The sequence below is a fragment of the Astatotilapia calliptera genome, chromosome 3 (assembly GCF_964374335.1).
Source record: "Astatotilapia calliptera chromosome 3, fAstCal68.1, whole genome shotgun sequence".
Taxonomy (NCBI): domain Eukaryota; kingdom Metazoa; phylum Chordata; class Actinopteri; order Cichliformes; family Cichlidae; genus Astatotilapia; species Astatotilapia calliptera.
In genome coordinates this window covers 63,462,870-63,711,271 of record NC_137424.1, presented here as the reverse complement: position 1 = coordinate 63,711,271, position 248,402 = coordinate 63,462,870, and the positions used below count along the sequence as shown (strand labels likewise).

General features: G+C 39.3%; 9 protein-coding genes, 4 long non-coding RNA genes, 5 other non-coding genes and 1 pseudogene across 29 annotated transcripts; 6 read left to right on the top strand and 13 right to left on the bottom strand.

Annotated features, from left to right (window-relative positions):
• Positions 1-13,373: 13,373 nt before the first annotated feature.
• Positions 13,374-26,864, bottom strand: LOC113019423 (serine protease FAM111A-like). 4 transcript variants are annotated; one of them, XM_026163143.2, is made up of 6 exons: positions 26,796-26,815; positions 26,258-26,315; positions 16,268-16,333; positions 16,092-16,154; positions 15,855-15,899; positions 13,374-15,761 (listed from the first exon to the last, which is right to left on the bottom strand). In XM_026163143.2, exons 4-6 carry the CDS (start codon positions 16,119-16,121, stop codon positions 14,034-14,036), a joined length of 1,803 nt encoding a protein of 600 aa, XP_026018928.2. In that variant the 5' UTR covers positions 16,122-16,154; positions 16,268-16,333; positions 26,258-26,315; positions 26,796-26,815; the 3' UTR covers positions 13,374-14,033. The 4 variants fall into 4 exon arrangements, with proteins under 4 accessions (XP_026018928.2, XP_080149882.1, XP_080149890.1 ...); XM_080293756.1 differs by lacking the exon at positions 26,258-26,315 and having other exon boundaries at positions 26,796-26,864; XM_080293764.1 differs by lacking the exons at positions 16,268-16,333; positions 26,258-26,315 and having other exon boundaries at positions 26,796-26,851.
• Positions 26,390-27,386, top strand: LOC145422413 (uncharacterized). Its single transcript, XR_013903697.1, has 2 exons — positions 26,390-26,904; positions 27,188-27,386. It is a non-coding gene; the product is annotated as an uncharacterized LOC145422413 (long non-coding RNA).
• Positions 27,387-49,238: 21,852 nt separating this feature from the next.
• LOC145422392 (uncharacterized) lies at positions 49,239-52,349 on the bottom strand. Its single transcript, XR_013903674.1, has 2 exons — positions 51,544-52,349; positions 49,239-51,336 (listed from the first exon to the last, which is right to left on the bottom strand). It is a non-coding gene; the product is annotated as an uncharacterized LOC145422392 (long non-coding RNA).
• Positions 52,350-62,263: 9,914 nt separating this feature from the next.
• Positions 62,264-67,091, top strand: LOC113014441 (serine protease FAM111A-like; annotated as a pseudogene). The gene is made up of 2 exons (XR_013904481.1): positions 62,264-62,269; positions 64,185-67,091. The product of XR_013904481.1 is annotated as a serine protease FAM111A-like (transcript).
• Positions 67,092-80,117: 13,026 nt separating this feature from the next.
• On the bottom strand, positions 80,118-82,444 carry LOC145422412 (uncharacterized). Its single transcript, XR_013903696.1, has 4 exons — positions 80,664-82,444; positions 80,507-80,569; positions 80,222-80,275; positions 80,118-80,134 (listed from the first exon to the last, which is right to left on the bottom strand). It is a non-coding gene; the product is annotated as an uncharacterized LOC145422412 (long non-coding RNA).
• A 5,019-nt stretch (positions 82,445-87,463) lies between these two features.
• LOC113019426 (serine protease FAM111A-like) lies at positions 87,464-94,581 on the bottom strand. Of its 2 annotated transcripts, XM_026163148.2 has the most exons (6): positions 94,358-94,581; positions 92,156-92,211; positions 91,974-92,039; positions 91,808-91,873; positions 90,180-90,227; positions 87,464-90,086 (listed from the first exon to the last, which is right to left on the bottom strand). In XM_026163148.2, exons 4-6 carry the CDS (start codon positions 91,835-91,837, stop codon positions 88,341-88,343), a joined length of 1,824 nt encoding a protein of 607 aa, XP_026018933.2. In that variant the 5' UTR covers positions 91,838-91,873; positions 91,974-92,039; positions 92,156-92,211; positions 94,358-94,581; the 3' UTR covers positions 87,464-88,340. The 2 variants fall into 2 exon arrangements, with proteins under 2 accessions (XP_026018933.2, XP_026018931.2); XM_026163146.2 differs by lacking the exon at positions 92,156-92,211 and having other exon boundaries at positions 94,358-94,528.
• Positions 94,582-95,551: 970 nt separating this feature from the next.
• On the top strand, positions 95,552-105,977 carry LOC113011612 (uncharacterized). 2 transcript variants are annotated; one of them, XM_026151154.2, is made up of 5 exons: positions 95,552-99,769; positions 100,680-101,690; positions 103,120-103,275; positions 103,477-103,569; positions 104,521-105,977. In XM_026151154.2, exons 2-5 carry the CDS (start codon positions 100,689-100,691, stop codon positions 104,833-104,835), a joined length of 1,566 nt encoding a protein of 521 aa, XP_026006939.2. In that variant the 5' UTR covers positions 95,552-99,769; positions 100,680-100,688; the 3' UTR covers positions 104,836-105,977. The 2 variants fall into 2 exon arrangements, with proteins under 2 accessions (XP_026006939.2, XP_080149816.1); XM_080293690.1 differs by having other exon boundaries at positions 95,552-101,690.
• A 3,182-nt stretch (positions 105,978-109,159) lies between these two features.
• On the bottom strand, positions 109,160-116,250 carry LOC113019425 (serine protease FAM111A-like). Of its 2 annotated transcripts, none has more exons than XM_080293674.1 (7): positions 115,736-116,250; positions 114,011-114,243; positions 113,825-113,897; positions 113,660-113,725; positions 113,499-113,561; positions 111,872-111,919; positions 109,160-111,778 (listed from the first exon to the last, which is right to left on the bottom strand). In XM_080293674.1, the coding sequence occupies exons 4-7, from the start codon at positions 113,717-113,719 to the stop codon at positions 110,030-110,032; spliced, it is 1,920 nt and encodes a 639-aa protein (XP_080149800.1). In that variant the 5' UTR covers positions 113,720-113,725; positions 113,825-113,897; positions 114,011-114,243; positions 115,736-116,250; the 3' UTR covers positions 109,160-110,029. The 2 variants fall into 2 exon arrangements, with proteins under 2 accessions (XP_080149800.1, XP_080149793.1); XM_080293667.1 differs by having other exon boundaries at positions 113,842-113,897.
• Positions 116,251-118,261: 2,011 nt separating this feature from the next.
• rnf175 (ring finger protein 175) lies at positions 118,262-124,993 on the bottom strand. The gene is made up of 9 exons (XM_026163150.2): positions 124,858-124,993; positions 124,488-124,525; positions 124,165-124,306; positions 123,341-123,495; positions 121,774-121,881; positions 120,370-120,490; positions 119,934-120,067; positions 119,374-119,475; positions 118,262-119,050 (listed from the first exon to the last, which is right to left on the bottom strand). The coding sequence occupies exons 1-9, from the start codon at positions 124,876-124,878 to the stop codon at positions 118,930-118,932; spliced, it is 942 nt and encodes a 313-aa protein (XP_026018935.1). The 5' UTR covers positions 124,879-124,993; the 3' UTR covers positions 118,262-118,929.
• A 908-nt stretch (positions 124,994-125,901) lies between these two features.
• On the bottom strand, positions 125,902-129,802 carry LOC113019432 (uncharacterized). Of its 2 annotated transcripts, none has more exons than XR_003272012.2 (8): positions 129,719-129,802; positions 128,515-128,590; positions 128,195-128,305; positions 127,568-127,691; positions 127,251-127,312; positions 126,966-127,043; positions 126,426-126,484; positions 125,902-126,213 (listed from the first exon to the last, which is right to left on the bottom strand). It is a non-coding gene; the product is annotated as an uncharacterized LOC113019432 (long non-coding RNA). The 2 variants fall into 2 exon arrangements; XR_013903655.1 differs by lacking the exon at positions 129,719-129,802 and adding an exon at positions 129,585-129,607.
• LOC113019797 (small nucleolar RNA SNORD14) lies at positions 126,288-126,380 on the bottom strand. Its single transcript, XR_003272104.1, has one exon. It is a non-coding gene; the product is annotated as a small nucleolar RNA SNORD14 (small nucleolar RNA).
• On the bottom strand, positions 126,555-126,646 carry LOC113019799 (small nucleolar RNA SNORD14). Its single transcript, XR_003272106.1, has one exon. It is a non-coding gene; the product is annotated as a small nucleolar RNA SNORD14 (small nucleolar RNA).
• On the bottom strand, positions 127,114-127,206 carry LOC113019796 (small nucleolar RNA SNORD14). The gene has a single exon (XR_003272103.1). It is a non-coding gene; the product is annotated as a small nucleolar RNA SNORD14 (small nucleolar RNA).
• Positions 127,791-127,883, bottom strand: LOC113019798 (small nucleolar RNA SNORD14). Its single transcript, XR_003272105.1, has one exon. It is a non-coding gene; the product is annotated as a small nucleolar RNA SNORD14 (small nucleolar RNA).
• On the bottom strand, positions 128,375-128,467 carry LOC113019800 (small nucleolar RNA SNORD14). Its single transcript, XR_003272108.1, has one exon. It is a non-coding gene; the product is annotated as a small nucleolar RNA SNORD14 (small nucleolar RNA).
• A 1,152-nt stretch (positions 129,803-130,954) lies between the features above and the next one.
• LOC113019422 (tripartite motif-containing protein 2-like) lies at positions 130,955-154,305 on the top strand. Its single transcript, XM_026163142.2, has 14 exons — positions 130,955-131,131; positions 140,930-141,607; positions 143,669-143,817; positions 144,927-145,107; positions 145,251-145,510; positions 146,682-146,820; positions 146,916-147,101; positions 147,690-147,885; positions 148,710-148,813; positions 148,894-149,061; positions 149,185-149,353; positions 150,245-150,315; positions 150,453-150,593; positions 150,706-154,305. Exons 2-14 carry the CDS (start codon positions 141,509-141,511, stop codon positions 150,856-150,858), a joined length of 2,016 nt encoding a protein of 671 aa, XP_026018927.1. The 5' UTR covers positions 130,955-131,131; positions 140,930-141,508; the 3' UTR covers positions 150,859-154,305.
• A 916-nt stretch (positions 154,306-155,221) lies between these two features.
• On the top strand, positions 155,222-159,072 carry LOC145422403 (uncharacterized). Its single transcript, XM_080293754.1, has 5 exons — positions 155,222-157,055; positions 157,570-157,644; positions 157,813-158,202; positions 158,466-158,567; positions 158,732-159,072. Exons 1-5 carry the CDS (start codon positions 156,824-156,826, stop codon positions 159,070-159,072), a joined length of 1,140 nt encoding a protein of 379 aa, XP_080149880.1. The 5' UTR covers positions 155,222-156,823.
• Positions 159,073-159,117: 45 nt separating this feature from the next.
• Positions 159,118-162,391, top strand: LOC113030017 (uncharacterized). Of its 4 annotated transcripts, XM_080293748.1 has the most exons (9): positions 159,118-159,256; positions 159,380-159,473; positions 159,580-159,682; positions 160,060-160,177; positions 160,262-160,353; positions 160,477-160,591; positions 160,671-160,940; positions 161,083-161,259; positions 161,343-162,391. In XM_080293748.1, the coding sequence occupies exons 2-9, from the start codon at positions 159,424-159,426 to the stop codon at positions 161,534-161,536; spliced, it is 1,119 nt and encodes a 372-aa protein (XP_080149874.1). In that variant the 5' UTR covers positions 159,118-159,256; positions 159,380-159,423; the 3' UTR covers positions 161,537-162,391. The 4 variants fall into 4 exon arrangements, with proteins under 4 accessions (XP_080149874.1, XP_080149876.1, XP_080149871.1 ...); XM_080293750.1 differs by lacking the exon at positions 159,118-159,256 and having other exon boundaries at positions 159,442-159,473; positions 159,580-159,686; XM_080293745.1 differs by lacking the exons at positions 159,118-159,256; positions 159,380-159,473; positions 159,580-159,682 and adding an exon at positions 159,694-159,924 and having other exon boundaries at positions 160,674-160,940.
• A 2,435-nt stretch (positions 162,392-164,826) lies between these two features.
• On the bottom strand, positions 164,827-188,761 carry LOC113031234 (uncharacterized). The gene is made up of 7 exons (XM_080295909.1): positions 188,621-188,761; positions 172,045-172,134; positions 171,274-171,313; positions 167,891-168,385; positions 167,251-167,318; positions 166,388-166,431; positions 164,827-165,470 (listed from the first exon to the last, which is right to left on the bottom strand). Exons 1-7 carry the CDS (start codon positions 188,759-188,761, stop codon positions 165,365-165,367), a joined length of 984 nt encoding a protein of 327 aa, XP_080152035.1. The 3' UTR covers positions 164,827-165,364.
• Between the last annotated feature and the right edge of the window lie 59,641 nt (positions 188,762-248,402).

The following is a 248,402-nucleotide window of genomic DNA, read 5'->3' as shown; positions in this document are numbered from 1 at the left end:
CCTACTTTCAGTGCTATCTAAAATCCCAACATTTTCCATAAAGAGGAAAAGGTCTTTAAAGTATGCTGACACAACTCTGTTTAGTTCACCCCACAATCTTTCAATTCTTTGATTATGCACACTTCGTCCAACCATAAAGCTTCCTCTGTTTGGCCCTCGATGTTCAATCATAAACCGTGCAATATCAATATTCTCACTGCCAGCATCATCCCTGACACGTTGTGGGAGGCCAAAGAGATCAACGGCACTTTGGAAAAGTTGCATAGCAGTTGATGCTCTGTTATCTGTGCAGCATCTCATCTAGGTAATGCAGCGACTGTAGCCGTCAACTCCCCCATGAAACACAAACCCCCAAGGATTTAACTTATGGTTTGTGTCAATATGCCTGGAATAAGAAGAAATATATTATTATTATGACAGATGTACATTAAAATAAAGGTTATGTACTAAACTGGTTCAAAACATACGTAGAAAACAGGAAATACTTTGTATCAATAGGTAACTTCACATCTGAGCAGACAAGTATCACATGTGGAGTTCCCCAAGGTTCCATCTTGGGACCCCTTCTGTTTAACATTTACATGCTCCCACTGGCACAGATTATAAACAACAACAAAATAAACTATCACAGCTATGCAGATGACACACAAATATATATCACAATGTCACCAGGAGACCGAGGCCCTGTACAGGCTCTTGGTAAATGCATTGAGGAAATCAATGACTGGTTGTGCCACAATTTTCTCCAGCTAAACAAAAACAAAACTGAGGTAATAGTCTTTGGCGCCAAAGAAAAACGATTACAGGTCACCAGAGAACTTCAATCTATACATCTAAAAACCACAAACCAGGCGAGAAATTTGGGTGTAGTGATGGATGCAGACCTAAACTTAGAAAAACACATTAAGACAATAACAAAGTCAGCTTACTATCACCTCAAGAATATATCAAGGATAAAAGATCTGATGTCTCAACAGGACCTGGAAAAACTAGTCCATGCATTCATCTTTAGTAGGCTTGATTACTGTAACAGCATCTTTACAGGTCTACCTAAAAAATCAGTCAGACAACTACAGCTCATTCAGAACTCTGCTGCTCGAGTCCTCACTAAGACCAAAAAAGTGGACCACATCAGTCCAGCTCTGAGGTCCTTACACTGGCTGCCTGTCCGTCAGAGGATAGACTTTAAAGTTCTGATGCTGGCCTATAAAGCTCTGAATGGTTTAGGACCAAAATACATCAATGACCTCCTGACCCAGTATGAACCATCCAGATCCCTCAGGTCATCTGGATCCGGTCTTTTATCAGTTCCCAGAGTCAGAACCAGACACGGAGAAGCTGCATTCAGCTTTTATGCTCCTTATATCTGGAACAAACTCCCAGAAAGCCTCAGATCAGCTGAAACACTCAGTTTATTTAAATCCAGGTTGAAGACTCACCTGTTCTCAGCTGCATTTGAATAAAGCACCAAATCCACACTTTAAGCTTAAATTTCAAAACTTACATTTAACTACTGATTTTATCTACTGTTCTGATTTTATCTGTTTTGATTTTATATACTGTTGTTTGTTTGTTTGTTTGTTAATTAGTTAGTTAGTTTATTTGCTTGTTTTAATCAATTTTAAATCATGCTTTTTATTTGTTCTTGTTTCTAATGTCTCTGTAAAGCACTTTGAATCACCTTGTTGTTGAATTGTGCTATACAAATAAACTTGCCTTGCCTTGCCTTGCCTTATGACTTTGACATTGTACTTCTGTCATGTAACCTATTTCTGGAGATAAACAATATTTTAAACCCAGACATTATACAACATTGTTTATTAAAACACAAACAAAATATTATATTACTACAATGCAGGAAGTAATAATTAACATTAATCAAATTTAAGACGTGAAAAAAGGCATACCACACTTGATTTGGGACAGTGACATTGTAGACCCTCCACTGAATTGCTCTCCGTCCTCTCAAAGCTCTTCCCACTAGATCAACTATTCTTAAACGTTCTCGCACTCGCCACCGCTGAACTCTGATTCCTCTTCCTCTCAAACTACCATAGGATTCTCCTGAGCCAGGGGTATGTGTAAGAATCTCAGTAATGAGATGATCAAGATCCACATTTGAAATATTATTAAAATTTCCATAGTCCACTAAACCTAGTTGTATCCTGTGGTTGTACAGTGTTCGAACATTTACTGACAACATTTGAGATATGGCCATCCAACCAAACCCCAGTCTCGCATGTCAGTCAGCTGAGTAGCTGGTATGTTGTACCTAAAAGAGTTAGAAACAAAAGAAGAAATATGTTAACTTCTTTCTTATTTCTTGCATTCATTATCTTGTTTGCCATCTCTTGACTCTTTCAAGTGCCATACACATTATGAATGAATTTGTTTCCATTTTTATCACTTACCTTGGCCTTCCTCTTTGAGTTGTAGAATGATATAATGAGCCCATAACATGTGCTTCAGCTTCTGCTCGAAGTGTTAGCTCAGTTGACATCTCCATCAATGATTGATAAATTCCCTCAAGAAGTGTGCATAATCTTCTCCCAGAAACATTTTGTTGAACATTATTCATGAGCACTAGAAATGTTGCAATAATGAAAACGGTTCTTCAAGGTGACGTAGTATAAATTCCAAATTATTTCTACCATTTGCAATTTGAACAGCTGTCGCAAAACAGTTGTCAAGCTCTAAAAAGTACTGAAATAGTTCAGCTGATGCCATTTTGTAAAGGCAGAGAATTCAGAAACACATCATCTCTAAAAATGAGGTTCATACATTCTATATATTCAGGTTTCATTCTATATATTCAGACTTTGGTTGGAATATATATATAATATTTTCCTAAAGGGCATTCAATAATATATATATATATATATATATATATATATATATATATATATATATATATATATATATATATATATATATATATATATATATATATATATATATATAGGGGTGCAACCAGAGGCGGAGCCAGACATTTGAAACACCTGGGGCTTAGCCCTAAAGGGTAGTATGCATGTGGTATTTTTTTTTTTATAGGGGGGGGGGGGGGTTTAGAAATGACTGAAAGATTGATAGGCTCTGTTTTGAGTTTTGTTCAAAAAAGAACGACTTCATATAGGGAAAAATATATATCACACATGCAGGACACCTTAAACTAGTTTTTTAATTAAGCAGCAAGGCAGAACAAAGTCGGGGCTGTATCAAGACACAGGGACTAAACCCCAATTCAACCAGACCCAGAACTGATCCGGAATTAAAACAGGACTGCAACAGTTCAAAATCAGGATTACTTGGGACTTAACCAAGACAGAACCAGAATCAGAACTAGATGATAGTAGCACTAAAAATCATCATAGACCTGCACTACACTTATTTTTTAATTCTACCAAAGTACACTATTTAGATTGAGAAAAGTTTATATAATTATTTAGCCTTGTTCAAGCTTAATAAATGTAGAATTTGAAAAATAGCAAACCTAAAAAGAAACACTAGGTACTAGATACATGAGTACCTATGATACGGTGATACTTTTGGTAAACAACCATTTGACTAACATATGTGTCTCACCTGCTCTTGTTCATCTCTGTTCTGTCCTCATTCTCCATCTCCCTCTCTCTGTTCCTCTCTCTCCCTCTCTGTTCCTCTCTCTCTCTTTGTGCTGACAATCATCAAATATACAGATATTTACAAACTCTTCAGATCAAAACACAAACACTTTTTTAATTGTAACATCAAATCAGACTAAATGTTTATTTTTTAAGATAAATATAAAAAACATATTTGTTAACTTTAAGAGTAAAGAGAGAAACTGTCTGTATTTCTTAATTGCAAATGGCACCAAATTGTATTCAAAACTGAGCCACACTTATGCAGCTCCACAGTTCTTTTCCTGGTGTTTTGGTTGACATCTCTTGATTTTCCCATGTCAAAGAAACAGGCTCTGTGTTTTGCCTTATATGCATCCACAGGTGTGCCACCAATTTACTCACATGGACTCTACTAACCTATCAGAAGCTTCTTCAGCTCAGAATGGAGTCGTCTGCAGTTTTCTTATTAATTAACAATAAACTTAGTGTATATGTGCTCCTAAATTTGATGAAAGTGATAAAAAACAGAAAGCTCTGTCTCTCTTTATTCTGACATTTTACTAATTCAAAAGATATTTCAATATTTTTCTAAAACAAAAGTTTACTCTAAATTGATGTTGTACAGTAAAAATGTTTTATGTTTTCTCCCTAAAGTGTATGTAAATATCTGGTTACAAATGTGAATATCCTGCTGTGTACTGAAATCCCTCTTGGTTTGCATAGAAATATACTGAACAACATACAAAGCATAATATATAAAATAACATTTACCTGAGTTTTTTCTTTGAAAGAGCCCTCTAATGTCCATTCTTATATTTCAGTACATAACTGAAACCGATTTAGTCGGGGAGGGTAAGAACTGAAAATATGAAATAAACACACGTAAGCTAAGACTCTCTAAAAAAATAGCATTTGTTCAGCTTTTCATTTCGCCATTTGTTGATTCACTTGAAGAGCGAGTAACGTAATATTGGTCAAGTGATCAGTTTGATATCAATCTTTCGTGATGCACCGTCATATTTACATTATTTGTACGGAACCAATGATTTGTTTTGGTACCTGGTCAAACTTAAGCTCTCCTTAGTATGGCTGGCTCCGTTTCTCCAACAGCGCACACAGGCAGCAGCTGCCCCACCCCCTCGCTCAGTCGCTTAGTGCCTGAGCTCGGATCATACCAATATCAGGGGGGATTCACGCACAGTCGTAAATTCCCACAGTGTGCACTATGTGCTTCGAATATTGTGTGTACTTTTTGTTTTATACAGTTGTCAGACAGGCATCTAACTATGAAAAAATTACACTCCAAAAGACCCCGGGCTTCTGACAAAACAACCCGGGCTTAAGCCCAGTAAGCCACCCCCACGCTCCGCCCCTGGGTGCAACGATACACAAAATTCACGGTTCGGTTCGATACTTTGGTGTCACGGTTCGATATTTTTTCGATACAAAAAATGTTCATGCCTTTTTAATTTGTCATTTATTAAAATTATAAATATATATTTTAACTCAAAAGTACAGTTTTTAAATTTAATGTTGCTGAAACAAAAGTAATTAAAAAAATAAATATATCTCAAGGCTCTCAAAATTTCAAAATCCCTGGTAGCCCTTCGGGCAGGGACTCTTCAGTTTTTGGTAGCCCAAAATAAATGTAAGTAGCCCGAATAAAAAAAGAGAGCAATTTTTTGATTGATGTTTTGTTTCCTTTACAATATTATACATTAAAGTATAATATTGTAAAGGAAACAAAACATTAATCAAAAAATTGTTGAAAAACAAATTACAACATTGTATAAAAATTACAATCATCAACTCAAATACTTGGTTCTAATTGAACAGAAATTTCTATGAACTTGTAAGAACTGTGTAGGACATGAATCAGTCTGTGTCAGATCCTGAATTTGAAATTTCCACTGAAGTCACGGGTAAGAGACAAGTGGAACCAAGATCTAGGGCATTTGCTTTTTGAAGTTTGCAAAGACTGCTAAATTTTGCCAGTGGTAGTTCACTCTTTGCAACATAGTACGCTGTTCTAAACTGATTTTTCAGGTTTATTTTTAGTATGTTATTTGCAATTGGTGTTTGTTCTGGGAAAGATATTGCAGACTGAGCAATAATGCATTTCTTGCATTTCTCATGGGTTCTAATGGGGGCCTTTCTTAAAATGACTGGTCCCAGTAACAAAGGCGCTTGTCGACTCAGAAATCGAGAGAAAACCAACAACACATCCGGCAGAACATTATGTTATTTACACGGGTGCACATAAGTGGTCCGCATGTGCGCATTCGCTGTCAAAATAAAAGACGCGCACCAGATAAGAAGTTGCAACGCGCGTTTGCGTCCATATAAAATGCACTGTTTTTGTCCGCTAGAGTGGGATTTTCACGGCACATTCCGCACCACATCTCTGTGCGTTCATCATCTGTTTGAAGCCAGCTCACCTCCTGCAACCACTTTTCCGAGAATACGTGCTTCTTTTGTGGTTCGGACTCCTTCTGACATTTGTTTGGAGGTGGAGGAACACCAAAGTAATTGCTTAAAGGAGCTTGCTTCTTCGACATCTTTAAGAGTTCTAAACTTTAAGAGTCTGTCCTCCTCCAGAAAATCTTATGTATGCAAACACGCGTTGCAACTTCATATCTTGTGCGTGTCTTTTTTTTTTTTATTTTGACAGCAAATGCGCACCTGCGGACCACTTATGTGCAGCCCCGGTTATATAGCTCATCATATCGCAGCCACAGAAATTCTTTTGTTCATGAAACCATAAAGCTGCACTTTCTTTTTGCCTTATAGTCTGATTTGTCATAACTTTTCCGTTTTGTGGTAAGCTTTTCTTTGGCTGTCACTTCTTCACCCTGACCTGTCTTATTTGGCTCAGCAGAACTAAAATATATATCCTGCTGATTTTACACACACACTCACATAACGGTCAGCGATTCTCTGCGCGATCAACCTCTCATATGTTTAAGCTTGCTGCGGGAGATTTCACTTGTCATGTTTGCATAGTAAGCTAACGATTGATAAGACGATGTCAGAGGAATTGGTGCGCAAATTATCATCACTCACCAATCAGTACTGTCGCTCTCTATACACAGTTCGCGCGATTGCAAAGTGAAAGCAAAAAACAAGCGCAAATTCAAACGCGATTTCAATATGTCACATATTGACAGTGGCTCATCGATGCCAATGACATAATTACTCAGCTACATTTCCGAAAGAATGCAAAAGCATTGACATATATTTTTCCTTCCTACAATAGCCCGACGGGCAGGGCAGAGATAGATTTTGGTAGCCCGACTGGAAAAATCGCTAGCTCCGGGATGTCGGGCTAGCGATTTTGCAAGCCCTGTATCTGATTGAGGAATCACTCATCTTTGGAAAAGAGAGTTTATTACAGAGAAATGGCTCTTTCCAAAATAAAAGCAATACTATACGCTTCTCCTGGGCTATATTCTCAGCAGCATAATGTAGCGGGTCAGGGCTGTGCGGGGTTCTGTTTGTACAGTTATGTTTTGTTTATGTTGCCATAGTGACGGGTGACCCCTCTCGCTGCGACGGTGTGTCCTTCCGGGATCAGAGGGTGCCCTGTGTGTTGTTGTTGTTGTTGTTGCTGCTGTGCGGTTGCCGCGCTGAACAGTTAGCTAGCGGCAGTGTTCTTCTGTAGATGTCAATAAACGGCTCTCTGGCTAGCTCACGGGAAGCAAGACCAAACGACACCTCCGTCTCCTCCTTGTTTGAGAATCATGTGCTAACGGCTGTCTAAATGACTCGGGTAAAGTTTGTAGCATACATGCTTGTTGTTTTTGTCTGCTTCCACTTGTCTTTGCACTAGGATGATGTCGGCGTAAATGTGCAGTCATATTCGTTGTGTTCCCACTAGTGCTGTCAGCGTTAATGTCGTTGAAATGACGTTAACGCCACAACACGGCAAATCTCCGTTAATGAGCTATCCCTGATCGCCCAGTGCGTGGGGCTAGACGGCCAACACGTTAACCAGCTAACTGTGCTAACACGCTAGTTCCCACCCATGTAATTGAGCATTGCGTGGCACATCCAACATACTGTTTTACTTTAGTCCATGACACGCTTACCTTCAGGGTCATGTATCTGATTGAGGAATCACTCATCTTTGGAAAAGAGAGTTTATTACAGAGAAATGGCTCTTTCCAAAATAAAAGCAATACTATACGCTTCTCCTGGGCTATATTCTCAGCAGCATAATGTAGCGGGTCAGGGCTGTGCGGGGTTCTGTTTGTACAGTTATGTTTTGTTTATGTTGCCATAGTGACGGGTGACACCTCTCGCTATGTCACATGAAAACCAAAATAATTCCAAACGCCAGATCTGAATGAGGGTGGGGGAGGTTCAATTTGCCATGTTGCAAGGCGAGCTTAACTTCTGTCTCGCTAGCTTGCCCTGCGCTCTTCCTTTTGACAATGCTGTCTGTGTTGAACGCTCAGTGGATCTGCGCTGGACAGTGCAGCCTAGGCGGAGTAGTCAAACACAGATTCACTGAGCGCTCAACACAGACAGCATCGTCAGAAGGAAAGTTGATAAAATAAATTACAAATTTTGTATTATTCGATACATATGCGTACCGAACCGAAAGCACTGTATCGAACGGTTCAATATCGATACGAGTATCGTTGCACCCCTAATATATATATATATATATATATATATATATATATATATATATACATATATATATATATATATATATATATATATATGCTGTCTTTCAGTCCAGAACCCTGGACTGAAAGACAGCAAAGAGGCACTAATCATGGCAGCACAAGAACAGGCAGTGTAAAGATGCCCCAGAGACAATCCAGCACATAACAGCAGGGTGCAAGATGCTAGCAGGCAAGGCATACATGGAACGCCATAACCAAGTGGCCGGCATAGTGTACAGGAACATCTGTGCCGGGTATAACCTGGAAGTCCCGAGGTCAAAATGGGAGATGCCCCCAAGGGTGGTGGAGAATGACCGAGCTAAGATCCTGTGGGACTTCCAGATACAGACGGACAAAATGGTGGTGGCTAACCAACCGGACATAGTGGTGGTAGACAAACAGAAGAAGACGGCCGTAGTGATCGATGTAGCGGTTCCGAATGACAGCAATATCAGGAAGAAGGAACACGAGAAGCTGGAGAAATACCAAGGGCTCAGAGAAGAGCTCGAGAGGATGTGGAGTGTGAAGGTAACGGTGGTCCCCGTGGTAATCGGAGCACTAGGTGCGGTGACTCCCAAGCTAGGCGAGTGGCTCCAGCAGATCCTGGGAACAACATTGGAGATCTCTGTCCAGAAGAGCGCAGTCCTGGGAACAGCTAAGATACTGCGCAGGACCCTCAAGCTCCCAGGCCTCTGGTAGAAGACCCGAGCTTGAAGGATAAACCGCCCGCAGGGGCGTGCTGGGTGGTTTTTTTTATATATATATATATATCAGTAGGGCTGCTCAATTAATCGAATTTTAATCACGATTACGATCTGGGCTTTCAACGATCATTAAAAATGACTGAGCCGATTATTAGCCCCTCCCTCATTTATCCGCGACACCTTAAAGGCCGGTCCGTGAAAATATTGTCGGGCATAAACCGGTCCGTGGCGCAAAAAAGGGTGGAGACCGCTGATTAAGAGGACCCGAGGGAAGCTCGGAAAGCTAAGCAGAAGTTATTTGGAGAGTGACTGCCGTTGGTTGAAAAGAGTTAAAAAAAAAAAAACTTCAGTGGTGTTGCACACCATTTTATATTATTTTTTTAAAGTCATTGTTAACCCTTTAAAGCCGGTCAGAGCAGCACGCTCCGTTTTGCGTAACTATTTTTAAATCCCTGTAGAACCTGAACCGTGTAAGCTAGCGCAATAATTTGTTTTGCATATGAAACCGGAGGAGTTGTACTTACATCTGATGCCATCAGCTTGTCCTCGGTCACGGTTTCGTTCCACATATAGCTTTGCAAAAATTGCATAAAAAGCGCTTGCATGAACAAAAACATAATATTCCAGAAACACGCTTCGCCGTTCCTATCAGCTGTTCGTAACACTTCCCACAGTGAAATGATGCACATGCTGTTTTCTTTGCAAATTTGCATCATAGGATTGTTTTTTGTTTTTCCTGCAGTATATAAAAATTGCTGTATCTCCAAAATAAAACTATGAAGACACTCAAAATATATTTCCTGTGGTGGGAAACTATTTTTTGCAACTTTATTGTATTTAAAGTTTTGAGGGATAAACCTCTTAAACTTCTCCAAGTAGAAATATATGTAAACAAAACAAAAGCGATTTTCAATTTTTTTTGTAGTTTATTGCACTTTTTTGAATTTTATGTAATTACTATGCACTTAATGCATACATATTATTAAAATATGGGCTATAACAGTTGTATTGATGTATAGCAACTTGAAATGCTCCCACAAATGGCACTACAGCATGTAAAAAAAAAAAAATAAAAATAATATAAGCTCTGGTGGACTTGGTTCTATAGTAGGTCTTAAAGGGTTAAATAAATATCGTCAAATAATCGTGATCTCAATTTCAGTGAAAATAATCGTGATTATCATTTTTGCCATAATCGAGCAGCCCTATATATCAGTTTGCAATAAATGACATGTGACTGATTAAATGTACCTTCAAACAAAAGGAAAGCTGCACCAAACTTAAAATCAAGTGTGTAAACAAAGATGGGGAAACATGATGTGTTTGTCCGCTGGAGCTCTCTGCAGAACACAGTCACATGGTTAACTAGTGGAGTGCTTTGATCCCACTCTGTCGTCTTGTTGTGTTTTGCGGTTTGAGCATTTGAGATGAAGCACAACAGCTGTTGTTTAAACATCATATATGGAAAATAAACTTAGCTCAACACATAGACAGTAGATTGACACCAACATGTAGTAGACGTCTGATACCACTGGAGTGGAACCTGCCTCTCATCATATAACAGCTGGGATAAACTCCAGTGCCCCTGTGACCCTGATAAGGATAAGTGAAAGAGAATGAATAGAGAGATGGATGTAAGCACATCGCATCAGGCTCCCTCGTGTGGCCATTTAAACACACTGCAAGCAACATCCTCCATTAAAAGATAAAGCATGAAATGACAAGATGGGACTACACAGAATGATAACCAAACTGTTTACATTGTGTGGATACAATGTTTTAATGTCAAAGCATCCATTCAATGATAACAGAAAAAATGTACAGATTGCAATTTCAGAACTTTTCTGAGAATCTTTATTTTAGCTCAGAAGATAATTTCAACCCAACTTTTTTAGTTTGTTCACTTCTTGTAGACACTTTTCTTCTATTTTTTTTATTCTGCTTTTTATGTGACTCCAGGACATATGAAATATTTTTATAATGAGAAATTGCTGTTGCGCAATTTGAAGAAGCACTGACAAAAGGTATACAGTATATACAGTTTTTTTTATTGGTTTGGCGCAGTTTTCACAAGCAATTGGTACATTTTCAAAACTCTTAGTACTTATATCACAACAGATCATCAAAAGTGCACCTTTTTCAAACATTTCAGGATATTTTCAATTGTGTTAGTACAATACACATAATGACAAAACATCATTTTCACTACACAAAATAAGTGTTTCATCTAAATAAATGTTTCGTTCACAGTTACTGCCTTTCATAATGTTATCACTATAAAATTTTTGATTTGCATCTCTTATTATTCAGTTTAATACATTTTTCTGTCATTTAATTCAACCGATCTTAATGTTTAATCAATGAATCATTCATTATGTCCATGGATTTTCAACTTGACTGATTGTTGTCTGGTCATTTGTAAGTTCCTTTTGAGAGGAACAATGTCCAGGTGAAACAACTGCGTTCAGAATATATTCAGGTACAACACTAAACTGGCATGCAATTACTGTAACAGAGGGTGATGGAGCTGGACGCTGCTGTGAATCATCACAAGTATATTTTTGTTGATGAGGCCGGTTTCAATCTGGCAAAAACTAGACACAGAGGACGTAACATTATTGGGCTACCATCCACGACAACGTGGGGGGGGGGGAACATCTCAATGTGTGCAGCTATATCTGAAGATGGTGTGGTAGGCTGTAGACCAGTTCTAGGGTCATACAACACTGAACACCTGATAGTTTTTTTTAAATGAACTGGAGCAGGCCTGTCAGGGAGAAGACTATCGTCTATGTTGTTGTGTGGGACAATGTCAGCTTCCACCATGCACAGCTGGTTCAGGAATGGTTTCAAACACACCATATTCCCCTTTCCTCAACCCAATTGAGAAATTATTCTCTACATGGAGGTGGAAGGTATATGATCGCCATCCCCATGAGCATGTCTCCCTTCTTCAAGCCATGTGTGAAGCTTGTGGTGATATAACTGCTGAGCAATGTCAAGCCTGGATTCGTCATGCCAGGAGATTTTTCCCACGATGCCTGAACAATGAAGACATCCACTGTGATGTTGATGAAAACTTATGGCCCAATGTTAATGACCGGCTTGATTAATTGTATAAAAGTGATAAATATAAAAATATATTTTGCTTAGGTAAATGACTTGTTTTTTTTCTCCCTTTTTCGTGTGTTTGTGTGTGTATATATATATATATATATATATATATATATATATATATATATATATATATATATATATATATATATATGTATATATATATATATATATATATATTTTTTTTTATGTCTGAACATAAGTGTAATATTTGCTGTGTAAAGTTTTACAGTTCAGTTACACTCATTCATCACCAAGGACAATTTGAAACGCTTACCTTGTATTATTTGCTCCTGAATGAAATGATTGGTAAAAGTACTAAGTTGAAAAAAGATCTTACTGTTTTGTTTGGGTGATTAAAGCAAATGTTCTCAAAATATATCACAATGATCATGTGTTCTGAAACAAGGATTGAGTGGAATCAAAATATGTGCAAATACAATGAAATCATGACATCAGAATTTAAAGAATGACTAGTGGTGTTACAAATGTGATCAAATGTGAGTTTTGTACTGAGAGATTTAAAAATGCACACTTTAGTTATGAAAATAGTACCTAACCAATTAAAAAAAACTGTAAGCAATTGTGCGAAATGTCTAAAATGTTTTGTCTGTCATTATTTAAACAATATGATGTTTGAAAACTTTATAAAATAATTTTGGTATTGTTTTGCTACTTCCATGCTTCTGCCCTCTGTTTCACACTAATCCGAAGAGGCATTTGGCTTGAAAGTTTATCATAATTTAAATATGTTTTATAGTAATAATAATAATAATGGATTGGATTTATATAGCGCTTTTCTAGGCACCCAAAGCGCTTTACAATACCACTATTCATTCACTCTCACACACTGGTGGAGGCAAGCTACAGTTGTAGCCACAGCTGCCCTGGGGCAGACTGACAGAAGTGAGGCTGCCATATCGCGCCATCGGCCCCTCTGGCCAACACCAGTAGGCAAGTAGGGTAAAGTGTCTTGCCCAAGGACACAACGACCAGGACAGAAAGCCCAGGGATCGAACCGGCGACCTTCCGGTTACAGATGCGATTCCCAACCCACTGAGCCAAGATCGCCCCAATATAGACCTTTTAAAAGGGTAAAAGTGCGTTGACAAATTTCTGGTAAGTAACATTTTAAGATTGAAAGACTCACAAAGACACATAAAAGTCTTTAAATCAATGCAGACAAAATACAGATTTTGAACATATAAAGAACCTTCCTCGTGAAGTGTTGTCATTTGTCATTGACTTCATCGCAACTTTTTACCACACAGACAAGGAACTGCTGCAATGCTTCACTTCCCATTTATTATCAACCAAATATTATTTAATGGTGACATTTCAAAATGAACTCAAACAAATACAAAGAAAAATTAATTTGTAATTTCAAACATCAAAACAACAAATGAAAAAAGAATATGTATCGAAACATAATAGCGAAAAGTAATGAAAGAAATGCAAATTAAACTAAATGCATGAAGTCTGTCATTGAACACTGTGTGACCCAGGACCACGACACAGTCTTTATGAAAGAAAGGAAAATTGGCACTTTTGAACTTATGTTGAAAAACTTCATGTTTAGAATTACTGAATGAAACTCGAGTGAGTTTTAAAAACATGCAGGAAGTTTAAAATCGAAAATAAATTCCATTTTCAAACATCAAAAAAAATCAAAAACTGTAAAACTGACAATCTCTGAGTACATCACAACCACATTAGTTTCATCTTCAGACGCAGAAACATTTTCTGTTATTACTAACTACTGAAATCCTGTTTAGAATTTATTGATTTTATCAATCACAAGTTAAGAGCTAACCAATCATATTCATAAATATATCATATATTATATATTATTAAATATATCATATATATATATCATAAATATATATATAAATGCATAAAATATTCATATATAAAATATTGCCCTTATGCTGAAGGATTCTCTAGTCTGAAGGACTGACATCCATTTGCTTCACAGGATCCTCCTGCTTTATGTTGAGTACGTCTGTCAGTAACTTGTTTTCCTTTGCCTCCTCCTCAACTCTTTTCAACAGTTCCTCATTTCCACTGTTCTTTAGATTACTCACAAACCTTTCAAATATCATGATCAGAGGATGGGCATACTCAATTACACTTTCGACTTGTTTTATAAAACCATAGGTAAATCCTGCAGTGTGCAAACCAAAAACTTTGCCAAGTCCATTAAACACTGGAGAGCCAGAGGCACCGTGATACATGAAAGTGTGGTAGGTCCCTACTTTTCCACTCTGCAATATGTTTTCAATGCCTTGCTTTCTGACATGATCACTGAGCACGTTTATGATAAATGGGTGTTTGTGCTGACTAAAATGTTCATCTATAGCCTGCCCTCTCTTCTCTATCTCAATGATAAATGTAGGATCCATTTCTTTCACTTGCCCTGCTGAGTGTCCAATGATGCAGGCTTCACCATTGGCAGGCAGTCGACCAAACTCACTGAGCAGCCCTGGTGGTACATCCATGCTGTTTGATCCTTCAGGGTTGAGCTCCAGAACTGCATAATCTAGATCAGCATCAAAGTCAATGAATGTATTCTCTGCTCTAAAGTAGTAGTAATTTGTTTCTGGCTCAGGCTCCTCATAATCAAAAATAGCAAACACTTCTACATCCTGCTGTAGCTCCTTTCCTTCAACGTAACCTTTAAATAAATGTGCGCTAGTCAGGATGAAAGTATCAAACAGCACAAAGCCTGTTCCCATAGAAACATCCTTAATAACGAGTTTGCAAACTGACTTTCCCAGTTCTAGCAGCTTCCTGACTCTGTGAACTTGGCTGAAGGACTGCTGGATCTTTCCAAAGTTTTCCTTCCTGAGATTCAGTTCTTTCTGGAAAGAATCACCAGGGAATCTACTCTCCATCAATCGTTTCAGATCTGGAAACTGCTCACGCAGTCGATCATAAATCTCTTTTCTATCAACATCACTGCTGGTTTCTTTCACTGTTTTTACACGGATTCCTTCCTGTTGTACTAAATCGATAATCTCTGACTCTGATCTGCTTTCACACTTACTTTGAGAATTATTTGATGGGCTTTCTTCTTTTTTTTTTTCTTTTTTATCTTTTGGAAGGCGTATCTTGAATTGTTTCTGGTGTAGGTTTTTTACCTTTTGTGTGCATACAGTGAGGATGTTGGGATCCTGATTGTTGGACAGCTCATAGTTACCAAGGTCATCAATGAAGCGACCGTCTCTCTTCAGAGCCTCAGCCACAGTTATTACCTTTTCTCCATAAACACAGAGGTTCTTGAACTGTTTTACATCATTATTTTTAAAAAGTTTCTTTGTTTTAGTGTGTAGCCCACCAACTGTGTCTATATAGAAGACAGAATAGTGCTCTTTTGGATACACTATTTTGGAATGTTGGACTTCACCTTCAACTTTTTTTTCTCCACATAATATGATCAGATACTCACCATCATCAATACAAGAACAGGGGAAATGTGTTGCAACAATTGACTTCTTATCCTCTTTACCTAGCTGAATCATAATGTTCTCATCTGCACACTTAATCTTCTTGTTGCATTTCTCGTTTGATTTTATGGCTTCCAGCACTGTGCAAAGCTGATCACACTGAACAGTGTATCCATTACTATCTTGATCAAATTTCACTATGAATTCATGTGAGTGTTGGACCTAGAGGAAATTAAAGAGATGGTTAGAAACAGAGTGGTGCTTAAAAAGCAAGGCAGAGCAGAATACTCATGTAATGTAACAGGATATACTTACAATGAAATCACTGTCATTTTCTTTCTTCACACATCGTGTAAATCCCTGCACAAATGACAGATATTAAGGTGAAATATAAATGAAGTGAAATGTCTCAAAAAAGTCCAGACACTTTTCTTTCCAAAGCTCCTTAGACTACGATGACCTGGATGACTGATAAGCTACACGGACATCTCAAAAACTTACAAGCGTATTTCTTACTCAATTAGCTATTTTCACATCGACATAAGACCTCACCTGAGGGGATTTAGGTCCCTCTGGCTGCATGCTTGCTCTGCTGCTGCTGCCACTGGGACTGTCCTGATGAAAAACAAAAACAAAAAAAGAAAGGCACAGATAAAGTTATTTGGCTAATAGATTCAGAGTATAAATGGGGAAGCAATAACACTGCAGTATTGTTAGCGTTGACTTACCCTTTGCTTAGCAAAAAAGTCCCTAATATCACATGTGTTCTTTGGTCGTTTGGGAGGTATTTTCTCCTGAAATCATGACCATAAAAGCAGAGTATGTCAAGTGCTTGTTCTTAATGGGGGAAGTAAGTCTCTGTTTTCTACTCTATTCTTCAAGGAGTGATGAGTTCAGAAAAATAATTAATATCTAAAAATATTCAGAAATGAAAAATGTTGAAAATGCCTGTTGACCAGTGTTGGGTAAGTTACTTTAAAATAGTAACTTAGTTACATTACTAGTTACTTCTCTCAAAAGTAACTCAGTTACTTCAAGTTACTCGTTACTTTCAAAGTAACTAGTTACTAGGGAAAGTAACTTTGGTTTTACTCAGAATTCTCTTGTTAATGTGTTTCTTCCATAACTTTGCCAGTCTTCTAGCTTGCTTACTTGCCACAAGTGCACTGTGCCACCTACCAATAGAAAGGAAAAGATAATGTGCATATTTCCACGAGAGAAATCCCACGCCTGGACCGTCATTGACTGCTGCCATGATTCTAGCCTACGTCACAGCGTCATGTGCGCCTTTTACATCCAACACAAAAACTGCAGTCGTGGTGCTTTCGATTGTACTCAGAACTCGGAAATTCTGCCTTCCTAATGGGAAGATGTAGGCAACACCAGACTGCAGATGAGCTGCATACAGGGCTGGACTGGGACAGAAAATTGGCCCGGGCATTTTGACTAGAGACTGGCCCACCATTATAGCAAATATCATAAAGCCTTTGAATGAAAACAAACACTGTTGTGACAGTGATGTACACTGTTCTGATGGTATATATGCATCAATCTATCAATCGTTTGTTGTAAGATTCAGATAATTATTTTTTAAAAGCTAGACATTTTAAATGAGAATAAGAAAGAAAAGTATTTCTTTGTGCCCCCCTTTCCCTGTTAATGCCCTACCTGCCCCCCTGGCAACACTTTGCTAGATCCGCACCTGCACAGTTACCAGCTGTCAGCTACATTAAAAAGGATCCTGGTGTTATTTGTCTCTCAGAAACAGTTCATAACTTCCCTTCAACTCATTCATGTCACCTAAAAGGTAAACCTGTTTCTCCATCAAAGCTCTGATGATCCAGTAAGGACATCTCCTGGTTTCATCTTCATGTTTCCCTCTCACCAGATAACCAAACCATATCATGACCAACAGGTTTACAGCTGTGGCTCCAGCCAACATCAGCTGATACTAGAAATTAATATTAAATAAATTCTAACAACAGCTGATCAAGCTTAAACGTGCTGCTGTTGTTTAGCGCGACATCCGCTGGTTTCCTCTTTCGGCGCAAAGTGAGCGATAAACAAACAAGAGAGCCGATCAGCTGATCATTGATCAGTTTTCATGACTGAAGTAGAAACGGGAGAGGGAGGGGGGAGAATGAAAGAAGAAGAGGCAGCTGTGCAGCAAAGACACAGAATAACTCCAGCTTTGTGCCTTTTTCATTGTAGCTGGATTACGGGACAAACTGTTCCCTTTCACCTCAATAAGAAACACGTAATATTTCCTCTGAATACCAGACGGGATGGTTGGCAACTCTAATAACTTATGAACAAAATAAAGTTCAACATCATTAACTTCATAGCACCCACCCATCTGTATAGAAACTCCGTCATGCTAGCTAGCACGCAGTACGGAAAAAGTCAGAATAACGAAAATAGACTCCACCTAAACTTGGTTCATATCTGACCCAGAGAGACTGCAGGTCATAACTTCTTACCTGAAGTTCAGTTCACACTTGGACCAGCGGCCGCCTCGGGTCTCTTTTCCTTCTGCGTCCCTTTTCCTTCATACACCTGCTGGCCTCCACCACTTGCTAATGTTACTGAATCTGTGGAAACTCCGCGATAGCCACCACACGAAGTAACGAGTAACGACCCTATCTAAATCCCAGTAACGAGTAACGCGTTCCTGATTTTGGCATAATAACTAGTTACCGTGCTCGTTACCACAATAATAACGTAGTTACTGTAACGCGTTACTTAATAACGCGTTAGTCCCAACACTGCTGTTGACACATATCATGAGCAAATACTTAGAAAATGTGACAATACAATCAAACTCAGTTAACCTTGGATGTCTTGTGTGTTTCTCCAACTTTCTCCAAGCTCAAGCTTTGCTGCTTTTGGAAAATACACTACACAAGTAGCAACAAATTGCACGCCAAAAGTCAAAGGGCACACTTACTCTTGAGCCATGCCTCTAAACTAATCAATATAGAGCCCTTCCCAGCAGCTTAATATGGTTGCTTAGAAGGACTTACACGAAAATAGGTACCTTTTTGTTTCTCCCAAAAAGGCCTAACAGGAACATTTCTTGCACTAGGAAACCAAAATATGGCATCTTCATACTCATTTTTGCAAGTGTTGGATTTTATTTTTTAACAAACTAGATGTAGCCTGTCTGTATGTTGGTATTTTATACTCCAACAGGTATAATTTCAAAATTACAAGCAGAAAAAACCTGGACTAGCTGGCTCATTGGTTTTTCCTGTGATTAGCATGTTTTAGCATGTTAAGACAAGACTGGTCTAATAACTTTATGTATACAGATGTCCCTGGTGAGTGTGTTTGATGGAAGTAAAACAAACGACTGAAGGAAGCTCTTTGTTCTTTAACGTCTCAATGGTTTGGTTTAAAACAAAAAAGAATGCCCCAGTCAGTTATTATCGTGAATAGTCATGCAGATAGCTTAGGTTTACTTGCAAAGGCCAAGTAGATTTTTATAACAAAATTGTCTTCCTTTACTCCTCTTTGCATCAAACAGACAACTTTCAGCTTACACTGAAGCAGACAAAGGGTGGATCTGTAAAATCTGACAAAGCTTGGGGAATTGGTGTGTCTGCAGTTATCAACTATTAATGACTTACACATGTGTGATCTGTGATTGTTTGAATATGAAATTTCGGCGGGTAATGAACAATGACTCACTGCTCGCTTCAACGTGGAAAGGAAGTAATTAAAAGTGGGAAAAACCTGGTATAGTGTGTGTGTGTGTGTGTGTGTGTGGGGGGGGGGGGGGGGTTCTATTGTTTAACAATGTTTCAGGTGGGGCTTTATTTTAAGTTAGACTCATCTAAGGAGTTTGGAAAGAAAAGCGTCTGGACTTCTTTAAGTTGCTTGAAGACGTTTCACCTCTCATCTCAAGCTTCTTCAGTTCTGAGGGTCAAATGGTGGAGAGTCCCAGATTTAAGCCCTGTGGGAGTATCCCACCGAGAGGGACAATGGACCCCCTCATGATCCTCTACCTAAACACATGAGCCAAGGTGTGAAAATGGGTGTAGATCACAATCAGCCAAGGTTTCGGGTGAGCTCATTGTGAAACCTAGCTGTTGTGTTTACATACACTGCTAAGATGGTGAAGGGTTGCTTACAAGGGGGACTGAATATGAACATATACTCAGTTACCAGTAGGGGGCTCTGTGACTAAGAATGATGGAAGGAGAGAAGAAGTGAAGTGTATGGTGAGATGTAAAATGGCGAACTACTGCTGAATATATACGTTCCATTACAAACCAAGCTGTCTCCGTTCTTCTGTCGAAACACCACAAATTGGCGACGAGGATGAGTGCATCAGTTCCGAGTCCACCATCTTTTCTTCCTCATGTGGGTGAGCCGCCGATTCCATTTACTACATGGCGGAAAATATTCAACAATTACATGCTAGTAATCAATGCCACGGGAGACGCATGGCCGGATGCTAGGAAACGCGCTGTTTTGCTACACTGCTTGGGCCCGGAGGGACAGCGGTTATTCTACACGTTACCGGAGCAAGGTGATGCATATGCTGATGCCATGAGCGCACTGGAGAAGCACTTTGTGCCGAAAGTGAATGTCGTGGCGTGCCGTCATACATTCAGACAGCGTATTCAACGAGCGGATGAGACTGTTTCTCAGTATGTGGTGGCTCTGAGAGTGTTAGCTTCATCTTGTAACTTTGGACAAATGGAAAGTGAAATGATAAAAGATCAGTTGATCTCCAATGCTCATCTCAGCGTTGTGAAAGACAAACTGTTGCTGGAGGACGACCTCACACTGGATAAGGCTCTAACTATTGCAGGCCAGGTGGAAGCAGCAGTCAAAAACGCTACTCTACTCTCCACACCCGGCTCGTGTCTGACCACGCCTGTTCAGACAGTCGACGTGGCAAATTCCCACTCTCACCAGAGGAGAGGACCTCGCCCCGCTAAAGGCTGCACTCCAGACCAACGCAAACGGGGAGGTTCGAAGCAGCAGCAGCGAAAGTGCTTCAGGTGTGGTTCTCACAAGCACTTAGCTAATGATAAAAACTGCCCGGCTGCTTCTTCAAAATGCAATAACTGCGGGAAAAAGGGACATTTTGCCAAGGTATGTAAGTCGTCAGTCAGTGAAGTGAGAGAAGTAGTGGTTCCAGAATTGGCAGTACTGTGTGTGCAAGATGCTAAAAGGATGGCAGCTATTCAAGATAAGCTTACCTGCACTGTCGACATTGAAATTGTACAAGGTGGCCCTAAGACGGTAGAGCTGATAGATGACACTGGAGCTTCTGTGTCTATTCTGCCAGAAACTATCTACAGACAGTATTTTGCAGACTGTTCACTGGTGCGACCTAAAGTCAAACTAGTTACTTATGCTAAAGATGAGTTGGCTGTGATGGGTTGTCTGCCTGCATCAGTTGCGCTGCATGCACAGATTGAAAAAGTTCCTGCTTCCTTCTACATTGTTAAAGCTGGTTCCCCGCTATTAGGCCTCGACCTCATTAGAGCACTGAACGTCTGCATCGTCGGAGGCAAAGTGGACCTCATTCAGGATGAAACTGCAGATGAGCCGGATTCGTCTAACCAGAAGTCTGCTGTGTACAATGTTGATCCTATTCCACCAGCTCAACTTGGATGTGTTAAAGGGTTCATCCATAAAGTACAGGTAAACAACAATGTGCGGCCTGTACACCAAAAGCTGAGACGCCTGCCATTAAGTGTACGTACAGAGGTGTCAGCAGAACTCTCTCGCTTACTCAAAGCTGGCATAATTGAAAGGATCGATGCAGCTGAGTGGGTGAGTCCTTTGGTCGTGGCCAGAAAGCGCAAAAAGGAGTTGAGACTGTGTGTTGACCTTCGTGAACCCAATAAGAGCATCATTGCTGACTGCCATCCTCTTCCTCATATGGAGGATCTGTTTTCTGACTTGGCGGGTGCCACTCACTATAGCCAGATTGACCTCAGCTCAGCATACCACCAATTACCTTTGCATCCGGAGAGCCGCAAGCTGACTGCTTTCATCACTCATGAGGGACTGTTCCAGTTCACACGTGTTCCATTTGGCCTAGCATCAGCACCTTCGGCTTTCCAGAAAATGATGCAAACGGTCCTGAAAGATCTGCCTGGTGTTCGCAACTACTTGGATGACATCATCGTCTACGGAACATCAAAGGAGGTGCATGATACACGCCTGCAAGCTGTTCTCCAACGTCTCACAGATGTCGGCCTGCAGATTAATGCTGGGAAAAGTTCCTTCTGCCAGTCACACATCACATTCCTGGGCCATGTAATCTCAAAGGAAGGCCTACTTCCAAGCCAACATCACCTTACTGCTATTGCCGAGGCTCCTGCTCCAAAGGATATGGCTGCATTGCGCTCGTTCCTGGGTTTGTCATCCTGGTTCAGTAAATTTATTCCAGATTATGCTACACTGGTGGAACCACTGCGACAGTTGCTGAAAACAGACATGAAAGTTGAACTCCAGTGGAACGAGGCAGCGCATGAGAGCTTCAGTAACCTGAAAAAACTCCTTCTGGAAAGTCCCGCACTTGCCGTCTATGACCCTGACTTACCTGCTTTTATCACCACAGACGCATCAGACTATGGGCTAGGTGCTGTGTTGACACAGTTACATCCAGATCAAGTGGAGCGGGTTGTGGCGTTCGCCTCCCGAACACTGTCTCCTGCTGAAAGAAAGTACTCCACCACAGAAAAGGAGGCGTTAGCCTGTGTCTGGGCGGTGGAAAGATGGCGTACATATGTATGGGGCCGCAGATTCACGCTTCGTACTGACCACCAAGCTCTTACTACCCTTCTCAGCACCAAAGGTATGAACAGAGCGGGCATGAGAATCGCACGATGGTCTGCAAAGTTGATGTGTTTTCAGTATGATGTGCAGTACCGTCCTGGTGTTCAGAATGTTATCGCAGACTGCCTCTCACGGGTTCCCCTGACGTACTCCAGCACTGACATTGATGCTGAAAAAGACCTTCTCTTGGAGATAGCTGAAGTTTCTCCTCTCCTGACAGCGACACCGTTGACGGATTTTAAAGCTGAATGTGAGGACTGCCCTGACCTTTCTCTGCTGCGACAGGTTATCCGCTCAGGCTGGCCCAAGGTGAAAAGGTCTCTCCCACCTGAGATACAGCCGTATTTCCTGGTGCGACATGAACTTGCTGTGGAATCACCGTTGGTTTTCCGGGGGACACGTCTGGTGGTCCCAAGGTCCCTGCGGGAAAAGGTGATATGCCTCGCACACGAAGGTCACCAGGGCATAGTTCGCACAAAGCAGCGGCTCAGAGAGCTTTACTGGTGGCCATGCATGGATACTCAAGTCCATGCAATTCTGTCGTCGTGCTCAGTCTGTCCCTTTCAGCATGTGGCCGTTGACATTGTTGGACCTTTTGACCGCGGGTCGCAGGACTGCAGGTTTGCCATCACACTGGTCGATTACTTCAGCAAATGGCCAGAAGTAGCCTTTACTTCATCAGCTACTACAGACACTGTGATTAGGTTCTTGTCTTCAGTTTTTGCACAGGAGGGAAACCCTTGTGAGCTTACCACAGATAATGGACCACAATTTACTTCATCTGCCTTTGCTGATTTCCTGAAGGAAAGGGGCATCAAGCACATCAGAACAAGTGTGTATCACCCTCAAGCGAACGGGTGTGTTGAAAGATTCAACAGAGTACTGAAGGACTGTGTTCAGGCTGCACAGGTGTCCCAGAAGCTGTGGAAGCCCGCCGTGACAGAGATGCTACAGAATTACCGTGCTACAGCTCATGCAACAACTGGAGCAGCTCCGTTCCAGCTTCTGAGAGGGAGACCCATGAGAACAAAGCTAAATGTCCTGCCGTTTCCCAAAGACACAGGACAGTATGACCAATGCAGGGCCAGAGTCTCTCACCAGCAACGTAAGAGTAAACGCTACACTGATGCTAAGAGGGGGGCAAAACCTCCCCAGCTTGTGGTCGGTGACAGGGTGCGGATACGAAAACCTTTCCGAGTGGGGAAGGGAGAGAGACAGTTCACTGATCCACTGTCAGTGCAGCAACAGACTGGACTGAGCACCTTCATCTTGAGTGATGGAAAGAGATGGAATGCAGCCCGTCTCTCACTCTGCCGCGCAGAGAATGCTGAGCCGTTGCAGGCTCGTGACGAGGTTGAAAATAACACAAGAGATACTCCTAAAAGACCTTTTGTTCCTAACAGACCGAGACAGTTACCAGCTTGGACCAAGGACTACGTTATGAAATGAGTTTAAAAAAAAAAAAAAAAAAAGGGAAAATAACACGCTTGAGCTGTTGGGTGCTAATGTTAAGTTCCATACTGCTAGTTCTGAGGTCCAAGTATAATAGAGGATTGATTTACTGTGATTTATTTGTGAGTTTTGTGACTAAGGTTGTTAAGTTACTACAGTAACCTTAACTGTACAAGTATTCATTATAAAGGACGATTTAGGCACCATAACAAGATGGGTATGTTAAGATCACAGGTATAGTTCAAACACCCAGTAATGTTATAAGTGAAATAGGTATTGAAAATGTCGTCTGGTTGCAAAGTTTACTACTGATAATGTTCTGTGCAAATAGTAATGTTGTCATGCTAAGTAAGTAATACTGAGGTAGTAGAATTCTGTGAGAATGAGGAGAGATGTTGTGTTTACATACACTGCTAAGATGGTGAAGGGTTGCTTACAAGGGGGACTGAATATGAACATATACTCAGTTACCAGTAGGGGGCTCTGTGACTAAGAATGATGGAAGGAGAGAAGAAGTGAAGTGTATGGTGAGATGTAAAATGGCGAACTACTGCTGAATATATACGTTCCATTACAAACCAAGCCGTCTCCGTTCTTCTGTCGAAACACCACACTAGCCCCACCCTATTGTGTGATTTCCTGAGGTCAGATGGCCCAGGATGTGAGTGGGTGTTAAGGCGTCTGGGAAGGGATCTCAAAACTGGATTATAGATGGCAGACAGCCTCTTTTCAAAGATGGTTGCTCACAGTGGACATAAATGGCTTCTTTTACACCAACACCAACTGCCTGCCTTGTTTGTAATCTCATCACTAAATCCAGCATCAGTGCATTCATATGCATAAGATGGAAAACAATTAATTCTTACAAATGCAGGCCAAGAGTTGTCTGCTGATAGTAAAACAGTTTTATTAACCGTTTATTACCGACTGGGTCCCTGGTGACGTATCTAGCCAACTCAGGTGCCAGTGATTCTAAAAATAAAGCATGTAAATTCTGCTAACTCATTTTGCCTTCCAGACACTATTTTTTAAAGACATGCAAATTCTTCAACTTTCTATTAATCATTAACAAAAACAAAAAGAAAAAAAAATATTTAAGTAACTTTTCTTTAAGTTTTCTTAAAAAAAATATAACTTAGAGTTATTGTGGTGAATGGTTTTAACAGAGTTGTTCCTCCCACATTTCCAAATCTCGCTTCCCCAGCAGTGTAACAATGAGATACATTTTGATATTAGGACCAACTTGTTATGCCGAATATTGTAGTGATCTATAACGGTCAGCATGTTCAGCAAGTCATAACTTACACTGAATAAATGCTAAAACTTGAATAATAAATTAGTCACTCAGGATGGAAGAACTACGTATTCTAGAAATAAAGAGACAAAATAAAAGACAATAATAAACACAATAATTATGATGGGTTTTTTGTCTGTGTGTGTGTGATTTCTGGCTTTAACATTACGTGGTTTTTTTGTCTTTTCTTATTTTTTTAATATGCAGAGATTGTTTAACATATCTCCTAGAATAGGGTCCTGTTTATTTGACAAGTGTCAAAAAAACTACAGCAAAAACCTAATAAATGCGATGAATATCAAACAAAACAAAAAAAAATCACACATATCCAAATATGCTTTAAGAAATTATAAAACTTTCAGTTTTTATGAAAGAGGGGAAAAAATCCCATTGTCTTTTCACTACAGTATGTATTAAAACGTTGTTTAAGACACTGAGGCAGTGTGTATGAAAATCTGATCATTTTAAACTCAAAACTGCCAGAAGATTAAAATTCTACAAGCACCACAGCGAAATTGTTATTTGTAAACAATTCTAAATAAAATTTAATTTTCAAACCCAAAGACAAGTTCAAAATTCATGTACGATCTTTCTCCTATATGTTGCTTGTTGTGTGATGAAATGGACACTCGGGGGAGCTGGTGGTGTATAATTTACTCAAACAGCCTGTGGAGGCGTTCCTTTCAGCAACAACTTGTGAAGAAAAGAACCAACTTCTCAAAGTATTTTTTATTTCATCTGCTTAATTGGAAGCGGCTCCCTCAGTGTCGACTATATACATTTAATTTTGTTAAATATACTGGAATATTTATAATTAGATTTATTTGTATTTATTAGAGCTCTTTTGTTATATTTTGTAACTGTATCAATTAACTAATGATTAATTATTATTAATAATAATGAATCCTAAAAATAATAATTACACATGGAATTATTAGGTACAGTTTTTTTGTGCGGCTCCTGGAAAATGTGAAACTTCCCAGAGTTTTGGATGCCAGGGGTTTAACAGCCATCTGTATGTGCTTATAATGACAAAACTTGAATAGATATTTGCTTAAAAGAGATTTGCTAAGCGCTAAGGTATTACTGAGGTCATAGTAGGCGGTGTTGTTATACCAGACCTCAGATATCAAAAACATTAAAAAACTAAAGATTCATAAGGGTTCACCTAAGAGTTAGTTATCTCCTCGTGGCTGCGTGCACACTCTGCTGCTTCCATGAATGTACTATAAAAAGATACACATAAAAATGAACTCAACCAGAATGTTAAGATCATAAATTAAGAAGTATAAACCAGCAGAATTATTAACCAAAATGTTACATTTTTCTTTATGTATGTAATGCATGTGTTAAGTTGGAGTTTCATTTCACAGACATTTTATTGACTTCCTGGTTGACACTCCAAAGGCACACAGTGAGCAAACAGACTGCTATAGTCCCTCCTCTCAAACCTAAAGGACTGCTTGAAGAGGAGACTTCATCTGAAACTTGTAAACTTGACAGTTTTTTCTTAAAGGTAATAATCCTTAAAAAATAACAACAACAAAAAACTATAATAACTGGTTATATCAGATGTAGTTTATCTGACTTTATAACAGAGGAAATTAGATGACCAAAATAGTAACACTAACTCTCTGAGTGAGTTTGTGTCTGGTAGAAAGGCACAACAGCAGCTACACATCCACAGACGATCGTTTTTTACTCACCAAACTACTGCTGCGTCGGAGAGATCCGCTGACTTCTGGAAGGAAGCAGAAAGCAACTGAATGATACTGAGCGGGAGGAACCTGTGACCAAGAGAGACTTGACCTCATGGTATAACCTATTAACCAATCACATGTGAAGAGGTCTTTTGGGGGCGTTTTTACTTTGCATGTTAAACGCTGGGTGAGTGTAGGAATAAACCCACAGTTGAGTTAAATAAATCAAAAAAGTAATTTAAGCTTTGCACATGTCTGTGGCTCTTAGAACCACTGGTCTAGAGTTGTATGTGCAGACAGGGGTGAAGAAAGAGAGGGAGATATTATATGATTTTATAATGTATAACCCTCTTTAAGAGGAATAAATGAATCAGTATGGTGTTTTCCTTCATTTACAGGCTGTTTGATTGGCTGCAGTGTCCTGAGAGAGAACCTGGCACTCTGTGGATTACATCTTTCTCTTGGATGTGCTTTAACCCTTTAAAGCCTAGTGCAGGGGTCCGCAACCTGCGGCTCCGGAGCCGCATAGTCCTTATTTAGTCCTTATAGTGCGGCTCAGCGTGGTTTGGGAAAATAAATTATAAGTATGTAGCTGAAGTGTATTTTATTTATTTTAGTTCTTTTTTTTTTTTTTTTGGATATACAATTTTTATTCGTTATCAAGAATAGCATAAAACATAACAACCAAACAGAAAAGAAAAGAAAGAAAGAGAAGAAAAAAAAATTTACACATCCACACACACACACACAGAAAACACATTTTCACTCAATTAGCCACAGATATAGAAAGAGAAAAAGATAAACTCCAAGAATGAGGTGTCCTTTACACTTACTTCCTATTTAACTGAGAACATCTTAATCGCAACCAACCCCCCTCAACAGTTGGGACAAATCATTTGGCAAATAAGAAAGTAAAGGGGACCAAACATTGAGAAAGAAACCCTAATTTCCTCCTAAAATAGCAGCAGTTCTTTCGTGAGGAATAACTTTAAATAATTCTCTGTACCACAACGTCACAGAGGGAGGTTTATCCTTAACCCAATTAATCAGAATACATTTCCTAGCTACCAGCAATAGTTTGTCACATAATTTGCGTTGCAAGTGATTCAATGTTACTTCTTTTGAGGGTAGGCCAAGAAGAAAATACCCGGGGTCCCTTTGAATCAGGTTGTTAAAAATATTACTTAGTTCTTGAGAAATGAAGCTCCAAAATCTTTAGATTAATTTACATTCCCAAAAGTAATGAAAAAAAGTGCCAGTTTCTTTTTGACATTTACTACAAAGATGGGAAATATGAGGTGCAATCTCATGCAAGACATTAGGAGCTATATAAAGGCGATGTATGATTTTGTATTGGGTTTCTCGCAAGTGGTTACAAGTAAAAGTAGAACTACTCATGTTAATGACTCCTTTCCACTCCTCTTCGGTGTATTGATTATTAAGATCTCTCTCCCATTTATAAATAGCGCTCAGCTCACTAAGAGTATATAGGAGAGAGTAAAAAGCTGAGATAAAATGAGTTCTGTCTTTTCGCTTAATAAGAAATGTCTCAATATCATCATATATAACTACTTCTGAAGACTGTGGAATTCTAGAATGAACGAAGGTACGAACCTGAAGAAAGCCAAAAAAATGGTCTCTAGGAATATTAAAATTTGACTGCAATTGCTCAAAGTTGGTGGAATGTTTAGCCCAAGGTATGTAAAGCCACTGGGGGACCATTGAAAGGGATTAGAGAAATCTGTCAAAGAGTTAATCTGATCACCCAGTAGCATAACTTCTGATTTCCCAAAATTAATTCTGTAACCAGAGAATGAGCTGAACTCATGTATGGTAGACATAATAGCTGGTATTGATTGTTCTGGTTTTGATAAGAACAGCAGAATATCGTCAGCGTACAATGCTATCTTATGATTTGTTCCACCCACTGTTATACCATGCACATCTTGGTGCTGGCGAATAGCCTCAGCTAGAGGTTCAAGTGCTAATCCAAAGAGGAGAGGGGACAGGGGACAGCCTTGCCTCGTACCTCTTTGCAATGGAAACACTGATGATTGTATACCATTAGTTATGACACAAGCTTCTGGAAGTTTGTAGATAGTTTTAATCCATGCAATAAAACCCTCGCCTAAGCCAAATCTCTCTAATACACTAAATAGATATGTCCACTTGATTCTGTCAAATGCCTTTTCGGCATCTAAAGATATAACATAGGCTTTATGATTTGTCTGATTCGAGTATTGTATAATATTTAATAGTCGTCTAATATTTGTAGATGAGAAACGATTTTGGATAAAGCCTGTTTGATCAGGGTTTATGAGCAGTGGGAGAATGCCCTCAAGCCTCCTTACTAATAGCTTGGAGAGTAATTTAGCATCGACATTAATGAGACTGATCGGTCTGTATGATTCACACCTATCTGGAGATTTATTTTTCTTTAGAATTAACAAAATATTAGCCTGTCTGAGTGTTGGGGGCAACTGTTCATTCTTAAAAGAGTCTAAAAACATATCAGTCAATGGTCCTGCAAGAAGGTGACTTAGTTTTTTATAAAACTCTGGGCAGAAACCATCAGGCCCTGGTGCTTTTCCTCCTTTAAGGGAGTTAATAGCAAGTCGCACTTCCTCCTCTGTCACAGGGTTATTTAACTCTTTCCTGTGACTTTCTGATAACGATACAGCAGGCACCTTCTCTAGAAATTCCCGCATCTTCCCATCTGTATTACTACACTCTGATGAGTATAAGTGTATATAAAACTGCTTCATAATTCGATTAATATCCATTGTTTTATAATGCTTAACATGTTTATTATCAAACAGTGATTGTATAACGTTTGTATCTGTCCTGCCTTTTGCTATTTTTGCTAAGAGACGGCCAGGTTTATTCTCAGATTCATATAATTTATGCTTAGCAAAGAAAATTGCTGCCTTTGCTCTTTTAGTCAGTAATTGATTTAAAGCTGAGCCGGCTGCTTCTAACTTCTTAAGTATAGTTTTTGACCTGGAGATTTTAAACTGCACTTCTAGTTTTTGTATTATGTGCTCTAAATCGAGTTGTTCTTTCATTGACGCCTTTTTCTGCGCTATAGTGTATGAGATAATGCTACCCCTGAGATAGGCTTTAGCAGTTTCCCACAATAAAGATGGGCTTACATCTTCCGTTTTATTAGTGGTCATAAAAACATTCCACTCTTTAGTGATATACTCAATAAATAAAGAGTTACTCAATAAATGAGGATTCATCCTCCATCGGCGGGAATTTGGCTCAAAATAAGGTGGGTGAATATTTATACTTACTACTGAATGATCAGATAATGGACAAGACCTCAGATAATGGACAAGACAAGACAGAAGTGAGGTGAGACGCCTGGCCACGTGGTGTGCTGACAACAATCTCTCTCTGAATGTGGAGAAGACGAAGGAGATTGTTGTGGACTTCAGGAGAATGCACACCCAACATGCTCCTCTGACCATTGACGGAGCGTCTGTGGAGAGAGTGAGCAGCACCAAGTTCTTGGGTGTGCACATCACAGAGGACCTCTCCTGGACGTACAACACCACAGCACTGGCCAAGAAATCACAGCAGCGTCTCTTCTTTCTCCGCAAACTAAGAAGAGCAGGAGCTCCAGCCCCCATCATGTACACTTTCTACAGAGGCACCATCGAGAGCATCCTGTCGAGCTGCATCACTGTGTGGTTTGGAGCCTGCAATGCGTCCTGCCATAGAACCCTCCAACGCATAGTGAGAGCTGCAGAGAGGATCATTGGTGTCTCTCTCCCCTCCCTCCAGGACATTTACAGCACCCGTCTCACTAAAAAAGCCCTTTGCATAGCGGCTGATCCCACGCACCCAATGCAAAGCTTCTTCAAGCTGCTGCCGTCAGGGAGGAGACTGCGGAGTCTCCAGGCCAGGACCAGCAGACTGAAGGACAGCTTCATCCATCAGGCTGTCAGGAAGCTAAACTCCCTCCCGATTCTGCCCCCCTCTCCCCTCTTCTCCACCACGGTCTCACTGAACTCTGTCACACACACACACACACTCACTCTCTGACGCACTCACTGGCCTGCTCCAGTCACTTTGTGGAGCATTGGACTGCCATTACCTCATAAGACTTTGCTGTTACACTATCTCTTACCGTACACTACTAAATCCCCATTTGCACTATTTGCCTATTTTGCACCACTATGCCTTCTTACTTGAATATTGTATATTGTATATTGCATAGCTTTTTTTTGTTATACGTAAAATTGTATTGTATTTATTTAAATTTTTACTTTTTAATTATTTTATTTGCATTTTTCTAATCACTAGGGTTTGAGAGTAACGCAATTTCTATTCTGTGTATGTCCTGTACATGTGGCAGAATTGACAAATAAAGTTGACTTGACTTGACTTGACTTATTGAGCACTCTTCCATTCTATCCAACACCGTCCTGGATGACAGGAACAAATCTATTCTTGAAAAACTCTGGTGGGGGCAAGAAAAAAAAGTGAAGTCCCTATCTGTGGAGTGAGCTACTCACCAGGAATCAAAAATTTCTAGATCAGAACAGACCTCTTTCAATCTAATGCTTCTTGGCGACAATTCACTCCCTGGTGGAGATTTATCAACCCTAGGATCAAGAACACAATTAAAATCACCTCCCAACACCAAATATGGGGAAGCTATGGCTGAAACATGGGTTAAGAGATTGGGAAAAAAAGAGACATCTTCTGAATTTGGACCATAAACACATCCTATAGAAACAGATTCTCTAAATAAGGAACCAGATATAAGAATGTAGCGTCCTTCCTTATCTTTTATGACTTTTTCTATGGTTAGAGGCAACTTGCTATGGATAAGGATGGCTACTCCTCTGCTTTTTGTGTTATATGATGAGTAAAAAACTTGGCCAACCCAATTTCTTTTTAGTTTTGAGTGTTCCAAATCATTTAAATGAGTTTCTGAAAGTAAGGCAATTTGTGTTTTTTCCTTTTTCAAAAATGAAAGAAGTTTTTGTCTTTTAACAACATTATTCAGCCCTTTAACATTTAAAGCAATTATTTTAAGGTCAGTCGTATCAGCTCAATCTCTTTTGTTATAGTTTCTTTTCCCCCCTCTATTATAACATGATGTGTGGGAAACCATTTGGAGTGCGCTACTGCAATTAAGCAAACAGATGTTTCCATAGAAGGGGATGCGGGTAATTTTAAATACATTATATAGACACAAACATGAAAAAATAAATAAACAAACAACAGAAACAATAACCACGCATATTAATGATAAAAAAAAAAAAGGGAAAAAAACAACCCCTAAAATCCCCCTTCACCCCCCCCCCAAAAAAATGATCCTACGATCCATCAAAAAAGAAAACTTGGTCTCGTGAAACCGAGCAAAAGTCACTGACAGAGAGGCAAGGAAAGAAAGAAAAAAAGAAAAGAAACGAAACTCCCTCTCCAAACTCCCACATGCCACTGAGAGAACCTCATTTATATTTCTGAGTTAAACATGTTTTACTTTATAAAGTTTGTAAGAAAAAACAAATAAGAAGGGACGGGACAGTTAAATCATTCCTTAATAAGTGTGCAACTTCCAGTTCCAATATACCTTAACATGGACTGGGTATCCTTAAATTAAGAGTATGTGTAATATTTAAGTGCCGTAATAGAGTTAATCATATTCAATCAATTACTGTCGTTGTTCAAATTAACTCAAACTGTTCAAAAAAGCAAGAGCATCTTCAGATTTACGGAAGGAGTAATTGTTTCCTCCGTGAGAGAAGTTAAGTGTAGCAGGATAGCGCATATAAAAGCACATGTTTTTCTGGATAAGTTTTTGGCACACTCCGTTAAATGCACGTCGCATCTCTTTTACTCCTGTTGCCAAATCTTGTCGAATATGAATGATCTGTCCATCATAAGTCAGGGGGTCATTATCTTTAGCTGCAGTGAGGATCCTAATCTTGTCTACCGGATTATGCACCTTAATAATCATTGCACGAGGGTGATTAGGTCTTGATAATCCAATGGACCGATGGGCTCTGTCGATTTTGATTTTCCCCTGTTTAGTTTGAATACTCAACAAAGTCGGTAACCAGCCTTCGAGGAATTTCACCGGTTCACGACCTTCAGTGCCTTCCTTTAAGTTCAGAATTACAATTTTGTCTCTTCGGCTCCAGCCCTCCAAGTCTAGACATTTTTCCATAAGAGTATTCACTTTAGTCTCCATATCAGCCAGTCTAGTTTCCATACCTGACAGCGAGTCTTCTGCAGTTGAAATGCGATTCTCCGTGTCAGAGATCCGTTGAGAATTTAATTCCAGTTGTGCCGATATACTTTTTAGTGATAATGAGAGCTCGTCAAATTTATTCTCCATCATAGTAGATATTTTGTCCACGACTGTCTTTGATATTTCCGCAGCGAGCGCGTCGGTGTCCACAGGTGTACTTGGAGTGGTAGCTATGCTCGTCGACATACCCTCTTTCGCTTCTGATTCTTCAGGAGATTTGTTAGATGCAGATTTTGCAGCTCTTGTAGGAGGCATTTTAACACTCTTGTTTAAAGTTTTTATCCCTCAAGGTTGTACAGAACGTATCGATAATAAAGCAGGATATGCTCAGTGGCGGCTGGAGCTCAGAAAGACCTCCGCTCAGTCTGACACCATCACGTGACCAATCAATTTTAGTTCTTTTTTAACTTGTGGTTCTAAATTGGAAGATTATTGTGATATTGAAATATAAAAATAAAATTATATATATATATTTTTTTTCATCACTCAAAATAAGCGTCACACTCGTGGAAGCCGGTGTACCCGCCGAAACGCCTTGCATTTATCGAGACTTTCAACCATTATTATTATGGATCTTCGGATCCACATTATGTCAGCAGCTGTTCTCCACCGTGAACTATGTTAAAAACAAACACCGCTCACACCTCACAGATGACAGCTTACAGTCCTGCATAAAGATGAAATTGACTTCGTACAGCAGCGGTCTGCAGACGCTGTGCGCAGAGGTTCAGGAGCAGAAGTCCCATTGTAAACATATCACGGCAGACATGACGACGTTTCCATGAACATGCTTTTCAGCATCTCTTTATTGACCACTTTTCACACACGGTTGCTGTACGCATACAGCCGGCTGTAGCTTTCCAGCTCACAGCCCGACACATACCAACACAACAGCATAGATAGCACAGACATTAAGGCAGCGTGATTGCGGGTGCCGCTCAGGTGCGTCCTTCTCACCTGCAGCGGTGCTACAGATCACGCCCCACTACACACATATTAACCAGGTAAAATATTTAGGCAGAATTTTGCAAATATCTATTTTTTAGCAGCATTGTGCTTTTTTCCCAATTATTTTTTAAAAGTCAGGTCAAGGCTCCAAAATCCCAAAGGCGATATAAGGGTGGCAGCGCACAACAGTTTTTGTTTGCTGGATCATTTTAGTTCAGCTGGGTGTCTTTCCTTTTGTTATATTTCTTTAAGAGTTCAAAATGTGTTAATTACATAAATAAAATGTAATTTTCTCTGTAGCACTTCATGGATTTCATAAGCAACACACCTTAGTTGTTCACACAAAGCATAAAAGTAAAAACCAATATACTGTCACGGCCAGGGGATCAGCAGGCCGCTGCCTAGTAGCGTTCTCTCTCTCTCTTGCTCTCTCTCTCGCCAGGGCGGAACTTGTGGTGGGTTCACACCCTCGGCCCACGCCCCTCTGAAGAGGAAACACCTGGGCATCATCAGTGCAGCCAGCATTTAAGCCAGGGAGTGGCTTCTACCCATCGCTGGATCGTTGTGTGTGACTCGTGTTAGTGTAGCCCAGCTCTGAGCAAGTTCTCTTTCGTTTCCCTGCGCAAAACCTCTAACGTGTGTTTCCTTCTGTACTGTCCTGTCCTGGACCCGACCCTGCATTCCCCGAGTGGATTCCTGTTTTTTATGTGAGTGTTTGGAGAGAGACTGTTATATCTTCACTCCGGGTTACTAGTATAACAATGATACTCGGACCACGACGTAACTTGCGGTATTTATTATAACGGAGCAACTTAACATGGAGCTAGCCCGAGCAACAGCCGAAAAGCATCATTTCCCATAATGCATCGGGGCAAGCCCACTACGGATCCTGTTATAACCCAAAATACACAACATCTCCTCCCCTCTTACAAAGGATGTACTATGAAATAAACAGGTGATCTACTCACAAACTTCAGTCTTCACTGGCACATGACAGTAATAGCCTCACAAACATTTCACCTCTTATTAACTGTAAGGTTACAACACCAACTCTTTTAATTGCTATCTTGGGGAGTGAGGGTGGACTACCTCAACCTCCCCCATGACCCATGGGGATTATTCTGCCCCATTCATTTGGGTCAGGTGCCATCTAATAACTCAGACGAACAGGAGGCCGCCGCTCTCTATTGGGGTATCGGCGGTCTGTGGTAACGTCAGTCTGTGTGCTCTCTTGTGGAGCCTTTGTTCCTGACACCGAAGATGTCTCAGTCTCTCTTACAGTCTCCTTTACAGGTGGAACCACTGTTCCTGATGTGATGGAGTTCTCTACTTGTGTGTGTGAAGGGGCTGACGAGTCGATGAGTGCATTTTCAAGATCTCCGCAAGACCCTTCTGCAGACACTGGTGCGGACCGGAGTAGCTGATCCACGTGTCTTCTCCAGACTCCATCGGCCACCTGAACTGTATATGAAACTGGACCAGTTTGAGCAATGACAGTTGCAGGAACCCACTTGTGTACTCCTCGGTAGTTCCTGGCCTGCACTGACTCGCCGGTGCTGAAGACTCTGCCCTTGACCTTTTGACCCCTGTACATGATTTGTTTCTCTTGTTGTTTTTGTACAGTGTCCTTCACAGTTGAGGGTTTCAAAAGATCAAAGGTAGTGCGCAGATCTCTTTTGAACATTGCGTTGGCAGGAGATGTCCTTGTGGTCGCATGTGGACTATTCCGGTAGTTAAGCAGAAACTTGTGCAGTCTCTGATGCAGTGTTCCTTGGCCTTGTGATGTTTTCAGTGCATGTTTCATTGTCTGAACAAACCTTTCTGCAAGACCATTCGTTGCAGGATGGTATGGAGCTGACGTAATGTGCTGCACTCCATTAGCCTGTAGGAAAGCCTCCATTTCCTGTGAAACCAGTTGAGGTCCATTGTCAGAGACTATCTGAGTAGGAGATCCAAACCTACTGCACATTTCTCCTAGAGCTTCTATGGTCTTTTCAGTGGTGGCTGATTTCATGATGGTCACTTCAGGCCATTTACTGTGTGCATCAACAGCTACAAGAAACATTTTGTCCTCGTATGGACCTGCAAAGTCAATGTGTACCCGATGCCATGGCTCCTGTGGGAACTCCCAGGGATGAAGAGGAGCAAGTGGTGGGTTGTTCCGGACCATCTGACACGAAGAGCAGTTCTTAGCAATCTCCTCGATCTGTTTGTCCATATTTGGCCACCAAAAATAGCTTCTCGCTATTTCCTTCATTCTCACTATTCCACTATGTCCTGCATGCAGTTGCTTCAACAGTTTTGGTCGCAGTGACATGGGAATGATGACTCTCCTCCCCCACAGCAAACATCCCGCCTGAACAGAAAGCTCCGCCCGCTTTCCCAGGAAAGCCTTCAGGTCTACACCCTTACTTGCAGGCAGACCCTTAATGATCCAGTCCAGCACTGCTGCCAACACAGGGTCATTTCTGGACGCCTTTTTCACCTGCACAGCCGAAACAGGTGCTGTCTCTACCTCCCTGAAGTAGAGGATCTCAACTGTGTCAGAGACGGGTTTTTTAACAGGAAGGGGTAACCTGGACAACCCATCTGCATTGCAATGAGACTCCGATTTGCGATACTTGATGTCATAAGAATGTCCTGACAATATCAACGCCCACCTCTGGAGACGTGAAGCAGCAAGAGATGGAATCCCTGTATAGGGTCCCAGGATGGTTGTGAGAGGCCTATGGTCAGTAAACAGTGTAAACTTCCTACCGTACAGGTACTGGTGGAATTTCCGAACACCGAATACAATGCTCAGCGCCTCTCGTTCCAGCTGAGCATAGTTGGACTCTGCTGTGTTTAATGTCCTTGATGCGAATGCAATTGGCCTTTCTTCGCCATTTGGGAGAATGTGGGAAATCACTGCCCCCACCCTATAGGGAGAAGCATCACAAGCAAGCTGAATTGGGAACTTGGGATTGAAGTGGGTTAGCACCTCAGATGCAGTCAGTGAATCCTTTGCCTTTTGAAAGGCGTCTTGGCAGCTTGCTGTCCACTCCCATGCTTCTTCCTTGCGTAGCAGGTTGTGCAGTGGTTTCAGGAGTGATGCCAAGTTGGGTATGAACCGTCCGTAGTAGTTCAACAGCCCTAAGAAAGACTTTAACTGACTGACATTTCGTGGTGGGGGTGCATCCACGATTGCTGTGATCTTCGAAGGTGCAGTGTGAAGTCCATTTGCATCAATCACGTGCCCTAGATATTCCACAGATGACTGGAAAAAGTCACATTTCTCCTTATGGACTCTCAATCCGTATTCCTTCAGCCTCTGAAGGGTCGCATCCAAGTTGCGCAGATGCTCTTCATCATCTGCTCCTGTACACAGGATATCATCCAGATAGCATTGCACACCAGGTAATCCGCTCAGGATTTGATCAATCGCTCGTTGAAACAATGCTGGAGCTGATGTGATGCCAAAAGGCAACCTGCAAAATCTGAAAAGTCCCTTATGTGTGTTAATAGTCAACATGTCACGTGACTGCTCTTCAACGTGCATTTGCAGGTAAGCTTGGTTGAGATCTATTTTGCTGAACTTTTGTCCTCCACTCAGACCAGCAAATAAGTCATCAATCAGTGGAAGGGGATACTGCTCTGCTGTTAATACAGGATTCACGGATACCTTGAAGTCTCCGCAGATCCGGATTCCGCCGTCCTTTTTGGGAACTGGAACGATGGGCGTGGCCCACTCGCTGGTCGTAACCGGCTCCAGAACACCATTCTTGACCAATGCGTCTAAATTAGACTCCACCTTGGGCCGAATGGCGTACGGCACAGGTCTAGCCTTCATAAAGACTGGCTTGGAGTCAGGCTTGAGATGCAGCTTCACTGTAATTTTTTTCATGCTGCCCAGCTCCTCACGAAAAACCTCCTGGTGTTTTCCCAGTATGGCCTGTAGCTGAGAGGAACCATGCGACAGCTTTCTCACCTCTTGCCAGTTGAGTCTGATTGTTTTGAGCCACACACGTCCCATTATAGCAGGGCAGTTCTTCTGCGTAACATACACAGGCAGCTTAGCAGTTTGGCCATTGTATTGAACAGTCACCTCTGCCATTCCTTTCATAGGCACTCGATGTCCAGTATATCCTTTAAATACTGTGTCGGAGGGTTTGAGTGGAAGGTGCTTCAGACATGTCCTATAGACATTATATGACACTAGTGATGCTTTTGACCCAGTGTCAATCTGCATTTTTACAACATGTCCCTCCAGTTTGGGTGTGACCCAAAAGCCGTCTGAGGTTTCGTCCACCTTCAGTATTCACACAGTATTTATTGCAGACAACACTTCTTCATCTGAGGAGTCATTTGCTCTATCCTCATGAAGCTTAACTGTGTGAACATGTCTTTCTTTTTTGAATCTTGCAGTGCCTCTTTTATTCCCAGGCTTTGAGCCCTTATCCTTGCACCTTTTGTTCCTGCATGCCCGTGCTACATGACCTTTTTTTCCACAGTTGTTGCAATCCATTTCTTTGCACCAGCAATCACTAGCAAGGTGTCCTAACTTGCCACAGCGGAAGCATGGTCCCTGTGCATTTGCTTTACCATTGTCTAGTTTGTGTACTCTGTCTGTAGCATGTAGCGCATGGGCTTCTTTTGATGCCATTTCCATGGTCACACTGATATTAATTGCCTTCTCAAGAGTCAAATCACTTTCCGTGAGCAATTTCTTCTGTGCAGCTTCATTTCTTAAACCACACACGAGTCTGTCTCTTAATGTGTCATTTAAAACATCTTTAAACTCACAGTTTTCAGCTAATTTGCGTAACGATGCAACGAACATTGTGACAGACTCACCCTCTTCTTGGTTTCGCTTGTGAAACTTGAACCGTTCAGCGATCACGAGGGGCTTGGGCGAGAAGTGTTTGGTCAGTGTGTCCACGATCTCTGTGAAACTTTTACTGCCTGGCTTTGCTGGCTGTAGCAGGCTCCTTAGCAGGGTAAAAGTCTTTGGGCCTATCACACTCAAAAAAATGGGCACCAGTTTAGCATCCTGTATGTCGTTAGCCGCAACGAAATATCCAAAACGCTCCGTATATGAGCTCCATTGCTCCGTGCTTTCGTCGAAGGGACCGATAGGGCCAGTAACTCCAGCCATTACTCGGCTCCTGGTTGAATGGCACTCTTCCCCTCACAACTGTTCCTTTTCGTAACGTCTCTTTTATCCGTTTATGTTTTGGTTAACGTCACTTACGGAGTCTGCCTTCGTCGTCCTGTCCGCTGTACATTCCTCCCCGTTTCGCTGAGAAAAAAAAAAAAAACGGCATCCACCTTCGCACACCGGTAGCGTCGTCCTACCTCCGGCGCCGTCTAACACCAGGTTAGCGCGAGGCATCAGCAGGAAAAAAAATGTAAAACTCCAAAGCGGACTGCAGCGTCGGTCCAGACGTCCTCGTCACCACTTTTGTTATATCTTCACTCCGGGTTACTAGTATAACAATGATACTCGGACCACGACGTAACTTGCGGTATTTATTATAACGGAGCAACTTGACATGGAGCTAGCCCGAGCAACAGCCGAAAAGCATCATTTCCCATAATGCATCGGGGCAAGCCCACTACGGATCCTGTTATAACCCAAAATACACAACAGAGACTGGTCACGATAGGAGAGAGTCAGAAGAGGAGCAAGTGTCTTTTCCCTACCTGGATTTCCCCGGAGCCTTTTCCCTGTCACCGCTTTGTATATAGCACTACCCCCTGCACTATTTGTATATACACCTGGTGCAACTGTAATAAATACCAACTATGCCTCTGAGTCCTGCGTGTGAGTCCTCAAGCGAACCGTGACATATATACAGTATTATCTTCATTTTAGATGTCAAAACGTATTTGTGGCTCCCAGTGTTTTCATTTTGCGTGGAAACCGGGTCCAAATTGATCTTTGGGTGTTAAAGGTTGCTGACCCCTGGCCTAGTGTATTAAATTTGATACATGTTTTTCGTGATGTTACATCCTGGTTTGTGTGGCCTGCCTGGATATTGTTTGCTAGCAGCGGTGCTGTCTCCTTTTGTTGTTGCCATTTATATGATTATTGAGGTGTTTGCCTACAATAAAGATCTATTTTATGTTAAATACCTCTGCCTGACGTTCTTTTCATTCCACCTGGATCTAACTGTTACTGTCCCCCACCCTCATCGCCTAGCTTTTAAGTGGGGACGTAACAGTGACTTTAAATTACAATACATTTTGAAGCAAATGTTATTGTAAATGCTAGATTTAGCAAATATGATACAAATTAAAAGTACATTAACTAAAATGAACAAAATTATAGTAATTAAAATTTAGAGAGTGCCAAGATGAGTAAGCCTGATGAAACTTTACACTAAAAAAAGAAAAAAAATGTATTAATAGCAGAAGGAAGCACATTGGTGGGTTTCATCACAGTCTCTAGTCACATGTATTCAACAAAAATACAAAAGACTTATTCATCAAGATACTGATCAAACGGCAAGTTTATTGCAAAGGTTTGCTTTTTATAGCAACAATAAAAGACCACTTTATCTCGAAAAAGGACATTTATGAGGCACTGAAATATGGACTTCACACGACCAGGGGTTCGCTATCTGGCATGGGCAATGACTCAGAGGAGTTATCAAAAGTGAGAAGCATTTACTATGAGCTTTAAAATGTGTACTTTTAGAATGTGAATAAAGGGTTGTTTTTTAAGATATTAAATGCATCACCACAGGTGAGTAATCAGGAGGGTTTTCCATTTTCATTTAAACGCAATCATGAAAATTCTCATAAGTGAGCAAAGGTAAACAGGTAAGAAAGCAAATTATTAGCTGCTCTTTTTAACTTTCTCTATTTCCAAGCTAACGTTAGCTAGTCTTGCTCACTGATGACAATGGCCCTCACGAGTGCAAGTTCATAAACACTTATCCAAGTCCTTAACATGGAAATAATCTCAAAAGCTCTTAGGTGAAACTGTGAGAGTGAGCTACGGTCTGATTTTTCTAAGCACATTACCAATAAACAGCATTTACTACAATGAAAAAGCTGCCCAACACACATTTATTTAGTAAATGAACTATATAAATTTAATTATATCAACAGGAATGACCCTTCAGACATAATTAATATTTCAAACACGCAACAGAATTTTCTTTATGAAACCACATGTCCAATAAAAAAATTAATTTCCATCATTTTAAGCACCTTTTGTTGTTTTTATTACTTAATTAATACAAAGTCATCAGCAGTAGTCGTGATAAGAGAGCAGTTTGACTTTGCAAAGAAAAGCTTTGTTTCTGACGCATGTACAAACTGTTAAATGTTTACAGGTCATCACTGTTACTGAAACAAATTCCATTTTAAACATAAGAGTGGGACTCAGTCCCTACGGGTTCCTTACACATTCTCATAGACTGGCTTTATCTGATAAGTATGATGACCCTGAGAGGTCAAACACAATGCAACTTAAGAAAGCACCCGCAAACAGAAAAATACTCCGGAAGCACACAAAACACAATAGAAGTATAAAAAACCAATAACCAAAAATAAAACAAAACAAACCAAAATCAACACGCAACACAAAATAGGAGTGTTTTTTGGGGAGACATTAAGGTGACAAAACAGCTGTGGGAGTGCCAGAAACCAAAGTATGCAAAGAACTGCACAAAGAGATGCAAGAAGCAAAGGGTTCATCAGTGTTGTGAGGGAGGAAATTATGCTTGTAATGTGCTTTTTAATGATATTCATATAATACTGTAGATAAATATTCACCATTAGCTATTTACTGCTGGCCTGTCCCTTCCACAGCTGTTCCATCACGTTATAATCTCCTCAAAAACACTTCAGTTAAATAAAACACACTGCAATTTAACTGAAATTGCAGTGTGTTTGACCTCTCAGAGCCACTGTATACTAGCATCTGTGGGCAGGCAGACTATGAGAACTGACTCGTTTGTAGAGCCTTAAATGGCCATTAAAGGAACTACAGTCTTTGGCACTTGGTCACTTGATTCATTTTAGTTCTGGAGTTTAATGCACCTTACATCTCATCAGGCTTTATATTCACTGGCACTGGCACCTGTATTTATATACATTTGTGCTGAATAAAAGCAGAATCTATGCCTTTATGCAAATATAAACCAATGGTAATATCTTTGTTTCTACGTTGTGATTACATGTGGAATCGACTGGTTATTCTTAAATAACTCAAATTTGTAACTGTGTTCCTGTTTAGTAAGCATTAATGTTCTGAATTAACCTCCAAACGAATGGAGTGACTGTGGTTATGTGTCAGACTGGAACTGGGCATTTAAATGACCCTGTTCTGCTCGTTCATGGAGGTTTTGCTTCATAAGTCTATTCATTCATAAACACACACGTAACAAGTTGACACCTACTGCTACATTTAAATTAACCATTTACCAACTTCAGCTTCATATAAATTACAACAACAGACACTCAAATTATTTTCAAAAACAAAAGAGTACATTAAATGTAAACAGTGTAATGTGTACACAACAACAATTTAGACTGGACTGGGTAACACTTTATAATAAATAGTAGGGAAATTTACTTTAATGTTTATGATAATGTTTACTTATTAAAAACTGATTTGAAACCCAATCTGTGAACATTATCCAACTGAGGGCTGTCGAGGTGTCATGTGCTGAATCTAGTAATAGTTTTTATTCACATGTACTCCTAAACTCAGTTTACAGGCCAAACCAAAGACTATTAAATGCAAGTGAAACACTCAAACCTCCAAGCCCTACCACCAGCATTTACTTACTCCTTTCCATGACAACATAAAAAAAAGTTTTTCTTTCAGTAACCAAAATCTTTCTTTAATATAAAAATCCTGAATCCAAGAAAACAACTTTTCATTTGGTTTTACAGATGAACTGGTGGTTGATGGAAACAGTATCACCCAAGGGCATAGATTTGGTTGTGGCACTGGTGGGGACGGATGATTCAACCACTGAACCCTGCCCTGTTTCTTGTTTTTGTCCTTTTTGTCTTTGCTTCTTGATAAAAAATGAGAAATATACTTGTCTACATATGCTATTCTACATGCTTTTAAACCATTTACAATTACAATTCATAGTTTATATGTGAATTATATAATGTTAAATTACTATTAAACAAATGACTGACTAAGTATTTTAGGCTTAAGTTTACTTCAGCCATATTCCATATAAATCAGGTATCATAGTTTCAAATAGAGTCATGACAATAAAAGAATATGACTTTAAGGACTTAACAACATTACTTCAGTTATAGTACACCAACATCTGTTATACTTTGGCACTAAGGGAACACTGAATGACCTGCTGGTTTTTGTCCATAAAACTACTCATCTAAGATGACCACAAAGTAAAAGATCTCTCAGCAAAATTATGCAACAGTTTAGGCACTATTGCCCCGATCAGATCAGTGAGCTGGGATTTTTTATCCTAAACATGAACTACTGTTACAGCAACAGACATGGACTACATGTCCCACACAGCAACTCAATGTCCTCTATGTGAAGCAGCCAAACACATGCCTGCTCCTCCTGAGATAAACTGCTGGCATATTGGTTTTACATCTATACTGTCCAGTGTCTCCTGGTGGACATACAGCAGCATTGTTTAATTTCATTTGAGTCATTGTTGACCTTAGCCATCTTTTTAGTCTTCTGAGAGCACTGAAGCTTCTTTTGGTATCAGTACATGCGTTTTATCCTCAGATTACAATTATTATTGTGTGCTTGATGTGCCTCACCTTTGGCCCTGGCTCTTCCCCTCTGACTGCACTAGGACATATTGCCACCTGATAAAATAACACATGGATTTGTGCCATATAAAAAGTGAGACATGTCAATTCAGATTCTTTGTCAAACATACACTAATGAAACAATTTACATCAGCAGCCTAACAACTGTCATGATAATAAATACTAGTTAATCTATAGCACCAAATCATCAGTCAGTCACCTGTGACCTCGCCTCTTCACCTCTGTCTGAGCTACAACATGGCAGAGCTGCCTCTGATGAATAACAGTGAGACATTCCACATACATGCAGTCACACATGTGCTTCAAATACAGTCATGAACCAACAAGTCATCATCCAGTTTCACCTGTGATCTTGTGTCACCATTACTCTCTGAGCTTTGTGTTGGTTCTTCAGTCACCTGACAAATAGGACATACATGACAATATGAATAAAATGTGGAGCCGCTTCAGTGTTTCTGTCACTTTGTGCAGATCTTGACTCGTCAATAATGTTTGTAGGGTGAGTGCATTTTTAAAATAATTTGTGCAAACTGCACTACAAGGTGGATATCTGCAAAATCATGACTACCTCATGATATTTTGTCTCAAAAATTAACCCTATGAATATGTCAGTGCCATTAGGATGAAATTATTGTGTCACCAACATTTTAATGTTAGACATATAATTCTAACAGCCTCTATAAACTAATATCCTGGCTTGCTCGAGGCTGCTGTTTTCTCTGACAGTTTCAATCAAAATTAGAAATGCTGCTCTGAGACTAATAGTGCTGCCTGCTGTGCAGTTAGTTTTGTTAAAATCTCCCAATTCTTTTAATCTTTGTGCTGAAGGAAGGACAATACTCGGTGTATAAATGCTCAATCAACAATTCTTTATTTCCATACATAAAAGATATATAAAAGATAATCTAATTAGCCTTCTCTGGAGCTATATGGCATCGTTCTTGGCTGATGGCACAAGAGAAAACTCTTTCAGAAGGCGTTGATGAGGCTACGACTCACAAGTATTTTTCTTATAGGGCAGATAAATTGGGGAGTTTATCCCTCTTACTCCACCACCAGGCCACAGGGTCTTGTCCAGAGGTAATTCCTGGCAGTCTTTTGTATATTTCAAGCTCCTTCTGTACCTGCTCTGTGATTGAGGAGACTCTACCCGCTTGAGAAGCAGCCATTTGAAGCTCTCTGTCGTCATCCTCAAACAGCTTTTCTAAGGGTGACTTCTGGACCTTTCTTAGCTGAAAATCAAAAAAAGAAGTGTGAGGTTTGCAAAATAAATAAAGATCAATTTTAGAATGTAGTGGTTGTGTTAGAAAAAATCTGAAATTGCATATTTTTCTGGCTTGTCCATATCAGCATCAAAGCTGTGTGCTTTGGGGTCCTCGGTGGGAGGCTATGGACACAGATAGTAAAAGAGCATTCCTTCAACATAGAAACTACATCATGATGCAAAAGGACAAGATTGTACACACACAGTGAAAATACCTGTGTCACTTGACACACACATGGTTGACGTGTACAGGACTAACCCTTTAGAGCCGATCGGAGCGGGAACGCTCTGTTATGCGTAACTATTTTTAAATCCCAGTAGCACTGCAACCACGTAAGCTAGCGCAAAAATTTTTTTTGCATATGAAACCGGAGGAGTTGTACTTACATCTGATGCCATCAGCTTGTCCTCGGTCACGGTTTCCTTCCACACAAAGCTTTGCAAAAACTGCATAAAAAGCGCTTGCAGGAACAAAAACATAATATTCCAGAAACACGCTTTACCGATCCGATCAGCTGTTCAAAACACTTCCTACGTTGGAATAGACATCAGCGCAAACTTTTGCATTTCCGCCATTACCTGCCCGAAACCGGAAGTGACGTCATTTTCGCGGAAATGTAGTCTTTTTTGCGATCAGGGCCTCAGGGCCTATACTGCTCTTTTTAAAAGTTATCTTTGACTTTATGACTTTCTGTGTCGTTTCTGGGATGCTTAGGACTCATATTGCACTGCTGGAAATAGTTTATTTTGATGCATATGCTGCTTTTTTGCAAATTTGCAGTATAATATTTATTTTCGTTTTTCCTGCAGTATATAAAAATTGGTGTATTTCAAAAATAAAACTATGAAGACACTCAAAATAAATTTCCTGTGGTGGGAAACTATTTTGTGCAACTTTTTTGTATTTACAGTTTTGAGGGATAAGCCTCTTAAATTTCTCTAACTAGAAATATATGTTAAAAAAACAAAAACGATTTTCAATTTTTTTTGTAGTTTATTGCACTTTTTTGCAATTTATGTAATTACTATGCACTTAATGAATACATATTATTAAAATCTGGGCTATAATGGTTGTATTGATGTATAGCAACTTGAAATGCTCCCAAAAATGGCTCCACAGCATGTAAAAATATAATATAAGCTCTGGCGGACTTGGTTCTATGGTAGGTCTTAAAGGGTTAAATCGGTGTGCGTGAATCTTTCTAGCCTGTTGAAAAATATTCACAATGTTAAAGGTAACTGATGTTATTTAGCTCTTACAAGTGATGCTCATGTCATTCACTCACTTGTCCTTCTCCACAGGCTTCCTCAGCCATCGATCCAGAGCAGCTGCCTGGATTGCATCAAACTGCTCCGTAAATCTCTCCACCATCAGGAAGAGAGAATTCCAGCGCGTCTTAAGGTCAAGAAGGACATTATGCTCTTTCAAGTCTAGCACAGATAGACACAAACATATTTTAAATTGCTATAAAAAAGGTCATATGAATAACAATACTTCTTGATATGTGCTACTTACTCAGGATTCGCTGCTTTTCTCTGAGCACAGTTTTGCTCAAGGATGAATGTTTGAGCCACACCACAACTGAACGGATTTTGGCACACCAGCTGGAAACTGCAGGAATGTCATACTCCTTTTGTGCGGCCAGGTTGAGGGTATGAGCAAAGCATCCCACTTTTAAAAAGTCCAAATTTTTCAAAGCAACATCCATGTTGCTGGCATTGTCTTATTTATTTTCCCTCCCAAGTGAAATTGCCCCACAACGCTTGATATTTCTTCAGCCACAGCTGGACCTGTTTGTGACTCATAAACTGCTTCAGTGCTAAGCACATTCTGCTTCATTTTGCCTTTATAAATGTAGTGAACAGTGACTGTGAGGAAATGGTCCTGAGCAATACTGGTCCATCCATCACAGGTGATAGCGACCTTGTTAACCTGTGCCAAATTCTGGATGAGGTTGCTTTTCTCCACGCAATGCCAAGCAGGTATAAGTGTGTTGGATAGATCATCCCTGGATGGGGGCTGATACCTCGGATTAAGGGCAGAGGACATCTCCCTGAATTAAAAAAATAAAAACTAAATTTATAAAAAGAAAGTGTTAATACTAATTAATACAACCTGTGTATTAGTGTTTTGCAGCAATGTGTGGAGCTCTCTCCTTCCTCAGATTGTGGATCTGTGTGTAATCTATCATACTATGATGCACAAAATTCTTGGAAATGGATCCTACACTACCCAAGTTCAGCAGCCAAAATTAGTGCACTTGGGTCCTGATGCTGCTATCTTGATAACATATTATAATGTTATCATATTGCAGAGCTACACTAGATTACTTTAATTTCATGAATATAACTTTTATCCCCTAGACTGTAAAGATGGCCAATATATTGTGCTGCCTAGTGTGGGAGACAACGACAATCTCTCTGATTCTTTGTCTTGGTAAAGATCATGCAGAGATGTTTCCAAGGTTTACACAATCGTTTTTTTACCAATTTTCCTTACAGATGAATCTGGAGATCAGCATACTGCATCCTATGCTAAAGGTTGATCTGAGGAGCATTCTTCACACACACACCTTTATAGAGTACGAGCCTGGGCTTGCCCTCCCCCAAGCTTCCTGTCCTGGGGGTGGGTGTTGGCTGTTCTCCTGCCCTGCACCCCAGTTCTTTGTTCCAATTCCAGGAATCTCCTTTATTTGTATTATTACACCCATTAATCGCCATATTGTAATATTATCAGCAATCCCAAACTATAGTCTCTTCAACTCTAATGTATATCCATTAATCTATTATTCTCAACACTAGCAACCACCTTTTTGACATTTGTTTACTTTATTTATTGTTGGTACGGTGAAAGACTTGGACAAGCTGGGTGTAACCAAACATTCTTGGGTAAATACAGGGAAACCTACAAAACGAGTTGGTGTGCCAGGGCTGATGCTAGAGCAGGAGGAGGACTCAAACAAATTCATACCGAGACGTCAAGCTGTGATGTAAACAGTGACTTTATTTACAGTGCAGTGCAAATACAACGTTATATAACGACAATGGCACACTATGAATGAAAGCTAAACCTGTGACAACACTATGAAACATGAACTAAGTAATGCTATGAAGCAACCATAATATACTATGAAACATGAACTATGAGGGAAGAAAGAGATACTATAAACACGATTTTCACAAGGTTTTAACTAGAAAGTCAAAGGACATAAACTATGGCAGAAGGGAGTGGCAAGAGGGCTTTGATGTGGGAGTCGGGGCAGAGTGGTACTGTAACACAGGGGAAACAGAGTCGGTCTGGTCCAGGAGGAAACAATTGCATAAATCCCAGCTGATAGTTTGAATGGTTTACTTGGTTGTAGTGATGCATACATAAATAAAGATGTTTGTTATACTACTCATTACTTTAATTTTACTTTTTAAAATCATCTGAAAAACACTTTCACATTATTACCGTTCACAATATAAACCTGAGGCTACAGCCCTAAACACCAACACAAATTTCTATCCTGATGACACATGTAAGCTTTCTCTTAGAATTTAGGTATGAACACAAAGCAAACAGCACAAATCAAAGATGAAAGCAGCACAAAGAGTCTTAAAGTGGTCGCCTCAATGATTCTATTTTAGAAACATCAACAGGTAGAAACACAGGTTTTTTCACCTGTTGAAGTTCAGCAGCAGCTGGCTTCACCGCAAATGACACCTCACTTTAGCATGGTCCTGAGCGTGGGTCAGCATTTACTCAGCTTTAACGTCACTCTGGGTTCTTGCTATCTTATAGGTAGCATGCTGTCTGTGCAGGTGCTTGGGATGAGCCAAAGTTGTGTTAACAGTATAATGCTGTTGTTTCTCTCCTGGAGAAGTCTCCAAGTTACCATCGTGCTCTCATCATTGAATGCTATAAAAATAAAAGTAATGCCCATTTCCACACTCTAAACTCCTCTGACATACAAACAGTAATCAGCTGATCGTAGAGAGAGTGCAAGATAAGCAGGATCGATAGGCAGGCAGACTAATGATTCAAAGGAATTGGTTTACAAGGAACCGGTTCTTGATTCCTATCCCTAATTGTCACAATATTTAAATGGTAATCATTTCATCCTGCTGAAGTAGTGCTAGCAGTATTCTGTTTTAAGGTCAAAATAACAGCAAAAGGCCACAAATAGATGGTCAAGAGATGTCTCAGTGACTCAAATAACATGAGTGGAATACTTTAATAATTTTGAACATTTATTACATTTCTTTTGTTTTTACAATTGTAAGACAACAAAAGTACTCTGTTAAATTTAGGTCAAGTATTGTATTGTTTTGTTTTCTCCTATATGAGATTACAACAATGAAGATAAACACACTGGATCTTTAATCTAAATGTTTACTGTGACGAGAAAATTGTTAGAAGGCAAAGAAACTCAGACTCAAGATATCTTTTTCATGTACATATACATGGACGATCCCCCCTCACCGTCCGATCCATCCCGCACCAACGTGTGCAGGACAGATGTGACACAGAGGAAAGACCGCCCAGGGCTCTCAGCACATTCTTTATTTATACTTCAAGTAAGTTTCTACAGGAGTAGGAGTGGCATGTATGGAACTGATAATATCTCCTTAAAAGAAGAGACCTTTAGCTTATCTGTTGAAACAGGAGGTAACTGTTTAGCTGACACAGCACATATTTTCTGCACACAGTGCCTCACTCCCTTCCTTCAATTGTCCAACTCACAAGCTCTTCTTCCTTTAAATGAAGCTACAAATAAACATAACACAAAATTAAAAAATCTTTCATCATTCCCTCCCTCATTGTGAGTGCTTTAGGTCTGATCGTCATAAAATGTGTATCATTCAAACATAATCATTCATCACATTAGTTTCATACTCATCGTCTTCTCCTTCCTCCTCGTCTGGCACAGTGACATATGCAACAAGAGATTAGGACATAGGTGTCAAACTCTGGCCCGCGGGCCAAATTTGGCCCACAGCCTACTTACATTTGGCCCGCGAAGCCATACCAAATTACTATCAGAGCTGGCCTACTGGTGTTATACAGCTAATATATATATTGTTTAGTATTAAGCTTTGCTTGTTCCATATTCAGTTTTTCAGCAAAACGTGTTTGAGTCCATAAGAAAAGATTCATTCTTATATCTGGAGCAATAAATATATTTCAATAAATATTAATGTTAGCCCGCGACTTTGTTCCAGTTTTGAATTTTGGCCCACTGTGTATTTGAGTTTGACACCCCTGGATTAGGATATCATTCTTGATACCATTCCTCTTACACAGGGGATAATGCATGTAGTAAAGATACAGAACATGATAAGTATTATGCCAATAAACATCAAAACCTTAAACATCAGCATTTTCCATGAGCCGCTCATAAACCAATTCCACCAATTACTTTGTGAATTTGGCCAATCGGTTACCTGTGCCTGTTGAACATTTCTAAGTAATTGTAGAGCATTTGTCATATTATCAGAATGCACATTGTCTGAAATATATGTACAACAAATTATATTAAACAAAATACACAGTCCACCCTTTTCTGCCAAGATCATGTCCAGAGCAACTCGGTGTTGCATAACAGTTATTCTTATGGCATCAATTTCCTGATTTTGCTATTTGTTGATGCTGGTCGATGCATTTAAAAACAGCCCAAAACGATAGTCCAATAGTCAGGGGGTCGCTGTGGTTTAGGACAATTCCTGAATATTGATAACCTGGACTGGCAAAGCTTGCTGCGCATGTCACTTGAGTCATGTTCATAGGTCTGCCATATAATATAGCATGCTGTGTTGTAGTAGGCATGTGTGAGCATATATAACAATCTTTGCCTTCTGTGCGATTATATATGTATCTATACCAGGCGTTGTTCATCCAGGGATGGATGTGGTCCTGTGTCACTTCGACCAGGTATGTGTTGTCATATGTCCATGCCCTCCTATGCAAGTTGGCTTCTTGATCCTTAAAGTGCATCAGGGTCCATGCTGTAAGCAGCAGGGCCAAGGTGGTAAACAGAATAATCTTCATGATGACCAGACACACCAATTTACTCTGGTGAGTAGACTACAGGCGAGAAGTAGAAGGCGGGATATACCCAATCAGCCCTCCCTTCACCTGTAGATCACCAAAGAGTTGGGGGTGGTGGTGTCTTTAGGTTGTGCTGTCACTCACTTCCACTTTTTTGCAATGGCTCTGGTGGATCCAAGAGGGCCTCTCAGCGATTTTGCAAGCTGTTGGTGTCGTTAGGAGTACTTGGTATGGACCTTATCGCCTGGGTTTAATCTGCAAGAGACTTGAGAAGCGTCGCACGGCAGTTCAAAACAATATCCCTATTTTCTACTAAAGTTGTCTTTCTAACAGATTTATCTATTGGTTCACTTGTATCAATTCATGCATCTTTTCACTGAGGTCTGATTCAAACTATCTTACTTCTGATTCTTTCCAAAAATAATTTCACATGTAACAATTTATATATGTGTGTTTTCTATTTTTTATTTACCTCTTTGTTGTGCTCTGGTGGACATCTCTAAACACCATTATGAGTTCAGGCTTCAATTTCAACCCAATTATACTCCTCCGGGCTTCACCTTCCCACTGGCCCCTGTACGCTTCTCAAAGTGTCCTTTGTTGTCTTAAATCTCCAGCAAACACAATCTGCTTCTTCTCCGTTTCTTTTCAGTATTTTCCTTATAGATTAAGTCCCAGCCAGGCAAAATATCACATTCAGTGCCTTTAAACAGTTATGTCGCACTGTTCTTACCAGCCTGCTGTTAATTCTTCATGTTCACGATGTTCTGTTGGTCTTCATCAGGAGATTGACTGTCCTTTGAGCTTCTTCTCAGGATCGGGACAAGTGGGAGGCCAAGCTGTAAAATTTTAAGCCAAACTTTGGCCTGTTTTCTCCCAATTATGTTAATCTATGGTTTGAGAAAAGTCTACCTTTATCTATTTGTGGCCTATATATTAACACACTAAACCATACCATTAATATCATTTTCATTTCTTTTCTTAAAGCCTCCATTGCTTCATCTGGCTAGAGTCTGTCTCTTCTGTTTTTTCTCTCTGGGTGCTCACTCCTTCTATGGACATGCAAAGGTCCTATCACACACACACTTCCTGTTACTCTCTTTTGTGTTTCTACAGGCTAATCAAACTCATTTTGTATTTACAATATACAAACCCTTTGTAATTCTACTAACTTTTGATCTAACATGTAGCGTCATTCACACAATAATTTCATAATCCTCTCACACACGCTGCCTTTTAAATAAACTAAACTCTTTGCATTTTTATCTATTTCAGGCATTTTCTGAGTCTCTGTTTTATGGTGCTGTTAGTTCTCTCTACTAACCCTGCACTCCATGGGTGATAAGCACAAGGATGTGCTTATCCTAGTGCTTCAGAGACCTTACTGATCACATCATTGACAAAATGTGTCCCATTTTCTGATCTCATCAGAGAAGGGATACCATATGTTGGAATAAAATGATTACATAAACATTTTGCAATGGAGATTGCCTCTGCTTTTTACTGGATATATCTCTGGTCAGTTTGAAAACACATCTATGATCAATAAGGCATATTTTGATCCTTGACATTCATTCAATTCAATAAAATCCATGTGGATGGTGTGGAGAACTGGCCTCTCTTAGGTCCTAAGTTTCCTTGTGAGTTGTGTTTTTGACAGAATAGGCATGTTCTTACAAATTTTTCGCTGAAGTTTCAAAATTTATAGTGTAAAAATTTATAGTGTAAAAGTGTGTATTGTTTATCTATACTATATTTCCCTCCTGTTGACACATGTGTTACTTCATGTGTCACTACAGCCGCTGTCCTGTGTAACGACTCTGGTAATATTGGTTTTCCATCACAGACCATTAAGTCATCTTTCAGTTGTGCTCCACTTTTCAGCCACTTGTTCTGTTCAGTGATTGTTGCAGCTTTTTGTTCGGTTTTTAGTACGTCAAGTGGTATTTGTGGGCAGCAGTCGGATACTAGTAGCTCTGCCGATTGTTGTGCAGCCTGTTTTGCTACTTGATCTGCAAAATTATTTCCTTTTGTGACAATAAAATTGTCTTTTTGATATGCTGCACATTTGCAAAGTGCCAATTGTTTTGACAAGGTGATCACTTCTAATAAGATTTTTAATAAGCTGCCGTGTTTCACTGGGTTACCCGTAGAGGTAACCATACCTCTGTTATGCCAATTTTTTGCAAAGTGGTGCACTGCTGAAAGAACAAACTGGCTGTCAGTGTATATATTTATATTTTGGCCTGCGTGCAATTCATATGCACATATGACTGCATACGTGCAGCTGACTCTTTTACTGCCTCTGCTGCGGCTACACAGGCTTGCACATGCAGGCAGGCCTGACGCAACAGAGTCTAATTTACACGAGTCTAAGTTTCACCAGGAATGTTAATGAGCATTGTTTTCCTCCAAACGCCTGTGTTATCACAGCTTTAATATAACCTGCTCCTCTATCTACACGTAAGTAGAAAGGCCTATCATAGTCAGGCAATGCTAAAACTGTATCTGTCTGTAATATATATATATATATAATAATATTGGTTACATAATAATAATAATAATTATATATATATATATATATATATATATATATATATATATATACACATACATATATACATATATATATATTTAAATATATATTAACTTTGCATTGCTCACAGCTCTAAAACTAGGCATTTATAAATCATATGCCTAATCACTATGTGTCACTGTGATCCACAAGTATGGTCACAAATTCGCTTCCAAACAAACAAAATAAAATAATCAAACAAAACAAAAAACATACATGAGTCAGGACACAAAAAGAAAAATGCTGCTACTGAAACAGAGCAGAAGTGTGAGGGAAAACTGTGCTCACAGACAGCTGCATGTGTTGGCTTTTATGCAGCTTCTGCTCTAAAAACAAATAAATAAAAATAAAAGAAAATGTGAAACATGCTCATCAACTTAGCAGTGTCCACGTATTTAATTCAGCTTCTCAATCCTGTAGGTTTAGCTATTATCTACAGGGTTTGGCTTATTAGTTGTTATTATAGATGTGCTCTATATCTCAGTAATGTTTTATCCAGGATAAATGACAGGTTTTCAAGCAGGTTAAGTGCCTCTATGCACTTAATTAGTTTAGATATTTCCTTTATTTTCTTCATCTCATGTGTCATTATACTGAGTTCGAGCAAACCTTAAGCTTGATGCAGACTACTTCATAACAATCGTCCATCTCACATCATAACTGACTAGGTTGCTTCTTATTATTAATATTATGTCATTATTATTATCATCATCTTTTTCTTTCTATATAATAACAATAGTATATTACAATATTTTATTAGTGTATATCACTATACTACTACTGAGCCAATTTAATAGTTAGGATCATCTTACTCAGCAAACAGATAAGTTAGAATTCATCCAATCTGTACAAACTTGCTTTTTCTCTGAACAGGTTCGTGCCTACTTTTTAGACTGGTCTTCTGTTTGCCTCATCTCAGATCCAACCTTCAGTCACCTTCATTCTCTCTGTTGCATGTCGAACCAAGTAGTTTATTATTATATATTTTATATTTTATTTTGTATCCATCAAGGGCTTCGGGTGATCTGCAGCTTCACCTTTTCCCAAACTGGAGACATTTACCTTTTCACACAGTTTCCTTGGCTGAACAATGACACAGCCTTAATGTACCTTATGCATCTCTCTATTTTATTTAAAAGGTTTTCGTGTGAATTATTTCCTTTTATTTATTTTATACATTCTGGGCATGGTCGTCATGCCAACTATGTTTCATTGTTAATATCAGTTTACAGGTTGTTATCCTTCCTATTATTAGTTTCAATAGGTTAAAAATAAATTCTAATGTAATTTTGTCTTTGTTTATTTTATTTTTGTACTTCTTATATTTATATCTATTCGGTGGGGTCTGTTTCCAACCTTTTTAAACTACTTTAAACTACTTTGATCTCTGGTTTTTACTTAATAAGGGTTTTATCAGTCACTGCACTGTAGTGTGACCTGATGCTGATTTTCCTATTAAAGTATCTTCTGAGAATTGTACTTCCTGTGGTTTTCTGTTCAAAACGGTTTTACATACTCCTGTATCACATAACATCTGCACTGGTTTGCCTTTTACTTCAGAAACTAATTGATAGACATTAAATACTTCTGCGTCACTTTTGTCATTTTCATTTGGCTTTTTCTCATTTAGTCATTCATTTGAATATTGCCGTCTGTCTGTTTTATGTCTGCAATCTCTGGCAAAATGCCCTTCCTTGCCACAGTTCCAGCACGTATTATCTCTTTCTTCACTTCTTTCGCGTATGTCTGTCTGTCCTACGTATCTCTGGCCCTTTCCTCTAAATCCTCCTCTTCCTCTGCCTCTATTTCCTCTCCTCTGTCCCTGTCTGTTACCTCTCGCTTCCACACTTGGAAATATTTAATTCTTGCGTGCGTTTTCCTTTTTTCTTTAAATCTTTTGTTTCTCCTACTTGTTTCAGTAATGCTCCTTTAAGTTGTAATAATGCAGATGGGCTACATTTTCCTTACCAGGTGGGACATTTGGTCTTTTTAGGATTTCTCCATCTTTGCACACTAATTTGTCCGGCGCCTGGACATTTTTTTTTTTCTAACCACTGTTCGTCAACAGTAAACTTAGTGGGCTGATTACCCATTAAAACAGAACTGCAGAGCCTTCTCTGGTATTAGACTTAAAGAGTGGTTACTGACTACGCCCTTCTACTCCACTCTATTTAGTGGAGTGGTGTCAGTTTTATGAGGCGGAACTCAACCGTTCTCTTTTGTCACCAGTACTTTGGCTACTGACAGGAAATAAAATAACAATAACAGTGAGAGTGATTCAGCAGCGTATTATGCTGTTTAAATCAATTCACTCTCAACACACAGAAAACACAAACAGTTACACAGACATTTACACAGTCGCGCAGACCTTTTCGGCAGGTCAGTTCTAAAAATTCCTAATTTAAAATCCTTTCGGCGGATTAGTCCTCTTTTTACAGATCCGTGCAGTGGATTAGACTCATTAAATCCTTTCGGCGGATTAGACCTAAAGCTTTTATTTTGAAATCCTTAGGTCGCTGGTTCAAATCCGGCTCGGAGGACCAAGAAAATGTGACGAGAAAATTGTTAGAAGGCAAAGAAACTCAGACTCAAGATATCTTTTTCATGTACATATACATGGACGATCCCCCCTCACCGTCCGATCCATCCCGCACCAACGTGTGCAGGACAGATGTGACACAGAGGAAAGACCGCCCAGGGCTCTCAGCACATTCTTTATTTATACTTCAAGTAAGTTTCTACAGGAGTAGGAGTGGCATGTATGGAACTGATAATATCTCCTTAAAAGAAGAGACCTTTAGCTTATCTGTGTCAGCTAAACAGGAGGTAACTGTTTAGCTGACACAGCACATATTTTCTGCACACAGTGCCTCACTCCCTTCCTTCAATTGTCCAACTCACAAGCTCTTCTTCCTTTAAATGAAACTACAAATAAACAACACAAAACTCAAAAATCTTTCATCATTTACCATGTGTTCTATTTAAGTCAATAATCACCATGGACCTTTTTCTTGTAATGTGATGAAATAGACACTTGCCGCTCTTTTATTATACCCGATTGCAGCAACAACTTTGAAGAAAGCAAAGAAAAATGGCACCCGTTGTCTTTATAGTTTTGATTTTTTTTTTAAATCATATTTTCTTCATTTCTGAACCAAGTTTACTGTAATTAAATTCAGGGATGTACTGACAAAAACAAATATGTCAACAAATATATTTGTTGAATAAACAATTTAGGTAAAATGTTTCAACTAATCTGTCTTTATTTAAACAGTACATTTTTGAAGGCTTTATATTTTTTTTTACCAAACCAATACTTTCTTCTTCTAACTTTTTCATATGTCTTTAAGTGTTGTTTTCAATCGTTTTTATTCTGAAAATAAGTTCAAAGAACACACATTTGCTGAAGAAATGTGAAGAATGGAATTTAGTCAGGCAATTGCTTGTCGCAAAAAAAAAAGTGTTCTTAACAGAAACAGCAACATCCGGGCACCGAACAGCCTCAATAGCCTGGAAAGGTGCTAACCGCTAATAGCAACAAGATGCCTTCCCTCTCCACAGATGACTAGCACAGCCTCCTGCAGAAGATTGCAGTACTGGAGACAAAAATTCATTGCTTAGAAGGTAAATGGACAGTGTGGACTGTGTGGAAATGAAACAACCTTGCCTTTTATTCAAAACAGTCTTCTTTTCAGAATTCTGACTTTTTTTTGCGGCCTTGGAGGAGTCTGCATCCTTCAAGGCCGCATTTGAAGGCCGATTATGTCACAGCGACGCGAGGAAGGCTGTCCTAATTCGAATGCTGCTCCAAATGCGGCCGAAAAACCGTCCTTCATTTCCCGGAATTTGAAGGATAGGTCACATGTATCCTTCGTGGCCCAACCTATACCACAATTCATAGCGCGGCAATGGGTGTAGATAATTTTGCCAGAAAAAAATGGTGGATGCCTGAAGAGTAAACTTAAAAGTATGTACTGAATATTATGTCACTTAATAACGAAGAATATTACAACATAACTGTCGGCCACAGGTCGGCAAAGTTATGTGAGAGTAGTGATGTTTGTACTTTCAGCGTTAACTTCATTTTAAAGCCTTTAAGATATACGCCATTCAATAGTCGACCTTAATCTTACAGAGAATGTGATGATTTTATAGATAATTAAAGTCAGTCATATATCCACAAACACAACAAGCTGAAAGTCAGTGATGCTGCTCGGTTTGCAGTCCTGAATATCACGGCACAAGCAGGATTCACTGAACTGTTAATGTTAGCTATGTTATATTGCTGCCTCTGTTTGGTGGTGCCGAGCCATATATATATATATATATATATATATATATATATATATATATATATATATATATATATATATATATATATATATTGTAATTTAACTGGTGGTACAAGGCCAGACACCAGCAGGGATTTGACTAAGATCCTGGTAGGGGATGTATACTGGGTCCCTCCTCACTTTGTGGGTTTTAGAGAGTAGGTTCTTTGTGTGCTGTGTTACTATTTGCATGTATTTGTTTTGCATTGCATATATTCCTTTGGGGTGTGGTGTGTAGTTTATACTGTATGACTGGTATGGACAGACTTGTCATCTTCCAGGCATTACAGGTTGCCCTGAATCTCTATTCAAAATCCATATTTTAAAATGTTTGTTGTAAAATAAAATTAAGCTGATCTGTGTTTTCTGCAACACTGTGTTATTTTCTGTTGTCTAACATGTGTCACCATCATCATTACATTTTGTTCGATATGACATTGCTAATTGCATTATGTGTTCATGTTATAGATAGTAGCTGTAGCTATAAGAGTATCTGAGCATTGCTCACTTGCTTACCTATAGCTTACCCATAGCTGTCACAGACATGAGTCACCTTTTCTACAGATTGCCTTTGGATTCTTATTTTTTCAGGCAAGTGTTGTGTCAGAGGTTTTCCGTCCTTGGATTGCTGATTTGTCATTTAGTCTTTTGAGACTTTTGAGATTTGTACATCATCAGTGTGACACAACCCCCCCCCACCCCCCCCCCACCCCAAAACAAAAAAAACAAAAAACAAAAACAAAGAAAAGATAAATAAATAGATAAATAAATCGCACAATAAATTTATAAGCACTAAAATAATAGAATTAATATATATCAAAGTTATTATTTGAGTTCTCTTTTGTTAAATTAATCAGAAGGTTAAATAAAAACTCCATTTTCAAAACCTTTGAGTTGGCACTAGTTAGTCAGAGATTTGCTACTTCATTTTGCTCTGCTCTGCCAACTGAAGAACCTGACACCAACTCATTTGCATATTAACTGCCGAGTGCTGTGTGAGCCTGTGCACAAACAGAGCACAGACGGAAAGAGTGAACGAGAGGTGAAACCATCTCATTTGTACCTTTTCAGCTACTGTAGAATACGTACAGTAAACTGTCCATATTCAGTTTGTGGGTAATCTATTATTATCTTTCTCTACTTCTTCAAGTTTGACTTAAGGGGGCAGGATATTTATTTAAGGAGATGCTGCCCCCTCTTGCATCAGCATAGAGCTGGCCCCGTTTTGTGTAAAAGTATTTATTTATTTATTTTTTAGAAAGAGGGGCAATACATATTAATGAACATTTTAACAAATGTAAATATGCCAGATTATAGCCTTGGGCTAATTTCCATCTGCAGACCCTCTGGCAGGTTGGTGTTAAACACAAGTTAGTAAAAACATACAGAGACACTATTTACAGGTCATGTGACAAGGACAAAAACAGTGATCACATTATACTAGAACAAACAATGACAAGGAGAGTGGACACAGAGGACAGTATAGATAACAATAACGGAAACACATCAATTATATTGCACAAACCCCAGTATTGTACATGCCCTGACCATCGTGATATTGCGTTCACCCATTGCACTAACAGTTGTTTCCCTTTTTGTAATACACTAACTCTTTTTCCTGTCCAATATAAAACATGATTATTAAACATGATTACATGTTTGTGTGTCCCTCAGCTGCCCTTTTAAGTGACTCTTAAAGATGGGTAGACTTGTACTTTCCCTCACTGACAGTGGAAGACTATTCCAGAAGCTCACTCCCTGATATGACAGAGCATTCTGTGAAAAGGTGGTCCGCCTGAGTGCCAGTTCACAATCACCTCTAACATTGGCTCGAGTCAGTCGAGACCCGGCAACACTGCTAGACTTTTGTTTGATAAAATCACTCATTGGTGGAGGCGCCAGACCATATATAACTTTGTATATTAGACAGGCAGATTTAAATTATTTGAAATTAGTAAAATTAAAAAACTTGTATTTTTCTAAAATTTGACAATGGTGATATGAAAAAGGTTTTTTATCTAATATTTTCAATGCTCTTTTGTAGCATACTTCAATTGGCCCAATAGCAGCAGAGCTCGTATAGGACCAACTTGTAATACAATATTCAATATGAGCCAGTATCATAGAATGCAGGAATGTAATCGCTGCTGTGTCTGTTAATGATGTGCGGATATGTCTAAAGTTCTGTATATTAACATTTACAGTTTTCACTACTATTTTAATGTGTTTTTTAAAGGATAATTTAGAGTCTAGTAGCACTCCCAAATACTTAAATTCCTCAACATTAATTAATTCTTGTGCACCCAAGCAGACTTTTACTGCAGCCAGGGTTGTTTTAGGTTTACTAAAAAACATTGATACAGTCTTTTTAAAATTAAGGCACAAGCATGAGTCATTCAGCCATTTTTGTAAGTCATGTAATGCCAGTGAAAGCTGATGGGCTGCATCATCAGCAGTTTTGGCTTGCGTAAAAATTACCGTATCATCCGCATACATAATCGTGTCCACATTTTTGCACACATTAGGCAAGTCATTTACATAAAGTGAAAATAACAGGGGGCCTAGAATTGAACCCTGGGGGACACCTTGCGTACAGTAAAGATAGGGTGACTTGCTATTCTTTATTTGCACGCATTGTTTTCTATCTGATAGATAAGACTGTATCCATTTAACAGTGTGATTACTAAAGTTAAATGTCGGCAGTCTAGACAAGAGCTTAAGATGATTCACAGTGTCAAACGCACGCTTGAAATCAAGAAAAACAGCCGGAACATAACTGCTCTTGTCTAAGTAAGATTTCACTCTCTCAACAAAAACACAGACAGCCGTTTCAGTTGAATGAAGAGTGCGAAATCCGAATTGCATAGGGTGCAAACCCGGATTGGAGTCATTAAGATGTTTGATGATAGAGTTAGCAACCCACTTTTCTGCTATCTTTGAAAAGATAGGGAGCATGCTAATAGGTCGATAATTAACAGGGTCTGTTTTATCACCCGATTTATAAATTGGTGTAACTTTTGCCACCTTCCAACTCAGAGGAACGACTGCCTGCGTGATTGATAAAGTAATAAGATGGGTCACAGGCACCAAAAAACAAGATTTATAATGCTTCAAGAAATTGGTATCGAATCCAAACTCATCCCTTGCTTTAGAACTTCTTAATTTAGAGATTATATTTTCTACTTCATTTTCTGTAATTTTCTGAATATTGAACTTTGAATCTGGAGAAGAAACATCCTCTTTGGTGTCGGCATTCCCAATATTTTGTTGAGGGTCACAAGAATTAGAAAACAATTGTGCAATTTCATTAATAGTACTTTGGAAAAAAATCATTTAAATTAGTAGCTAGGCTGAGAGGCTCTGATACCAGTTCAGTGGAAAATTTAAGTTCAAGGTCTGAATCAGCATTATGCTTACTGTTACCAAGGAGTTTGTTAATATTTTCCCAAATTAGGTTACAGTTTCCTTTGGCACTATTAATTACAGTCATGAAAAAATTTGCTTTTGCCATTCTCAAAGTTTGTGTGACTTTATTCCTTGCAGATATAAAATGTAATCGATCAGTATTTAATCCAGATTGTAACGATTTTTTAAGTAACTGGTCTCTGAGTCTCATAAGCTGTTTACATTCAGTATTAATCCAAGGCAAGGAATAAACTCGTTTCTTTAAATGGCTCTCTTTCTGAAACTGTGACAAGACCCCTTTAATAGCAGAGTATAATAGATCACAACATTTATTAGTGTCATCATAGGATAGTATGCTAGTCCAATCAAAATTATTAGCTCAAAAGGTTAGGCTTCAAACTTTCCTTTTTGCTAAAGCATAAAGTTAGGGCTGGACCAGGTTTACTAAAAAACCTGGTCCAGTTTTTTTAGTACTTAATACTTAATACTCCACATTATTTGCTATTAACAAGTTACAAACCTTTGTGTACCATGCTCCCAACAGTTTTTGACCTGCATTCATCAAGTTAGATTTTCTTCCATCTTGTGCAATTAAGTACTTTAGTGGTGTGTTTAGCAATCAGGTCCACTAAAATCAAAATGACTAATAGAATGAGTTGGATGGGTTCCACAGTCTCAGAAACATTGTGTCTGTTACTAAAAGGGCTGAAATCTGGTTAAAAACGAGGTGATTCAATAAGTACGAAGAGGATTTTTTTAACCGTGACTCATAACACCTCATGTTTTATACTTGTCGTATTAGTTCTTGAGACTATCCACAGCTGTCCTTCTAACATGATCATTCTCTTTCAGAATAAACCTGAGAAGAGGGAATCATCAAGATGGAGGTAAGTGGCTGTATATGCCAATTCATGTATTAGTAACTAATTTATATCTATTTAACACTTTTCAAGACAAAGATCACAAAGGGAAACTGTGTCCAGGCCAGAAAAAATTTGCTGCTAACACCAGAAAAAGCAAAGTAACCAAATGAAGCTGATGTAAATGTTTATAATAATTCATAACAATTTATACCTGTTAAGCATTTATTTTGCTTTTTATGTTTTTTGCTAAATTACCCCCTTACAGACATGCTATCATATATAGTTTGTTACAAAATTAAATCAAATCCAACACAAAAATGAGTATGATGGGTCATGTTTTGGTTTCCTAGCAGGAAATGTTCCTATTAGATGTTCCCTTTTAGGGAAAGAAATTTATTTTACTTCTTCTGGTGTAAGTCCTTCTAAGCAACCTTAGCTGCTGGGCAGGGCTCTATGCAAATGACAATTTTAGTAGCACAAACGTAGCATAGTTGATTGACACAAGTTTTGTTTGATTTAATCAATGTGGGGGGGCTGGTTGACCTCTGATGACCTTACACATTTTTATTAATATCTTTAGAATGATAGCAGCACAAACAAAAAATTTTTGCAGTTTGATACCACTTTTGTTGGATTTGAAGAAGGTGGTGGGGGGGCAACTTCACTCACATGTAGACTGCTACTTCTTCTTCAGTGTTCAACAGCAGCTGGCATCCTTGCACATGCATTTCTGCCATCTTTTTTTTAGTCCATTATTACACTCTTAAATCCTTCTAGTTATTCCTCATCTTTCAGGATTTTACAAAGCTTCAAACGACACGCCAACTATCAAATTAGTCGTTGATGATTTTGATAGTCGATGTAATCATGACTATTCGACTAATTGTGGCAGCCCTACTCTGGATAACTGTTCTTGTCATGTAATTAGACTTGACCAACTTGGGTGTCTCACCTGAAGGCTAAGTTTCTTCTGGTCTAGCTTCTATGGTCACTAAGGCACGCAAACCCCCTGACCACGTTATGGTGGCAATCCCTCCGGGGGAAAACAGAAAAGCAACCAAACAAAAAATGTAATGAAATACTGCTCATCAGATTCTAACAATTAAAAACAGACCATTTACCTTAATTGGATAGCCTATATCGAATATATTCAAAACTAACAAAAACACTTTTCACTCTTGCCAATATTAACAAAACTAAAAAAGGGTAGGCCCAGTAATATTAAATAAAAGAGAATTTACAAAGTCTTGAAAAATAAAACTGAAAAATAGAAATAAAGAATAAAATAAAATATTCATCTAGATCTTTACAACCAACAACATAAAATCTATCTTAATTGGAGGGCCTAATTCAAATAAATTTGCAAAAGGAAGTAAGAATAAAATAAAATAAGACCTTTTAATATAGCCAATACTTACAAAACTAAAAAGTGTTGGTATAGTAATAAAAAAAACAACATAAACATAAATACCTAATTTTTTGCGTTTTCATGGAAAATCTAATTAACAGAGAGATATTAAATGCACCTCATTGCCTGCCGTAGCTAAACGGGAGAAAGTACGTTCTTTGCAGCTGCACTTCTTCATAGAAGTAGGTTAATACATTGTATTTAACTTAACCACAATACTTTCACATGGGTTCTTTATAAACTTCCAACTTGAAAGCGATGGCAAGATGTGTTGCATGGATGTTTAGCTAGGGGGAGGGGAGTTCTCTGCCAAGTGCTGTGTGAGCCTGCGGACAAACTCATTTGTGCCTTTTCCAGCAGATTTTTTAGCTACTGTAGTAAATCTTGTCCATATTCAGTTTGTGGGTAATCTATTATTTTCTTACTCAACTTCTAAATGTTTTACTTTAGGGAGCAGGACGTTTGTTTAAGAGGGCATTGTCCCCTCTTGCCCCATCATATAGCCAGCCCCGATCACATCTGCAAAATTAGCCCATTCTCAGGAAAAAAAAAAACAACTGTTTTTGTTTTTTTATTTTCTTGCAGGACCCACATGAACATGAATTTACAGTGGAATTCGGTTCAGTGAAATACAACATTGACTGTGAGCGACCTTGCACAGTGCTGGAGGCCATAAAACCTAAAACGGTATATAAGAGGACGGTTAAGTGTGCAGATGAATATGTTATCATTCGGAGGGGTAAAGGAGATGACGAATCAATTGTTCCAACACATTTTCCTTGTCCTTGTATCAGAGATGGTGAACTCCTAAGCATATCAAGTATAAATAATAAACAGGTAGGGGAGACTAAAGATGTTAGAGATATACGTCCAAAAGATTCCTATTCTGTCTTTTACATTGATACAACAGGAGGGAAAAAACCTAAAACCAAACAAGCATCTCAAATTCACAATACTAAATCAGTTCAAGTATCTTTGTGTTTACGGAGAGAAGGAGATAACTGTGGAAGAGGCTCTGAAAAGAGATGGTCGCTTCACTGATGACCTCGGCTCCTTTGAATTGATCAACATCACTGACAAATGTAAGACTGAGTGCACAGACAAAATTGATAGACTGGACGAGAAGAAATTCCAGATATGTCGTCTACAGAAAGCCAATGCAGAAACACAAGATGTAAATCAAGTAGCCATCCCTGGGCAACAGAAACTGCAAAATCCTCCACATGCATCAAATAATGCAGAGCGCACAACAGAAACAAGCTCAGTCTTAACTCTAGCACAGCAGAAGAGAATCAGTATAACAACAGCAGCAAAAGAAACAGGCTGCAGCATTGACCATAAGGAGGTTTATAAGCTACTGCGTAAGCAGTTTCCACATCTGAAACAATGGATGGAAATTAGATTCCCTTCAAAAAATTCTTTCCAGCAAACGCTGAAACTGAGGAAGGAAAACTTTGGAAAGATCGAACAGTCTTTTAGTGAAATTCACCAAGTCAGGTTGCTGCTTGAACTGAGCGAGTCAGTTTGTCTCTTAGAGGTACCCATAAATGATTCCTCCATAAAGTAGGGCACAGGCTTTGTGCTATTTGACAACTTTGTCTTGACAAATGCCCACTTATTCAAATACTGGGTTGATTCAAAATTACCTAATTGGCATGAACGTGTAAACATTACTGCTGTCTTTAACTTTGAAAAACAAGAATCTGACAAGAACAAGATTAATGCCAAGGTGTTTGTTGGCAACGATAAGTTAGATTATGTCATACTTAAGCTAGAAACAGAGAGTCAGGTTCCACCAGGGCTCCTCAAGAGATTTGGACCTGTAGCTTTAGATGGTGCAGCCTGTGTTGTTGGACACCCAGGAGAAGGAGTGAAAAAAATGGATCCTACGTGTATCATTGTGAAAGAGAGACGAGAGGAGGCTGTTAATAAAAATTTAGAGGACATCAAGGAATACTTCATCACTCTTTATGCAATCAATCAGGCGATCAAAAATCACCCTTGTGAAAATATCTATGTGACCTACAACTCTTTCATGTATCACGGCTCTTCTGGCTCCCCAGTATTTGATGCATATGGACAAGTGTTTGGTTTGCACAGTGGGGGATTTTTCTATGGATTTCCAAAGACTGGACAGAGTGTGATTGAGTATTCCTTTCCACTGCTCACTCTATTTGAAAACTTTGTGGCTAATCTGAGGAAAGAGGGGAATGAGAATCTGTTGGAAAGAGTTGAGGAGGAGGCAAAGGAAAATCCACACCTAGAAAACATTATTGCGTCTGTTGTGGGGTCAAAGCAAGACAGACCTGAGGAGCTGTTGCAGTGTGTTCAGGGTAATACAGCAGATTCTGAGGAGGGAATGGAGTTGATTTGAACTCTTATTTTTAATTCTGTTTAGCTTTCAGTATCAGTTGTTGTTATTATTATTATTATTATTATTATTATTATTATTATTATTATTACTATTACATAGGTGGTGAGTACTCTGTTAGACATCTAAAGTCTTGATAACCTTTTGTTTTCATCCCTATTTTTATTTTTTTTTATTAATTTTACTTTCTTATAATAATCTTAAGACAGAATCAATAAATGTACCTTTGTCATCATAACAAATTTAAATGGTAAACTTTTTGCTTTTATGACCCTTTAAGATTATTTGAGTGGTTGTGAGCATGTTTTTTTTTTTTTTGTTTTTTTTTCATTGCTCAGCTACTGTAATGAAAAATGTTTTTTTCTGCTTTTTTGGCCTTACTGTAGATGTTTAAGATGCTGTAATTCTTAATGCTTGTAACCTGACTGGTATGTATTCAAGTTAGACTTTAATATTCTGTTTTGATGTTGGACAATATTCATTATTTGTTACGTTTGCTTTCATTTGGAAATTGAATTGAAATTGAATGTTTTTGTAAAGATTTTGGTTGTTAATAAATGAGAAGTGAAGCAACACAGGGTGTAAAACAGTTCCACTCTCTATCTTAAAATGTATCTTAATGCTTCCTGGGTAACGATAGTGGGAGTTGCTCTCTGCCACAGCCTGTGGGAAAGAAACCTGTTGTAACTAAAAGATACAGAGAGTTGTGTGTGGGGAGGAGGTATAAAATAGGAGCTGAGACCCCAAGAGCAGAGCTGGCATGAATTTGAACTGTGATGTTTGATGTGTGTGCAGGCTCTCCTGCACAGTAATAAATGGCTCCATCACAGCTCTTTCCGTGTTGCAGACTTTATTTACAAAATTCCACGACCAGCTTGGCTTCACGAACGGGATGCTCCGAGAGTGGGCACTGAGGAACGACCCCAAAGACGGCTGATCACCCAGAGGAAAAAACTCAATGCTCGGTCTCACAAAAAATTCAAAAAGGGGGAGTTGTGGGGCAAGTCCTCAGTGACACACCAAGATCATCCTATAAAACTAGGGGAGAATCTACTGTGTCCAACCTATTTGTGTATGTCTATAGGTCACTAGATTTCTTTGTTTGGCCAAGGGGTAGGTGAGTTGTGAGAAGATAAGAAATGTGACGCCAACCCATCACATACATGATTTTATATAAAAATATTGTAATGGTTAAACACAGAATCATAATTCATGTTATTTTTCTGACAGTTAATTATGCTTAACACAAATCATTACATAATCATTTAAATTGAACATATACAATAAATACGAAAATATAATAATATAACATGATTCATAAAATATATATAAATATAATATCATATAAATATAAGTCATATAATAATATTATATTATTCTAATAACAGGCCTCACTGAGAGATGACCTTGGTATGTATGAATGTATGTGTTTTGTAATATTGGAGGGGTAGTGAGTGAGCGACACAGAGGAGCCATTAGTCAGAAGGATTGTTTGACTTCATTTAATTTTTTTTCTAAAAAGAATTTGGATAAATTGTGATTGACAAACACTCATGTCAAGAGTTGGTGACTTGCCTGATCCAAGTGAATGTTAGATATGATAATATTTTCTCTTGACCTTTTCTTTGCTGTTCTTTACATGGTGGACCACTTTCCCCTCATACCTCCCTCCTCATAGATTTTGTTAGAATCAGTCATGTTTTTGATTTGAATTTGTGAGCTGAAATGAAAATACTTTAAGTCTTGCATTGGTATTATCATTATCAATTAAGATTTAGTTAATTGTTATTCTAGTTTAGGTTTTCATCTATGTCCCCTTGTGTGAGTCTGTTCTTGTCCTCTGTCTCAGTATGACTTGTATTTCTTGTTGTCAAGCCGGTGTTGTCATGTCTATGTCTCTCCATATTTCCTGGTCTATTTTGAAAGTCTGTTTGCATGTTCATTGTGCTTAGTGTTACTTTTCCCTGTGGTGTCATGATGTTCATTTGTGTCAGCTCTTTACCCATGTGTTTCCACTTTCCATAATCACTTCTTGTGTGTATTTAGTCTGTGTTCCATTGAGTCTTTCTCAGGTCGTCTGTTTGCGTTCATGTTCAGTTTATTTCATAGTTCCATAGTCACACGTTCCTATGCAGTTTCATGTTCTTGTCCATCGTTTCATAGTTATTTTAGTATTTCCCAGTCTAGGTGTTAGTTTAGTTTTTGATACTTCGATACTTCACAGGAACCTTTTCTTATTCTGTTTTTGTATTATATAATTGTCGCTATGTTGTGCTGCGTCTATTTAATCCTGCACTATCCACGCTGCTGCTCTAATAATGTGAATTTCCAAACTGAGAGCCAAATAAAGGCCATCTTATCTTATAACTAAATTACTTGATTTCATTAAGGGGTTGGTTTTCATGTATTTTGTACGTCTCAAACTGGCAGTTACTGGAAGTGCACTGGTGTTACTATAAGATGGGTGTAGTTCATGTTTTGCAGTGAGAGTAGCTGTGAAACCTGTTTCAGGAGCTGCGTTTACTTTAGGTCAGGTTTATGTACTGTCATTTATCATTACTTGGAATGTGTCCACACACACCTAGGCTGTTTTTGCCTGAGGTGCTAATTGAAAGAGACATACAGGAATCTTGCACTTCAACTACAAACATCCATGTGGCGTGTGAGTGGAATATTCTATCAGTGGTTTTCTGCCAATAGTAAACTTCAAAACTTGAACAAGGTGGAGGAGACAAAAAGCAGTGTTAATATATAAGTGTAAATAACTGCAAAGATAGTAAAGAAACATCAATACATAAATCTGTTGTAGTTATGTGTATTCAAAAAATCTAATTAATTGGAGGATGAACACATCTTTACCTTAGGTGTTAATTGAAAGCGACATCTTGTCACGTTTAGTTAACTTACTGAGGCGCAGACCAGGAATCCTTGAAGAGAAGATGGTTAGTGTATTGATACAAACAACACTGGGTGATACTATATACAAAGTGCTGGAGGGGGGGAAATGGGGTCTAGGGCTCCGGGGAATGCAAGGGAAAGGAAAGGGATCAGACGCGCTCCAAAGAATCACTCTCCTCTCTCCACAACTCAGTTACACAAATCCACACACTCATCCACGGGATGACAGGCAGGCAGGGGAAGGTCCAGGAATGATCTGTACACAGAAACTTTAGTTAGCGGCGAACAGACGGAAACAACTCACAGAATCTGATTCTCTAAACTATTGAGTAACTGATGCTGACAGCTCAATGATCCAACGACCAGTAGCACAGTGCTGCGATCTTAAGTAGGACTTGTGATTACGCAGATAGGCAGCAGGTGTGTAGATGGCAGATGCGTGGGTCAGGGATAGACAGTCAGGGATAGTCAGACATTTGTTCACTATAGCTATTGTTGGTATGCTGAAAGACTTTCAATAAGGTGGGTGTAACCAAGCATTCTTGGGTAAGTACAGGAAAACCTGCCTGCAAAACAAGTTGGGGTTAACGTCACTGTCACGCCATAGCTCCACTGGTGGACCACAAGAAAAGTCAGTACAAACATTTAGAAAGGCGGGACGAAAAACAGTTAAATAGTCTGTTACGATGTTACTTCCGGGAGCAGACATGACACCGTCTTTGGTTTTAGCCATCACTTTTTTATTATGTCTCTACACCACCCTCCGGTGGCTTTCTTTTTTCAACAACAGGGGCAAACAAAAATGTAACTCACAACACGACCCAAGGCCCATGACCAGTGGGGGGAAAAAGAAAGGGAGAAAAAGAAAAAAATGCTTCTTGGCATACTCACATTTCTCTCTAGTGAACATAATTTTTCTTCCCATGTTTTTTTTTTTTTTTTTTAAGTCTTAGCATATACTCAAAACATAATGTTCATTTTATTCCTCAATAAGCCTTCTGGGCTTGGAAACAATACGTCCACACTCGCAGTTTTGGGTGGGGAACTTGGAAACTCTGTGGGAGTGTCATTTTTACTTTGCATGTCCATCTCACTTTGTCCCTGTGTTTTATCACACTCATTTTGCTGTGTCACGTTTTGATTGTCCCTTGTCTGCCTTAGAAACTTTCTGCTCCTTCTATATGTCTTTCCATCAGGCATCTGAACAACATAAGATCTTGGATGTTCAGATAAACCTGTCACCTGAGCTGGATTCCATACACCCTGTTGCCACATTCTGACAGTGTCACCAACCTGCAGTTGCTGAAGTGCTTTGGTTCCTTGGTTAAAGTATTCTCTCTGTTTCTGTTGTCTTGTTTCCAACAACTGCTGCACTGTCTTAGTGACCATGTGGAGTTTCAATCTTTGTGATGTTGTTGGAAGTCTTGTTCTTATGCGTTGACCCATTAGCAGCTGGGCTGGTGACGCTCCAATGTCCTCCAACGGTGTACTCCTCAGATTCATTAATGATAGGTACGGGTCATTCCCCTCGGCTTTTGCCTTTTTTAACAAGAGTTTCACTGTTTGTACTCCTCTCTCTGCCATTCCGTTTGACTGTGCATGGTGGGGGCTCGTAGTGTTGCGACAAAACTCCCACTCTTTTGCAAAGTCTTGGAATTCACGGGAGCTGAACTGTGGTCCGTTGTCTGAAATCACCGTTTCAGGAATTCCGTGTCTGGCAAATTGTGACTTCAGATGAGTGATAACTGTTGCACTTCTTGTGTCTGACTTCAGCCACTCAACCTCAATGAACTTGGAATAGTAATCCACTAAGAGGAGATATTCCTGCTGGTCAAAGGTGAATAGGTCCACACCTATCTTCTGCCAGGGTCTTTCTGGAACACTATGTGGATGTAGTGGTTCTTTGTTCTGTCGTTTCTAGTGAGTACTGCACACATCACAGCAGTTCACCATCTCTGTGATACTCTGTGACATTCCAGGCCAAAAGAGTACTTCTCTCGCTCTGCGTCGGCAGCTTTCAATACCCAAGTGACCCTCGTGAATGCGCTTTAGCATTTCTGCTCTCAGTGCTGCAGGAACAATAAGCTGCTCTCCTTTGAACAGAACTCCATCCACTACTGAAATTTGTTCCCTGTAATTCCAATACGCTTGGATTTCTGTTGCAGACTGTTTTCTTGCTTCTGGCCATCCATCCAGAACTGTCTCTGTAAATTTAGTCAGTGTCATATCATTCCTTGTTTCCTTTCTGAATTCCTCTAGTTTTGCACTTGACACAGGTAAGTTGGAAATTACCATGTGCACGTGGTCTTCTATCTCATTATCAGATGAGCTGGTCACTGGGAAATATGCTCTGGATAATGTGTCTGCGATGTACATTTCACTTCCTGGCTTGTACTGTACTCGTACCTGATATTTTTGCAGTCTCATTAGGAGTCTCTGTATTCTTGCTGGAGCACTGCTCAATGGCTTTTTCATTATCACTTCTAGTGGTTTGTGATCTGACTCCACGTTCATTTCTCTTCCATACACATACTGATGGAAACACTCTGCACCAAACACAATTGCCAACATCTCCTTTTCTATTTGTGCATAACGCTGTTCAGTCTCTGTTAATGAGTGTGATGCATAAGCAACTGGCTTGCCCTCTTGTAGCACCGAGTCCACTTTTAGAAGCATCAACAGATTGATTGGTTTCCTGTCATTAGTGGGAACCATAAGTATACATCTGTTTGTGTGTGTGTGTGTGTGTGTGTGTGTGTGTGTGTGTCACAGTGAAAGCATATCAGTATCAGCATATCAGCATATCAGCAAAGCATCCATAAAGTATTGTACACACCGCTCTGCAAGGTGAACTGACTGATTGCCGCACCCTGCTTACTGATGCAATACGTGTCAAGCTTTGCATTTTAGAAGGGCTCATACAAGTGCAAAACAATTCTTAAGAATTACAAAATCCATTAAGAAGAGCTCTGATCAGCCCCAAATACATTCTGCAGCATGAAAACGAGGCCAAAGATGCAGCCAGAGTCAGAAATATTACATTCAGCCACAAGACGAGCAAGGAGTGCTGCAACAGATGGTCTGACCCCCACAGAGCATTGATCTCAACATCATAAAGTCAGTGTGGTATCACATGAAGAAACAGAGGAAACTAACACAGCCGAAAACCACAGAAGAATAACTTCACGGAGATGCTTCCAACACCCACCTGTCTTCTATGAAGAACGCTTCCTATTTAATTAGTGTGGACTGATTGGGAATTTTGAGTTTTTAACCCACTCACACTTATTTCTTCCATTTGTTGCTACAAGATGGCGAATCCTACTGATATTGTGTGTTCTTTACTGTGTGTAAGCACTACAGTATGCACACGTGTGAACAATGGTATCCTCTCAGGATGTTAAAGGGTACCAGTTATTAATCCCTATTAATAATTAATAATATTTTTTCAAGTTTCTTAAAAATAATGAATGACATGTGGCATAAGATACTTTTATTTAGATTTGTTTTGAATAATCAGGACTTTCCATATCTTAAAGACCTTATAGCTCCTAATAGAGCACTTCAGGCGTGCTTGTGTTTGCTCCAGATTTCAGTCAGAGCCTTCAGCTTCAGGTTCAGGGGAACCTTTGAATTCGGTAGACAGACACTCTCTCTACTTTTAAGAGTAGACTTAGAACTTTCCTTTTTGATAAAGCATAAAGTTATAATTTATCAAAAAGGTGACCCTGAATCCTCCCTTAGTTACTCTGCATAAGGTCTAGGCGCTGAATGTTTCTTCTTCAGTCATGTCTTCAATTTGTGTGCTTATACACAATTATTCATCTCTGGCTCTGCTCTCTCCTCTTTCCTCTCACCCCAGGAAGGCCCCTCCCTGAGCCTGGTTCTGCCAGAGGTTTCTTCCTGTTCAAAGGGAGTTTTTCCTTTCCACTGTTGCCAAAGCACTTGCTCACAGGGGGTCATATGATTGTTGGGGCTTTCTCTGTTTCCTTTGTGTTGTTGTAGCATCTCAACCTTAGAATATAAAGCGCCTTGAGGCGACTGTTGATTTGGAACTTTATAAATCAAATTGAATTGAATTGAAAAGCATTCAGTGAGGCTGATGATCACTTCCTCATGCTGGTGATCAGTTTGGACAGTTCAGGCAAGTTCAATAAGGTCTGATCTTTCAGATCCACATGACAGGTGGAGTATTAAGAACATTTTCTTTACCTGGATAACAAACACTGTTTGTAAGGTTCACACCAAAGCTTGTTCTTCTGTTAAATTCCAATATTTTTAAAACTCAAAAAATTATTTATGATTAACATGTCTTCTATGCATGGCATATCTTGCTCAGGAATAAAAAAAAGAAAAAAGGCTGAGTAGGAGGGTATCTTCAGATCTGATAACAATCTGAGCTGCACAGATAGCCCTCAGGAAAAACTGTGCAGAATGCAACATAGCATAGCATGTGGTAGATCACGTGACGGCATAGCGTCACACGTAGGAGATTTTAGTTCTAACGTGCTAGACACAGAGGCTTGTTTGTGCCGTTTCTGTTTAACGTGACACTTGTGTTTTCGCACACCGTTGGCTTTGCGCTCTCAGTGTGTTGCATCTTTCCTCTCTTATCAGCGGATTCCTATCGGGTCAGCCAAACATGTCAGAGTACAGTGATCTGATAAGGTTTCCGAAAGAGACTCAGGCGCAGGCCAGGGTTTTCCTTTAAGCGAAGGACAGTGCGTTTATTTACAGTGAACACATACACCAAGTGGCTATATACAACGTGCAGGGGAAACGGGTCCGGGTCGCCAGGGTCCGTGGGAAACAGGGTTGGGAGAAGGGTGTTCCACACTTTCTGTACAAAAACCCTCAATCACTCCTCTCCGCATCGGGTTCCAAAAACGATACTGATAGCTCAACGATCCAGCGAAGACTAGTGCAGACTCGCCATCTAAGTAGTGCAGTAATCAGCTGGGATCAGCGGCCGGTGTGGTGATGAGCAGGTGTGTGGGCCAGCAGCGGGAGCCCGCAGTGAGCATCGCCGTGGCGAGAGAGAGAGAGAGAGAGTGAGAGAGAGGGCGAGAGCGAGAGAGCAAACAAACCACAAACATATTGCCCAATAGAGGATTGACCAGCGGGGCACAGGGACCATGACATGATCTAAGACATTTTTCTGCTGCTCTGCTCAGCAGGGCAGGAAGAATGCAGCCCTGCCATTTTACTGTCTTCTGTGATTACAATATGCCTCTGTGTATGTGTGGGTGTGTGCTTGGTTTAGAAAGCAATAGATTCTGTTGTCAGTGTAAACATGGAAGGCATAAATATAATAAATTGATGCTAGTTTGTACGATTTAGCAGGCTATTATTGTTTTTTAAACATGGAAAATGTGACTACAGGCCCGCTCAGGTTTAACATCCCAGTGGAAGATGGAGAAAAATATTCCCAGTATGCTTCTTGGAGTCTTTCTCAGGTCGTCTGTTTGCGTTCATGTTCAGTTTATTTCATAGTTCCATAGTCACACGTTCCTATGCAGTTTCATGTTCTTGTCCATCGTTTCATAGTTATTTTAGTATTTCCCAGTCTAGGTGTTAGTTTAGTTTTTGATACTTCGATACTTCACAGGAACCTTTTCTTATTCTGTTTTTGTATTATATAATTGTCGCTATGTTGTGCTGTGTCTATTTAATCCTGCACTATCCACGCTGCTGCTCTAATAATGTGAATTTCCAAACTGAGAGCCAAATAAAGGCCATCTTATCTTATAACTAAATTACTTGATTTCATTAAGGGGTTGGTTTTCATGCATTTTGTACGTCTCAAACTGGCAGTTACTGGAAGTGCACTGGTGTTACTATAAGATGGGTGTAGTTCATGTTTTGCAGTGAGAGTAGCTGTGAAACCTGTTTCAGGAGCTGCGTTTACTTTAGGTCAGGTTTATGTACTGTCATTTATCATTACTTGGAATGTGTCCACACACACCTAGGCTGTTTTTGCCTGAGGTGCTAATTGAAAGAGACATACAGGAATCTTGCACTTCAACTACAAACATCCATGTGGCGTGTGAGTGGAATATTCTATCAGTGGTTTTCTGCCAATAGTAAACTTCAAAACTTGAACAAGGTGGAGGAGACAAAAAGCAGTGTTAATATATAAGTGTAAATAACTGCAAAGATGGTAAAGAAACATCAATACATAAATCTGTTGTAGTTATGTGTATTCAAAAAATCTAATTAATTGGAGGATGAACACATCTTTACCTTAGGTGTTAATTGAAAGCGACATCTTGTCACGTTTAGTTAACTTACTGAGGCGCAGACCAGGAATCCTTGAAGAGAAGATGGTTAGTGTATTGATACAAACAACACTGGGTGATACTATATACAAAGTGCTGGAGGGGGGGAAATGGGGTCTAGGGCTCCGGGGAATGCGAGGGAAAGGAAAGGGATCAGACGCGCTCCAAAGAATCACTCTCCTCTCTCCACAACTCAGTTACACAAATCCACACACTCATCCACGGGATGACAGGCAGGCAGGGGAAGGTCCAGGAATGATCTGTACACAGAAACTTTAGTTAGCGGCGAACAGACGGAAACAACTCACAGAATCTGATTCTCTAAACTATTGAGTAACTGATGCTGACAGCTCAATGATCCAACGACCAGTAGCACAGTGCTGCGATCTTAAGTAGGACTTGTGATTACGCAGATAGGCAGCAGGTGTGTAGATGGCAGATGCGTGGGTCAGGGATAGACAGTCAGGGATAGTCAGACATTTGTTCACTATAGCTATTGTTGGTATGCTGAAAGACTTTCAATAAGGTGGGTGTAACCAAGCATTCTTGGGTAAGTACAAGAAAACCTGCCTGCAAAACAAGTTGGGGTTAACGTCACTGTCACTGTCAAGGCTCGGCTGTGTGGCAGGCAGGAGGAGGACCCAAAATGCAAAACTCACACACACGGGGATGAACTCAAAAAGCAGCTTTATTGCTGACCAAAGATAATAGGAGATACAAAACTAAACTGGGAAAAACTAACATAAAGCTCACCAGGAAACACGGGGGAATCACACACAGCATGAGGGACGACGTCACGCCGAACAGAGGGAGACGCAGACAGAAATACACAGAGGGTTAACGAGGAAAGTGGGAACACACGGGGAACACAGGTGACACTGATAATCATAACGAGACAGGGCGGGGTGAACTGAACATGACATGTACGGGCGTGAGAGTCACAAAGTAAACAGGAAGTGCACAGAGGTTCAGACAGGAGGAGAGAGAGCACGGGGAGAACACAGACATAACGGGCTGGGGAAACATGAAACAACCACAAAGGGAGACGAGGGCTCATAAATACACAGAGGGGCACACAGGGGGTAAAAGCCATGAAGGGAAAACACTTAGGGAACAACACAACAGGGCAACTCAGAAAACATGGCCTAAGCAAGGAACAAAATACAAACATACAAGGAAACTAAGAACACTGGGCCAACATGGCCCAGGACCATGACAGTACCCCCCCCTCAAGGGCTGGCTCCAGACAGCCCAAACACAGAAAAACAAAACCAAACAGAAAACAACCCAGGGCGGGCGGCGGAGGCCCAGGACGGAGGGCTCGGAACAGAAAACAAAAGAAGAGCACAGCAAACACCGGAGCCCAAGAAAACAACCCAAACACAGAGCAGTTCAGGGGGCCGACCATGCGCAAGGCAATGGCGGCGACGTGGAAACAGTTCAGGAGGCCGGCCGTGCGCACGGCAATGGCGGCGGCGAAGGAGACGACGGAGCAGTTCAGGAGGCCGACCGCGCGGAAGGCGGCGGCGGCGAAGGAGACGACGGAGCAGTTCAGGGGGCCGACCGCGCGGAAGGCGGCGGCGGCCCTCCAGTCCCAGGCGTGCTGGCCATGGCCTGATGGGCACAGGACCAGACGAGGCAGGACCAGACGATGACGAAGACCCGGATGCAGCTGGACCAGGCGACGACGAGGCGGTCGCAGATGGCGGCTGGACAGGCTCCTCGGGCCCTCCAGCTGATGCGGCGTGAGGCTGAACGGGCCCCTCGGACCCTCCAGCGGAGACAGGAGGCTGAACGGGCCCCTCGGACCCTCCAGCGGAGACAGGAGGCTGAACGGGCCCCTCGGACCCTCCAGCGGAGACAGGAGGCTGAACGGGCCCCTCGGACCCTCCAGCGGAGACAAGGAGGTGCTGGCCGGGCTCACTGGAACCCCCAGCGGACGAGGTAGATGGCGGCGTGGGAGCCGCGGAGTCCTGGATGAGCTCATCCGAGCTTCCAGCAGGAGCTGATGTAGAGCCAGAGAGGTTTGGGACCCCTGGCTGAATGTTAAGACAGAAGACCGTATTGCTATCGGGGACTGGGCCAATGGTTCAGGTGCGAGGTGAGCTACTGGAGATGCGGATGAGAGTGGGAGCTGAGCTACTGATGGTGGTGAAGTAGATAACTGCACGGGAGACTGAACTGAGGGCGTCTGCACTGGCACAGGGGACTGAACTGATGTCTGTTGTAACGGAGGTGGTGAGAGTGGAGTAGGCAGTGGAGTTGATGACTTCACAGGAGAATGAACCAGAGGTGAGTGCACAGGAGACTGAGCTAGAGGTGGTAGTGATAGTTGAGGGGAAAGTGGAGCTGGTGATTGAGTGGATGACTGTGCTAAGGGATGCTGCACTGGGGACACTGGAGACTGCACTGGGGACACTGGAGACTGCACTGGGGACACTGGAGACTGCACTGGGGAAAGCAGAGCTGCAGGAGACTGCGCTAGAGACTGCAGTGATGGTTGTAGTGGAGGTGCAACGGGTGGAGGAGTGGCTGAAGTGGCTGTGGGTCGGGCGGCTAGTGGCTCAGCTACAGAGTATAGTAACGGCAGGGCTATGGGTTGAATGTCTGACTGAGTAGCAGCCTGAATGGCTGGGTGTAGTGATGGTTGGGGTGGAAGGGAAACAGGTGGTAGTGTGGATGACGGAACTAAGGGCGACTGAGTGGCAGACCGAACTGATGACTGAAGCGATGGTAGAGGTGAAAATGGAGCGTGTGGTGGAGTTAATGGCTGAACTGAGGGGGAGACTGAACTGAGCTGTGAAGGGCTGCGAGGGAGCTAACTGAGCTGTGAAGGGCTGCGAGGGAGCTAACTGAGCTGTGAAGGGCTGCGAGGGAGCTAACTGAGCTGTGAAGGGCTGCGAGGGAGCTAACTGAGCTGTGAAGGGCTGCGAGGGAGCTAACTGAGCTGTGAAGGGCTGCGAGGGAGCTAACTGAGCTGTGAAGGGCTGCGAGGGAGCTAACTGAGCTGTGAAGGGCTGCGAGGGAGCTAACTGAGCTGTGAAGGGCTGCGAGGGAGCTGACTGAGCTGTGAAGGGCTGCGAGGGAGCTGACTGAGCTGTGAAGGGCTGCGAGGGAGCTGACTGAGCTGTGAAGGGCTGCGAGGGAGCTGACTGAGCTGTGAAGGGCTGCGAGGGAGCTGACTGAGCTGTGAAGGGCTGCGAGGGAGCTGACTGAGCTGTGAAGGGCTGCGAGGGAGCTGACTGAGCTGTGAAGGGCTGCGAGGGAGCCGACCGAGCTGGAAGTAGCTGCGAGGGAGCCGACTGAGCTTCTGGTAGCTGCACAGGCGATAAGCAGCTCGCATTGACATCCGCCACACAAAACACAGCCCCTGAATGAACAGTCATAATGTCTGGAAAAGACACAGAGTCCTCACTCACCACAGCAGGTGAATTAGAAGGCCGAATGTCCGGCTGTGGGGTGGCGCGTCGGCGGCGTGAATGCCGTTTTCTTCGGGAAGCCGGAGGTGCGGTGATGGAGGAAACCGGCAACGACGGAGAGATCACGGCCGGCTCCTCATCCTCCGACCACATTGCTGCGAGAAAAGCAGCGGGTGAGTGACAGTCAGAGTGGAGGGTGGATGGAGAGGAGTCCAGTGGCAGCAGCGTGGAAACGTTTCCTGATTGTGGCGGTCGCTGTTGCGGTATGACGAGCTCGCGAACTTGTACTGTCTCCTTGGCTTTCTGTAGATTGGACAGTAGGCCCGAAAATCCTGAGAGCTCGTGAAGATGGGGATTCCCCTTGAGAATTGCCTCGATGGCGTTTATCCCAATGGACATTGCTTTAATGTCCGAGGCGTGGGAAACTCGCTCCCACAGGCTGAAGATGCGGGCCAAATCGCTTTCCCGGGAGGAGCCTGCTGGGTCCATGTCTGGTGACGTCGTACTGTCAAGGCTCGGCTGTGTGGCAGGCAGGAGGAGGACCCAAAATGCAAAACTCACACACACGGGGATGAACTCAAAAAGCAGCTTTATTGCTGACCAAAGATAATAGGAGATACAAAACTAAACTGGGAAAAACTAACATAAAGCTCACCAGGAAACACGGGGGAATCACACACAGCATGAGGGACGACGTCACGCTGAACAGAGGGAGACGCAGACAGAAATACACAGAGGGTTAACGAGGAAAGTGGGAACACACGGGGAACACAGGTGACACTGATAATCATAACGAGACAGGGCGGGGTGAACTGAACATGACATGTATGGGCGTGAGAGTCACAAAGTAAACAGGAAGTGCACAGAGGTTCAGACAGGAGGAGAGAGAGAGCACGGGGAAAACACAGACATAACGGGCTGGGAAAACATGAAACAACCACAAAGGGAGACGAGGGCTCATAAATACATAGAGGGCACACAGGGGGAAGAGAGAGCACGGGGAGAACTTAGACATAATGGGCAGGGGAAACATGGAATAAAACATAAGGAGAGACGAGGGCTCACAGATACACAGAGGGGCACACAGGGGGTAAAAGCCATGAAGGGAAAACACTTAGGGAACAACACAACAGGGCAACTCAGAAAACATGGCCTAAGCAAGGAACAAAATACAAACATACAAGAAAACTAAGAACACTGGGCCAACATGGCCCAGGACCATGACAGTACTATTTTGGAATCTTGGACCTGAGCCGATTCTACTTTTTCTGATTTACATGAAATGGTCAGAACCTCATGATCCCCAACACAAGAACATGGGAAATGTGTTGGAACAATTGATACGTCGTCTCCTGTACCCATCTGAATGATAACATTTACATCTGCACCCTTAACCATCTTCTTATACTTATTTGAAGATGTTATGGCCTCCAGCACTGTGCAGGGTTGAACACAGTCAATGGTGTATGTGTCATCAGAACTGAACTTCACTCTGAACTGATGTCCATGTGGTTCCTGCAGGAAATCAGAGTGGGGAAATGGAAGTTTCAAACTTTTGTGGTAGTGAAATGAAGTGTATTTTGTACAAAAGGGAATATGCACCTTATAGGCATCACCATTCTCTTCCTTCATTGTCACTGGATGAGGTGTAGCAGTCTGCAAAATAAGAAAACAAAGTATATTTTCAGTTTAATGTGGTAACTATTAGAATTACTGAATAACCCTATTGAAGAGTTGTTTGACAATGTCAGTAAGGGAAAGATTTATATTTATTTCTAAGGTCAAACTTTGCGTTACACTGGACTAAATATTACATATCAAAAACACAAAAAACTTAAAGATGTATGTATCTTTCAGTCAGCTCAGGTCACATTGATGTGGCCTCACCTGAGAGGCTGGAGCTCCCTGTAGCTGCATGCTCACTCTGCGGCTGTCAGGACCAGGACTGCCCTGATAAAAACATGTGCACGTACAAATGAAACCAGACAAAAGACAAATGATGAAGCATGAATACTGTAGTATTATTAGACAAGCTGTTGCTTACAGTTTTCTTCCCCAAAAAGGGCCTGACGTCCTCAGTTATCTTTTGCCATTTCCTGGGAAAAGTTTTCTTCTGATATCATAAACATAAAGTCAGAGTATGTAAGATGTTTCTACACCTGCTTCAATCATTATTAATTTATATTTTTTAATACAGATCTTGTTTACTCACTGTACCACGTGGCAAATACACAAACTCTGATGATTCTGCCATTGAAGTCCTGAAGAAGTGATTTTCTGTGTCAGGCCTTTAATGTATCTTCAAACAAAAATCCAAGTTCAGAATATAGCAAACGTAGTTCAATCTGTGTTAAAATCAGAATAAATACAGATATAACTTAAAAATAAGAAAGTGTCAAACTCATTAAATGCAATAACAGTTTAAAAATCTATATTTGCCTTGCCAGCGTGCTGGAGTTTTCAAAACTGGATCTGGGCATATAGGGTGCTGTGCAAAAGTTTCAGGAAGGTGTGAAAAAAATGCTGTAAACAGGAAAATAAAGAATGCTTTTTTCTTTTTTTTGACTGTTTATTGGCCTCAAATGGCGTATTGCACATGGTTCGCTGGCTTACATGCCAGTCAGACCTCGCGACTGTCCACAAGTGTCTCTATTCGGGCCCACTCTTGCTGGTGACGAAACTTGAGTCGCTCCACACTTGGGCCCTCAGTGAACTGAGCAACCAGCCCCTCCCCTGTCGTGGGATGGTGCAGGTTAGATGCTCAGCTACTGGGAGAGGCCTTGGGCCTTGTCCTACCTCAGCCATCCACTGAGTGGCCGAGCTGCTGTGGCAGGCTCTCTCTCCCTGGCAATGTGTCACTGCTTAGTGCCAGGCGGGGATCTGTTATGACGCCGCTTCTCCGGCCGGCAGCCCCAACTTCCCGTCTGCAGCATCGTCCGCATTTCGCAGGTTTCTTTCACAGTGATAGCCAGCTGCCATGCTTGAGTGGCCTGGTAGGCTGTGCTCCCCTAGCGTATTGCCTGCAGTTCGCCGGCTTACACACCAGTCGGACCTCGTTGTGTCTGATATGTCGGCCAGCGAGTGAGTGTTATCCAGCCTGCAGCGCTGGCTCCCTGTTTGGCGTTGCCCGCTTCTTGCAGGGTTGCACAGCCAGTGGGGTCCCCACTCAGCAGCTCGTGAGCTACGCTTCCTCTCCTTACTCTGCCCCTGGGATTCTGGGTTCTGGCCCTGGGCACCCCAGGCCCCAGCTGGGGATCCTTGGGGAGCATGCACGCAGGCTCGTCCTTGCCAACCGCCTGTGCTTTCTGGCGTGCTAACCACGTGCCGTGCGTTTACACGCTTGTCAGATCTCGCTGTGTCTGATACTTCAGCCAGTGAGTAAGAGCTCTCCAGCCTACAACGCTGGCTCCCTGTCTGGTGCATTGCCTGTGTGTCACAGGCTTACACGGCCAACACAGGCCCACTCAGTGAGCTGGGACTTATGACTGACCTTAAGTGTCTCGTTTGAGTTCACTCTTGAGGCTCATCTGTCTGCGGACAGCACGTAGTGACAGTGCTGGGGGTGGACTTTCAGATCGTCGCCTTGCTCAGCCCTCCACTTCAGCAGGCTAGGCTGCCAGCAGAGGTGGGTCGAGTATCCAAAAATTGTACTCAAGTAACTTTAAAATATTATTACTCAAGTAAAAGTGAAAAGTAGTCTTCAAAAAAGTTACTCGAGTAAGAGTAAAAACTCTCAAGTAGTGAGTAACTGTTTGAGATGTCTGATTTATTTTATAAATAAATGCTATCATAAAAATAAAAATAAATAAATATACACATTTTTGTATTTTAAAAAGGAATATATGTAAAAACATCAACAAAATAAGGCACAACAATTCTAATTTCCAGATTTCCACAACATTTTTTCAAGCAATGATGGTTAAGCTTCAGCAGCAGTTTGCTCTCAAGGTTCTTTCTGTGAAGCTCTAACTGTTTAGCAGTGAGCAGGAGTCCTGCATGACTGAGAAGTCCTTCACAAGCTCCAGATGCAGGAAGAGCTGTATTGATTTTGATCGACAGCTTCTTGATGTGAGGAACGCCATGCAATAGAGCCACACCTCCAGTGAATGGACATGAAAGGTACCTCTCCAGCCCTGCTTCTGGCTTTCCTGACCCCATGGATCCATCATCTTAGTCGGTTAGGCTGCTGTTTGTGCTGGCCTCATCCAGCTCTGAGTCTAGGTGATGTCCGATGAAGATGAGACCTGTGGAAAGATGTATGGTTTTCAAAAGAATTAGGTCTGGTCATTATAATGCTGTATACACTGCAGCTGTGGATGTTTGGCAAGAAGATTTGATCACACTGGAGATGTTTTTTACTAACTCTTGTAGAAAAACAAAATCTTGTCATTCATATCCCGCACAAACAGTTTGCAATGAATTCCAGATTAAGTTTAAAATGAGAATGTGTGCAAGGCTAAGCAGTACTAGCCAATAGATCCTCCTGTTTGGCTGTTACTCTGTGAAAAGACGAGAAAGACGGTGATGGAAGCGTGACTGGAGCTGCTATGTAGCCTATATAATATTTATATTGTAACATGATAATTCTGTATATTGTAATAACGTGATATTATATTGTTCAAACGTGAAAAGTATATTGTTAGAACAATATACTTTTCCACTTTTCTATTTTTCTTTTGCCTGGGTGGCAGCTCTACGCTTCTGTATCCGAGGCTTTTCAATGTGGCCTCACAAAATTATCACGACTACAAACATGAAAAGAGTTGGATGGACATTGCTGCTCAATCACAGCTGCCTGATCAATGTTTTTCATTAGTAATTTAGCAAAGTTGACGGTGGTGTGTGTGTGTCTGTGTGAGTGAAAGGAGCTGAATAACGTGACTGAAAAAAATTGCACAGTGTTTGCCCAGCTTAATGCAGACTGTTTAAACTAAACAAGCTGCTGTTTCACATAATAAAGCCTGTCAGCCGCAGTATTGCCTTCTGTTTTAACAGTTAAAGCAGTAGAGACGAGCTGTTGGCATTAGAGATGGCACGATACCACTTTTTTATGTCCGATACCGATACCGATATCATAAATTTGGATATCTGCCGATACCGATATGAATCCGATATAGTGTTTTTTAATCAACAAAACTGTTTTTTAAATATCTTGCTGCATTTTGTATAAGTTCATACTCAAGTTTAAAACAACAACTACACTAAAGCTATTCTGTTATACCTGTATGCAAAAAAAAATATTTCATAGTTCAGCAATACTGATCAATCTAATAAACTTAAACCTACACCATCCTCCCTATTCTGGTATTTTAAAGAGTACTTAGCGTAAATATTAAGCAACCTAACTAATAGGGTTCCAACTCCCAGCAACAACAAAAATAAATAAAAAATAGGGAACCACCCCTCACACTCCACCTCATGATGCTTAATCAACGTAATCAACCTTAATTTGATGCAGTGTGGAAAAAAAATGCACAGAAATCAATTATTTTTCAAGAAATATTAAATAGATTCAACATCTTTCTTCAACAAAATTGCAGACTGCACAGATGGTACCTTCTCAAAGGAAAAAGTACTAAAGCTTACTAGGGTATATATATTAGACTTAATAGTCACTATATACAGTAATTGACTTCTATTCATTTTACATCAAATTAAAACTTTGGGTGTAAGATTCGGATAATTATTTATTAAAAGCTCGACATTTTAAATGAGAATAAGAAAGAAAAGTATGTCTCTGTGCCCCCTTTTCCCTGTTAATGCCCTATCGGCCCCCCTGGCTAAACTTTGCTAGATCCGCCCCTGCACAGTTACCAGCCGTCAGCTACGTAGAAAAAGATCCTCGAGTAGAAAGTAATAATAAATAAATTCTAACAACAGCTGATCAAGCTTAAACGTGCTGCTGTTGTTCAGCCGCTGGTTTCCTCTTTCTGGTGCAAAGTGGGCCAAAAACAAACCAGAGACACAGACTCGCGACAGAAAAGCCGATCAGCTGATCATTAAGCAGTTTCATGATTGAAGTAGCAGCCGGAGAGCGAGAGGCAGTCGCTTGTTAAGCTTAACGCAGGAATGCTTTACAAACATTCAGAGATGGACTTACACACTTGCTTTACTTCTCTCGGGGATAACTTTGTCGGAGATGAAATGCCGGGTTGCTAGCGAAGCTCCACATGCTATCCAGACCACCGACAGGTCCTGCATGCCACAGCCGCTCTATCACGTGATGCATACTGCTCCGACGTGCTAACGTTCTGAGGTGAGTTACGGCATGTTGCAAGTTTTGTGAGGTGCTTTCGTGATATTTAATGAATCGGATTACATTTTTTATTTTTCTCCGATATCCGATCCAGTAATTTAGGTCAGTATCGGACCGATACCGATACGTAATATCGGATCGGTCCATCTCTAGTTGGCATGTGCGTGGAACTCTAGCGTCATTAACCATGCGAGCAGTTAAAAGGACAGCCGAAGCTGCACTCGCAGCTCGAGCTCGACACCGCTGCTGTAACATAAGACTGAACCACAGCTACAAAGATATTTAGAGAAAACTTACCCTTTCCTCAGGTTACACGAGTTGAGTTTTTTCACGCTGAAAAGTTGTTGTTTTGGCTCTCACTGAAGACACTGACGCTGAAGACATAGCTGTTCTTTTGTACTTCTTTTAAGCAAAACATTCTTTGTATGTGACGCCAAGGGTGTTCATCCTCCTCAGCTCTAGTGTAGACGACTGGCTCTGCCATGTTTTCATGGGTTTTTTCTTTCCGTGTGTCTGCTGCTACTTTGAAATGCTTGGCCCGCTCTGCCCGCCACAGTTTCAAACTGGTCATGTGACTGCATGGCCACATGTGATTGGTAAAAAAGTTACCGGAAACTCCACTGGCGGCATGTTATCTAATGTGTTAAACTAATTATTTTTTAAAAAGTAACGAGTTAAATTTTGCAAATGTAGCGGAGTAAAAGTACCGTTTCTTCTTCACAAATGTACTCAAGTAAAAGTAAAAAGTAAAAAAAAGTAAAAAGTAAACTTTAAAAGTACATTTTTTTCAAAAACGTACTCAAGTAAATGTAACGGAGTAAATGTAACTTGTTACTACCCACCTCTGGCTGCCAGCCCCCCTCCCTGTCTGTCAACAGCATGGGGCAGCTTTGGCTCTGTGGATGGACAGGTCTCATTCCTAGCTTGACCTATTACTGCAGGCTGTGTTCCTGTGTTCATGTTGCCTGCTTCACCGGCTTACACTCCAGTCGGACCTCGCTGTGGTGAGTGGGTCTTCTCCAGCTTGTCGTGCCGACTCTCTATCTAGCGTTTTGCCCACTTGTCGTACGCTTATGCGACCAGCGATCGTAGCTCAAGCGTTGTGAGTTCGCCTTGTAATTGGAAGGTTGCCGGTTCGAGCCCCGGCTTGGACTGTCTCGGTCATTGTGTCCTTGGGCAAGACACTTCACCCGTTGCCTACTGGTGGTGGTCAGAGGGCCTGGTGGCGCCATTGTCCGGCAGCCTCGTTTCTGTTAGTGCGCCCGAGGAAAGAGGAGGGAGACGAGGAACCATCATGGAAGGACAGGCCCCTGCACGGTATGTACCACCGGCAGATAGAGGAGGTGGCTGATATCCAGAAATCCTACCAGTAGCTGGACAAAGCTGGACTGAAGGACAGTGCCTATCACACCAGGCAAGACCCCAGGTGCAGGCTGTGTAAAGATGCCCCAGAGACAATCCAGCACATAACAGCAGGGTATGGAACGCCCTAACCAAGTGGCCGGCATAGTGTACAGAAACATCTGTGCCGAATATAAATACAGTTGTGTACTGTATTTATTCTTATTGTATTCTAATTTTTGCCTCATAACTTTTGCACTGTCCACTTCCTGCTGTGACAAAACAAATTTCCCACGTGTGGGACTAATAAAGGTTATCTTATCTTATCTTATCTTATCTTACCTTCCGCAATGGGTTGGTCGCGTAAACGGACAGGACATGGCTGCGACAGGCTTCCCAAATCCACCTTCGCTTTTATAGCCGTGGTCTCCCATCTTGATTACACGAAGTAATTTACAATTACTACTCTGAAATATGAATTACATCTGTAATAATCACATACATGTAATAGAATGTTAATAGTACATTTCCCTTTTTTAGGAAATGACCTGTGTGAAATCAATAAATGGATCAGGTGCTGCACTGTCTTTAGTTACATTGATGTTATTTATTTATGGTGAAACAGTGGTGGAATATCGCTGTTGCTTTCGTATAAATGAAGCGGACATACCTGCGTGGCCGCGATCTAATCCTGTTTACATAAAGTAAACCTGCTCCCCAGCAGGTTTACGCTTACGGCTCTGTTGCTATGACAGCAAGTCCCGGATGAGCTTCGGGGAACCGAACGATCCAGGATCACGCAAAATCGTCAACAATCTAATCCAGCTAACTTACTTAGCGAGGTACGAAGAACGGGCCCCTGGTAAAGACCTATAGTAAACGTTTGACCTCTTTTATTGCCAACAAAGGTTATGTTACAAAGTATTGAGTTGTATTTTTGTTATTGACCAAATACTTATTTGCCACCCTGATTTACGAATAAATTCTTTACAAATCCTACCATGTGGATTCATGGATTTTTTTTTTCACATTCTGTCTCTCACAGTTGACGTGTACCTCTGGTGCAAATTACTGACCTCTGTCATCATTTTAGGTGGGGGAACTTGCACAATCGGTGGCTGACTAAATACTTTTTTGCCCCACTGTATAAGTATATTCTTATACTCTCTAGACCGAAGAAGTCACTTGGATGAAACAAAACGTTTCTCCCACCAGTTTTGAAAAATTGAACCACTCTAACATGAAGGTGAGTTTAGCATTTTTTTTTTAATTTTATTCAGAACTGAAATAATAACAGGAGAAAAGGATTGGTGTTACTCACTATGACACGTTTTATCTTTGGGAAGTTTTGCCAAAAAGACATGTACACCAAGCCTCAAAAAATGTGTCTGACAGAAAATCTTTTCCTGTGTGGGTTTTTCAAGAATAGAGTGTAAAGAATCTTGACTTGAAATAAACAAATTTCCTTTTTCAACAGGAAGGAAAGTTTAAAACAAAAAAACATTATAGTTCATAATGACAACACTAAACATGTCACAAACAGGTTAACAGCATATGGTTTGTATTACATTGTACTAAACATACACAGCAATGTTAAAACACAAGGGGTAAAAAACATGATTTTCAAAGGATGGTTTTCATTCCACCAGTAGTTATAAAACAAAACAAAAAAACAGACATAATAAAAACCCTGGGTAATACATCTGAACAGACAGCTACACACCCACTAAGTAGAAACTTCTACTAAAATCTAAACATTAAACTAAGGCCAGCTACAAGCTTGGTTTTAAAACATCACTTCTATATCATTGTAGTGTGCCTTTAAGGGTAAATACACAGTATCTGTGTTTTTCAGTCGCAAAGTCAGAAGTTTTCTTATTATATAAATTATTTTACTCAGCATGAGGTTATGTCCGCAGTATAAGCTTTGACTGTAATCTCTCTCAGTATAGGGCTACAGTAACTTCACTAAGCTTCAAATCCTCCTGTGCCTTATACCACAGGTCCCCAGAGGCACAGGTTCAGGTTACATCTTATGTGTTCAATTCTTTGAAGAATAATGCATTAGAAAAAAAGGAATCTCTGAAATCAGAAATAGTTTGCAACTTGCCCTAATCTGTATACCTAACTGACTTCCATTGGCTCCTCAGCATTGAGTATCTCTTTCAGGTGTGGGTTTCTTTTTGCTGCCTTCTCAACTTTCTTCAACAGCTCCTCATTTTCACTTTCCTTCAGATTTTCCACAAAGTTTTCAAATATAGTAAGAAGAGGAATGGCATATTCAATGACGCTCTCATCACTGTTGACTGAATCACAGACATAACCTGCAGTGTGCAAACCAAAAACTCTGCCAAGTCCATCAAACACTGGAGAACCAGAGGCACCGTGATACATGAAAGTGTGGTAGGTCGCTACCTTTCCTGCTTTACATCCACCTATCAATATGTCATTAATGCCATGCTCTTTGAGCCAATCACTGATTGTTTTGATGATGAGCAGGTTTTTGTACTGATACAAATGTTCATCAATAGCCTGCCCTCTCTTATCTGTCTCAATGATACATGTAGGATCCATTTTTTTCACCCCCCCTGCTGGGTGTCCAATGACGCAGGCTTCACCATTGGCAGGCAGTGGTCCAAACTCACTGAGCAGCCCTGGTGGTACCTTTATGTTCTGTGCTCTTGTTTGCTGGTTTGGTTTTGAGCCTTCAGGGTTGAGCTCCAGAACTGCATAATCTAGATCAGCATCAAAGTCAGTGAATGTATTCTCTGCTCTAAAGTAGTAGAAATTTGTTTCTGGCTCAGACTTCTCGTAGTCAAATACAGCAAACACTTCTACATCCTGCTGCAGCGCCTTTCCTTCAACGTAACCTTTAAATAAATGTGCGCTAGTCAGGATGAAAGTATCAAACAGCACAAAGCCTGTTCCCATAGAAACATCCTTAATAACGAGTTTGCAAACTGACTTTCCCAGTTCTAGCAGCTTCCTGACTCTGTAAACTTGGCTGAAGGACTGCTGGATCTTTCCAAAGTTCTCCTTCCTGAGATTCAGTTCTTTCTGGAAAGAATCACCATCGAATCTATCCGCCATCCATCGTTTCAGATCTGGAAACTGCTCACGCAGTAGTTCATAAATCTTGTCTCTATCAACATCACTGCTGGTTTCTATCACTGTTTTTACACGGATTCCCTCCTGTCGTGCTAAATCGATAATCTCTGACTCTGATCTGCTTTCACAATTACTTTGAGAATTATTTGTTGGGCTTTCTTGCGATTTTCCATTGTTTTCTTTTTTATCTTTTGGAAGGCGTATCTTGAATTGTTTCTGGTGTAGGATTTCTACCTTTTGTGTGCATACAGTGAGGCGTTTGGGATCCTGATTGTTGGACAGCTCAAAGTTACCAAGGTCATCAATGAAGCGACCGTCTCTCTTCAGAGCCTCAGCCACAGTTATTCCCTTTTCTCCATAAACACAGAGGTTCTTGAACTGTTTTACATCATTATTTTTAAAAAGTTCCTTTGTTTTAGTGTGTAGCCCACCAACTGTGTCTATATAGAAGACAGAATAGTGCTCTTTTGGATGCACTATTTTGGAATGTTGGACTTTACCTTCAACTTTTTCTGCTCTACATGATATGATCAGACACTCACCATCATCAATGCAAGAACAGGGGAAATGTGTTGCAACAATTGACTCCTTATCCTCTTTACCTAGCTGAATGATAATGTTCTCATCTGCACACTTAATCTTCTCATTGCATTTCTCATTTGATTTTATGGCTTCCAGCACTGTGCAAAGCTGATTACACTGAACAGTATATTCATAACTAGCTTGACTGAATTTCACCGTAAATTCATGGGAATGTTGAACCTAGAGGAAATTAGAGCGAGATGGTTAGAAACACAGTGGTACTAAAGAAGCAGAGCAGTATTTTGGTCATGTAATGTAACACGGTACACTTACAGTGAAATCACTGTCATTTTCCTCCTTTGGTCGAGTTGGCGTAAATCCCTGCAGAAATAACAGATATTAAAATATATAAATACATATCAAATTATTCAAGATTCAAAGTGTTTATTGTCATGTGTCCAAAGAAAAAAAAAGCATTTCTCTATGCAATGAAATTCTTTCTTTGCTGTCCACCCTCAGATGCCGGTTAATATATACAATAGAAATAGAACAGAAAAAATACAAATAGTGCAAATAAATAAATGAAGACAGAAAAGGAGACAAAATATTGAATTGTGAAACAGAGGTGCAAAAGACCTGTGGCTGTAATATGCTGGCTTAATATGCAGGATGACCTGATGTGCAAAAAATTATTTTTACTGTTCAAAAATAGGTCAGCTGTTCAATGACAGTGGGGAAGAAGGAGTTGTTGAGTCTGGATGTTCTGGATTTCACACTTCTAAACCTTTGTCCTGAGGGCAGAAGTGTGAACAGTCCGTGTTGGGGCATGTGGGGTCTTTGAGGATGGAGGCAGCTCTTCTCTGGACTCTGTGATTGTAGATGCTCTGCAGAGAGAGCAGCGGACTCCTGATGATCTTCTCCGCGGTTGTTATCACTCTCTGCAGGCGTTTGCGGTCCATAGCAGTAGTGCTGCCATACCATGCAGTGATGCAGCTGGTCAGTGTGGTCTCCACAGTGCAGCTGTAGAACCTGCTGAGGATCTTGGCCGACATACCAAATTCCCTCAGCCTCCTCAGGAAATACAGCCGCTGCTGAGCCTTCTTGACCAGCTGTGTGGTGTTCAGTGTCCAGGTCAGTTCCTCAGAGATGTAGACGCCCAGGTACCTAAAGCTGTTCACCCTCTCCACTTCAAGTCCCCGGATAGACAGTGGTTGGTGAGGCCTCCTCTTCTTCCTCATGTCCACTATCATCTCCTTTGTCTTGTCAGTGTAGAGGGTGAGGTTGTTGTCCTCACACCATGACACCAGACCGGCCACCTCTCTCCTGTAAGCTGCTTTGCCCCCTCCAGTGATGCGGCCAATCACTGCAGTGTCGGGCGTGAACTTCAAAACGATGTTATCTTTGTTGGAGGTGACACAGTCATGGGTGTACAGGGTGTAGAGGATGGGACTGAGGACACAACCCTGTGGAACTCTAGTGTTTGTAATAATATTGGCTGAAGTCCTGTTTTTTAAGGTTAACCTAATAATGTATTTTGTCTTGCTTTGTTTTTTTTTAGTTTGTAATGTAGATTATTTAAAAATACCTTTATGTCATGTTTTTTTAATATTTGGTATTAAAATTTTGTATTCTGATTACAAAAGTGTGAAAAATGGTGAATCTCCTTGTAAGACCTTCCTTTGTCACAATTTGTGGGTTGCACACAGTGTTGGATAATATGAAGCAGACCCTTGCAGAGATGTGAAGCATGACGTGGCCCTCAGACCAAATCACTGGTATGTGCATATCTCATCAATCATACTTCAACTCCCTATAAAGCTCACACAGATTCAGTTTTCATTGACAGTGTCAGAAATGTAAAGGTTCATATTTCATGATTACATAAAATATTAAACATGTCAAGAACCTACGAGCTTGTTTATTGTTCAATCAGCTATTTTCACACTGACATAAGACCTCACCTGAGGGGGTTTAGGTCCTTCTGACTGCATGCTTGCTTTGCTGCTGCTGCTGCCACTGGGACTGTTCTGTTAAAAAAAGAAAAGCACAGATAAATTAATTTGGCTGATAAATACAGAGTAGAAATGGGGAAGCAATAACATTGCAGTATTATTAGTTTTTACTTACCGTTTGCTTGGAAAGAAAGTCCCTAATATCTCCAGTGTTCTTTGATCATTTGGGAGGCATTTTCTCCTGCAATCGTGAACATAAAAGCAGAGTATGTCAAGTGTTTGTTCTTAAGACGGAAAAAACGGTGGTGTTTCGAACAGTTTTGTTGTCCAGAAGACTCACATTGAAACTAAACACACCTCTGTTTTTTACTGTAGTCGTCAGGGAGGGATGAAAAAGTTCAGATGTTGATATCCTGATAAAAATAAATAATTAATATCTAAAAATATCCAGAAAAGGAAAATGCTGAAAATGCCTGTTGGCACACATTATGAGCAAATAGTTGGAAAATGTCAAAATACAACTAACCATGGATGTCTTGTGGGTTTCTCTAAGTTTCTCCAAACTGAGGCTTTGTTGCTTTTCAAAAATACACTACACAAGTAGCAACAAATTGCCCACCAAAAGTCACGTGTGTGCTGCTTACTCTTACTCTTGAGCCTCTGAACTAATCAGCATAGAGCCCAGCAGCTAAGGTTGCTTAGAAGGACTTACACCAGAAGAAGTACTTTTTTTTTCTTTTCCTAAAAACATCTAACAGGAACATTTCCTGTTCTAGGAAACCAAAACATGGTCCATCATACTCATTTTTGTGTTGGATTTGATTTAATTTTGTAACAAATTAGATATGGCAGTATGTCTGTAAGGGGGTAATTTAGCCAAAAAGCATAAAAAGCAAAATAAATTCTCAACAGCTATAAATTGTTATGAATTATTATGGTACATTAAATATCTTAGAATCCAAAATTACAACCAGAACGAAGCAGGGCCATGATAAGATAAGACTGGTCTAATAACTGTATGAAACACATTTCCTTCGTGCGTGTGCCTGATGCATGCAAAAGAAAGGCTGCAGGAAGCACTTTGTTCTTTAACGTCTCAATGGTTTGGTTCAGCAAAGAACAGTGTCTCTTTACTAAAGCTGCATTTGTGCCGGCAGATGCTCATCTCATCTCCTATAAAGTTGTCTACTGAGTGGCAAAAGTCTCAAAAGCCGCACAACTGCCAAAGAATTAATACTCCCTGTGCTGTGGCTATGGTTTTCACTATGATTGATGACACAGCAGCCAGCAAACTATGGGCTATTCCTCTGTCCAATAATACAATCAGCAGGCAAATATCTATGTCAAAGAGGAGCACCTTAATGATAAGGTGTGTGACAGCCGCTTTTCTCTGCAGATGGATGAAGTTTCAAATTTAACTGTTACAACTTTCTTATGAAACCTTGTGGCATACCTCAGTGACATGTTTCTGAAACTCAATGAACTGGATTTCTGCCTCAGCTTTTGTTGATGCACAGTTAAAGTGGCTTTGTTTAAAGTGTATTGCACAGCGCTATGTACTGCCCCCTTGTGGTCATCCTACAAACAATGCAGCATGAAGAAGCTGCATGTTGCATATAATGATGCAATGAGGATCCTTTTTAGGATAGGGTGCAGTGCCAGTTAGATGTTTGCAGCTGTGGGTGTTTGGACTTTTAAAGCACCTTTAAAAAATGTAATGTTCACATTTAGAGGTGTGTGGAGCTGCTTTTTCTCTGCAGATGGATGAAGTTTCAATGGCTCCAGTAACAGTATCATTTTAGCACTCTCAGATCCCACATTGAGTGGTTCCCGCTACTCATCCAGTCTGAGGAAGCACTGGTTGAAGTTTTTGTGCATTTATTGATTTCTTTTAAGTAATCGTCTATTTTATGAATATTATGGTTTTAGATTTTTACAATGTTTTATATTTTATATATATAATTTTTTGTGTGTGTGTGTTTTGTCTTGTTTCTATGGACATAAAGCCTGTCAATAAAGACTGAATTGAAATGAAAATTACCGGATTCTATCACGTTGTCATCGTCCCGGCGCTGTGTGTGTGTGTGTGTGTGTGTGTGTGTGTCTCTGTATCTCTCTCTCTCATCGCTATGCCTGTGCGGAGCTCATGTTGGGCTCCCGCCTTTGGCCCACGTAGTACCTGCAGTTAATCCCCCATGTAACAGATTTCCCGGACCCGTCCTGAACCCTTGGACCCCCTGAGCGTGAGTGTTGGCAGTTTGGCGTGGAGTTTGTGTGTGAGGATGGTTAGGGTCTCACTCCGCTAGTGGGGAATGAGAGGAGCTGAGCGAGTTTAGACCCCTGGAGCGCGGACCCTCCCCCACCTGTATATACAGCCTTCCGGTGTTGTTTAACTGTATCAGTCTGTCCCGCCTGCCCTAACACACGTATTTCTCAAATCCAGCTTCACACACACTATTTAATCTATTTAATCTAGGTCAGTTTTTGAGCAGGTTTCACTGGTGCAAATTAGCCTATATCCTCTGAGATACAAACAAGGGTGAGAAAGTTACAACTCACCTTTCAGTCCGGCTTCTCCAGATGTTTCTCCGGTCAGGCTGAGAGAGCCGCTGACTTTCACAAACACGCGCTGAAAGCAGGTGGGAAAGCAGCTCCTAAAGTTGATGATCAGGTGAATAAGAGCGAAAGTTGGGCGAGCGCTCAGTCCTCTGACCGCTTCGAGAGTGAGTCAGAGCAGTCAATTCTGGCGCCTCTTCACCGGGAGCAAATCCGCAAATAACCCCGCCCATTTCTGTCAAATTCAACCCAATTGAATCACAGAGACAAGTCTGCTCAGCACGAAACGTATAGCGGGAGTGTGAGTGTGACATACATTTTTGTGGCTTGTTAACATGTTTCTGTTTAATAATTAAACTGTTTCATTTAAAACTATAGTTTAAAAAAAACGGTCCTGGCTAAATTGCACCACAATAACTCCTACTTTAGAGCAATGCCTGTCATATCCAACCGATTGTGGGAGTGTGATTATGACGTTAATTTCTGTGGATTGCAATGGTGGGCAGAACAATCCAAATATCAACAATATCAATTGATATTTAAAGTTTGTATTGATATTAATCAGTACCAGTGTAATGAAATCAATACTTTCGTTTCTGTTTCTCGCCTGTATGCACTGCTGCGGTTTCATCAGAGGCAACCTGGCTGTCTGTGTAAGTGCCGCTGCTTTGATGTGTCACAGCAGGGAGCAGGCACAGTTTGCTCCTCCCCCTCCCTTCTTGTGTTTTAATGTACGGTCACGTGACTGGGCAGCGCTAGGCAAGCAATAATAATAATTAATAATAATTAATAATTACAGAAAATGCAAAGCATACATGATTGTGTTCTTTCAAAATGTGAAGTCAGAAACTTTATTATGACGCAAATTCAACTTGCTCAGGTTATCTGGCTTCGTTTAGCCTAACATCAGCAGGGAGGTTAGGTTAGCTAAGTGATTACATGACACTTCATGAATCAAAACAGGGTTTCTCAATCTAGCCATGAGCGTGTACACATCAAACAATCAGCACTGGTAAGACACGATCAATCAGAAACACGGACAGAGTCGCACGTTTTAGTGTGTATTCACAAGTTAACTGGCTCATCATTACTCTGTTATTAATGCATGGATAAATCTGATTATAAATAAAGCTGGGTAGTCCACTGAATTCATTTGTTTCTTAGATATTTAATGTAGAGTTCAGACCCTAATACACTCAAAAAAGTCAACTAAGGCAGTTGTTTGATTAATTCAATAGACATTTGTCTATTTAACATGAACATATTGAGTTTAGGTTTTTAAATCATTATCAGTTGTTGGTTTAACATAAAATAACAAAAAGTTTAATGAACTAGATTTGCATTCTTCAGTTCAATTAAATGTAATTATTTTAAATCAACAACTCTAAAACCGATGCCTAGTGCGCATGCTCAAACTTCCCAGACGTGAAGAGGCGGGAACGCGGACAAAGTTATATCTGTTCAGTGAACTGCCGTTTCTCTCTGCGGAATCTTCCACAATACAGGTAAGTGATAAATAACTGAAAATATCTTAGTCAAACGAAGTTGTTCCGTCCGTTAATTGTTTAACAATGTTTTTAATTCCAAATGTGTAAGTTGTCATTAGACAGCGGGAGTGGAGCAAATACTGTGAAAATCGGGTATTAGACGGTGCCAATCGGTACTGTCTAATACCTGATTTCTAATCCGCTCCGGCTATATTTATATTATTATTAGCATTTCCACTTAATTGCTTTTTTTTTGTTACCCGTTTTTGCAGTTTTATAGTGTTTTTAGCGGTTATTGATATGTTTAGTTCAATATTTAACACGTTTGTAATTCACTTTCAAAGTAAACGAAGTTAGCTAAAGCTAGGTAAAAGTTCAACGGTTGTCTCATTGAACTTTTACCTAGCTCTGTTAGCATTCACTTTGGTTTTAAATGACGGTTTAGAAGACATGGTCTTTCTTCACTTTTTTTTATTATTTGCATTTCTTCTTTCTTTCTCTCTCCTTTTTTTAAGCATTCGGCCTCTCGCGGTAATGCAAGTTAAACTAGCGGGAGTTGCTAAATATTAGCTGTGTCCAAATTCAGGGGCTGCATCCTTCGAATTGACTTGAATACTAGTGCATGGGAAAAAGAGCATGAACACGAGGTCAAAGGAAAAGGCAATGGCGGATAGTTATGAAAATTGCCTGTCGAACCTTTACCGCAACTACCAGCATCTTTATTGCATAGTGTGAAACACTGCTATTACATTTGGCAACAGATTGGATATTTATCTGTGAATTTTATATTGCAAGAGGTATTTATATGTATTTGTATTTTTTTTATACATTTCCAACAAAGTTAAAAAAAAAAATCCACTGTGGAATTTTTATAAAATAATTGTATGTTTTCTTTACCATAGTAACACCACAAAGAAAGCTGCCCCCTTTTTCTGATTGTTTGTGCCTCCTCTTTAATACATGGTAAGTTTTTACCATCATACATTTTTTATGATACTTTTATGATTTAATCAAAGTAAATGTAAATGGTAAATGGCCTGTACACAATGACCGAGACTGTCCGAGCCGGGGCTCGAACCGGCAACCTTCCGGTTACAAGGCGAACTCCCAACTCTTGAGCCACAATCGCCCCACAGCCACAATCGCCCCAGTGAAAAAAAAGGTGACAATAAAACCATCCTTAAAACTGCTTCTCTTTTTTTCTTTCAGTGACTTGTATGTGGCAGTGCAAGCGTTGTTCCATCAGGGAGAGTAGTAGGTACAAATTATTGAAACACTGTAGATTACATCACCATTATGGACCCAGCCAGCGTTATCTTTGTATATATGTAAATTGTCCATGCACATTTAAGACTTGGTGTGGACTAAAAACACATGTTTACAGATGTCATTCTTCTCATTTTAAACAGACAGCTGTTAGTTCAGTCACTTTTAGGTGTGAGTTATGTGACTGCGGTGACCTTACCACAGAGAGAGATTATTTTAGACATATTGGATCACATTTACGAAATAGTGAGACAGTAACTTGTGTATTTTCAGGCTGCTCTTTCAAGACAAATATCTTTGGTACATTTTATTCACACAAAAAGAGGAAGCATCATTCAGATTCACTTAAAGATTTCAAGGTAGGTTTAGTGGTGTGTTTTGACCCAGCACAACATTCTGATGACCCTGAAGGTGTAGGTGCTAGTTGCTCTGATTTTTTAGATCCTGAAGTTGGAACTGAGTTTGTGTCAGGAAGTAATCATTCCACTGAAAATTTGACAGATCTTGTTGAACAGAAAATAGCTGGGATATTGTTAAAATTGGAACATATATTTCAAATTCCAGCTACAGCAGTAGATGGCTTGGTGGAGGAGTTGAGTTTTTTTTTAAGTTCTGCTTGTACTTCAATCACAAAACGAACTGTTGAAGAGGTATTCAAGAGCCATAACCTTCATATTGGTCAGGCTGTTGTTGAGGAGCTTGCCAATACAGTGTGCATTTCTAACCCTGTATCAAAAATTTTAGCTAAGTGTGGTCCTCTTGGAACTTCATTTAAAAGAAAACAATACTATAAGCATAACTTTAGGGTCGTAGAGCCTGTTGAGTACATTTTATCTGTTGATCAACGAAAGTCATTTCAGTACATTCCTTTATTAAAGTTATTGCAAGAATTATTGAGTCATAATCACATACTTGATAGAGTGATTGAGCAACATATAGGACAAGAAAAAAGTGAGGATTTGGCTAATGGTCTGAGTGTTTACAGGTCTTTCCGAGATGGCAAGCACTTTAGAACCAATAGTTTTTTAGCTGTTGACGTGTTGAGAATCTCCATTACACTTTACATTGATGATTTTGAGGTTTGCAATCCTCTTGGAACCTCACGCAAAAAACACAAGCTTTGTGGTATTTATTGGGTCTTGGATAATTTGCCTCCAGGCTCTCATTCAGCACTCTCCTCCATTTACCTAGCTGTTCTTTGTAAAAGTGACGATTTAAAGACATTTGGGTTTGAAAAGGTGTTGGAACCCCTGTTAAAAGATCTTGTGATCTTGGAACAACACGGTGTGTTTATTGCTCAGTTAAATGAGTTCGTTAAAGGCACTGTAAATTGTGTAATAGCTGATAACCTAGCTGCTCACGGGCTTGCAGGTTTTGTTGAAAGTTTTTCTGGGGAACACATATGTAGATTCTGTGTCGCAAAGAAAACTGAAATTCAGTTTTTGACTGCAGACGTTTTTGAGTGTAGAACACGTGAACTCCATTTGGCTCACTTAAAATCTGCATTGGAAACCTCAAGCTTGTGTTGTGGGGTTAAACGTGACTGTGTTTTGACTAAAAGTCTCTCTCATTTTGATGTTATTTCAGGCTTTCCCCCGGATATAGTACATGATTTTTTTGAGGGCATTATACCTGTAGAACTAGCGGAATGCTTGGCTGTTTTGATCTCCAAAAAGTATTTCACCTTAGAAAAACTTAACAGTTCAATCCAAAGTTTTGACTACAAATGGGGTGATAAGACAAATCGTCCTCACGTCATACCACATACCTACTCAAGGAAAAAACATATAGGGGGGAATGCACACGAAAATTGGGCTCTGCTTCGCTTGTTGCCTTTTATTATTGGTCCCCTTGTTCCTGAAGATGAACAGGCCTGGCATGTTCTTTTGGATCTCAAGGATATAGTGGAACTTGTTGTTGCCCCTATCCACTGTGATGAGTCAATATCATATCTTGAGTTCAAAATCAGAGAGCATCGGCAGAGATACAAAGAACTTTTTCCAAACAGCCGTATTCTTCCTAAACACCATTTTGTAGAGCACTATCCTGTCATGATACGTCTCTTTGGACCTCTCGTTCATAAGTGGACAATGAGGTTTGAGGCCAAGCATAGTTTTTTTAAACAGGTTGCTCGCCACACCAACTGTTTTAAAAACATACCTCTCACACTTGCCAGGAAACACCAGCTTGTCATTGCTCACCATTTGCATATGTCTGATGAGAAAAAACAGTTGGTGGTAACTAATGTTTCATCAGTGCCTATTGATGTGCTCCAAAGTGACATTGCAGCTGCTTTTAACCAAAGGCTTCCAGATGAAACTGATGTTCACATTGCGAAGAATGTGTCATACAATGGTATGAACTACAGCAAAGGAATGATTGTTATCCATGGAGAGTCATTTGGTCTGCCTGAGTTTGCTGAAATTTTGCAGCTCTGTGTTTTGGAAGGGAAGTTGCATTTTTTGGTGAGAAAGATATCTGCTTGGTATAGGGAGCACTTTAGAGCTTTTGAACTGAGCACGTCACATGTGAGGGAGGTGGCTGTCATTGCACATGAGGAACTGGTTGATGACTATCCCTTAGCTGCCTACTCTGTTGGAGGACTGCATCTGGTTACTCTAAAGAGATCTGTGAGTTTTCTTGGAAAACAAAATTAATACTTGTAAGTATTTTTTATTATTTTTCTTACCCTATAGCATTTGTGAAATTGTCATGCTTTTGATTTGGTCTGTTAGCTGTTGAAAATAAAACTATTTTAAAATGAATTGTTTATGTATGCATTAGAAAACTAAGATTTTTATTTCAAAACACAACAAATCAAAACTAAAGATTTGTTGAAAATTACATTTTCTGAGTGAAACCTGTTATGATTTGGTTGATTAAAGTGTTACAGAATTTCTAATTCCACCATATTGTTTTCACTGTGAACTGATTTTCATAAACACAAGATGGTCTCCAGCAAATAATTCCTTCCCTACAACTTAGTTTGAGCCACCCAAATTTTACCAAATGGTTTGTGCCCTTACCTCACCTTGTCACCAGACTTAAGACAGGTCCATATAATTATGAAAGTATATAATGTTTACACATAGCATGCATCGTCTCTCATTTGTACTTTACTGCAGGATGATGATATTAAGGATAGCCAGAATATATAATGGATGGACGGATGATGATATTCCTGTTGTTTCCAAAAATCTGCTTTTAAAGTACAGTGAATTTTTCAATATATTAAGTAATTACCTGCCAGCGTCTGTCATCCTCTACAGTATTGCAGCAGCATCATCATAACTTCTTTTGCTGTGGTTTTTTTTTTTGTTTTTAGTTAGAATTAAAGTATTCATTCTACTGCTTATGTCTCTGGGCTGACGTAGCCTCAGAAAGCTCTTTTTACATTCTAGTCTAAACAGATAAGAGAAATTGTGTTTTAACCTTTAATGTATTTCTTCTTTGTTTTCACAACAAAAAATTGTATTTTTAAAGTTGCACAGAAGTGCACAAGGGTCCCTAATTGTTGCTTGTTGATATGCCAAACGGTGACTTTTTCTAAAAGAATTGCTGATATTTTTCAGATCTTCAAAATGACGTCACCCCTAAGACTGCGGATAATCCTGGGTGAAGATGATGCCAGGAAGTTGATTCTTCCTGCAGGGACACCGGTCTCAATTGAAGATTTGTGCCACACAGTAAAGACAAGTTTTGGATTACAGCAAGATATTCGACTTCAATATCAAGATGAGGACTTTGGAAATGAGTTCATGAATATGTCAGATGTCTCAGAAGTAAAGGACAAAGGCACCCTTAAGGTGATATTTTTGCAAAGCCCACAGGAGGAAGATGCAAGAACTTCTCAAAGCCAAGCAACAGAGTCTGTATCCATCTCCTCTGCTGACACAGATGATACAGAGCCTATTTCATCTTCAGGTTCTTCACCATCCTCAAGGCACTGGGTTTGGCCAAGTGTCTTCACTGTACCTCAATTTAGCTATGAGGCAGAATTTGAACTCGAGAAGGCCAATACTGCCTGCGCCAATGGGGGAACTCTATTGAACCCTTCACCTAAACTGAAATCCCAAATTCTGGAACGACTGGCTGAAGAAATATACAAATTCAAAGCCTACCCAACAGACAATGATCTGACTGACGTTGCAGAAGCTCTTGTGAAAAAGCATCCTTGCCTTAGAGAGCAGGGGTCTTTCAATGGCTGTTATGGGTGGAAGATTAGCCTAAAATATAAAATGGCTAACCTCCGCACCAAACTGAGAGGCCTTGGATGTACAGAGGTGACCATAAACTCCATCAAAAACAAGTCTGGTGACAACCGTCAGGCAGCCTTCAATGTGAAGAAACCCAAAAGAGCTGAAGTTAACTATTGTCCACAGCATCCAAAAGGAGAGACATCAGAAAGTCTGGAACAGGAGAGAGTTGCAATTCTTTCTGAGTTGACTAAAAGAAATAATGACTCTGTTGTGAGTGTGAAAATGGAGAAGACTTTCTCATACAGAAGGCAAGAAGTTCTTCAGGGTCAGCCGATGGTTGCAGACTTCAAAAGCAGATGGCCAGCTCTGTTCACTGCGAGAGAGGCAAGTGTGGTTAAAATGCATTTGGATGTTGCATGTAATTTATGTTTTGTAGTCCAAAACTAAAAGTACTACCTGTTGTTGGTTCCTGTATCACTGAAAATAGTAATGTGAAAAAGTAAGTACCGTTTAATTTAGTAGGTTTTATGTATCAGGACATAAGAATGATCCGGATCCTTCCTCGTCATAAAATGTTGTAAATACAGCCTCAGATGGCATTCTGTTAACACTTAAACCAAAACCTCTACTGTTATACAGGTACTCTGGTCTGCTTTTTCACAGGTCTACATTGAAGAGACATTTGTGCATTTGTTTTTTAAGCCTCTTTTAGAAGACGCAATGTAGCGGCATATCAGAGTAATATTCCCGCAATGGTGTGTCTTCTAAATGTGCCACTATGCCTTGGCAAAACAAGATATTGCTGCATTCTGTGCCTGCAAGCTTCATTCTGATATACCGCAATTTTTCTTCAATGCTGAACTTCTGAATGAAGTCTTTGCGCTACAGAGGGAGGTCTTCTGATGACATATGGAATGTGTGCTGGCCTCGGCTGACCAGGACATTCTCAGCTTTACCCACAAACGTTTATCAACCAGTGATTATTTTATTTTATTTGTTTTTTTACCCAGAAGGGATCAGTCTAATTGAGTGCTATGACTTTTCCTGGGTTCAGTGAATGCAACAGAGGCATGACTGTATGACCAATCAGACAGGCGTTGTGCTAAAACGGAGAATCCTCCACACTTTATTGTCAGACAGCTGGAGTTTAATCTAAGCTACCATTATTTAGAGTGGTCCCGAAAGAAAAGAGGGACTATTCTCCGTCATGTTTTAAAGCAGGTGCTGCGTCCGTCTGCCTCTTGCTTTCCTTACTGCAGCTCCTCGCCACAGACAGCTCATTGCACATTTTCTCCAGCTCGTAAGTAACGGGTTAATTTGAGCAGCAGCATAAATTTCGAAAACACGCTCGATGGTTAAACATATGCGCAGCAGTATCGCAAACATGTGGATCGCATTCCTCTGAGGGTTTCTTAATATCTGTATTTATTGAAGTTTTTAAACCTAAAGTGATTTTAATTTAGTGCGTCATATTAGAAATGATTATAGGTTATTGCTTGAATGTTTATAGACCTGTTTACCGGTCTCTTCCGTCTGACGCTGTATACGCAACCCTGCACGTCACAGCCCGGGCGCCGCCCCTAGACCCCTCTTTATCCCGTCATGGCTTAATCTTTTGTGAAAAGCATCTGATGGCAGCATATTGCAGCCACAGCTAAGATCTTATAATTGACCAAAAGCTTCTCAGAAGCCGTCATCAATGACAGTACTGATGTCTGCATGGTCTTCTAAAGGCAGCTTTAGTCAGCTTGGATGTGAAGTGAGTGAAATATACAGTTGAGTTTTTAATCAATGTATTTGTTCTCTATTGCAGATTGACAAGGAGTTTCTGCGAATCACCACAAAGCCTCTGCTATCTACTTTCTTTGCCGAGCTTGACCAATATGCACCACGCTTAATGGAAATCTTTCTGAGCAAAGGAGGGACACCTGGAAAGAAAATAAGAGGTCTCATGCTTGCCATCTCCAAGGTTTGTATTAGGATTGAGTAGACTTTGTCATAGGCAGCAAAAATAACTTTTATTTGGAGGTGAAGTTTGTCAATTTTGTTTCGGCTTAACAAATGATACATGCCAGGTTCTAACCTAAAGAATAATTATGCAAGTTAACTGATTACCCTAGCTTTAAGAAAAACAGCCTGGTTTTGGCTCATATTATCTCCTCCTCTCCAGCATGACAACATCCATACCAGACGAGCATGCATCTTGAAGTCCTTGTGCATCTACCTAAACGAAGACTATGAGAAGTTACTAAAGGAGTACTTGGTGAGTCATTGTGACAGCATGTTGACTGTAACATTCTCATACAAATTGTGACGTTGCCTCAAATGCAAATCGTTAAAATTAAAATTTTGAGATTAGCAACAAGACACCTGGTATTGGGGAAAGGATGTCTTGAATACCAAACAGTATTAAGCTCTGCATTAAAGAATTTCTGAAATTTGGTATTGGAAGGAAAGAAATTTATGCATACCGTAGTTAAACTTGATACACAAACATACAATGTATTTTAACATGCATCAAGACAACATTGCTTTTGAATCTGTACTTGGATTAAAATAAGTCCTGTTGTTTTTTCATTGCTATGGTCATCAGTATTTGTAAATAGAAATGTCTATGAACTTTGAGCTGTTTAGTACTAACACTTCTATACCTGTTTTATTTTAGCAGCTGAATTAGCCTTTTCTCAAGTCCTGTCCCCCTAAGTTACTCTTGCTACGTCCGACAAACAAATGGTTTCCTCTGTGCACCAACGGGTACCCAAATGTGCAAGCAGACATGCTTCATAATGTTCGGTACATTTACCTGGGAGTGGGGCCATCCACACTGTTTAATCCATTCACGTTGTTTTTGACTTTGTGAATGGAAAGAACACAACTCCTCCAGACACAATCTCTCGGACTATCGGTGGGCACACCGCTTCTCCATCTTGCTTGAGGTTAATGTTTGTCAGACACAGTAACGGTTGCTATAATGTGTAATTGGACAATGGCCCTTTCGGGGGAGGGGCTGGTAAGAGGTAAATTATGCCACCTCTTTTGACATGAGAGGTGTATTTTATCATTTATGTATTGGAGTAATTATTAACAACTGCTTTAGTGGTGTGTAATTTTCTGTTTATTACTTTGACTACTTGGATTTTATGAACAGCATAGAAACAGTTGTTTAAACAATCTCTTAAATTTTACTTTGTTGTCTTATATTTTTGTCACGTAGGATACGGACAGTGAGGCAAAAAGCTGCATGGAGCAAACTGTGATGGGGGTGTACGTCATCCAGAAGGAGGGTGCTGAACCTGAAGATGACCCAGAGGACATTGGTGTCCTGATTGAGGGTGTGGAGGCTCTCACTGATTTGGGTAACATTGCACAAGCATGTGCTCTGTTGTTTGGACTCATATACTGTTTGAACCTGAGCTACCCACCAGAACTTAAATGCACCTTTGAAGTCCTCCAGAAGATACTTTTAAATCTTGATGGACAAAAGCTCTCTTCAAAGGCACAGTTTCTGAAAAACAAGCTTATGGAGTGAGAGCACTTGAAAATGACTGATGGGTCTTGAATGGTTCATTGGTGCAATGGTGATTTCCAATATATAATGTTAATATTTGAGTTGTTTATATTTCTTTCTTTCATTTAAATTTTTTGGATTCTCTCTGTTGGGCAATTCACCTTTTATACAGCACTGCAGATGATTTTTGTTTGTCCTTATATAGATGGCTCAAAATGGATCAGAAGTACTGTTCTGTTAATTATTTTTCATTTAATTCTGAGTTTGTAGTATAGGTACTAATTCACACATACCATAATGCTGTCATGTGTTGAATGAAGATATCATTGGAGTGCTTTAGTGCCCCCCTCTGTTTTTGTTTTTTTTCTCTCTCCTCTGTAGAACAAAGTCAACATTTTACAGAAACTGCATTGAGGGGTTTTCCCAAAGAAATGTTCATTGTTTTTAGCTGCACTGTTACTATGTTGTGTTTATGTGTCAAGGGCCTGTAAAGTTTAAGACCACTGCCACCTGTTAAGTTCACTGTATTATTGTGTCCATTTTGCTTGCTAGCATGTTTTAAGACACAGCAAAACTATATTGCTAGCTGTGGAGGACTGCAACCAAAATTAAAAAATAAATACAGAAATATAAAAATTGGTCAAACTAATAATTATTACAATGAGATAAACCAAACAAATATAGATTTTCATTTCAAGTAATTAATTACATTTGAAAAAAAAATTGTCATCTGTCATTTAATTTGATGTTAAGCCTTCTGTTTCTATTTTAGTTTTACTTCCTAAATTTTTTTTTAATCCTTATTTTTTTTTTTTTTTTTGCCTATGGATTCTTTTGTTGTTGTATTGCTCCCAAATTATTTCTATTTTTTTTTTCCAAATTCACACAATAGTAATTCTATTTTGTTACATGTTTTAACTTGCCAAGTGGGAGATGTATTTTTATCTTTTAGTTTAATTTTTTAAAATACAGTTTATATATTGAGCAAATTTTGCATCTGTTTTTAGTTGTGGAAGCTTTGGTTCCAACATATTATCTATGTAAATAAGTATCCTAATGTTTTACCTTTTGAAGTGTCATAATGCTTGCAGGTGTACAAAAATGGTAAGCTTTTATATTGTCCACTAAATCCAGTTAATAAAGTTAATGTTATCATAATCTGATTGTGACTTTTTTTGTAAAGTAGTGGGTTTCTAAATGTGTAACAAATGTAAACAAATCTAATTGAAATAATTCGATTGAAATGAGTGAAATCATCAACCCCATATTGGTTTATTAAGCAAGACTTGCAGTAATTGCCTTGATTAACAAAGTAGTTGTTGAAACAACAAGATTTAATTGTGTTTTCCTAAACTTTTTAACTTGTGTAGAATGAATTAAAACAAATTTCACTCTACATACTTAAATAAATCACTTCAAATCAATATAAGTATACTATGTTGATCCAACGTAATCTGATTACATTAAACTACCAAATGCTAAATGTGTTGGTTTGACATGATCGAAAATGGTTTATTGTACTTGGTTAAATTGTGTGCAAAAAGGGTGCCATGATTAAATTGTGTTCATCCAACAACAGATTTTTTTGAGTGTAGCCAGGCACGTGACATGGACAATTTCAGGTTGGGAAAGAGACGTATGGATGACATCAGAAAGCCTTGATCTCTCAGTGGCCTTTAAGTCTTTTTTTAACTGTTTAAATTCTATTCTTGAAGATTTTTTATATAGCGAATGTCCTTTGTGAAAATAAATCAGTTTGGCATTTTTTGGTTTTCACACAACAATTCTGATTGCTATACTGTTGGACAGGGCGGGGGGAGGACCCTTTACAGCCTTTTACTATCCACAGAGCAACATCCAGATGATCTCCCAGGAAAGGTGATGCTGTTTTCAAGAGAAGTGATTGTGTTGTAGTTGTAACCGGGTCATAAATTACATATTGTTATAATTACACAAAATGTGTTCTAGACCCCAAACTGTTCCTTTTATCCCTGACTTTTGGGACCATCAAGCCTGTAGTTATGTTCATTATCAGTTAGAGCCCCTCCTCATTCTTCTTCTTCTTTGGTGCAACCCTTTAAATATGGGGTACCCCTTTCCCCTTTTCAACAATTCCCCTGTGGGAGAGGTTGGTGTCATTTCTTTCCCAAAACTGTACAACACACACATACTGTATATTTAAGACATCTACAGGAAGCTGTGTCTGAAAAGGGCTGGGAAAATCATCAAAGACCCCAGTCACCCATCACATGGACTCTTCACCCTCCTGCCCTCTGGGAGGCGCCACAGGAGCCTCCGGACTAAGACCACCAGGTACCGGAACAGCTTCTTCCCCACAGCTGTCAGACTCCTGAACTCTGCCTCCTGACATCTGACCCACGTTAACACATGGACTGAACATACACACACCCACAATGGACAACTGTACCCTCAAACACAATAATAACATGGAGTGAACCACCACTCACAACCACTAGCACTTTATATAGCCTCTGTAGAAACTATCTACACCCTCACTTATCTTAACTGCACTACTGTATAGCTCTGTGTAAATAATCATTCTGTACATTCAATAATCTTTAATCCTACAACTGTTTACAACTTGCATAGTTCCCATTTCTGTATAGCTGTATATCTCAGATTCTGTAAAGTTATTTATTTCATATTCTGTATAGTTTTTCATATTTAAATCCTGTTCATAGCCTGTACATAGCTTGTACTCACTACAGCCTGTACATACTTAGTTATAGAATATTCACAACCTGCTTCATACCGTGTACATTATAACATACCATAATAGACCCATTTCTGTGATATACTTACATATCTATACTATTGCTAATATATATTGTAATATATCTATATCACTAAAGCACTTCTGGATGGATGCAAACTGCATTTCGTTGCCCTGTACCTGTGCATGTGCAATGACAATAAAGTTGAATTCTATTCTATTCTATTTAGCCACCCTGATGTTTTTGATTGTGCTTTTAGTTCAGATATTGTTATCATTGTGCCTGTCTTTGGTAGATGCTGTAAATGTGTAGTACGTGTGTGCCACATATGTGTTATAGGCACAGTTATTGCTAGCATGAATAGATAATTCTTGCTAGCTTGGAAGTTGTGGTGGGTTGAGCTAATCCTCTTCGCTACTGTTTGTGTTTGGTTGTAGCAGCTGGCGTAACAAGTTAATGACTTGGAGTTCTTTGTTTCTTTTACCTTTCATTGTCAGGTATGTCGGATTTCGTGTTGGTGTTCTTTAATCTTATGTCAAATATGTTCCGTGTAAGTTTTTACTTTATGTTTAATGTAAAAATAAATACATCGCCCTTTTCTACAATTCCCCTGTGGGAGACGAGCTGGAGTGGGCAAGTTAATGACTTGGAGGTCTTTCTTTTACCTTTCTTTGTCAGACACAACACAGCAACACACCGGTTACATAACAAGTTTAGGTCTCCAGGTTGAGGTACTATGGTGATAAACGTCAGTAGGAAGTGAAGCACCTTTAAAAACAGGTTAAACCTCTCCAAATACCAAATCCTGCTTCTTAGAAGTCTGAGATAAAGGTTCAGATAAACAAAGTCTGTCTTCAGTTAGTCATGATCTATGAACTAGAAAGAGATAATGCCTACAGTCAGTCAGATAATACGTTTTCTCCCTCATCCACCTCAATTTTATTTAAGTGTTTTTCCAAAACAGTCCTGTATACAGAAATGTTCAGATACAACAAACAAGCACAACAGAAGTGATAAACTCTTTTTCTTGCCTCTGTTTGCTGTTTCTGATCACAGACTGGATGCAAAGACGAGCATCACTGGATCAATGTGATATTGAAGAGATAAAAAAAACTAAAAATGTGAGAATTCTCAGCCAAGTCCTGAAGTTAAATAGAGTATTTTTATTTCTGTCACCTCTAAATGGATGTATTTACATGAAAACACCGAATCACACTAAACCTGTGATCTATATATTTATTATTTTGTGTCATAAAACAGTAAGGTTATGTTTTGTTGTTCTGGTTTGTAGTGTGGTGAAACGGACACATGGGGGGGCTGGTGTTGTATTACTTAAACTACAGCCTCTTATTTGATCATTTTGTCTTTCTTTGTAGTCAGGTTTCTTTCCTTTCCTTTTATTTCTTTTTTTAATCTCTAAAAATTTGCCAAGTGTGGGACTAATAAAAGGTTTATCTGATTTTATTTTCATCTGTTTTATGCTGGTTATGTGGGTCCAGACTGCAGCAATTTGCACTTTAATGTCACGTTGCAATAAACAAAAATATATTTCCACTCTAGATGTATGCAGTTTAAAAAGAGAAAGCAATTAAACCACTCGAAGATGGCGGTGATTTTAGCATTTTGCTTTTTATTTGACTCATAACTTTAATAATAACAGGAAAAAAGATTGGTGTTACCCAGTCAGTTTCTTTGGGAATTTCTGCCACAAAGACATGTACACCAAACCTCACAAAATGTGTCTGACAGAAAGTCTTTTCCTTTGTGGGTTTACAAAAACAGAGTGTAAAGAATCTTGACTTTAAAAAAAGAAATTCGTTTTTCAACCGGAAGGAAAGTTAAAAACAAAGAAAAGTTAAAGTTCATAATGAAAGCACTAACTATGTCACAAACAGGTTAACAGCATATGGCTTGTATTACATTGTACTAAACATACACAGCAAAGGTAAAACACAGGGTGTAAAAAAGCAAAATTTTCAAATGATAGTTTTCATTCCACCAGTAGTTTTAAAACAAAAAAACAAACATAATAAAAATACATCTGAACAGAAGGCTTTACACCCACTAAGTAGAAACTTCTACTAAAATCTAAACATTAAACTAATGCCAGCTACAGGCTTGTTTTTAAAACATCACATCTATATCATTCATTTCCACCTAACATAACGTGCCTTAAAAGGTAAATACAAAGTGTCTGTGTTTTTCAGTCGCAAAGTCAGAAATTTTCTCATTTCATAAATTATTTTACTCTGCATGAGGTTATGTCCGCAGTATAAGCTTTAAGTATAAGCTGTAATCTATCTCGGTACAGGGCTACAGTAACTTCACTAAGCTCCAAATCTTCCTGTGTCATGTACCACAGGTCCCCAGAGGTTACATCTTATTGTTCAATTCTTTAAAGAATAATGCATTAGAAAAATAGGAATCTCTGAAATCAGAAATAGTTTGTCACTTGCTCAAGGAGAGACTAACCCGTATATCTAACTGACTTCCATTGGCTCCTCAGCATTGAGTATCTCTTTCAGGTGTGGGTTTCTTTTTGCTGCCTTTTCAACTTTCTTCAGCAGCTCCTCATTTTCACTTTCCTTCAGATTTTCCACAAAGTTTTCAAATATAGTAAGAAGAGGAATGGCATATTCAATGACGCTCTCATCACTGTTGACTGAATCACAGACATAACCTGCAGTGTGCAAACCAAAAACTCTGCCAAGTCCATCAAACACTGGAGAACCAGAGGCACCGTGATACATGAAAGTGTGGTAGGTCGCTACCTTTCCTGCTTTACATCCACCTATCAATATGTCATTAATGCCATGCTCTTTGAGCCAATCACTGATTGTTTTGATGATGAGCAGGTTTTTGTATTGATACAAATGTTCATCAATAGCCTGCCCTCTCTTATCTGTCTCAATGATACATGTAGGATCCATTTTTTTCACCCCCCCTGCTGGGTGTCCAATGACGCAGGCTTCACCATTGGCAGGCAGTGGTCCAAACTCACTGAGCAGCCCTGGTGGTACCTTTATGTTCTGTGCTCTTGTTTGCTGGTTTGGTTTTGAGCCTTCAGGGTTGAGCTCCAGAACTGCATAATCTAGATCAGCATCAAAGTCAGTGAATGTATTCTCTGCTCTAAAGAAGTAGACATTTGTTTCTGGCTCAGACTTCTCGTAGTCAAATACAGCAAACACTTCTACATCCTGCTGCAGCGCCTTTCCTTCAACGTAACCATCAAACAAATGTGCGCTAGTCAGGATGAAAGTATCAAACAGCACGAAGCCTGTTCCCATAGAAACATCCTTAACAATGACTTTGCAAACTGACTTTCCCAGTTCTAGCAGCTTCCTGACTCTGTGAACTTCACTGAAGGACTGCTGGATCTTTCCAAAGTTTTCCTTCCTGAGATTCAGTGCTTCCTGATACAAATCACCAGGGAATCTACTCTCCATCAATCGTTTCAGATCTGGAAACTGCTCACGCAGTAGTTCATAAATCTTGTTTCTATCAACATCACTGCTGGTTTCTTTCACTGCGGTTTTTACACGGATTCCCTCCTGTTGTGTTAAATAGACGATCTCTGACCCTGATCTTCTTTCACAATTACTTTGAGAATTATTTGTTGGGCTTTCTTGCGACTTTCCATTGTTTTCTTTTTTATCTTTTGGAAGGCGTATCTTGAATTGTTTCTGGTGTAGGATTTCTACCTTTTGTGTGCATACAGTGAGGCGTTTGGGATCCTGATTGTTGGACAGCTCAAAGTTACCAAGGTCATCAATGAAGCGACCATCTCTCTTCAGAGCCTCAGCCACAGTTATTCCCTTTTCTCCATAAACACAGAGGTTCTTGAACTGTTTTACATCATTATTTTTAAAAAGTTCCTTTGTTTTAGTGTGTAGCCCACCAACTGTGTCTATATAGAAGACAGAATAGTGCCCTTTTGGATGCACTATTTTGGAATGTTGGACTTTACCTTCAACTTTTTCTGCTCTACATGATATGATCAGACACTCACCATCATCAATGCAAGAACAGGGGAAATGTGTTGCAACAATTGACTTCTTATCCTCTTTACCTAGCTGAATGATAATGTTCTCATCTGCACACTTAATCTTCTCATTGCATTTCTCATTTGATTTTATGGCTTCCAGCACTGTGCAAAGCTGATTACACTGAACAGTATATTCATAACTAGCTTGACTGAATTTCACCGTAAATTCATGGGAATGTTGAACCTAGAGGAAATTAGAGCGAGATGGTTAGAAACACAGTGGTACTAAAGAAGCAGAGCAGTATTTTGGTCATGTAATGTAACACGGTACACTTACAGTGAAATCACTGTCATTTTCCTCCTTTGGTCGAGTTGGCGTAAATCCCTGCAGAAATAACAGATATTAAAATATATAAATACATATCAAATTATTCAAGATTCAAAGTGTTTATTGTCATGTGTCCAAAGAAAAAAAAAGCATTTCTCTATGCAATGAAATTCTTTCTTTGCTGTCCACCCTCAGATGCCGGTTAATATATACAATAGAAATAGAACAGAAAAAATACAAATAGTGCAAATAAATAAATGAAGACAGAAAAGGAGACAAAATATTGAAGTGTGAAACAGAGGTGCAAAAGACCTGTGGCTGTAATATGCTGGCTTAATATGCAGGATGACCTGATGTGCAAAAAATTATTTTTACTGTTCAAAAATAGGTCAGCTGTTCAATGACAGTGGGGAAGAAGGAGTTGTTGAGTCTGGATGTTCTGGATTTCACACTTCTAAACCTTTGTCCTGAGGGCAGAAGTGTGAACAGTCCGTGTTGGGGCATGTGGGGTCTTTGAGGATGGAGGCAGCTCTTCTCTGGACTCTGTGATTGTAGATGCTCTGCAGAGAGAGCAGCGGACTCCTGATGATCTTCTCCGCGGTTGTTATCACTCTCTGCAGGCGTTTGCGGTCCATAGCAGTAGTGCTGCCATACCATGCAGTGATGCAGCTGGTCAGTGTGGTCTCCACAGTGCAGCTGTAGAACCTGCTGAGGATCTTGGCCGACATACCAAATTCCCTCAGCCTCCTCAGGAAATACAGCCGCTGCTGAGCCTTCTTGACCAGCTGTGTGGTGTTCAGTGTCCAGGTCAGGTCCTCAGAGATGTAGACGCCCAGGTACCTAAAGCTGTTCACCCTCTCCACTTCAAGTCCCCGGATAGACAGTGGTTGGTGAGGCCTCCTCTTCTTCCTCATGTCCACTATCATCTCCTTTGTCTTGTCAGTGTAGAGGGTGAGGTTGTTGTCCTCACACCATGACACCAGACCGGCCACCTCTCTCCTGTAAGCTGCTTTGCCCCCTCCAGTGATGCGGCCAATCACTGCAGTGTCGGGCGTGAACTTCAAAACGATGTTATCTTTGTTGGAGGTGACACAGTCATGGGTGTACAGGGTGTAGAGGATGGGACTGAGGACACAACCCTGTGGAACTCTAGTGTTTGTAATAATATTGGCTGAAGTCCTGTTTTTTAAGGTTAACCTAATAATGTATTTTGTCTTGCTTTGTTTTTTTTAGTTTGTAATGTAGATTATTTAAAAATACTTTTATGTCATGTTTTTTTAATATTTGGTATAAAAATTTTGTATTCTGATTACAAAAGTGTGAAAAATGGTGAATCTCCTTGTAAGACCTTCCTTTGTCACAATTTGTGGGTTGCACACAGTGTTGGATAATATGAAGCAGACCCTTGCAGAGATGTGAAGCATGAAGTGGCCCTCAGACCAAATCACTGGTATGTGCATATCTCATCAATCATACTTCAACTCCCTATAAAGCTCACACAGATTCAGTTTTCATTGACAGTGTCAGAAATGTAAAGGTTCATATTTCATGATTACATAAAATATTAAACATGTCAAGAACCTACGAGCTTGTTTATTGTTCAATCAGCTATTTTCACACTGACATAAGACCTCACCTGAGGGGGTTTAGGTCCTTCTGACTGCATGCTTGCTTTGCTGCTGCTGCCACTGGGACTGTTCTGTTAAAAAAAGAAAAGCACAGATAAATTAATTTGGGTGATAAATAGAGTAGAAATGGGGAAGCAATAACATTGCAGTATTATTAGTTTTTACTTACCGTTGGCTTGGAAAGAAAGTCCCTAATATCTCCCATGTTCTTTGATCGTTTGGGAGGCATTTTCTCCTGCAATCGTGAACATAAAAGCAGAGTATGTCAAGTGTTTGTTCTTAAGACGGAAAAAACGGTGGTGTTTCGAACAGTTTTGTTGTCCAGAAGACTCACATTGAAACTACACACACCTCTGTTTTTTACTGTAGTCGTCAGGGAGGGATGAAAGAGTTCAGATGTTGATATCCTGATAAAAATAAATAATTAATATCTAAAAATATCCAGAATAGGAAAATGCTGAAAATGCCTGTTGGCACACATTATGAGCAAATAGTTGGAAAATGTCAAAATACAACTAACCATGGATGTCTTGTGGGTTTCTCTAAGTTTCTGTCACGGAAAAGGGACCCAGGCGCGGTTCTTGCTCACAGAAAGACAGTGCGTTTATTTACAGTGAAACAGACAAGTCCAACAATTCACTCCAAAGTGCAATTTTCCAATCGTGCTCGTCCCTTGCTCCCAGTGCGTTCTGCGTAACTGTGCGTAACTCCCTTAGTCTGTGTGCCCCCAACTCGCTTCTCCGCTCGCCCCTCCTGGAGGAAGAAGGAAAATCCAGCGTTAGCCACACGCTAGCCGAATAACACGCTCACACTGCTCGCACAGACTTTACCAGTTCGGAGTAATAATCCCACGTCGACTGTCGCCGCGAGTCCAGGTTAAATACCCCTTTCTAGCCTGGAGGAAAGATTACCAACCGCTGGTCGGGTAATCAGCTGCAGGTGGGCCGGTGTTGTGCCAAAAAGTGATTGATATAACGTGGGGGAAAAAAAACCCCAAACACATTTATGCCTTTGTTATTAGGCAAAGGTATGCATTTATGGAGCTTTAACGTTTCTTGTAACCGAATTATGACGCTTATCAGAAGGTTGCTTTCAGTGTGTAGCGCAGTCACGAATGACTACACGCATCACGATGGAATAATTAATGCCCACAGGTTTAGTATGTCTACTCTCGTTGTTCATATTTGTTATAAGACTGTCGATTAGTAGTTAAAACAATAAAGACCTATTGTGCCAGTATCACCATGACTCTTTCTTGTTTGTTCCGAATAACGACTGAGAACATGGCATTTTAGCGCTACCAAAAAGTGATTGTGGCCTATAACTTGTCACTGGTTTCAGTTTTTGAACTGCGGTCAAGTGAGCCGTCACTTACGAAGTCACAGTCAAGCTAGCCGCACCGCCAGCCGCACCTAAAATGTTGTTGCACTACTCTTACGCATATTACGGTATCGGTGCCGACTGGCTTAGAAACACAGTGTTTGTCCTGACACTACATTACTTCACAATCCACTCCCAGTTTTGGTTTATCTCCACTTTCCCCCCTGTGATCCACAGCCCAAATTACTGTATGATTCAGAGAAAATTAACAATAAAATTTACCGAATTTACTCTACTGTACTTTTAATGTCCTCATTTTTGAGCTCAGATTACAGGAAAACTCTAAGAGGTGATGCAGATATTTCACTGGATTCTGACTCTGGGTGACCCCCACTCTGCACCCTGTGATCCACAGCCAAATATACTGTACGGTTTTTGAGAAAATTGATAGTAAACTTAACACAATTTACACTACTCTATATATTCTCATCTTTAACCTCAGATTACAGGAAAACTTGCCATATTAAGACAGCCTGTTTAAATAGCGGTTTGAAACTGATGTCCTTGATGAGTGCCTGCTGCAAGCGAAACAAAGGCTGAAGGAAGCACTTTGTTCTTTGTAGCCTGAACAGCTTGTCATTAAATAAAAAAACCCCAATATTTTCTTACTTGCTTTTATTTCCCTCGCTTTTTCCAGTGTAACAAAAGTAGTTGGAACCTGCTCTTACACCATTAAAAACATCAACACTTTCATTCCTGTGAATTATTTGGATTAAAAGGTGAACACATGTAAACACATTTGTTTAATAATTAAGCTGAAAGACAATAAAATCCTAACCAAAAAACAAATTTTCTACATAATTCCCAAGAGCTGTTAGAATGCACTCCAGAATAAAGTGTATTTCTGCAGTGAACATTAACTTACCTTACTTAGTGATGAACTTTTTCTTCAGAATCCAAAAAATAGGTCTTCAGTTTCTCCTCGTGTCACTTCAGCTTACAAAAGCAGACAAAGTGTGGATCTGTGAAGTCTGAGAAAGCTTTGAGGTATCAGTATATTAGCGTAATAACGGTCAATGGCTTACACGTGTCCTAATCTGAGAACGTCACAAACTTTGCTCCAGGCAGGAGCTGTGTGATTGGTTTAATTAAAATTTTGAATTTCAAATTTGGGCGGGTAGCAAGATTCACTGACTAAGGACTTCAACAAAGAATGGAAATGATTAACAGCAGGAAAAATGTGATGTAACTAACACGGAAAAACCCCAGAAGGAATTTTAACCGTATTTTGACCAGTGAAAAAGCCTTTGTCACTGCTTGACTTAAAATGTATGCTTTGGGCTTTTTTAAAGTTGTAAATTTCTTGAAGCTTTGCTTTGTAACTTCTAGATATCCTCTTTTGTTGCCATGCACTGCTGATAATGCAACTGCAGTCATCATTCTGTTGCTCATGTTTGTACGTAGCTTGAGCTCACACCCTGTGTCTGTCCTTCTCCATTTTTCCATATTAATATATGTACTTTACATCAAGCTTATTGCTGACTTCGCTCCAACACAACCAACACTATGGAAACCACATTTTTATTAAAATTAAGAGAGCCACATAACCTTAAGCACCCTTTTTAACGACTTTGTATTTAATAAATGAAAGATTAAAGTAATCAGCAGCAGTTGTGATAAGAAAGCAGTCTGACTTGGCAAAGGAAAGCTTTCTACCTGATGCACAAATAACTTCCAATCTTCAAACTGTTCACATGAAACTGATGCCCAGTCCCAAACCATTCCTTACACATTCCCATTCCCACAGACTGGAATTATCACATTAGCTTCTGTGGATGGATAGACTTACCTTTAAAGCCAGCTTTAACCAGCCATTAAAGGAGTCACAGTTTTTGGCACTTAGGCTACATCCACACGTACACGGGTATTTTTGAAAACTGAGATTTTCTGTTTTGTTTTTTTATTTATTTTTTTATCCCTTCCACACGTGCAGTTTTGAAAAAAATATCTCTATCCACATATAAACGCTAAAAATGAAGTCAAACGCTGTCAAGAAAATGCCAAATCCAAACGGTGTAGCAATGTTGGCCAATCAGAAGTCTAGAAGCCCAGGAGGAAAAAGAGTAAACAGGGTATTGTACCCTCACAAAACCTAAAGCCACGTCCAAAGTTCGCTCTGATGCCTCTGTCTTTCTAAATGGAGGGACAGTAACTGCGTGTGTATATGCAAGCGTGTAAAAACGGCAGATAGTAAAATTAATAGCAACAGTAATTTTTTTGTTTTTTTTTTTTTAAATGGTAAAAATTTATCTCATGTAAACAATAACGTGGCACACAGCATGACATCTCAGTTTTCAGTGACTCAAAATGCTGTTTATGCCGAAAAGCACAAATGCATAGAAAAAAATTAGCATTTTCAAAAATAGCTGTGTACATGTTGATGTGGCCCTATTTAAGCCTTGGAGATTGCTGCTTGTGCACATATCAAAAACACCTAAGACTCTACAATCTCTGGCAAAAACCATGTATTTATAGATATCTGCAGTGAATGAAAGCAGAGTCTCTTTCCATTTTCATTTAAAAAAAAAAAAAAAATGAAAATGTAAACATGAAGTTCTGAATGGCCCTCTAAAGTAATAGAATGAATGTGAATAAGTACTGGATTGGAACTGGGCCTTTAAATGGTCCTACTCTAATAAGTCTATGAAAACTCATTAATAAACACAAATCTGACATATTGACATCTACTGCTACATTAGGCTGACCATTAACCATCAACTTCAACATTAACATCAGCTTCATATAAATTAAAACATAATGGGGGAAAAAAAGTACATTAAATGTAAACAGTTGTACAAAACTGTTTAGACTGGACTGGGTAACACTTGTCTTAGTTTGATTCAAACTTTTCTTGAGATTTTCAGTAGATGCACCTATGGCATCCATTTCAAAATCCTATGTTGCTTCTTATCCACAAACTACCTGCCCACTCAGCAGGGTGACAATACATCAGCTTCTTACAGCCGGGAGTGTGCTAATTCATGTATTATACCAGATATATTCTTTGACTGGAACCACCAACACCAACAATTTGAGATTTCTGTGAAAGAGAAATCCCAATATTTAAGTTTACATGTGAATGTCGAGGCATGAAACAACAGGAAAAAAATGTCAGAAATTCAGGCTGTAGCTGCAGATTCAAGGCAAAAACTAAATTTTTCATCAAACCTGAACTGCGACTATGATAAACATGTACTCATCACCATTCAGTTATTATAAGTCGAATCCCGGTTGTGACCCGTTTAAACTTGCAATTGCATTCATATGATTTAATATGCTCGAGAGCTAGCATGTCAGAGTAGACTTGGGTTTCACTTTCATTCTCACGGGAGGAGAAAGTACAACACCTTTTGAACTCTGTGAAAACTGTACAACAAATTGGTACCGAGAGTTACACCAGACTTCTGAGTTTTATCAATGCTGTGGGAGACGTATGCCAAACTGTAACAGAAACAGAAGAACAGCAAACAGAATCAAGATTACACATAATACACAGCATGCTTCAGTACTTTGCATTGGCACACTCAAATACTGTCATGTTACAATTATAAGTGTAAGTGTAACCCAGAGCTGTCATTTTTAAAACAATGTGCAAAGAGCTGCAACGATCCAAATACACATGAAGTCTAATGGGAAGGAGAAATATTATATAATATATTATTATTATATTTAAAAAACAAAAACAAAAAAACACTGAAGGAGTGTGCAAATTAATCACTAAATCTGTAAGATGGAAAAAAGTAAAGCACCTTTCAGGTAAACAGAAATAGCATGAATGACAGCCTCACTTCCAGAAGGACCAAACTAGATTCCTCTTCCAAAATACTGGCTCTGCACTCCAATCGTTTTATTTGGGTTGGCAGCAGTTTTGGGGTCGTGTTGAGACTCTGACGTTTTCCATTTACTCTGCAGTAAACCGTGCAAGAGTTCAGTCCGAGAACACGAAACGAAATGCTTTGAAAGCAGCTGCAATCGGTTCCTTGTGTGACAGTTTGCTACCACACGTGTCCTGAGTGTAACTCAACTCCAGCCGTACTTACGGCGGTGTTCCTCTGGGCTTTACTCGAGGCCCAGGGAGAAATTAATGCCGTGAACTATACCAATGATGATGGGTTGCCAAGCAACCAGGTATCTGAGCCAGTCGAGAAGCTGCCCATAAAGGACATGCGTCTTCTCCCAGCTGGAAATTGAGGCATTAAGGACAAACATCATGTTTTTTAGACAAACTTTGGGGGTGCACTGTATTAATAAAGAGCAGTGAAATCAAATAAGTAAAAGAACATAATGTTGACTGTTACAAGGACAATGTTAATAGTCTACGCTTTTTTTCAGTTATTTGGAGATGACTTGCTTCATAGAAATCACTTTCTATGAAGATCTGAAGAAGTTTCTACTTATTTATTCATTAATTCCATGTTATCTTCTTTTTTTAAAGAAAAAAAACAACAACAACAACAACAAATAACAAACAACCCACCAAAACTTCAATCAGCAAAAGGATACGGGTTGTTCATCATCCTCTTCAAGTCAACCTTCTCATTGCAGTATGGACATGTCTGCTTCTTGCCAACAATGCACCAGCCACGGATGCAGAACTCGTGGAATCTGTTGGTTCAGGATTGAGTTAAGGCAGAAAGAGCAACCTGTTTACAGAAAACTCATCATCATCATAACTCCGAGAGCCATTTTGATTTACAGGTGGCTCCCTGACATAGGTGGCTGTAGCTGTTACTTTCCTGCTAAGCTTGGCTAACTAAAGTCACCAGACCTTGAGTGTTTTTTTCCACTTTTGGAGGAATTTAATGCAATCGTACGGTTCAGAGGCCATCCAAGAAACTCTCCAGGAAGTTGTACTATTGCCTCATGTGCCCTAACAATTCAAATGTTGATGAGGTGGGTTAGGGTCTCTCAGGGACACCTCCAAGGTAGTAATCATATGGATGGTTAAATAACTGGGACTCCCAGTCAGCTGTTGGAACTGAAGAAGGCTTTCAGACGAGAGGTTAAATGTCTTCAAGAACCTTAAAAGAAGTTGAGCTGCATTTAAGAGGGCTTTAGGATACAAGTGTCCACAGGAGAGCTGGTAGGTGTCTTCTATAAATCCTTCCTCCTCCAAGTTCACCAGGATCCTCTGACCACAGACCGCACAGATATCATTGGTTAGGTTCCTGCTGGGCATGCCACCCTTGTTGTAGTACTGGAAACACAAAAGTGCTACATCAGCAGAGCATAGAATTACAGGTCACCATTATTTTACTTTTATGGATTTATATACAAAAACAATTTTCTTTCAAAACTGTTTTTGATCGTGTTTGTGTTAAACTTCAAAAATGATGACAGCCTCCAAGACTATTTGTACTGTTTGCAAGCACTTAAGCTTAATTTAATTGTAGTTCAAAACACTGTTAGCTTTATTTATTCACAAACTAGCTGAAGGCTGTTATGTTGACCTGGGAGGGCAAAAAAAAAGAAAAAAAAAAAAGAAGAAGAGTGTTTTACCCCGATTGTAGAAGCCATGCAGTCCGAACAGATTTCAGCAAAGTCTCTGCCCATGACGCCGTAGTAAAGTCCATAAAACAGCATAATCACACCAACATCCATCGAGTCCTCTGCTTTGATCCTGTACAAAGAGAAAATGGAAATAACTCTTATGTAGCTGTACTCATGTCAGTACAGCTAATTTAACTGTGCTCAATGGAACTGAGAGACATTTAAATGGAGTTATGTAACTACCACTTAGCATCTAAAAAGCCACTAAAGAGGCGTTACACTGTATCTGAAGGTAGTCTGTCCTGTAAAAGGTGAAAGGACTACTGTTTGATAGCTGTTTTTAATTATAGTTCCTGTATCCTTAAGCCTGGTGTATATCCTAAGCAAGGAGAAAACCACATCTGGACTGAAAATATGTTTAAGGTCTGTTAAAAACCACAAGCACATCAATTTTATAACCTCTCCAACTGCAAAATCTAGTTTGTATCAGGGTCAGTGGATGCTCTCTTCATGATTTGTTTACCTGCCTGTTCAACTTGTGATAAATGTATGGGGACATGAAGGGACATTCATGTCCACTGTATCGTCCTCATATACTGGCTCAGAACTGATTTTTCATGGAGTGACTCTTAACGAAAACTTTTCAATACTTCCACTGAAAGAGGTTTATTTGTGTTTTGTCTCACTATCTTAAACTCTTCCAGGCAATTGAAACCTCAAATAAAACAGAACTCAGTGATGGCCGTAAACTCAACCAGAAGTCAACACGTTAGCACCATCTACAGTTCACTGCTACACTTGAGTGGCACTGGTAACTTTCTGCATGTTTAGTCCGTTCTGGAAATGAAACTCATCGAAGTGAAACTAAGTGTAAACGAAACTCAGTGAAAACAGAAAGCAGAAAAATAAAAAAATTCATTACAAAGTACACAACTCCAATAACCTGGGTTTCTGACAGTGACTGAAGCAGACTGTGTGTCTACATTTTGATTTCTGAATACTTTTCGTTTGAATACTTTCAGTGTTTAACAGCCACTATTGTATGAACAGTGGCTCCATTGTGTAACATGGTTTTGTCAGGAAAGGCTCTCAATTCTATTTTATTTATATAGTCCCAAGTTACACACAACAGTTGCCTCAAGGCACTTAATATAGTAAAGTAAAGATCCTACAAGAATACAAAAACCGAGAAAAAAGCCCTGCAATTATATGACCCCCTATTAGCAAGCGTTGGCGACAGTCGGAAGGAAAAACTCCCTCTGTATCTGGTGAAAAAAATCTGCCAATAGAAATATGCAGATCTACCTGCTGTGGTAACTGCTTGTGAATAAGGGAACAGCCCAAATTAGCTTTGAATCACCTCTGTGTGATTAAACAAGCTCATTAAGAGCTGAGCTGTCAGCACTGACTCACCTGAAGAAGACGTTGAAGCCGAACATGGTGAACATGATGGCCATGTAGCCCAGAACCCCGACTGCATAACTCAGCTTGTAGATGAGCAGAAACCACTTGTAGACCATCCTGGAAATTCAAAGAGACAAAGACCACATCACTCCCATCCCTGCCCTGGAGTCCTGCTGAATGTAAACGCAATCAGATTTTGTTAATTATTAATTACTTTTTAAGCTTTACATCGATCACTTTGCTCCTACTTACATTTTGAAACTGCCTCCAACTGTTCATACATTGCGATTAGCTGTAAATGATCTTCTTTCCTTACTTTGTACACATTTAAAAGTTTAGTTAAATACATGTATAATGAAAAATTATTCAGGTAATTACACACTTATTTAAGTACTTTTTGTTGACTTCACACTCAATTTTTTTTGCCTAATTTTAAGAGCTTCTTTATTTATTAATGGGCTCATTTAAATTAACAAATACTGACATACTTATTTAAGGCCCTGTATGTTTATCAATGTACTTGTTCAACTGTCTGGGAAGTTGTTTGCGTAATTATTTATTCACTTAGCTGCTTTTTACGCACTTTATTTACATAAATAAGCCACGGGGCGACCGTGGCTCAGGGGGTTGGGAATCGCATCTGTAATCGGAAGGTCGCCGGCTCGATCCCCGGGCTCTCTGTCCTGGTCGTTGTGTCCTTGGGCAAGACACTTTACCCTACCGCCTACTGGTGTTGGCCAGAGGAGCCGATGGCGCGATATGGCAGCCTCGCTTCTGTCAAGCTACAGTTGTGGCTACAACTGTAGCTTGTCTCCACCAGTGTGTGAATGTGAGAGTGAATGAATAGTGGTATTGTAAAGCGCTATATAAATCCAATCCATTATTATTATTATTATTATTATTATAAGTTAAGCACTATACATACTACTGCTTTATTTACTACCTTATTTAAAGGCTCATTTAACAAGGCTCAAAACACTTGTGTGTCTTGCTCATCTTGGTGTTAGGAAAACCTCCCATATTAGTCCTGTTAGTTATCACTCAACATGATACAATGTCACTGGACACATCTGCTTTGAATTAAAGGGTTTTGAAATTAGGAGCTAAAGTTCAGAAATAAATTGTATCTTGTGCACAAATCGTTTAATATCTTTAAAAACAAATTGATTTAAAAGTATTTTGTGGGATTTGGTTTTGCTTTTTCTTTTTTGTAGTTTTGTTGGTTTTATCACTTTCATCCCATTATATAAACTTTAGGAAGGCCAAAAAACGCTCAGAAGTATATAAACATACAGAAAATCCTTAATCCTAAAGCTTGATTATACTATTGTTATGCCCGATCAATAAAGCATAATGACACATGTCAACAACTGTTACGGGTCTCTCTTTGTAAACTGTATAATGACTATCAAAAGGATAAAACAGGGTGTAATTGTATGTATGTGATGCCATAACTCAGATAATCTATTCTGAAATCTTCAGTCTTTCTATTTCAGTAAAAGAAAGTCAGTCTTTAGTTTGCCTTCATCTCCATCAACACAGTGGTTTTAAGAGCCAGCAGGATCGTTCCCCTTACCTCGGCGTCCTGCAGGACAGCGGTTTGCGGGTGGCTCTGAAGATGACGTAGCTAGTGATGATGGAGAACATCCCCCACATGGACAGAAAACGCCACCAGTACAGTTTGATGGTGAAGTAAAGAGGAACCACCCACATCTGGACCAGAGTCACCAGCTGTTGAGGACAGAGACAGTCCGTATTCAGTATCAGACTAAGCCAGCTGCATACAGTGGCGTGAATGGAAAATAGCACGTTTCTTCTCTCCCAGAGGACCAAGTCCTTTATACAACATCCTCCATTTACCCAGTCACACAAACTAAACTTTAGCTACTTTTTCACTAACATTCACAGCAATGACCAGCTCATTCAGTATTATTTCACTCACAGAAAAACTGCCTGCTCGTACAGGACCATGAAGGTGCATTTTGTGGACATTGCGACAACAAATGCATTCACCTCGCATCATGAGATATGCAGTGCCAACCAGGTTCAGCCCATAGCGCACAAAGATTCCATAGTGTTTGTCAGCTTTGTGGGATGGACAAGACAGGTGTTCCCCACAGCAGGAGTCACTGACACAGACGCTGACCAAAAAGCCACTAAGGCAGACTCAAATGTAAGCGCTGTCTCCAGGAGGACAACAGGTGGAGTGACACACCCTGAAAGTGTCAAGCCTGTGGTGTGCCCCTGTGTCTTGTGGTGAAGAGTTGTTTGAAAAATTCTACATAGGTTTTTAAAATTTACTTTTTATATTAAACATAATTTGTTAAACATGTTTGTGGTTTTTACCATAAAAAAAAGGGACAAATCAGTGCCTTTAGCCTCCCTGCTGGCAGCACTCACATTGTAGGAGCGGTGGTGCCTCTGCTTCCACTGCACCAGGACTATCTGAGCCACCACCAGCGTGGCGATGAGGATCAGCACCATCTCTGCGTGCATGGCCTCGTGTCCTCTGTGCTTCATGTGCAGGCGCTCATGTTGCACCCTGTAAAGATGAAGAGGAGGATTAAGAAAGGAGTGAAGCATGTGCCGGAGAGTCAGGACTAAACATGAATTTGTGGGGGGCAAAAGCTGCATTTATTTTCATATTTGTTAAAAAAAAAAACTAAAAAGCAGATGTTTTTGGATGTAACGTGTAAAGAAAATACAGAAGAGGGTGTACTCACTTCCAGTTTTCTCTGTGTGTCATTTTCAGCAGGTCGTCCTGGAATGAGGGACAGAAATAGCAGCTGGGAGCTTTGTGGGTCTCACTGGACACTAATGTAGGTTAACACAACTTCCTAAACTGAGAGACAAGCTATTTGATGAACTGTGTTTCCCGCCTCTACCATAACAACATAAGACCTAATGTTTCTGTAATAAGAAAGGCGTTTCCTTAAACATGCCTCTGTTGTGCCACGTCGAAGCCACAGTATTCACAGCTCACCTGAACTACGGAGCTAATTAGCCTCAGTTAGCTGTTTTCTTCACTTGCCACGGACAGTAACGGTCTTTAAAGTTTATAAACAGCTAGACTGAAGAGTTTAGTTCACTCACCTGGGGATGTACACCCGCCATCGTCTTGCTTTCTGTGCGCTTCTGGTGCAAGCTATCCGGCAACCAGCAGCTAGCTTAGCCCGGTCCCTACTGACCGAGTAAGGAAGGCCAAGGGTGCCAAAATTAAACGCGTATCAGAGCGACCCCTCCTTGTCAGCTATGAACAAACCTATCATAGTTTCATTTTTAAATCAGATATTATTTGACACTCTTCCAATTCAGTTTAGCGTGAGTTAGTTTCCAGAGAGGGTGAAGTTACTAAATTGTGAGAATTATTTTTCTGTCAATCCTAATTTCAATTATTTGCCTGTATGTATCAGGACATTTTGTTAAACTGATTGTTTTTCCCAAGGTAACATCTCTCTGAGTGAGACAAGGCTCAACACGGTTGGTTTATGCTTGAAGTACCCAGAGTTGTGTTCAATTTTGTATCCATAACAAGTCCTTAATTGGGGTGGCATAAGGAGGACCCACAAATACGAAACCCACGAAAAATACAGTAAAGCAAAACTGTCATTAAAAAAAATAAATAAAAGCTTTTAATAGTATTATTAATAGTAACCCATTAGTATTATATGAAAACGTGGTACTGCATAACAGTGTAAAAGTCAGTTGCTTAGAAATATGTAACTGTTTTACCAAGTAGAAAATCAGGTACACCCATTTACCTACTTAATCTGACTAACTTCTCAGCCAACACCAACTCAACACTTCATGTATAGCCTGATTTATTCCCAAAATAGTCCTCGACACACTGGGTTTTCACAGTATAGTGAACTAATATAGTTGTTCAATGTCTGAAAACATTTCACAAATGTTATTCTGTAGTGTTAAAATTTACATGATGCAATTTATGTTCTCTGGGATTCTTCATGTCACTGAGTTAGATGTTGAATAGTTTTCATCAGTTACAATCTATCAAATATTTAAGCATTTGCCCAAGCAATGCAGCCCAACGAGAAGCAACAGTGTACAGTCTAAAACCCCTTATTTGAATGAATGAATTTCAGCAAGAGAAGACAGATTAAAAACAAAATCTTTCGACACCTATTGGATCTTTATTACTTTAAAAATTATGTACAAGTAAAAATACAAAAAACTAACTCTTTGCCAGCATGCATGGAAAATAAAAAACAGTTACTTCAAAACTAAGAACATCTCATTTATAGTCACAAAACTGCTAGCTTGTTTTCTGTTTAAGATTCATTTTATTTTTAAGATTAGATGACAGCCATCTTTCAAACTTCAACCTACAAAAAAACAAAACAAAAAAACAAAAAAAAAAACAAAAAAACAAAAACACCCTACACAGCTGACTCATGTTTGATTGCAGGTCCATCAATGTTGACGTCCAGCCTGAAAGTGAGATAAATTGAGATAAAGTTAGATCTGGAAGAGAAGAGTTCACAAGCAAAGCTGCAATCTAATGTTCGCTCAGACATCCAAGGAAGATTTGAACCATCTTTGGTGTTTAAACCTCTGGTGGAAACTACGAATGGCAGGAAAAATCATCATCACAGCGATAAACTCTTCAAAGACGTAAGACTTCAACAAGTAACCGTACATACCAGCTTTAACAGCCTGGAGAATCCACAGATTAGCCTTGGTATCCGTGGCAATTATCTCCCTGAAAGGGAGAATACAATTTAGTTCTTAGAACAAAGACATTCAAAAGTAGAACTACGATCCTCTAATGTTCGCTCAGACATCCAAGGAAGATTTGAACCATCTTCGGTGTTTAAACCTCTGGTGGAAACTACGAATGGCAGGAAAAACATCATCACAGCGAACATTCCCCTTCCACGTTTTAATAAAGACTGTGGCTTCACGGGCATTTAAGGGAAAAAAAAAAAAATCTATACGTGATTGCTATCACATGTACTTTTTTAGGGGGAGAAACTCAAGAGTTAAATGGCTACAGTCAAAGTTAAAGGGGACACATCTACAACACCCCAGGACTTTAAAGCAGAGTACAAACTTACACATATACAAGTAATGTGACCCAAATGTTCAAATGGTGATAATTAGAAAAGAGGATCCAATATCCGTTTTTGTAACTACAGTGTCATACATCTCCATCATAGCCACGAACAGCTTGGAATACGTACCAGCTTCAGGAACTCTGACCACCAACACTTGTGCTGGAGAGTCTGCAGGTTGATCCTTTACAGAAACATCCAGTCAGCCTGAAAGTGAGATCGGGTTTAGGTCAGTACACAAGGCAGAAAGACACAAGATACAACAGGAATTAAATGTTCGCTCAGACATCCAAGGAAGATTTGAACCATCTTTAGTCTGTAGACCTCTGGTGGAAACTACGAATGGCAGGAAAAATCATCATCACAGCGAAACAATTTCAAAAGGTAAAGTCCAAAATATTAACAAATACATACCGGGAGCAGCTTTGGTGACACAACAGGTTTACAGCTGGTGGGCATAACTGAAGACGTTCATCCTGAAACAGAGATCGAGGCAGAGTCAGCTCTGAAAGAAGACCTGTCAATAACAAGAGTTGTCTGTGAAGGTTCTCAGTCATCAACAAGAGTTAAACTTCAAAGTGTTCGCGCTCAGACATCCAAGGAAGACTTGAACCATCTTTGGTGTTTAAACCTCTGGTGGAAACTACGAATGGCAGGAAAAGCATCATCACAGCGAACTGTAAACTCCTCAGAGCAGCTGTACCGCGATCAAATGACCTTTAATAGCTTACCCAGAATCAGGTGCAGTGATGCTGATCCACATCTGCTCCTCTCTGTCCAGAACTCCCTGAACCCAGCATGCTAACACAGCTGAACAGCTTCATGACTTTTACTGAAGGCCATTCTCTGCAACGACTGGCAGAAACAGAAAATATGAATGTTAGGAGCAAGAAGTGACAATCTGATTTAAAACAATATATATATATATATATAAAAAAAAAAAATTCCCTTCAGTCGCTCAGACATCCAAGGAAGACTTGAACCATCTTTGGTGTTTAAACCTCTGGTGGAAACTACGAATGGCAGGAAAAATCATCATCATAGCGACTGACTGGGGGTTTACAGATTTAAGACACTTTTCCAGGGAAAAAAAGATTTAGATTCTCTCGGTATTTCAGAGAAAATATAAAGTAATTAAAATTTGCGTTCTCAATTTGTATGTCTAGAAATTAAAGACGTACACTGTACAGTCTACCCTGGAAAAAGCAGTTCAAAGAAATCCTTAAAAACTGAAAATCACTATGCCCATGATGAGTGGGCTAGAGACCAGGCACAGATTTAACTGGTCAGCAAGTATTTTCTTACACTATACAAGTTTTAGTTAATGCATCAGTGGGTAACTTAACTGATAAACTCACCTGCAGATTTTAGTTCTTGAGGAATTCACCCCATCTTGCATCCTGATGCAGCAGAGCACCTTCCGCACAGTGTTGTCCCTGTTAAGCTCATTCTCTGTGACTGATGGGAACCTGTGGAGACACTTGCTGCATTAGAAAGCCAGCATGTTAGCAGTAGCTGCTAATTAGGAACAGCTAGTAACGCTCAGACATCCAAGGAAGATTTGAACCGTCTTTGGTGTTTAAACCTCTGGTGGAAACTACGAATGGCAGGAAAAAACATCATCACAGCGCAGGAAGACGCTTCATATGCATAACAAAAAGCACAAAGGAAAACTTACCTTGACTGTGCTGGAGACAAACTGTTGTGTGTGTCATCCTCATCAAAAAGAACGCTGTTGAAGCGTCAACATCAAGCTGAAAGAAGAAAACACCATTCAGTTAATAGTTCAAGGCCACAGTGACCAGTGGATCTCAAGAGAGTTAAATCAGCACAATTACTACACATTAGCTTTTACACTAGTCTGCCGTTTCATCCAAAGTCTACAGATCTGTGCATCTACAAAAGGGCCAAGATCTTGACATCTTTAGCCTTTGCAATCTTGTTTTACTTAATTTATAAATACAGATTAGGCATAAAATGTTTTCTATGATTTAGTAGTTCCTATGACAATTTAGTAGGTGTGTGCATACCATGTATTTTCTTTTAAAGTAAAGAGTTCTTATTTGATTTTATTCAAGTGGGTATTTTACTGACACTGGCAATTTGTAACTTTGCTATGAAAACTACATTTCATTCTTATTAGTCTTAAATAAGCAACTGATTTCAAATCTGATTGCGGCAGACATTTTTTTTTAAAATTATATCATGTAAATTATTCCTTTAATACAGGTTGGCTCTAAATTCGTACTTTTGCACTTTTTGTAGTTAGGAGGATTTTTAAAAATCATTTTATTTTTCATGCATTTTTAGTAAGTAACCCATTCATTAATCGTATACCTAAAATAACTGAGCTTAATGCTGTTTCACCATATCTGATACCAAAGGTCTATTTCCCTGATTATAATTTGTGCAACACCCCCACCACGTGTTCAGCTGATGGAAATTTCTGGATACTCCTTGCTTATCGTTTTAAATAAAGGGCGTGTTTAAAAAAAATAGTAATAAAATTGTAAAAATTATAAAACAATTGAGCTATTATTGACATGCCTATTGATAAAACTTAAAATTATTACATCTTCAGTCACATTTTAGACCCTCTTCATGCCACCATATGGTTTTAATTTATATATCACTTGTATGTATGACTGACGCAGCGGTGTAACTCTAACTGAAGTGTAATAAACTCTGAATAAACTCTACAGACGTGATGTTACGAGAAAACCACGTGACAAGTTTACAACGACTCACACACAATCTGCCGCCATCCGTGAAATAAACGCCTCATCGCTGGTAAATATCGGCACGTTGCATCTCAACACAAAGTAATTAATAAATACAACGTTACATTTATTAACTAATATAAAGATTAAACGCATATTTACCCAGACGGAGACCAACACCCTCCACCTCGACTGCAGGCTCAAATGACGGAACACAGAGTTCCTCACCCTTTTATCTACAGGCGGCGACTAAATGGTGTAATTCAGTTTTACCGCCGCCTGCTGGACCGGAGGCTGAACTGACACAGTTAGTGCCTTCTTTTTAAAATGTTATGTATTCATTTGACGTAAATAAATAACTAAGGCATTTCATATAAATAATAATTTCATATTATATTTCTATTTATTGATATAATGCATGGCACATGGTTTCAAAAATATTTAACTCTGGTTAAATGGTGACATGGTGCGTTATCCTGCTGGAAACAGCCATCAGAAAATGGGTACACTGTAGTCATAAAGGGATGGACAGGGTCAGCACAGGCCTGTGGTGTTTAAATGATGTTCAGGTTGTATTAACACCATACTGCTGCAGGTGGTGCACCTGCAGCAGCCTGAACCATTGATATGAGACAAGATAGAACCATGCTTTCATATTCCGGCCCTACCGTCACAGCAGAGATTGAGACTCATCACACCAGAAAAGTTTTCTCTCTCACTTTTCTCATGTGAATTTAGCCTCAGTTTCCACCGAGTGTGGCCTTCTGCTGCTGTAGCCTTCCTATCAGATTGAAGCAGTCTGACCACTCTCCTCTGACCTGGATATTTTTCTCTTTTTCAAACCCTATCGATGAGTGTTGAGGAAAATCCCAGATCAGCCATTTCTGAAATACTCAGACCAGTCTGTCTGGCAACAACAACCATGCTCAAAGTCACTTTAATCACATTTTTTCCTCATTTTGATGTTTGGATTGAACTTCAGCAGGACATCTTGACTATGTGTGATTGACTCATTAGATATTTGCATTAAGGCAGAAACTTATATCATGAACCAGACAGAAATAAACACATAAGAAACATAATAATTAGAATATATGATGAATAAATAAAACCAGCAAAACTTGACTTCTCTTTAATTTAATATTTGATTAAAAACACAATTCTGTTAAACGTATTTTTCTAAAACAATTTTGAGTGGATTAAAGGTTGATCAGAGGGAGAGAGACACAGAGATAAAGAGAGAGAGAGCCTCCCTCACTGTCACTGAATAACTGACTAACAGAACAGCCAATCACCTCTGCCCTGTACTCTCCATCTCGCTCCTGATTGGTGGATGCTGCAAAGATGACTGTTTGGTGCGTTCCTCCTCTTCCCCTCCTCTTCATCCCCTCCCTCCTCTGTGTGGTGGTGCTGCTGCTGCAAGCTGCTGGTGTTGCCGTGACGATGATATCCTCCCCCTCCCACACACACACACACACACTAAGAGGACAGGCAGCAAACAAGACGCTCTCGTGACGCGATGGCTTCAGGCTGGAGAACAGACAGCAGTGATCGGCTGCGTCTGAGGAAAACATGGTGAGTGCTCTCTTTAATTTCCAAGATGAGAGGACAGACGGACGACTGCGTGGACAGATGGATGGCTGGATGATTGATGGGTGGAGGAATGTGTGAGGATGACAGCAGCAGCAGCTGTAGCATGCTGTGTTTTCTTGATAGGGAGAGAGAGAGGGAAGAGGGGAGGATGGACAGACTGCAGATGGATGAAGGTGGAGGACTGAATGAATGAATGCATGAAGAAACTGATCAGCTTTAAAGCACATACAAGCCTGTGTGTGTGAGTGTGTATGTGTTTGTGTGTGTGTGTGTGTGTGTGTGTGTGTGCTGCCAGGCCTGTAAATGCAGGTTAGCATCCTGAGTGCTAACAGTAACAGTAGGTACGTCACTCCTGTGAACCAAAACTGGGCTGATCTGCTTTAATTTCTACAGCCACATATAAACAGACAAACACATACAGATATGGATGGATTAGCAAACAGACAGTAGGGGCAGGGAGCAGCAGGTCAGAGCTTGTTTGATGTTTGAAGTTAATGCTTCTTCATTTAAAGTCAGTCGAGTGACTACAAAAAATAAACTGACCACAGAGATGAAGAGAAGATGTTGAAATTACTGAAAAGATGCCAAATAAGCAATAATGATACAGAAAAAAAGCCATAAGACATGAAAAACATCTACAAGAACAAGCAAAAATGACTAAAGAAGATATGAAAAAGGCACAAAATCGCTGCAAAGAGACCCAAAACTGAAAGTTAAAAGCATAAAAAAATAACAGAGAAAAAAACACAAAGACACAAAACTACAAAGAAAATCAAACCGACTGCAAAAGAAATGCAACAGTTAAAAATGTGCAAAATCTCCCCAAAGACGCATCGAGTCACCACAAAGCGAAGCAAAGCAATCAAAAATGCAAAAAAAACATATGCAAAGCCATAAAAAAAGTACTCCGAAAGAAGAAAAACAACTGAAAAAAATCACTAAAGAGATGCTAAATAACTTTTAACAGATGCAAACATTCAACAAACAAATAACAAATGTAAAGAGATACTAAATTAAAAAGACAAGACACATCTGACTATTCTCTTCTGCTTATCCAACACCAAGATAAAAATCTAACATCATAAAAAACACAAAGATTTATAAAATGAAAATAAAAGAAACATTGTAAAATTACAATAAAGAGACACAAAATTAGCATGAAAAGATGCAAAACAGCTACAATGACACACAAAACGACCACAACAGATTTCACACACACAAAAATCATCTCCACACAGAAAAAAACCCTGAATAGGAAACAAAAACTGTAAATCACTACACAGACACACCAGCAACCAGAACAGAGGCAAAATGCTACAAAGACGAGCATTAAAAGATGCAAAATCACTGCGAAGGCGAACAAAATAAATAAGAGTCACAAAACATTAAGGATGGACCAGGACTTCATTATCATCACAGTTATTGTGTTACATTTAAGTTTGTAACTAAATAGTTAGAGGTTTTGTAAATGGTCGTATCCAGGACAATCTAACCCTGATAACTGAGCTTAAGTGTTTGAGTTCAAGTATGTTATGACCACATGGTCAGTAGTGACAAGCATGAAAATATATGTCTGCAGGATGAACTGGATGAACTACAAATTACTAAAGAAGGAGCAAAGCTACTAGAAAACACATCAAAAAGATTACTAATCATCCATTTACTTAACAGCTCATCCAATATAGTCTATCCTAGGTGAGTGCAGAGTGACAAGCTGGGTCACAGAAAAGACTTTAAAGAAAAACAAGATGAGAGAAGGAGCCAGAAAACTAAGAAACAAAAACAGAAATTTGACTATAAAAAGAAAAAAAATATGCACGAAGAAGTGCAAATTGCAAACAAGCATAAAGATAGTGAAAAAGAGGTGCTTTGATGAAATCTGTAAACTGGGCATAAAATTAAAAAGCCTACAAAGACAAATAAATAGATGAAGTGATGAAACATTTTCAATAGAAACCATGGAGAAAGAAAAAGGTAATTACAAGCTATAGAAGAGAGACAGAGGAGTGATTAAAACAAAGAGAAAAACAGAAACATTCCCACGGGAATACAAAGGGAGACAGATCAGATTACCTGACTCTGTGTGTATGTGTGTGATGCCACACTGTATATTTACTGGCAAGCTCTTCAGAAACTGGTTCCACTGGTACGTTTCTCAGGCTGCAGGCAGGATGTTTTGTTTTTTTTTCTTTTGACTTCTAAAGAAATCTCACAATCCTCTAATGGACGCTGCTCTGCTGAGCCAACATGATGTAAGTCTCTCTCTAATTAAATCAAAGTATTTTGTTTGTAATAACCAGCCTTTTGTTTAACCGGCATTCAAAATCAAGTGAAATTAATATATTATTATGTCAGGTGCCCGTGATGTCTATCTTTTAATGAATACAACAACTTTGATTACTTACTATTTCTGATTTAAATGATGACTTTCCATTCAGCGCGTGCTGTTAGCTTATAAAATGTTCATATATATGTAATTAGTTAAGAGTTTCAGTTTCTTCCTTTGGAGTTACTGCACTGAATCATTCACTTCCATCCTTCTATGTCCTCCATATTTCTTGAATGCCAAGCAGTAACTTAGAGTTGCCTTACTTCTAACTTTAAGCCTCAACAAAATCCAAACAAATAAGCTATTAAAAACAAACAAACTTGCAAGCAAAGGTTTATGGAAGCTGTACAAAATTTGTACAGCTTCCATAAAGAGAGAAACTAGAGAAACACACAGACCAAAAGCATTCTTTGTAGCAGGCTGTAAATATTTCTGATGTACACATGGGATTTTAACAGAGCTGTGTATGGAGATCTACTCATGTTTGGAGCCTCTAGTGGTCCATAGAGGAACTGCAGTTTTTTGGACTTGAGCATGACCTTTTAACCCTTGACACTGTAGATGCTTTATGAGCATATTTAGTTTATAGACAGTGAGCGGCCCAAGTTGATCACAATTTATCTTTAAATGGTAAGACTGTGAATGCAGATGAGTTAACAGCAGTTTGAGCTCATCTGGCCAAAGAACCATTGAGGTGAGGCATCCGTCCTTCCACAGTTCACAAGAATCATTCTTCCTCCTACAGTATTTGTCAGATTTTGGTGAAACTTGCACACAATGATCACCTAATAGGTCTTCACCCAAAGCCAAGGTCAAAGTTAAGGTAATAACCTGTGAATAGTGATGAACTGTGAGATCGATGAACTACTACATTGTTGATGTTACTGTTTATAATCTTTTTGAAGAGAGCAAAGTGACTCCTACAGAATTACTTTTACAATGAAACTGTCCATGATAGATATATTTTGGGTTTTTAGTCAGTGCTGTACCTCTACTAAAGTGGGGAACGACGAGAAAATATCTCAGTTCAAGACCACTGTGATCAAAAGATGACGATCATTTTCTTCTGCAGTAATTTACATTTGCTGGGAGTTCCCGGTCCATTCATTAAGATACAGGGAAAAGCAGAAGCAGGGAGATGAGCAGCATGACAAAACATGAACACTAGGAGCTGAAATGGAGGTGGGTTGAAAGCAGCTTGCAGATGTGCACCAACAGCAACTGTGGGCAGGTTAAAGCAACTTATATAGCGTCCTGTGTGAAATTTACCAGCTGGAATTGTGGATGGGTTTGACTTGTAGCTGATATAGATCTGAGCAATATAGTGTAGCTATTCCTCAAAATAGTGTGAGAAGATTAAACACAGACATCAGTGTGAACCCGTGTATGGGAGAACATACAGATACATTCAAAGCATTGATGAATCGCTGACTCTTCTTTATGAATCTGTGAGGAAAGAAAACAAAACAGAGAGAAAGGGTTCGATTGTCTCTTTGGACTGTGGCAGTTACAGGCAGCCACCACACACAAGTGCACACAAACACAGCAAAAGCATTGTAGAGCAAAGAAGGACTGAGAAGAAAGAAGAGTGGAAAGAAGGGAAATGTCAGAAAAATAATTTCCTTCAATGTGCCACGTTTGTGTGTGTGTGTTTCAGACAGACATAAAGTGTGAGCTTGTCTGTGTAAGGTTGCTTTCACGTCAGTCGAGGTCGTGTTTTCTGGGGGAGGAGGTGTTAAAACAGGATTATATACAAGATCACAGAGAACTCGTAACCATAATCCCTCCTCTTTATGAATTATTCATGAAAATATTCCTTTTTATATTTTACCCACAGATATGGGAGTGTATATGCTTTGGCTGAGCAAAGTGACAATGAAAAATAAACCTAGACACCAGACACAAAGAGAGAAGGAAAACAGTCAGGCTTCCAAAAGCAGCACTGCTCATAACCTTGTTTTGTCAACTAGTTAAAATTTACATGGATTTACAGCAAAAGAAAAGCAGCCAATTACTTAAAACTGAAAACATGAAAACAACATTTTCTCTTATAAAAATGATATTATTTATGGCTTTTACACTTGCCAGTTTTTATTTACATACATGTTAATTCATAGTAATATGGTAATTTAACTTACTTTTATTAAAAAGTCAAGTGAGTTTATTTTCTTTAATTCTTCTAGCAATTAAATAAAAATGTTAAATTTACAAGAAAGAGAAAAAAAGAAAAATCAAAAACATTTGCAAACCATAATTAAGAACACAATTATTCATGCAAAAACAACATTTACTGTTCACAAAAGCACACAGTTAGTCATTCGTCACATGTGTAATAAAATATGACATTCATTTTATTTTTTATTGTATTTTGATTTATTTGCAGTGGTGTAGAGTGTACACATAGTAGTTAGTATTAAATGTTCGTAAATGTAAAGTTATTTTAATCCTTGCATATGAAACACGTAACATGTTTCATTAGATGCATGTCCCCCCTTAACCCACAGGCAGTGATCCTGCATCTGTTATGGGGTTTCCTGCTTTATGTGTACAGTGCACTGTACACTGGTAGTGTGCATTTAGTTAAAGTGTTGTTGTTTTTAAAGAACTGACAGATTAATGTTTTTTTCTCCATTTTCAGTGGAACAAATTGAGCTTTTTTCTATCATGTGCTGTGGGACCATAGCTAAAAGTCTATTTTTAGTTTAGGCGTTCACACTGATTCAGCATTATTACCACCATCTCTGTGACTTTAACATGATAGTAAAAAGAAAAAGCAAAAAAAAAAATTAACCAAAAAAAACAGACCTGGAACACTTTGTGAACCGAGCCATAATCATTGCAGCTCTCAGCACCCTGCCAGCTAAATTTAGACTAAATTTCTGGGATTATAGAGGACATGATTGCTTCACTTTTTGGTGTATTTCCTTCTAGCTGGTGAACCCCCTCACCCCAGTCCTATGCAGTCTGTTACTATGGAAACCAGAACCTCCCTCCCCACCCGGCTCCCTCTCTGTTCTCCATCACTTTGAAGACATTTTGTTGACCTACATTACTGCTTCCAGAAGCTCTTCATAGTATTTTACTCCACATTTGCTGTTCCTGGTGGTCCAACAAGCAACAACATGCAGTCATCCCCCTGTTTGTGGCATCTGTCCATGGGCTTCCTATACAGGTTAAGCTTGATGTATCGTACCACTTGGGAGGCTATCCAGTCAGGTGAAATATTAAACCCACCTTTAATGCATTATGTTTACATGATAGAGGGTGAGTACCAACCAGGTACAGCCAATTAAATGCATGTGGTTAACTGCTTATCAACACCTCTATAAAACTGAAATTTTGATAGTCGTCAAATGTGAAGCCATCTGTGCAACAGCATAAACTTGGTCCAAATTGGGTCATGCAAAAGGAAAATTATCCCAAGCACACAAGTGAATGTTTAACAGAATGGCTGAAAAAGAAAAGAACCAAGATGCTGCAACGGCCCACTCACGTCCAGATGTCACCCTGACTGAAATGCAGTGGTGGGACATTAAGGGAGCTGTGCATAGATGAACTCTAGCAAACCTCAAACAGCTGAGGCAATGTTGTAAAGACATAAAACGTGTAAAGAAGAGTGGCCATAATCCCTCCACAACAATGTGAGAGACTGATAAAGTCATGGTTCTTTAATGTGCTGAATCATGCAGTGTCGTTTTAAGAGTTTTTCACCAGACAACATAGAGTCCTGTGAAAAAAACCCTCTCTTTTTCATGTGAATATATCAGCATTTGTGTATTTTTTCCAGCTAGTACACATAGTACTATAAACACACGTTTATATTGGCAACTGGAAAAACTTTGTCGATATTAATTAGCAGTTCCCGGGAAAGTTGGAAGAGTTTTTAGAGGCAAATAGTAGCCTTTTAACAATAAACCAGTGGACATGTATGTTACCTCTCATAAAACCTCTCAAACGCAGCATTAATTAAATGCATTTGAAATATGGAATCCAATCCAATTTAATAGCAACTTAAAGCCAGGAAATATTAACATAAATCAAACAGCGTCATATCAAAATATTAAAGTGAGACTATGCCAAACAAAGCCGACAGTACTAAAGCTTGACTCATTAGCTAACATTAAGAAAGGCCAGAAAGAGGACCAGGCTGGCTAGACAAGACAATTTAAACCACTTTTATCTACATTTAAATCAAATACAGTGGGGCAAAAAAGTATTTAGTCAGCCACCGATTGTGTAAGTTCCCCCACTTAAAATGATGACAGAGGTCAGTAATTTGCACCAGAGGTACACTTCAACTGTGAGAGACAGAATGTGAAAAAAAAATCCATGAATCCACATGGTAGGATTTGTAAAGAATTCATTCGTAAATCAGGGTGGAAAATAAGTATTTGGTCAATAACAAAAATACAACTCAATACTTTGTAACATAACCTTTGTTGGCAATAACAGAGGTCAAACGTTTACTATAGGTCTTTACCAGGTGTGCACACACAGTAGCTGGTATTTTGGCCCATTCCTCCATGCAGATCTTCTCGAGAGCAGTGATGTTTTGGGGCTGTCGCCGAGCAACACGCACTTTCAACTCCCGCCACAGCTTTTCTATGGGGTTGAGGTCTGGAGACTGGCTAGGCCACTCCAGGACTTTCAAATGCTTCTTACGGAGCCACTCCTTTGTTGCCCGGGCGGTGTGTTTTGGATCATTGTCATGTTGGAAGACCCAGCCGCGTTTCATCTTCAAAGTTCTCACTGATGGAAGGAGGTTTTGGCTCAAAATCTCACGATACATGGCCCCATTCATTCTGTCCTTAACACGGATCAGTCGTCCTGTCCCCTTGGCAGAACAACAGCCCCATAGCATGATGTTTCCACCCCCATGCTTCACAGTAGGTATGGTGTTCTTGGGATGCAACTCAGTATTCTTCCTCCACCAAACACGACGAGTTGAGTTTATACCAAAAAGTTCTACTTTGGTTTCATCTGACCACATGACATTCTCCCAATCCTCTGCTGTATCATCCATGTGCTCTCTGGCAAACTTCAGACGGGCCTGGACATGCACTGGCTTCAGCAGCGGAACACGTCTGGCACTGCGGGATTTGATTCCCTGCCGTTGTAGTGTGTTACTGATGGGGACCTTTGTTACTTTGGTCCCAGCTCTCTGCAGGTCATTCACCAGGTCCCCCCGTGTGGTTCTGGGATCTTTGCTCACCGTTCTCATGATCATTTTGACCCCACGGGATGAGATCTTGCGTGGAGCCCCAGATCGAGGGAGATTATCAGTGGTCTTGTACGTCTTCCATTTTCTGATGATTGCTCCCACAGTTGATTTTTTCACACCAAGCTGCTTGCCTATTGTAGATTCACTCTTCCCAGTCTGGTGCAGGTCTACAATACTTTTCCTGGTGTCCTTCGAAAGCTCTTTGGTCTTGGCCATGGCGGCGTTTGGAGTCTGACTGTTTGAGGCTGTGGACAGGTGTCTTTTATACAGATGATGAGTTCAAACAGGTGCCATTCATACAGGTAACGAGTGGGGGACAGAAAAGCTTCTTACAGAAGACGTTACAGGTCTGTGAGAGCCAGAGATTTTCCTTGTTTGAGGTGACCAAATACTTATTTTCCACCCTGATTTACGAATAAATTCTTTACAAATCCTACCATGTGGATTCATGGATTTTTTTTCACATTCTGTCTCTCACAGTTGAAGTGTACCTCTGGTGCAAATTACTGACCTCTGTCATCATTTTAAGTGGGGGAACTTGCACAATCGGTGGCTGACTAAATACTTTTTTGCCCCACTGTATGTCAAATTGGATTTACATGTAGAAATAATTTTACAGTTTGCCAATATTTTCTTTTCCTAAAAAACATTATACAATCTATCTGTAACACAAATCTAAAAAATTAAGTAAAACAAAGAAAAAAGAAATGTTATCAGATCCAACGAATAATGAATTTTATAAGTTACAAACACAGTTACAAAGTCTAGTTCAGTGAATATAATGGAATAACATATGCCAAGTTTCATTGACTACAAACTCACTAGCCTGGATAATTGTCAGTCAGCTAGCCAAAACTGATTGGAAACGTGGTTCCTCACAACAAGTATTATTTGTCAGATAATAGCATTAAAAATGCTCTGAAAGGGACCAATGGCTCAAACATGGTTGAGAAATCAAATTCAGTGACTCAGCTCAGAGCAGGTGAAACTGAGCAGAGAACTATCTGCTCTGGCTGATACTTACTTTATAAGTAAGTTGGCCCTTACTTTATACCATCAACAGGCTAAACTGCTGAGTTACATATACATTTTATCTTTTAGTTGTCATAAAGGGGGAATTAGCTACAGAGACCAATGATGTATTTCTACCAGACGTTTTAATGGAATAAAATGGTAATTTAGCTCACATATGGAGACAGGCTCCAGTGGCCACTGGAGGAACTGCAGTTTTTGGAACTTCTTATGTTTCATTTTTTAACTGGTGACATTGCTGCTTGGTGCTCTTTAAAAGAAAAGCACTCTATACTATTGCTTGTGATTAGATAAAATATCTGAAATGAAAATATAGAAAAGAAACTTTGGGAGCATGAGAAATAACTTTTTTTTTTTAAATTACTTTCATTCTGACCGAATTTGCTTTGTCCTATAGCATGTTTGCAGACTGTAACCAAGACAACTCAGCTCCACTTTATGGCCAGTAAAAGCAGATCACTGGCTGGTTCATTCAGAGGGAAACTCATACATGACACTTGGTCAAGTAACTGCAGGATTTTGTGATTCCGTGAATGCCTGAAAAGATAAAAGGCATTGCACACTCATTACCCATGGAAATACAGTTTTCCCAATGCCATAAAGGTTTTTCATTTAGTGGCAGCGAGAAGAACAACAGTTTGAGGTACTTTAACCCATCCATCCATTCGCTTCCATTTATCCTTTTCAGGGTGACACTGGAGCCTATCCCAGCAGTCACAGGGCGAGAGGCAGGGTACACCTTGGACAGGTTGCCAGTTTGTCGCAGGGCTAACACACAGAGACAGACAACCATTCGCACTCACATTCACACTTATGGGCAATTTAGATCGATCAATTAACCTATCCACATTAACTGCATATCTTTGGACTGTGGGAGGGCGTCAGAGTACCCAGGGAGAACCCACGCAAGCACGGGGAGAACATGCAAACTCCACACAGAACTCATTGAACTCAGGACCTTCTTGCTGTGAGGCAACAGTGCTAACCGCTGTGCTACTGTGCTGCCATTATAACCCACATTTATTAATCAAATTTAATCTACCTGATTCAATCTTAAGACTGAGACAAAAGCAAAATGAAAAAGTATAAAGGAACACAGTCAAGAGTTCGAAGCTTAAGTAAATAATCTCTCTTGTCTCTCTGTGTTTATCTGCTTTTCCAACTAATCCTCATCCCTCTCTCTGTCTCGTTTCTGCAGGACACAGTGTGATCTGCCCACAGCTTGAACCCTATGTGAATCAAATTAACACCATAGTTCATTGCTTTTCACCCAATAAGACCTAAAGAGGATTGACTACTTTCATTCACTCGGTTTATGTGCTTGAAGAAACAACACATGGAAGCAGAAAGATGTTTTAAATGGGATATGTACGTAAATGTGGACACCTGGACACTCTTTCCCCCCATAGTGGAATAACCTATGCCAAGTTTCATTGACTACAAGCTCACAAGCCTGGATTACTGTGCCCTGAAATTACAGAAAAACCAAACCTGCATCTGGATTTCTGGCATTCTTCTTTGTGTGTGAAATGTTGATGTGCTTTTCCAGAGATCTAGCATCCGCCAAGAGTTATCACAAGGAGTTCATATGAACATTTGATCCTTTTTATGTTGAATACACAATGGAATAAAAGGGTGAGACAAGGAGCTTACAAAAACAAACAGTACAAAAATACATCTGGAACCTTGTATCCAAACATAAAGCCCCTTCCCCTGGCTGCAGAGTGGAAAAAGGGGTGTGTTTGGAGGTTTACCCTCACCAGGCTGCCACTTGCAGATGGAGGCCCACCAACACTCCCCAGATAGCAGCAGTGAGGAGTGCACCGTCCTGGAGGCTCCACCTGGCAAAAACGCCTGCCCACAACATGCAGGGAAGGTAGGTATTCAATAGGTGTGCAAATGTCCTGAACTACATATGAAAAGTGACATGAAAGCCAGCAAAAACTTGTCCACATATCGCACAAAGCCAAAATCAGCTTAAACCTTGGAGGTAAATTTCAGTTGGCTAAGAATAAACCTTTCTGTTAAACATCAGTGGTACAAAAGGAAACCAGAATTCTTCCAATACCATACAAAGTTATGCCTCGCCTGTAATTCTGTTCATATCCATTTATGTTTATGCTTAACCTCCATATTATCATCTTTATTTATTTTTATATTCAATCCATATTTATTTATTTATTTATTTTATATTACCTCCAATATAGACTGTCCCTGCCAGCTAAACTGAAACTGAAGCCAAAGATAGGACATCTACCTACAACACATGACAAGCGTCTCGAGTTTTACACAAACAAACGATAACTCTTTGATTTTTTCGGACTTGGGTTTGGTAGTATATGCCTATATGAACAAAATGAGAATAATTCAAACGCCATTTAACTTGAATATCGGATGTTTTCACAGATTATGTGTGCTGATGACATCAGGAGTTTTTATAGATCATTTATGCTGATGTTAGCATTATTCATATGGAAATTTAGTAAAGCGTATTAATCTTTTGTGTCATTGTGAATTCAAGCAATACTGTATTTTTTTTAAAGAGCTCAAACAAAGAAAGTTTCTAGCTCCCCCAAGGTTTTTCTTGATTTGTGTGACCCAGACCTTTGACCTATGGCCTTGAAGCATTTCATACTAAAACGGTGTATTTAACATATATTTTTACGCAGTTCGTGATTCTACAAAACTCTATGGTTTCATTGTAATATCGTATGGAATAGTATTGCAAAATACGGTTATGGTTCTCAACAGTAAATTCTGAATTCACATTTCACATATTATTGGCCTTGAAGCATTGCATACTAAAACAGTGTATTTTACTACCTTTGCCCACATGGTGGAAGCAGAATCTGCAAAAATCATTGGTTCTTATCATGTAAAAACTTGAGATTTTAACATATATTTTCACGCAGTTCGTGATTCTACAAAACTCTACGGTTTCATTGTAATATCGTATGGAATAGTATTGCCAAAAAAATGCATGGTACAGCACACTCTATGCCCTTTCATAGTGTATATATCACACTCAATATGGTTTCTTTAAATCTTGTCTTCTATGTCAACTTTGTCCTTTGGCACTAACAATGAAGGTCTAAGTCAAATGCTTAGCCATCCTAGGTACTCATGTCGCCCAAGGCCTTGTATATACCTGTAAAGTTTAAAGATGAGCCATAAAAAAATTGGGGTAATATAACATTTTTACTGATTTTCACTTTTGGTGTGACCTTGAACTGATTTTCAGCAAAAATAAAATCAGCTTGAACCTTAATTGGTATCTACCATCAGACTAAATTTGAACATGATATCTTGAAAACTGTGGCAACTAGCCTGCTAAAACACAGCCAGATAAACAGACAAATGGAACCAATTACATACTTAGTAAAGACTGGACTCTAAAAGACTGGGTGGCTGTAGCTCATTAAGTAGAGCAGGTTGTCTACAAACTAGAAGGTTTAAAAAGTTGCAGTTTTATAGGAGGTATGTGTGCTGCTATTTCTTGGACAGTTTAAGTGACTATAACAGAAAATAAAACTGTGCCCTGTGATGAAATATGATGCAAAAACAAAGTTTATAGGACAGATATGAGCAAGTTATGGTTCTCAACAGTAAATTTTGAATTCACATTAGAGATTAGATAAAACTTTATTAATCCCTCGGGTGGGTTCCTCCGGGAATTTCTGTAACATGTATTTTCAGATTCAGATTCACTCATACATATAGAAATGACTGAATCATGTACTGCAAAGTGTAAGCCCAAAGCCTAATCCATGTTATCTATATGTTGTTCCTGTTTAATCCAGTTACTGATTAGCAACTGTACAACAATGAGACTAAACTAAAGACAAACAATATCTAGGCTATCATGGGGCATTCAATTCTTAATAGTGTAGCTTCTCTCTCCTCTTTCCTCCCTTCATGTAAACCGTTCAATTTGCAGGTTGCTGACTTGTACTGCTCTGCCTGCAAGTGCGCTCTGTGTGAGGACTGTCTTCCCAACCATGCAGAACACCCTAAGGTGGCCCTCAGCCAGGCCCTCGAGCAGCACCGCAACAACCTGCAGGAAAGACTGGGCACTGTTCAGGACAGGTACAGGTTGAAATACTTGATACAACATTAAGAAACTTTATTCAGTCCATTAATCTGTGCCCCCAACAAACCCTTATGTTAAACTGTTGTGCAGTGGTGCTAGTTTCCATTTATCAACAAAAACACACACAAACCCCCCCAAAAATTTTAATGCTGAATTACTTTTTTTAAAATATGTATTATAAACTGCAGAAGTAAGCCAATGATAAATATCAGCTGGAGTTTATTAGGATTTTATTATTTTTATATATTGTATATTTTTTAGTAATTCCCAGAGACCAGGAGAGGGCTCTCTCATTAAGCAAGATTCATTTAAGAGTCACTTGGGCAATGCTCATTGATTGTTTTTTGCAGCAAAACACAGATGTTCCCTAAATGCCTCACATTTGTTAAGAAAAAAAAGATGGAAGAATAAAATAGAAGAGTGACAGTGTTCTGGGCCAAGGACTTTTCTCAAGAAAGACAAATAATCTCTGGAATTTAATTTAAATGCTACTCTGGGAATGAGATAGTCAAAAGATTTCTTAAAAGACATACGGGCTTGGGTAGAAAGTTAAAGAAGTTACTAAGTATTTATATTGAAAATACCCATCCATTCATGTAGGGAATTATTAGTAAACAGGGAGCAGTAAATGTAGGTCCCACATTCAAATTGCACTTAAAATACTAAAAGTCACATCTTTTCGTTTGCAAAATTGGAAAAAAATAAAATACAAATCAGCTGATAGCATTTCATTCTTGTAGATCAAACAGGTACAGATGTATTTGCTGTGGAGAACAAGTTGCATAACAACTGACATATTCAGTTAAAGTATAATGTAGGCATACTTAATATAACTCAGTCACAAGTAACTATTGACAGACAGTGGATGGAGGAAAGAAGAGATGCTGACATCTAGTGGACAGTGAGCAAAATACAGTACAAATGATTTACCAGGCTATAAAATCTTGACATTAACAATAACATGTTATTAATTTTTCTCAATTAAAGTTACAGGTTGCATATGTAAACATTTAACAACATAAATGTAGCATAAAGAAAGCTTGCTATTGTTGTTTTGCAAATTAGATATGTAACTGCCTTTCTCTTTTGTGCGTGTCCTCTCTAGACTCCCTCAGATTTCAGATGTACTGTCCTTTGTTAAAGAGATCCTCCAGCAGCTGACCAATCAGAGGGCTTCCATTGAAGAGGACATTCAGTCGAGCTTCGAGGACTTACACAAGCAGCTGGATGTTCGAAAGAGTGTACTGCTGATGGAGCTGGAAGTTACATACGGACTCAAACAGAAGGTGAACAGAGTTTGTTCAATTTTTCCTTTGATTCTTTGGTAAAAGTACAACCTCCTCAGTCACTGGTATACTTCTTTAAATAAAACAAATCAAATGAAAAAGTCTGAAACAGTCTAATGAAACTTTTCTTTTTCTGTCTCCAGGTTCTCCAAGCCCAGATAGACAGCCTTCTACGGGGAGAGGGGGACATCACAACCACCTGTACCCAGGCAGAGGAGGCTCTGGCTGGAGATCCCTGTGTGGCGAGCCTGCAGGTGGAACGAGAGCTGTGGGAGAGGCTGGGTGAGCTTGCTGGTCTTGGTTTGCCATGCCAGCCGGAAGAGAACGACCAGCTGGATCTGGTGATGGAGACAGATGGGCTGAGGAAGTCCATACACAACCTGGGGACTATTGTTACAACCAGGTGAGACAATTCAAATCAAGTTCAACTCAGTTTTATTTATTTAATGCCAATTCACAACAACAACTGCCTCAAAGCAATTTATATTGTAAAGTAAAGATCCTACAATAGTACAGAAAAACAGAATAAACCCAAAAGTCAGACAACCCTGTATGAGCAAGCATAGGGGAAGGAAATGGAAAAGAAAAACTCCCTTTCAACAGGAAGAAACCTCTGGCAGAAGCAGGCTTAAGGAGGGTCAGCCATCTGCCACAACTGGTTTAAAGTGAAAGGGGAAAGACAAAAGACTGTGGAAGAAAGCCAGAGATTAATACTAACTAATGATTACATGCAGAGTGGTGTGTAAACACATAGTGAATAAAAAAGGTGAAAAAACAAAAAAACAAAACAGAAACACTCAGTGCATCATGGGAACACCCCAGCGGCCTAGACCTACTGCAGTGTAAAGATTAAAAAGTTTTAAGCCTAATCCTAAAATCAGAGAAGCTCATTGAGACTTGTTTGTATCATTTATGCGCAGCTCCCTATAAGGTCCCACCACAGCATTTCAGTCAGGCTGAAGACTGGAATGGGCCATTGCATCACCTTGATCCTTTTCATTTCCAGCCATTCTGTTGTACATTTGCTGCTGTGCTTGGGAACATGACTCTGACTCTGAAGAAAATAAGAGCAATCTATAAAATCCGCTGTATACCAAAGTATTCCAATCAGCGATAAATAGCGAGATGTTTTAGCTGTATTTTTTTTAGAGAACAACAAACTGTTTTTCCAGGCTACATTGTCAGCTTCTAAATTATTAAAGATTATTAAGCACCCCAGCTTATCAGCTATCTGCTTTAAGGTGCATCTTTGAAAGTTATACCAGGAAGGCAATAAATTCTGATTTAAGTCTTTCTTTGTCAGAGGAGCTACAGTATCCAGAGTCGTACGCAGTGACGATATAAAACTATTAACAAGATAACAAACTCTGTAAAAGCAGCGTTCAGGTAACTGCTCTGCACTGTGTTGGTATAAGGCACTGAAGAAGATGCAGCTGAGGAATTATATCCATGGCTGACACCGTCTCTAAGGGGGTGGGGTTTTGGGGCATTTCAATGATGATGAAACATATTGAACCCTGTGGTTTTGGATTTAATGCCATTTCATTAACACTCGTCTTTCTTCTCATCCTCAGTGCGGTGGCAAGCCAGAGCGAAGCCATGGGTGCAGGTCTTGAGCAATGCATTGTTGGGCATCCTGCCTCTGTTACCATTGTAACAAGAGACAAGTCAGGGGGAGCCTGCAAGAGTGGAAATGCGATCCTCTCTGCTGAGGTTCATTCTACACCTAAACTCCATGAAATTAAGTTCTACTCTGTGTTCACACTTCAATGCAAACAGTGACAAAATATTATGATGTGTCGATGTAGGTATTCACACCAGACGGCAGCATAGTAGATGGTGAGATAGTGGACCACAAGAACGGGACATATGAATTTGTGTACACGGTGCCAAAGGAGGGTGACTTCTCACTGGCTCTCCGTTTGTATGACCAGCACATCAAAGGAAGTCCCTTCAAACTGACTGTCACCAAGACTCTAGAGGCTGAACTAGACGTAGGTGGATCTTTCTTTCAATATTAGTGCATTTCTACTATCCATTTGGCAAATAATGTCTAAATTCCTTTAATATCAACTGTGATATACACCAACAGCCTATGTACGGCTCATTCATGTCCAGTGTCCTTTAGCATCTGTGCTGAAGGACACTGGACATCAGGACCTGAAACATCAGCTTATGACATTACTGTCTGACACTCACTTTATAATTATTGTTATGAAGGCCTAGTCAAGTAGTTTTGCCTAAACCTAAGAGGTTGTTAATCCTCTTCCCATCAAACGAAACTTGCATCCAAGTATGTCCAATCTCACTGCAAAACTTTGTGCTAATGTCCTCACACAACACAGAAAAGCTCGTATTGTTGACCACGTCGTGCTTGTCTCTTGAAGTTCAGAGTTCTTGAGCAACAATGATTCAAGCAACATGACTTAAGCAATTATAAAACCTAAATTTATTTGATTGAGCTTACCCTAAATTCATCGATACATTGACTTTGGCAAAGGATGTAGGAAGCTTTCCAAATAAAAATCATATAACCTTCATAGTTACTGTGTATTGTGTTTCCCTTTTTGCTCTCTCTCCAGGTTTCTCCCTCTACAACAACGGCAACCAACTCAGCAGCCAATGCTACGCCATCAACTGGCTCATCTGAAGGAGCAAAGAGACGAGGAAAGTCACCTGGTCAGAAGAAGAAAGGCTCAAAGAGGGCCAGCAGTGCCCTTGGTACCCCACGGCGCAAAACTCAGAACCCCATTGAGGACGACCTCATTTTTAGGATCGGTGAGACATTTAGCTGGAAGAAACGAATCGTACAGACAGACTAGGATATTGTACACTTGCTTTTTTAAAGCTAATATATTCTCATTTTTGTGACACTGAAAGGCCCTTTTAATGCTTCAATCAATTTGGGCTTATTTCTCCCCATCATATGCATCACTTTTTCCAACATGGTGGAATTTTCATCTGGCTGATTTCAGTGTCTGTTACCTGTTTCATGTTACAGTTTATGAAGGGACTAAAGTAATGACATTGTGAATTTTAAAAGCTCAGATTCACCAAATTGTCAGTATTGTAGTATTGTTGTTGTTGTTTTTAATTTTTTTTTATTTTAGCACACAAGTATGATGGGACTGTCAGAATAATTCTAGTATTGACATCATAGCTAATCTTCTCCTACCTTAAACACTTCATAAATTTGTCCTGGAACAAAAATGTTCGTATGTGTGGTGCACCACACATACGAACATTTTGTGTGGAATGGTGAAATGCCCAGTTTTAGTCTTGATAATAATATTCCACTCAAATGTCTTTTAGACCTCGCTTCAATTCATTCAAAACTTAGGTAAATGTGAAATGGTCTTCCCATAGAAAGCCTTTCTTTAAAGTCAGTAACACAAAAAGAAAACATGAATTTTCACCTTTTACTTTCCTTCTTTTTAAAATAGAAAACACAATCCATGGGTATTTTGTGCTTGAGGGGGTAGGTCTAGTCCAAAGGTATGTTCAAGGAAACTTGAACTCAAATTGAAGCTTCATGCAAAAGGTTGTTTATGAAAACATTTCTATGTATAATGGAATTTAAAATCATATTTTGAACTATTCAGGAACAAAGGGAAGGAATAAAGGAGAGTTCACCAATCTTCAAGGAGTAGCTGCCTCTTCCAATGGTAGGATACTGATCGCTGACAGCAACAATCAGTGTGTCCAGGTATGGCCTTCGAAAAGCTGCAGGGTTCATATAAAAACCCCAAATTTATATCGAAAGTTAAACAATGTATATATGTCCAGATTTTCAGCAATGAGGGAGAATTTAAGAGTCGTTTTGGAGTGCGGGGACGATCGCCAGGTCAGCTACAGCGTCCGACTGGTGTAGCCGTGCACCCCAGTGGTGACATCATTATTGCTGACTACGACAATAAGTGGGTCAGCATTTTCTCCTGTGAGGGCAAATTCAAGGTATGTGTGCTGATATGTCAGGGTTGAAGGGGTATTGTACTTTATTGCAAGCAAACCCTCATTCTAATGTTTTCAGTGTTGATTTATGCAGCAATCTTATTGTTTGTATTTGTTGTTCACCAGGCAAAACTTGGCTCTGGCAGACTCATGGGACCAAAGGGTGTGTCTGTGGACCAAAACGGACATGTTATTGTGGTTGACAACAAAGCTTGTACTGTCTTCATCTTTCAGCTGACTGGAAAGCTTATTACCAAGTTTGGAAGCAGGGGCAATGGTGACAAGCAGTTTGCAGGTAATGTGGACTAAATTATATTATTTCACGTAATTTAATTCCCAAAAATGTACTATGGGCTGTAAAGAATAAATATACATAAAGAAGAAAAGGCAAATATATGAAGAGAAAATGTTTGATTCTGGATTGTCTTGAGATTAACGGCTCTTTAAAAAGTTAGTACTATATAGAAACCATTGATGTTTTTAACCCCATGAGGTCTGAGTCATCACTGGTAATGAAAGCAGTGCTAGCTGCCCTGACCCCATTTTTTGGTGACCAGCACAAAGTATAAGAAATATAAATAGTCAGTTAGAGCAATTAGATTGCGTACCCTTTTGTCCCCTGACTGCCAAAACAATGAAAATGATACGTCCTAAAAGTTAAGGATTGGGACAATCACCACTGATGGCTTAGATCTGAGAGGGTTAAAACATTTACCCCCCAACTTTTGGCAATAAGGGAACAAACAACATTTTAACTTGCATTTCTCTTTTGTCCCAGGTTTTGAGGCTAGGGTTGTAGTTATCACTGATGACCTCAGAAGGTTTACGTGCGCTAATAAAAGTATTTAGGTGATGGTTGGCAGTTGCTAAGTCTGAAAATTGATTTAAGAACTGAGTGCACTTGAAATTCTGTTTAAAGTTTAACCCTATGACCTTTAAATCACTTGATGACCCCAACCTTTAACAGTAAAATATTGTACATTTTGTTTTTTCTTTTCTTTTTTCCCCTTTTTCTTTTCATTCTAAGAGACTTCAAAAACTATTCAGATATACAAATACCAGTGTTACCTTTCTCTAAAATACTTGCGAATTGAAAGTGTTAAAAGAGGCTAAAGCTAATTGAAAATACATTGTTCGTTGTACAATGTACAACCTATTTCTTTGTTCCTGTTTTTCTTTCCTAAAGGTCCACACTTTGCAGCAGTGAACAAAAACAATGAAATCATTGTGACAGACTTCCATAATCACTCTGTTAAGGTACAGCATTTTACTGAGCTTAAAGGATAGTTTTAGTGTAATGTTATGGTAAAAAAAAGCTAATATTTCATATCAAGTCCAAGTATGGTTTCAGAGGATTCAAAATAATAAATCTTTATCATTATTTCTCGGATTAGGTTTTCACGCTTGAAGGAGAGCTTGTACTGAAATTTGGTTCAAATGGGGAAGGAAACGGCCAGTTCAATGCTCCCACTGGTGTAGCAGTGGATATTAATGGGAACATCATTGTAGCTGACTGGGGCAATAGCAGAATACAGGTAAAACGTTAACATATGAAAAAACTTTTATATACGGTCAACCTTTTATATATGAAAGCCCTGCTGTGTAAGGTTTTTATATATAAATAATACATATCTTCGACATTTCCAGGTGTTTGATGGCAGTGGCTCCTTCCTGTCCTATATCAACACATCAGCAGACCCTCTTTATGGACCCCAAGGTCTGGCTCTGACTTCAGACGGACACGTTGTAGTGGCTGACTCTGGCAATCATTGCTTTAAAGTCTACCGCTACCTACAATGATGGAGGCTTGGATGACGATGGGGGATGGTGACGTGGACGCGATAGACAAGTTGAGGTTTAAATGAAGCGATAGAGTGAGCACTGTCAAATAATATGAATTACTGCATGAGCCTCTAACTGCTCCCTGTGAATGTTGAAAATGGGATAGAAGGGATGAAAAAGTCAGTGAAAAAGTGTTCAGTTCCCATTCTGGGTTCCAACCAGAACTCATGACAGAAGTACCTAATTTGAATATTTTTGGTGATTATTATTAGGTAAGATCATAAAAAAATAAAATGAAAACAAAACATTGATAGCAGATGTTTTGTCTCAAGAGGGCTTATGATCGGCTCACGTGAAAATCTCAATAATTTCCAGCTGTCATACAGACATTGCAGAATGGGATGTAGATAAAAGTTATGCAATACTGGTTCAGAGATGTCAAATTTGAGAGGTTCAGTGTCTATAAATGGACTAATGAGGAAAGCTTTAGATAATAAAATGAAAAAACCAAACAAAGGCTGCAAGAGAGATGACAATGATTTCTTCAGAAACAACTGCTTACTAAATTTATGATGTGGTCAATGAGACATAAAAAGGAGCAAAGGCATTAACATGGACATAAAGGGACATAATGGAAATAATGTGGAGAGAATGAAATGAAAGACTGAAAGTTTTCTAATGTTCTGCCTTCTTGTGCTGTATGTAATACACAAAATAATTGATTATGAGCTAAAAGAGACCTATGTCTTCCAATTTCATTACATAATTAGAGACTTCCACTGTGGATTTGGTGCCACACTTTAACATCCCTTAAACAAAGCACTTAACTTAAAGGTAGCGCAGCTGGAGAGGACAGCAATTGTGCTGAAGCATACAAGATTTTATTTCTAAATATGACAAAAAAATTCCAAATTTATAAGACATAGACCACTTTTAGTCCAAAGTGCATTGTTTGTACATTAGGATTGTTTGAACATGGAATGTTATTTTGATCCCATATAACAGTATTCTTTACAAATCTTAGGTAATAGATTCATTATTAGAAATGATTGCTTGACTCTAATTCTGACTGTCTGAATTAATGACTGATTGACTTGATTTGACAAAAAGCATTGTGTGTCTATGCTTGGTTTGAGTGTTCAGATATTTTTTTCCTGATAAACCTGTTGCAATGAGGGAAAAGTGAAAAATTTATCTTATATATTTGTGAAGATACGTTTAATAATATTGCATAAGCTGTAATCAACACATTTGGACTCAGTAACAGCAGCCGTCTTTTGCAGGAACATTTACAGGTCTAGTGCCCTCATGAGCCCTTTGAGCCATTTTGTTTCCACTGCATTTTAGGATCAGTTGATTTTATGATGTGAACAAACCAGTTTTACAATGTCAAGGTCTGTGATACCAATTCACAACGCATAAGTTAACAGAACTGATGTCCCATGAAATCAAAACAACAACAACAGTGACAACAATGGTGGGGACCAGGATGGCTGTTGCATTTACATTTGATGTGCTCTCCAGAACTCCTCGCTATGTCCTGCAGTTGAAATGCCCTATTTTTACATATTTCTCTATGCTTGTCACCATGGCAACAAAATATCAGAAGGATATTTTGGGGGAAGGAATTCTAGAATGTCTCTATTCATTCTTCCTTATTGACAAGGATACAAGAATGCTTTAAGAATTCTGAAAAACTGCTGTTGCCCGCTTGTAAAATTCCACATATTCTGTCAAAAAAGAGAATACCTCAGTGTTCTAGAAGCATGCCTCTGTTGTTATGTAACTGTTGACACCAAACATATCAGACATCTACTGCGAGCTCCCATTTTACAAGTCTAACCTAAAAGACAATTTACAGTAACATCAGTAAAGTATAGTTAATTTACAGTGACATCAGTAAAGTATAGTTAAAGTAATGTTAAAGTCTCAAGCATTAGCCATTTACATTTGGAAAAGTGCTATATGCCAGTAATAACAACACTACAAAGCATTTACATAAACTGTTGAATAGGTAAGAGAAGAATTTATGTTATTTCCATCCGCGACGAGTTGGGGAGATTTTACATGCACTATTAATATACTGCAAACTTCTTTGTTGATTGTGGTAGTTTAAGTGGCATCACATCAATTACTTACACATTTAGTCTTTACTGAAACAGGAATTGAGAAACTCATCATTATGTTCACAGTTGGTCAGAGATTCTCTAAGTTATATATTTTACTACTTCTATTTATTGCTTATTATTTATTTATCTAATTAGTTATTTTCATCTTTCCATTTGATTGTGTTACACCATGTGCATTTAAATTCATAAGTGCCCGTTACATTTCATCTTACTAGACATTTCAGTCTTTAGGCTGTATTGAAATGGGACTGAAATTAGAACTGCTGTTAATATTTTGTCAAGTTTCCTTTTTTTTAAAATCTTTTGTTAAATTAAAAAAAAATCAAGCTCATCAGTTAGCAAAAATAGCTCATTAGCACCTTATTTTGGGATCAACAACACGTTTAACTCAAAACTAATAAGTTAGCTGTAAAAACAGTGCAGTACAATGACCAACCTTATGAAAACATTAGCTTTAAATGGCTAATACTGCTTTTTTCTTACATAACTGATTACAAGCTAATCTATTAATTTTGACTTGTTTGTAGCCGTCAGTTTTGATCATTTTTTCACATAGAAACAACAAAATCACTTTTAATAACAATGAAACAACTTCATCTTCAATACAATGACAGTAATCATTATTCAGTCCAGTAAAAAAAAGGTTGGCGCCTCCTCGTTTGTGTAATTTGTTAGTCTGTTCATGGATTTGCTAAGACTATATTTTCTAACATAAGCATCCTGTAATGCTGCTAAGTGTCAGATTTTGCTCATCAACTTGAAATAAGATCTTTTGATTTGTTGGTACTATTGATTGTTTTAAAGAAATTCGACTGTGTTTCCTAATGTAACCTGGGCTTTGTTTACTGGATATTGAGCCTTAATGTTGGTATTACATATGAATGTTGTTTGATCTGGTAGAATTGCCTTCTCAGTAATTTTGAAGTAATGATTGTTTTGGAAAAATACAGTAAAGAAGATTTAATTACAATTTCAGACACAAACAGCTCATTTGTAGCCAACACAGCCATTGCAAATTTTCCTTTGGAAACCTGAAAAATAAAAAATAAAAAATGCCATTTCACATATGTACAAATGTGGGTGTTTTACGTGTAAGATTTTTAGCAGAAAATGCAACAGCATTGTGTATTGCACTGGTTTGATTTTTCTCCCCCCTGCAATCCTATTATGGTGTTTTAGAAGACAGCTTTTAAAATACTGATCGCTTTCATACAGTGTCACTTTCAAGGTCTTTCTTGCTCTGTAACTGCTGTCATGTCTGTTCACTGTTATGGGCTATGACTTAATATTCACATACACTCAACACTGAAAATAAAGCATTGATTCCTGAATAGCAGCTGTTACTATGGCTTGGTTTTGTCCAAAATGTGAGCAATGTCAACTAATTTACCATCTATATACTTGGCGAGCCTTAGTCACAAATGTTAGAAAATATCAAAGGTTTACATGATGGCATGGGAAAGTATAATGCCTGTCATATTAAGAAAGCAGTGTTAAATATCTCTACACTAATGACAGTCTTGTATTCTCATTTCTTTGAACAACTGCAAAATGTTTATATAACATTCTTCAAACATCACTTAGTCATTTTTTTAAGATATGACTACTTTGTGCTTGGAACGGTTCACAGCCAAGTGTGAAGCGGTGGGAATGAGAATCAGCACCTCCAAATCTGAGGCCATGGTCCTCAGCTGGAAAAGGGTGGAGTGCCCACTCCGGGTCAGGGACGAGTTCCTGCGACAAGTGGAGGAGTTTAACTATCTCGGGGTCTTGTTCATGAGTGATGGGAGAAGGGAGCGGGAGATCGACAGACGGATTAGTGCAGCGGCTGCAGTGATGCGGACGCTGTACCGGTCTGTTGTGGTGAAGAGGGAGCTGAGTGTAAAAGCGAAGCTCTCAATTTACAGGTCGATCTACGTCCCTACCCTCACCTATGGCCACGAGCTGTGGGTAGTGACCGAAAGAATGAGATCGCGGATACAAGCGACAGAAATGAGCTTCCTCCGAAGGGTGGCTGGCCTCTCCCTTAGAGATAGGGTGAGAAGTTTGGCCATTTGGGAGGGGCCAACACGTCCTCACTCCCAACTCGTCAAACGTGTGACGCATGGTCAGGCCCCCTCTGCTGCACATATGGACGCGCAGGGTACCCCTCTGGCGTCGGGAATTGACGTGAAGGGTCCTCCGATTGAAGAGATTTTGTCGGTATATTTAGACATTTTCCAAATCACATTGTAACGACCTATACTGAACACAATAAATTATATAATGCAGGCAACTATCTGAGAGAAAAGTACTGCAGATAAAACTAATTACAGGCTGTTATTTGTGTATCGGTTCTTGCATTGACGGAGTGAGCGATGTATGCTGGGTAATGGCACAGCTAGCGATTGGGTGAATTTATTGCACCGGTTTTATAAACTGTTCTACAATCCTTTTGATATTTGGAAATCTGTCGATCATTCTGCTACAGCTGTAAGATATCTTCTCCAACTCCTCTGAATACATGCAGTCATTTTACCGTCTGCTTTGGCTAATCACGCTCTTACGTATTAAATTAAATTAAATGCCTAATAAAAAAGCTGTTCTTTTTTATTAGGCAAAAACATTTTCGGCAAAAAAGCATTATGCAAAAACATTTTCGGCAAAAAAACATTATGCAAAAACATTTTCGGTGCTGTTAAGGAATTCACAGCGACTCACTTGTTTATTTTTGAGAAAGTTTATTTTTTTATCATATCAGATGAGCGGCAGTGACGTCAACGTACTCGATCGTTGTTCTTTTTTATTAGGCAAAAACATTTTCGGCAAAAAAGCAGTATGCAAAAACATTTTCGGTGCTGTTAAGGAATTCACAGCGACTCACTTGTTTATTTTTGAGAAAGTTTATTTTTTTTATCATATCAGATGAGCGGCAGTGACGTCAACGTACTCGATCGTACCACAGGTAAGTGCGAATCTGAATCTGTAGATTTTTTAAAATTATTTTTCTTATTTAAAACCAAAAAGAAAACCCCGAAACAGTGAGCTCACAAAGCTGCTTTTAGCAGTTCCATGGGTTAAGATTAGCAATTTCGTGGAACAGCGAATGACTTAACATTTAATAGCATATATGTTACCACACCACATGTGCTGTAAGTTAGCTAAATTCATTTCTGTTAGCCAATCAAGTTAAGCTTATCATATATCATCATCCAGGGTACAGTGATAGAGAAGTGTGTGCTGACGTTTGCTGTTGTTGCCACTTTGTAAAGTTTGAGGGTTCTAATAAGGGTCAGTGTTGCCAGATTGGGTTGATGCTGAAATTGAAGATAGACGTTATCTATCAATCTAGCTCTCTCTTTATGGCTCTCTCTCTCTCTCTCTCTCTCTCTCTCTCTCTCTCGATTTTAAACTTAATAACAGCATTACATAATCATTAAATAGCAGACCGATCATCTATGCTGCAAATGAAATACAAATGGACACTAAACAGGGTTTATCTAAATCGTTACAATAGGGTTTAATGTATATATTTATTTATAAGGTGCTTCTGAATTCTGAATACTTTTTTTTTTCTAAACAGGTTCTTCATCAATCAGCCTATTATTGATTGATTCCTTCCTACATCTGCTTTTTGAAAAACTGCTAAAGGCACTTTTAAGAGCCACGTCAGTCTGTTTGTATCTGTTCTTACTGCTGTCCTTATTGGTCTGTCTCTCTGTTTCTGCCTCGCTCTGTTGGTCTCTGTCTTGTTTGATTATTCTGTTTGTGTGTGTGCGTGCGTGCGTGCGTGCGTGCGTGTTTGTTTGTTTGTTTGTTTGTTTGTGTGTTTGTTTGTGTGTTTGTTTGTTTGTTTGTTTGTTCTTCTTTCTGCCATGAGTGACTCCGAAATTCAAGATCCGTTAAGGATCCTAGATAATCTGACTGATCAGCAGGAACAAATTGATGAGCTCCAACACCTCGATGACATGCTTGGTGAGCTGAAGCAAGAGGTAGCTCCTGTACCTGTGAAGCCACCTGAACTAACAGTAAAATGGAAAAAAAGAGACAAAGATGGAAACCAACTCTATGCGAGGCCAAGATCAATCCGGAGTCAATTACATAAGGGTCAGTACTCTTTCATACAAGATAATTTGAAGATATAGATTGTATGGACACAAAACCATAAATTTAACGTATTAATTAATTTAAATATTTGTAAAGACAAACAGGAAAGTAATTTGTTTGTTTTGACACAAAAGGACATTAAATAAACCACAGAATTATCTCTTAAAACTGAATGATCCCCCCCTAGCAAGTATGGCATTCATTACGTTATGTTAGTCCAGTAACAAAATGTGGCTGACAGTTACCTCCTCACAAGGATTTTGGTAAAAGATATTGGTACTTGGCAGCACAGTGGCACATCAAAAAATGTCCTGATTTCAATTCCACTATCAGACCAGGGTCTTTGCGTGTAGAGTTTGCGTGTTCTTCCCTTGTTTCTCTGCTCGCAGGTTACCTGGTTTACTCCCACAGTCCTGAGATGTGGAGTTTGGCTAATTGGTGATTCTAAATTGTTTCTGTGTTATAAATGTGGATTTGATTTGTGTTTTTGATATACTGTTGATGTTTTATACAGCTGCCCACAGTCAGAAGACCAATTCTACCACTAATAACAGTCACTGTGAGGTGGCATTTGCCCCAGAGACTGTTGGTATGTACTCCACTGTGTCTTCACTAGATCAAAGCAGTATGTTCATGTGTTTGCAGCAATTGCTAGCATATTTATAGCCATCAAGCTTTACTCTCATAGCTACTCTGTCCATTACACTTTTATAATTTAATCAATTTTAATAGAAAATGTATTTGTTTTTTTTAACAGAGCACTTTCTACAAGAACTCCAGAGCTCACTGAATGATTCTTCAGACGATCACCATGAAGCACCACCACCAAAAGCTCCTCTTTTGGCTTCCTTGAACTGGAGCACAAGAAAAACTCTTTTTTCAGAGAGTTGGAGGGCCAAAAGACCCCATCTGGTGAATACCATGGCAGCTCAAGAAAGTGTGTCGGAACATATATGCCAACAATGTGGGAGCAATCCAGCTGTGCTTCGTTGTCGTGACTGTCTACCACGCCCCCTTTTTTGTGATAAATGTGATGTCATCACGCACACCAGATATGTCCTTCACAATAGACGTGCCATGACTGCCGGATTCTTCCAGCCATTGCCTCCAACAACTTACATTGTAAATAAGACCCTTTGCCATGATGGTAAGTTCTGTGACTAAACTTATTATGTTTACTGTTTATACATTTCCCTTACGCTCTCTCTCTCTATCTCATTTTTTAAAAAAGTTGATGCTTCCTCAGCTCTCAACTACACTGTTAGCTTTGAGCTGTTAAGTTGTTTTTTTTTATTGTTTCAAGTAAGGCTCATTTGGTCCTACCATATCTTAGTCACATTTCAACGTTTTACTTCATAGTTAATAAACTTATTTAAATCATATGTTACGCATACATGTTGACTTCTTTAGCACGACTTGTACCTGTGGAGAGCCCAGTCACAATCTGCGGCTGTCCACCAGAGTGTTTGAGGGTCAGACCAGGAAAGGTTGTTGCTGTGGTCACAATGAATGGTAAGAAGAACTTCATTTTGTCCTGACTGACAACCATCTGTAAATAATTCACCTAAAACTAAACCCTCACAAGCATTGTTGCAGTATATTCTGAGACAAAAAGAAGACCTAACCCAAAGATAATAAACTTTTACTCTGGAGTCATGAGTTTTTCACTTTTCTAGGACGTTACAATCTCAGCATGCCAGAGCTGAGGTGTGAGACATGTGACGCTTCTTGGACTGCTGGAGTAGATGACCTAAATCTAAGTGATTACTGGCCCGCTACCCTTCACTATTCTACTTTGTACACAACAGATGTCTTCTTCACATTTGAAGAAATGAAGATGGCATCACCCGGACTCTCCTGCAAAGCATTTTTAAAAATGCTTGATCAACGAACTCTCCACTTTGGCCGTGTGAGCATTTTAGTTTATGCATCCTTTACAGTATGGTTCTTCTGTGTTATTCAGGATTTAAAAGTCACTTGTAGCGTAGTTGTTTTCTGTTTATGTCTTTCATTTTAAACCAGACGGGAAAGATCTCTGCAGATGGCTTTAAGAAAAGTTTCTTTGAGTGGGAAGCCGTGAGATATGAATTAGACAAGATTTTAAAGGAGGATCCCTTCACATGTCATGCATGTGCCCCAGACATGCTTGCAATTTCAGTGGATGGAAACCGCAAGCATTACCGTTTCAAGAATGCAGCCAGGTACAGCAAAATATGTGTAATACCAACGTTTGTTTCAGACAATGTGACTATAAGGTGCACCAATTAACTTTGGACTTACTTTGTATGACACCATAAAGTATACTGTATTGCTATTTTGTTCAGATCTGAGGAACTGGGCATCTTTGAAGACGCCTTCATAGCAAAGGATGAAGATGTGGGAAGATTTGTGGACTACATACACAGCACATCCAGACATGTAAGATTGAACGCTCTAATTACATAGACATAATTATGTTAACCTTTAACACTCTGTTGAAGAGATTGTGAAAAGACATTGTCACCAGCTATTTAATGCATTTTAGGTCTCCGGACGAGGTGTTTGTGGAGGGGAGTGGTCAGCAGCCAGAGAGACCTCCCAAAGATCCAGCAGCAAGGTGGATGAGGAGGGACTGGAGCTTGCAGTGTGTAGGCATGGAGTGCTGCTCCGTGCTCTAAATATGTACAGGGGTGAAATTTTTGCTTATCCCTTGTACCTGCAACAAAAGCTGGCCAATAGACATATCACTTTTTTTTGTATGGATGTTACCTGCAAGTATTGGCCATATCTTGAAAGAGTAACAAAAAGCTGTCCAGAGCTCCAGCACCTTCTTAGCATGAAGCCATTTCTTTCAGTCTTTCATGCTAAAGCCCACGATTTCAAATGTGAGGTATGAAATTCTGACTTTAATGACTTTATCTGAACAATTGCACATCAACATTTTGTGTAATTTGTATTTTATCTGTGTGTGTGTATGTGCATCTGTGTGTGTGTGTGTGTGTGTGTGTGTGTTTTTTTTTTTCAGGTGAAATGGAGTGGAGCATATCAAGATGGGGCTGGTTTGACTCTAGGGGAGGAGGTAGAGCAATGTAATGCCTTTTTGTCAAGGATTGCAGTTACCACAAAACATATGTCCAAAGCAGGTGAGAAGGCAAATCCTGCACTAGTTAGATTTTAAGTGTGTAATTATGATGAAAGTGGTAACACTACGTTTTCGGTGTTTGCAGGACGGAGTGACATGCTAACTCTTATGGCCATGCGCTGGAATCAACAAAAGCTAGACCGGTTGGCCACCTCTCTGACCCATCGATATCAGAAGGTAATGATATTGTTACTTTATTTTTAGATGATTACTCCTCTGTGTTCTTATTATTTGGAGTAAACATGTGTTTAGAGTTTTTTGTTTGTTTGTTTGTTTTTTAATCTCAAATTGACAATGTAGGCCACAAAAGCTCTTCTAACCCAGCTTCAGAACCTGGAGTCCTTAAAAGTCCAATTAGCAGTGACTGACAGTCAACTGGATGAATGGGTCAGTGATGTAAAGGATTGGGCAGAAGGTGAGCAAAAACTGATTCAAAAATGTGATGCAATTGTACAATGACTTTATGTAAGTGTAGCTGTGTTATTTCTTCTAAGCAGCAACAACAAGCACAAGTGATATTGATCCCTTGGTGAGCAGAATCGAAGTGCTCGTAGCGAGCATAAAGAGACGATCCCAGCGTCTGTACAAAGACACCGATGGAAATAAAGCCCGTGCCAAGATTCGTCGCAAGATCAGAGAAGAGAAAGGAATCTTGACTTCTGCTGTGGAAAAATACAACAGAATGTTTCCAGACAAAGAAACTCTGTGCTTGGAAGAAATTCTGTCTGGTGACACAAGCTGGCCGTGGCAGCGGGCACACAGCGGTAGTTGTACATATATGTTGTCTACTTTCAGCATATCTGACATATAATGAAACCCTAAGCTTCAGGTGTTGACCTAAAATCATTTATGACTTCAGACGTTCTTTGTGAATTGATTTATAACTTTGTTATAAATGCATTTCAGACTCTGTCAGCCTTACAACAAAGAGAAGGGCATTCGATATCATCATGGCAATAAGAAGACTTGAGGAGGAAAAGAAGATTCTTGTTACAGAGATGGACCATCACTGGAAATCTCTTTCAAAATATGATGATATCCTGAAAGAGCTGTCCGGCCTGTTTTCCAGTGAGATATTTAAAAGTATGTATTTAAGTAATGCATACAAAACACTGACTGTTTCTTAAGGCATTAAAGCAGACTAAATTATATGTTCTATTTTTAAGTTTCGCATTGTGGCCTAAGTGAGGAGGGTTTGAGAGGTCTACAGAGCATCATCCTCAGAAAACGACAGAATGTGAAACAAAACAAGCTGCACGCAAGACAGTGTTACATGCAAGTTTTGTCAGGAGCAAAGAACATTAACCTTGATCATACTTCCGACGATGACTTTTACAGTGACTCTGAATATTCTGATTAAAGTCGGTAATAAATATCTGTAATATATCAGTTTGTCCTCAAAGTTATATCAACTTGCTACCTTGCAGGTTTAATGCTGGGGGCCCCAATTTTTTCAAGTTGGCCATAGACCAGTCATTGACAGTGCATTCCCAAGACTTCATCACATCAATGCATATAGTTTTTTACAAAGACAGCTGGCACATTTTTATTTAATGTCATTCGTAGAGCTAAAAACTATTCTGTTACACTGTTTTTAAACATGCATTTTGGTAATACATAATAGTACACTGTTATGTATCAGAGGGAGATTTTGTACTTTTTACATTTTTGTCATGTTAAGTTACTGTAATATATTTTTGGCTCACAGAATTTACAAGACATATTGAAATGTGATTGATAGAACTTTGTAAGCAAATTTCAAGTATGCTTGTCACAGGTGAGAGTTTTCATTCTTGAGTATTTTGATGTACATGTTAAGGATATTTTCATGGTATGTATCATTCATATCAACAGTATCAATAATGTTTGAGTGCATTACTAGTACTTGTGCTTATTTTTAAAATAATCATACTACAGTACAGTAGGCAGTTCAGCTGATTCTGTCACAACAACCCTGATCCACAAATTAACTTTTGGATATATAACTTTTTTTGTTTAGTTCCAGTTGTACAGCGATGTGCTCAACCATATATTTTTTTTAAATTTAGAGTATTAATTGATCCAGTGGTTACTAAGCCTACAGTGTCTTAGGGTGGACCAACATCATTGTCATTTTACCCCCACCAAATTTCATTAAGTTGTCTGTATCACTGTAGTTTATTTGTTTTTATATTACCAATGACCACAATCAAATAAAGTTGAAAAATAACTGTCAGTTTGATGTTTTCATGCAGTTTCAATGGATCATTTTGTTACCACAGTTAAAATTTAGCAACATTTATATTTCCATGACAAAGACATAAAACACATTTCTGTTTAATATAGTTATGACTGTAGACTTGATATGTAAAAACTGAAAATGACTGTTAGAGTTTGTATTGTTGATTGTCATTTATGCTTAGAAATATTTAACCATAGATGCTTAGAGGTGTATAATCAATTGTGTAGTGATAGGTTGTGTGATCTTTAACAGGCTACAGAGGCTTGGTGTGCATTCCACACTAGAATGCACACCTACATCCTGGGAGCATGGGAAAGTTCGTACCTTGCTTAATTGTTTTATGGTAGGATTAACGTAGCTACGTCTGTTCTAGTCCAAGTGCTTTTGTGTATAAATGAACTGCTGGACTTCCTTACTGTGTTATCTAGGATGAACCATCTAGGGTGAGGGGGAGGCTACCCTCTTCCTGACCAAGGATGTTTGACCCTTTGATCAGCAGTCCACACACATTTTGATCAGCAGTCCACACACACACACACACACACACACACAGGCAAGGTACTCTTTGTGTGTATGTAGACGTCATATGTTAATGAACCTATGCATATTCATGTAACCTCAATAAAAGGGCAGTGGTACGGGAGAACGGACGAGAGCAACTGGGGTCAAGTGAAGGAACGGCACTCTGTCCGGTCTCTCCCGTGCACGAGTAACATGAAGAACTTTGCCTACTTGTGTCTTGCTTTGCAGTGTAATTATATTGTCTTCAACGTTCCAGCGGATGGGTTCAAGCTACAAACCTATCAATGACTGCCAATCATGTAAGTAATTTGTGAAAAAGAACGTAGAAATCTATTTCACAAACAAAAACAATTTATTATTTGCAACCCTTTCAATACTATAGCCCACATACAGCACATACATTTATTCCACAAAAGGAATAGATGGATGGCCACTATGGAGAAAGGCAGTCCTGAAACTTCATCAGGAGGACAAATCGTTGTGTGCATCAACTTCACAGTGTCTTTTGGTCTTTTATCAAAAGATATTTGCCATTTTTTAGTTTCTTTTAAAGTTCTTGGTTAGGTTTAGGGATTAAAGACCAAATCCAGATTATAATATAAAAATATTGTGACACATCATCAGTAGTGGGCCTTGGATTCATTGGGTGTTTTGGCCCTTACCAGTAGACACCCTCATAAATGGAGGCCCTGCCAGGGTTGATCAGGCCCCGGGGTGTGTCACTGGTTGATGTGAAATTGCTATTTCTCTTCTACTTTTTCCTATTTAGTTTTCTACAATTTATTTTCTTCTATCACTTTACTGCAAAACGATAAGTACTATTTAGGTCTTTAGTGCTTAAAGAGCCTCACTTCTTAAAGAGATAGAAAAGGTGAAAGAGAAAAGAGATAACATAGGAGAGAGGAGAGCCGGAACTGGGGCATGTGATCTGGCATCCCATACCTCCACGCCCAGATCGGGCTGTACCCTCTACATCTCCACTGCCTCCCACAAACAGGAAAAAGAGCTGAGGGTAGAAGCAAAACGTTTTTTCATTCCTGCCTTATGTTTCACTACCATGAGGTTAACTGCACAGCCCCAGGAGCCCTGAAACAGCTGTATCAGTCAACAAGGCTTCAGGTCTATCACAGTACAAATTATAGTGTTATGTTTTCTACCCTTTTGATGCCCCCTGCTTAGGTAGCTCCACCACAGTTTGATCAATTCTGGGCATGTGTGTTGCGGATAGCTGACTGCCCAAGTGATCTCAGCCCTCTTTAACCACAGCCAGTGATTGGCCCACTCAGCAGTGTTAGCTAATTTTCTTATAACCTGCAGCAGCACCTGTCCTCTGGCTCCAATCTCTTTAAGCAGTTTTGCTATTGTACTGGCCCCTAACCCTAAATAGTAGTTCAGGTCGTATCTCTCTACAGAAACAGCTTAATTCTCTTTCTCCTATGACGGCCAATATTTGTTAGTAATATTCTAAAGACAAAAACGACATAGTCCCAATATACAGGGTTAAGTGCTGTTAGAGCTCAGAGGGTTGACTTAAACCTCTAATAATCAATGTAGTTAAAATACTCAAAAGAATGTTGTCAGTGGTAATGGGACAAAGCCACATTCAATGTTGATTTTAATTTGAAAATATGTGTACATAATCTAACATGCTTATTATTTGTGGGGACATCACACTTGAAATGATTACTGGAAGTGCAATTTGACATTTTCTGTGTTCTATGTATACATTATATGTGCAAAGCAGAAAAAATAATATTTGCATAGAGAATGAAGTTATATAACAGTGTAGGTGGATCAAGGCCAAGTCAATGTTGAGCATCTAAGAAAATTATGAAAGTTGATACTACTAGTAATGGAAACTTTCAGTCTCAACATCAAACAGTACTACAAGTTCTCATATCTCAATAGACCTTTGATTTTTTATTTTACTTTTCATTGACAGTACTCAGTACAATTTCACCAGCCTTCATACTTTAAACTAAACATAACACCTGTTTACAATAACAACTTCATATGAGAAACAAAGGGAAAGAGACTGATGGGTTTTATGGATTGAGTTGCTAGCTGTGGGTCATATTCACCGTAACAATTATAACAGCCTACACTCACTTTTAAAAGAATGTAGCAAATATAAATGCTGTACAAAAACATTCAAGTTAAGAACACAGAACTACTATTGTAGTTAACAACATAATATAAAGTCTTTTTTTACGTAACACAATGCATTTTAACAAGTATAAATATTTGTCTAACATTTCTAAACAATCAAACTGCTGAAAATGAACATATCCAGTCTGTGAACAGAGAAGATCAATGTGACATCTGGATGTATGGACCTTTGGTTCCACATATTTCTGAAAGTGTTCCTTGTAGACAGTACACAACTTCAGTTTTCAGACATTATATCTTACTTGTTTGTAACATGGAAAAACAAACATCACAACATCATAAAAAGACTTCCTCAGTGGCTGAAGGAGGTGGCACATCTGGCATGGCAAAGTGGTGTTGAAATTCACTGGCTGGCTCCCACGTGTCATCCCAGATTTTCCCACTGGAAAATATAATTATTGAAAGAAACAACACCAAAAACATTAATATCATGTTGGGGATTACTTCGTGCTTTTTATGTTTAACACCAGAGGTGGAACATGATAAAGACATTTCCTTAAGTACTGTACCAAAATGCAAATTGTCATTTTTATGGATATTTTCAACTTCTGCTACACTATTTGTAATTTAGATGGATTACAAACAAAACACTACTGTACAGTTACACTCGACACATATGAAAGACTTAGTTATTGTTTTTCAGTTGAACAGTTCATAATATCCTTTCTGTGAAGTGAAAATAAAAATTGTTCAAATGTGATAATTAGTTTCTTTTGGATTATTATAAAGGCTGTTGTTTACTCTTTAATTTGTAGAGATTCATTGCTGTCACACAATTGTAATGCTAGAAATACAGTATGCAAAACAACTGAAAGCTTTCACAGTGTGATATTTGTACTTCTTTGGAAAGTTCAGAATCTGAATACTCCCTCCACTGCTTAGGCGATTTATCCTTTGGCACACATAAATCTGTGTAAGACATGGACAAATTCTCTCCACTTTGTCAAAATCCTGATAGCTTTTATATATTTCTTACAATTAATGTGGGTGCTCTTATGGCCCCAGCACAGTCCAGCTGGAATTATTCCCAGTACTTTTGCATCTAAGTGAGACACTACGTGTGTTTTCTGAGCAGTTTCAAATATATTTCTTATTAAATTTGTTATTTTATGATTCGACAAAGATGGCAAAAAACTTTGCAATAATCCTTAATTGATTAAATAATTGAGATAGGATAAGAAAAAAAGCGAGAAGTAAGACGTGACAAAACACCTGGTTTTCCATTTTCATTTGTGCTCCAAAAAGGTAATAGATGGAAACAGAACATTCTCAGAGAATGAAATATCAAGAGCTTCTTACCAAACAGAGCAAGGCAACCAACGCACTTTTACTTCTGTGTTCCCCTAGACAGAAGGAATCAGAGAGGCAATCGTTAAATAACATGGTTAATGGATAGGTGTCTTCATAAAGCTTGTGTGTAATCCAGTGTGCACACCTGAGACACACACAGACCCATGTAAACACACTTTGATAGATGTGTAGGTATGTGTATGTAAGGCATTTCTGTTTATAAAAAAAATAATAATAGGATTTTGAAAAGCATGTATCCAATTGTGGCATTCACAAAAAATTATTTTGATCACAGGTTTAGTTAACTGCGTCTATCTGTTTTTGACTCTGGCTATGTTCTTTTCTTCGGAAAGTTTGACATACTTGATACATCATACACTGACATAATCAATATCATCCCATTATGAATTGTTTGAATTGTGTCCATTTAAACACTTCAAACTACACATGATTATCTACTATTTATAGTGAGACAGGGCTGGTCAGCATATATCAGGATCTATAAATTGTGCTTTCTATGATCCTGATTCAACAAGAACAACTGAGGATATAGGCTTACACAGAAAAAAATATGATCCTTCCTCATATACAGTCATTTCTATGTTAGCCATGTAGAGGTTTTTGTAGCAAGATGTAGCAGTATTCAATGTCTGTGATTAATTTTGCAGAATTGTTTAAGAACAAACACATGAAATACAATACAATCTTTTAATGTAATTCCATTAATCATTTCCCTTCACTAATCTCAAAAGTACATTTGAATTTACCCATGTAGCACAGTTCATGGCTGTAGTGCATGGATGAAAACAACTTGAGATAGGCTTACTGTAAAAAGTCTACTGAAAAGCAAATTAAAACATTTTAAGTATTACCTCATTTATCCTGCTCTCAGTGACTTCTTCAAACTGGAACACCTTCTGCCTACTACATCTTCGACAGCCTAAGAAATGAAAAATTACATTTAAAAAAAACATAAGACTCTGTATACACAAGAAATCAAATATGAGTTTTCACTCAACAAGTGAAAATCTGTAATATCCTCCTGATTGCCATACTCCATTTGTCCTCTGGGGTCAAAAAGTGAACCCACCTCAGTTGAGTTTTTTTTTTAAAGTACATACCATAAATTGTGAATCAATTCTGTGTAAAAACTTAGTTTCACTTAGGACCAACAAATTAACAAAAAAATTCACCCTTCATTTTGCAATTGAGTGCCACCAGACCTTGTTTATATAAATGCATACACTATTTGTTGAGAGAAACTAAAATGTTCTCTCAAAGTGCGTTTTAGTTTTCTCAATCCAATCAAGTTGAATTACAAAGTCCTCTTAACTAAAGTAAGGGATTGACCATATTTAATTATAGTCTTTTTATAGTGTACACCAAAATGCAGCTAAATAACTAGTGAATAATACTTTGCAATGGTTTGTTAGTTCTCTAGGACAACATATGTATCATTTTTGGGTAAGAAACTTAAAAATCTCAAGACATAACATGCAAAGCAATACTTACTCTTTCTCTTCTTATTTTCATGTTGGCCACCCTCACTTAAGGACTGGGAGATCGCGTGGCTAGCAGGTGGATGAAGAGACTGCAGAGATGGCTGGTCTGCGGGTTTAAAAGGTGGTGGAGAGGTGGGAGAGGTTGTTTGTGAGGTGCTTCTGTCTCTCTTCTTTTTTTGGAAAGACTGGGAGCATGGAACAGAAGAAGGAGATAAAGGAACAAGATTGAGAACAAAAACAGTCTCTGTCTGCTCGTCTGACAGGCTCTTTGGGTGCTCCTCGAGGAGCCTAGAAGATTGATGTTCCTGGGTGGTCATCTCAGGCTGCTCCTTGGCGAGGCTCTCTGCTTGCTTGTTGATCAGGGTCTCTGCCTGTTCTTCACTGGGGATCTCTGTGTGTTCTTTGATGTGGGTCTGTTTGTCGGCACAATGCTCCTTGGTGGCATTCTTGGACTGCACAAGCTGCTGTTCTGTGGGGGTATTGGGGTGCACTGGTGTGGAGGTTCCTATAAAACATATTTACTTTCATAAAAATATTTTTCAAAAAAGGCCAGGAACTACACTTTGGCTACATTCACACTGCAGGCGAAAGCGCAGCAAATCCGATTTTTTTGACCCTCTGCGACCCATATCCGATCATGGTCTGACAGTGTGAACGGCACAAATCCGATATTTTCAAATCCAATTTGGGTCACGTTCGTATGTGTTACTGAATCCAATACATAGCTGATATTTTAGAAAGCGACTGCTGTTTGAACGGTCCTGTCACATTAAATCGATCTTCCACGTCACTGACACAAGACAGACGCCAATTATCAGCGCCAGAGAAGCACCACAGAAGACATCATGAACGCTTCCTGGCCATCCAGCTAAACTGTTGGGAAGACAACGTTGGAGAAACATGAACATTTTATTTGCAGATTCTGACAGAAGTCTGAAACTACCCTTTGAAGCACCGCTCCTCTCTAAAACAGCAATAAGGATCATTATTAGGCCATATGTAAATAACAAAATAACTTAAAGCAAAATTGGGAAACATAAAGTCTCAAACAAGTCTTTATAATAAGGGCCATCAGTCAAAAAATACTGTTTGGTCTGGGTCTAAACAGAGCGCAATGTGTGTGACGTCTTCTTTTGCGCATGCGGCCGCTTTGGGCGTTCACACTAGAGCGCGTTTGCTGTCACATTTTATTTGTAGTGTGAACGAGCAGACAAAAAAATCTGAATTGAGCATTAAGACCTGCAGTGTGAACGAAGCCTTTGATAACATATCCTTCAATGGTTATTTAATGACCTTAAAATATACTTACACAATTTGCTTAAAGATTAATGAAGTATTCTGATTGTGAAAGCAAGTTGAGACAACTTGTTGTGAAAAGTTGCTATATAAATTAGCATTAATTAACTGGACTGAAAGTATGCAACACACTTCACTCTTACCCTTAGACAGTATAAATTCATAAGCCCTCTGCATCTTCTCCAGGAAATTTCTTGTAGTAGAAGTGGGGTCCAAATGGGTAATAACATCTGCTACCCACTTATGTGAATTCTTGTCTTTTTTACCAATGAATAAAATGGGCTTGTAGCCTATAGACTCAAGTTTCTGCACCTGAAATTAATAAAAAAAATAGTTGGCACAAATTAGTCAAACACAGCCTGTTGTTAAATGGTAAACGAAATGACTCTTATATAGCGTTTTCTCGTGGAGCACTAAAAGTGCTTTATACAACATGCAATATTAACCCATATTCACACCAGCTTCTTAGAAGTTTCCATTTAAGCATTCACACACAGCGATTGTGGCTCAAGAGTTGGCAGTTCGTTTTGTAATCGGAAGGTTGCCGGTTCGAGCCCCGGCTTGGACAGTCTCGGTCGTTGTGTCCTTGGGCAAGACACTTCACCCGTTGCCTACTGGTGGTGGTCAGAGGGCCCGGTGGCGCCAGTGTCTGGCAGCCTCGCCTCTGTCAGTGCGCCCCAGGGTGGCTGTGGCTACAATGTAGCTGCCATCACCAGTGTGTGAATGAGTGGATGACTGAATGTAGTGTAAAGTGCTTTGGGTTCCTTAGGGACTAAGTAAAGCGCTATACAAATACAGGCCATTTACACATTCATACTGATATGAATACATACAGCCACCACTGATGTATTACAGTTAAAGTAATTGTTTGTCTTTAGCAAAATGTAGATAAAATATTGTTGCATGTTCTCAAAAGCACATATGATGAGCTGTGTTAATGTGCCAGCAACATCTTATAACAACTTAATGATAATATATGAAACAAAAAATTTTTTACTTACTGCAATACGGGCAGAATCAATTATCCGGCAAACATTTCTGTTTTTCAAGACAACTTCTGCCCACTGGCTATCCAATGATTCTACTTTTTCTTTTAGCTTCTTTTTGCTGGACAGACTTCCGAAGCAGACATAGCAGGTTCTTCTGCTTGCCTGATTGGGAGTCTGGCAAAATGTACAGGGCCTGAATTTGGGGCGTGTCATGTTGAAACAAAGAATAATTACAGACAGAAAAGGCAGCAGACAGACAAAAGGCAAATTATAGGTTAACCAGCACACTGACAACAAGAAAAAAGCTGAAGAGTTAAAGAGACAGAAATGCGGATAGAAACAGAGAGACAGACCAATAAGGACAGCAGTAAGAACAGATACAAACAGACTGACGTGGCTCTTAAAAGTGCCTTTAGCAGTTTTTCAAAAAGCAGATGTAGGAAGGAATCAATCAATAATAGGCTGATTGATGAAGAACCTGTTTAGAAAAAAAAAAGTATTCAGAATTCAGAAGCACCTTATAAATAAATATATACATTAAACCCTATTGTAACGATTTAGATAAACCCTGTTTAGTGTCCATTTGTATTTCATTTGCAGCATAGATGATCGGTCTGCTATTTAATGATTATGTAATGCTGTTATTAAGTTTAAAATCGAGAGAGAGAGAGAGAGAGAGAGAGAGAGAGAGAGAGAGAGAGAGAGAGCCATAAAGAGAGAGCTAGATTGATAGATAACGTCTATCTTCAATTTCAGCATCAACCCAATCTGGCAACACTGACCCTTATTAGAACCCTCAAACTTTACAAAGTGGCAACAACAGCAAACGTCAGCACACACTTCTCTATCACTGTACCCTGGATGATGATATATGATAAGCTTAACTTGATTGGCTAACAGAAATGAATTTAGCTAACTTACAGCACATGTGGTGTGGTAACATATATGCTATTAAATGTTAAGTCATTCGCTGTTCCACGAAATTGCTAATCTTAACCCATGGAACTGCTAAAAGCAGCTTTGTGAGCTCACTGTTTCGGGGTTTTCTTTTTGGTTTTAAATAAGAAAAATAATTTTAAAAAATCTACAGATTCAGATTCGCACTTACCTGTGGTACGATCGAGTACGTTGACGTCACTGCCGCTCATCTGATATGATAAAAAAATAAACTTTCTCAAAAATAAACAAGTGAGTCGCTGTGAATTCCTTAACAGCACCGAAAATGTTTTTGCATAATGTTTTTTTGCCGAAAATGTTTTTGCCTAATAAAAAAGAACAACGATCGAGTACGTTGACGTCACTGCCGCTCATCTGATATGATAAAAAAATAAACTTTCTCAAAAATAAACAAGTGAGTCGCTGTGAATTCCTTAACAGCACCGAAAATGTTTTTGCATAATGTTTTTTTGCCGAAAATGTTTTTGCATAATGCTTTTTTGCCGAAAATGTTTTTGCATAATGCTTTTTTGCCGAAAATGTTTTTGCCTAATAAAAAAGAACAGCTTTTTTATTAGGCATTTAATTTAATTTAATACGTAAGAGCGTGATTAGCCAAAGCAGACGGTAAAATGACTGCATGTATTCAGAGGAGTTGGAGAAGATATCTTACAGCTGTAGCAGAATGATCGACAGATTTCCAAATATCAAAAGGATTGTAGAACAGTTTATAAAACCGGTGCAATAAATTCACCCAATCGCTAGCTGTGCCATTACCCAGCATACATCGCTCACTCCGTCAATGCAAGAACCGATACACAAATAACAGCCTGTAATTAGTTTTATCTGCAGTACTTTTCTCTCAGATAGTTGCCTGCATTATATAATTTATTGTGTTCAGTATAGGTCGTTACAATGTGATTTGGAAAATGTCTAAATATACCGACAAAATCTCTTCAATCGGAGGACCCTTCACGTCAATTCCCGACGCCAGAGGGGTACCCTGCGCGTCCATATGTGCAGCAGAGGGGGCCTGACCATGCGTCACACGTTTGACGAGTTGGGAGTGAGAACGTGTTGGAGGGGCTCAGAGTAGAGCCGGTGCTCCTTCACATCGAAAGGAGTCAGCTGAGGTGGTTCGGGCATCTGACAAGGATGCCTCCTGGGTGAGGTGTTCCGGGCATGTCCCACCGGGAGGAGGCCCCGGGGCAGACCCAGGACACGCTGGAGAGGTTATATCACTCGGCTGGCCTGGGAATGCCTTGGTGTTCCCCCGGATAAGCTGGAGGAGGTGGCTGGGGAGAGGGAGGTCTGGGCTTCTCTGCTTGGGCTGCTGCCCCGCAACCCGACGCCGGATAAGCGGAAGAAAATGGATGGATGGATGGATGTTCTCTGCCTGTGACAAAACTGGAAGGTTAAAAGGTTAACTTTTGCTCTTCTGAGCATTTGAGTACTAGGGCATCACAGTTAATGTTTGGCTCACTCTTAATATGTGTATAAGGGCACTTAGTGATGAATATGAATCAACTTTACAAACTGAAGCAGTTTATTTATTTATTTATTTTACTTTTTGGTTCAGTTATTTTTTGCTAAGTACCTGACTACCTGATTTACCTTTAGATGTCAGCCTAACATTGAATACAAGATGTAAAGATTACATTTGGTGTTTGTCATTCATGATTTCATCTGGTCTAGTTCTCGAATTCTACACTGCAGCACTGTTTAAAATATTAATCTACAGGGAGTGCAGAATTATTAGGCAAGTTGTATTTTTGAGGAATAATTTTATTATTGAACAACAACCATGTTCTCAATGAACCCCAAAAAAACTCATTGATATCAAAGCTGAATGTTTGTGGAAGTAGTTTTTAGTTTGTTTTTAGTTTTAGCTATTTTAGGGGGATATCTGTGTGTGCAGGTGACTATTACTGTGCATAATTATTAGGCAACTTAACAAAAAACAAATATATACCCATTTCAATTATTTATTTTTACCAGTGAAACCAATATAACATCTCCACATTCACAAATATACATTTCTGACATTCAAAAACAAAACAAAAACAAATCAGCGACCAATATAGCCACCTTTCTTTGCAAGGACACTCAAAAGCCTGCCATCCATGGATTCTGTCAGTGTTTTGATCTGTTCACCATCAACATTGCGTGCAGCAGCAACCACAGCCTCCCAGACACTGTTCAGAGAGGTGTACTGTTTTCCCTCCTTGTAAATCTCACATTTGATGATGGACCACAGGTTCTCAATGGGGTTCAGATCAGGTGAACAAGGTGGCCATGTCATTAGTTTTTCTTCTTTTATACCCTTTCTTGCCAGCCACGCTGTGGAGTACTTGGACGCGTGTGATGGAGCATTGTCCTGCATGAAAATCATGTTTTTCTTGAAGGATGCAGACTTCTTCCTGTACCACTGCTTGAAGAAGGTGTCTTCCAGAAACTGGCAGTAGGACTGGGAGTTGAGCTTGACTCCATCCTCAACCCGAAAAGGCCCCACAAGCTCATCTTTGATGATACCAGCCCAAACCAGTACTCCACCTCCACCTTGCTGGCGTCTGAGTCGGACTGGAGCTCTCTGCCCTTTACCAATCCAGCCACGGGCCCATCCATCTGGCCCATCAAGACTCACTCTCATTTCATCAGTCCATAAAACCTTAGAAAAACCAGTCTTGAGATATTTCTTGGCCCAGTCTTGACGTTTCAGCTTGTGTGTCTTGTTCAGTGGTGGTCGTCTTTCAGCCTTTCTTACCTTGGCCATGTCTCTGAGTATTGCACACCTTGTGCTTTTGGGCACTCCAGTGATGTTGCAGCTCTGAAATATGGCCAAACTGGTGGCAAGTGGCATCTTGGCAGCTGCACGCTTGACTTTTCTCAGTTCATGGGCAGTTATTTTGCGCCTTGGTTTTTCCACACGCTTCTTGCAACCCTGTCGACTATTTTGAATGAAACGCTTGATTGCATTAAATAATCACTTAAGACTTATTCTCTTTTGTTTCTTCATTTTGTTGGGTCTACTTCTGGATCTAAAGTGTGGACTTGGCCCCGTATTATATTAATAATACTACTGAAACTGTTAAAATGTTTTAGCATACCATACTCTTTCAAATCATTTAACTCTGTAGTCTCAGCTATACTCAATTCTGTATTCAATACTTGTCTTTACTTGTTGTTATAACAGGGTTTTCTTGCCCTATGCAGATACAACATAGGTAACACCAAACAGCTGGGCAAGTTAAACCAGATGAGACACATTGACGCCAAACATTTCACAGTGCTGCTCACCAGAGGTGAGTCGTTAAGAGCATTTGATACAAGCAACCCAACAAACCATAGCCACACAGCACAGGTTATAGCTGTGATGGTGTAGAAAACTCTCAGCTTTGATTGGTCAACCTTTTCCTTTTCCCTACCTCCTTCCCCTGGCCCTGGGCGAATCAGAACAAACAGAACAGAAAGGCTGCAGAAAGATATGATTATAATGGATGGAGCCAAAAGGCAGAACAGTGGGGCAGATTGGTAGTTAGGAGGTAATAAGAGTGCAAAACCCATCAGTCCAAAGCTCAGCAGCCAAGCACAGCCGATGGTGATGTTTCTGATCCTGACCCCACGAGCATTTCTTAGACTCATGTAGGTGATGGGGTGAACAACAGCCAGATAACGCTCTACACAGGTCAGGACGTGGAACAATAACTCTCCATAATAAGCAGTAATAGAAGCAGATAATCCTACTGCCACGCTCACTGAGTGATTAGTGTATGTGCCACAATACATGACCAAACACCCTAAGATCCAGATCAGCTCCATTGCAGCTATATGGTAGGTGAAGATGTCAGAGTGGGTTGCTGTTTTAATAGAGCGCTGCTGCCGCCATCTTTGATAACCAGAAAAAAAGACGAGAACAAAGACAGTGAGGAGGAGGACGATTCTCAATGTATGGAAGGGAATCAATTGGGATGGATTTATGGGGCAGGAATTGTCCAGAAGATCGCTGGAGGTGGAGTTAAGTGACATAACTACTGTATGATGTAGGTCTGAGGAGAAAAAGAAACAGTCAGTGGGACAGACAGTGGAAGTGCTGATAGTTCACAGTTATAATGCACCTTATTAAGGAAATGCTAGAGAAGAATTCTGATTACTACAGTGCCAGATGGGACAGGCAAAAATGCAGCTTAATACAGCCCTTAGTTAGTGTAGCTTTGGGAGTAATAGTGGGAGTAATGACTGGTCATTGAAATAGTTTTTTTCTGTCAACAAACACTCTGACATGGAATGTTAATTGTAAACCAACATTATATTACAAAATCAAAATGAGGTGCATAGGAAATTTGTAGCAGTAGAAAAAATATTTTCAGAAACTAAGAAAAACAAAATGCCAGTGTGTTGCTGGTGGCTATCAGGCTGGTGGAGTACAAAAACAAAGAACTTGTCTCTGATTTATCAGAAACTATCTTGTTTCACAATAGTTGCTAAGTGGGAGCAGTTATGAGTCCAGACAGAATATACTATGTTTGCTTCATCACTAAAAATCAACTGATTCCCTAAATTAATCTAGTGAGGATTACTGCTCAAAGCTGTAATAAAACAACAGCGCTGTGACTTGGACCAAAGCAAAGTCGGGCTTTTTAGAGTAATGCTGAAAAAAAAGTTCCACAATTGTCACTGAATTAGCTTTTACAACACTATTAATAACAAGCACCTAACATATAAAGGAAGTGATCTAATCACAGAAAAAGGAAAGCAAAAAAGTAGATCATCCATCGAATAATAAATTAATGTATAGTTAACACAGATTAAAACACTTTCATCTCCCTGGAATCAGTATAAAAAGATAACTAACAGATCAAATATTTGTGAAAAACGGCATTAAAAAATTAATGTTAATATAATCAAATATTAAATAGCACCTTTATGGTTGAATTGTTTCCTCTGGTTTGCGTCTCCAAACTGACCGACTGCTCTTCACTCTAAAAGTGCTCTGATGCTTCTGCCGGTGTTCAGGTTGCTCACAGTTCACACAGCAGGACTTTTGCATAATTCAATAGGTGGTACTTACTGTAAAATACACCATTAAATTATACTTCAGCATTTGGGTCATAGTGCTGCATTACAGGGTACATATTTATTTTCTAACAATTATAGATAATATATGTAGTAAAAATCAAATTCTTATTTCCACCCCAACATGTAGGAAACCAAACTAACATGGAGTTTGTGTAATTAGTGCAACTGGTTTAGGTTGAGTTTCTTGTATGTGACAGAAAATAGCATACAGTTTAGGACTTAAAGAATTTTAATGTCCATTTTTTACTCTATCAGTCCATTACATCAGACAGTATTCAAATGGCTTGTAATCTAAGACAGGTGTTCATTCAAACTAAGCAATGTCATGCCGCATGTGTATACTAAGAGCAGTTTGATGGGATCTAATTTACAGCATGTACGTGAGGATTTTAAAATGCATAACTCTAGCTTCCATTATTATTAGAAGATTACCCTGATACATACTGCAACACATAATAGTGAAATACAATGTATATCCATGGTTAGATCATGCTTGCACACACACTAGTTTCATTCACTAGACCCAACTTTGAGTTTAGATAAAAATAAAAAGAGCTTTTGTGTGTCATTGAAAAAAAAAAGAAAGTTTGTTTTTAATGTGAAGCAGTTATGATGATTATTTTATTTGTTCTCCTTTTCCTATGTCAAGAATTTGAAAACCCATCCATCATCCCATTTTCTTTCACTTATCCAGGGGGCAGCAGTCTAAGTAAAGAAGCACAGACATTTCTCTCTCCAGCCACTGGCTTCAGGTTATTAGGGAGAACACTGAAGCATTTCCAGACTATTCATGAGATGTAATCTTCTCACTGTGTCCAGGTTCTGCCCCGCAGCCTCCCTCTGGTGGGACACACCCTCTCCCAGAAGGCCCCCTAGTCAGATGCCTGAAGCACCTGAACTGGCTCCTTTCGATGTGGAGCAGTGAATCCACTCTGACTGAACATCTCACCGTATCTCTAGCGGAGAGGTCAGCCACCATTCAGAGAAAGTACATTTTTGCCACTTGTATCTGTTTTTAGTAGCATGGAAAACTAAACCCCAAGGGTCTGTTAGTTATAAAGGACTCGAGTAACCTATAAGTACTATTACTGTTGCTGAGTAATACTCAGATTTTTACCTTTAATCTTTGATGAAGGGTTAAAAAGAGAATATCCACAATGTCCAAGACTCAGAATGTCTCATACTTATGTTCTCCTTGTGTATATATGTCTATTTATATATGCTTTTCACAGCTTAACTGTTTATTCTATCATTACATATATAATTCATTAGATAATAAGTCAAGCACCATTTGAATACAGCATTCAAATCTAATGTTTATTTACTGTGTGTGATGCTGTTTTTCTGAGGACTAATTTAAGTCTTCATAGTGGGGATATAGTGGTCTTTTGGAGGTATGTAAGGACAACACGAGAGCTTATCACATTTATTCTAACTTTAATCTCAGCTTCACTCACTTAGCTTTCACAAGACCGCAAAATATCTCCTAGAACCCAGAAATATTACTCCTCTCACTTCCCTTCTTTCTGGGTGTGAAAGAAGCAATGACAAACAGCAATGAAAAACTCATTTTTAATAACAATGAAAAAACTGTTGTTCAATACAAGACAGTAAACATTGAGTCCATATAAAAACTCGTGCCATCTTCCCATTCATGTAATGATCTGTTAACAGTATATTTTCTGAGTTTTCTTACGCTATGTTCACACTGCAGGCGAAAGCGGATCAAATCAGATTTTTAACCCAATGTGACCCATATCCCATCATGGTATGACAGTGTGAACGGCACAAATCCGATATTTTCAAATCAGATCTGGGTCACTTTCGTATGTGGTAATGAATCCGATACATATCTCTTAGAAAGCGAATGCTGTTTGAATGGTCATGTCACATCCGTCTTTTACGTCACTGACACAAGACTGATGCCAATTATCAGAGAAGCGCCGGAGAAGACATCGCGAACGCTTCCTGGCCATCCAGTGTAGATGTCAGTGAAACTGTTGGGAAGACAACGTGAACATTTTATTTGTGCTGTATAATCTGCAGATTCTGACAGAAATCTGCAACTATCTTTGAATCACCGCTCCTCTAAAACAGCAATAAGGATAATTATTAGGTTATCTACATTATTATGTAAATAACAAAATAACTTAAAGCAAAAATTGGGAAACATAAAGTCCAAAGTCTTTATATTAAGGGCCATCAGTCAAACAATATTGTTTGCTCTGGGTCTAAACAGAGCGCGTTGTGTGTGACGTCTTCTTTTGCGCATGCGGGCCGCTTTGAGCGTTTGCTGTCGCATTTTATTTGTAGTGTGAACGAGCAGATTTGATCAAAAAATTGGAATTGAGCATTAAGACCTGCAGTGTGAACGTAGCCTTAGTCAGTTTCAGTCAGTTAGTCACTTCACAGATCTTTCTCGCTCTTTCTACTCTGAGCACTCAAAGCACTTTACACAACTTGCGTTATTCACCCATTCAAACAAGCAGTTTTTTTTAACCCTCTTTATATGTAAGTGAAACCTGGGGTTAGTATCTTGCCCAAGAATATTTAGCATGTAGACTTGAGCAGATGGGGATCAAACCACCAACCTTGCCATCAGTAAGTGACCTGCTCTACCACCTGACCTACAGCCACCCCAAACTTTCATGTATGAAGATGTAGAGAGGGTTTTTGTCGGGTTTTATGAAGTTTTCTTTTTATTTTGCATGTTCAGAAATTCTGTTTTTCCTTTTGTTGCCTCAGAGCAATGTTGTGCAATAAGGGCTTATGTTCCGAGGGAGACTTTTATAACAGTGTGTTTGTATGTAACGCTACATTATTTCATGTATTCTTACACAATTTTTTACACATTTCACATGTTGCTGATGTGATACCTCTCGCACTAATTAAGGGATTAAAAAAATTAAGCGACAGTTGCCAGGCCACAAGGCATATGGGTGACTATGATAAGATTCAACCTCTTCTAAAGCACATTCTCGTGAAGCTGAAACATTGTGGATGAGCCAATGGTGTCATTTAAATGCAAGAGCTAATTAAAAGAAAGAAAATTGGGTTTCAAAATGTTACTCCTAGCTGAATATTTTCAATTCAACTCATTGCAATTTTATTTATATAGTGCCAAGTCAGAGCAAGATCTGATGGCATTTCACAGAAATTTGAAGGTACTGGGAAAGATGTCCAACCACCTGAGCTTCCAGGTGTAGGGGAAAGTCGAAATGTGGCCTCACATCATAACTGAACAAAGTCAGTGCAAATCCAAAAAGTGAAGTAAGTGAACCAGTAATGAGACATTTCAAATGTATGAGCAGAAGAAGATGCAGAGACCCACAGTTCTGATTCCAAATTATGATCTCAACTTGGACATTACATAACTTTGGCCAACAATATGTGAAAACCTCATCAGCCCCAACTGGTCACGACTGATGCCTGCCCTTCTCTGAGCCTAATAACAGGCCTTTTCAAGTGTTTTTCCAATCTTTATTTTAAAATTTGTTGACATGTTTGAAAGAATTACCTTTGTCCTTTAGATGCAGGTGCACACCTGAATCTTGCACCATGTTGCACCATGCGTTTATGAAGTGGCTGTTCCAATGTAGAGGTCTGTGCACTCTACGCTGCGCTCCACAGCACACACTACGTTGTCTTTGGAATGAGCCAGTTTTTAGTCTGAGTGTGTGGCTGGATCTGAAGTACACTGAAGTGTCATGGTTGGAGAAAATTTTTTTCTGATAAACTGGCTACATAAGGGATGACGATGTTGTTCCATTATTAATTTTGTTTCTCCCTGGGTAGTGTCTGAACAAGGGAATGTTTTTTATTGTTACTCTCTAACACTTGTGTAAAACAGAATGGCCCAATGTGAGTCAGCAAATGATGTTGAATAATTTTCAGCATGTATCATCAAAATGTGTGCAGTAGAGTATAAAAATGTAAAATGAGTTGCTTGAACATGTGCCTATCAAATGTATGAATGTTTCACATGTTGACCAATAGAAGAGTATGAGAAGCACTGATGACATAGATGCAGATTATGTTTTTGAGCTGTTTATTTTCGCCAGCTTATCAAGTGTGCTCTGCATCACAACAAAGTTTAGCGATGAAATAGAAATTGCAGGATGTACAGCTCAAAGAACCACATTAATTTATGCTGTAGATAAACATCATGACAACTATAGGCTGATTCCTGCACATTTTTACTAACATAAATGTAAAAAAAGAATCTACTGATAATGAAATGCATTTTAACGGGTGTGATGTAGATGCTTCTTGTCTCAGCTAAATATACTTTTGAACTTGCCAGTGAACCTAATCAACATAGTCACAGTAAATATCATAAACATGCACAAATTATTCGCTATATTACAAAATGTGAATGTGAAAACATATATAGGAGCTACAATTAATTTGGCTTTAAATAAGCATAGACTTTATTTTTTAAAGTTGTTCATCTGTACAGGGAAGGTTTAAAGTTAAACTTTATATGCAAAGACACACAAAGCACAAATAAGCATTGTACAAACAATAAAGATGATTTGTGCTGTCATTTGCATGGCCAGCAGCCATTATTCTGCATGTGACATGAGAACTTTTGGAAGACACGTCATTAAGTCAGTTTTGCATTTTTTCCCAATTCAAACAAGGATGAAAGCAATGTGGTTAAAATTTCACTTCAGTCCAGAACCCTTTTCAAAGCTTAAGATAACTATGACAGCTGACCATATCTATGATGTCACATCTAGAAATAACAAGTGATGGATCAAACATGTATCTTATGATTACTTTCTTTTGAGTACAAAAAGGACACTTTTCGCCCTTGAAAAAACACGTTAGGATTGGCCTTGTAAGCTTTTCGAACAAGCTGCCTATAAGCTACTGGAACCAGTTCATAAGCTAGAAGGATAGCACTTTTCATCATAATTCAGACTGTCCTAAGCTGACAATGAGGAACAAATTTCCTGGGCTGGTTGATTCTGTTACGTCCAAATGAACAGAATCAACCTTTTGGGAGATATTCAAAATAGTTTCTTTAAATATTTTCTTCTATGTCAACTTTGACGTTTGACACTAACAGTGAAGGTCAAAGTCAAATGCTTATTCATCCTAGGTACTCATGTCACCCAAGGCCTATTATATTCTTGTAAAGTTTAAAGATGAGCCATAAAGAAATTGGGGTAATATAAAGTTTTTACTGATTTTCACTTTTGTTGGATGTGAGTGGGCGTTAAGGCGTCTGGGGAAGTATCTCAAAACTGGATTATAGATGGCAGACAGTTGGTGTCGTAAACCACCGCCTCTGTTCAAAGATGGTCGCTCACAGTGGACATAGATGGCTTCTTTCACTCCTCTTTCAAACCATCTGTCCTCTCTGTGCCACAAACCAGCCAATCACACACTTGGATGCAAAAAAACTGATTGGCTGTTTTGGTCTCCAATCAGGTCGAAATGACGAAATGCAATATGCCAGAATCCATTTAGTCCAAAACTCAAAAAAGGTTGTGGCGGAGGAGCACAGAGTGGCGGAGTTTGAAATATTACACTTTCTGGGTCACAAAATAAACTTTTAAGATATTTTCATGTGAGAATGGTGCTGTGTGAACTTCAAATATCTGCTCGACCTATCAAGACATCACATATTTGTATAAGTGCACTAACGTTTTTGAAGATGCCTGTTACCCACCAATAAATTTCTCCTCAAAATGCAACACTTGCACCTTCAAATGTTTTTTTTACGTGCGCTCAGAATAGTGGCACAAAAATAACGCCATAGGTATAATGATAAATGACGTGACAGAGACTGTATCTCAGAAATATTTATTTTAATTCAGCTTATCATGTGGACTCTCCATTACAGAAAAGTATCATAAATAAAAAATAAAATTAAAATAAAATTGAAATTCCAGTATATACAGACCAAAGGACCACAGTGCAGATTATTTTGTGCTGTACATAAACATCATGACAACTATGGGTTGATTCCTACACATTTTGACTTTTTGCTTTTTATTAACATACATGTAAATAAAGAATGTACTGATGGCACAATGAAATTTAACTAGCAAAATGAAGATGCTCCATGTCTCAGCTACACATTTTTGAACTTGCCAATGAACCTAATCAACAGTCACAAAAACATACAAAAATTATTTGCAATATTAGGAAGGCACGGCATGAAGAGAAATATTTTAGAGCTATACACCACTAATTCTGTAAAAGGTTAATAAAATAAAAAGTTAATGCTGTTTTTAATTTTCTCATGTATGTGTGCTTACAGTACAGCTATAAAAAAAACCCATACTGTCCAAAGCAAAACAACCTGCCGTATTTATCTCTACCTGGTGAATTTGATACAAATGTGTTTTCAACATTCTGTTATCCATATGGAAAAGATATATATAAATCTTATAAAGTTTTTATCTGTCTTGTATGAAACTTGTATGGAAAGCATGCAAGAGTGAAAACAGATATAAGATCCCTTGAAAAATTATATAATGAAGCTTGTATGTTTTGGATACTTACTAAAAAAATATATGAAAGTAATGAGAAAGTGGCCACTTTCATGAGTAAATCATATATGTTTTTACTATTTCTTTTCCATATGGGTAATGATGAAGTGAAGGTTCTGTTTTCAAGCTTATAAATACTACAGAGTTTAAATAAATCGTTACTGACTGCCAGGCCTCATACAATCTCACACAAAGGAAAAACACGCACAAATAATTTATTCTGTGTTGCATCCATAAAAAGCAAACACATGGGCATTTGCTCAGTTACATCAAACTTCATCAGTGTGGACAAATGCTGAATAACTTGTGTCCTCTGTTAAAAACTCTCCAAAAGACCAGAGTTCTGTTAAATAATAATAAAGCCATGAAAACAAATTTGATCATCATTATCTTCAGGACACAGGGCAGTATCAAAAGCCTACAAAGTTACATGAAACGAGTTAAGAGTTATTGATCAAAGTCTTTTGTTATTATAGTAATACAACAAAAATTGTTCCAAATGTTGTAGTCTACTATACTTTTTCAAACCATGTAGATCTATAGTCTCTGCGGTACTCAATCCTGTATCCTGTATTCTAAAGTATTCTGATTCTGATTCTGATTCTGATTCAATCCTTGTTCTTCATTTGTTGGTATAACAGCAACACGACAGTCTTCCTGCCCTATGCAGGTACAGCAGAGGTAACACCAAACTGCTGGGCAAGTTAAACCAGATAAGAAACATTAACACTGAACACTTGACAGTGTTGCTCACCAGAAGTGATTTGTAAAGAGCATTTGATACAAGCCACCCAAAAAACCATAGCCACACAGCACAGGTTATAGCTGTGACAGTGTAGAAAGCTCTCAGCTTTGATTGGTCAACCTTTTCCTTTTCCCTACCTCCTTCCCCTGGCCCTGGGCGAATCAGAACAAAGAGAACAGAGAGGCTGCAGAAAGATATGATTATAATGGATGGAGCCAAAATCCAGAACGTTGGGGCAGATTGGTAGTTAGGAGGTAATAAGAGTGCAAAACTCGTCAGTCCAAAGCTCAGCAGCCAAGCACAGCCGATGGTGATGTTTCTGATCCTGACCCCACGGGCATTTCTTAGACTCATGTAGGTGATGGGGTGAACAACAGCCAGATAACGCTCTACACAGGTCAGGACGTGGAAAAATATCTCTCCATAATAAGCAACGTTACAAACATATAATCCTACTGCCACACTCACTAAGTGATTAGTGGATGTGCTGCAATACATGACCAAACACCCTAAGATCCAGATCAGCTCCATGGCAGCCATGTGGTAGGTGAAGATGTCAGAGTGGCTGTTTTAAAGCGCTGATGCCGCCATCTTTGGTGACCAACATAACAGACGAGAACAAAGACAATGATGAGGAAGGTGATTTTCACTGTATTGAAAGGAATAAATTTGTATGAATATATGGCGCAGATATCGTCCATAACATAGTTGGAGGTGGAGTTAAAAGACATAACTGCTGTATGATGTAGGTCTGAGGAGAAAAAAAAACAATTAGAGGGACTGGAAGGGATTGACAGATCACAGTTATAATGCATCTTAAACAGTCTCTGACAAATTAGTAGCGCTTTAGGCGCAATACTGTGAGAGATAACTGGCATTTTTTTGTCATCAAATACTCTAACATAAAGTCTTAATTGTTAATCAACATTTAAAAACAAACCACCATAAACCACCATGGGTATGAAATTTTTGACAGTAGAAAAATATACTCAGAATGAATTAAAAATACAATATTTTGCTCATTCATAATATCATATTATCAAGCTGGTGGAGTATAATAATAAATAATTTTCCATTATCCTCTGTCATTAAAATCTGATCACATGTAATTCATAGAGTTGTTCACAAATAAATCAAAGAAAAGGTCTATCTATGACACTTAAAGAAACGTTTTCATTTTTAAATGAATATAAAAAATTTCAAATCCAAAACACATTTTCTCTCTTAATTTTAACATTTCGGTAATCCCATTCAGTGTTCTCAGATTTACCTACAAATAAGGATCTTCTCATTGTAGTGACTCGATTTCACTACAGTTGCAAAGTGGAAGCAGCTATGAGTTCCACACAGAATATAATGTGTTGACGTTATCATCAGAAATTATCTGGTTTAACTTAACCTGACCCACTAAATTTAATCACTTCCTCAAAGGTGTAATAAAACCATAGCGCTGTAACTTGACCAAAGAAAAATGGGCTTTTAAGAGTAACCTTTGTTTTGAACAGGTTTAAAAAAAATTAATGAATTCATTTTTTAAAAACTATTAATTACAAGTTCCTAACATATACAGAAAGTGAGGCAAAAAAGGTAGATAACCTACATCAAAATTTAAATTAATGTATAGTGAGCACAGCTTGAAACACTTTAATCTCAGTTGCATCGGTACAAAAAGATAAACAACAGATTAAATATTTTTTTGAATAAGAAAGCATTTAAAAATTAACGTATCACTATAATCACCTTTATGGTTGAATTGTTTCCTCTGGTTTGCGTCTCCAAACTGACCGACTGCTCTTCACTCTAAATGTGCACTGATGCTTCTTCTGGTGTTGATGGTGGTCAGAGTTCCCACAGCAGCTGAACAATGGGGGCCTTTTGCATGACTCTATAGGTGGTTACTGTAAATTCCAGAAGCAAATACTTGACCATTTGCGTCACAGGAAGGTATTGCAGGTTACATCGGTATTTTCTAACAACTATAGATAATATATGTAGAAAAAAAAACAAATTCTCTTTTTCACCCCAACATGTAGGAAACCAAAAACTAACATGGAGTTTGTGTAATTAGTTCAGCTGATTTTGGTTGAGTTGTATATACGTGACAGAACAGTTTAGGATGTGTAAATAATGGAAAAAATCAACATGCTTAGAATTGTTAATGTCTATGTTTATTCTATCAATCCATCACATCTCACAGTATTCAAACGGCTTGTAATTTAAGACAGGTGTTCATTCAAATTAAGCAGTGTCATGCAGCCTGTATGTACATTGAGCAGTTTGATGGGATTTAATTTACAGCATGTGTGTGAGGATTTTACTATGCATCCAGTATCAACTCTACTTCCATTATTATTAGAAGATTTATTGTAACCCTGATACACATTGCAAGCCATAATTCTGAAATGCAGTGTATATAGTGTATAATGTCTATGTTTATCAATATTTAAACCTCTCTGTCTTAAATATATATGGTTATATCATCTTATATCATCTTATATCATCCATTATAGAGATCAGAGCACTCTTCGTTGCACTCCACAGCACACACTATGTTGTTTGGCTTGTGTTTTGCCAAGTGCACTTCTATGTTCTGACCTGAGAAATTTCTCCTGAGTTTCTCTGCTTCTTTATAAAGGAAGACAATATTGTTCCGTTTGTCATTTTGGCTACGTTCACACTGAAGGTCTTAATGCTCAATTCCAATTTTTTGAATCAAATCTAATTTTTTTGTCTGTTTGTTCAGACTACAAATAAAATGTGACAGCAAACGCGCTCTAGTGTGAACCTTCAAAGTGGCCCGCAAGCGGACCATTATTATTATTATTGTTATTATTAGAAGATTTATTGCAACCCTGATACAATAAAACACAACACGTTCTGTTTAGACCCAGACCAAACAGTATTGTTTGACTGATGGCCCAAAGACTTGTTTCTGACTTTATGTTTCCCAATTTTGCTTTAAGTTATAAAGTTATTTTGTCATTTACATATGGCCTAATAATTATCCTTATTGCTGTTTTAGAGAGGGGCAGTGCTTCAAAGGATAGTTGCAGATTTCTGTCAGAATCCGCAGATTATAAAGTACAAATAAAATGTTCACGTCTCTCCAACGTTGTCTTCCCAACAGTTTAACTAACATCTACACGGGATGGCCAGGAAGTGTTCACAATGTCTTCTCCAGCGCTGATAATTGGCGTCTGTCTTGTGTCAGTGACGTAAAAGACGGATTTAATGCGACCTGACCGTTCAAGCAGCAGTCGCTTCCTAAAACATCTGATATGTATCGGATTCAGTACCACATACGAAAGTGACCCAGGTCAGATTTGAAAATATCGGATTTGTGCCGTTCACACTGTCATACCATGATCGGATATGGGTCGCAGGGTCAAAAAAGTTGGACTTGATGCATTTTCGTGTTTGAACTAGATAATGTTTTTATTGCTTTAACAATTGTGTTAAATAAAATAGCCTAAGGTAAGTCAGCAAATGATGTTGAATAGGTTGTCACGTTTACAAGATACAACAAGACTTTCATGTTTCTATGGTAAACCCAAGTGAATCATGTAGGATCTGCATGAAACACAACTTATTTTATTCTTGTGTAGATGGCATGATACAATCTAGTAAGAGTGGATAGTTGCCTGGAATCACAAAATGTACAAGACCACTGGGGTTATAAGAGGCAGACAACCATACAGACACAATTACAAGTTAATTTAAACATGTAATTTTGTTTTTAATGTAACAAACACCCAATTTACTTTTTTCAGTATACCAAAAAAAGTAGTGGAGGCTACTCGATTTGACTGAGATGGATGCCTTCCTGAAACCACGATCCAAAGCATACGAGACTGAAAGTTATTGACTTACTTCACTCGAACATGATATGAACAATTTAATCTAGCCTCTCTGCATATCATGTAGTTTCTACACTATATAGTTATGCTTAACTTTAAAGCATGAGGCACTTATGTTAAATACACGCAAGATGCTTACGTAAATCCAAGAGTTGGCCAATCCCTTTTTTTCAGTGTATGAGCATGCACCTTAAAACATCCTGCCTAGTACAACTGAACAACCTGAAAAAAATACATATATAAACACATGCAAAGCACAAACAAGCATTGTAAAAACAAAAAAGTTGATTTGTGCTGTCATTTGCATAGCCAGCAGCCATTGCTCTATATACGACATGAAAACTTTTGGAAGTCAAATCATTTGGTCTGTTTTCCATTTTTTTCAAACAAAGATGAATGCCTTTTCAGAGGTTGACATAACTATAAGAGCTGAGCATGTCTATTAGGGCTGCCACAAAAACGTATAGAACAGAGAGGCTGCAGAAAGTTACGATTATTATGAAGGGAGCCAAAATACAGAAAGTGGAGCAAATCTGTAGTTAGCAGGTATTAAAATTGTAACACATGTCATTCCTAAGCTCAGCAGCCAAACACAGCCGATAGTGATGTTTCTGATCCTGACCCCACGAGCACTTCTTAGACTCATGTAGGTGTGTGTTGTAGGGTGAACAGCAGACAAATAATGCTCTACACAGGTCAGGAGGTGGAAAAAGATGAGGACACATAGTGTGAGGAGGAGAGTGATTTTCACTGCATAGAAGGGAATTAATTTCGATGGATTAATGGGGCAGAAATAGTCCAGAAGATATTTCAAAGTGAAAGTAAACTTTATTGTCATTTTCACTATGTACAGTATAGAGAGATGAGATGATGAGGCTCCAGTTACAGTAGTGCAAAAGAACAAACAATAAATTAGAAAATAAATATACACTTTTGAATGGGGGGAAAGGATCAATAACATTTTTAAATAAAATTTACAGTTAGATGCTTAAAGTCACCTTGGAGTGGTTTAAATGAACCCTTATGGAAGGAGAGAAAAGAGTCCAAATGAGGTGTCAAGCACAATGCAGGAGTCCTTACTGATGTAGTGCTTGTGGAAGATGTCCTGTAGCAGAGGTAGAGATGTTCCAATTTTCTTGGTAGCTGCTTTAACAATCAGCTTGTGCGTTGTTGCTGGCTGAGGTTGCCGACTTTGGTCACCTGCTTCAAGCGTCTCGATACACCACACTAACAGCCAAAAAAAACTAACACCTACTCCACTGGTGATGGAGTAGGTGTTAGTGGTCCAGGTGAGGTCATCTGAGATGGGAATGTGATACTGTTAACAGTCTCTACCGTGGAACCGTGGATGCTGAGTGGTGTGTGGGTGGAGCGAATCTTCCTGAAGTCAACGACCATCTCCTTGGTTTTGTCCACATTCAGTGACAGGTTGTTCTCGCTGCACCAGAACGCCAGCTCTGTACGCCAACTCGTCATTGCTGCTGATGAGTCCAACCATGGTTGTGTCATTGGAGAACTTGATGATGTGGTTAGAGCTGTGAAGGGCAGTGCAGTCGTGTCAGGAGAGTGAACAACAGTGGGCTGCAAACACAGCCCCGAGGAGCTCCTGTGCTAAGTCTGATGGTGTTAGAGGTGTTGCTGCTGATTCAGATGTACTGAGGCCTATCTGAAAGGACATCTACTATCCAGATTCAGAGAGAGGTGGAGTTTATATTGCCACCACCAATATCAACCCACAATCTTCGATCCTCACTCTGAGACCTTGGTAGCTTTAAGGGCTATGGCGTTATTTGTGTGCCTCTATTCTGATGTTGTATTTTGAGGAGAAAAATATAGTCGATACTGCTCATGAGGTTAGCCTTAGTTAGCTTTTTCCACTCCCGTATGTGTTGGTTAATTGTGTGCTGATTATATACCCAGTGGTCTACAGAACGCAGCCCCGTGTGTTTTCTGTTTGAATTTTGCAATAAAACCTTTATTTCACTTAGTTACTCGTGTGAGGACTTAAGTATGTTGCTACTGTCCCCTAGCAGAGGGGGTCGTAACAATCCACATACACACACAATAACAGCCCTTTTCGCTCAGCTGTTGGCATTTGCTCTTGCGCAGATCTCTGCTTTGTGTGCCGACAGACATCTGCGGACCTGCTCTCAGTGTGATTATAGCTACATTACCAATTAACACAATCAGATCCAAGTAACACCGAATAATAACTTTTATGAGTTACAAACAAAGTTGAGTAGTCTGTTTCACTGGATATAATGGAATAACATATGCCAAGATTCACTGACCACAAGCTCACTAGCCTGGATTATTGTCAGTCAGCTAGCCAAAACTGACAAGTTTTGGGGTTCCTCACAAAAAGTCATATTATTTGTAACTTACCAAGGGACCAGTGGCACAAACATCCAAGTCCAATTCATTGCCTCGGTTCAGAGCAGGTGAAACATATCAGACATCTGCTGTCAGTGCAAACCAGGCAGGAGATATTTCTTACTTTATACCATCGAACGGCCAAATTGCTGAGTTATATAAAAATGTTCCCTATCTTCTAATGGTTATAAAGGGAGAAATTAGCTACAAAGACCAATCATATATTTCCTAGCAGGCTTTTTAATGGAATAAGATGGTAATTTATCTCACATATGAAGACAAGCTCAAGTGGCCACTGGAGGAACTGCAGTTTTTGGAACTTCTTACATATAATTTTTCAGTTGTGGTCATTGGTGCCTGGTGCTCTCTGTGCTGTTCCTTGTGATTACATAAAATTCCTGAAATTAAAATATAAAAAGAAAGTGTCAAATTATTTGAAAAAATAATTTCATTTTTTCTCTGACCAAATTTGTTATGTCCTATAGCATGTTTGCAAATAGTAACCAAGACCCCTCAGCTCCAATTTATCGCCAATAAAAGCAGATCACTGGTTGGTTCATTCAGAGGGAAACTCATACATGAGACTTGGTTAAGTAACTGCAAGATTTTGTGACTCCATGAATGCCTAAAAAGATAAATTAAAAGGCATTGCACACTTACTAACCATGGAAATACAGTTTTCCCAATATCCATAAAGGGCTTTATTTACTGGCAGCGAGAAGAGCAACAGTTTGAGGTAATATGACCCACATTTGTTAATTCAATTTAATCTACCCGATAACACTTATATGTACTTCAATATTAAAACTGAGACAAAGGCAAAATGACAAAGTATGAAGGAAAACAGTCAAGAGTTAGAAGCTTAAATATACAATCTCTCTCGTCTCTCCGTGTTTATCAGCTTTCCCAACTAATCCTCATCCCTCTCTTTTCTCGTTTCTGCATTACAGTGTGATTTGCCCTCAGCTTGAACCCTATGTGAATCAAATTAACACCATAGTTCACTGCTTTTTTACCCAATCAGACCTAAAGAGGACTGACCACTTTCATTCACTATAATTCTTTTGGTTTATGTCCTTGAAGAACAACACATGAAGGCAGAAGGATGTTTTAAATGGGATATGTATGTAAATGTGGATGCTTGGAAACTCTTTTCACCATTAGCGGAATAACGTACACCAAGTTTCATTGACGACAAGCTCACAAGCCTGGATTACTGTGCCCTGAAATTACAGAAACAAACAAACCTGCTTCTGAATTTCTGGCATTCTTCTTTGTGTGTGAAATGTTGATGTGCTTGTCCAGAGATCTAGCATCCGTCAGGAGTTATCACAAGGAGTTCATATGAACATTTGATCCTTTTCTTTTGAATACATAATTAAATAAAAGGGTGAGTGTAACATCCCCATAAATGAGGCCTGGGGGAAGGTGTGGGGAACAATAACAAACAGACCTAGAAAGAATGAGAAGGAAGCCAAACAGGGGAGCATGGAATATATTATGGTTTTATTATGAATTCTCTTAACACAAAGAGATGGCAACGCCGCTTTATAAATAAGAACAAAAAGGAAAAATGGTCACAACTCAGTCTTATGTTTCTAATGAAAGTGGAAGATCAAACAAACAAACAAAAGCACTTCTGAGGCCCAGAGGCGCACCTTGATCATTAGCAGTGGCACACCGCACTGCTGCCCACGACACATTTCTTCCCTAACTTATATAACATCTTAATATCTTAAATGCCAAGTCGATCCAAGGGCGAAACGAGTGAATGAGCAGCAGCTGCGTCCTGGGCAAAGAGAGAAAGAGAGACAGAGACTGTGTCCCAATTCAGGGACATGCTTGAAGTACACACACTACGCATACTACGTACTATTATAAGTACGAGAAATGCAGAAGTGAGAGGCTTGTGAAATGGGACGGTCTAGTCTTCGTCGCGCTGTTCAGGTTGCCTAGTAACCATGATACTAACCGCGAGAAATGTTAAATACAGCTTTGTGTGACAGAAATGAAGGAGAAAAATGTTTTCTTGGTCATTCATTTTTGTCATGACATCACTGTGATTAGTTGAGTATCTGAGGCTGAAACCATGGGACTGTAAAACATGATTGTTCGGCTTCATTTCTTGGCTTTAAAAACAAAAGAGCCAAGAAATGCACGATGCGCCTCCAGGTGTTTTATCAGATTGGAGGTGTTACCTCCTTTGCACAGTATCACCTTAAAGCACTTGTTGCAGGCTGCTGAGTTTGCATCTTTTGCTGTGAAGTACAGCCAGACTTTTGACTGCTTCGCCTCGGGCATTTTTCATCTGTAGGTTGAAATAGCTGATACAACATTAATAGCCCCACTGCGAATTGCTACCTGGGACACAAAAACCCCTCCACCACAGGTGGGATCCCAGGGGTTATGTTGTCTGCGGGCATGGAAAATTGGTCCTAGTTGAGGGACCAGACACAGATCCTGCGTGAAAACTTGCCTGTTTTTTTCCTGTCTTCAGAGTTGGCTCTTGGAGTGGGGAGTAGTATTTTTCCCTGCCCAGTTTCCACCTCCCCACTGACACAGCTGTTCTGCTGCATTTTAGAGCTGTCTAGTTTACCTGAAGTTTGTCATGGTCCCTGTGCCTCACCAGCTGATCCTGTATTAGGCAACATGTGTTTTGTTGTTTTTGCTCTCTCCCTCTCTCTCTCTCACCGCAGTGCTCAATATGGGCTCCCGCCCCTGGCCCACGCAACTGACATCTACACACCTGCTGCCTATCTGTATAATCGCGAGGCCTACTTAAGACGGCAGCACTGTGTTACTCGTCGCTGGATCGTTGAGCAATCAGCGTCAGTCACTCAGTCGTTGGTGAGTGAAGTTGTTTCCGTCTGTTCGTCGTTAACTCTAGTTTCTGTGTACAGATCTTCCCCGGATCTTTCCCTGCCTACCTGTCATCCTGTGGACGAGTGTGTGGATTTGTGTTACCCAGTTGTGGAGAGAGGAGAGAGATTCTTTAGAGTGTGTCTGATTTCTGTTCTTTCCCTCACATACCCCGGACTGCACTTGTGTCCATCCCATTTACCCCGTGCCACTGGGCTGTGACAAACGCGGGCAGTGCCATAGCCAACTCTGAGTACCTTGGCGCTGATTCTTAATCCGACTGTGGTCACCTCCCTCTGCCAGGTCGCGGTCAACTTTGGAGGTCTTCCTGAGTTGAGCCCAGCAGGGCGATGTCATCCGTGAAGTCCAAATCAGTGAGATTATGCGCTTCGTGCCAAGAGACACCGATGCCAGCTTGGTCAACTGATCATCGCATGATATAGTCAATTACCAACAGGAAGAGGAAGGGGGATAGCACACATCCTTGTTCGACGCCAGTATTGACCTTGAAGAAATCTGTGCAGCTGTCATCTGTCCGGACGCAGCAATGGGAGTTGGAGTAGAGAAGCATCTACAAACAGCTGAGGGACTCTATAGTGGCGTAGGATAGCCCATAGAGTCAGCCGGTGGATGCTGTCAAGAGTGAATGAAATTAATAGAAATCTTCCTTTGGTATTCCAATGTTTGTTCAATGATCATGCGGAGGGTGAAGATTTGCTCGACACACGACCGGCCACTCCACAAGCCATCGTTCGTGGCAGAACACTTTCCTGGGTACCAACAGTAACGTGATGCCCCGCCAGTTGTCACAGTCACCCAAATCAGCTACTCTGGGATGAGCTAAAAGAGGCTGTGGTCAGTGCAGCAGAATTGAAGATTGGTCGCCGACAGGGCAGCTTCAAGAAACGCTGGATCTCCGACCGTTCATGGGGATTTATTGATCACTTCTCTGTCTGAAACAGTCTTATGGAAGTTTTCTTTTTCTGTCTCCAAGTTCTCCAAGCCCAGATAGACAGCCTTCTATGGGGAGAGGGGAAAATCACGGCCACCTGTACCCAAGCAGAGGAGGCTCTTTCACACCTATGCGCAATTTAGACTAACCAATTAACCCACAAACTGCATGCCTTTGGACGGTGGGAGGAAGCCAGAGTACCCGGAGGGAACCCATGCAAACATGGGGGAATATGCAAACTCCACACAGAAAGACCCCGGCCTGATGGTGGAATTGAACTCAGGACCTTCTTGCTGTGCAGCAAGATACTAACCCTGACTTGCTCTCTGATGCATCCATCAGAGTATGAATGCATATTAATGATAGTTAGAAAAGCACTCACCGTATAGATATGTGCTTGTGTGAATGGGTGTGTATGGGGTGAATGCAGCGTGTTGTATAGAGTGCTTTGAGTACTCCAGGAGAGTAGAAAAGCGCTGTATAAGAACCAGTCCATTTCCCATCTGATATATACATATATATATATATATATATATTGTCACAAATGTTAGAAAATGTCAAAGGTTTACATAATTGTATTGGAGAGTAAAATGTCTTACCCATTCTGTATCATATTAATTAACCAGTGTTAAATATGTCTACTCTGATATTCTCATTTTTTGAACAACTGCAAACTGTTTATAACATTCAACACTTAATAATTTAAACCTTGCAGTTTTCTCACAGATACAGTAGTAGTCATATCTTTAATAAACTGACTAGAGCATCTCAGTTTATATTTGACTCCTTATTAAGTTGTGTATCAAAGCATCATTGCCAAAAATGAATCGACTTTAAAAACACAAGTTTTTCTTTTACGTTTTTAAATGTTGTTATTTTTTGCTGATTACCTGACTTTATCTGATTTTACATTAGACATCAGCCTAGAATTGAACACAAAACCTAAAGATGCATGGAATTACTTTGTACTAAGTGTAATTCTACTCTCTAACACCATTTAAAATATCAATAGACACATGTTCCATTAATGTATAATGAACGGCTAAAAATGTGTTAATAAAATCTATCCATTTTTTACAAATGCAGCTAGAATGATTGACAATATGACAGAGACTGCATCTCTGAAATATTTATTTTCATAAAGCTTATCAAGTGATCTGTCCATTACAATAAAGTATCATGATAAAATTGAAATTATGCACAGGCCAAAGGACCACAGTGCACATTATTTTGTGCGTTACATAAACATAATGACAACTATAGGCTGATTCCTACACATTTTTACTGACATAAATATAAATCAAGAATGTACTGATGATGTAATGAAGTTTAACTAGCAAAATGAAGATGCTGCATGTCTCAGGTACATACTTTTGAACTTGCCAGTAAACCTAATCAACAAGGTCAGTAACAAATATTATAATATTTACATAGTATCATAAACATACACAAATAATTTGCTATATAACAAAGCCAGAATGTGAAGAGAAATGTTTTGGAATTACACCCTACTAATTCTGTAAAAGGTTAATAAAATTATGCTGTCTTTTTATCTAATAAATTGTTTATATACACAGAAAGTAAAAACATGCATTGTACAAGCAATAAATCAATTTCTGCTGCCATTTGGATGGCTATTAATTTTTTATTTGAAATGTATACTTTTGAAAAACATGTAATTTATTCTGTGTTACATCCACCATTCCCCTGCTTTAAAAATAAACATTGGCACATTGATGAGGTCTGATGTAAACATAGTTACACCAACTTTCATCAGTGTGGACAAATGCTAGCAAGTCTTTGTGTCTTTAGTTTGAAACTCTCCAAAAGACAAGTTTTTTTTTTAAAATATCAATAAAGTCATGAAAATTAATTTGATCATCATTATCTTTAGGACACAGGACAGTATCAAAAGCCTACAAAGGGACATTAAACCACCAGTTAAGACTTATAGTTCAAAGTCTTTTGTTATTATAGTAATACAACTGAAACTGTTCCAAATGTTTTAGTATACTATACTCTGTCAAATCATGTAGATCTATAGTCTCTGCTGTATTCAATCCTATTGTCATGGCTCTGTGAAGGCAGACAGGAATGGTGGACCCAAGCGCAGGATTCACGGAGCTTTATTACTGGTTCCAGGCAAAAAAGAAAACTGGCTAAACTGGACAGGCAGGCAGGCAGGCCGGCAGGCAGACCACACAGTGAAGGCCGAGTGTGAGCAGACGTTAATGACACGACAGAGAGCAAGGAAAACACAGGGTTTATAAACACAGGGGAGCAATCAGGAATGGGAGACAGGAGGGGAACACACAGGAGGGGAAATCAGTGCTGACGAGAGAGGGAAAACATAAACTGAACACACTGGCATCAGACACGGACCTTCAAAGTAAAACAGGAAACTCAAAACACACGCAAAGACACAGACTCAGAGACGCGGGTTTTACAAAGAGACCTGACTACACTGGAACAGAGGGAACACAGAGAATCATGAGAGGCAAACAGATCAAAACCTGGGACCTAGAATTAACAAAACTAAAATACAGGCAGCAATAACATCAGGGAAATAAATAAAACTATTCAAATCACTGGGTCACAGACCCAGGACCATGACACCTGTATTCAATCCTTGTCTTCATTTGTTGGTATAACAGCAACATGACAGTTTTCCTACCCTATGCAGGTACAGCAGAGGTAACACCAAACTGCTGGGCACGTTAAACCAGATAAAAACCATTAACACTGAACAATTGACGGTGCTGCTCACCAGAAGTGATTTGTGAAGAGCATTTGATACAAGCCAACCAAAAAACCATAGCCACACAGCACAGGTTATAGCTGTGATGGTGTAGAAAACTCTCAGCTTTGATTGGTCAACCTTTTCCTTTTCCCTACCTCCTTCCCCTGGCCCTGGGCGAATCAGAACAAAGAGAACAGAGAGGCTGCAGAAAGATATGATTATAATGGATGGAGCCAAAATGCAGAACGTTGGGGCAGATTGGTAGTTAGGAGGTAATAAGAGTGCAAAACCCACCAGTCCAAAGCTCAGCAGCCAAGCACAGCCGATGGTGATGTTTCTGATCCTGACCCCACGGGCATTTCTTAGACTCATGTAGGTGATGGGGTGAACAACAGCCATATAACGCTCTACACAGGTCAGGAGGTGGAAAAATATTTCTCCATAATAAGCAACGGTAGAAGCGTATGATCCTACTGTCTCACTCACTAAGTGATTAGTGTATGTGCCACAATACATGACCAAACACCCCAAAACCCAGATCAGCTCCATGGCAGCCATGTGGTAGGTGAAGATGTCAGAGTGGCTTGCTGTTTTAAAGGAGCGCTGCTGCCGCCATCTTTGGTGACCCACATAAAAGACGAAGGCAGAGAAGGCCAGGAGGAGGATGATTCTCATTGTATTGAAAGGAATAAATTTGTATGACTTTAGAAGGCAGATGTTGTCCATAACATTGTCGGAGGTGGAGTTAAGTGACATATCTGCAGTATGATGTAGGTCTGAGGAGAAAAAAAAACAGAGGGACAGACATGGGAAGTACTGATAGTTCACAGTTATAATGCATTTTATTAAGAAAACAGTTTCTTGACCAATTAGTATAGTCAAGGACTGTGTAACTACCAATTGTACTAATTAAACGCAGAACTGACCGCCAGAGGAAATCCTTTGTACCGGTGGCAATAAGACTGTAAAACTCTTCCTCGCTCTGTAGGTGATTTTCCTGGGGATCAATAACAAAAGTTATTCTGTTCCCATTCAGACCGTGCAATAACACCCAATGTTTGTTTCATCTCCCTATCATATGCTGCTACTTTCTTTTATTCAGTTGCACAATCAGAATCAGAATCAGAATACTTTATTCATCCCGAGGGAAATTAGGGTTACAGCAGGCAGCACGCTAATGGCGCATGCGCACTTACAAAGGAACCTTCTGACCAACTTTACACAAACATCACTAATACTATGTCACTTAGAATCACCTGCACTGTAGCTAAGCTATTTATTTTTCAGGATATAGTTTTATTGTTATAAACAGCACTGTTTTGACTGCACTAATTGAACTGTTTTTAAAGCTGCGTCTGAAAAAATGGACGGACACTGTGACACTGTGACATCATACATCAGTTTTTGTGAAGATGTGTGTGTGTGACAATAAAGTCATTTTGCACATACAACAACAATAAACCACGGTTCACTCCTGAACCCCAGCATCTTCGTAAGGCCAAGGAGGACGCCTACAGAAGTGGTGACAGGGCCCTGTACAAGCAAGCCAGGAACACACTGACCAAGGAGATCAAAGCAGCTAAAAGGATCTACTCCCAGAAGCTGGAAGAACAGCTCTCAGCCAAAGACCCTGCGTCAGTGTGGAGGGGTCTGCAGGAAATCACCTGCTACAGATGCCCCCCACCCACTGTTGAAGCAAACAAAGGCCTGGTCAACGAGTTACCGTATTTTCGCAACTATAAGGCGCACATAAAAGCCTTAGATTTTCTTTAAAAAGTGCGGCGCTCCCTATAGTGCAGTGCGCCCTGTGTGTTGTAAGGAGGACGTAGTAGAGAACACCATGAGAATGCTAAAGGGTGAAGTGTGGGCGTTGATCGTATATACCGGACAATCGCACATACCTGTATAAAAGGACAGGCATTATGTGGAACATCGTTGTTTTAACAACCCTGAAAATGGCAAAGAGACACGCTTATGAAGCACAGTTTAAACTGAAGGCCATCAGCTATGCGGAGGAACATGGAAATCGAGCAGCCGCGAGAGAATTTAAGATTAATGAATCGATGGTTCGCAAGTGGAGGAAGCTAGAAAACAAGCTCCGGCAGGTCAAGAAGACACAGCTGAGTTTCCGCGGACATAAGGCGAGGTGGCCCGAGTTGGAGGAAAGACTCGAGCAAAGAAAGAGTGGGAGAAGCGTTTTGACGGTCACCATTCGACTAAAAGCAGTTTCGCTAGCAGAAGAAATGAAAATTGAACCTTTCCGAGGAGGTCTGTCTTGGTGCTTTCGTTTCATGAAACGGTGCCATTTTTCCATCCGGACCAGGACTACGGTAGCGCAGCAACTTCCAGCGGATTATAATGAAAACCTGGCCATCTTCCGCTCCTACTGCAGCAAACACATCAGCGACAAAAACATCCAGCCCAGCCACATCACAAACATGGACGAGGTCCCGCTCACTTTCGACATCCCGGTGAGTCACACTGTGGAGAAGAAGGGGACCAGCACGGTAGCGATACGCACAACGGGGTATGAAAAGTCTTCTTTTACTGTTGTGCTTGGCTGCCATGCTAATGGACAGAAACTGCCGCCTATGGTGATTTTTAAGAGAAAGACTTTGCCTAAAGAGAAGTTTCCAACAGGAATCATCATTAAGGCAAATGAAAAGGGCTGGATGGATGAGGAAATAATGAAAGAGTGGCTGAGGGAGGTGTATGTAAGGAGACCAGGTGGTTTTTTCCATGCATCACCATCGCTGTTGATCTGTGACTCTATGCGTGCCCATCTCACAGCCGATGTGAAAAAACTAGTGAAACAAATGAACTGTGAGCTTGCTGTCATTCCGGGAGGCCTGACAAAGGAACTCCAACCGCTGGACATCGGTGTGAACCGGCCATTCAAAGTAAGGCTGCGAGCGGCGTGGGAGCGATGGATGACCGATGGAGACCACAGTTTCACCAACAGTGGAAGGCAGCGCCGGGCGAGTTACGCCACAATTTGCGAATGGATTGTAGATGCTTGGGCTAACATGTCTGCTGGCACTGTTGTTCGAGCTTTTGCAAAAGCCGGCATCATTTCCGAGGAGCCTCACGGCCCGGAAAGTGACTCTGACAGTGAAGAATTTTCTAAAACTCAGAATACACACTGAGGATGTGAGGCGACTATTTCAGAAAGAGAAGCCTAGGAAAGCCCCCGGACCAGACGGCGTCTCACCCTCCTGCCTCAAAACCTGTGCTGAACAGCTGGCTCCCATCTTTACTCGCATCTTCAACAGATCCCTGGAGCTGTGTGAAGTTCCCTCCTGCTTCAAACGCTCCACCATCATCCCTGTTCCCAAGAAACCCACCATCACAGGACTGAATGACTACAGACCTGTCTCCTTGATGTCTGTGGTCATGAAATCCTTCAAACGACTGGTGTTAGCACATCTGAAGGACATTGCAGGCCACCAGCTGGACCCTCTGCAGTTTGCCTACTGGGCAAACAGGTCGGTGGATGATGCATTGAACATGGGGCTACATTGCATCCTGCAACACCTTGACCGCCCAGGAACTTATGCCAGGGTCCTGTTTGTGGACTTTAGTTCGGCTTTTAACACCATTGTGCCTGAACTTCTTTCCTCCAAACTCTCCCAGCTCAGTGTGTCACCAGCTACCTGTCAGTGGATCACCAGCTTCCTGACAGACAGAAAGCAACAAGTGAGGCTGGGGGAGATCACCTCTGAAACTCGGTCCCTCAGTATTGGTGCCCCTCAAGGATGTGTCCTCTCACCACTACTGTTCTCCCTCTACACTAATGACTGCACCTCCAAGAACTCGGCTATTAAACTCCTAAAGTTTGCAGATGACACCACTGTCATTGGCCTCATTCAAGATGGTGATGAGTCTGCATACCGGCAGGAAGTTGAGCGGCTGGTACTCTGGTGCAGTCAGCACAATCTGGAGCTGAACACTCTTAAGACTGTAAAGATGACAGTGGACTTCAGGAGACATCCCTCAACTCTGCTCCCCCTCACCATATCAGACAGCCGTGTCGACTGTGAAGATCTTCAAATTTCTGGGTACCACCATCTCCCAGGACCTGAAGTGGGAGACCAACATCAACTCCATCCTCAGAAAGACCCAGCAGAGGATGTACTTCCTGAGACAACTGGGGAAGTACAGTCTTCCACAGGAGCTGCTGATCCAGTTCTATACTGCAATCATTGAGTCTGTCCTGTGCTCCTCCATCACAATCTGGTATGGAGCAGCCACTAAACAGGACAGGAGCAAACTGCAGCGGACTGTACGGGCAGCAGAAAGGATCATCGGCGCCCCCCTGCCCACCATCCAGGATCTGTACCTCTCAAGATCCAGGAAACGAGCAGGGAAAATCATCACAGACCCCTCACACCCTGGACACAGACTTTTTGACCTGCTGCCCTCTGGCAGACGGTGTAGAAGCCTGCAGACCAGGACCACCCGACATAGAAACAGTTTCTTTCTCCTCACCACCTCCCTCCTAAACAGTTGAACTGTCACACTGCTCCCACTGCCAGACTGCAGCTGCACCTTTTGTACATTCTGTATTATTCATTTCACCTCATTTGATTTCTGTATTTTATGTATATAAGTTTACATAAATAAATAAAGTTCTTCTTATTTTATCTTATAGATTTAGGTGCAATACTGTCAGCAATAATTGGTACTTGATATAGTTTTTTTTTGTCAATTTTTTGTCAATACTCATAAATAACATACAATCTTAATTGTCAACCAACATTTAACAACAAACCAAAATGACATGGGTAGGAACTTGTTGACAGTAGAAAAAGTATACTCCAAAAGAAAAAAGAAAAAAACAACAACACCAGGAAATAAGTAAATCAAAGCAAATCAAAGAAAAGTTTTCATTTTTAAATGAATATAAAAACTTTCCAATCCAAAACACATTTTGTAATTTGTAAAATTTCTTAATTTTAATAATTCTGTAATCCCATTCAATGTTCTCAGATTTACCTACAAACCAGGATCTTGTCTTTATAGTGATATATACTGTTTTATGTTATTAAATATGAACTGATTTAACTGAACATGACCCACTAAATTTAATCAAGAGTGGATTACTCATCAAAGCTGTAATAAAACCATAGTGCTATAACTTGGACCAAAGAAAAATGGGCTGTTTAGAGTAATCTTTGCTTTAACAAAGAATAAAACAAAAATAGGTTTTAAAATATTCACTGAATTAGTTTTTTTCAAAAATATTAATTACAAGTTCCTAACATATAAAGAGAGCGAGGTGAAAAAAAAGTAGATAACCTACATCAAATTTTAAATTAATGTATAGTTAGCACAACTTGAAACACTTTAATCTCAGTGGCATCAGGATAAAAAGATCAACAACAGATTACATATTTTTTGAAAAAGAAGGCATTAAAAATGAAGATAATCAGATATTAAAGAGAACCTTTATGGTTGAATTGATTCCTCTGGTTTGCGTCTCCAAACTGACTGACCGATCTTCACTCTAAATGTGCTCTGATGCTTCTTCTGGTGTTGATGTTGGTCAGACTTCACACAGCAGCAGAACTATGTCAGCTTTTTGCATGACTCAATTAGTGGCACTCACTGTAAATTACAGCAGCAAATTATACTTCAGCATTTGGGTCACAAATGCTGAAGTATAATTCATCATTTGTCAGTACAGGTGTACCCTGCAAATACAGGGCTGTCAAGGATATGTACATAGCAGAAAAAATATGTTAAATAAGATTTTTAATGTCTGTATTTTACTCAATCAATCAGTTAGATGTGACAGTATTCAAATAGGTTGTAATCTAAGACAGGTGTTCATTCAAATTAAGCAGTGTCATGCAGCCTGTGTGTATACTGAGCAGTTTGATGGGATCTAATTTACAGCATGTGCGTGAGGATTTTACTATGCATGCAGTATCAACTCTAACTTCCGTTATTATTAAAAAACTTACTGTAACCACGATACATATTGCAAGCCATAATACTGAAATGTAATGTATGTAATGTATAATGTTTATGTTTTAACCCTCTCAGGTTAAATATACATGGTTAGATCATCTATGATCATCCACACCAGGGGCGATTCTAGGATCAGAGCTTTGGGGGTGCTGAGCACCCAGAGAGCTGCCCAGCCAGGCAAGATAAATTTTACTCGTCATGATGACTTCTTCCCTGTCTCTGTCAGTCCCTGCATCCTTAAATGTCTCCAGTTGTCCCGAGTTCTCTATGACTGTCTCCTTGGTGCATTTAAACCCCTGTTCCTCCTTCCTGTCCTCATCGTCTGTTGTCTTCGTCTCCGTTATCAGTCATCATAATTTTACCATCTCTGTGCAAGTCTGCAAATTTCTTTATTAAATCATTAGATTCTTAAATTCATCAAGTCTCTCTGTGCCTGGGTCCTCGTCACAAAACACGAAATCACTGTTTTGTACATTTTAACACAATTTAATCCCCACATTTGTGAAAGAAAAGCAAAACACCTTTTTAAAAGTCTGTAACAAAACCATCAAATCTGATAAAGGTTATTTAAATGCTGCAAAAGAAGAATGAATTGGAATTTAAAAAGAACAAACAAACATATTTTAACCTTAATTACTGTGGGAAAAAATGATGCTCATAGTGAGTAAGAAGTAAACTGAGTACGTTTTTTGGAGTGAGTTTCACTTTTAATGTGTATGTATAATGCAATACAGATATATAAAAATACACTCCAAAATAGAGTCCTTGAAACATGCAATTGTACAAAATGTTAATAAAAAATATAAAAATGGAGGCAACTTTGCCTCTGGTACAATGTATACTATGTATGAAAATATCTTTACTGCAGATCCTACTATGGCTCTGCAGAGTTTTTCTTTTATTTTAACCTATGTGGCCTCACCTTGAGGCTGGCAAATCACTTTTGGTGGTCAAGTCTCTCAAGCAGTTTAACAGTTTCTGTTGTGCCTGTCACTGTTCCCTGTCTGTTTTCTTACCTGGTTCTTCCTGACCTTGTACTTTCTCCTCACGTTCCCTCTTTCCTCTCGCCCTTGTTGGACTGACAATCATAAACAAATAGATTGTATTCAATTAGATGAAAAAATTACATTAATATAAAAAAAACACTATTAATATCCACTAATAAAAAAAAGTCCTCTCTCAGTGTACTTTCAACCAAAAGGCGAATAACCAAACCACATGTACATCTAATAAAAGATATAAATATTGAAACACTGATCCAACATTATCCTTTATTGATGGATCATTTGATCTCACACTTTTACCTGAATGTGGCTCCTGGGTTTAATATCAGCACGTGCACATATTACAAGATAACCAATGTAGAATGTTTAGCTTATTTTAGAGTTTAGAAATGTGTTAAAATATAATGTAGAATTATTGTAGAGACACTGCCCTTAAAGTAATAAAGGCCTCACTGTGTCGTGAACTTAAGATAAGATAAGATAAGATAAGATAACTCTTTATTGTCATTGCACAGTCATACATAGTACAGTAGTACAATGAAATTGGAAAAACTGTCCTACGTCGGCACTACATATAACACAACACGACACGATATGACACATCACAACGTAACAAACAACACAACACAGTATATTAACTTAGTATAAAAAAGAAGAATAAGTGTATGTGTATTGCACACTGTTATTATTGCACATTAATTATTATTGCACCTTGTTATAAATATAAATATTATTGTTATTGTTTTAAACATTGTTACCTCCCCCTAAAAAGTCCAGGGAGGTATCCAGTCAGGTCAGCTATTTACATTGATCAGGGCTATTGCCCTGTTGTAAAAGCTGTCCTTGAGTCTATTTGTTCGGGACCTCAGCAGCCTGAACCTCCTGCCAGACGGCAGCAGCTTAAACACCCGGTGTCCTGGGTGTGTGCAGTCCCGTAGGATGCTGCGTGCCCTCTTGAGACAGCGAGTGCTGTACAGGTCCTTCAGGGAGGGAAGAGGATGTCCAATGATTTTTTGGGCCATGTTGATGACCCTCTGGAGTGCCTTTCTGTGTGCTGTGGTGCAGCTGGAGAACCACACACCGATGCAATATGTCAGCACACTTTCAATGGAGCAGCGGTAGAAGACGGTCAGCAGCTCCTTCTTCAGGTCCATTTTTCTGAGGATTCTCAGAAAGTGGAGACGCTGTTGGGCCTTCTTTAAGACCGCAGAGGTGTTAGAGCTCCATTGGAGGTCTGTGTCTATGTGCACACCCAGAAACTTGAAACTGGAGACCCTTCCACTTAGGAGTAGATTGTAGGAGGCCTCTCCCCCACTGAGTGGAAATTCCCCAGAGGATGTTTTAGGGTGGGGGTCTCAACATTTGTAACTGTGGTTTGGAAGGGAGAGGGGTTTTATGACCTCTAGGGAGTTACCTACACCCACAGTGTTTTAACTGTCACGCACACACATCCACACGCACACTCACTCATGTGCACTCACACATACACACAGGTATGCGTAAACAGGCACACACGAGCACTCACATAGACACGTGGGAACGCGTACATGTAGGCATTCATGTGCTCGTGCACATAGACACAGACAGAGTTTGCAGCACACCGTAGAGGGGGTTTTATGATGGGGTCGCTTCTATAAAGCTGGCTGTAACTAACAAAGGGGTGAAGATTTGGAGAGGGACACCGGCCTCGTCTTCCCTTCTAGAAGATGCATGCTTAAATGAAGATGAATAAAGATGAATAAAGGTTTTGTGAAAATGACTACTGAGTCCGGTGCCGTCTCTGGATGCTCGAGGAATAAAAAGAACCGGGGTAAAACTGATTTCTCAACACCAACTTCCCTCATTCCATTTCAAACAAGACAGTGTGTTGGGATGCCTGGGTCGTTGACCCAGGGTTTTGAGTTTATTGTATTATTTATCTATTCTTTGGTTTCTTCGTTAGAGTTATGTCTTATGGTTTATGTCTCTGTGTAATCCTTAGTTGCTATATCCCCGTGTCCAGTCAGTGTCTGTCTGCCCTGGTCCCATGTCTTTGTTCCCTTTGTTGCAGTGCCTGCATGTGAGTCTGTGTCTTTAGTTCAGTCTTTGTTATGTTTCCTGTTTTATTTTGAAGGTCCACATCTGATGTTAATGTATCTGGTTTTGCTTCCCCTTGTCTCGTTAGACCTGATTTGCCCCAGCTGTGTTTCCCTCCTGTTACCTATTCCCTGTTTGCTCCCTCTGTGTATTTAAGCCCTGTGTTTCTCTGTGTCCGTTTCGCGATCTACCCTTATCTTGTAGTGATGGGTCGTTCGCGAACGAAATGGCTCTTAGAGCCGGCTCTTTGACGTGAACGACGCGAGCCGGCTCCTTATCGCGAGCCGTCACGTGGGTTTTTTTTTTTTCTTTCTCTCAGCCTCTCTCTCGCACTTTTTTTCCGTTTCACTCTGCACGCGAGCCTTGTGCTTTACGCTGGGCAGAGGAGGGAGGGGCGGTAGTTACACTCAGTAGCACAGGAACAGAGCCAGAGAGAGAGAAAGAGAGGCAGGGACAACAACATTAGAAAGGTATAGTAATCATCCACAACTATTTTCGGTTGCAGATGATAAAGGATTGAGAAAGTTTATTCATGCAGGTCCATATGACAGAGAATATGCATGTTCTTTTAGTTTTCATATTATAATTTATATTTAATTGTGTTGTGGTTTGCAGTGTTTTGTGTTCTTTTCACTTTAAATTTGTGAAAGGAAAAAGCTGAAAATTTAAATAGTTAAAACTTGAAATGTGAATAGTTGATTTTTGTATTATATGATTTATTTATTACATTTTATGTGGAGTGAATAAATAAAAGTATATTTACGGTGGCCCCTAGAGACAAAGCACATACAAACTTCAAATCACGTACGAACTCTGAAGCATGTACAAACTCCAAAACACGTAAGAAACACGTACAAACTCCAAAACACGTAAAAACTCCAAAACACGTAAAAACACGTACAAACTCCGAAGCACGTAAAAACTCAGAAGCATATAAAAACTCAGAAGCACATACAAACTCAAAACACGTACAAGAGACAACAGAAGTGCTCCAGGATGCTGGGCGCAGTGTTGAGCCTTTGTTATCTTGTGGCTACACAAGCCAGCAAGTACCAACGACCGGATTTGGTGTGTGGTAATAACAGGTAAATGAACTTTTTTTTAAATTATTTGAATATATATATGAGTGCCTGTGTATAAATACACAAACAATACACACATGCTTTCAATTGTGTAATTTAAGTGATTTAAGTTCAGTTAATGCTAGAAATGTGTTTTGGAGTTTGTACGTGTTTTGTCTCTAGGGGCCACCGCATATATTTATATATAAACATATATAAATAAAACCACTTGTTTTTACGTTAGTAATTCCTTTTGTGCATAATTTTATATTATTGTTAATAATAAATTAATTAAAGCAACAAAACAACCTGAAGAGCCGGTTCGGAGCCGAACCGAAAGAGCCGGATCTCTAAAAAGAGCCGGAAATCCCATCACTATTATCTTGCTGTGTGTTCTGTCAGTCTTCCGGTGTAAGTTTATTTTGATATATCCAGTTATGTTGCATTTGAGTTTAGCATTAAAGCTGTTTTGAGTTCAAGTTTTGCCTCTGAGTGTCTGTACCTTGGGTCCTCCTTACCACCACTCCTGCCTGCACACAGCCTTCACATAACACAGTGGTAACAACAGTAGGCTACGGACAAGTTTAAGCCGGGTATTTTTGAAAACGCAGATTTTTCTATGCGTTTGCACCTTTCGTCCACACGTAAATGGCGTTTTCGGTCACTGAAAACGGAGATTTTTAAAAACTCCGGCCAGGGTGAATATTTTTGAAAACTCAGTTTTTGCATTTACCTGTGGATGAGAAAAACGGAGAAAACAGAGAAAACGGAGAAAACGCATAAAACGCAGTGTCAAAGGTGTGCACCTTTTTTGACGTCACACTGTACGCCACGTTATTGTTTCGGTGAAATGAATTTCTACAATACTGTTACTGTTAATTGTACTCTCTGCAGTGCTTAAATGCTTACATATACACACAAAGTTACTGTCCCTCCACACATACTACTAGGTTCTGCTTCTATGCCCCATCCTTGTTTACTATTTCCAGTGTTGGGAAGGTTACTTTTAAAATGTATTCCGTTACAGAATACAGAATACACGCCCCAAAATGTATTCTGTAACGTATTCCGTTACGTTACTCAATGACAGTAACGTATTCTGAATACTTTGGAATACTTAATATATTATCATGCTTTTTACAACAACGTAAATGTACTATTGCTGTGTGATTTATTACTATTACTGAAGGTCTGACTCCGAACTGTAGTAAAGGGACCTCTGACTAATACGGCAGGGTCCCTGTCAGCTCGTAGCCGAAAAATAGCTTTACTTTGTTGTGTGGGTCAATTTTTCTTGCGAGAGACAGAGAGAGGCGTTGAAAGACTGCTCCAACGGAACTTATTGTTTTCGGAGGAAAACACGAACACTGTGTACAGTCGAGTCTTAATAGCTTACTTACAACTGGGCTCGTCAGGCACTCTTCTTGGCTGCAGTGGTTATTATTACAGTGGGGCAAAAAAGTATTTAGTCAGCCACCGATTGTGCAAGTTCCCCCACTTAAAATGATGACAGAGGTCAGTAATTTGCACCAGAGGTACACTTCAACTGTGAGAGACAGAATGTGAAAAAAAAAATCCATGAATTCACATGGTAGGATTTGTAAAGAATTTATTCGTAAATTAGGGTGGAAAATAAGTATTTGGTCAATAACAAAAATACAACTCAATACTTTGTAACATAACCTTTGTTGGCAATAACAGAGGTCAAACGTTTACTATAGGTCTTTACCAGGTTTGCACACACAGTAGCTGGTATTTTGGCCCATTCCTCCATGCAGATCTTCTCGGGAGCAGTGATGTTTTGGGGCTGTCGCCGAGCAACACGGACTTTCAACTCCCGCCACAGATTTTCTATGGGGTTGAGGTCTGGAGACTGGCTAGGCCACTCCAGGACTTTCAAATGCTTCTTACGGAGCCACTCCTTTGTTGCCCGGGCGGTGTGTTTTGGATCATTGTCATGTTGGAAGACCCAGCCTCGTTTCCTCTTCAAAGTTCTCACTGATGGAAGGAGGTTTTGGCTCAAAATCCCACGATACATGGCGCCATTCATTCTGTCCTTAACACGGATCAGTCGTCCTGTCCCCTTGGCAGAAAAACAGCCCCATAGCATGATGTTTCCACCCCCATGCTTCACAGTAGGTATGGTGTTCTTGGGATGCAACTCAGTATTCTTCTTCCTCCAAACACGACGAGTTGAGTTTATACCAAAAAGTTCTACTTTGGTTTCATCTGACCACATGACATTCTCCCAATCCTCTGCTGTATCATCCATGTGCTCTCTGGCAAACTTCAGACGGGCCTGGACATGCACTGGCTTCAGCAGCGGAACACGTCTGGCACTGCGGGATTTGATTCCCTGCCGTTGTAGTGTGTTACTGATGGTGACCTTTGTTACTTTGGTCCCAGCTCTCTGCAGGTCATTCACCAGGTCCCCCCGTGTGGTTCTGGGATCTTTGCTCACCGTTCTCATGATCATTTTGACCGCACGGGATGAGATCTTGCGTGGAGCCCCAGATCGAGGGAGATTATCAGTTGTCTTGTATGTCTTCCATTTTCTGATGATTGCTCCCACAGTTGATTTTTTCACACCAAGCTGCTTGCCTATTGTAGATTCACTCTTCCCAGTCTGGTGCAGGTCTACAATACTTTTCCTGGTGTCCTTCGACAGCTCTTTGGTCTTGGCCATGGCGGAGTTTGGAGTCTGACTGTTTGAGGCTGTGGACAGGTGTCTTTTATACAGATGATGAGTTCAAACAGGTGCCATTCATACAGGTAACGAGTGGGGGACAGAAAAGCTTCTTACAGAAGATGTTACAGGTCTGTGAGAGCCAGAGATTTTCCTTGTTTGAGGTGACCAAATACTTATTTTCCACCCTAATTTACGAATAAATTCTTTACAAATCCTACCATGTGAATTCATGGATTTTTTTTTCACATTCTGTCTCTCACAGTTGAAGTGTACCTCTGGTGCAAATTACTGACCTCTGTCATCATTTTAAGTGGGGGAACTTGCACAATCGGTGGCTGACTAAATACTTTTTTGCCCCACTGTATATTTACATGTTTCCAGCTCCCGTTTTTCCTCGACGACAACTCGTACCTTTTCACTCGCCTTTTTCTCCCTCCTCGCGCTCACAGACACATAACGTGTATGGCAGTCCATTCTCCCTGCAACACGGACTATACTGCCCATGATGCTACATTCTTTAGAGCTATGCTTGTAGCATTCTGCCTGTTAGCTTAGCACAACAACAACAACGAAAAGGCGCTCTCTCACCCAGGAAACACACAGTCGCAGAAAGAGAGAGAGAGCGTCGCCCTGTAACCATGGCAACCATAACGCTGCCGCCTGGAACGAAAGAACGTAGCTGTCAAACAAAACCCAAACAGTCCTGACCCGCGACAAAATGAAACAGGAAAGTACTGCAGTGTAATCCATTTATTTCAACAAAGTAACTGTATTCTGAATACCACCTTTTTAAACGGTAACTGTAACGGAATACAGTTACTCATATTTTGTATTCTAAATACGTAACGGCGGTACATGTATTCCGTTACTCCCCAACACTGACTATTTCCCACCGAGGCTTCTAGACTTCTGATTGGCCAACATTTCTACACTGTTAGGAATATATCGCCACCTCTTGCTTTGGCATGTTCCTACCAGCGTTTTCCTTCATTTCTGCGTTTACGTGTGGACGGAATTATTTTTTAAAACGAAAACGGAAAATCTCAGTTTTCAAAAATACCCATGTACGTGTGGACGTAGCCTTAGTTATGTGCTTAAGTTACAATACAATGTAATACAGAGTAGATCGTATTGTAGGGTCACATAGTTGGAAAACACGTGTTACTCAATAAATATATATTCTTGCGTATTTTCTGATCATATTGTTTTATGTAGTTTAATAATAAAGGCCTCTATAAAGCAAGGCCAGCTGTGAGAGAGAACTAGGTCAGAGGGTGATAGGTCGCCTAGCAACAGAGGTTGAAGTTAGGGGAAGTTTAAGAAAGAGGAAGTTTAGTGCAGAGCTGCAGAGGCAATATTAAGAACAGGAAACCAGACAGAAAAAGCAGTAACACGCACACACACACATTAGTCAGGCCAGAAGGAGTTGTTTTTATCGAAACTATGTGTGACGTATGACTAATTATATTATACATATTTTGGCTTCTAAAGCTTCAGATGTGCGGAGGCTTTAGCCGGGTGCATATCTCCGTTTCCGGAAATGAATAAAAGAATGATTTAAGAGTTTTGATCAACTGCGTCATGTTCTTTCTATTCAGGAAGGGAAATGAAAGAATCGGATTTAATACACGTTTTCAACACTGCAGGTTACCTGGGTGTAATGTTTTTCAGCTAAAAAGAAACATGGTCTGACTCCATCCATCCATCCATCCATCTTCATCTGCTTTATCCGAGGCCGGGTCGCGGGGGCAGCAGCCTAAGCAAAGAGGCCCAGACCTCCCTCTCCCCAGCCACCTCCTCCAGCTTATCCGGGGGAATACCAAGGCGTTCCCAGGCCAGCCGAGAGATATAATCTCTCCAGCGTGTCCTGGGTCTGCCCCGGGGCCTCCTCCCGGTGGGACATGCCTGGAACACCCCACCCAGGAGGCGCCCAGGAGGCATCCTTGTCAGATGCCCGAACCACCTCAGCTGGCTCCTTTCGATGTGGAGCAGCAGCGGCTCTACTCTGAGCCCCTCCCGGATGGCCGAAGTTCTCACCCTATCTCTAAGGGAGAGGCCAGCCACCCTTCGGAGGAAGCTCATTTCTGTCGCTTGTATCCGCGATCTCGTTCTTTCGGTCACTACCCACAGCTCGTGGCCATAGGTGAGGGTAGGGACGTAGATCGACCTGTAAATTGAGAGCTTCGCTTTTACACTCAGCTCCCTCTTCACCACGACGGACCGGTGCAGCGTCCGCATTACTGCAGCTGCAGCCCCAATCCGTCTGTCGATCTCCGGCTCCCTTCTCCCATCACTCGTGAACAAGACCCCGAGATACTTGAACTCCTCCACTTGGGGCAGGAACTCATCCCCGACCCGGAGTGAGCACTCCACCCTTTTCCAGCTGAGGACCATGGCCTCAGATTTGGAGGTGCTGATCCTCATTCCCGCTGCTTCACACTCGGCTGCAAACTGTTCCAGTGCGAGCTGGAGGCCCTCACCTGATGAAGCCAACAGAACCACATCATCCACAAAAATCAGAGATGAGATTCTGAGGCCACCAAAGCAAAAGCCCTCCGCCACTTGGCTGCGCCTAGAAATCCTGTCCATAAAAATTATGAACAGAACCGGAGACAAAGGGCAGCCCTGGCGGAGCCCATCACCCACTGGGATCGAGTCCGACTTATTGCCGGCAATGCGAACCAAGCTCTTGCAACGGTTGTATAGGGATCGAATGGCCCGTAGCAATGGGCCAGACACCCCATACTCCCGCAGCACCTCCCACAGGACACCCTGAGGGACACGGTCGAATGCCTTCTCCAAGTCCACAAAACACATGTAGACTGGTTGGGCAAACTCCCATGCACCCTCAAGTATCCTGGAGAGGATAAAGAGCTGGTCCAGTGTTGTTCAACACATTCATCATGGTCTGACTCATACCTAACTAAGTTTAAATGCAGCTAACATGTCCTGTCTTAAGCCACGCACTTACACTTACACCTCTCAGCCACCATCACACTGGCAGAAAGGGCGCTAGAGCCAGAGTAGGGGAGAGGTGAACTGGAACAAACCATTTTGGGAGGGGGTGTGGGTGTGTGTGAGCGTGTGCGGGGGGGTGGTATCTATACTTTTGTTGTTAAAATGTTACGTCTCAATTAAGTACTGTATGCTTCTTATATTGTTAGTAGTGTGTCACACAAACAGTAAATATTGTCAAAAACGTAAGAAATCTTTAGGGGTGCTTTGATTCATTTTGGGCTAAAAAAATAGGCTAAAATCACCCCTGACCCACACACTCATTTCAATTTTCATTAGTAAAGAGTAATGTGCACCTGTGTTTTACAGCACAGAAGAACTGCGCTGTAAAGTTTCACACAGAGTGACAATGATGTGTCATAACATGAGAATAATTATGACATGATGGTGGACAACTCGAACTGAAGCCTGCATTAAGTCATACATGCAAATAAGTTTCAAGTATTTTTCTTTGTTCTAAAATTTGATGACATTTTTGGAAGAGTGACTTTTATCCTTCAGCTGCAGATGAATCTTGTCCTGTTGAGGTGGCTATTCTATCTTGTGCCAGGTGTTAATGAAGTGGCTGTTTGGTTTCTCCATTGTAGAGGTCTGTGCACTTTTTGCCACACTCCACAGTACATACTATATTGTTTATCTTGACTTTGGGAGTTTTTTCTTTGCGATGAGCCTTTTTTTCTGAGAGCATGGCTGTGTCTGAAGTGCACTTGGATGACATGCTTGGAGAAATTCTCCTGAGATTCTCTGATAAACCTGCTACATAAGGGATGACGATGTTGTTCCGTTTCTCATGTTGTTTCTTCCTGGTTGGTGTCTGAACTAGGGCATGCTTTTATTGCTTTCTAACAGTAAGTCAGAAAATAATGTTGAATATGTTGTTACTTTTACAAGATACAAAAGACGTTCATGTTTCTATGGTAAACCTAAGCGAATCACGTATGATCTGCATGAAATTCTACAACTTAATTTGTTTTTTGTTGAGATGACATGATACAGTGCTTAGTTGCCTGGACTCACAAAATTCACAAGATTGCGCAAAATTTCAAACCACAGGAAAACAACTGGGGCTATAAGAGGCAGACAACCATACACACACCACATGTATGCTATTGCTACATATTGTGATCTAACCTTTCAAGGACAAAAATGTAAAGAAAAATCTTTAACAAGATTTGTATCGTACACTGAAAAAAGGCCATGTTGGATTTATTTAATTCAATAGTGGGCATTCGTTGCACACAATTGTTTTGCTTTGGCATAAATTTATACAACTGAGTTAAATCAACACTTATCCATCAATAAGTGTTGATGAATGTGTTGAATAAGTGTCACTTACTGAACACAGCTTTTTCATCTGCAATAAACCTGTAGTTGTCTGCCTCTTATAACTCCTGCAGTTTGATATCTCATGTGATCTTGTGAATTTCATTAGTCCAGGGAACTAACCACTCTTACTAGATTGTATCAGGTCATTTCAACAAGAACAAATTAAGTTGTTGAACTTCAAACTGATCCTACATGATTTAATTACATTCATAGAAACAAGAAATTCTTGTGTTTAAATTACAAATTAGACTTTTGTAAATGGAAAACCACCAAATTTCCTTTTTTCATTATACCAAAAAAAGCTGCTTGACTTGACTAAGATGGACGCCTTCCCCAAACCACAATCCAAAGCACGCGAGCCGACTCACATGCAGTGTTTAACATTGCTATATTACAGACTTACTTTACTCAAACATATGTGAATATGAATAATTTAATCTACCCTGTCTGCATATCAAGTAGATTCTACACTATATAGTTACACTTTACTGTGAAGCATGAGGAAATTATGTTAAACACGTAAGATCCTTACATAAGTCTAAGAGATAGCCAATCCCTTTTTTAAAGCCTGTTTGACAGCTTGGTGGTGCAGTGGTTAGCACTGTTGCCAGGGCTCAAATTCACAATCTGGCTGAGTTTGCTGTAGGTTCTCTCTGGGTTCTTTGTTTTTCTTGTACAGTCATGCAGGTATTGGGGTTAGGTTAATTGGTGATTTAAGATTAGCCACAAATGTGAGTTCAAATGGTTGTCTGTCTTTCTGTGTTAGCCCAGAGATAGACTGTGGAGGGTGCACCTGCCACAGGCCCCAGCCTCCCCCACAACCATGACGAATATTTGCAGAAATAGGTTGTTGTTGTTGTTATAAATCAAATATTAGACCCTAGACTTTCTTGAACACTCAAAAAAACAACTCTTGAAATGAAATTAAAATAATCATAGAAAGGATTTCATCTTAATAAATGTCTTTGTAATAGAATTAAATAGTTTTATTGGACTAATATAATTTGCATCAGATCAACTCAATTGAATTAAGTTGGACTCAATTGCAGTGAGTAAGTAAATCCATCATTAATTAATTAATCTGGTCCAACTGAAGTACGTACATTAAGATAGAATAACAGAATTGGCAATGCTAATATAAAGCCATTTAGTCACGTGGAAATTCTTCCCGTGATTTTTTTATGTTCATTTAAAAATATATATTTTTTTGAGTTAAAGTTAAATGAACTGCTTAGAACATGTGCTGTATGCATTTTTCACTTCATGAGCAATAGAAGAGGATGAGAAGCTGCAGACTATATACTTAAACTGAATGAAAATAAACAGTTAATCAAATGGATTCTCAATTACAATAAAGTATCACAATAAAATAGAAGTTACAGTATGTCCCAACGGACCACACTGCACATTAATTTGTGTTGTACATAGGTATCATTCAGTTCAGTTTATTTTTATTTCAAGCATGTACATTCACAATCATTACAAAATATCACTCCATTCTTCTTTTTGAAAAGGTGTAGGACGAAGCATGCACTTATTTTGCCCTACCTTCTCAACTATAAGGTGATTTCTACACATTTTAAATTCTGCATGTCTCAGCTAAACATACGTTTTGAACTTTAAACATCCTGCCTAGTACAACTGAACAACCTGAAAAAAATACATATGTAAACACATACAAAGCACAAACAAGCATTGTACAAACAATAAAGGTGATTTGTCCTGTCATTTGCATAGCGAGCAGCCATTGTTCTGTATGTGACATATGATAACCTTGGGAAATCAAATCATTTAGTCTGTTTTCCATTTTTTCAAACAAAGATGAATGCTTTTTCAAATGTTGACATAACTATAAGAGCTGAGCATGTCTATGATGTCAAATTTAGAAACCAGTCATGGTCCCAATGTGTATTTTATAGTTACATTCTTTTTTGTGCAGCTGAAGAAATAGTGCTTCTTCAAGACATTGTTTTAGACAGAATTTCCTCTGCTGCACTTTTCAGTCATGCATTTCTCCCAAATGTTTGATTTAAAAATACACTTACATTAGCGCCACTAAAAGGATCTATTTCAGGATATTGTTGTGGTTGGACTGTTGACTTAGCCCTGTTTTATAATAGTAAAAAAAAAAACTGAAACAGTTCCAAACATTTTAGTATATTATACTTGTAAAATCATGTATATCTCTCGTTTGTAGCCAAATTCAATTCTTGTCTTCATTTGTTGATACAACAGGAACATGACAGTTTTCCTGCCCTATGCAGAAACAGCAGAGGTAACACCAAAGATTTGGAAAAGTTAAACCAGACCGCATACACAAACACTGAACACAGGGCAGTGCTGCTCACTAGATTTGAGATGTTGAGAGCATTAAATACAAGTATCCCAACAACCCACAGCCACACAGCACAGCTTATAGCCGTGACAGTGTAGAAAGCTCTCAGCTTTGATTGGTCAACCATCTCCCTTTCCCCACCCGCTTCCCCTGGCCCTGGGCGAATCAGAACACAGAGAACAGAGAGGCTGCAGAAAGATATAGTTATTATGGAGGGAGCCAAAATGCAGAACAATGGGGCAAATCTGTAGTTAGGAGGTATTAAAACTATAACACATGTCAGTCCAAAGCTCAGCAGCCAAGCACAGCCGATGCTGATGTTTCTGATCCTGACCCCACGGGCATTTCTTAGACTCATGTAGGTGATGGGGTGAACAACAGCCAGGTAACGCTCTACACAGGTCAGGAGGTGGAAAAATATCTCTCCATAATAAGCAATATTAGAAGCGTATGATCCTACTGTCGCACTCACTAAGTGATTAGTGTACGTGCCACAATACATGACCAAACACCCCAAAACCCAGATCAGGTGCATAGCAGCCATGTGGTAGGTGAAGATGTCAGAGTGGCTTGCTGTTTTAAAGGAGCGCTGCTGCCGCCATCTTTGGTGACCAATATAAAAGATGATGACAGAGAGAGTGAGGAGGAGGATGATTTTCACTGCATAGTAGGGAATCAATTGGGATGAATTCATGGGGCAGAAATAGTCCAGAAGATAGTTGGAGGTGGAGTTAAGTGACATTTCTGTTGTATGATGTAGGTCTGATGCATGAGAGAGAAAAAATAATTAGAAGGACAGACAGTTAAAATAAATCTTGTTAAAATAAGACGAGTTAGTGTAGTTTTGGGAGCAAAAGTGTGAGTGGTACCTGAAATATTTTTATACAGCATTTTTCTTTAATCAACAAATACGTTGAAATAAAATGAAAAGAAATGACAGGGTGTTGGTCATGTATAATATCATGCTGTAAAACTTGTGGAGTGTAATAGCTAATTACTAATTGATCATTATCCTCTGTCATCTAAAAATTCATCAAATTGTGGATTAGTCTGCACTGGGAGGGAAAACAATCAGAGCAAACATCTATATCTTTTATATATGGTATAAAAAGTTTCATCTCTCAGTGCATATTAATATGTTCAAATGCAAAACACATTGTGCCACTTATCCTTGATCCTTTATCTATGATCTAATCCTGTAATCCCAATCAATGTTCTCAGATTTATGTAATCTACAAACAGTGATTTCTTCATTAAACCATAGCGTTGTAAGTTGGACCAAAACAAAGTGGGGCTTTTAAGAGTAATCGTAAGAAGAATAAAACAGAAAATGAGATTCAAAATAATCACTGAATTAGCTTTTGCAACGCTATTAATTACAAGTTCAACAAGAGATAACATTAATATATAATAACTACAGATTGATACACTTTAACCTCAGTGGCATCACGTTAAAAAGATAAGTAACAGCTCAAATATTTATGAAAAAACATTTAAAAATGAATCTGTTGCTAAATTATAAGAGATTAAAGAGCACCTTTTTGGTTAAATTGTTTCCTCTGGTTTGCGTCTCCAAACTGACGTCTGCTCTTCACTTTAAATATGCACTGATGCTTCTGCTGGTGCTCAGGTTGCTCACAGTTCACACAGCAGCTGAACTATGTCAGCTTTTTGTATGACTCAAATAGTAGCACTCACTTTAAATTACAGCAGCAAATTCTACTTCAGCATTTGGGTCGTCTTCTAGGGTACGTCTGTATTTTCTAACCACCATGGATACTTTGTATATCAAAAATATATTTTTTATTTTCACCCCAACATGTAGGAAACCAAAAACTAACATGGATTTTGTGTAATTAGTGTAAATGGTTTAAGTTGAGTTTTTATATGTAGCAGAAAATAACATACAGTTTAAGACTGTTGAGGATATGTACATAGTAGATTAAATACCTTGTATAAGATTTTTAATGTCTGTATATTTCTCGATCAATCAGTTAGATGTGACAGTATTCAAAGAGCTTGTAATCTAAGACAGGTGTTCATTCAAATTAAATGGTGCCTTAATTTGAATGACCCTGTGTGTACATAAATAATTCCGATGGAATCCTTTTTATAGCATGTGAGTGAAGATTTTAGTTTGCATAACTCTAGCTAGATTGTTAGAAAATCTCTGTTCAGTGCTAAGTCAAAATCCAAACAAGCAGAGTAAAAACAAGCGTCTCTGCAGAAATTTACAACTGTAATTTTTGTGATAAAATGTTTTGAACTACTCATTGTAGGTGCATTCTTCCCTGGAAATTCATTTTAGCATAATACCTTTTTTTAATTCAAGTACAGAGGATTACTTTCTCTCACTTTTCCTCTTCAAAACTCTGTCTTTGTCAACCACAGTATATTCAGTAGGTGTCATGATTGGCTGTGTGGCAGATAGGCAAGCAGGAGTGGTGGACCCGAAATGCAGGACTCAGACACGGAAGTGAAACTTAAAGTGCAGCTTTATTGCTGGGGAAAACCTCGTACTAACTAAACTCACCAAAAGACCAACAAAAGTCTGAACAGAGGAGCTGAGGACAGAAACACTGGAAAAGATATACTAAACTGGAGCAGGTGACTAAACACTAGAAACACTAGAAACACTAGAAACTAGTGATGGCCCGCTTGAAGCTAAAGCTCCGGTGCGTGCGTCAAAAAAATCAACACACTGCTTCTGTGTCGAAGCTTGATTCGTTTTTGCCATATTCACGTGATCAGTGATGTCCGAAGCTTCATTTAGAACCTAACTGCTTCGGTGTCGTGTCCAAATTCATGGGCTGCATCCTCCTGAGGCCGCATTTGTAGACCGATTACGTCACAGCGACGCGCCGAAGGCTGTCCAAATTCGTAGACTCCTCCGAATGCAGCCGACAAATGCGTCCTCCTTTTCCCCGAATTTGAAGGATGGGTCGGGTGTGTCCTTCGTGGCCTACCACATCCCAGAATTCATAGCGCGGCCCAGCCAAACTCCAGTTTCCAACAATGGCGGCCGCTACTAAGTTTTAAAATTACTCATACTAATCTTTCTGGGTCACAAAATAAACTTTTAACATATTTTCAGGCGAGAAAGTAGCTGTGTAAACATCAAATATCTGCTCGGTTTATCAAGATATCGCATATTTGCAAAAGTGCTTCGACGTTTTCGGAGACGTGTGCTACAACCTGAAGGAGAGAATTCTTCAAATTGCAGATGAATATCCAACTGTGACAAACATTGTTCTGCATACAGGGTCAAACGATGTGTCCAAACAACAGTCGGAGGTTCTGAAACGGGACTTTACTGGATTATTAAATACTGTAAACTCTCTGAATGCAGCTGTATTCATCAGTGGACCTGTACCGCCGGTCAGAGGAGGAGACGAGAGATTCAGCAGGTTGTTTACACTGAATAAATGGCTTATATCAGCATGTGCTGACCACTCAGTGCACTTTATCGACAACTTTAATATTTTTTGGGAACGCAGGCATCTGTTCAAAGCAAATGGATTTAATTTTAACAAGTCAGGGGTGAAACTGTTCACCTCCAACTTGTTTTATTCCATACGTCATCCATCTGTGCTTGGTGCCAAGGCTGAGATAAACGAGGAGTTATCTCATAAAGAGGAACAAACAGTACTCCAAGAACAGACAAAGCCCAGCAGAAACCTTGAGGAGGAGCTCCATTTGCCCCCACCCGGGAAGAGCCTCAGAAAGGAGAGACATCCATGGCATCTGAGGAAGAGCCTCAGAAAGGAGAGACATCTAAGGCAAGAAGAGGGGTCCCTATTTGCCTCCAATTCTCTCAACAACACCAACGACCAGGACAAGGGACCACGACCTTCCCCAGTCCCCCAAACCCCTGACAGGCCATCACCCTCCTCCCCCTCCCTTTCTCCCTCCTCCCCACACCTGAAATTCACTGAGGAGATGATGGAGCGGGTCAATGCTGGGCTCAGATCTACCCCCCGTCCCAATCCCTTTTTGTCCCCCATAAACCCCCCACCAGAGCGGCCAAAGGTTCGCCATCGAGCCCCACCCTCAACAGAGCAATCGAAGTCACATTGCCCAGCCTCGCCCCCCTTAGTTCCTCTTCATGCCCTGTCTCCGCAGTCTGATGCGTGATGTGTGAAGGGTCCGGGCTGTGAGGATTATGGCAGTGATGACTTTTCCCAGGAGAAGCTGGGACCCTGTTTACTAGAAGGTTTTAAAATTTCTGTACTTTTAGGTGACAGGAGACATGTGGCCTGGTCAAAACACAGAGAGCTGCACTCTAAAAGATCTTTAAACATAGTAAACATACCTTGTGTGCCACAGACTGCTCCCAAACACGAGGGGACAAGTAATACCTCTAAAACACTTAAGTTGGCTTTATTAAACATTAGATCTCTAGCTGGGAAAACATTTTTAATTAATGATTTAATCACTGAGCACAGCCTTGATTTTATGTTTTTAACTGAAACTTGGTTGGACCAAAGTAACAGTGGAGCTGTTCTCATCGAGACGACCCCTCCTAACTACAGTTTTATCAGTGAGGCCAGGGTGAGCAGGAGAGGAGGAGGGGTTGCTGTCTTATTTAATGAATCATTTCAATGTAAGCAGCTATCTCCTGGAAGTTTTCAGTCTTTTGAATATGTGGCTTTACAGCTGAAGGCCCCATCCAAAGTTGTGTTTCTTAATGTTTACAGGCCTCCCAAATACTGCACAGACTTTTTTAATGACCTCAGTGAACTGCTGTCTGTGATCTGTGTTGATTTTGACTGTGTAATTATTGCTGGGGATTTTAACATTCATGTGGACAACCCTCAGGACAAAGGGACTAAAGACCTGAGTAACACTCTGGGCAACTTTGGGCTGACTCAGCATGTAACAGAGGCCACACATAATAGAGGACACACTCTTGACCTACTGATCTCCAAAGGCCTGAGCATTTCAAAGGTTACTGTGTCTGATGTGGGCCTGTCTGATCATTACTGTGTTTTCTTTGAAAGTAAAATCTCAGCCCACACAAATATATCAACAACAGTGATCACAAAACGGTGTATAACTGAACACAGTACTGCAATTTTTAACCAGGTCTTCCCATTAACACCTGACCTGCCCAGAGGGTCAGTCAATGAGCTCGTCAATAGCTTCAATGCTAACATGTTAAATGTTATGGACACTATTGCTCCCATTAAGGTGAAGGTTTTCTCTGGAAGGAAAAAGTCTCCATGGAGAAACTCCACACTGGTGAAAAAAGAAAAAAGAGAGTGTAGGAAAGCTGAGCGCAGATGGAGAAAAACAAACCTCCAGGTTCATTATGACATTTATAAAGAGAAACTTCACAATTATAATTTACAACTGAGGAATGCAAGGAGGTCCTACTTCTCTGACATCATCACTAAAAACAGCCATAATGCTCGGGTCTTATTTTCTACAGTTGACAGGCTAACAAACCCTCCTGTGTCAGTGGCAGCTGAACTTCATTCGACCATGGCCTGCAATGACTTTGCCAAATTCTTCACAGAAAAAATCCAAAAAATTAGACAAGCAATTGGTTCATCAACAGCAGATCCAGGATATGTACTGTGTCCACCAAAAAACTGTTTAAACACCATGAAACAGTTTCAACCTATTAACAGCAAAGACCTGGAGGACATCTTAGGTAAACTGAACTCCTCCTCCTGCTGTTTAGATGTCCTGCCAACAAGTTTTTTCAAAAAGGTCTCAAAGACTTTAGAGTCAGACCTGTTACAGATCGTCAACTTTTCTTTATTATCAGGTGTGTTTCCAGAATCACTAAAAACTGCTGTAATCAAACCTATACTGAAAAAGGACAATCTTGACAAGACACAAATGAACAACTACAGGCCGATCTCAAATTTCCCATTTTTAAGTAAGATCATTGAAAAAGCAGTTTCTCAACAGCTCAGTTACTTCTTAAAACAGAATAATTGCTACGATGCCTTCCAGTCAGGTTTTAGACAGAACCACAGCACTGAAACCGCTCTGACCAAAGTGTTTAATGACATATGTCTGAATACAGACAGTGGAAAAATGTCAGTCCTAGTTTTACTGGATCTCAGTGCAGCATTTGATACAGTTGACCACAACATATTACTCAAACGACTGGAGAACTGGACAGGTCTTTCAGGAACTGTACTAAACTGGTTCAAAACATACTTAGAAAACAGGAAATACTTTGTATCAATAGGTAACTTCACATCTGAGCAGACAAGTATCACATGTGGAGTTCCCCAAGGTTCCATCTTGGGACCCCTTCTGTTTAACATCTACATGCTCCCACTGGCACAGATTATAAAGAACAACAAAATAAACTATCACAGCTATGCAGATGACACACAAATATATATCACAATGTCACCAGGAGACCAAGGCCCTGTGTAGGCTCTTGGTAAATGCATTGAGGAAATCAATGACTGGTTGTGCCACAATTTTCTCCAGCTAAACAAAAACAAAACTGAGGTAATAGTCTTTGGCGCCAAAGAAAAACGATTACAGGTCACCAGAGAACTTCAATCTATACATCTAAAAACCACAAACCAGGCGAGAAATTTGGGTGTAGTGATGGATGCAGACCTAAACTTAGAAAAACACATTAAGACAATAACAAAGTCAGCTTACTATCACCTCAAGAATATATCAAGGATAAAAGATCTGATGTCTCAACAGGACCTGGAAAAACTAGTCCATGCATTCATCTTTAGTAGGCTTGATTACTGTAACAGCATCTTTACAGGTCTACCTAAAAAATCAGTCAGACAACTACAGCTCATTCAGAACTCTGCTGCTCGAGTCCTCACTAAGACCAAAAAAGTGGACCACATCAGTCCAGCTCTGAGGTCCTTACACTGGCTGCCTGTCCGTCAGAGGATAGACTTTAAAGTTCTGATGCTGGCCTATAAAGCTCTGAATGGTTTAGGACCAAAATACATCAATGACCTCCTGACCCAGTATGAACCATCCAGATCCCTCAGGTCATCTGGATCCGGTCTTTTATCAGTTCCCAGAGTCAGAACCAGACACGGAGAAGCTGCATTCAGCTTTTATGCTCCTTATATCTGGAACAAACTCCCAGAAAGCCTCAGATCAGCTGAAACACTCAGTTTATTTAAATCCAGGTTGAAGACTCACCTGTTCTCAGCTGCATTTGAATAAAGCACCAAATCCACACTTTAAGCTTAAATTTCAAAACTTACATTTAACTACGGATTTTATCTACTGTTCTGATTTTATCTGTTTTGATTTTATATACTGTTTTGTTTGTTTGTTTGTTTGTTTGTTAATTAGTTAGTTAGTTTATTTGCTTGTTTTAATCAATTTTAAATCATGCTTTTTATTTGTTCTTGTTTCTAATGTCTCTGTAAAGCACTTTGAATCACCTTGTTGTTGAATTGTGCTATACAAATAAACTTGCCTTGCCTTGCCTTGCCTTACCCACCAGCTCGATAGCCAGCCGGGAGCTCGAGGGTCACTGAAGCCGCAGAGAACGGCACAACTCCCGGCACATCATTTTCAGATCACCGCGGACTTTCGCTACTCAGGTTAAACGTAATATATAAGTCACTTAGACAACCTCAAATGTTATTGCTGGGCTTTTTTCAGTGTTTTATTTGTTCGTGAGTAAATCGGTTTGGCTGAGATTACAGTTGTTAGATTAGATTAGATAAAATAAAACTTTATTAATCCCCCGGGTGGGTTCCTCCTTGGTTTTTACACAGCTGACTAAACGTCAAACAGAAAACTGATTAAACAGAAGTGTCAGATGGTCGAGAATTTACACCAGTGTCCTGTTATATTTTAGATAGCAAGGAGCAGACGGCCGAGTTTATTAAACTCCACCGAGACAGCGGTGACGCTAATCTGAAGGCTAGACTGTCCAATTTCCCCAGCCGTTTACTTCCAGCCTACCCGACCTTCTGAGGACCCGGCCCACGTAGACTGTGAAGGCCAGGTCCTCAGGAGGATGCAGCCCATGAATTTGGACACGACCATTGGTTTATAAGGAAATGAATCATTCGCGGGATTTGTGGAGCATTTTGATGGTGACAGATAGCGAACCACTGATCATTCCACTGAGAGATTTAGAGCCAGCGAGGAATAGAGGAGGTTCTGTTGTGTGGGAGAATTTTGAGTTGATTTTGGTCAATCGGGTGGGTTTTGCAGCTTTGTGTTCTGGCCGCTTGCTTTTGTTTTGTGCGTGTTTATTTTATCTGAAAACGGGAAAAAGGTAAAATGTCAAAAATCTGCTTCCATAATATAAATATCATTAAATAACTTTAGAAAAACTTCAACTTGACTCTTTACATGTAATGTTGTAAAAATATATATTTTATTGTTTAGTTAATCTGAAAATGTTAGTCTGCCAAATGTGCAGCAATTGAATTTATTTATTCTCTTTAGCTGATAGTTTTTGTGGCCCAGGTAGACTGTATAACTGCATCAGTTTCTCTGCACTCCAGCCTCTTCTGTTCCATGTGAAGGGATTTTCCTTAAGGCAGGAGAAATTATCTCCACGAAAAGGAACAGGTTTGGCCATTGCACACTAGATCAAATTCTCTTCTTAAATAAAAATGAAAAAGGGCTACTTTAAATGCATCATGTTTTTAATTTGCAAGTTCATAAGCATTTTCCCTTTCCAGTTCACAATCAATTCTACCCCCAGGTCAAAAATATGTCTGGGAAAATTTCCCTAATATAATATTATTTATAAATATACCCGTCTAGCGATTAATTGCATAAGTGCATGGAGGCGGGACCTCACAGCAGAAGCCTACTCCATAATGTGTTGTACATTATTATATGTATATTATATGTAATGTGGTATTTTTCAATTATTGTATTTACCAACATCAAGAAGTCACAAGCAAAGAAAGACCACACAGTAGTGCATGTTTAAACAAGGAAAGTTTACTGGTCAAAATTATTTATTAAACAAATAAAACACATTTTTTTAACCACCAGAAAATACATGTTCAAAACAAACACAACGGCGGCCCAATATCAAACAGAACTCCACTCTGTAGAGTGGGCAATCATTACGAAGCAGATGGTTTTATTTTGTGGATTCAAGCTGCTCTTCATATTTTTAGCCACCAGGTGTCACCAGAGAGGACTGTGTTGAAAAGCTTCGAGTAATGAACCCTTTTTCAATACAAGCTTCAATGCTTCAGAAAGCTTCATTTGGCCATCACTACTAGAAACACTAGAAACACTAGAAACACTAGAAACACTAGAAACACTAGAAACACTAGAAACACTAGAAACACTAGAAACACTAGAAACACTAGAAGCGGACCACACAGCTAGCTGAGGGTACAACACGACAGGGAACACAGGAAAACACAGGGCTTATATACACAGGGGAGTAATCAGCGAATGGAAAACAGGAGGGAGACACAGCTGGGAGGGTTTGGGCTAACGAGACACGAGGAGCAAAGCTAGACACACTGAGATGAGGCACAACCTTTCACAATAAAACGGGAAACAAGAAACAGACACAGACTTGACACTGAACTGAATTTATACTAAACGAGAGACACAACCTAAGAACTAATCCCTCACAAAGAATAACTGAAACACAGAATGAAACTAATAAACAAAGCATGACAAAAGGATCAGAATACAAACCATAATACAAAGGAATATAAGAACTGAAAATGCTGGGTCAAAATGACCCAGGACCGTGAGAGTAGGATTACTTTTTGATAAATCATACATGGTAAAAGTAAGAAATTTTCAACTGTTAATCAGACTCATACTTTCATTATATTTTTGTTTAAGAATAAAGATGATTTACTTTTAGCAAAAGTACATATATCGGGGGTCATCTGATTACAGGAATTTTCTTCTGTATTATTGTAGGTTCATTACCTTCCAATATAAGGCATTTTTGAGGCGACTGTTGTTGTGATTTGGCACCATATAAGAAAAATTATATTGTATCAAACAGGGGAGATGCAGGGCTCCTCAGTGCACAGAAGCACCAAACGTCATGTGTATAGAGTGTAATGTGCACCTCTGTTTTACAGCACAGAAGAACTGTTCTGTAAAGTTTCACACAGAGTGACAACTCAAAACATGAGAATAAATGTGACATGAATGTGGACAATGCAAAGTGAAGACTGTATCAATCCATACATGTAAATATATTTCAAGTATTTTTCAGTTATTTGTTGACACTTTTGGAAGATGAGTCTTGTCCTGTCGAGGTGGCTCTTCTATGTTTTGCCACGTGTTTATTGATTGGCTGTTTGGTTTTTGAAATGTTTGGGTTTGAGCACTCCTTTCTGCACAGCACACAATGTTGTTTAGCTGATGTTTTGGAGTTTTTGTCCCTGGGATGAAACGAGTTTTTGTGTGAAGGTGTGGCCTGCTGTTGGTCTGAAGTCCACTGAGATGTTGTGATAAAAAAATTCTCCAAAGTTTCTCTGATAAACCTCGTCAGTCTGTTTTCAAAATGTGTGCAGTAAAGGCTTAAACTATAAAATAAATTGCTTAAAACATGTGCTGGTCAAATCAATGCATTTTTCATCCAGGGAGCAACAGCAGAGAATAAAAGCACTGATGACATAGGTGCAGACTATGTTCTTAAACAGTTTACTTTCATTCAGCTTATCAAGGGGGCTCTCTACTACAACAAGGTATTGCGATAAAATAGAAATTTTAATTTTTTAATTTTAATTCAATTGAGCCCAATAGACCACGGTACACATTAATTAATCATGACAACTATAGACTGATTCCTACTCAGTTTTACAAACATAAATGTAAAAAAAACATGTATTGATAATGGAACAAAGTTTAATTTACCAACAAATCTAATCATCATAGAGAAAACATCATAAACAAAAGCAAATGGTATGCCATATTACAAAATCTGAATGTGAACGAGAAATATATAGAAACTATAACTAATTCTGCAAAAGGTTATACTATGAACAATTATTGCTTAATTTACTTTTTCTCATGTATATATGTTGTAAAAGTACAGCTTAAAACTTCACAGGATCTAACAGCACTACAGCCTGCCTGGATTATCTCTGGTGATTCAATGTTGTTTTTTAAGTGAAGGTTCTGTCCTATTAGTTTTCAAGGTTAGGGATACTATAGAGATTAACTGAATAATAACTTCCTGCCAGACTTTGCATGAACATACACTTTAATTTTGAAAATATACAACTGGACAACTTATATAATAAAATGTATATACAAGCACACAAAGCACAAACAAGCATTGTACAAACAATAAAGATGATTTGTGTTGTCATTTGCATGGCCAGCAGTCATTGTTTTGTCTGTGACCTGAAAACTTTTAAAGGACAAATCATTTAGTCTGTTTTGCATTTTTTCCCAATTCAAACGAGCATGAAAGTAATGTGGTTAATGCTACTTCAATCCAGAACCCTTTTCAAAAGTTAACCAAACTATGAGAGCTGAGCATGTCTGTGATGTCACCTCTAGTAATAAGAAGTGATGAACCCAACATGTATCTCATAATCACTTTCTTTTGTCTGCAGCTGATAAAATTTAGAATCTTATTCCCCAAAAGTTAGTTTTATATATAAGTTGTTCAGCTGCATTTTCACTCATTGATAACCAGTGTTGGTCAAGTTACTTGAAAAAAGTAATCAGTAACTAATTACTGATTACTTCCCCCAAAAAATAATGCCGTTACTTTACTGATTACTTATTTCCAAAAGTAATTAATTACTTAGTTACTTAGTTACTTTTTAAAAAGCACGATTTACAACCTGAATAGGTGATAAAGCGATAGATCTTTCAGCCCAATTCTACTTTTTCTGCATAATCCATCATACAGAATGTAATCAAATGGAAAAGTCTCTTTTTTTAAACTTGTTTTATCAGTTTTAATCTTTTAACTTTATGCATCAAGCAAAAATTAAATTATATGCAACATTCTCTGTCTTGAAGAAATTTGTTTAACATTTAAACCTATTTTCTGCACACTCCGGCACATAAAATAAAATATTTTTTGTATTTACACTCAGTCTTTCAAATAGATGCAAGTAAAACACAGCAGAAAATAAATAAAGTCAAAGACTCAGCCCTCCTGTTGCTCTATTTTCACTTGTATAGCAGGCGGAGGTTTGCCCTGGTGCAGGTGTGCCGCGGTCAGTTGAAGAATCCGCGAGTTTCTCTGTGAATTTCCCATTACGTCGTTGCGCACTCGGAGCTTGTTTAGGGTTTTTTTTCGCTGTAAAAAGAAGTTTTCTTCCCACGCACAACGGACGCTAATGTTTTTGTCACTTTTTATGGAATCAAACTCAAAGTAAGGTCAGTACTTCCACGCTTTAAACGCTACACGCTCATACTCTCTCCCACAATCGATACATGATCCATTGTTAATCTGCGCACAGCTGTTGTCACGAACGTCGCACTCGCTTACGTCACTGTCATGAGACATTCTCGCAAAAAAAATTACGGTTTTAGTAACGCAGTAACGCAGCGTTCCTACAGGAAAGTAACGGTAATCTAATTACCGTTTTTGCAATAGTAATCCCTTACTTTACGCATTACTTGAAAAAAGTAATCAGATTAAAGTAACGCGTTACTGCCCATCTCTGTTGATAACTCCCAAATATTGGATTTAAAAACACATTGATATTAACACTGCTTTGGCAAATGTAGAATTGCTGTTTGTGTGCTTCTTTAAAAACTCCCCAAAAGATAAAAGACAGAGCTCTGTTAAATATGAGGTGGAGTTAGGTGACATATCTGCTGTATGATGTAGGTCTGAGGAAAAAAAACAGTTAGAGGGACAGACAGTGGAAGTACTGATAGTTCACAGTTATCTTATTAAGATGCATTATAACATTTTCTAACATAGAATCCTAATCGTCAACTTGTTATTATATAACCAAACTGAGACGGATGGGAAATTGTATATATGTGAGAGGGAGAGAGAGAGCGGAGCACTTGCATAATATCATATTATCAACCTGGCGGAGTGTGATTAAAAAGAATAACTAAACAAAAAACAGAGAAAACATATGTATGATATCAAAAAAAGGTTTTCATCTCTCAATGAATATGAATATTTCAAATACAAACAGATCATGTCTCTTATCCATGACATGACATAGTTCTATAATCCAAAGGAGCTTGTAAAGAAAAGCGTCTGGACTTCTTTAAGTTGCTTGAAGACGTTTCACCTCTCATCTGAGAAGCTTCTTCAGTTCTAAGGTCAAATGGTGGAGAGTCCCAGATATAAACCTAGTGGGAGAAACCCCCCACAGAGGGACAAAAGGACCCCCTGATGATCCTCTAATCGCCTGAGCCAAGGTGTGAAACTGTGTGTGGGTCCCAATCAGCCAGCGTTTCGGGTGTGTTCATTGTGAAACCTGGCCCCACCTTATCATGCGAATTCCTGAGATCAGATGGCCCAGGATGTGAGTGGGCGTTAAGGCGTCTGGGAAGGGAACTCAAAACTGGATTATAGATGGCAGACAGTTGGTGTCGTAAACCCCCGCCTCTGTTCAAAGATGGTCGTCACAGTAGACATAGATGGCTTCTTTCACTCCTCTTTCAAACCATCTGTTCTCTCTGTCCAAAATGTGAACACTTGCATCCTCGAATGAGTCACCTTTATCCTTAAGATGCAGATGGACCATCTGCAGACGCCTTAACGCCCACTCACATCCTGGGCCATCTGACTTTAGTAATTCGCATGATGAGGTGGGGCCAGGCTTCACAATGACAAGGATTATCGCAAAGTGTTACTTACAGATGTATGACCTCATCGCATCAAGTAATAACAATTTATGGGCCCAGGATACATACATACAGTTTATAATCACATTGTTTTGTGTGCAGCTGACGAAATAGTCTTGTGGAAGACAAACCCAAAATTTGAAGCACTAAGTCTTAGATGGAATTTCCTCTGCTCCACTTTTCAGTCATCAATAACTCCTAGATACTGGATTTCAAAACACATGAGCATTAGTACTGTAAAATCACACTTCATCAGTGTGGACAAATGCAGGATTACTGATCATCATTATCTTTTTGGGATAAGAAAAGGAAAAGGTTTTATGATCGTGTATGATCCATTTTGTACATTTCATAGCACAAACCTAATAAAGTGGGAAATGCCTTTGTCCAGACCCATCTGTCTGTCCACTTCACCATGAGATGAATAATTAGCCTAGCATCTACATGCCTGCTTTAATTCCCACATCCAGGTAAGACTTGTTTAATGGCTTTAGTTTCTTGATTTTCTTGGATCTCACGTGTGGTTGGAGTCTTGAAAGGCCCTGTTTTTTGATGGTTATAAAACTGAAATTGCCCCAAATATTTTTAGTATATTCAACTTGTAAAATCATTTAGCTCTCTCGGGTGCCCTCTAGTTCAATCTTTGTCTTCATTTGTTGATACAACAGCAACATGAGAGCTTTTCTGCCCTATGCAGATACAGCAGAGGTAACACCAAACAGCTGGGCAAGTTAAACCAGACCAGGTAGGGTAACACTAAACACTTGACAGTGCTCCTCACTAGATTTGTGTTGCTGAGAGCATTACATAAAAACGTCCCAACAACCCATAGCCACACAGCACAGGTTATAGCTATGATGGTGTAGAAAGCTCTCAGCTTTGATTGGTCAACTATCTCCTTTGCTCCGCCTCTTTTCCCTGGCCCTGGATGAATCAGAACACAGAGTACAGAGAAGCTGCAGAAAGATATGATTATGATGTAGGGAGCCAAAAGGGAGAACAATGGGGCAATTCTGTAGTTAGGAGGTGATAAATTTGTAGCACATGTCAGTCCAAGGCACATCAGCCAAACACAGCCGATGCAGATGTTTCTGATCCTGACCCCACGGGCATTTCTTAGACTCATGTAGGTGATGGGGTGAAGAACAGCCAGATAACGCTCTACACAGGTCAGGAGGTGGAAAAATGTCTCTCCATAATAAGCAACGTTACAAACATATAATCCTACAGTCTCACTCACTGAGTGATTAGTGTATGCACTGTAATAGATGAGGAAGCACCCCAAGATCCAGATCAGCTCCATGACAGCAACGTGGTAGGTGAAAATGTCAGAGTGGCTTGCTGTTTTTAAGAAGCGCTGCTGTCGCCATCTTTGGTAGCCCACATAAAAGATGAGGACACAGACAATGAGGAGGAGGAGGATTCTCACTGTATAGTAGGGAATGAATGTGGATGAATTTATGGAGCAGATGCCATCGATAATGTAGTTGGAAGTGGAGTTAAGCGACATGTCTGCAGTACGATGTAGGTCTGAGGAGAAGAAAAAATCAGAGGGACAGACATGTGAAGAAAACGTCAACCAATAATCTGACATAGAATCTTAATTGTCAACCAACTTTTTCAATGCAAAACCAAAATGACATGGGTAGGAATTTGCTTAAACTGGATCAATTATACCCACAAAGCAAAGTGCAATGGCAGTGGGTCTTTTTAGATTAATGTTACAAAGCTTGTTAATTAGCTTTTCAGCTGTTCGAAAGCACTGTATTCGATACAGTTCGAAAGCACTGTATCGAACGGTTCAATATCGATACGATATTATATATATATATATATATAATATCGTATCGATATTGAACCGTTCGATACAGTGCTTTCGGTTCGGTATGCATATGTATCGAACAATACAGAATTTTTTATTTATTTTATCAACTTTCCTTCTGACAATGCTGTCTGTGTTGAGAGCTTAGTGGATCTGCGCTCGACAGTGCAGCCTAGGCGGAGTAGTCGAACACAGATTCACTGAGCGCAGGGCAAGCTAGCGAGACAGAAGTTAAGCTCTCCTTGCAACATGGCAAATTGACCCCCCCCCCCCCATCCTCATTCAGATCTGGCATTTGGAACTATTTTGGTTTTCATGTGACGTATGACCCTGAAGGTAAGCGCGTCATGGACTAAAGTAAAACAGTATGTCGGATGTGCCACGCAATGCTCAATTACATGGGTGGGAGCTAGTGTGTTAGCGCAGTTAGCTCGTTAACGTGTTGGCCGTTCAGCCCCACGCACGGGGCGATCCGCAGTAGCTCGTTAACGGAGATTTGCCGTGTTGTGGCGTTAACGTCATTTCAACGGGATTTACGCTGACAGCACTAGTGGGAACACAACGAATATGACTGCACATTTACTCCGACATCATCTTAGTGCAAAGACAAGTGGAAGCAGACAACAAGCATGCATGCTAAAAACTTTACCCGAGTCATTTAGACAGCTGTTAGCACATGATTCTCCTTATGGGGACCTGATATGTTTAATATGCTGCTGAGAATATAGCCCAGAAGAAGTGTATAGTATAGCTTTTATTTTGGAAAGAGCCATTTCTCTGTAATAAACTCTCGTTTCCAAAGATGAGTGATTCCTCAATCAGATATATTTATTTTTTTATTACTTTGTTGTTTCAGCAACATTAAATTTAAAAACCGTACTTTTGAGTTAAAATATGTATTTCTAATTTTAATAAATGACAAATTAAAAAGGCATGAACATTTTTTTGTATCGAAAAAATATCGAACGGTGACACCAAAGTATCGAACGGAACCGAACCGTGAATTTTGTGTATCGTTGCACCCCTAATATATATATATATATATATATATATATATATATATATATATATATATATATGCACTTTAATCTCAGTGCCATCATGGTAAAATGATTCAAAGCAGCTCAAACATTAATGAAAAAATAAAGTATTTAAAAATTAAAGTGTCAGTATATTATAAGTTATTAAAGATCACCTTTTTTAAGTTCGATTGTTTCCTCTGGTTCACCTCTTCAAACTGACCGACTGCTCCTCACTCAAAATGTGCACTGATGCTTCTGCCAGTGTTTAGGTTGCTCACAGTTCAAAAAGCAGCTGAACAATGGGAGCTTTTTGCATGACTCTATAGGTGGTTACCATAAATTACAGAAGCAAATAATACTTCAGCATTTGGGTCACAATGCAGTTTTTCTACAGTACATCTGTATTTTCTAACCATTATGGTATAGTTCAGGTACCAAATGTTTGTCATCTGACAGAAAACAGCATGCAGTGTATGATTATCAAGTAATAAAAAGTGGGAAAGTTTTTTTTAAACATTGTTAATGTCAATGTTTTATTCTATCAATCAATTACATCTGACAGTATTCAAATGGATTTTAATGTAAGTCAGGTGTTCATTCAAATTAAGCAGTGCCATACCCCTGTGTGTACATAGAGTAGTTTGATGGGATCTGATTCACAGTATGTGTGAGATGATTTTAGTATGTATAATGTTAGCTTCCATTAGCAGAGTTAACCTTTATAGAGGTTGCAGCCCATAATACTGTGATTTAATGTATACACTGTAAGTGATCATTAATAATTAATACTGGTTTTATTTTGTTTTATTTATCCACGACACCTTAAAGGCTGGTCTGTAAAAATATTGTCGGACATAAGCTCTCCATCAGAAGAAAGTATTATGATAAAATTGAAATTGCAGTATGTAAGCCATCAGGACCACAGTGCATATTCATTTGTATTGTACATAAACATGATAACAACCATAGACTGATTCCTGCACATTTTTATTAACATAAATATAAATAAAGAATGTACTGATAAAGGAAACAAATTCAACTGGCGTGAACAAGGTCAACAAACCTAATCAACATAGTCAGCAAAACATGTCATAAACGGACACAAATTATTTTCCATATTACAAAATTAGAATGTGAAGAGAAATATATAGGAGCTCCATCGCATGAATTCTCTAAAAGGTTCAATGAACAATTGATGCTTACGTAATTTTTCCCATGTATGTTTGCTTACAGTACAGCTAAAAATGCCTATAGGATCTGAATGGACAGCATCCTGCCTCAGGGGCGATAAAACTTTAACACATGCCAGTCCAAAGCTCAGCAGCCAAACACAGACGATGCAAATGTTTCTGATCCTGACCCCACGGGCATTTCTTAGACTCATGTAGGTGATGGGGTGAACAACAGCCAGATAACGTTCTACACAGGTCAGCAGGTGAAAAAATATTTCTCCACAATAAGCAACATTACAAACATCTAATCCTACATTCTCACTCACTAAGTGATTAGTGTATGCACCATAATAAATGAGCAAGCACCCCATCACTTTCTTATCCCCCAGTCATGTCTGTCCAGTTTGTAATAACTTAAAATAATAATAAAATAATAATAATATAGATCAATGAAGTGGTCCAGTATGGCAAATACACAATAATCCAGTTGGAAGAGTAAATCCAATCGGCATCTTTCTCGGGCTTCACACAATAATTCTGATTGCTAAACTACCAAACAGGAGAGGCAAATCCCCTCCCCCCAAAAAACAAGCGAATAAACAAAAAAAAAAATAAAACATCCTTGTTTATTCTCGGCTTACTCTTGTCAGTTTATTTACTCCATCATATCATTACTCAAAAAATTCACTACATGAATACATAAGCACCATTTGAATACAGCATTGTCATGTCTTTAAAAAACTGACTGAATTTTTGAGTGTGTTAATTCGAAGACGTCTGAGTTGATCCTTGACTCTATCAAAGTGTGTGCTATAACAATGAGCCATAAATATGAATAAATTTAACTAATTTAAGTATTTTCTTCATTTGATTTTACTTGATTACTTAATTTTAATTAAGTTGTTAAAACTAACATTAACATAAGATAAAAAAGATGCACTTAATAACTTTGTACATTTCATCTATGTCTTTAATGATTTCATTTGGCTGCTTAGTTCTTAGGAAAGAACTGTTTAAAATATATCATTATAAATAAGTTACACTAAAATGTATAATGAATGGCTCAGTACATGCATTGGTTGTCTGTATGCATTTTTGACCTAGGGGGCAATAATGAGAAATATTGATCACAATGCATGCTATGTTCTTGAACTGTTTATTTTCATTAGGTTTACTAAGTGTGCTCTCCATTACAAGAAAGTATTATGGTCCACCAATTCATCAAGCACTTAAAGGAGTATTAATCAGGACAGACATTGGAAAAACACCCTGCCACTCCACAGACCTGTACATGAAGCAAACTGTTAATACATTGTTTTTCATATTAAAAATTTTCAATTCATACAAACAGTCATTTTATTATGCATACAGAGGATAATTTACCCAGGTTTCACAAGTGAAGAATAAAACTATAGTTGGTATGTAGCGGCAGCCATTCTGTTCGAGCCACGTTTAGAGTGAACTTAATTATTTGCTCCCTTGTTCTTCCTCCTCTTGTACAACATCCCTGCCCTCTCTATCCTCCTCACTCAACTAGAAACTAAACAATGACAAAAAATATAATCTTATAACAATTATTATAAGTGCAAGTCCACTCTAATTTGTTTCTTTTTGTTCTTTCTTTGTTCCCCAGCAGAGTAGAGGATCAAAGGTTAAATTTAGCTAATAATCACTAGTGTTTTAAGTTACATAAGCTAACATTTTTTGACACTACTTATAAAGTGTCTGCTTATTTTTATTTGTTCTATAAGTGATTACATCTTTAGAGGTGCTCCAATGAAATCTAAATTTCGCCTGTACTGCATTTACTATGCCTAGCAGGGAATTAGGTACAAGTGTGATTGTGTAATGGTGAACTGAGGGTTTCATTCCTATTAGTTTTCAATGGTAGGTTGAAAACTAGATAAGACCTTGATTAACATCCTGCTGTCTACAACTTCAAAATTTAAAAAAACATATTGTACATGCAAACAATCAGAAAGCACAAACACGCATAAGTACAAAGAATAAAGAGGATTTGTGCTGTCATTTGAATGGTCAGTAGCCATTATTCTGTATGTAACATATGTATGGACCCAACATTTATCTTATTATTACATTTGTATTTATATTTGTGTAAAGCTGATATGATAATGATTCAAATCTAAAGGCTTGTGTTCCTCAAGACTGTTTTTGTTGAAATGTCCTCTACTGCAGTTCCACAACTGGTAAGCTGAAGTGAGTCTCTGTGGTGTACCCAAATTCAGTCTTGTTCTTCAGTTGTTGGAATAACTACAACATGAGAGTTTTCCTGTCCTATGCAGATACAGCAAAGGTAACACTAAACTGCTGGGCAAGTTAAACCAGAGCAGACACATGTACATCAAACACTTGACGGTGCTGCTCACTGGACCTGAGTTTTCAAGAACATTTAATGCAAGTATGCCAAGAAACCATAGCCACACAGCACAGGTTATAGCTGTGACTGTATAGAAAGCTCTCTGTTTTGATTGGTCAACCATCTCCTTTTCCCCACCTCCTTCCCGTGGCCCTGGGCGAATCAGAACACAGAGAACAGAGAGGCTGCAGAAAGATATGATTGTTATGGAGGGAACCAGAAGACAAAATGTTGGGGCAGATTCATAGTTAGGAGGTAATAAAACTTTAACACATGCCAGTCCAAAGCTCAGCAGCCAAACACAGACGATGCAAATGTTTCTGATCCTGACCCCACGGGCATTTCTTAGACTCATGTAGGTGATGGGGTGAACAACAGCCAGGTAACGCTCTACACAGGTCAGCAGGTGGAAAAGTATTTCTCCGTAATAAACAGTGTCACAAGCATATGATCCTACTTTCTCACTCACTAAGTGATTAGTGTATGCACCATAATAGAAGAGGAACCACCCCAAGATCCAGATCAGCTCCATAGTCGCCATGTGGTAGGTGAAGATGTCAGAGTGACTTGCTGTTTTAAATGAGTGCTGCCGCCGCCATCTTTGGTGACCAGAAAAAAAGATGAGGATAGAGGCGATGAAGAGGAGGATGATTCTCAATGTATAGAAGGGCATGAATTTGGATGAATATATGAGGCAGATACTGTCCACAATATTACTGAAGGTGGAGTTAAGTAACATATCTGCTGTATGATGTAGGTCTGAGGAGAAAAATATAAAATAATAATTAGAGGGACAAACACGGGTAACAGACAGTTTAAAGTTATAATTGTTCTTTTTAAGAAACTGTAAGAAAGTTATATCTAGGTCCTGAAATCTTTCCTCCTTTAATACTATATTTCTGTCCACAAATGTACAGGCAGGAAATAGCTGACAGTGGAAAGAGAAAAAAATGGCAATGTGCTGCTCAAGTATAATATCATGAAAATAAGCTGGTGATGCATGGTGACTAACATTGAACTGATTATTATTATGTTATCTAAAATATCATCGAGTTGTAGATTTGTCTTCACTGAAAAAAAAAACTGGAGCAGCATGTTATAATTATCTAATCCCATTCAATGTTACCAGAGTGACCTAATCTAAAAAATATCTTGCTATTGTTATTATTCCAATTTACTACAGTTGCAAAGTGGGAGCAGCTATGAGATCCAGACAGGATATACTTTGATTACAAGCATCCATTGTGCTGCCAATGGAGGGATTGAGTTGATCACATGAAACCTGAAGTTCAGAAATAAAAAAAAAAATACAAAATTCTTCTGAGGTTGAATTTCTTTCATCTCAATGACATTAGTTTAAAAAGATAAATAACAGCTTAAATACTAATGAAAAGATGTATTTAAACATTAAAGTGTCAATATATTATAAGATATTAAAGAGCACCTTTTTGTTTGAATTGTCTCCTCTGGTTCACGTTTCCAAGCTGACTGACTGCTCTTCACTGTAAATGTGCACAGATACTTGTGAGTTTTCAGAGTTGACACAGCAACAGAACGATGGGAGCTTTTTGCATGATTCAGTAGGTGGTACTTACTGTAAATTACAGCAGCAAGTTATACTTCAGCATTTGGGTCAAAGTGCTATATTCTAGGGTATATCTATATTTTCAGTATTTACTTACTTTATATAGCAAAAACTGAATTCTTATTTTCACCCTAACATGTAGGAAACCAAAAACAAGGAGTCTATGTAATTAGTGGAAATGGTTTAGATTTGGTTTTTATATGTGAGAGAAAAGAACATGCAGTTTAGGACTGAAGGAGACATAAAAAGTGAAAAAAGTCATTTAAGAGATTTTTAAACTTTTAAATCAGTCCATTGCATCTGACAGTAGTCAAATAGCTACTAATCTAAGACAGGTGTTCATTCAAATTAAGCAGTGTCATGTCTCCTGTGTGTACATGAAGCAGTTTGACTGAATACCATTTTCAGTCTGTGTGTGATAATTTTAGTATGTGTAACTAGATTCTTTATCATTAGGGTGCAAAAATGGGAATATTGGGAGAAAATTTAACCCCCTCAGGTTAAATATTAAAGGTTAGATAATTTAACTAGTTTAAAACACTACACCTAACATTTTCTTTGGATAAAAACAAAACTATAAAAATATAGTTTTTGATGTGAAGCAGTAGCAAAAATGATTTTCCTTGATATCTTTGTCCTGTGTACGAATTTTGAAACCCATCCATCTATTTTCTTTTGTTATCTGCGGGCAAGTTGCAGGGGCTGCAGCCTAAGCAAAGAAACCCAGACCTCCCCCTCTTCAGTCAACTGCTCTAGTTTTCTAGGTGCAACACCCCCAGGGCAGGGAGCACCTCAGTGTAAACTTGAGTAGGTCCAAGTTTACCCGAACCACCTAAAATGGCTCCTTTCGATGTGGAAGCATAGCGGCTATACTCTGGGCCTCCTTTTAAAAAATTCATCTGCTTACCCTATCTCTAAGAGAGAGACGAGTCACTCTTTGGAGGAAGCTCGTTTTTGTATCTGTGATTTCTCCAGTGGACCCAGGTGGCCTTGAAGAAGGGACAAAGACTTCTGACAACAGTCCTTTTATCAGGGAAGAATTTTGTTGTTCCAGTTAGCTTTGACTTTGGCAGACCTCCAGCTGGTGCCAGTGGGATAGTCACATCAGTGAATGGTGGTTTATATCTATCTATCTATCTATCTATCTATCTATCTATCTATCTATCTATCTATCTATCTATCTATCTATCTATCTATCTATCTATCTATCTATCTATCTATCTATCTATCTATCTATCTATCTATCTATCTATCTATTGTGAGATTATTTTATTATCTTATGCCATGTTATACCCCTAATTAAAGATTGTAAAAGTATTATGTAGTTTTAGTCTGTATTATTCTCCTGACTTAGAAGAAGGTGATAACTATTGCATTTATTAGACTGCTGATTTATTGTGAATGAAGGATATTGTTTTTTGATGCATGGTACTGCTGCATTATGAGAAATATTGTTTCCAGAGAAGCATGGCCTTATTTGTCTGATTAGAAAAGAACAGAACATACTTCACAGGAAGCCAAGGTCATAACTTAGGCTCACTGAAAGAGAAAGAATGTGGATGTTTAGGTTTTATAGGTGGAGGGGCTGAAGCTATAAGAATGTGAGAAACGCTCAGACACGTCGAGATCAGGTGGACACCCTCCCGCGCTCATTTCCCCTCCGGATGGTTAATGCGCAAAAGTGTCACAATAAATGTGGATTGAATTTTCTTGGGTTGAGGATGTTCACATGTCCACATAGCAGCAGATCAGTGAGGGCGTCTTGGAAAATTATCATTACCAATTATTAGTTACTACATGGGTCGGAATGTTGTATTGCTGCTGACATATCGGCAGTTTCTAATGACTGGAGAGTAAAAAGATCCAGCTAAGAGTTTATTTGATTGTTCTAAAGCTAGAATTATTTTTTTTATAGATAAAAAGCTTAAGTTTTGGACTTTTCATGAAAAAATTTAATTGTTAGCTCATATGTCTTTTTTTCTATATTGAGCTTTGAGTGGAGTTGACGTATTTCAATACCAGTCAGTATATGTTATTTTTGCCATCCATTACATTTGACATTATTCAAATAACCTGCAAACAAAGGCAGGTGTTTAATGACAGTAGGGTCACGCACACTGCGTGCACTATGTGTGCAATAGGAAAATTAGCTAGCTGCTACCACTCCCACATCATACTGACTATTACTGTAATTCTTTTTTTATGCTATTGGATTTGATGTGCAAAATTTTTACACAAAGCAAAGGTACACCAGTTCAAGCTTTCTTTTTTTAAAATAATTTCTTTGTTTGCACTTTTAATTAATTTCACTTATTTTTTTCATGGCCTTTTTTGGAATTGAATTTGAGTTTTTATTTTGTGAGTAGAGAAACCGACAAAAGAAGAATTTTGGAGACTAATTTCTGAGTATCGGCTGTCAGCAAACAGAACACTAGAGCATAGGTGGGGGGTGCTTGTGTGCTCATGGTCAGACCTTTGTGTATGAGATGACTGGAGATTTCCCTTCTCTATAACATAAAAAATGGCCTGAAATTGTGTATTTTTTATACTCTGCTGAAGCCCAGCTTTTGACTCTCACAGATTACAAGTACATCCAGTGAGCTGCAGTGGTGTTAGCTGTTCTGTTTGTTTAATTCAAGTAGTAAATTATTAAACAACATTTTTGTGGTTACTGACTTCTAGCATTGCATGAACTCTTCCTTGCTGATTATCAGAATCAGAAATACTTTATTAATCCCGTTGGAAATTATGGATTACAGCAGGCAGCATACTCGTTGACGCATGCACACTCACAAAGGAACCCTCCGACCAAACATTCTTTACACAAACATCACATTGGCGAGACAGGTCAGACAGGTAGACTGATAAGAAAAACAATGAAAATACACAACATGAGGTGAGAGGAGGAGAAAAAGAGCTCCACCCAGACTGAGCTCCTAAAGGGAGAACAGTTTGAGAAAAGAAGAAAAAAAACCTCAACACAAAAAAGCACATGAATCTCAATACACCATAGAAATACATGACAAGCAACAGGGTTGTGTAAGAGGTGAGAGTGAGCCGGTGTAGACAGCGCATTATCTAACATAGGCGCCCTTGAGTACACAGTCTTGGTGATATCAAATCAGAGGAAAGACACAAATTAATCAGGGTTTTGAGAACAGCAGAAAACATCACTGCCATATTTGCTGAATATTTACAAACAGCTCAGAGCTCTGGGAATTGCAAAGGACCCCACTCATCCTTCTGTGTTTTCACTCATGCAGTCAGAGAAAACGTATGTGAACATTCACTTCAAGTCTTACAAAACCAGTTGTTTACTCGCACTGTTATTTTAATAATTTTGAAGGATAAGCACCATCACCTTCTATCCTTGATCTACAAACTAACTGTAATAACAGTTTCAGATCTATTTATGACACCATATTGGGCTGTATATGTCTTTCATATCAGCATTTTATGTAAAGGACAATTTCATTGTTGTGTGAGTACATAAAAATGGCAAAGTCTAATTGAATATAATCCAATCTAATAGCTAAACAAATTAGTCAGAGTTGGTTTGAGGCACAGAACACAAAAGGAAAAAACTAATAAACAATCTAAGTGTTACTATTATAAGTGCTGGTACATACAGTCAATCATCAGTCCAGAATTTATAATCATCATTCTATCCATTTAAATTATGCCAGGCTGACTTACTCAAGTCCAAACCTTGTCTTCACCCACTGCCATATAAGCAACATGAGAGTTTCTGTGCCCTGTGTAGATACAACAGTGGTAGCACCAAACTGCTGGGTATGTTAAATCAGGAGACACTTGTCAAAACAATACACTGAACAGTGATGCTTAGCAGAGGTGATGACATCAGCGTAACTGAAATAAGGAGCCCAAAGAACCACAACCAGACTGCACAACATATAACTGTGATGGTGTAGAAAGCTCTCTGCTTTGATTGAACTATAGAGTTGTAACACTAGTCAATCCAAACCTCAACAGTCAAACGCAGCCAATGCTGAAGTTTCTGATCCTGACCCCACGGGCATTTCTGAGATGCATGTAGGTAATGGGGTGAATAGCAGCCATGTAACACTCTAGACAGGTGAGGACATGAAAACAAATTTCTCCATAGAAACTGATTGAAGACATATGTAGCCCTATTGTTACCATCATTGAGTAATTTGTATATCTTCCACAGTAATAGCAGAAAAACCCAAACACCCAGATTAGCTCAATAGCAGCCATGTGATGGGAGAAGACGTCAGAATGGCGTTCAGTATTGAAGGAGCTCTGCCGCCGCCATCGTTGGTGACCCAGGTAGAGGACAATGAGTGAGAGAGGGAAGATGAGGATGACTTTCAATACACACAAAACAATGTCAATATAAAAGCTGATTATGAAGCAATTAGCATCCAGAAGATCGTTGGAGATGGTTGAAGAGTTGACTGACATATTCATTGCAAATTCTGGTGGTCTGAGGAGAGTAGAATAATAAGAGGGTAAATAAAGAGTAAATGAAAAAGTGAAGCAGAAAACAAACAGGAGAGGTGAACACAGTTTTGACACATCACGTTTTATCTTGTTATGGAGTTGCAGCTAATGTAAACCCCAAAAAAGTTGAAATGCAGCACCAAGCTCTGCAATACCAAATGAGCAGCACCAAGCTCTGCAATACCAAATGAGCTGAAGAACGCAGAAGACAACTAAACTGGATGATGACAAATAATTTCCATGGTAAAGAAAAATAACTTTACAATGTGTAACAAAGCTCACGGTATCATTATCAAAATGTACAACAGAGAGATGAGTTCATTAATATAAATAAAAAGGGGTTACGATAAAGTTCAAATCAGTAGTTACAAGAAGTTACAAAAATGGTCACAGTGCAAATGAATAATGAACCAAAGGAACCAAAGAGCTTCTCAAGGCTAAGAAATGGCTCAGAAGTTATCAGTTAACTGATCTCAACCCAACAAAGCAGTTTTTCGGTTATTAGATGCAAAACTTAGCGCAGGCGACTCCCAAACAAGCAGCAACTTTGACTTAGGTAGGTTCAGTCAAGGTCTGGGAGAGCATTTATAGGGCCTAGAAACAAATGGCATTTCATAATGCCATTTGTTTCTAGGCTTTAGGTAGTCACTGACTGCAAAATATTCACATCCAAGTAAGAATAATAACTTTTACATTACATTTCTTTTTTACTATGTTAATATGCTTTTGATTTTGAACCTCTCACAAAGTTGATTCTGTTCATCTGGATGTTGTGTTTCCAATAGGAGCAATGTCTCATCACTCATCCATAAGATTTCTTTAGTCTCAGCTGACGGCAATTTTCCCGACCTTATAAACAGCATATTTGCTTTATGACTAAAACTGGCATTGCTAATGAACAATATGCCATGATGTCAGTTTGCATATCGTTAGTATGCAGTGTCATAACCACTGATCAATGGCCATGAGTTTTCTTCACAGAGAGTTGCCAAATGGATGCAATGGTATCTATACTGTAATGCTGGTTTTACCGTCTGGCAAATGTGTCTGTCTGTGTACATGAATCCAGTTGGAAAGCACGGGGAGAGGGGTTTTCACCCACTACACACTCTCTGCTCTGCAGTAATTCAAGATCTGGACCAAAACTAACAAGGAGATCAGTTTAATCATCTTTTTGTGACATTTGAGGACATTAACAAAGAATAAAACATCTATAACTAGTCATACATAGAACTGAACTTATGGGGGTTATTTTCACTAACAGTAAAAAATTTAAAATGCTGTGCTCAATATTCATGGCATGTCACTTGAAATCAAGACAGGAAGACACAACAAGACACTAGAGAGGCTAAACTAATCTAGAACACAACAAATCTTTAATTAACAACTTTGATCACCAAGAGAAACCAGAATTCAAAGTAACAGGTTCACAATCACAAAGACTAGTACAAAGAAAATAAACTAAATGCAAAGCAAGTGAAAACCCCTGGACTGCTATGGAACAGGAAACAAAAACTTAAAAACACTATAAACAATGACATAAACAGAGGAAGAGGAAGCAAAAACACAAAGTCCAAACAATACAAGTTAAAGAAAACTTCTAAACAACAATACTTAAGGACTATCAGTAAACTGATAATACTGAATAATAAACAAGAATGTAAAGTCCAAAGACACAAAACCGAGAATCCAAAGCCCCAAACGACCAACTAACCAAACGACCAACTAACCTTTGGATCTGTGTTCTCTGATGTTTTTTCTATTGAGTCTCAGAACTTACTGAGTGACATGTGTTTGGTTTTGGTTCGAAAATATGAAATGTCCTTGTGTGTGGACCATGTGTGAGCTGGCCTTTGAGTCATTTTTATGCAAAGCTGATGCAGATTTTCTAATGATTTCACGGTAAATTGCAATAGGCAAATTTGTTGTTTCCATCTCTTGATAACACAAGAAGTTGTGTTTAACCCTTTAAGACCTACCATAGAGCCAAGTGCGCCAGAGCTTATATTATATTTTTACATATTTTTACTGTATTCTAATTTTTGCGTCATAACTTTTGCACTGTCCACTTCCTGCTGTGACAAAACAAATTTCCCACGTGTGGGACTAATAAAGGTTATCTTATCTTATCTTATCTTACATGCTGTGTAGCCATTTTTGGGAGCATTTCAAGTTGTATACATCAATACAACCATTACAGCCCAAATTTTAATAATATGTCTGCATTAAGTGCATAGTAATTACATAAATTGCATAACAGTGCAATAAACTACCAAAAAACAATATGAACAATTATATTGTACAATTATATATATATATATATGTATATATATTAATAATAACCTAATAATATTAACATAATTATTATTATTACATAATTAGTTATTGTTATACATGTCTCATTAACAATATTAATAATAATTGGAACAATGGATGTACAGATACCAGTTTTTAATGCAAACAGATGTAAATTATTCAGATTTGCTTTATGGCGTAAGATGATTTACTGATAGCTAAAATTAAAACTGTTAAAAAAACAAAGTGTTATATGTCTTATTGTTCCAAGACTGATTTTAATAATTTTAGAACTTGACAAGGACTGTGTTTTGCATTAGTATAAACTAATATCTTAAACATTAGAATTAAAGGAACATCTTTGTTCCTTGTTCTTCAAATTACTGTATCTTGAGTATTCTTAGATTATGTATCTGTAATTATTTTCTCTTGACTTTGATACCATGGTTATAAGTACTAAAAAAGAGTGAGATCTATATCATAGGCATTGTCAAAGTCTGTTTTCTTTATAAAAGCCATGATGGTGTCTGCATTCCTGGCTGGCTGTTAATTCCTGTTAAATTTTATTGAGTTAACCTCACAGATTTAAATTTCAAGGACCGTAACTACTTTTAAAATATGTTGTATGTTAATAAAAAGCTCAAATAAGAACTAAATACATCTTTTGAATGCATCATATTTTCTAAAAGTGCATTTATAATTCAAAGAAATGTGTAATAAATCAAGCCGAGCTGAGTAAAATTTATTTATAGAGCACTTTGAAAACAGCAACCAATGAAGTACAAGAAAAAAGAAATAAATACAAAAAGGTAGCCCATTTGTGTTGTTAGTGGGGTTTTTTAGAGTCAGAACTGAGCATTCTTTAATGTTGTCTGTACCAGAACTTATCAAATCATGTCATCTGACATACTTAAATTACTCTTGAAAAAGGTGTTAAATTGGTAAAAGAAAAAATTTATTTTTCTTTGCCAAATCTTAAGGGAATGGTTGAATGGGTGAAACACATGCTGATTGGCAAGGTGAACAACTGGACTCTGAATAATTCAGTTACTTGAGTTTATTTACAGGGACACTACCTGCTATATACAGCATTGAGCAGGCTCTGAATCCAAGGAAAGGGGAATACATTCAATCTCCACTTCTTGATAGCCAGTCACTCACATGCCCCCATTTGCACCCCACACCAAAATACACTCATGAATCACTCTAATACAATATATCCAGAGGAAACAGGGAAAGATCCAGGAAGGTTTGGACAAAGGTTAAAACTCCACAGAAACACGACAACTAAAACACAATTAACTTGAGAGAGCCGGGGCTGCACTGACTAGAATAGTAGAACGATCCAGCAATGAGTACCATAGAGCCTCCACCTTAAGTAGTAGCTGGAGACACACAGAAGATGTGCAGCAGGTGAGTAAACTGGGCACAGGTGCATTGGCCAAAGGCCAAAACCCACAAATGAGTAAGGCAGAGAGGAGAGAGAGGAGAAACAAACACACACACACCAGAAAACAGCAAGAAGCACGGATTGGAAACCAAACAGAGGACCATTACAGAGATATGTAACAAAATAAGTCCTGACTTATTTAGAATCCAAAGATTCTAAAGAATGAATTTTATGAATGAATGAATGAATTTTTTATGAATTCATTTCGTTTCAGGAAATGAATTCATATAAAGGGAAGAATCAATCAATTCATTTTATTCACACAGCACACATACATGACAGATATGTACTGGACACAGTGCCATCATGATATTACATATCTTTGTTGCAACAGTTTACTTGATGCATTTACCTGGATGAAGAAACTGTATGCAGAGGATACAAAACTCAAACAGAAACAATTACAAATATGTCCCATCCTTTCATTACAATTAGACATATTTATGTTGTTAGTTGCTACTTTACACAGACAGCCCTGAAATGCAGAATTTAAATATAATGGCCATTTAGTCTATGTATCATCTTTTAAGGAGTTGGACAATTAAAAAAAAAACTATATGAAAACTATCATATCACTACACAAATACACAATATATTAAAGAAAAGACAAAATATCCTACAAATTCTACAGAGACTGCTAAGAAAGCCTTAAAATCACCTTAACAACAGCTACTACAACTAACCCCAATGAAGTGCAAGAAAACATAAATACTTTTTTTAAAGAGCCAATTTGTGTTGTAAATGATTTTTAGACTCCAACTAAACATTGTTTAACTTTGTCCATACCAAAACTTATCAAATCATTACATTTAACATGATTAACATTGTATTCATAAATGTGTTAAATTTAAACAAAAACAAAAACTTGTGTCATTTTGAATTACCCTATTAGATGTCGACTTTACCCAGACACCACTTAAACACACTATTGAAATCTGATTGGAATTCAACCAATTTATCATCTATTAAAGACCTAAGAATTAAGTAATACAAGGACAAATTCTACAGAGACCACTACGAAATCTTTTCAAACACCCTAATAACAAATTACAACACCTGTTAAAATTCTGGGAAAGACTTTACAACCCAAACATTTCAACATGAACCTCTATTACAAATCAATATTGTAAAAAAAAGAAGAATATCTTACATATTTTGACTACTGCAGTATTGAATGTAGCTGGATGGTGACAGAAATATAATTAGGCCTGTTGTCTGGATCGTCCCAGACTACAGATTCATATTTTCCTTCAAGCAACATGAGAGTTTCCCTATCTTGTGCAGATACAGCAGAGGTAACACCAAACTGCTGGGAAGATTAAACCAGTATGTACTAAGTTGCACTGCACACTTCACAGTGCTGCTTAGCACAGGTGAGTTGTTCATAGCTATATAACCAAAGACCCCCAGAAACCACAACCAAACAACACAGGTTATAGTCACGATGTTGTAGAAAGCTCTCAGTTTTGACTGGTTTTGCTTCTCCTTTTCACCACCTGGCCCTGACTGAATCAGAACCCAGAGTACAGAGAGACTGCAGAAAGATATGATTATTAAACACAAAACTAAAAAGCAAAACAACAATATGGTATTATTGTTAAGTGCATATGTAGCTGTAACAAGTGCCATTCCAAGGCACAGCACCCAAGTACAGCTAATGCTAATGTTTCTGATCCTGGCCCCACGGGCATTTCTTAATCCCAGGTAAATGATGGGGTGAACAACAGCCAAGTAACGGTCTATACAGGTCAGGACATGAAAAATAATCTCTCCATAGTAAGTAAACAAACAAGCAAAAGACCCCACTGTTTGAATCACTGTCTGAGACGTGTATATGCCACCATACTCGATAAAAATCCCCAAAACCCAAATCAGCTCCATGGCAGCCACGTGGTAGGTGCAGATGTCAGAGTGGCTTGCTGTGTTGAAGGAGCATTTCTGCTGCCATTGTTGGCGACCAAGATAAAGGACAAGGCTGCACAGAGGGAGGAGGAGGATGATTCTCAATGCAGAGACGCAAGTGTTTATGTATAAGGTGATTGTGGTGCAGTTGTAGATCAGAAGATTGTTGGAGGTGACATTGGCGGAGTTGGAAAACATTTCTGCTGCATATGTTGCAGGTCTTAGGAGTTAAAAGTAAAAAGAGACGCAGTGTTAGAATAAAAATTAAAGAAAAGAGTAAGTGAAAAAAGACTGAAACACACCTACGATAGATTACATTCTTATTGTTAAACAACTGCAGCAGATATTTTCAACCTCTCCTGATGAAAGGGATGGGTAACTACAGATACAGATAACTACAACTAAAAAGCCTGAGAATTTAAATATAAGGAAGCAAACCAAGTAATATTAGCAACAATGACAAAATCCTAACTGAAAAACTACAATCAGTTCAAATACAAATTGACTGAAAGTACTAATTGGAAAATGCTGTGTCAAAACTCAGGATTCCCTGAGATGAAATGCATGATACTTAAAAATGATCAGTGACAATAAGACACAAGGTTTTTAGTAGTTTTATGGAGTTATAGCTACCTTTTGCATACATGTTGTGTTTGTTTTACCTTCATATTATCCAACCAAAATATAGACTGCACTGAATCTGACAACCATTAACATAAACTACAAGTTAACTTCTTGAATATGATCTAAAGGGAGTAATTTTTATTTCATTATGTTCCAAAACAAAATTCACTTTCATTTAAGTTGACTTAAATTACACATAAAAGTCTGAAAGTGTATTAGATTAGGAAACTGAAC

Excerpts from the sequence above, each read along its gene's own strand:
- LOC113019426 (XM_026163148.2), bottom strand. The coding sequence starts at position 91,837 with ATGCAGTCAGAAGGACCTAAACCCCCTCAG. Across the intron at positions 90,228-91,807 it reads AAGGACCTAAACCCCCTCAG|GGATTTACGCCAACTCGACC; the intron begins GTGAGGTCTTAT and ends TTATTTCTGCAG. Across the intron at positions 90,087-90,179 it reads AAAATGACAGTGATTTCACT|GTTCAACATTCCCATGAATT; the intron begins GTAAGTGTACCG and ends AATTTCCTCTAG.
- LOC145422403 (XM_080293754.1), top strand. The coding sequence starts at position 156,824 with ATGAGTGACTCCGAAATTCAAGATCCGTTAAGGATCCTAGATAATCTG. Across the intron at positions 157,056-157,569 it reads CCGGAGTCAATTACATAAGG|CTGCCCACAGTCAGAAGACC; the intron begins GTCAGTACTCTT and ends TGTTTTATACAG. Across the intron at positions 158,568-158,731 it reads TGCTGTGGTCACAATGAATG|GACGTTACAATCTCAGCATG; the intron begins GTAAGAAGAACT and ends TCACTTTTCTAG.
- LOC113019422 (XM_026163142.2), top strand. The coding sequence starts at position 141,509 with ATGGAGGCCCACCAACACTCCCCAGATAGCAGCAGTGAGGAGTGCACC. Across the intron at positions 143,818-144,926 it reads CTGGGCACTGTTCAGGACAG|ACTCCCTCAGATTTCAGATG; the intron begins GTACAGGTTGAA and ends TGTCCTCTCTAG. Across the intron at positions 150,316-150,452 it reads TCCATAATCACTCTGTTAAG|GTTTTCACGCTTGAAGGAGA; the intron begins GTACAGCATTTT and ends TTCTCGGATTAG.
- LOC113031234 (XM_080295909.1), bottom strand. The coding sequence starts at position 188,761 with ATGACGAGTTGGCGTACAGAGCTGGCGTTCTGGTGCAGCGAGAACAAC. Across the intron at positions 171,314-172,044 it reads CGATTGAAGAGATTTTGTCG|ATGAGCGGCAGTGACGTCAA; the intron begins GTATATTTAGAC and ends TTATCATATCAG. Across the intron at positions 166,432-167,250 it reads CTGAGAGCAGGATAAATGAG|GGGAACACAGAAGTAAAAGT; the intron begins GTAATACTTAAA and ends CCTTCTGTCTAG.
- LOC113019425 (XM_080293674.1), bottom strand. The coding sequence starts at position 113,719 with ATGCCTCCCAAACGATCAAAGAACATGGGAGATATTAGGGACTTTCTT. Across the intron at positions 111,920-113,498 it reads AAGGACCTAAACCCCCTCAG|GGATTTACGCCAACTCGACC; the intron begins GTGAGGTCTTAT and ends TTATTTCTGCAG. Across the intron at positions 111,779-111,871 it reads AAAATGACAGTGATTTCACT|GTTCAACATTCCCATGAATT; the intron begins GTAAGTGTACCG and ends AATTTCCTCTAG.
- LOC113030017 (XM_080293742.1), top strand. The coding sequence starts at position 159,715 with ATGTACAGGGGTGAAATTTTTGCTTATCCCTTGTACCTGCAACAAAAG. Across the intron at positions 159,925-160,059 it reads CCCACGATTTCAAATGTGAG|GTGAAATGGAGTGGAGCATA; the intron begins GTATGAAATTCT and ends TTTTTTTTTCAG. Across the intron at positions 160,354-160,476 it reads TGACCCATCGATATCAGAAG|GCCACAAAAGCTCTTCTAAC; the intron begins GTAATGATATTG and ends TTGACAATGTAG.
- LOC113019423 (XM_080293756.1), bottom strand. The coding sequence starts at position 16,121 with ATGCAGCCAGAGGGACCTAAATCCCCTCAG. Across the intron at positions 15,900-16,091 it reads AGGGACCTAAATCCCCTCAG|GGATTTACACGATGTGTGAA; the intron begins GTGAGGTCTTAT and ends TCATTTGTGCAG. Across the intron at positions 15,762-15,854 it reads AAAATGACAGTGATTTCATT|GTCCAACACTCACATGAATT; the intron begins GTAAGTATATCC and ends AATTTCCTCTAG.
- LOC113011612 (XM_080293690.1), top strand. The coding sequence starts at position 100,545 with ATGTATTTCTTCTTTGTTTTCACAACAAAAAATTGTATTTTTAAAGTT. Across the intron at positions 103,276-103,476 it reads TCATGCTTGCCATCTCCAAG|CATGACAACATCCATACCAG; the intron begins GTTTGTATTAGG and ends CCTCCTCTCCAG. Across the intron at positions 103,570-104,520 it reads AGTTACTAAAGGAGTACTTG|GATACGGACAGTGAGGCAAA; the intron begins GTGAGTCATTGT and ends TTTGTCACGTAG.
- rnf175 (XM_026163150.2), bottom strand. The coding sequence starts at position 124,878 with ATGGCGGGTGTACATCCCCAG. Across the intron at positions 124,307-124,487 it reads ACACACAGAGAAAACTGGAA|GGTGCAACATGAGCGCCTGC; the intron begins GTGAGTACACCC and ends TCATCTTTACAG. Across the intron at positions 120,068-120,369 it reads GCATGGCTTCTACAATCGGG|TACTACAACAAGGGTGGCAT; the intron begins GTAAAACACTCT and ends TTGTGTTTCCAG.